Genomic DNA, 288,358 nt, shown 5'->3' with positions numbered 1-288,358 from the left:
ATCCTGCCTCACAAGGTTGTTGTGAGGATAAAATTGAGAAGGAGAGAGCCATGAACTCCATTGAGGAAAGGTGGGAAAGATTAATAAACCAATTAATAAACCAATACAATGAGGAAATCATAAACAAATATAAATACTCATTTTTAATCTATGCATCCGTCCTGCTATGTTTTTGGCTCATTGTGTTGATGTTATTTGTTTTATTTTTGTTATCTGTACAAGAAATATATATATAAATACCAGATAAACAAATAACTGATTTCAGATCCATAGATTAAGCTGGGAGGTACAGATCAGGACAGCTCATAGTCTCATTCACAAACATCAAATCCCACAAGTATCCTTTGGAAGAATGGGTGTGTTATTCTGAGGGGCTGATGGCACCCCAAGCCTGACTGCTATGTCTGATCCCATGAATGAGCACTTTACATGGGAAACATTTCCATTATAAGCATGGGAATTTGGGGTTATCCAGCAAACACAATAAAACATGGATGAAATGTCAGCATCTTTAAACATCCATGCATATTCCATCCAAGGATTATGATTGGGCCCCAGATGAGAACATGTGAGCATTTAAAGATATGTGTACATGGACACAGTCTGCATTTTATTATTTTCTTTATTTCAGGCATTTATATTCGATTGTTTAGCTGAAAAGACTCTCAGAGAGGCTTACGAAATCAGTATTGAGACCAGTCCCTGCCCTCAGGCTCCCATTCTGAAACAACATGAAACACATGAGGTAAGAAGGAATAGGACGAAGTAGGCAAAAGCAAACTCAAGCACACGTTCTTCAAGTTACAGTTCTTATAATGCAGTTATAGACATTCTGCCTGCCTTGAGAAAGTGCACTCATTGCATGAAAGCACTCTTCTCTCCCAGATCAGATCCAGCAGGAGAACAGAGGACCATGTCCAGGCCAGGAAGAGACAGCAGCTCCTGCCACACAGTTCTTTCCTCAGGTGACTTGATGGCAGTTAGAATCCTCACAGTATGAGGCATGATGAAGTCACTCATCTCCCTCACTGATTTCCAGTGGTGGCTCTGGCTGTCCTGCCTTTGATAGAGAGGAGAACCTCTCCAGAAGCATTCTTCCCTCCCAGATTGGACCCAGGAGCAGAGCAGGAGACCATGTCTGGGAGAATGAGGCAGCTCCTGCCACATGGTTCTCCCTCAGACAGCTGACTTGATCGCAGCATGCTCTTATGCATTCACTGTGGGAAATGCCAGTGTGACGCTGGTGCGCTTGCCACATAAAGTGTGGAGCTGCTCTGAGTGCTCTGATGGTGTTTCCTGCTTGGCAGGGGGTTGGACTCGATGACCCTTGTGGTCTCTTCCAACTCTATGATTCTATGATTCTATGATTCTATGAGTTTAACTGAGAATTGTTTCTGACAGCACAAATTAAAACATATGCAGGGAAGCCGCCAGGAGAGGACCTCGGAAGAGAGCCGATCTGAAAATTATCCAGCGACCATTTTCAGCGTGAAATTGATTGGGGGGGGGGGTTGAGCCAAAATAGCCCCTTCCGTTTGGGCACTCTATTCACAAGTGTTGAGACGGGTGTGAAATTTCAGCAAATGTGTGTGTGTAGATGAAATGGGGCTTACTGGTGGTGGGGGAGGCAGGGAACGCTCTTCCTGTGCCTTTGGGCCACCAATTTTCCCCTTGGAAGTAGCCTAGAAATGGCCTTGGTTGATGATGCTATGGGCTCCTCTGGGGAGGATGGGGGCTGCTTAGCTCCCTCTTCCCTTATTAATAGCAATAGAAGCTGCCAGCATTTCCCCCTCCACCACATCTTCTCCAAGGCCACCTTCAGAATTTAGGAAGGCTGTTCTAATCCAGCTTGTGCTGATGGCCTTCACCAGACATATCCTCTGACAGTAGCATGTCTGGTGGCAATGAGAAGTGCCCCTAAACAGGTAAGTGTGCACTTTTTACCAGTAGTCATACCCAAGTTGAGGTACATAAAAAAATTAACAACCATCAATTCTTAAAGCCGCCATTTTTTTAAAAAAAACCACCAAACACAAAAGGCTAAAAACAGTACAGAAAACGGCACATACCAAAATATTTGCGTTGAAGTCTTCTGTGTGACTGGCAAAGGATTCCCTTTTAGATGGAGGAATGCATACATTGTCATACATGTGAGGCCTCTTCTCACATCACAGAACATGAGGGAACATTTTTTTTATTATTGTTGCATTTATAACCCACCTTTTCTTCCAAGAATTTTGAGGTTGCAGGTATGGTTTCCCTCCTCCTCGTTTAATCTCCAGAACAGCCCTGTGAAGTAGGTTAGGCTGTGAGGCAGTGACTGGCCCACGGTCCCCCACTGAGCTTCACAGTCGAGTAGGGATTTGAACCCTGGCCTCCCAGGTCCTAGTCCAACACTCTAACCATTACACAACATTGCATGCATTGCCAGCAAGAGCGTCGGCAGTGAGGTTGCTTGTTTGAACATCTTAGTGATTGGTTGAACTAGCCAAATCACACACTAGACTGCCTTTGCCTGGGTATCTCATGGAGTGTGTGTCACCCAGAGTGACAGTCCATGCAGGGGCCTTGTAGCAAAGCCTCAATTTACTTACAAATCAGCTATGCTTGCTCAGCTCGAAGCATTTCTTCTGGGATTAGGCTTAAGCCCAGATGAAAACCAAGCATGAAGAGTGTTTTTTTTCAAAGCGCCTTGGCTCTGAGGTCCTAGCAGAAAGCTGGGTAGATGTATGTAACCATTTTTAGATGCAAAGAAGCCGGCACGTTCCCTCCCTGACTTTACAGATCAAACTTGGCAAGGTTTGTTTGACTGGCTACGTTGGTCCTTTTAATGCTGTAAATTAGTTTAGCCTGGAACTGGACCCACCCTATTCCTTGCAGTCACCCACTTCTAAAGTGTTAATCCACAAATTTAATAACGCATGTGTTCTGTAAAATGAAGCGGAATTAATATTAAATGCTTATTCCTGGAAAATATGTTTGCTCATTAAATCTGACAGTCATTCCTTATGTAGTAAATGCTCCCAGTGCCAAGAACACTTTGGCAGGGCTCACCATCTACTGTTCCATTATTCTAATTGCCTTTAACCTATAATCAATATTTACGGCCTTCCCCACGACTTAGATGCGTAGCTAAGCAGTATGAAAAGGGCCTTATTGCGTTGTGCCTCAGCTCCCGCTTCAAGACGTGCAAGATCCAGCAAAACGCATCTCACAGTCACTTTATCAAATCTATACCAGCATTTGGAGTATCTCTACCCAATATCTGTGCTCCTCTACAGCAAGATTTTGCAGTCAGAATGCAAGGGACTAAATGGGCAGCATTTCCTCTTAAACCTGCAGAGAAATACTGTTAAGCAGAAGCAGCTAGGTGGGTGGGGCAGAGCCACTAGCTTCTTAGCAGGCGGGTCACTGTTGCTTGCTGGAAGGGGGAGGAGTTAGGCAGTAGAGAGACTGGCACAGTGCAAACAGAGCAGCAGGAGTGCCAGATTGGATCCGCTGTTGGATCTTCACTGTGCTGACCTCCCCACCAATTCCCTCTCCCCCCCACACACACCTGGTAGGCAACAGTGACCCACCTACTGGGAAGCTAGCATAGCATTTTGTACTAGTTGCAGTTTCCAGAAATTGCTTTCCAGGGTAGCCCCACGTGGAGCATATTACAGTAGTCCAGTCTAGAGGTTACCAGACCAGAAGTGAGGGAGACACATAGTTACTATGACAGGTAATGGTATTAGTAGCTATGGGTTACATAAAGGTAAAGGGACCCCTGACCATTAGGTCCAGTCATGGCCGACTCTGGGGTTGTGCACTCATCTCGCTCTGTAGGCCGAGGGAGCCAGTGTACAGCTTCCAGGTCATGTGGCCAGCATGACTAAGCTGATTCTGGTGAACCAGAGCAGCGCATGGAAACACCATTTATCTTCCCGCCGGAGTGGTACCTATTTATCTACTTGCACTTTGACATGCTTTCGAACTGCTAGGTTGGCAGGAGCAGGGACCGAGCAACGGGAACTCACCCCGTCACGGGGATTCAAACCGCCGACCTTCTGAATGGCAAGTCCTAGGCTCTGTGGTTTAACCCACAGCACCACCCGCGTCCCATGGTCTCTATAGCCTCCTTCCATGCTTGTGTGCCATAGGCAGCTGTAGAAGGTCTGCAACCTTGGAGTTATTTGAGGTTGGGAGGGGAAGATGAGCATTAGCAAAGTCCATGCCTTTCCTCAAATACTAGTCCAGGTGCTGACTAAAATGCAAACATGATGCAGCGTGTTTCTGATGCAAAGCTACTGCCTTCCTACTAATTCTCTTACTGTCTTGAGGATACACTCCAGAACCCTGTTGCCTGGCCAGCTGGCAAAATATAATTTTACAAGGGATCCACAAGTCCAACTTCAAACCATAGCTGCATTATTGATCCGGTTCAATAATTAATGTTGATTAATAATGCAGCACAATGAATCATTAGTCCTTCATATTTTAAAAACAATTCTTTTATCTTTTGTATAAAATTAATAATACTTTGTGAGCCACCAGTGAATAACTTTCTCATTTATTTCAGCTGGAGTTGTATAGGAACCCAGTGGTGAATGACAGCTCAGTCAGCCAGTAAAATTTGCTGATCATTGTCATGATAATATGATAACGTGGCTGTTACTTGCTTCCTTCTCCTCCTCCTCCTGACTCCCCTCTTCTCCCACCTCCTATGGGACTGAAGGCCTGGCCAGGCTGAAGCAGCTGCAGGGAGTGAGTGCTCAGTGCAACATCAATGCCGCTTTCGAGAGCCTGGTGCCCACAGAATCCTCAATAAGTGACTGGGATGACTGCTGGAGCCAGCCTTATTCCATAATGGCACCTTGCTCCACCCACCTCCAGTGTAAGTACAGGTCAGTCTGCCACCTCTTTTATTGGTATAACATTACATTGTAGACCAGTTCCTGATTTATGCACAAGCTAAGTAAGTTACAGTTTAAAGCCTCTGGTTGTGAGGGGCCTCTGTACAGACTGTAAAACATTGTTCTGATTTGGCGTACCTCACAAGTGTCCTGGAAAAACCAGGGCATCCCATTTTTTTATCCCAAGAGAACGGTGGTCGTTTAGGTTGCTGTGATACACCATGATTTCATGGTGCGATTTCCTCACGCAGCACCCTAAAACACGTGTTTTTGGGTGCTGTGGCAGAGGGGGAACTGAGGCACAAAATCATGTGAGGTCATGCCAACAAACATGGGAAGGTGGAGTCTAGGAAGATGGCGTCCTAGATTTTGGCTTCAAAATGTTGGAGGGTATATGGCAAAAATAATCTTAATAGCTAAGCTACTGTTTATCATATTGTGCTTATAAATCTGTGAAGAAATAACTATAATTGATATCAAAATTTCCTTAAGCCAGGTGTAGATAAGGTGTCAGGCAGCAATAGTGGGAAGTGAAGTTTGGTGTTTACACATTTTGAGGCCTCATAAACTTGATGTAGCTTAATGCCTCTGCATGTAATCCAGCCCTGCTGATGATGCAGGCGAGAATCCCTGCAGAAGTGGAGAACCTAAGTAGAGCCCTGCAGGATCAGGCCAAAGGCTCACCTAGTCAGGCACCCTGTTCTCACAGTGACCAGACAGACACCAAAGGAAAGCCAACAAGCAGGACCTGGGGACTTCCCCTGCTTGTGAGTCCCAGCTCCTGGCGTTTGGAAGCATACTGCTTCTGACACTAGAGGAAAAACACAGCCATCTTTGATAGGGTGCTTCCCTTAGCACATCCTCAAATTCTACTCAGTTTTCACCTTGGGCTGCCAGAGTCCCGTCAGTGTAAGGGTTAAAGCAGTACTGGGCTCCCACCTGTGCCAGTAGCATCACAATGCCAGCATAATCATGAATAGGGTTGTTTGATAAATTGCTCTCTCTAAGATTTTTTCAGAAGTTGGCACACCTGAATATACTTCATAAAATGTGCCAAGAATGGTCTGAGGATGCACGATGATGTTCCGATGAGAATGCTAAACAGGTCTCAGCATAATCAGGAATCAGAGTGCCTGTCAGGCCCACGTAAATGGCTTTGAACATCTCCAATTCAGAGAGAAGTTTAAGTGTGAATGCACACTTCTGCAATTATATTTTTATCAGCTACTGCTTTATTATTTCACATTCTAATTACAAGCAAAAAATGAATAAAGTCATTCACACATACTTTACTAATATATCACTATTAGACTAATATGAATATATGATGATTTTCCTTGTCTTCTGCTAGCAGGGAACACAGCGCACACACACACCTTGCAAATAACTTGTGGGTTTCACTCTGAGTAGACCTATTGACTGACTCCAGCTGCAGAAGCTGAGGCTGCTGAAGAGGACAGAGACCATCTTGGCTGTGAGTCCTAGAAGACCTGCTCACTGCCTTGCAGGCCTTTTCCCACCTGACCTGAGGCTCCTGAACTGATTCTTAAACTGGGGTATTGTTGGGGTGTTTGAGGGGGGCTGTTGCTGTTATTGATATCAGTTTTTTGTATATTTATTTTTATATCTTATTCCCATTTATGTGTAAATCTTTCCATTTGGTTGTGTACTTTCTGATGTGTTTTTAATGGTTTTGTTGTATTTGTAATTGTGTCATTTTTCTTCATGTTACACGCTGCCTTGAACATGGTTTTAACTATGGAAAGGCAATGTACAAGTAAAATGATGGAGGGGTGTAATGAAATTAATTGACCTAATTTAGTCATGTTCATTACTTTCAGTCAGTCTAGGTAAAAACCTAGCTGAATATCACCCAAACTATTCCAATATGCAAAATATAAATCCTGTAAAGATAAAATGTAGATTATTGCCTTCCCCCTGCTGACACCAGCTTGTCATACTGTATTGCAGTCTGATACTGAAGCTCCCTAAATTTAGAGGGTTACTTGCAGGGGTTCCATTTATCCCAGGAATGGGAAACCTGTGGCCCTCCAGATGTTGTTGGACTCCACTTACTATCAGCCCCAGCCAACATGCCCAATGCCCAGAAATGCTAGGAAGCTGCCTTACACTGAATCAGAACGTTGGGTTCATCGAGGACCTGGGAGACCAGAGTTCAAATCCCTATATGGCCATGAAGCTCACTGGGTGACCTCGGGCCAGTCACTGCCTCTCAGCCTAACCTACCTCACAGGGTTGTTGTAAATGAGACCACCCTGAACTACTTGTGGGGGAAAGGTGGGATATACACATGCTAAAATAGCTCAGTATTGTCTACACTGATAGACAAGTGCTCTCTTGGGTTTCAGGTAAGAATCCTTCTCAGCCTTGCCTGGAGATACCAGGGATTAAATTGGGGGCTTTTTCCATGTGAAGCAGCTGCTCTGGCACTAAGCTACTAAAAAAAATGTAGTATAAACACTAACAACTGGGAAACACTGGCCTGCAAGTGCTCCAATTGGAGAACAGCCTTGACCAAAGGTGTCATGGGCTTTGAAGACGTTCAAACTCAGGACGAAAGGGAGAAACGTGCTATGCTCAAGGTGGCTTACAATATGAAAAGATTTACATAGTTAGAAACATAGCAAAGTAGTCATAACAATAAATAAAACACATCAAAAACTACGTAACCAAACTGAACAATTTCCACATAAAAATAAAGAAAATTTATATCAATAACAGCAGCAGAAACTCCCAATGAAACTTTCCCCAAAATATCCCAGTCCTTGCTGAGCAGCAGCAGTCCTCCAGAAGCCTCTCAGGCCCTGACCTAGGCCTGGTGGAGAGAGAGGAAGAGCAGGACCATCAGGCTCTCAGCAGGGAAGTCCTCGCTGGGCGGCAGCAGCAGCAGTCCTTAAGAGCCTGTCAGGCCCTGACCTAGACCTTCTACCCACTGTGGAAGGATGTGTGGATCCAGAACTGGCCTCCACAGTCACTTATGGACTCATTGTTAAAACTGTGTTTATGGAAGACAATCTTACTCAGCTACGAGTGATCACCAAACAACAACAAGAAGAAGACAGCTGTTGAGATTTGTAGCCCCAACAACATTGGGCAGGTACCAGTTTAGCCAACCTAGGGGGACCTGGAAGCCCTGTTACACAGTAACTCTCTCGTTTCTGCTCCATAGTGTGTGTGCCTCTTCTTTTTTCTATCCCTCTGTCTCTTTGTCTCTCTGTCTTTTTCTGCTTCCCACAGTGAAGGGAACTTGAAGAGGCTGGCTGTTCTTGGCTTTCTGTTTCTGCTGTTGTAACTATAATTATAAAGAGGATTCAGGATTGTCAAGTTAGCACCTTTCGTATTAACTTTAGAAATAGCTAATTCAAGGAACAAGGGGGTGGGGGGAGTTATCAATTAAAATAAATGACAGTATTCTAGTGCTGGCTCTGCAAAGCCGATCATCATGGATGAATGATGGCTATTTTGCGCAAGTCCTAAGTAATTCTAGCAAACTACTTAGGAAATAGAATTTTGCTTTATTTTAAAACTATCGGCCAAGATGCACAGCAGCCAGATTACAAATGAATCATCCTCATTATGTCTCTCTTAAAGCTTGTGGAAGTAAAATAATAATTTTTGATCCCTATGTAACATGTCTACAGTTGCTGACAAGGCACATGATGTTTATTCAAAGTGTGCCTTAAGACAGATTTTTTTAAAGAAAGAAAAGGATTAATTTGTATTATATGTATAAGATGACCCAGCAGCAATTATTTGTACTATCCTAAACAAGATAGGATAGTCCAAAGCATTTATTTCAAAGTGAGCAACATATCGCACAATTCCTCATTCTGATCTACCCATGACAGGTCACCCAACTAATACTTGTGTAGGAGGCTCCTTGACTATGATTATTTCTGCATCTGAGAACTATTCTGACCATGAAGTGGCCTCTTTCAGCAACAGGACAACTATGTAACAGGGAACTCTGATAATATACTGACTGGTGTGTGTGTGTGTGTGTGTGTGTGTGTGAGTGAATGAATGATAAAGCGGTGAAAGAGTAGGGAGCATAAGAAGACAAAAAGAGGCTGCTGGATCAGCAGCCTCTAGTCTAGTCTAGCAACTGTGGTTTCCAGCAACTAGTATTCAGAAGCATTACTGCCTCTGAACATGGAAACAGATCACAGTCCTCATGGCTAATAGCCATTGATAGCCGTTTCACATTTCCCCCAATATTAAGTTCAGTTTGCTATGTGTGTGTGCATGTGTTCCTTATGAAAATATGTTAGCACATTTCTCCTGAAATACATATCTTTGAATGCAATTTCTGTTGATTTGCACATGTTTGCAAGCAATTTCCCCTCCTGTACTGCATTTCTGCATGGTATTTTCGCCAACAGATGCAATTAGGTGCCATTGTGTCCACTATTCCCGAGTATAATTGAGTAATAACTGATCGGCTTCAAGGATCCCCATAGCTCATAGGAACTATGTTGGGAAACCACTCCCTTGGATAAAAGACCCATTCCATTCCAGGCTCAGCCAGGTACCCTGACCTGAATCCTGCCAGGATATTCAGATTCAGCACAAAAATACCAGTCCCATGACACCAATGTTCTTTTAGAAACAAGCCTGTATGCATGTGCATTCCAAATTGCTTAATAGCTGCAGAAGCTTGCCCCAGACATAGCAATAAGCAGCAAATTAAAAAAGATGGGGCAGCCAACCCCTGTGTTCCATATATAGAACAGCAGCTCCATAAGGAGTTTCCACAACAGCGTGTCCATTCATTAATGCTTAATTGCAATACAGCACCTATGCAAAAGTGAAGATGAATGCCCCACAAATTCTGACTGATGACTGCAGTTACAGGGAATATGAAGTAACGCTGAGATTATAGGACCTCTTTAAGTGTCAGCAGATGTCTTTTATCAGTGTTTATCCTTTTTGATATAATTTAATGGGAGATGATATGTTAATGTGCAGCTGGAGTTAACTACCTTTCAGTCTCAACAAGCCCAAGAAGCATTTCCAGCTGACTTAGTTTCAGCCAGAACTATAATTACCAATCACTAGAGAATATGTCTTTTTTTTTTTAAAAAAAAAAACAACCTAAACATATAAACCAAAATTCATTCAAAATCGCTAGAGCCCGGATCCAACATTTTGAAACTTTGAAGTATTCAAAGTTTGACCTGGGGATTGGGGAGTGAGATTCTATGGAAGAAGTGCAGTGTTGTAAGCAATGCATGGTGTGTGCTGCTGAAAGCTCTTAAGGCAGGAGTGGACAGACTTCAGACTTGCAGAATTGATTTTGCTTGTTACTAGAACCCTGAGGTCCATCAGCCAGAGCCCCATGCATCTACTTAGAATTAAAGAACTCTGAGCCCAGGAATTGGTTTTGAGTACCCAAGCCCTCATTCCCAGCATGTCTGCACTTCTGTCTCAGCGACATCTTCGCTGGCTCGGCCGTGTCCACAGAATGGATGATGGCATGATCCCCAAGGATGTGCTCATTGGCCCATTGGCAGACCAACTCTGCATTACAAAGATGTCTGCAAACAAGGCACAAAGGCTGGCAACATCAACCCCACCGTGTGGGAAGCCCTTGCCGATGACCGTAGTTCCTGGTGACAGTTAGGTTGTGTATACATAGCAGTGACCAGAGGAGGAATGGCCACTGGGAAGAGCACAGAAAGAAGAAACTGTGGTGCAGATGCATTTGTCCCAGCTGCAACAAAACATAGCTCTCCCATATTGGTGTCTACAGCCACAGTAGGCACTACAGCCTTCCAACAGGTTGACTTCACCCCCAAAGGTACACTCTTCCATTGTCCATTGATGGGCGCCAGCAACCAGAAACTGCTTGGAGCTCACAGTTCATCCACCCCAAAATCCATTCCTGGTTACACCTCACCAGTTTTCTTCATTGCAGCATTTAAGGGCAGGGGAATGATTTGGTTATTGCCATTGTTAAACAATTGGGAGTCAGAAATCCTCATTGATCTACTTCAGATCACCCAGAGGTCTCCCAGTTTATCCCATAATACCTTCTGCCTGCCTCTGCTCTAAAAGACAGAATCTCCCAACATTCTCACCCATCGCCAGAGGTGGATTAAGACATGTTAAGGTCTTCAATTCTGTCCAGTTTGAGAGGCTGCACAGCATTACCAAAGAGAAGGTGTATTATTCTAACAAGAAGAACAATAAAAAAGGGGGGGGGACCTTTTATATAATACAGTACTTGTTCATAAGTGATGATGCAACTAAAAATTGGCAATCTAGCTAAAACACATTTCTTGCAATCAGCCTCTTTGAATCTGAAATTACCTTTAAATGAAAAGGCATTATTATCTTATTTGGCATACATGAAAACTTCTAATGTACACCAACACAGGAGCAGTAACACACATAGTTTAGCACTTACTAAATAGAGGCAGCAATACAGCATTCATTGTGTGTGTTCTGCCCATGACAGCATTTAAAACACTTCCTTTCATGATTATGTAAAATTTGAAATTAGGCCCTTTTTTCATTTAGAGACTGCCTCAAAACCTGAGTCCCTAAACTGGAGGTTTCTTAGCTTTGGCATAAATCTGGCACTGCCCACCTCTCATTTTCCAATAGCTTGGATAGCACCAAACACATGGCATGCAGGTATTATTCTAGCCATTTGTTTGCATGCAAGCTTTGTAATGTGTGTTGTCTGATTGCACTGTTAATGCAATACAGTTTTTGCAAAATGGACGGGTATAGCTCTTCTCAGCATATCACATGGGAAACATTTGTATGCTAGCACAGGAAGATTGAGGGAGACTGCTCACAAAATATTTTGTATTCAAGTGCACATACCTAAGTCCAGCCACATGCACACCGCATTAATAATGAAAGGACGCACACAGGTCTCACATACAGATTTTTTCTTTCAAATACAAGGAGGTGGCACCCAATCCTTTCTTTCCTGTTGCTCCTGTGTATCTTAAAAGAGAAAGATGCACTTGAAAACACATATGCAGTATGCATTCAGTTGTACTTAGGAAATACCTTAGCAAATACATAAAATATCCTATAAGGCCCTATTGTCAAGAGCTGGCTCATAGAATCCCAGTACCATAATTATTGTGCTTCTACTTGAAGAGGGAGCCGCCATGTGCTTGCAGAGTGATTATAGTGCAATGTGTAACCTGGGCATAAGCTTGCATATTAGATTGATTGATTGATTGATTGATTGATTTGTGTGTGTGTGTGCTTAGATTGGCAGGCTAGAACTGGATTCAAGGTCCCACTCAGCCATGAGGCTCACTGGTAACCTTGGGCCAGTCACTATCTCTTATGCTAACCAGCCTCACATGATTACTAAGTATACTGTCCTTGAGCTTTTTGGAGGAAAAGTAGGATATAAGTGTATTTTTTAAAATAAAAATTAAAAAATCAACCAATCAGTTAATTAGTATATGAATGATGTCCCAGATTTCCATAATGCTTCCAGCCCTGCTCCTTTTTAGTTCGAAGGATTGTATTATTGAGTGTTGATCACTGCAGATGGTGACAGCAGTCACGAAATTAAAAGACGCCTGCTCCTTGGGAGAAAGGCGATGGCAAACCTAGACAGCATCTTAAAAAGCAGAGACATCACCTTGCCAACAAAGGTCCGTATAGTTAAAGCCATGGTTTTCCTAGTAGTGATGTATGGAAGTGAGAGCTGGGCCATAAAGAAGGCTGATCGCCGAAGAACTGATGCTTTTGAATTATGGTGCTGAAGGAGACTCTTGAGAGTCCCATGGACTGCAAGAAGATCAAACCTCTCCATTCTTAAGGAAATCAGCCCTGGGTGCTCACTGGAAGGACAGATCATGAAGCTGAGGCTCCAATACTTTGGCCACCTCATGAGAAGAGAAGATTCCCTAGAAAAGACCCTGTTGTTGGGAAAGATGGAGGGCACAAGGAGAAGGGGACGGCAGAGGACGAGATGGTTGGACAGTGTTCTCGAAGCTACAAACATGAGTCTGACCAAACTGTGGGAGGCAGTGGAAGACAAGAGCGCCTGGCGTGCTCTGGTCCATGGGGTCACGAAGAGTCGGACATGACTAGATGACTAAACAACAACAACAATAATTATTGAGTGTGCAGGAACCGGATTTTGGTTTGCTTGCTTGCTTCTTTGTTTTTGTTTGAAAGATTTAGATGCCACACTTTAGAAGAGCTTTCAGGCCTACAAAAGCAAGGTAAGATTTGTTAATAAAATGCATTGCAATTATTAATGTTTGCATTTATATGCCGTTTTTCCTCCAAGGAGCTCAAAGTGGCATACATGGTTTCCCCCCTCTCCATACCATGACTGGCTCAAGGTCACACAATGAACTTCATGACTTAGTGGGGATTTGAACCCTGGTCTCCAGCATCCTAACCTCTACCCTTATGCTATGCACTGGCATAGGCTATAGATGGCTATCCATAAGGTACACCAAACAATGTTTTCGGATCTCCTGCTCTGGAACCCAAATAACATTCCTTAATTTATGATTGCATTCATGGGGTGTCAATTGTATTCAATTTCTGTGGGCTAAACCAGCCACATATAACCAACATGCTTTAGTCTAATTAATACATGAAGGGGTTCATAAAGTAAGCTGTCTTGCCGGGCATAGCCTATATCACTTCCCCACACTTTAGGAGGAAATAGCTAACCAAGCTTCTGTTTCTAGTCTACATGTGAACTTTGGTGTGTGAGGAGCTGTGAGCTGACACCCCCCCCCCAAGCCACATGGCTTTAACCCATCACTTTTGTTCCAGGCAAAAATGTGGTCCAAAACTAGCATTTTCCTATAGCAATAGTTTAGGAGCTTCTACCATTTTGTAACCAATATATATTTTACTGCCTGCGCAACTTCTTCTGACTACTGTATGGAAAAGCACATGAATCTGAATTTTGGAGAGTTTGTAAGTAAATCATTTTATAACTTACAGACATGTGATCTTTTCCTATGCTAGAGGAAGTGAGATAATTTGGAAATAACTCTGAAAAGGGGATGTTTTGCAGTTCACTAAAAGGGCACATTTTAAGGTTTTGCAGCTTTTATTTCAACACTTTTCTTTGCTCCTATTTTGCCATGTGAAATCTCTGCTGGGGTTCGTTTCCCTAACTTGAATCTTGGCATGCAGAATTTCCACCAATTTCCACTTTCAAAAGACCTCAAAATGACCCCTGTAGCACTGTGTTAACATTTCTACTAGAAGTAAATTAATCAATATGGGCCTGCAATATGGGAGAGGATTATGTCACATCCCACCATGCTGGGAAGTCATTCTCCCACCCCCGCCTCAAGATGTTCTCACTGACAAATACCAGATGCTGACAATCTTAGCTATTGACTCAGCAATTCCTCCTAAGACGGTGAATCTGTACAAGTTCAACAATGTTTTAAGCTTTCCATTTAGAATATTATTCCGCAAAGCAACAATAACAACTCTTATTTGCCTTCTATCTTTGGGTAAAGAATGAACCACCAAAGAAATGATTAATGGGTGCTGTACCTAATTGTTCTTTGCTGGAAACCACAGGAGGTGAGACTGCTCTTGTGGTCAGGACCTGCTTGTGGGTTTCTTGAAGGCATCTGATTGGCTACTGTAAGAACAGGATGCTGAACAAAATGGGTCATTGGAATGATCCAGCAGGCTCTTCTTTTGTGCTTATGGTGTAGTTATGAAAGCATTGATTTTTGCACTTTAAGCAATGGAGAGCTTCTTTTTTTGGGTCCCCTTCCATTTCTACAATAACTTGTTTAATAATAATAATAATAATAATAATAATAATAATAATAATAATAATTTATTTATACCCTGCCTGCCCTGGCCAGAGTTGGGCTCAGGGCATCTAACACCAGTAAAATTACAATAATAAAATAAAATAAATAAATAAACCAATTGAAAATACAGGTTAAAATATAATTTAAAATGCAGCCTCATTTTAATAGTAGCCCATAGGCGAGGGAAACATAAGGGTCAGACTGAGTCCAAACCAAAGGCCAGGCAGAACAGCTCTGTCTTGCAGGCCCTGTGGAAAGATGTCAAGTCCCGCAGGGCCCTAGTCTCTTGTGACAGAGTGTTCCACCAAGTCAGGGCCAGTACTGAAAAGGCCCTGGCCCTAGTTGAGACCAATCTAACCACCTTGCGACTTGGGACCTCCAAGGTGTTGTCATTTGTGGATCTTAAGGTCCTCCATGGGGCATACCAGGAGAGGCAATCCCTTAGGTACTAGGTATGTTCATTCAACCTCTTTCCTGCACTGGACAATATATGTAGTTTGGACAGGGAAATCAGGCCTCCTAAACCTAATACTGTGCAGCCAACTGGCCCTGGTGAGTTCTGGCTGAAAAGAAAAACCCTGAGTATCACTGAGTTTAACTACAGAAGCTACATTAACCACCACTGTCCTAATTACTGTATTACTATATGATCCAGTGGCATAGTGTGGGGGGTGCAGGGGGGGGCCGGCCGCACTGGGCGCAACATCGGGGGGGGGCGCTTGCACTCGCAGCTCTCTGCCCCTACCTGGCTCACTCACTTTCTCTCACTGCAGTGCTGGCTGTGCGAATCCGATCCAAGCCGCCGGGTCGCCGCCCACTGTGGAGAGGGGGGGTGCCAGGCGTGCGGTGCGGTGCGGAGAGAGAGCGAGGGACTATCTGGGGGAGGGACAGTGCAGCGGGGGTGGGGGCGCGCAAATTACTTGCTTGCCCCGGGTTAGGGGGCGCAAATTACTTGCCTTGCCCCGGGTGCTGACAACCCACGCTACGCCACTGATATGATCCAGCTGTAGGTTGCAGGTTTGATCCCCATGTGGGACAGCTACATGTTCCTGCATTGAAGGGGGATTGGGCTAGATGATCAGGGTCCCTTCCAACTCTACAATTCTATGATTCTATAAGCAGTCCTTTTGAAAACCAGGTCTTAGACTGTTTTAAAAGTCAAAGCCAGCACCTCAAATTGAACCCAGTAACATCAGTACCAGTGTAGCTGCTGTAGGATAGTTCTCTATGCTGTGATCACTTTGCTCCTACCAACATAACAGCAGTTTCAGTTATCGGTTTCAGATCTCTGCTCTTTGCTGTTAATCTTTGTCTAGTCTCTGGCCTTTCAAACCCAATTCTATACATGTTTACTCCTTCATTCACTGGACTTGTCCCCATATTGCAATCTGAATTAAAAAGCTGACCAATTTAATTTTTAGAGCAACAAATTTGATCTTCAGATCAAGCAATCCAATGGGGAAAATAGAAATATTTCTGTTTTGATTCAGATTTAATTCCTTTCTACCAATACATTGTAGAACCAAGATGATCATGGGTCTGGAAACCATATTTTATGAGGAATGGTTAAGGGAGCTGGGTATATTTAGCCTGGAAAAGAGAAGAATGAGAGGAGATATGATGGTCATCTTCAAATATCTAAATGGCTGTCACATGGAAGATGGAACTAGCTTGTTTTCTCCTGCTCCAGAGGGTAGGATCCAAAACAATGGCTTCAAGTTACAAGCATAGAGATTCTGACTAAACAATCTGGAAGAACAATCAGGAAGATTGTAAGAGCTGTTCAACAGTGGAATGGACTCTACCAGAAGATGGTGGACTCTCCTTCCTTGGAGGTTTTTAAGCAGAGTTTGGATAGCCATCTGCCATGGATGCTTTAGTGGAGATTCCTTCATTGCAGAGGATTGGACTAGATGAAGCTCAGGGTCCCATCCAACTCTACAATTCTATGATCCTGCAATTCTACCCATAGGTTTTGTATCCAAGTAAGAGCAACAAGTAAGGAAATCAGCCCTGAGTGCTCACTGGAAGGACAGATCGTGAAGCTGAGGCTCCAGTACTTTGGCCACCTCATGAGAAGAGAAGACTCCCTGGAGAAGACCCTGATGTTGGGAAAGATGGAGGGCACAAGGAGAAGGGGACGACAGAGGACGAGGTGGTTGGATAGTGTTTTCGAGGTTACCAACATGAATTTGACCAAACTGCAGGAGGCAGTGGAAGACAGGAATGCCTGGCGTGCTCTGGTCCATGGGGTCACGAAGAGTCGGACATGACTAAACAACTAAACAACAACAACAAGAGCAACAAGCAAAATGTCACATAATGACTGCATATATTCTGGTTGGTGAACACTGACAGGAGATTTTTTTGCAGATCAAGAGTTGCTTTCGAAAGCTACAGTGGAAGAGTTTTGCATGAAAATAAATTTCAGAGTTGAGTAGTTAGTCCGCAATCATGCAAAGGCAAAATCTGTCACTTAATTTGTCACTGGCAACATATTTACTCAGTTCAGTTCTGCTAAATGAGACCCAGCTGCGCTGATAGAACAGGCTTTGAGAAGAAAAGAAGGAGGTGAAGAAAGGAGGTCCATGAGAAATCATGCCTGACGCAAAAGTACAAAGCAGTGTGATTAAAATTTGCTTATACAACAGAGTGGAAAAATTCCGAACCAAAAACGTTATGGATGGTGAGATTCAAATTAAAATGTTCCAGTCTAATGGAAATGTTAAATATGAATGAGACTAAAGATGCCTCTAGAGAGTCCAGTTTCATTTGTACAAGCATGTTCAGGTCCTAAAAGCAGGAAAGAGGGACTGAAAGACAAGCGATCGTTTTCTCAAGTACTGGTGACCTGGGTTTCTTTGGATACCAAAGGAGGAAAGAGCATGTATGAAGTTGCATTGACCATGTCAAAAGTCTGGTTGGTTGGAGAAGAGGTTAAAAGAAATCACTTTCCTGAAGGTTGTTTATCAAAGGTGAAGCCAGCAGGAGAAGCATACAGGGACAGAGACCATTGTTTGCTACTAGAGTAGAATAGAATTACAGAGTTGGAAGGGACCACAAGGGGCATCTAGTCCAACTCCCTGCAATGCAGGAATCTCTTGCCCAACGTGGGGCTTGAACCCACAATCTTCAGATTAACTGTCTCGTGCTCTACCGACTGAGCTATCCCAGGTGCATACTTCTTTTGCAAGCATATAGGAAATCCCAGGTTCAATACCCAATATCCCCAGTTGAAAGGATCAAGTAGTTAGCGATGGAAAAGACATTTGCCCAAGACCTTGGGAGCTGCTACCTGTCAGAGTAAACCACATTCGATGTGTGGGCAAATATAAATAGTCTAGCCTGGAATGAAGCAGCTTCTTTTGTAACACCATAGAATAGAATATGGGTACTAGAATGCAGGAATGATAAGTTAAGGGTGGGGGCGTAGAATGCCAGGAAAGAGCAAGACAATTAGCAAGTCAGTTGGTGACAGTTAGAGGAGAAGAAACCCAAGAGAGGACTGCAGGAGTAGAGGAAGGAAAAGTAGAGGAGAGAGAGGACATCAGGGAGAAGGAGGGTGGAAGCAGAACAACAGAACAGATTCTGTTACAAGAACGTTATCCAACTAGCAACTGATAACAGACACTATTCTTGCTGAAACAACTTTTTTTGGCAAGGGATAGGTTTTCTTTATGTTTAAACTTGTTCATTGTTACTACTGTAAGTTGATTATTTGCTTTACTGTTTTCAGACGTTGTAGTTTTGTTTTGTTTTGTTTTGTTTTGTTGAACATCCTATATAGGCCAAAGCTTGAATGTGAACCTGCAATTTGAAATTGCACCTGTCATGCATTGACATGACTAATGCTGAGTGGTGACAATATTACTAAGCAAATGTGTGCTAGTCAACAACTTGGAGATGGGCCTGAGAGAGCTCAGATGTATGTATGTATGTGTGTATGTGTGTATGTATTTAATTTACATCCTGCCCTTCCTCCCGAAAGATCCTTGGGGTGGCTCAGGGTGGAATTTTGATTATGCAGTTGTGAAACTGATACAATATAGCAGTTAAGAGACTGATCTGTGAAGAAGACAGTCCCCTGTTCAACTTTATGCTAATTTATGAAGTCACTAGATGGCCTTAGGAAATCCACTATGACTCTGCCATCTGCAATATGGGTGTAGTAAAATTCCAGCTTGAAGAGGGAGTTGCCATATTAGTCTCCTGCAGCAAAAAGTAGCACCTTGAAGACTATATGGCACAGGGCGTATGCCATAAGCTTTTGTGGCCTACAGCCCACTTCATCAGATGTATGATGTGTTATTTTGAGATACAAGTACATATATATATGGGCCGGGGGGGGGGTGTAAACAGTGAGGACAGAGAAAAGGGCATGGTGAATGTGAATGGTGGCCATTCACAAAATCACTATGAATCCTATACATGTCAACTCAGAAGTAAATCCATTGGGTGGAATTTGAAGTTGTGCTATGGAGATTGCTCCATCAACTTGAGTATTTATGCTTGTCTGGTGGAACAATCTCCTCTCTCCTCCCCCCGTGCAGTATGAGCAGTATGTCAGTCACTACTGATACTTTCTTCTTCTTTTTTTCACAGAAGAAAATAGGAAGGAATGTCATTGCTTCTTTGGATTGGGCTTTGGGGCCTCATCCAGCTGTCAGGAAGTGACCAGGTTTCTTCCATTTCGACAAATTGTTCAGAAACAAAAGTAAGTGTTGACCTGGGGCAGAAAAGCCACTGCCTCTCTACAAACCATGGCTTGCAAATTAAACACCAGTCCCCAGAAACTCCACTTTCTGGTACAAATTCCTCCCTCTCTTCTCTAGTTTGCTATACCCACAAGCCACGGGTTTTGTGTTGCAAACCACAGCCAATGCTAACAAGGTCACCCCATGGTTTGTCAACCAACTTCAAAATATACCGTAGAGCAGAGCTTTCCAAACTTTTCATGCTGGTGACACACTTTTTAGACATGCATCATTTGGCAACACAGTAATTCAGTTTTACTAGCAAACCAGAGGTTAAACTAACTCCTTTCCAGGCCTGGAAGGAGCATGGGGAGTGTTCACGCGACACACCTACACACTGCAGCCGACACACAATGTGTTTGTGTCACACAGTTTGGAAAGCTCTGCCTTAGACACTGGTCAAGTAAAGCAAGCCTGCTCAACACAGAGCATTGTTATGTACTATGAATATATAAATCTGAGCCACAGGGGAGAGAATTTACTGCCACAAGCTGTGGATAGCCACCAATTCATAGGACTGCCAATGGGGATTACAAAAGATCATGGAAGATAGCTCTGAGCTCTGAGCTCCACATTGATAGCTCAATGTAAATTCCATGGTAAAAGCAGTATGCCAATTATACCTCTGAATAACAGTTGCAGGGAGGGCAAACAGAGCTGTCACTTTTAAATGCCACTTGTATAGTTTCTAGAAGCATCTTGAAAGCACTTGGAAACAGAAGGATGGACTAGATCAGGTTGGCAAGGCTTACCAGCCATGGACTGGATCACTCCCGTGGAGATCATCCGTGGGCCGGGCCGGCACAGCGTGACACTGAAAATCACATCTGCACATGTCTGCGGCACTGGAAATTGCTTCTGCGCATGCCCAGATGCCAAAAACTGCGCCTGCGCAGAAGCGATTTTCGGCATCTGGGCATGCGTAGAAGCATTTCCCGGTATCTACGCATGCACAGACGTGATTTCCGGTGCCGCTTGGCGAGTCTCTGTGCCACACTGCGCCGGTTTAGCGCAGCACATGGGGGACTCGCCAAGCAGGCGGCTCGGTTTGGTTCGGGGGCGGCTCATGGGCCGGTAAAATGGTCTTCGTGGGCCGGATCCAGCCCATGGGCCACATGTTGCCAACCCCTGGACTAGATTACTGATTATCAACTAGTGGGTCAGTGCCTACTAGTGGGTTAAGACCTGATCTAAGATGGTTCACTACAGGAGCACTACCACCAAGCAAATATATGGTAGAAAATTAAGAAGGGTTTGGGTTAAAAGTGGGTCCTGGGTCTGGATACCTTTGATGGACCTTTGATCAGATCTTCTGTTTGCATGCATTCCTGAGAGAAGAATATATGCCAGTTAAGTTGGGGAGGATGTTGTGCTTTGCTGAGTCTGGCTCACTGTTTGCAAGCTACGCTTTGCAAGGAGGTGATATAGCACCTTGCATTGGGTAACACACATGGCCAGCTTCCTTCCCCATTCATTGTGGATTGACTTTCAGCATTCAGTTACAATTTTAAATTGTTGGCATTTGTCTCTTTAGGAGGACTTCCTTCTTCCTTCAGCTAACAGGACCATATGTGGAAGAGGCCAGCATCTAAGAAGTGGTGGTTTGAATATGACTGTATGGAATGCAACACATCTCCCCACTGAATATTTGCAAGTTTTAGAAAATATTCCCTGTCCATGTGAGCACACAAAGAGCTTTCTGACATGCTTATTACAAGATCGTATGATTGCTCGTTTCATTATCTTGATTTTCACGCTTTGGCTTTTTGGGAACAGAACCATCTTCTTCTTTCTCCTCTTCCGTATTAGGAAGACTTTCTTCACTGTCTACATCTGGAATTTAGCTGTAGCTGATTTTGGTGCCCTGTTAGTTCTGTGCAGTATCTTCATATTCTTTTGCACTTGTGAGGATTCGAGTGATGCTCTTGTTAAATTGTTCCTGTTACTGGCATACCTATTTTTCTTCATGCAAAGTACTAGCATGCATTTCCTAATGTCCATCAGCATTGATTGGTTCTTGGTTGTCCTCTTCCCTATTTGGCATCGACGTCACAGTCCAAAATATTTGTCTGTTCTCCTGTCTGCCATTGTGTCTGGTCTTCTCTGGGCTCTGTCTTGCTGGCTGTTACTGTTTTTCAATTTGGGGCTTGACCCGCAGTCAATCATTATTATCACCTTAATGATCTTTGCTCCGCTAATGGTCATCTCCACCCAGACACTGGTCATCAAGATCTGGCGCAACTTAGGTGAGCAAGGAGAACCTTGCACAGAAATTTTGCTTGGGATGTTTTTCTCCCTTGTCACTTGGGCCCCCTTGAATTTGTTCTTTGCCTTGCACCGTGATTTTGCAACCATCTCCTCGTTGGCTTTCGTGTTCACTTCTCTGAGTGGCACCATCAACCCAGTACTTTACATTCTCATTGGGCAAACACTTCTTTCTGATTCAGGAAGTCTCATGTTGTACTCTAGGTGGGTTCCAAGGAGGGGAGGGGAAATCCACTAAGCAAATGAGAGACTTACCATTTTGAGGTGGGGATGAATAATGGTGAGGAACTCTGTCAACAGATACCCCCCCCCCTTTTTTTTTTTTTTTTTTTTTTGAAGAAAGGAAGTCTGTATTGGTTCTTAAGGTCTTGATGGGTTAAAGCTATACCAAGATGAATAAAGTGTGCCTAAAGAATATTTACTTGATAAATAAAATCTACTGTATGGCATGTACCTTGTTTCACTTATTTAGAAGATACCTAGGAATGGATGATAGTCCTAATTTGTTAGCCCTTCCTCTGCTGAGCTCAAAGGCAGGAACCTTTGATTCAAGTAAATAACCCATGCCCCCCACGTACTAACAGAGCCCCCAAGAAATGACACGAAGACTTCAGAGAGAAGTCAACCTATTCCTGTTTGACAAAGAGAAAAAAGCATGCCAAATACTTGTACCTATAATGTGGATAAAAGTTCTGGGTTCAGTTAAGAGTTTGGGGGCCCTTAGAGGTTACAGCACTGATTGGTTGAGTGTGTGCTTTGTATGAAGAAAGGCCCAGATCCATCCATATCATGGATAGTTCAGTAAGCAGACTTAATCTCAGGGTCATGGGTCCCTTCCAACTTTACAATTCTCTGATTCCATGAAAAGGATTAGGTCACAAGTGACGGGAAAGACCTTTTCTGGAAACCCTGGATAGCCACCTGCAGTCAGAGCAGATAACCCTTGCCTAGGTGGACAAATAGCCTGGTGTAATGGCACGAGACAACTTCCTGTGTGGTTCATATGCCAGTGGCGTAGTATCCCAGGGTCACAAAGAGGGTGTTTGAAAGCTCATTAGTATTTTGGCAGCAGAGCCTGTCTCCAATATCCTAGAGCTGCTCAATAAGCATGAAAGGGGAGCTATTTACTGTGTACTCCAATGCTAAGCACAAGGTGCTTCAGTTTCAAGACAATGCTGGGCAAGTTTGGTTACATACAATGGAATTTCATGGAAAACACAACTTAAGTCACTCCAAATTGTGGTATTGGAGCACTCCCAATCATTTCCCTCTCTGTGTCTCTCTCTCTCTCTCTCTCTCTCTCTCTGTGTGTGTGTGTGTGCGTGTGTGTGTGCATTTAAGGTAACACATGGAGATCTGTGTTGATTGTCGCAGTGCACCCCTAATTTTTATTGCCATATGATTATGAGATTATTGCATAATCTTAGGAGGCTATGTAATCTTAGAAGGAGTGTGGCTTTGAGGGGGAGTGGCTGTGACAATCACAAAGGGACCCTTCACACCTGAATTTGCCACTACACTACTGAGGCTAACACCATTAATTCATTACAGGCAAAAGGAAGTTAGCATGTCAGCATGTAGTTTCCATAGATGTCAGCGCCTGGCAGAAAGTCCCCATCAAAAACATTACCACTCTGTATTCAGTCAGGGAAAAGAATGAAGCAGCAGGAAGCAGAGAGCAGACAATAGCTCAGAAACTGACAAGAGTATTAAGAGAACTGACAATCTGAGTGCCTATGTCATTCTCCGAACATGCAGGGCACTGGCCGCGACATTAGGAGTACAGACTAGGACTAGGTACAATGGTAGCCAGCAGCATGGACAGAGACCAAGAGGCCACATCAGAGGACAGATGATATGAAGAGACAGGAGGGTCATGCAGGTCCTCCTGCACCCAGTGGCAATTCATCATTCAAACACCACTGGTGTCGGGCACACAGCAAAAACTCAAGTGCATGAAGTGATAAGAAAGATTGGTGTTACAAGTGGGCCTTGCAAGCAAATGTTTCAGTTGATACTTGAACCTGGGCACTGGAGAGGACTATTTCTGTGCCATTCCTCCTGGTTTGGAGAAGGACAGCAGGAAAATCTGTCAGATCCAGTGATGAGGCTCTAACAGGGGATGGTTTCCCCATGTTGCAAGGAATTCAAAGGCTGGGTGCCAACAGGCCTCAATCTGCCTGGATGAGGGAAGCATAATGCACAGCTCCCAGGTATTAATTTGTGTGTGTGTGTGTGAATGTGTGTGTGTGTGTGTGTGTGTGTGTGTGTGTGTGTGTGTGTGTTGTCCCCACTGAGTACTCCAGCAACTTCCAGGAGCCCATCAAGAGCCTGAATGGGTTGGGGATGGACAAATCTGTCAAATTTGGTTTCTCTTATTCTCCCATTTTTCCATTCTTAAATTCAGTTCTCCACATTTCCATATCAACTTTTTGTTTTTTAAAGGAAGAAAGCCCTCATGAAAATTCCTCAACTAATTTCTCCTAATAAACATATTTTTGTATGCATATACATACATTAGCTGCTGGTGTGGTTATTTTGACTGATTTTAATTGTATTTATACTATTGTTTTTGTTTTTAAATCAGTATAAGCTGTCTTGGGATGGTTTCTTTCCTTGAAAGCTAGAGCATAAATGTATCTGATGAATGAATAAAGCATTGCTCACTCTGCTGTCCTTATCCATCTACATACATCTAATGACCCACAAACAAATATTTGCAGTTGCTTACCTTAGATTCTTTGTGAAGACTTCTCTTCCCATACTTAATCACATTTACTCAGAAGGAAGCCTTATTGATTCCACTGTCAGTATATTTTGGATTGCAGCTGTAATAACCTAAGGATCTGTTTCATGAAATCATTCAAAAAGCTGCACAATTGAAAGGTTTACTTTGTTTAAAAAATAAATTGGGATTACTAAACCCTGGTTCTTGTGTTGCTGTTAAAATGTCAATTTAAATGTCAGTTTTGCATGGGAAATATTCCACTTGAACGTAGCCTCAGGTGATGAAAGGTGGCATTTACTATGCCAGGGCAAACCATTCAAACTGGATTTTTCTTTGACAGGAGCGGAGGTGGGGAGGAAACACTCCTCTCCAGTCACAATGCAAAAACTGACATTGTTGAAATAATCACCATGTAGTTAATCAACCATGCCAAAGAAAGAAAGAAAGAAACATCCAAGCAGGCGAATTAGACCAAAATAAGATGAACGCAACAACAGAGCCAATGATTTGTCTGTAAGCCTCATCTGTCAGGGAACATCCAGTGGGGAAGCAGACATCCATGAATGAATTGCCATGCTGCTTCAGGAAGTTTACATGCAAATAGGATCCTGATATGAATCTACTTTTGTGGTGCACCTATTATTCTCACCCTCTCTACTGTGGGAAGTGGATGCCACTACACTAGGGATCAGAGAATATGTCGATTTCTCTTTCTCTCGGTTTCTTATTTTTCTTGTCTTCAGTTCTCCACATTTCAACATCATTCTGTGCTGTGTGCATTTTAAGTCCATATGACAATTCATCAGCATTTTGTGTGAACATCTCCTACTGTACACATTCCTATATGCAATTTTGCCTAATTTACATATTTTTGCAAAGCAGTTCCCCCTAATAAATGCATTTAGCCAACACTCCACACTTCACCACTGGTGATCACACACTTGAGGTGGTAGACAATTTTGGTTACCTGGATTCCACCATAACTGAGCTGGACCGGCGTATTAGCAAGGCAGCTACGGCAATAGCTCACCTCTCCAAAAGGGTATGAGAGAAGATGATGCTAACATCCAATTCCAAGATGGACTATGTTATGCTGCTTTATGGAAGTGAGTTGTGGGGAACGTACAACATTTTGTTGCATCTGGGGTAGATGAAGGCAACCCATTGTGCTGCTACAGATGCACCATAGTGTTATTCCTTCTCTGATCACTGCTGTGGATGCACAACGCAACTGTCTGTCTCCAGGCACTGAAGTCATCTGCAAGGGATTCCCACACACTGGGGTTGATGTCGCCAGCCTTCATATCATGTTTGCAGACATCTTTGTAAAGCAGTGTTGATCTGCCAACAAGCCTGGTGCCTGAAGCCAGTTCCCCATAGAGCACGTCCTTCAGGATCCTGCCATCTTCCATTCTGTGGACATGAGCAAGTTAGCGTAAAACAGAATCTTATGACACCAGCCCTGTGCACAACTGTTGCCTAGGTATTTCAAAGGATTGACATGGTAGTCAAGTCCTTTGGTCAGTGTAGTCCTCATGTCTCTGTCCCTCTGTACAGTAGAACCTCTAGTTACAACCGCCTCAGGTTACAAACACTTCAGGTTACAAACACCACTAACCTGGAAGAGTTACCTCAAGTTGAGAACTTTGCCCCAGGATGAGAACAGCGATCGTGTGCTGGCACAGCAGCAGCAAGAGGCCCCATTAGTGAAACCACACCTCTAGGTAAGAATAGTTTCAGGTTAAGAACGGACCTCTGGAACGAATTAGGTTCATAACTAGAGGTACCACTGTATTTTATTTGCAGAGTCCACCATTGTAGTCCAACTGATCCATGGAAGGACCTTTATACTAGCTGAGAAAGATAGTAAATGAAAATGCAAAGGACAGAGAAAACCAATAGGAACTTTAAAAGGAACCAAGCAATACATACGGCTCAGGAACATTCCAAAATTACCATTTGAAATGGTAATTCCCCCCCCCCCCCATGAACAGCAATTTAAAAACTTGTAAGTCTCAAATCTGCCTGACTATATGCTTTCCTCCTCCTCTTTCTCCACAAACACAGCCTTTCTAAGGAGGAATTACATACAGCAATGCCATGTGCTTCATTGCCTTCTTGATTAGTAGGTTTTCTGGGTCACATAAGCTCCCCAAGGCCTCCACCATGTTCTAATATTAAACCATCTGGGATAGACTGAAGAAGATTTCAGGAAGGGCTTTTGCTCTTGCATGGAAAAATGATCACAAAGTAGGTCATTCCTTAAACTGATCTGAGTGAAAATAAGCAGGAGGTTGGCTGTGAATTAGGAAAGGGAGATGCAAATAAACAACGTTCTCTGGGCCAGAGAATGTGACATTAATCACACGTGACATATCCGCACCATATATTTAAATCACTCTTATGTCACTTTAACCAGCATGGCTTGGATTTGAACTCTGATCTCCTAGGTCAGGGGCCAGCAATCTAACCACTACACCATACTTGCATTGGCTGAAAGGCTCCAACCACGGCAAATGGCAGTTCATGTCCTGTGTTATCATCACAGAGTAGCTTTCAAAGGCAAAAGTTGCTCTCTACAGAGTAGATGGATATCGACAATATATCCCCATTTACTACTTTCCTTTTTAGCCAGTTCTAAGGATTTGACACAGCAAATTGACCTTTTATGTTTGATGGTAATGACAGTGTATGAATCACAGAACAGAAAGCTCATCAGAAGCCTAAAAAAAGAGGCTCCAATTTACCCTGAATATCTTCCTTAAGATGTACAAGAAGTCGGGGGAAGAGGGGGGAGAATGAGAGTGACAGAGTCTAAATTTTATATTAAGGATCTGCAACCACTTTTTCTTTCTTTTACAGATTGCAAAATGTTCTGGCAAGTTTGCCAATGTACAGCATTCATCATATATTTCCTTGTGATACTGTTGATATTGCAGCTAATTATAGAGGTGTGACGATAAGGATACAGCTGGCGGTTGTGCAATTGTTTTTGGTTCAGTAATGGCAGCCTTGGTAGGGGAATCAGGATGTCCCCACAAATCTGATCCCGCATTGCCATTTACTAAACAACAAACAACAACACCCACACAATTTCCAGAAGCAATATTGTCATCATATCAGCTTGATGCCCAGAAATCTCCACAATGTGTATACAGAAACAAAAGAAATGCAAGCTAAGTCTCAGCTGTATACCTTTTTTCTTGCACCTCAACAGGCTAAGAGTCCATCCCTCCCTGAACTGTTTTTCACACCAAAATTCAACTCCATTGAAAATTCACCACTTCATGACCTTTGCATTTAATGGTCTCTATATGAGACGTTAAAACCTAATTAAAATTACATGCTATTAAATGCTAGCAGCTTAAATTTTATAGATGTTGTTCACAGGGTTGCTGCATTCAGTCCCAATAAACTTATTTGTGTATTTAATTATTAACATAAGAGGCAATAAATGTCCCATTAATTCCACTTTAAAAGCACATGTAAAAAGTTCACTATTATTTGTGCTTACTTTTTGCAAAGGGTGTGCAAGACGTTTGAATGAATCTCAAATCCAGAACTGGAGAGGGGCTGCTTTAGACAGATTTGGGATTGTTCAAGCCAAACTAGTCCAGAATCAAAGCAGGGATCTCCAAAGTATTTTGGGCTAGTGTGGAGATTTGTATCATATCATCATCATCATCATCATTTTTAATATGTATACCATCTTTCTATCTTACAGTACTCAAGGTGGTTTACAAGCTGAAGAAACAAAAAATGTGCATCTTATAACAATCTAATGCAATACAAAAATGTAGGTTGCCTAAAGTTAAAACATAACTTTAGGCAACCTACATCAAAAAAGTAACATTCAACAATGATTAGAATAGTATAAAATAATAATATCAACATATAAAAGTTAAACAGAAATCCACTCAATAGTTACAATAAATCATATCTAAACTATAATCAATAAAACAGTGGCAAGCCACAGTACATAAAACAATACAATACACATTGAGAAGCAGAGGCTAGAGGGTAGAGCACGGCAGGTGGAAAGAGGCCTTGCCTGATGGAGTCTGTCCCCTCACAGTTCTTCCTCCAGGAACAGCTCCATTATGAGGACTCCTAGGGTTGGAGGGTGGGGCAAGGCAGGTGGAAGGAGGCCTTGCTTGATAGAGTCTCTCCCCTCACATGTAAATGTACCAAGTACAAAAGGAAAACCACTGAACTTATTTGTAATTTGTTGAGCCTGCAAATTTCATACAGTTCTGTGAAAAGAAAACAGTTATAGTCTTTTTTTAAAAAAAAATAAAAATCGATAGTAGTGACTTTCGAGGTTAGTTTTTGTTGTTGTTACTTTTTGTGGGATTTGTATTCATATCCCTAGGCCTCTGAAGCACTGCAGAATGGACCTTGTTATTTTCCAAAGTGGAGTCCAGTCTGAATATTAGTGGTGGTGCACAACCCTACTGTTAATGACTTTAAAAAAAATATTCTTCATAGTTTACACAATTCGTACTTTAAAAATTACTGAGGCTCACATAATACAATTTCTCCTATGTATGCTTCCTTCTTTCCTCTTCTTGACATAGGTCCATACTGATATGTGTCAATATTGGCATCATTTGAGATTTTAAGGTAGGTCTGAGGTGGCTTGGCTTTGGTTTTCGCTGTGTCAGCTCCATGGTGGAAGTCTCCAGTATGTGGCCATGCCAGGCCCTCGGGGGCACTTCCAGACTTCCATACCATCACTCAGGAGTGAAATTCTAAATCACCAAAAAAGTAGGCCCCAGCCCCATAGATTATGAGACTCCACTATTGTTGGCATCCATCTGTCTTGAGAGGCAATGGAGTGCACATCTGGGGGTGAAGCCAAACCACTGCGTTAGCAGCACCTACGTGACCTCCCCGGAGCAAAAGCCTGGGCGGTCTGTATGGAGGTCCTGGGCTGCCCAGACAACTAGACCCCCCACCCTCGGCCTCACTGATGTGGTCCAAAGGAAAACAGAGCGATATGTTTGGCACCAGCCTGGCTGCAGGAGTTGCTGGAAGGAGGCATACAAGGCGCCATCCAACCATCTATGGGACTCCACTCCAGATTTGTGTAGGGTTTATTGCTTAGCCTTTTCTTCTCCTGAAGATATCCCACAAGCAAGTGGAGGTTTAGGATCAGAGTTTTTCTTTTCCTAGAGGGGCTACCTTCCTAGGTTGACATTCTCCATCTGCCCTTCACTTTCCTCACCTGGTTTAGCTGGCCAGTCGAAGCTGTTCCTGAAGTGTGGCCACTGTCACATGCTTACAGCTTCTAGGAGCCACAGGTAAGAGCTAAGTGCAGGGTGGGGACCAAAGGTGGACAAACTACCCCAGAAAGAGCACGACTCTGTCCCACCAGAGGTACTATCCCTTCACTAACACACCATACATTCCACTATACGCTCAACTATTAATCTAGAAATACTTGCCGAGCCAAAAATTAAAGCACATGTAACATGCATATATGTAGTCATATTATTAAGTAATTAAATCTAGATAATTTTTTCCTAGTCTGAATACAGGGTAGGGGGGGAAATAAGCACTTTAAACCTGGAGGACACTAGTGAAGTTAAGATTACTTCCAAGACAGTGGATGAATCATTGGCAGAGAACTGAATGAGAACATACACAATACAGTGGATCAGTCAATAAAAGGGAACCAAGGAGGCCTTTACATTCAACCTGAATCAAATTTCTCCTTCATCGCTAATGACCATTGACTCTTTGCTGTATTGAAATGACTAGAAGAATCTGGCACCGCACATAATGAAAAATGTGAGTTTTTGAAAACAAATATTAAGTTACTTGGCCAGATTATTGGTGGTGTAGGGGAAAGGAGATAGCTCAGTAGCAGAGCAACTACCTTATATACAGAAGATCACAGTATCAGTTCTTGGTATCTCCAGATAGGGCTGAGAGAGAACCCTGTCTGAAAAATTGATGAGCCACTGCCCATCAGTTCAGACATCACTGAGCTTAGATGGACCAATCGTCTGAATCAGTATAATGCAACTTCCTTTGTTCCTAACCTGACCTAGAAAAGGTCCAAGCTATTTCCCAGATCTTCAAAGTACCAGTGAGGTTTGCCAGTTCATGGGCATGGTCACACATGTAGAGAAAATTCTACTTCTCTTGGCAAAGTCAAAACCAACGAGAGACCATTTAAGCTGCTGACATTAATGGTACTGGAGTGTGGCACAAGGAACAGCTTTTATAGCTATAAAAAGCACTCACACAGCTCCTCTTTTAGCCTTTCATAACCCAAAGAAAGCCATCAGTGTCTCAGCAGATCTCTCCGCCTATGAATTAGCAGCAGTTCTCCTCCAGGGACAGTCTCCAGCCGGCTTGCAAGTGATAACATATGCATCATGTTCGCTCAGTCCTGCTGAGCTGCAATATGCCCACAATGAAGAAAAACTTTTGCCGTCACATGGGCTTGTGAGAGATTCAACAACTTCCTTCTGGGGTGAGCATTCCAGGTAGTAACTGATCACTAGCTCCTCAATTTGCTGTTGGGTTTGAGATCCTTCACGAACTACCACTGAGGAACCAATGATTCTACATGAGATTTAAAAGATTTCAGTTCACATTCTTTTACGTATCAGAAAGAATCTTAACACAGCAGATGCTCCCTCCAGGGCTCCACTTCCTGAGGTGCTTCCAAATGATTATGCTAAATAGCAACATCAGATGGAAGATCCCCCCCCCCCCTTGATCATTACATCTTTGCTCCTAACAGTCTGAATGAGAGAAAGGGGGAATAAGAAGCTGGTGTGACATTGTACCATATAGTAGACCACTGCGAAGTTGGTGAGGCTGAAATAACTAATTGAAATGCATTACTATATCCTTGAGAGGGACGCGGGTGGCGCTGTGGGTTAAACCACAGAGCATAGGGCTTGCCGATCAGAAGGTTGGCGGTTCAAATCCCCGCAACAGGGTGAGCTCCCGTTGCTCAGTCCCAGCTCCTGCCAACCTAGCAATTTGAAAGCACATCAAAAGTGCAAGTAGATAAATAGGTACCGCTCCAGCGGGAAACATCATTTCCATGCACTGCTCTGGTTCACCAGAAGCGGCTTAGTCATGCTGGCCACATGACCGGGAAGCTGTACACCGGCTCCCTCAGCCAACAAAGTGAGATGAGCGCTGCAACACCAGAGTCGTCCGTGACTGGACCTAATAGTCAGGGGTCCCTTTACCTTTACCTTTACTATATCCTTAGTGAACAGTCTCAGGAAACTTCACATTGAAACAGAGTCTGTCGTTGAAAGTACCCAGTCTTGCTATTCTACACCAATACATTGTCAACAAATATTGTCACTTCTGATGAAACAACATCAATATCATGAAGAGACATACCTTAGAAGGGAAGTCGTTCCAAAGGTGAGGGACCACGACAGAAAAAACCCACCCACAGGGTCCTACTCAAGGACTCTCATTAGGCAAGGAGAGCCCCCACCCCCCCAAAAAAATCTTATATCTTAGGACAGTTATGGAAGGAGGTGTTTTTTTCATATATTTGAAGCCCAGGTCTTTGGGAGCCTTAGATAATAATTATGTTATTTCTTGTATTTCTTTTGTCCAATTGTTTCCCCACCTACTCAGAAATAGTGGTGTAGTCATTAGCTGTATAAGAACAGGGGGAGACGGGACTGGTGTGTTTCATTTCAAACTACACCCAAGGCAGCAAGCCCCCAATGCATAGGGAAGATGCAAATATGACAGAAGAAGGATAGCATACCCAGCTTTATATTTTGCTTTGAGATGGGCTTCTTATTTTCCCCACTCCTTGCTTCATAAGTAGCCCAGCTTTGTCAACTGATGTGCATGTCAGTGTGTTGTGTACAGCAACAAAAGTCTATGTCCCCCAGTCTGTACAACATTGTCAGTGCTATATTTAGTATGGCAATCAGATTTTTTTTTGGTAACCTCACATACAGTACATTCTTGAAAAGTACCGTAAATGTCATGTTACTTGGGAAATAATGACAGTCGCTGTGGCTGTATTTCAGCTTTCTAAAAACACACACGAGAGTATAATACCCATTTTGAATGACAAGAGCTCATGTGAAGGCTTGTAATAATGAAGGAAGCATGCAATTTCAGAAACCACTTTCCCCCCCTTTTTTGCAGCTTTAAACACAAACACTAAAGAAATATTGCCCTCCTACACACAATATATTTTCCTTCACTTGAATAATAGTTGTTTTGCCCAGAGTAAATGATGGCATGCATCCTAAGAAGCGATGGAAGCATTTAGCTATATATAGTTACATTGCATTCAGCTTTCAGGCAGATAAAATAGTCAGAAACTCTTTAAAAAGAAACAAATAGAATTCAATATATGGAGTGATATGTCTCGGTGGGGGGACGAAAATACGTTTATGAAAGCTACTATTTTCTTTTTTCCCACTGAAATGCTGATGAAACCAACCCTGTTTCTAGTCTGGCATTAGCTAAAAAAAATAAATAAGTTTCATATATATTCCTTACAAGTTGTCAAAATTGCTTTCCTCGTTGATTTGCTTAATGCGTTTGAAAATATCATTGCCTCTATAACATGAAACTTTACCCAGGATTTACTATAAATCAGGAATGTGGAACCAGGAGTCCTTCAGATGTTAGAGGACTTCCAGCATCCCTGATCATTGGCCATGCTGGCTGGGGCTAAAGGGGGTTGAAATATCAGCGAAGAAGAAGAAGAATTAGCCCATGAAGATTTCACTTTTAGGAAACTAGTTCACTAATGTGATGTCATTGAAAGAATGAAAGAAGTACATTTTGCTTAAAGCCAAACTTAGACTTTTTATCTCATGAGCTATTTTGCTAGTACAGCTCTTCATAAAACCCGATGATATGGTCTCAGAATGAATTGGTCTCAGCATCAGCATCACAACCACTCTCTTCATGATGAAGGCAGGATACTATGGCAGCCTCATCTCGGTCAAAAGCCAATCATCCTTAGAAAGTGATCACTCATAATTCACTATCACTGCTATGACTTGGAGAAGCTTCCAGCTATGGCTTAGCGATCCAGTAGAGCAGACACCCAATGATGATCATAGCCAACAAAGAATAGAAGGTTCTGCTAGAAAACCCAACATTGTTTTCAAATTTCACTCTCTTTTAAAAAGGGAGCACCAAACCGTAGCAGCAACATGGCATCTTTCCTTTAATTTGTTCAGCTTCAAAATGGTCAGAGATGATGGGAAGGAAGATCAGTGGTGGTGGTTCTTCTTCATCTTCTTTGGTGATGACTTGTAGCCAAGTAAGATTGTCTTCCATAAACACAATTTTAACAGTGGGTCCCTATGTGACTGTGGAGGCCAATTCAGGATCCACACATCCTTTCACAGTGGGGACATAGGTTTCTGGGTGGGAGATGATCACGGTGAGGGTTTGCCAAGCATGCCTTCCTCTTAGCACATTTCTCCCTTTCATCCTGAGTTTGAGCACCCTCAAAGCCCATGACACCTTTGGAAAGGGCTGTTCTCCAACTGGAGCGCTCGCTGGCCAGTGTTTCCCAGTTGTCGGTGTTTATACTACATTTTTTTAGATTTGCCTTGAGTCTTCAAACCTCTTTTGTTGACCACTGGCATTCCGCTTTGCATTTTGAAGTTCGGAATAGAGTCGTTGCTTTGGAAGACGATCATCAGGCATCTGCACAACATGACCAGCCCAATGAAGTTGATGTTGAAGAATCATCGCTTCGACACTGGTGAACTTTGCTTCTTCCAGTACACTGGCATTAGTCTGCCTGTCTTCCCAAGTGATGTAGCCGAGGTTCACGCACCTCAGTACTGGTAGGCCAGAAGACTGGGAACTCAACAGTTGGGGGAGGCAGAGCCAATGACAGACAAACACAACTCATTCTAGATTTGTCCCCATTCACCTCCCTGCTGAGTTCTATAAGGACAACAGATAAACTAAGGAGAAGCAAGATGTCACAGGCAGTACCTCCCTCCACCCCCAGACTGGTTGCAAATAAGCCAGTGGGCAAGTGGGAGCTGGCTGAGGGCAGAGTAAGGTTGGCAAGACATTTATTTGCATTTTAAAGTATATATTTTTTAAAAAAAACTTTCTAGGCCAACGCTCCACAGCTCTAAGTGGATTACACTGTCTGTTAACCATATAGCACTTCAGGCTGTTGTAGCTGCTTTACATACATTAGCTCAGCGACAACAGCCTTGTGGAAAACTGGAAAAAAGAACCTGTTTTCCAAATAAAAAGAACGATATGAAATGTCTTCAACCTCACAACCCATCACCCCAGACCCAACGTATTGCAATCATTAGCATATTACTGAGGTCAGCCCACATCTGTTTCCTTTTTCCTTCTTTAATTTCAATTATAACTTGCTGTTTTATATTGCACCATTTATTCCTAAGTGACTGTAGTGCCAGAGAAATGCAGTCAGCCAATTTATTCATTAGATCTATTGTAGTGGAACTGGGGCAGGATGGGGGGGTGGAATGGGTTTTATTATCAATCTATTTAATTTCGAGATAGAATTTAGTGGAAATCAATATTAGAGAATGCATAATTGCTAAATCTTCTTAAATTAATAGACTCATTCATTAAGTTTCCCCAAAAAATACTTAGCTGGTATTTCTTGTGACTTTCCCTAATTAATTAGCAAGCAGAAACCAACTGTGAGCAAAAGAGTTTTGGCAATTGTGTGGCAGAATCTGAAGATCAGTTCCCAGAGAAGAATAAATTCAGATGTGTATGGGGCATATCAGCTCAAAGGGAGGGAAAGAGGGGGGAAAGAGCTGGTGGACATGAGCTGATTATCTTTCATGGATAGATAGATGATAGATGATAGATAGATAGATAGATGATAGATAGATAGATGATAGATGATAGATAGATAGATAGATAGATGATAGATAGATAGATAGATAGATAGATAGATGATAGATAGATAGATAGATGATAGATAGATAGATAGATAGATAGATAGATAGATAGATAGATAGATAGATATAGATGATAGATTGATAGATTGATAGATAGATAGATTATAGATAGATGATAGAGCCAGAGCCAGAAGCAAAGCAAAGGTTTTCAGTACAAACTGCAGAACCTACCAATATGTTGCCACTAGTGAGTAACAGGCAGCTTTGAAAGCCTTTATTGTACAAGCTCATATGGACTACCTACCCCACAACTGAAATTCTGGAGGTTTGCAGATGAATTTCTTTTGACCTTTTACTATTCCTGAAAAAAAGCCTTTTTATTAAATCTAGTGTGAATTAACTCTAGTAACTTTATATTAGATTGGCCATATTAACTATAATCCACTGGGAACTTCTATACAAAATGGATTGAAAATGCAATGCAATGCATGTGAGGGATGGAGGTTAGCATAGCAACTAAAATCCATTGGACTATGTTCCACTGAATTCAACGATACTTATTTCTAGGTAAGTGTATATAACTAGCCTTCCCCAATCCCAGAGTCTTCCAGATGTTTTGGACAACAACTCTCTCCAGGAGCCTGCATGACCACACAACCACAGCAAGTCAGAGTTTATAGGGGGAAAGGCAGGGTATAACTAAATATATTGTATAACAAAACAACAACAATGTAATTGTGAAAAATACACACTGATTTAATTCATCTGATTTCATATTGGCCTTTTTTTGTCTTGGTTTACCATTTCATTCTTAAAACATGTAACTGACATCCAATAAGAGATTTCACCTCTTTGATAGAAACATTCGCTCATTTTGATCTGTTTGTTTGTTTTCTACCTCGCCTGCATTTTCCATATTGACCTCATTCACATCACAGCAAGATCTAAGGGAGAGCGCCAATTCACTCAGTGGGATGGTATGTGTTGTCCATTTGGAATGAATTCAAAGAATCTAAGGTCTTCAGGGAAATTTTCAAATCATCCTGTGATCACCACCTGCCAGGGATACAAGGGCAGCTGCAAAACATCACACATGCTTTTGCTTTTGAGCACGCAAAAATGCAAGATGCTTCGTATTTACCTCATTCTTTAGGGGAAATAAATTTGAGAAAGAGATGAAAGATAGTTGTGCTTAGGACATTGATAACAGTTCTAACATTTATGGTTTGCAGATTAATGGAATTAGGAATTGGGGACTACAGTTGTGAGATGGCAGTGTGCAAATGAATACACAATCCTAGTCACTCGCCAAGGCCTTCTCTGCAATTCCTCTATAAAGACATGTTCATGGGTTTTTTTTAAAAAAAAAAAAATCCCACAGTTCACACAGGAACTAACAATGGCATTTTGTCTCATTTGCTAAAATACTGTTCATGTGCAACTTTTGACAGGTTGCTGAATAAAGCCAATAGGCTATGTGAATTTCTCTCAACACACACATTTTTAATATTCTATATTGCCATATTTGGGTTTGTCTATTGTTTTGGAATGTCATTTTTTTGGTGCCCAATGAATAGCTTTTCTTGTTGTGAACTGTCCAGTGATATGCCCAGTGATATGGTGATATACAAATTATTACCATTATTATTATTATTATTATTATTATTATTATTATCATCGGATTGCCAAAGCACTCTACCATATTGTGTGGCTGCTTTAAACTGACAGTTTTATGGATTTTACTGCTTCCACTGCTTGATCTGTTTTTTATTGTTTCTACTGATACTATCTTAATGTATTTTCATTGCTTTTTTATCTCTGACGTGAGATGCTCTAGAACTTTTTAAACTGAAGGGCAGTGTATAAATATATTAGATGAACAAACAAAGATGCTCTTCAGCTTTAAAGTGGCTTGCTTCCCGGAATCTGAGGAGAAAAATCCAGCCAAGCCACAACAGGGTCCTGATTTTCTTGCATGCAAGTTTTGGTCAATGGCCCCTTTGACAGAGGCCCGTTGGATCAGGTGAAAGGCCCCAATCAACCCACAGTGGCCAGCCAGATGCCAACAGAAAGCTCAGGAAGCAGGACCAGAGTGCAACAGTGCTAACCCCACTTGCAATTTCCAGCACATGGTATTCAGAGGCTTAGTGTCCCTGGCAGTGGAAGTGGGACATAGCCATCATGACTAGCAGCCATTGATAGCAGAGGTGGATTTCAGGAAGCGTGATTGGTTCATTCGCATTGGGTGCAGAGCCTCGGGAGCACTGCTAGGAACTCCACGTCTATGATTTACAATAGACTGCTAAATTCTGGTGTTGCACAACGTGCCACTGAAATCTGAGACCCCAAAAATCTGCCACTGTTGATAGTCTTATTCTCCATGAATTTGCCCAGACCTCTTTTAAAGCCAAGTTATTGACCATCACTAAAGGGACGCTGGTGGTGCTGTGGTCTAAACTTGCCGATCAGAAGGTCGGCGGTTCAAATCCCCGCGATGGTGTGAGCTCCCATTGCTCAGTCCCTGCTCCTGCCAACCTAGCAGTTTGAAAGCATGTCAAAGTGCAAGTAGATAAATAGGTACCGCTCCGGAGGGAAGGTAAACGGTGTTTCTGTGCGCTGCTCTGGTTCACCAGAAGTGGCTTAGTCATGCTGGCCACATGACCCGGAAGCTGTACGTCAGCTCCCTCGGCCAGTAAAGCGAGATGAGCGCCGCAACCCCAGAGTCGGTCATGACTGGACCTAATGGTCAGGGGTCCCTTTACCTTTATTGACCATCACTACACCTCTTAGGAGAGAGAATTCCATAGTTTAACTTTCCCACATCTTCCCCACATTCACAAAACAGATTCCCTGACCCCGTGTCTCCTACCACAGCAAGAAAGATGCATCTCAAATGGCCCACACAGCCTCCTCGAAGCTGATAAACCATGAATAAAGCATGTCGCTCCTCCAATGCAACATTTCGTACATGACCTGAAAACAGCTTCTTCTGCTACCACACAGGCAAGGCATTTGTTGAGCAGATCACAGGGGCGAAAGTGTGTAGTGTTCTTTGAGGGGCTTTTTGGATAATACCAACAAAATGTTGAACAATAAAAGCCAGCTAACGGATGAGTGAGTCGCTTCTGGAGTGGATTTAGGCTTTAGTGACAGAAGACAGAGTGCTGACCCAGAAAATCGCGGCATGTTCACATGCCCCTCGGGAGCACACAAGATGGAAGCCTGGGCAAACAATTCAGGTGGAAAGAGGAGCTCCTGTAAAGTGAAGAGGATTTTGTATCGAGGAGAAAATGAGCGTTGGAAATATTTTGATAAATAAAGAGGGACTTCTCAGACATGCACTTCAAGAGTTCCTGTGGGGTGAGAAAACTTGGGAAAGATGCAAAGAAAAGCAATTGAAGGAAAAGGCAGAGAAGGAAGCAGCTACAGAAACTCCCAGCCCTCCTTCTGAACATCCTTTTGGTGCCCAGGACTTGGAATGAGACAAGTAACAACATATATGGTAGGAAAGTGATGGTGCAGATCCTTTTGCCTCTAAGAGAAATGGTGCATGCAGTATCACTTTCCTGCCAAATTTGGGCTTGTAGTCCTCAGTGGGTAAAAGAAACTCAGTGGGTTGGGGAGTAGGAGAACCTGCAGCTGCCACCTCCTCCAACTTTTCATTCCTCTGCCCACATGTAGGTTTAAATTTATCTGCCTTTGGGTAGGAAAATCAGGAAACAAAGGAAGATGCAGGAACTTATCAAACACTGTTGAGTGCTGGTGCTATCATCAAGGATGAGGCCATATGGTGTTAATGTGTCCAGCATGTGCATCCAGAATTCTCCCTTTTTGCAAACGTTGTTGGATCCATTGCTGCTCCAGAGGCCATGGAGATCTATCTGCTGCTCCAGAGAAGCGGACACGGAGCAATGGTTCCAAACTACAAGAAAGAAGATTCCACCTAAACATTAGGAAGAACTTCCTGACAGTAAGAGCTGTTCGACAGTGGAATTTGCTGCCAAGGAGTGTGGTGGAGTCTCCTTCTTTGGAGGTCTTTAAGCAGAGGCTTGACAACCATATGTCAGGAGTGCTCTGGTGGTGTTTCCTGCTTGGCAGGGGGTTGGACTCGATGGCCCTTGTGGTCTCTTCCAACTCTATGATTCTATGATTCTATTGGCATAGATAGAATCATAAAATTGTAGAGCTGGAAGAGACCACGAGTGTCATCTAGTCCAACCCCCTGCAATGCAAGAATCTTTTGGCCATAGCAAACACTGCATGGCCTCAAGCTAGATAATAGTACCAGGATTGCTTAGCTTCAGCAAATGAAGGCCTTCTGAGCATCCTTAAAGCTCTGTAATGGCCACCTTGGAAGCAGCAATTTTTAAATCAGAGCAACTGATGGTGGCGGAAGCTGAAACATTTTGCTATAAACGTTTAAAAATTCCTTTTTGTTAGCTGGCTTAGTCTCTTATACTGGTCCTTAAAGACAGAGTAAACTTTTTTCTCCTTCAGAAAGTTTGGAGGGAAAAATGTGAAGTGTAGGTGAAACTTGAACAGATTAAAGCTTCAGACAGATCTGCCTTCCTTTAAGCGTGAAAGACACCTTTGATTAATGGTTTCCTATACCTCTGCTAGCATTACAAATCTTGAGTAAATATGCTACTAGGACATTAATGTGTGGAATGTGTGTGTATAGGAAAGGCTTTATATTCAAGAAACACTGAAGAATTTCCATGGGCCATGGAGCAGAAATCTAAATGATCTTCATCCTTCCATCAGCCACACTTTGCAAATGGACTTGGCACAGAGATACAAGCGATATTTCAAAATAATTTACCTCTACTGCAGGGCTCTTAAATGCTTTGACAACATTGCTGCTTCTTGTAATAGCTTGAAAGAATGCTTTTTCTCAGTCTCTTATTATCTGTTTTCTAGCATGTTGTATTTTACTTATTGACTAAATCCATTATCATCTTAAAGAATAGCAGCCTATGATCATTGACAATAAGATGCATCAGGGCAAAACTCAAATAACAGAAAAAGCCCTGTTTTTTAAAATGGAAGTTACTGTACTGTTCAAATTTCCCCCCCCCCCCTTAGCTTTATATTTGGAGTATATTTGGAGTTTCTGCTTTTTAACTACTACTGGAATTAAAATCAAACTACAGGATTAAAGGAAATACAATACAGAAATTGAACCATTGCATTGTGATTCTTCAGATTCCCAAGCATGAACAGATAAATGTAGCAGTGAAAACCCAAAGTGACTGCAGAATCTTCCAAGTGCAGCACAGACAGCAACTGGAAATGACTTTAGAAAATGAAGTACAGGTAATATAATTGATAGTTTATACCTAATGATATTTCCAGCTTCATCTTCCTAACACCTTTGTAATTGCATGGGACTCCAGTAACAAAAAACCAACATTATTAACAGGTATTTAAGCAGGCATTGGAAGAGACCAGAGCTCAGTAGTAGAGCCCATGAAGGTCCTCAATATAATCTCAAGTTAAAAGAATCAGGTGATGGGGGAAATCTCTTGAGATCCTGAAGAGCTTCTGTGAGTCTCCAAATTTGTGCAACATTTTTTATTTGCAAGTTGCTTTGTGAAATCTAATGGGTTTCAGAATAACCATAAGCCAATATAATTCTGATTTCATGGCGTGGGAGGTGAGGCTGGGTGGATTGTCCAAGTCAGGAGCTGCCAACCTTTATGGGCTCATGGGCACATTTGCAAACTGGAGAAACTGTTGAGGGCATCACAAACATCAACTGCCACCAAGGACATACTATTTGTTGCAATACAATATTTCAATCCTAATTTCAGTGGTGTGATGAGTTGGGATAGGACCAAGGGAGACTTCTTTGGGCACATGAGCATCCATGGGTACTATATTGGTGACCCTTAGTTTAAGTTCATACACTAAGTATATGATAGAAATGGAGCATGAACCCAGGTTGATCAGATTACTTTCTCAACTGTCCTAAGCAGTTCAGGACCAGAATACCTGAAATATCATCTCACCCCTTATTTTCCAAGGTAATTATTGTGCTCTGCAGGTGAGTGCCTCCTGGAGACATCATCTTATAAGGAGGTCCTCTCTGCACAATATCGGAATGTGACCTTTAGTGTGGTGGCGCCCTTTGCAATGCCTTTCCCTTAAATATTAGACAGGCACCACCTCATCATTTCAGCACCTACAGAAAACCTTCCTTTTCCAGCCAGCTGTTGAAGTAGACATCTTTCTTTGCCTGCATGTATATTGGAATTATTTTTAATATATTTTTATGGTTTTGTCACTTCTGGCTTGTCACTATGGGCTCCTACCCACTAGGCCTGGGCAATATATTGCCCAGGACCGATATGAGGAGCAGACCGCGATGTCGGCTTCACTCAGTGGTATATCGCTGGTGAAACCACCACTACTCCTGGCTGAGTCCCTCTGCCAGCAGCGTCCACTGGAGGGAGTCAAAAGTTCCTTCTTCCAGGGAGCCCTCCTAGCAGAGGGACTCAGGAGTGGTGGCGGTTTCACCAGCAATATATTGCTGAGTGAAACCACCATCCCACTCTGCCATCATACAATGCAGAGGGAGAAACAAGCTATATCTGTGAGACGGTGATACAGCTTGTTCCTCCGTATGCATCTTTAAACAGCTCAACTGAGGAGTGTGCAGCTGCCCTTACCTCAGCCGAGCAGTTAGAGGAGCCCCCAGCCTGGCACTGGCTCCCACAAGCCGGTGGTGGGGTAGGGGCTCTGAGAAACTGCTCATCTGAGGGGAGTACAGTTGCCTTCCTCACAGCAAGAAGTTAAAGGAGCCCTGATGCTCCACTCACTTAATGGTGAGTGGGAACAGCACCAGGGCTGTCTCAGTTCAGGAAGGTCAGCAATGTCTAGGCAACACAATGACCATGTTTATGAAGCAATTGTATATCCTCCCACCAAGCTGATGAAGAGTTCTATGAAACAGTAGTCAATATTCAGTGTTGGACATCATATTTGCTGAATACACAAAGCTTCACAGCTTGTCTTTCATCATACACAGTCTGGTACCTCACTTCATTTAAAGATTTTCAAAGACATTGAGACTAAAGATTTCATTTTGTACTTGTTATGGTTTGAAGGAATTCTATAAAGATTATCTATTGCGTATGTACATGGTCACTGTGTTGCTGACATTCTCTTTGCAACACAGGGGTTTGTTTGGTTACTACTTACTCAGTTGAGGAAGGGGCACTGGCGGAGGAAGAGGAGTGCGGGGGGAGCACACCGCCCCCGGCAGCTCGATCCCGATGGGGTGCCATCGTGGCTGTCCCCCCACCAGCGTTGGGTGCCATGCCCCCAGGACGCACGCCATGCCCCTGTGGGTGGCGCGGCACAGCCCCGGGACGTGCACCAACCCTGCCCCCACCTGCTCTCTCACCCCCCCCCCCCGGTGCTGGAGCATGAAGCTCCACCACTGTGAAGGGGTCCCTTCCCCACCTGAGCTGCGCAAACAACCTGCATTGTCCCAAGCCGTGAGCGCCTGGGTAAAACCGCCTCAGCTCCTGAGGTAAGAGCTGGGGCAGTTTCACCAGGTGTCTCATGGACAGAGGCAAATGCAGCTTGTTTTTTCAATATCATGGTATATCGCCAAACTGCAAAGTTTGGCTGGTGATACACTGCCATGTTGAAAAGCTGATATCGCCCAGCCCTGCTACCCACTTAGGTGACCATGTCAGGCATTTGATGGACGTTTAGGCCACAATTAATTTGCTAGCATTGCTACACTCACCCCAGTTTGGCAGTGAGAAGTATCAGGGGTTCCACTGTTTACCCAGTTTGTGTTTCTTTTCAAATGAGGTTACTGGAGACTTATTGGCATTTTGGATTTCCTGCATTCCTTTCAAATGGTTGAGATGGTAGTTCACAGCTTCAACACCTCCCAACTCTTCCAGCTCTCTATCTTTGCTCTCTGCTCCATTCTCTCCTCAAATTAAAAGTGGCTTGCTTTTACATTAATACCTTCCTGCCATTCAGATATCTGCTGGCCACTAATGTCCATCAGCCTACTAATATGCCTATCGATGGATGCACCTGGCCAAATGATGTGCCTGGGTCTGGCAGGTCTCAGCCATTAATCCTGGGTCTTAGAACCAAGAATGACCAAGGTGGACTTGGAAGTGATCCCCAGGAGATCATTGAGACTAGTCCAAATCCCATAACAGTATTTAAGGTGTCATTAAAACTGAGTTCTTTGCTGCAAGAAGCAGACTCTTCTAGAAAATATATATAGATACTCTTTTTAGAAGAAAAACATTTGGTCTTCCAAAATGACTGACCTGGTAAGAGAGAAAAGATTTGCCATCCACTCTACAAAGTAATACCAAATCTCACTATCTGCCTACATAAAGCACCATGACGCCTTTTTAATTGGCTTCTAACTCTACTGCTGCACTCAAACAAAGGGTGATTTTCCTAATTACCATCTTGCTTTCTTCTTGTCCTCTAGCAGAAAATGAGTATGACTCACTGCTGCAGAACATAGCTTGAAAAAGGCCAAACAAAGATCACGGCTGGAAATGTTTGGGTAGCAAACTTTCCTGGGTCAATATAGAAAGCTCTCCTGTAGTCTTTCTATCTTTGATTAATAAAATCCACTTAATTTTTCTAACTGATATTGTAGCTACACCTAATGTGGTCTACTGTAAGCTCATTAACCTCTCAGGGTATACTTCTGGCACTTTGCCTGTTTCTAAGTTTAGTGCTTTAACAGCAAACTGGGAATTCAAGAGAACATATCCCCAAAGTACACATGAGCAGACACAGCTGGATTGTGTCAGAAGTTCAATTCAGTTCAGTCACTGCAGAAGCTATTATTGTCCATTGTCAGTAGCAAAGCAGCCAACCCCCCCATAAAATATTTGAGGGAGCTGCCCCCCAAAGTTGGTGGGCATTGCTATTCAAAAGGTAGGTGTGTGGGTGGGTGGGTGTGGGTGGGTGGGTGCATGTCATGTCATGTGATCGATTGAGGCAGAGCTTACCTGCCACCTGCCCCATATTTTATTGAAGTTGGCCCCCTTGGTCAGTAGAGACTTTTCATTTCCGGGTCATGGATTCAAGCCTCTTGAAGCAAGCATGTGCGTTTGTTGCATGTTGGGAAACACAGGGTGTAATTAAGCATTGTGCTGTTATGATCCTTTCATCAGCTCAAGATCCTTTCATTCTGCCGAACAGAATGATCTCCCCTCTACTGACTCTGTACAGGATACTGAGGGATCTTCCAACCCTCCAGAGCATATTTGGGGAAGGCACAGAGGCAAGTCCTGTTGTGCTAGACGGAATCCTTGCACTAGCTTCCAATAGTACCATGTTAGTTGAATCCAGTCCATACTGATTATTTATCATTAATGTTTTTGGTGAATCACCTTTTCCACAAGTCTCAAGGCAATTTATAAGCATACCATAAAACTGCTAAAACTAATTTTGAAAACAGTACCAAAACAGCAACAACTAAAGACAAGTTTAAATGCAATACAAAATGTACAACAAAGGTAGAGGTCAAACTGAGAGGACGAAGGAATCGGGCTTTGCAAGCACCCACAATAAGCTGATCAGTGGCACTTGCAAAGTGTAGGGTTTAGTTAGTAACAATGTTCAGCTGATCATAGATTCTTGTTTCCTTCCTCGCAAAGGGCTTCGGAAGCACCTGAAGATCAGGTGGGTGTGGCTTAACTGAAACAGTCTCACAGGTAAAATTGGGGTGCCCTGTGGGCTGAATAATAATAATAATAATAATAATAATAATAATAATAATAATTATTATTATTATATATAATAATTATTATTATTATTACTATTATTATTATTATTCCACTCTTCATCTGAATATCTCAGGGCAGTTTATAAGATAAAAATACAGGGTAAGAGCACAAAATAAAATTAAGCCCACAGGCCAGAGGATTGTCGCTGCTGAATTGCAGCACAGGCTAGGATTGTCCTGTAAATTTCTCACTTTTTATGGTTTTTCTCTCTCTCTTGATTTCCTTGGGATTGTCTCCAGACACAAGCACACAATGTAAACTTTGGAGGCTGTGCACTGTTGTTCCCGATTGCTGGAGTCCATGTCTTCTCTCACACTCATCCCAGTACGTGGCAAGGCTGTCCTTGAGGACTAAGGGTATCTTCTGTTACATAAGGGCAGGAACAGAGTGCTGCTAGTGAGGCCCAGGTTAAGAGGTGCAAGTGTTATCCTCCTGCAAAGAAGCAATTGCCTGAGAATGTCCTGTGTTCCTTTTCATTTATCTTCCTGTCTGCTCACTTAACCTCCTAAACTTCATGTCCGGTAGCTGCACATAGTTTTGCTCTTCTCATGCTCACATGGAAGAAAACCTCTGTGCCTCTACTCACATTTTCAGCGATGTAGACGTCATATGCCAAGGCAGAGCTGTCTGCATTAATGCAAACTTGGGCAAAGGCAGGTGACCTTGGAAGGCCTCAAAGTGCAGAGCTGTAGCTCTCCTGCAGTGTATCGCTTTTAGCCTCCCCAGAAAATAGCTACTTTCTTCTGCTTGATTTAGAGCCACACACTCTCTTTTGTGTCTTTTCACAATAGATGATAGGATACAATAGGGCACACACACACAATTGCGGCTGATGAGGTGATGTTATTGTTTTTGTCATCAAAGTGTGGTCCTACAAATCGCCACAGCAAATCCTATTAATTTCCCACAATTAGCCTCCACATAAAACATTACATTACTCAGCCACACAGAGTCTTGTGTGTTAAGCAGGGAGAATGTAAAGACAGAGCAACTAGGCATCTCCTCCCACTCTAATGAACTCAATCTTAGCAATGACCTCTAACATTTATTTTAAAAGCAAAGAATCTTGCAATGAATGCTTGTGCTTCTTTGAAATATACCCTCTTTTAAAGTATTCCTAAAGGATACACCAGGCACAGAACACATGGTTATGAAAATGGGGCTGTAGAGAGATGGAGGCACAGAGGTATCCCTCTGTCAGCCTGGCTGAACACAGAGCATGGCACCCACACATCTGGTGACACCTCCCTGAACACACAGCAGCTGCGTGAGAGACAGCCCTTGGTTGCTGGGAAGCAGAATGGCTCAGAATACTACCATGTAAGGAGGCTGGATGAAGGGTGTGAGCAGAAGGGCTCAGAATGGTGCAAGGGAGGGTGGAAGGGCAGAGGTACAGAGGAGACAAGGGCAAACTGCAGAAAGATAACTCCAGGGTGGGAACACACTCTCAATAGGCAATAATGGGGAAGGGTCTGGGTCTCAATACGTAGGGTTGAGCCATTGAGGTGGGGAATAAAACTCAGACCATGTACAGGACCCCAGTGAATAGAAGGAATATGAAGTCCTCAGGAATCAGGGATCCACCAGGCACACACTGAAGTAAGCATTAGTTCTGGGGCTCTGAGGGTTTCCCACAGAAATTAAGATTCCGACAGAATTTTGCACATCAGCAACATGACTGCATTCTTCTTTTTGCTTATGGATGTTGAGGCTGTATAAATTGGCAGAAATGTTATTAATAATGTAAACCAATTCTTATTTTGTTTTGCATATGAGGCTCATTAGAAACCAATTACTTTTCAATATCCTTTTAATGTCAATGCTCATTAAATTGTAAGTTCGGTCTCCCATGGGATATGTAGGCAGCTGCCAGGAAAGCTTCATGCCCCTTACATTCCCCTCCCAATAGCACCACATCTGCCAGGTTTTGGGGGCATTGCCTTGGGTTGATTTTCAGTGTTGGTGTGAAACACATTCTGGTTTGTTTGCAAGATTGTTTTGCTGCCCTCACTCTCTCCTTGAAATACACTTCACCAGTGCTTTTTTCTGGGAGGACGCATACCCTAAACATTTTACGAATCTAAGTTTGGCCTCATTGAGGGGCAGTATTTCAATGTGAGCAGGAAAATAAGAGTACCCCTAAACACATACACACACGCACGCACGCACACACACACACACACACACACACACATATAAGTTGGCATGATTAGGTGCTTACTAATGTCCATAATACAGGGGTTTCATCACCAAGACAACTGCTTGCCATTCCTCCATTTTGCTCAGCAGGTCCTTCTTCTGGTCCAGAAGGGGGTGGTAGTGAATAATAGTGTTATGACTCCCAACCAATAATTCTTGGCAGCCCCAAGGAGGAGAGGGATCCATTTCTTGGTTCATCCCATGTGGAGCAATGGACACCAGAGCCTGCATCTCCTCCCTTGAACCCAGGGAAGATGTCTCTGCCACAAGACTCCAGTGAATGGTCCCCAGATTCCTTGGAGGATCTGAAGAGCCCTGAGGATAACCACTGTTTGAAACTTCATGATCAAGTAAGCCGCCAATGGCTTCAGAAAAGAGCAACTGCCCTTTAACTGGCCAGATGCAGCATGCAGGTATTCTAGTCAAGAAATACCAATCCCAGTCTATAAAGGTCTGCCAACTGCCCCACAACACTGCCGAGATAACTTGACCATTCTTCCTCAGCTGTAGGATTGCTAACCATGGTACTGAAACCCACACCTTGGTCCCTCTCCAAGGTGCTGATTCTGCCTTGCCTTCCTATCTGCCAGGAACTCAGAGTCTACTGACTTACCTTGGACATCAGCTATAGTGGGCATTCCCATAGATCGAGGTCAAGGAGGAGAAGGGGATGGCTGGGTTAGGATTGGCAGTGCTTATAGGTAAAGTGTGATTTCTCACATCTTGGATCTCAGTCTCAGTTGTCTTCTTGAAACTGCTTCAGGCTTTCTGTTAAGTTTTTTTTTAAGCTAATCTGTAAAATGTTTACCTTTTAAACTGTAAAAGTCTCATTGTTCTCTGTTCTCAATCTTATTGCATTTTTTTGTGTGAGCTAATTTGAGGGCCAGAAAGCAGCACAGAAAAAAGGTATTTCTTCACACAGCCCATATGGAACTCACTCTCGCAGGAAGCAGTGATGACCACCGAACCTAGATGGCTTTAAAAGAGGATTGGACAATTCATGGAGGAGAGGGCTGTTGGCAGCTATTAGCCATGATGGAGACAGCAATGATTTTGAATACCAGTTGCTGGAAACTGCAGAAGGGTTGCGCTTGAATGCTGTTTGTGAGCTTCTGAGAGGCATCTGCATGGCCACTGTAGGAAAAGGATGCTGGGCTATATGAGCCTAAGGCCTGATTCAGCGGGCTCTTCTTATGTTTTTATATTCATACAAATACTTGGTTTGGTTGCAGCTTTATACAAGAAACTATTAACCTACACCATGGGCTCTGTGTTGGATTTAAAACTTGTTTGGGAGGGAGCTATAAGGCAGAATATAGGCAATGGTGTAATGTGATATGACTGGCCAATAAAATCAATCTCGGCTCATTCCAGGGAAAGTACACTTAAACTGTACAGGACCCCAGTACAATTGACATATAAGACACCTCATACCTGTTGATGAGGCTATGGTGCTAGGGGAAACACACTTTCACCTCTGGTGGAAGTGCTGCAAGTTCACATATTTTGATTCTTGGTTTTCAAAGAAATTGCTGCAATTGCTAAGGAGACAGTTCAATTACTCCCTTTTCTTGCTCTCTCCAATTTATTTTGGGACATAAAAAGATGGATGTTATTTTAAAAGAACTAGTAATCATCTTATTGGCTGCTGCGCACTTGTCCATCATCCAGAAAGGTAAAGCATTATGGTACTTGGACCTTATGCTTTGGTACAAGAATGTTAGGAATATTGCTATTCTGGAAAAGATGACACTCCATCTTTGAACATTGTGAGGTGCAGCTACACACAGGTGGAGTTTTACTTTGTGCACAAATGAACATCACATACAACAAAACTTACACCAGCCTCCCATGAGATCTGGAATTCTTGAGTTAACTTATCTTTTGCCACAGTGTGTGATATATCATTTCTGCCATCCTTCATCTCCTATGATCCCTTATTGTTTTGCTTTTACAGAATATTGTTTATTTTGCATTAAAATCAATATAAATCAATATAAATAAAAAAGGAATGTTAGGCAACACCCTTTAGTTGATTTTTACCCATCATGAGCAATAAATTTAGATGCATGGATCAAAATTATTTAAAAGAATTACTGGATTTAAGAAAAATAATAAGAGTTCTATTTAGCAGCCAGTTCTGGAAATAAACAAGTTCTGAAGTGAATAACATTATCTCTCCTTAAAAAACAACGACACTGGAAGTGTTCAGCTCATACCTGCCTCCATTGTGCCTAAATTTGTTCAGCTTCCATTGCAGCTCTGGAAATCAAGAATGCCAAGTCCATATTATTTCTCTCCCACAACACAGCATGCCATCAGTGCAGTGGGCAGTTTGCCATAAATATTAGCAGGCGCTTGAGTGAGATTCCTGTAAATGAAGATTAAAGGAAGCCACTTTGAACAGGACAAAGTAGGGATTTCACATCCCTCTAAATATTGTAACACAACAAATACACAGCACAGCCACCAATTCTTTGATCAGCTTCTTTGTCACTTGCTGGAAAAAGGAGAGTTACTAAGGACAAAAATATGGAATGTACAGTAATATCACAAAGTCTGTGTTGCTTCCAATGCAAAATATGATGGTTTCTACTGTATAACATTTGAATCACAAGCTTCCCTTCCTCAGCAGCTCCTCATGCATATGGATTCTTTTTCTTAACTTCTGTCACTACAGGTAGGTCCCTGAATTAGTTACTCCTAGGAATGGGACGTGGGTGGCGCTGTGGGTAAAACCTCAGCACCTAGGACTTGCCGATCACATGGTCGGCGGTTCGAATCCCCGCGGCGGGGTGAGCTCCCGTCATTCGGTCCCAGCGCCTGCCAACCTAGCAGTTCGAAAGCACCCCCGGGTGCAAGTAGATAAATAGGGACCGCTTACCAGCGGGAAGGTAAACGGCGTTCTGTGTGCTGCGCTGGCTCGCCAGATGCAGCTTCGTCACGCTGGCCACGTGACCCGGAAGTGTCTGCTGACAGCGCTGGCCCCCGGCCTCTTAAGTGAGATGGGCGCGCAACCCCAGAGTCGGTCACGACTGGCCCGTACGGGCAGGGGTACCTTTACCTTAGGAAATGGGAACATGTCAATCCCAAGTTCCTTGCAGTTTCTCTTATTTCCCATCTTAAATTCAGTACTCCATACCTCCACAATTTTTTTAAGTCATCATGAAACTTCATCAGCAAATTTCTCATGAAATTTTGCCCCCCAGACCACATCTTTGCAAAGCAATTTCCCCAATTAGAATGCATTTTGGTATGTTATGTTCAGTAATGAGGGGCCAAGAAGAGTATGTGGCCTGAGGGTACAGGTGAATGTAAAAGCTGTGCACTGGATTTGGCCAAGGCCCTAAACCCGAACCCAATCAGGCCAGTTCGTGGAGATCTGGGTGTCACTTGGATGGAGGCAACCCCAGATTGCCATGGATTGGGCTGGTTCAGAGCAAACTGAAGCTGTCAGGAAGTGGGGCATCAGGCAAGGAAGAGAGGCAGCCATTGGGTGGAAAGGAGAAAAAGCACAAAAAGAGTAGGGGGGACCTACTTTACCAGCAACATCTTCCTGGGAGAAGGTAGCAGTTGGAAATGGAAGCCTTTGGAGGTGGAGTGTGGGGTGCAAGTTTCCCTGCCAAGCCTGACCTTCCTGTCCAGTCTCTTCTTCTGATGCGCCACTCCCTGAACCAGCACCATGCAGGATCAAACATTTTGCAGGGTGCAGATTGCTGCTCCTTCATGAGGGGCTTCCCTGTAGAGTATGAGCAAGATCAAATCCTCCTGCTCTTGGCCCAGGAGAAAGCAGGAGGAGATATAGCATCTCCTTCCCCCACGCCCTACTGTATGTTGAACCAGAGTTTGAAAGATTGTTTTCACCTCATAAACATGTTTTTGACTTCCTCTGAGCCCTCCCATCTGAATTTCCTTGTATTTAAATGTAGCAGTTTTCCAATATCATTATTAAACCACAATATTCCAATTAAAATCAAATTTCTTAACTTTTCTTAAAGTTCTAAATCTCATTTATTTAACTAACCCCTAATTTGATCCTAGGCCTATTTGGTACTTTCAAGTAACTTCTAATTTTTAATATTACAATATTTATTCAAATAGTCTTTAAATTTCTTCCACTCTTCTTGGTGTTCCTCTTTTTTCTGGTCGCGGATCCTTCCAGTAAGGTCAGCTAGCTCCATATAGATGTTAGAAGTTTAAATAAGTAACTAATTGTGTTTTTTATGTGTTTGTTGTTATGTTTTTTATCATCTTTTTTGCTTATATTTGTGATTCTGTTTTTTGTTGTTGTCGTTGTTGTTGTATGTGCTATATTTGTAAGAAATTTAATAAAAACTAATGTAAAAAATAATAATGAAAGATTGTTTTTTGCCATTGCTGGAAGTTGTAATGTTGCAAATTTAATGTTGTTATGTTTGTAGCATTGGTTTGCTGTTCTGTTGTTTTATTATTCCTGCTGTTATGGAATTGCCCTTGCAATGGTTGCTTTAGAGGTGTATTTCTACTCTCTTTGTTGTAAACTACTTTGAGCATGTTCAGTTTTGTGGCTGGTGACCAGTATGCTTTTTAGCAAAGAATCTCCACACTTGCACACCTGTATGCATAGCACCATGCAGAAACATCTACCATTGCCACCCAGTGTGACTGAATGGTCAATGCACACACATGGAAAAATAACCATTGGTGGGGAGGATACACTAACATTCTACCTGTAGGGTCCTTCCATCATCTGGCAACCAGCCAAGACATCCTGTCAGTGGGGCAAACCCTGCCAGGCTGGCAACCAACCTTCTTGCTTCTAATATTCTATTGCTCCGTGTGTTGGGATTTTTTTGTACGAAGGACGCATGGGAATCCCTGCCTGCACTCTGAAAGGATACAGTGGAGAAGCTGGCTTTACTATCTCATCTGTTGTTTGTGTGAGAGAAGTAGGTCATAGTGAGATGGTGAATAAAATTTCATGGAGATTGATCCTATTTGATTGGATGAAATATTCCTCCTTTGTCTGGCAACTTGCTTGAATTTCATGCTGTCTGTGTGATACATCATCTGTAGCATAAATATCAAACCAAGCAATGATATCTCAGTAGTGTGAGTTCATTTGCCATCTTAAAACAATGTACCTGACTGTATTTTAGTTTATATTGGGTCTCTATTAGTACCTAGCTCTCTCTTTCTCACTCACTCACTCACTCACTCACTCTATATATTTTGTCTTAAATTGCACTTGTTAGATGGATTTCCCATTCCATATAAACACCCCCATACTGACCAGATTATCATTATTTTTAAACCCTCTCTTGATAGCATGTGGCAATGGTGGTTGTTTCTTTTTCCTTTTGATAACATTTTGGCTAATGGACTTTCTGTCTTTACTGTGCTTCAATAGTTTCCCCATGATCGTCATAGCAACTGGAATCAAAGCTGTTGTCCAACTGTTGCACAAGCATATTATGTCATTCTTTTGTGAGACAAGAAAATGACAGCAGCAACAAAGCTTACCATCTTTTTTTAACTCTATAAAAAACGAACTTTTGCAAGTAAACATATAATATCATTCTATGAATGACAGCTTTCCTTTCACATCACCACACCACAGAAAAACTGACTATTAAAGCATACACACATGCTTTATCAATCTACACAAAACCCATTTTTATTGTTAAAATCAAGAATAGGTCAAATACACTTTCAAAACAGAAGCACAAGTATTGTGTGCATGTGTATTTAATTTGGGTTTTTAACTCCATTGCTCCTGAAAAAGAACTGTATATTCTCTGATCACGGTTGCAACTATATTTGTTGTGGATAGCACCTTTGCTTCTTCCTATATACATAAAAATGTAAGGTTGTCATCACGCTAGTACTTGTGCACATGCACAGCCAGCAGAAGAGGGAAGAGCTTAGGCAGGCATGTGTGTGAGTCAGTGAGAGAGCTAATGTGGCCTGTGGGAAGCCTTTCTGCCTGCAGTGGAACTTTGTGTCAAGTTGCCTGGGGCAGCCCCACAGAGAGTTCCAGAAAGGAGCATGGCAACATTCTCTGCATTCTCAGAGGCAGCCACAAACAAGTCAGTACCTCCTTCCTTGGATGGGAGGAGGAAAGGGTCCATGTGCTTGTTTTGTTGCCTAGACACTATAGAGCACATGCCTTTAAAGGCTACAAAAGAAGGGCAATGGGGCTGCCAGAAAGGTTGAGGAGCCAAAGAGGGGGTTATGTAGTTTGTAGGAGTGCACCTGTGCGCACACACACACCCTGGCCAGGCCAGCCTTCTTGTGGAAAAGCAGCAACACCTCCTTGGTCCTTCCCAACTCCCTCTTTTTTTATTCCTTACACACACAGCCCACAAACATTTCCCCCTCCTGATCATGGCCTTAAGACTAACCTTCTGGATTAGGCCAATGGTCCATCTCGTCCAGCATCCTGTTCTCACAGGAGCCAAACTGATGCCTGTAGTAATCCAGCAAGCAAAACATGAGCTCAACAGCACTCACCCCTCCTGCGGTTTTTAGGTAGTAGTATTCAGGAGCATTGCTGCCTCCAACTGATTCTAACTAATGCATAGTCATCATGGCTAATGGTCTCTCCTCCATGCATTTGTCCAATCCTTTTTTAAAGCCATCTAGGTTCAGTGACCTAGGAAAGCAATGGCAAACCTAGACAGCATTTTAAAAAGTAGAGACATCACCTTGCCAACAAAGGTCCGTATAGTAAAAGCTATGGTTTTCCCAGTAGTGATGTATGGAAGTGAGAGCTGGACTATAAAGAAGGCTGATCGCCGAAGAATTGACGCTTTTGAATTATGGTGCAGGAGGAGACTCTTGAGAGTCCCATGGACTACAAAAAGATCAAACGCATCCATTCTTAAGGAAATCAGCCCTGAGTGCTCACTGGAAGGACAGATCGTGAAGCTGAGGCTCCAATACTTTGGCCACCTCATGAGAAGAGAAGACTCACTGGAAAAGACCCTGATGTTGGGAAAGATGGAGGGCGCAAGGAGAAGGGGACGACAGAGGACGAGATGGTTAGACAGTGTTCTCGAAGCTACAAACATGAATCTGACCAAACTGCGGGTGGCAGTGGAAGACAGAAGTGCCTGGCGTGCTCTGGTCCATGGGGTCACGAAGAGTCGGACACGACTGAACGACTAAACAACAACAACAACAACAGGTTCAGTGACTATCACTGCCTCCTGTGGGAGTAAGTTTCATAGTTTAACTGCACACTGTGTGAAGAAGTACTTTGTTTTATCTGTCCTGAATCCACTTCCTAAGCATGGGATGGAATAGGATGGGACAGGGTGGGACAGGAGAGGGAGGAAAGACCCACCTTGAGGTCTATGAAGGATGAAAAGTGGAAGGAAAATGTAAGGAAATAAATAAACTAGGCAGAGTATCAGGGGTTAATTGGTTTCATGTGATTTTTGAGTGACCAAGGAAGCAGGAATGACACAGAGCTCCTGGAGCAACACAAATCTACCTAATAAAATGGTCTGTCTTATCTAAACAAGTATAATTATCTGTCAGTGTTAATTATTGTGCTGTGGATTTATATTAATGGAATCCCATAAATTAGGTCTTTCTGCCTCTGCCTCTGTCTTGTTCAATTTGTATGTAAAACATCTCCCCTGTGTTTAGAGGGTCACTGTCTAGAAAATTCACAGCACAGCCCTACGCATGTCTACTCAGAAGTAAGCCCCATTGAAATCCACTGGATTTCCTTCCAAGCAAGTTTATATAGGATTGCAGCCCCAGGCTTTTTTGAAAACAACACACACACACACACACACACACACATGGGTCTCCCAAAACAGATCAATACAAACTGTTCAGGCTAGTCTTTAAGTTTCAGCTAAAGTCACATATTGAGCTTTGAACTTCCTTGCACACAGCCAGAATAACTTCCCAGAGTCTCCAAAACTGTGTTGGACCTTCACTGCTTCAACCAGCTTGACACTCTCCTGGGAATGAAGCATCCCAGTTCCACCCAAACGTCAGTCTGTATCATAAATAAAAGATGGTTATCCTTGCGCTATGTTATTTTATGGCTTCTGTAGCGAAGAATGGGTCAGGGATTATGAGAGTGGAGCAAGGAAGTGCCACAGCACAATCTGTCTTCCATCCTTTGCTGCGAGTGTGCATTCTGCAGCACTGTATACTGTCCTGGGTGATTAACTGGGGCAGTTTTTTGTCTCCGCTTTTCAGCAGAAAAGATAAGCCACTACATGAATCCCAGCAAAGCTTCCCACAAACTAGCTTGATATTTGTCACTGGAGAATCCATAACATTTTCCACATGAATGGCATGCCTCAGGTCCTCAGGATGCTGGAAGTTTTTCTGGTTTAGGCCATTGTTCGCCTCTTAGGGTTTAGAATTACACTCTGCTCCCAGTGCTGAATGAGCCAAAGGACATGGGATCAATAACTATATGTAGACAAAAGTGTAGTAAAGTCTTTATTGTTCACTTATTGCATTCATAGCCCACCTTTTTCTCCAAGATGGTGTATATGGTCCTTCTCCTCATTTCATTTTAGACTGAGAAACAATGACCGGCCCAAGGTCACCCAATGAGCTTCATCATGGCCAAGGGGAGATTGGAGCCCTGGTCTCTGGGGTCCTAGACCAACACTCTACCCATTCCTCCACACTGGCTTTCCAAAATGGTCAGTTTTTATTTGCTACAGCTCAAAAATTTCAGCACAACGTAAGGCACATAACTAGATATCGGACAGCATGCTGCTGACCAGTGCCACCACCCAATCAAATATGGTGCTGTAAACATTGGTAGGGCATAGCAGAAACCTCAGACCTGCCCAAGGTGGGCTCTCCCTACAAATTGGCTGAAGCAGAACCAGCATGGCTTCTGTGAGGAAAAGTTCTGTCTCACTAACCTTTTAGTGTTTGTTGTGATTGCGAGAACAAGATGCAAGAATGGATGGGTCTTTGCTCTGGTCCTCCCCCCAGCACCAGCATCTCATCAAAGAAGCACTGAGACTATACAGTTTTGCCAGTCTAGCTGGCCCTGCACTTGGAACTGGCAGCATTTCTGAGGGTGGTATTCAACTAAACACTTGTGCTAGCACATAGATTCACATTAGCACAATGGGATCCCCCCTCCTCTCCTTGTGAACGACCCACACCATCCCCAAATTTGCTCCAGAAATTTGAGCGAACACCTAGAACTGATTTAGGGGGTGCATGAGGAAGGAAAGGGGGAGACAGTTCTGTCATGCAAGGAAAATTCCTTCCGCTGATAGAATGCTCTCCTTAGTTCTACTTTGAATAAAACCCAGATAAATTATCTTATCTTAACTGACATAGTTTAGTTAGGAGATTACAATCAAGTAGAAACTGAGGCAGAGAAGGGGAAGGGGAAAGGGAAAGGAGGCACAGCAGGAGAGGTAACCTTGAAAGCTAATAGTTTATCACCATCCAAAGTAGGAGAGTTGGAGGATCAATGTAAAGAATTTGCAAAGCACTATGCAGTGGTTATTCTTTGAGAGTGAAGTGGTGATGTGATTTTTGTTTTCAGCTAAACATCTGGAATCAGTTTCTACTTAACTTCTAGCAATCAAAATCTATTATACTGAAGATGTCTATAAGTTATATTAAAGCTGACAACAGTTTATTGGAATTTGACAGCTTTCAGAAGGTAAATGAAGGTAAAACCACTTTCTTAAAGGGAACAATATATTTAGCCCAGCAGGTTTTTGACCTCACAATGATCCATTGTGTTTACCTGCCAACCATTTTCTAGAGGGGGGTAGAATTGCCTTTGTCATAGTTGAGAAACACACCACTTTGTTGACCATAACTTTATATGAAATAACCTGGATCATTTTTCACCTTTGAAAAATGAACAGTGAAGCTGTTTGCTCTTTACAAGAGAGAAAGGAACCAAGCATTAGTTACAATCAAACATCTGACAAAATGCTTAGCACAGCACTGTGGGGCTGGCAGTCCAGGGAGCAGATGAAGATAGTTTCACTGGAGCCCAGAAATGCAAGATATGGAGCAGGGGGAAAGATCTGTTCTCATTTTAATCTGACCCTATCAAATCCACACTTCCCAAACCAAGACACAAACTCGAATGCAACTATCCTTCAAAATTCACACTTCTCTGAATTTTGCAGTACAGTTCTACAGTCAACAGATCTGTATAAAAAAATGTGTGTGTGTGTGTGTGTGTGTGTTAATTTAAATTACACACATATATAAAGAATTTACAATCTCATACTACAAAAAGAAAATTAAAGAAAAAAGAATTTAAGAAAAAAGAAAAGAAGAAAATGCAGAAAGAAGAAAGAAGAAAAAGCAGATTTACGTGCATAAAAAAGACTTATGGTAATACTTAAATAAAAAAGACTTCTGACAAAATGAGTCCTCCAATCATTCTCATTGTACTGTTTATACTGTCATTTCCCCCCGCACAGTTTTATACTCTTTAAAATTGTTCCCGTCTACTCCACAAACAGTATTTGTTGTGTTTACAAGTATCACTCAAGTTCTGCTAATATGGTGTGGTTGGTACAATATGATCTTATATAATCCTTACATATTCTCTGTTCTCCAAATATTTTCCGGATCAATACTCCTCTAACTCTTCCCATCAGTTTTGTTGTGTATGTGTATATTAGGTGGAACTTGATTCTGCAGTTGTTGCTGTCCCAACCAAAGTGCCCAGTGCCATAGCCTGTGATGTGTTTTGGGATCACTTTCTGTTTATGCAGCCTGATTATATGGGTAAGGTGCTTGCAGCTCTATGCCTGATCCTGTGCTCCCTTGATCTTTGTCCCTCCTGGCTTATTAAACTTGCAGAGGAGGTCTGTCTCGTTGGGTCTGCAGTGCGGTTAATGCTTCATTGTATCATGGGATGGTCTCTGCTACCTTAAAAGACCAGATGTATGTTCATTCCTAAAGAAGCCAATTCTGGATTCATTGGTTTCAATTAACATATGACCAGTCACAACACCCCCTATTTAGAGAATGTGATGGAGAGAATTTTGGGAGAGCAACTGCATGCATTCTTGGATGATACAGTCAGAGATGGATAACGTGGCTGAGACAGTTATATTGAATTTTATTTCCTCAGAGAGAGAGAGAGAGAATATATACAATAGAGAGGAGTTTAATAACGACATTCTTATTATGCATACTGCAGTCATGTATTTCATTCTTGGTCCTAGTACTTTCCTAGTCTTCCTTATTTTCCGCCTATTGAAAGGATGCAAACATATCTTATAAAATTATAGCTGCATTTCTGTTTTAAAAAAGCAAAAACCAAAGAAGTAAACAATAAACTACATTTTCATATTATAACTATTTTTTATATGAAAATAAAAATCCCATGCATAGTGTTAATATATTGAGCACTACAAAGAGTTGAATGTCAACATGTTTGATTCAGGATTCCTCTAACATTTACTGCCCGTAAACAGATTTCAGTGTGCTGAAACCAGAAGCCTTTCTCCTGGGCATGGTCAACCAACAGGTCCATGTGAAGGACAGGACATTCTTTATGTATGCTACAACAGCAGCAAGAATACTCATCGCACAGTATTGGAAGGAACAAGAATTACCCACGCTGGAAGAATGGCAGATGAAAGTTATTGACTACATGGAATCAGCAGAAATGACTGGCAGAATCAGAGACCAGGGAGAAGAGACGGTGAAGGAAGACTGGAGGAAGTTTAAAGACTATTTACAGAAACACTATAAGATAATGAATGTTTGATGACACCAGATTGAATCTAAAAGACTATTAGTATAAAAATTTAAAGATTAAGAAAGATTAATAAGTTTAAAGATACATGGAAATGTAACTATATTAAGACACTAAGATTATGATGAATCAAAAATATGATAGAGGGAAGGAATTTACTGTCAGAATATAAGATCTGGAATACAGAGAGGGAAGGTCTGGGGAAGTCGCAGAAACAAGCTAATGTAAAGAATATAAGGAGACAATGATTGTTTTTAATACTTTTATTTCTTTTTCTTTTTAATATTTTTTGTTGTATGGTGTCTATGTGTTGTTGTATTGTCCTTTTTGTATTGTTTGCTAATTTGTATTGTGTTCTTTTTCTTTTTTCTTGTTTATGGATTGTAAAACTTAATAAAATATTATTAAAAAAAAAAAACAGTGTGCTGATGCAGGAGTCCTGATACAGGAGTAGGATATTGTTTTATTTGTCTTTCTGAAAGGTAACAAAGTGGTCAAAGAACTCAAAAGTGAAGTTGCTGGGGATGGGCCAAAAAGATATACATCCACGCAACCTAACAACTGTATTCACAAAAATGGGGCCCTACTTTCACTAAAACAAGTTAATTCAGTGAGATCCGGCTTGGGATAGTTCTACCACGCCCAGAACTTAAATGTCACCACCATATGTGGCTAATATGGAATTCAGTACCATCTGTAAACAGAAGTAGAAGGGGAAAAGCTCCAGAATTATCCTTCACACTGGATAAAGGGGAAATAGAATGACAGAGGCCAAAATACCATGCAATGTGCCTTCAGAGGCAACAAAAATCCTAACTTTAAAGATACACCAATGGCATATATGCTTGCTATAACTCTCCAAGAAAGTGATGGAGTCATACTAGAAGCTGAGTGGAAACTTCAGCTCAGTTTCCTAGGGCAGTGTGCTCAGATATGACATTTCTTTTTTAAGGACAACTCTGATTTAGCACTGTCAAAGTGAAAAGAAAAATTATCTTCCATTTTGAGGTGGTGTAGAAGGCAGATTGGCTTTCTGTTTGGAAGTACCAAATCTGAGTAACAGTTTATTTTCAAAGCATTTTCAGCAACAAAGTACCTTCTAAGCTTTCATTTCCTCAATTCTGGTTTGGAGACAAATTATGGCTTACCATAGTTTGTCCTATTAGTACATCATTAGTTGCCACAAATCAGGACACAGGGGAAGGAACTGGCACATGGGAGCAGGAAGGAGGGAGCTCCCATGTTCCAAGTTTTTTAATGATAGCCAAACCAAATGTTAGCAGTGGCATCCAAACTGAGCCTATGAAATTCTCACTCACAGAATGCAGTGATGGCCACCAAGTTGGACTGCTTTTAAAGGGGGATTAGACTAATTCATGAAGGATAAGGCTATCAGTAACTACTAATCCTTATGGCTACCTCTCATCCAGTATCAAAAACAGTATGTCTCTGAATATCAGCTGCTGGGAAACACCAGCAGAAAAGCTTCTGATCTTCCCAATAGACATCTGATTCAGGAACAAGATGGTGGACTAGATAGACCTTTGTTCTGATCCAGCAGGGCTCTTTGTCTGTTCTTTGGCCTACGTGTCTGGCTGCTGTTAAAGACTGGGCAGTCCTACCATACAAGCTTGTAAATGACCCCATTATAAAGGACTTCAAATCATCAACACATTTTGTGCTAGTTTTTTTTATTAGCCTGCCTTTTTCGTGAAATAGGCGGGGGGGGGGGAGAAATTAAGTGACATTAGCCATAATATTACTACTTCAAAGCAATACTGGCTTTAACAGGCATATTCTTCTTCCATAACTCTGTGAAGAAAGGAGAGGAGAAGAAAGAAAAGATTAAAATCAGGTCACTCCTTCGCTGAGCAATATAGGCTGCCTTAATTGGTTTGTGTCACTCGACAGAGAATAACAGCAGTGTAGTTCTGAGTAACATACTTCAGCAAGTAATTACCATTTCCTAGAAATGGATCCTTCCAACCTGGCTCTCCCAGAGCAGCTGCAGGAGATCGCCTCTAAAATAACAGTAACAGCAGGCTATGGTGAAATAAGACTGTTTATCCAAATCTCATTCTGTGTGCGCGTGTTTTTTTGTTCCTTCCCCTCCTTGCAAATGTGGCCTGGAGGAAATGAGATAGAATGAGCTAAACGAACCAGGTTTAACTTGCACAAAGGAACAAAGAGACCTGTCCACTTTGCATTAAGAGCAATGGGGGCGATTCTGTGTGCTTTTCCCGCCATGCTATTGTAAGACTGCAGAAACAGGAGACTAATGTCAGGGTGGTAATGATACAAGAAAGGCTTGCAAGTTTGGAGCCTATGGGTTGTTCTATTAATTGCAGGCTCGATTATTGCACACTCTAAGCAGAAAACACTGCACAGTCATTGGATGAGGTGACACAATTAGTACGCAGGGAAGGCAGCGTTTGACAGAGGCGCAATGAGAAGTGTGCACAGCAAATTGCTGTGAATTGTTTCTACATGGCATTTAAATAGACTTAATTTGCTTGCACAGCTCAGTAATCTTTCTAAAGGGGAGAGGTAGCCATGCAGGTTGTTCGAGGGATGCAATGGCTCTCCAATGTGGGCACAGCATCAGAAAGACTTCACAGCTGAACGAAAGGAAGTTTTGCTACCATCGAGTGCTAGAGGGAGAGGGAGGAACACTGGATTGGATCCAGGGTGCCCTTCTGTGACTGGAAGGGCTTTCCCCAATTTAGCACAACATCCTTCTATGAGAAAAGAGAACTGAACTCCAGTGGTGTGCTTCTTGTAGCCCTATGCCTTGCACAACATCTCAAGATCCACATCTGTACTCAGTCAGGGTTGTGTATAGTAACTGTCACTTGTGCGCACAGCATCGCTACCAGAATTTCTTCTGCACCCAGCCCACAGAAGACAGATTGTGATTGGCCTTTCTAGGTGTTCGAAACTCATTGAGCCTCAGAATTCACCTAACCAACAAATCAAAAATTTGAGAAGTATCTGTATTGGAACTGTAGTGGGACTGGCACTTTTTTACTTGGTCATCAACAGAGTGAGATCAGAGGGAGACGAAATGCAAAAGCTACACACAGTGCTAGTTATGCAAATGCCTAAGTGTATGCAAAACAATCATCTAATTATTAATGTTTGGCCTCACTCTCTTCTCCTCACCATTCTTGCTCCTTGTTCTGCATACAGATGCTTGCCAGCTCCTGATAACTCTTCATACATGTGATGAGTACATTTGCCACAATAAATTTGCCAGTCATCACAGTACGGCAAGATTCTTGGTTACTTTCGAAATCAAGTTCCTCCCTTGATTTTAACCTCTGGGGAGAGCTTCATCTGAACTAAGTGGGAAGAAAACAACATGTGCATTGGTAATCACACATCCATTGGGCACACACATAATCGTTGCCGCCTGTGCTTTAATTGAATTTTAATTATGGATGTTTATATTTCTGAGAAATCTTTTTGGTTCCATGGAACAAATCCTTAGTAGTGTTGGCCTTGGGGACCAAATTTAACAGATTGGGGGGCTGCCCACCTGGCAATCACATGAGGTCACCGTGACATTGCACAGGTGATAGGTGGGCAGGGCTGCTCACCCATCAAAAGCCATGCTGTGATTTTGCAAAGCAGCCCTTGAACTCGCTTCTGGCCTCCATTAAAATAATGGGTAGGCCAGTTCAAATAGCACTTCACTCTGCTTCTCCTTTAAGCAACCAGCAGCAGTAGCACCCCCCCATGGCCTGCTTAAACATGACCACCAAGGCTCACAACACTATGTTAATTGCATAGAGTCTAATGACTGAAAGGGACTACTGACATGCGGCTAACAGCAATTAGTGATTTAATGGGGTCAGTATAGGGAAGCTTGCTGCTATCTAAGGGATGGCACATAATAAGTGGATTTAAATGTAGCAGCTTTGTGTTTCCTTATTCATCAATAAGCCTACACAGCCTCAGTCATATCTTATACCTTCTTTTACCATGCGATTCCCACAAAATCTTTCTGTACCAACACTTTCAGAGTTGCATTCACTGCCAAACTGTTGAGAAGGTTTCTTTTCATGACCCTGGGATCATGCAGTGTGCAGCAGACGAAGCTGATGAAAGTGATGTTCAGGCTACTTTCATAGGTGGAGAAGCACTAATGCCTTATCTGGAGCCCTCCCAACTGGAAGCAAATCACTCCAGGTCTGACCAACTTACACAAGGCCTCAGTTGGCTCCAGCTCCTTGTGTCTTCTGTAGATGCCTTTGCAGAACCATTTGGAACTGTCCAAGGTGCTGTTTGAGCAGACTTTGACTGCTTCCCCTATGAGTCTCAAGCTTCCATGGAACCAAGCAGTGTTTCCCAAACTTGGGTCTCCAGCTGTTTTTGGACCATCCCCGACCACTGGTCTTTCTAGCTAGGGATGATAGGAGTTGTAGTCCAAAAACACCTGGAGACCCAAGTTTGGGGAACACTGAACTAGAAGATCTTCTACTCCACCTTTGTGTCCTCACTAGTGTTTCATCAGCCCCCACCGACCTGTTCCCAGTCTATAGTCTTTCCTCAGTCTCTGTCTCTCCTTTTCTTCCTTCATCTCAGGAAACCAACCCTTCTCTCTAGGGTAGAGAAACAAGTCACAGCACAGGCTGCTGGGAAATGTTATCCTAAGACTATATGACCCTTTCTTATAATACAGAATGTGCCAGGTTCTTCTAGGCATCTGAACTTCCACTTTCTTTAGCACTAGCACCTTCCAGATGTTGTAGGACTACAATGCCCACCAACCCTAGAAAGCACAGTAGTTCCAGCTGAGGCTGATGGGAGTTGTAGTTCAACCACATTCAGAAGGCACAAGGTTGGTGAACGCTGTTCTAAAGGAAGCTGGGGAGTGATCATCTCAGAATATGTGATGGATCGTTTAAACTAGCGTCAGTTCAAATAAGCCAGGATCAAACCATGGTATATTATCCTGACTTGTTAAGAAACCATAGTTTAAACCAGGCATCCCCAAACTCAGACCTCCAGATGTTTTGGGACTACAATTCCCATCATCCCTAACCACTGGTCCTGTTAACTAGGGATGATGGGAGTTGTAGTCCAAATACATCTGGAGGGCCGAGTTTGGGGGTGCCTGGTTTAAACTGTAGTTCTCTGAGTTCAAATGTAATAAGGAGCTTCAGTTCACTTAAAAGCAGAAAATTGGTTTAGAATTTCAGCCTTCCTTATCTTTCCCAGAATCAGTTACAAAACAATCAAAGTTTGCAAGCTCATCTCTTGAATGAACCAAGGCATCACGTAAGAAGTTCAGCACACTGAACTCCCCATTGCATTTTAGCTTGTTTAATGCAAGAAACTAATTTACTGGTTTTACTGCTTCTTGGACAATCCTTGGGCTGGTAATTCAATTTTACATTCATTTAGCTTGTATTGTGTAGGGGAACATCTACAACAACTCCTAACAATAACTACATTTCAAAACAATTACACAGTAATAACTAAGCTGGAGGATACTATCAAAAACGCACAAGAAAACGAAAAGAAGAACAAACATATGAGGCTGGAGGAGTCAAATTAAATTTGATCCTTAATCGGGAAAATGAAAATGTATGGGAGAGACATATACAGTAATGCTAAAAACACTGTTACCACTGGGCAGTACCAGTCCTGATTCCACAGCGTGAGATGCAGTGGAGCACAGAAGGCTGTAGATATGCTGGGCAGGTGCATGAACAAGGACAGTTGTGTGGTGTAGTGGTTAAGAGCGGTAGACTCATTATCTGGTGAACTGGGTTCGCGTCTCCGCTCCTCCACATTCAGCTGCTGGGTGACCTTGGGCTAGTCACACTTCTTTGAAGTCTCAGCCCCACTCACTTCACAGAGTGTTTGTTGTGGGGGAGGAAGGGAAAGGAGAATGTTAGCCACTTTGAGACTCCTCTGGGTAGAGATAAAGCGGGATATCAAATCAAACTCCTTTTTTCTTCTTCTACTCCTTTTTTCCCAAGAAGCAGCATCTTTTACTCACTCATATTTGGGATGGAAATATCTCTTTATTCTGGTTTCTCTCTGTTCCTTATTTTTTTCCCAGTCTTATGTTCAGTTTGCCACATTTCCGGTTTTTAAAAAGAACCCCCTCCCCAACAAAAAATCATCAATATGTCGGTGCATTTCTGAACATGCTCATCACTAGAGATTCATCCAGCTTTCTGGAACAGAACAGAAAGTTCTAATGGTAAGATTCAAGCATAAGATTATGGTAGCATTTTCATGTTGAGGTCGTCCTATTCCACAGACAAGAAAATTGCTGTAGCATACCTGACAGGTCTCTTCCCAGCTACAGTCATGCGTAATGATAATAATTAAGGAACTGTTGCAGCTCTGTAGCATTTCTCTAAAAGAAGCCAGCAGTACTGTTAATGTTCTTCACCATTTACATTTCATAGCGCTTGCCTTTGATTTGGCCCACCCTCTTTTCAGCTGTAGACAGTGTATATTGGTGCTAGATCTTCAGGCAGCAAGCATTACAATAAGCACCAGGAAACCATTTACAAGGAACATGGGTTCCAAGAATTCTCACTGGATTTCATCTGGGCTACCACCTCTCCCCTTTGTGTGTTCTCAGGGATCCACAACTGCACAGAAATTACCACCCTGGACTCTTTTCTGAAAAATGAATAAATAAATATTAACCTAGGACTGCTTTTAAAGAGGGGAGGGGGCTTGACTGTGAATTGCTGGTCAGGCAGCCACCCTATGCACAAGAAGCTGGTGCAAAGCAAACTAGTGTGAATTAAGCTAGCATAAAGTTACACTAGCTCCAAAATCCATTCTGCAGTGGGGCGGCTGCTGCTCTGTCTAAGCCTGGCAGAGGGGGAACAATCCTTTAAAGCCACTTCCGAGCTGGAGAGGAGGTGGGGTTGCAGGCTTCACGTCCTCCCCCATGTGCGCGGGGGCTGGCTCACAGCCCCCGCGAGACTGAGGGAATCCTCGGCCGCGTCATCTCCCTTGCCAGCCAATCGACTGGCTGGGGAGGCATGGCCTGTGCTATTTAGGGCCGGCGCAGCCGAGGATCTCTCTCTTTCGTCGCTCCAGCTGATCCGGTTTCCCATCCCTCCCTCCCTTTCGGCAGGCTCTTGACATTGCTATGGACTTCGGTTGGTCGCCGTCAAGGGGCCTGGTAGGAATTTTTTCTACTTGGCAAACTGGCTCCAGCCATGTGGTTTTTCGCTTACCTCGTAGCAAATCATCACAACTCCTCGGCTCTGGCGGTTAAGCATTGGTAAGGGTATTGTTATGTAAATGAGAGGGGGAGGAAGCGCAATCGCCTTCCCCCACACCAAGGGTAGTCTGGTAAAGGATTCTGGGGGGCGTTGCCCTGTCCGAAGCCTGTGGAGGTGTGGGCCTAAGGCACGCCCCCAAGCGGTGACCCCAGGGGAGCTCCAAGTTGATGTGCATCAGCAGGACTCCCCCTTCTGGCGGTTAACTCTTTCCAATCTTCATGCAATCGGGCTGAAGCCGGATAGTCGATAGGACCAATGCCTAAGCCAATACAGCTCATTTCTGTAAACAATAAAGTTGTGGCCAATTTTTGCCCATTAACCTAAAATCGTGGTGTCACGTGTCTTTATTTCCAGTGGGGGGAAGTGGGAACTCGCCACACAAAATAGTGTTCTATGCTGGGTTAGCTGGTCACATGGCCAAGCTGAATAGGTGTAGTATCCAACCTAAGCCCTCACTCTCTGGTCCAACCTCTGTCACCCCACCAGAATGCCTCTTTTTTTGGCCTCAGCCCAGCTATATTCTTCTTCTTCTTCTTCTTCTTCTTATTATTATTATTATTATTACTTATACCACATCCATCTGGCTGGGTTGCCCCAGCCACTCTGGACAGCTTCCAACACATATAAAAACATAATAAAACATCAAACATTAAAAACGTCCCAATGCAGGGCTGCCTTCAGAAGTCTTCTAAAAGTTGGATAGTTATTTATCTCCTTGACATCTGATGGGAGGGCCTTCCATTGGGAGGGCGCCACTGCCAAGAAGGCCCTGTGCCTGGTTCCTTGTAACTTCACTTCTCACAGTGAGGGAACCGCTAGAAGCCCCTCAGAGCTGGACCTCAGTGCCAGCTTCAGCTGATCCAGAATGAGCTAGTTACATTGATTGATATGGGATTGGGAATGTAATGCTAACTGAACCCGGTTGAGCTGGGAATCAGCTGGCTGAGTCTGAGATCTACTGAACCTAAACTGCTCATCCTGAATGACCTTGCCATAGGATTGCCCCCTTAAAATGATTATGGATAGATTAGATGATATAGATATAGATATAGATATAGATGATATAGATATAGATATAGATATAGATATAGATATAGATATAGATATAGATATAGATATAGATCTTTCTTAAGGAAATTAGCCCTGAGTGCTCACTGAAAGGACAGATCGTGAAGCTGAGGCTCCAATACTTTGGCCATCTCATGAGAAGAGATGACTCCATGGAAAAGACCCTGATGTTGAGAAAGATGGAGGGCACAAGGAGAAGGGGACAATGGAGGACGAGATGGTTGGACAGTGTTCTCAAAGCTACCAGCATGAGTTTGACCAAACTGCGGGAGGCAGTGGAAGATAGGAGTGCCTGGCATGCTCAGGTCCATGGGGTCACGAAGAGTCGGACACGACTAAACGACTAAATAACAACAACAACATTATAGATAGATATAGATATAGATATAGATATAGATATAGATATAGATAGATAGATAGATTCACTAAACATGCTTGTTTCGAGATTTTATTTTTATTTTCCTTCCAGAACATTCCCTTGCCACATTGCCGATTACTTTAACAATGTAATCAAAGTTAACACTCTGCAGCCAACAAGCAACCTAATTGTTTTTCAATACTGGATTGTAATTAAACCACAGGGCTGTGCTGGAGGCAGTGTAGTAACATGGAAAGCGTCACTGAGATTTGGATTTTGGTCTATGAATAAGTAGAAATGGCACAAGAATAAACTGCTGGATTAACCAAAGGGGATTTTACTTTTCCATTTGATCAGAAAAGCACGGGGTTTCAGTGCAGATCTTTGCAACATCTCGTGGGGTTTGTTTCTTCTTACATAAAGGACAGCAGCTATTTTCTCAGGACAAATCAAAGTATCAGCATTTTAGTATGCTGCTATGAGACATACGGTGATTTGTACGGGGAGAGCACAAAGCTCTTCAAATTGAACTTCAGTGAAAGGATTATTTCAAAAACAAAGAACCTAATCTAATATCACTGTAAGTATATTACGAAAACCCGATCAGAATTCTTTCGGCGGCTGATCAGCAAGCATATGTTGCTTCTGGATTCAGGGATTTATATGGGCCAAATATGATTAAAACATATTCGTTAATTTACAAATCTTTTATTCAAGAACTGAGGAATAAGCTGCCAGGTATTTCTTTAAATTATGGAAGAAACCTCAAAGGGCATCTAGACCAAACCCCTGCCAGTTCAGGCTCTCCACTGCTACTGTGGAACGCCCTCCCACCAGATGTCAAAGAGAAAAACAACTACCAGACTTTTAGAAGACATCTGAAGGCAGCCCTGTTTAGGGAAGCTTTTCATGTTTAAAAGACTATTGTATTTTAATATTCTGTTGGAAGCCTCCCAGAGTGGCTGGGGAAACCCAGCCAGATGGGCGGGGTATAAATAAATTATTATTATTATTATTATTATTATTATTATTATTATTATTACATCATCCCTAATGTGAGGCCATCCAGCCTCTGCTTAAGAATCACTAGTGAAGGAGAGTCCAACACCTTCTGAGATAGCATCTCCCACTCTTGAACAGCTTGTCAAGCACCATAATAAGACACACATTATTTTGCACAATTAAGTCTGATATACCCATGTGTCCATGACAGTTGCACTTCTGTTATATTTATAACAGTACTGTTTTTAATGTAATCAATCATAAGCTGAATGACTGAGCGGAATGCTTGAACAGAAATTAGCTCTGCTGTAAAAAGAAAGGACTTAGCCTCTGAGGAGCACAGAGGTGGGCTACCTTCCTTGCAAATTTCAAATGAGCAAGGCATTGATTGGCTCAGAATTGCAGAGTCATGGCAGTGGTCTTCCAGAAAGTACAGCAGTATCCTGTTATGGTCAGAGATCCTGTAATCACGAGGTCAGCTTGTCTGCCATGTGACTTTGGGCAGAAAGAATAAGCTTGGGGAATGGAACAAGTAGAGGTAAGAAAACAGTAAGAATTTCAGGGGCAGAGACACTTTGGGGCCAAGCCTTCAACATCCTGCAGAGCTGCCCACCTACCCATCATTCCTCTGAGCAGCTGTCTTTGGTAACTGTATCCCTGCAGCACAGGGATTCTTGAACAGATTAAATTAAAAGTTTCCTTCTGAGAACTGGTCCCATTGCCTTGGCCTGTGATTTCACCCACCAATCCCAGGCTGCCTTCATGGCAAGCTGATGCAAATAAATAAATAAAAATCCCCTCCAGGTAGCTGCAATTTGCCTCAGGAAAGATAGCTCCCTATTCCCTCTGCTCAGTAGTAATTATGGTTTAAACTATGGTTATGTTCAAAGACTGTAATGTTTAGTTGGCCCACCAAAGGATCAGTTTCTTTGCTGATACATTCTATTTTGGGGCTGTAAACTTAAACACATATTTACATAATCCGACTTGTGGTTTTCCCACCGGATTATTTCAGAATTAATGAGTAGTTGAGGATTGCAGTCAGATGCCAGGTTTCCATTAGAGTAGATGACCTAGTGGAAGTTTTCGCTTAAAACGTCTTTCAAATCGCTTGCCAAGGGTACCTCAATAGGAATAATAATAATAATAATAATAATAATAATAATAATAATAAATTATTTATACCCCACCCATCTGGCAGGGTTTCCCCAGCCAACCTGAGCGACTGCCAACAGAATATTAAAAACATGATAAAGCATCAAACATTAAAAACTTCCCTAAACAGGGCTGCCTTCAGATGTCTTCTAAAAGCCAGATAGTTGTTTATTTCCTTGACATTGGATGGGAGGGCGCCACTACCAAGAAGGCCCTCTGCTTGGTTCCCTGTAACCTCACTTATCGCAGCGAGGGAACTGCCAGAAGGCCCACGGAGCTGAACCTCAGTGTCCAAAAGATGGCACTGCTAGTCAAACTCCAGTGGCAGGTGACCTCTGTACAATTCCTCCCATAAGTGGAACTGCTGTTGATGGGAATTATTCCAAATATGTGGTCACTTAGCTGAAAAGGCTTCCACAACCTTTTGTGGAAGGTTCCTCAGTTGGATGCTGGCAGAAATAAAAAATGTGGAAAAGCTTTAACACTTGTTAACCCTGTTAACCTTAGTCAAATAACTCAATTCCCAGCAACTTTCAGTTGGCTTTTATATCTCAAGAAGGAGCACCAGTTTTAGTCTGTTGCACTATTTTAATCTTTGTTGTGCAGGTGTAACCTACCTGAGATCATTCGTGCTCAATTAAAGTGCTTATTACCTCTTGGACGACAGTAACTTGGGGAGAAGCAAACCGTACTTATTGGAAGGTCGTTTATGAATGGCAGTCTTAAAAATGAAGGGTTATCACAAGAAGTCAGACATTATAGCCGTGCAGGTATGTAACCTTCAAAATACTGGAATTTTTATATTATTAATTTATTTAGTGGCCAATTATCAGGCTTTAGCACAAAGCAGCAAGAGGTCTTTTCTGTCAGGGGGAATGTACAAGCATCACTCGCCTGATGTAATAAGATGTACCTAAAATAATTGACCATAAAATCTTGGGAAACGAAATTATTTAAGCAGACAATATAAAGACGGAACAGAAGTGACAGCAGTGCAGTTGAGTGGGGATGTTAATAAAGAAATCATAAACAATATGGATAGTGGAGCAGAAGCTGTAAGGATGAAAATGGGTATGTCACATTCAAGTTGCTAGAGAAAATGTACTTTAAAATATCTGTATACAAAGAGACGCTTGGGAGAAAGCCCTCAGAAATGTTAGTTTTCACTGCCATGTTGTCTGGTCAAAATATACTGGGGGTCAAGTTCAATGTCACCTAACGAAAGAGAGGCTCACACAACTCCCACCTCAGACCACCAATGTCTGTGCCAGAAACACTTCCCCGGAATCTGCAGGTTCAGCCATTATGTGTGAGGGTTTTATGCATGCAGTGATTTTAATTAGATAATTAATTGATTTGTACATTTATATCTCTCCTTTCCTCCAAAGAGCTCAAGTGCCATGCCTGGTTCTCCTCCTCTCCATTTTATCCTCACAATAACCTTTTACGGCAGATTAGGCTGTGGAAACAACGTCTGGCCCACGTTTTGTGGCTGAGTGGGGATTAGAACCTTGTTCTCCCTGGTTCTGCAACAACATTCTAACCACTACATTGGCTTTAGGTTTATATTGATCCAGAAATGTGCTAATGTGCAGTCCTCCTCTCTACTGTTCCAGCCAGCCATGTCTTTCTCCATGATACTCCCACTCAGTTTTCCAAATATATTGTTATAGATGGGGGGAGGCACCCTAAACCCTAGAAATTAATAAATGGTAAGATTTTGATTATTTGGGGTGTGAAGGGAGAAATACAAACTGCAGAGAAATTTTGCATGGGCTAGCCAATACCCAACCTCTCTCACCATCAAGGAAATGCAAACTTGTCGTTTAGTCGTGTCTGACTCTTCGTGACCCCATGGACCAGAGCACACCAGGCACTCCTGTCTTCCACTGCCTCCCGCAGTTTGATGTTGAACTAGCTGAGTCTGAATCTTATTTTAGCAAGGGAATCCTGACCTTCATGCCCTGTGCTGTGGGCCCAGTCTGGATCTACTTGAGTTGTAAGTGTTTGGAGAAAATCTTGGCTCTTTAGATAAATGCTTTCAAGAAACATCAAACTATTTAACTGGGGAAAGTCACCTCAGCAAATGTGGAGCCTATTTATTCAGAAGCTAGCTTGAGGTTTACCTTTATGCACCATTGATAGGGATTAGTCACAGCAGAAAGAGGAATGTATTTGTCTTTCTTCCTTACTGAAGGCCATTAAAAACATTTTTAAAGTCCAATAAACAGCATTGCATGACATCGGCTCTGCTTCGCTCAAACTGTTCGTTCCTTTCAATCCCGAGCAGAAAAAAATGGCAGATCTTGAAACAAACATTTTTTAAAAACGATGCCCAGGATATTGCCGTAGTGAGTATAAAAAAGTATTTGCACACAATCAAGTTAGGTAATGATGCAAAAAATTGCTCCATAAATCAATCAGCCAGCTATACTTGTTTCATTAAGAGATAATATAACTGTGATATAATTTCAGTAAAATTGGCACGGCTGTTCAAATTTGATATCCATCCAGGGTTTTGGTTTTTTTTGTTTTTGTTTTTGTTTTTAAAAAGGCACGACTCAGCACTTTAGAAACAAAGGAACTGGGGTGACAGTAGAGATAGTGCAGATGTACATTTTCATGATGTTTTATGCATAACAGCAAGGTTGAAATACATTAGTCATTATGGCAAAAGGTCTATATAGAATACTAACTAACGCTCAAAGGAAAGTTGCCCTTCCGTGCACCCTGAGAGGCTAACCACAAATTGAACTGAGTCTGAGAGACAGAGAAAGAGGGAAGAGAGAGGCAGTTAATTTATTATTGTGATACATTATGTGCCGGATTCTGCTTTCTTGGTTAAACATAAGCAATTATCATCAGGCACAAGTTAGATCCCTCTGCAGGCAGCAGAGAGAGGATGTCTTGCAGAATGTGTTGTAACTCTCCAGCCGTGGGGGGGGGGGGGGATGCGGGAGGGAGGATTCTGTCAAGCCTGTGTATCTGGTCATACTGAAAGGGGGGGGTGATTTGTCTGGGGTGACAGCTCACCAGTGAGAGATTGCCCCAGGATTACTGCCTCTTAGGTCTTTCCCAGTTCAAAATATAGACCCTGTTAAAAATGCATGACTAGCCTAAGACCTAGACTAAGGATGGGGAACGTGTGGTATTTCAGATGGTGCTGGAAGCCCCAGCCAGCATGGCCAATGAATTGGGGGGAGGGGGAGTCATAGTCCCACAACATATGGAGGACCACAGGCTCCCTGATCTAGACATTTCTATCCCCCCATAACTCTCCTTGCTTGAACTGTGGCACTGAAAACTACTAAGATTTATTATTTATATACAGCAATCAAACAATATATTATATATAATAAATATTAATATTTAATTGTGATATTGCAATTGAAGAACTCTTACCAGGCTTTAGCAAATTAGCTTTAATCTATTTAATGTGAATAAATGTGCCTAAGGCTGCAATGCTATACACATTTTCCTAAGAGCAAGCCTCATTGAAGTCAGTAGGACTTCTGAGGATAGGAGCCCTTCTTAAGTCCTTCTCAGAAGAGCTATTACCTCTTACATTTTTCATATATTTAAAAGGGGTTTGAATCGCAGAGTTGGAAGGGCTCTCGGAGGTCATCTCACCCAAGCCATTGCTCAGTGCTGGATCTGCCATGCAGGAAGTAATCACTGCATCTCCGATAGATGGTTGTCTGTCGCTGCTGGAATTCTTAAGCAAAGGAAAGCCAACCACCTCCACTCTACTGTTCCACTCAATGATTGACTGATTAATGGTTGTACTTCTAATCCAAATGAAGTTTGAAATTTTAGGGAAGGTTCATAGCTCAGTGGCAGACCACCCATATGCAGAAGGTGCAGGTACAATCTCTGGCATCTTGAGGTAGGGCTGGGAAAGGCCCCAGTCTGAAATTCTGGAGACCCACTACCAGTCAGTGTAGGGAGTGAGGGCCAAACTTGGCCCTCCAGCTGTTTGAGGACTACAACTCCCATCATCCCTAGCTAACAGGACCAGTGGTCAGGGATGATGGGAATTGTAGTCCCAAAACAGCTGGAGGGCCAAGTTTGGCCATCACTCCCTACACTGACCAGAAGTTTATCCAGGACCTGATTGTTAGAATTCCTGCTCCATGACTGCAGTCATGGGATTTTTGTCTATCACATGACGGTGTATGTTTTGACTCCACAGAGTGGGAAGTGATGGAGACAGGATGTTTGTGTTACTGTGTTCCGTGAAGTGGGACTATTGTCCTTTGTTTTTACTCTTTGCTGTCTGATGCTAGAGAGAGAGGGAGCCATGTTGCAGTGCTCCATGTGTGTTTGTATGTAAATAAAGTAGATTAACCAAAATGCTGAGTTGCTGAGGTCTGTTACAAAAGCTGCGAAGACTCTGCGGATGCCTAAGTGTGCTGATGTCTGTTGGCATCGGTCGCTGTGATGTTCGGGCTGAAGAAAGCTTTTGAAGCTCCCGAACGAACAATTCAGGCATAGGTCTCTACCAGGGTCCTACTCAAGTGTAGGATGATCTCCTGATAACAGTTATGGGCTCAGGGATCAGGGCCAGAGACCCAGTGCCAGAGAGGAATAACCGGGGGTTGTTTTTGTCCTGGTTGGGGTCTTCTGGAACCAGCAGCGTGAGGCAAGCCTTTTCAGAGATGGAAGAGAAAAAAGCTGCCCACTGGTCTAAGTTGTCCCACAGGATGCGAGGAGATAGTAACCAAGCAGGTGAGTTTCTGGTAAGTTGGTCCCTGCTTGCACAGCCCTGACTTCCCAGTCACCTTGACCCTCCCACTCTACCTCCTGGCAAGCAACAGTGACCCACCTGCCAGCAGCTCAGGTAATTGCTGCTAGCCTACAACTACCCAGGGGGTAACCAGGGGGTAACCAGGACTTGCAAAATGTGAATCCACAGCTGCTGTCTGCCCCGAAGTGTCAGAACAGCAGATAACATCATTGGCACATTCTGGGCAGTGCTTTGCAAGTCATAGATATAGTATGGTCACTAATATACCTTCTCCAGAGAAAACATAATAGTTAAGCTTGTTGATGGTCATCTGGCCTGAATAATGCTGCCTGAAGCAGGATTTCCTCTTAAGCTTAATATTTTCCCCTTTATGCACACGTATTTTCCTAATTGTGCTGACTAGTGTGCAGAGTATCCTTTTGTTCTCTGGTGTTTGTGTAAAGTATCAGTGAAGGCAGTTAGCAATGGCTACCTGGTTGTATTTACCTCTCACATCTGTACTCTGTTCACGTGCACTAGGCCTGATCTTGTAATATGCTGAACGCTTCTGGGGAGGCGCTCATCTCCCTCAGCATGCATTGATTTCAGCAGATGAACAGCCTGCCATTTTCAATATCTTTTATTGCGGCTGTGGGATGCTACAGGCTTCTTTATAAATCAGATTAGAGAATACTTGCAAAGAAATTTGGGTTGCATCTCAAATCTGAATAAACATCTCATCATCACAAGCAGCTCCAAACAGGCCAAAGCAATGCCCAACTTGCAGGTTCCAAATTAAAATTCCATGCAACATCTTAATTTGCAGTCCAAGCACTGTCACCTTTTCTCAAAGGGGTCCAAAAATATCATTGCTATAGATCGGATAATTTCTGCCAGGCTGCTTGTGGAGGGGTCATATGCACATCTAATATACCCACAGCCCATGTGGTTCCTGCTTTTTCCTGCTTTGTAATTTGTTAGTACCTGGTGGTTTCCTGTCAATCTGAACTTTAAAAAAATGAAAAGAGGGGGAAAGTCATGTGATCAGCATAATGAGCCAGTCTGCATGCCCTGAGAAGCAGTGGTGACATGGCTTTACCCACTGCACTGATATCTATCAATATGGTAAAGGTAAAGGTAAAGGGACCCCTGACCATTGGGTCCAGTCATGGCCGACTCTGGGGTTGCGGCGCTCATCTCGCTTTATTGGCCAAGGGAGCCGGCGTACAGCTTCCTGGTCATGTGGCCAGCATGACTAAGCCGCTTCCGGCGAACCAGAGCAGCGCACGGAAACGCCGTTTACCTTCCTGCCGGAGCGGTACCTATTTATCTACTTGCACTTTGACGTGCTTTCAAACTGCTAGGTTGGCAGGAGCAGGGACCAAGCGATGGGAGCTCACCCCATCATGAGGATTCGAACCACCCACCTTCTGATCGGCAATTCCTAGGCTCTGTGGTTTAACCCACAGCGCCACCCACTTCCCATCGATATGGTAGCATTAACCATTTGATATATTTGCTTAGCTGAAGAGCAACAGAGCCCAGAGCCCTATAAGCTAGTCTGAGGCCTTCTGTTGCAGCAGAGGGCAGTGTCCCCTCACTAGTGCTGAAGTAAAATTCAACTGCTTGTCCATTCAGCTTTTATTCATGGGATTGGAGGGACACCTCCTTGTCCTTTGCCCCAGGCAGCAAAATGCACTGCACTGCACTGGGCTGGCCAATCAACTCCCATTTGCTCCAAGCAGAATGGCCAGTGGTCAGGGATGATTAGTCATTATTATCAGGTTTTATTAATTTAAATAGCTACAAAACATAAAAAGCAGTTGCACAACATTGTGTAAATAATTTTAAAAAAATACTACCACCATTCAAATACGCAATAAACGTAACCCGCTAAAAAAAACCCAAATGTCCATGATATAAATGTGCATTCAAACAATCCCATTAAAACAAGCAATTAAAATAGGAAACTTGGGTCAAGAGATCAAGAGAATGCCTCTGTAAACAAGTAAACGCACAGTAGCCAGCAGACGTATACTGATTGATTGATTGATTGATTGATGCATTTAAAATCTACACTTTCATGAAAGCATAACAAGGCAGCATACAACATACAAAAGTATAATAAAACCAGTCACAGCATCAATAAAACATCAGTAACTAATAGTTGGAAAAAATTAAAAATAACATACTTCAAAGGCCAGTCTAAACAATACGGTTTTTGGAACATGTCTAAAGGAGGCAAGAACTGACCTGTATGGACCAGCTCTGTACTAAAGACTCACTCCCTAGTAAAAGCCAATTAAGCCTCAGTGGTGTGTGGAACCACCAGAAGTTCCCCATCATATAATCTCAGTGATTGAGGTGGAGTGTTCAAATGGTTCTTACACAGGATCCAAATTGTTTAGGGCTTTGTGGATTAACACAAATACCTGGAACCTGGCCTTGTGGGAAGTTGGCAACCTGTGCAAATGTGATTTAAGAGTCTAACAACTTCTGAAGAGCACCAAGTTGGCTATAAAAAGAAAAAATGGAATTGGGATTTTGAACCAGTTGCATCTTTCAAACTGCCAAAGGCAACCACAAGTCTCTATCGCTTGAGCAATTTCTTGGGAAAGTGGGGTTTTCAGATGAAGCTGGTCATAGGAAGAAAGAAGCCACAGTTCTTGAGGCACCTCAGCTTTCTTGAATGTGAGAGGTTAACGAAGAGGAAATGGATCGAAATGGTTGTAACACTGGCCAGTCATGATAAAGAACAGTAGTGGCAGAGCATAGAGAAAGCCTTTCTAGACTTAAAGCAGTTGTTCTTTCTTGAAACTGCAACAGTTTCAGTGGAAGAAAGGAGGAAAGAAGAATGGGTTGAATGTGTCTCAGGAATGCTGGGAGCACATGTAACAAGGCTGCTGAATTGGAAACATATGTTGAGGAAACAATGGCTTAATTGGAATGGCAGGGACTGGTTAAAATGAGATATCAGCCGCAAGGATAAAATATTGCTTGAGAGGGGAGGGTTTCTGATGGGCTTCATGGTTAAAAAAAAACTGCAGAAGAAGCAAAAATACGAACAGAGGAGAAATGTCAGGCCCATTGAAAGGAGGGGAAAATATTAAGCTGAGACTGCAAAGACCATTTGAAATCAAGTGAAGGGTTAGATAGGGGGGGAATTGATCCTTGGCTATTGCCAAAAACCTTCTGGAAGCGAATAGACAGCAGACCAGGAAATGTTTGTGTGCAAGTAAAGGAAGTTTGTAACAATGCCAGGGCAGCAATTGTGCTGAGTTAAATGATCTACATATCAACTGGGAAGGCATTTAGAGGCGAAAATGAGGAAGGAAGCCTGATCCTGCCTGGACCTGAGCTCCAGGCCAGGGTTCATTCCTCAGAACATACAGTGGACCATGAAACATTTATCCCAGTGTTTTGGAGAGGAACAAATGCTTCACTGCCACCAAGTAGGGGTGCTCAAAGTTTTCATTCATTCTTAAGCCAAGTGACCTGATTCACACTTCCTAGACTAATACCTGGACCAGAATGCAGTTAGGCTTTTCACACATGGAATTTGTTCACTGTATATGTCAGACAGTTTCACTCCAAACTTGATATGTCAGCTGCATTTACAATATTAGACTTGGGGATGAGGATTAACACTTGCCTGCAAAGGGCAAATAACTTTGTTACTCCAAAAGACAACTCAGCCAGTGTGGTGTAGTGAAGAGTGGTAGTCACGTAATCTGGTTAACCGGGTTCGCGTCTCCGCTCCTCCACATGCAGCTGCTGGGTGACCTTGGGCCAGTCACACTTCTTTGAAGTCTCTCAGCCCCACTCACCTCACAGAGTGTTTGTTGTGGGGGAGGAAGGGAAAGGAGAATGTTAGCCGCTTTGAGACTCCTTAAAGGGAGTGAAAGGCGGGATATCAAATTCAAACTCTTCTTCTTCATCATCAGGGCTATTTCCATTGAACCTGCATGTCAACAGAACACCATCTTGTACTTTTAGGTTTCGGGTTGCCATTTTTTATTCATTAATAAGTACTTACTAGCTCATATTGACTTTCTTGCATCTGGAATGATGATGACGATGACAACAACAACAACATGCAAGTAAAATGCATATAAAATTTGCATTTAGGATAAAATGTACAAAAAAGAGAATTTCAAGGTATAATGCATACAAAAGTCATATTTTGTTTTTTAAAAAATAATGTGAATTTTTGGTGTTTTCTTTTTACAAAAATGCTGATTGGTGTAGAACTGGGATGGAAGAGACTTATGACTAAACTTGCAAGAAACTGAAATAGATTAGAAATGGACTTTATCCCTACAGCAAAGGCAGATCACTAACTGCTGACTTTTTCAAAAAATTGAAAAACTGGAAAGTTTGCAGAGATGGAGAAATGAATTAATGGACAAAAAATGGATAACATATTGAAGGCTTCCTTTCCCCTTCCTTTCAGGGAGGCAGGGAAATCAGGTAGACAGGACCCATTTAAGTGGAAAGAAGACTAGCATGTCACTGTTAAGAGTTGCAGGATGTGATATTTCTAATTAGTGTAGCACAAAGATTAAAAGATTAACCAGACAGTAGAAAAATGGTACTGATATAACAGACACAGTCAGCACCATAACAATTAGGGTGGAAAAAAATGTGAAATAGCTTAAGGAAAGCTGGCTGGAATACAGCCATGGGGGAGATGCTGAGACATATTTAAGATTCATTGGGGAAAGATAAAAACCAACACACATATGAGAAATAGATATCAGAAAACTGAAAAGGCAGACAGAGGAAAGTGTGTTTAAATATGTAGACTACTTTGCCTTGTTCTGAAAATCCGGCTCAAACAGGTTTTGTCAAAGGTTTCTCTTAGCTAATGCCACTGACTAGTTCTATTAGGTTGTATCAGCAACAGCAGATTCCTGCCCCGTAGCTGAGAAGCTTTCCAAAGTTTACTTTTCTTTACCAATATGTCCCTTTGTTGCTTTTTCTGTGTGTGGTACAGTGCGGAAGTGACGTGTGACTGTAAATCCTACCAGGACACTTATAACTTGATCAACGGGCAGGGAGAGGTTCAGGCCTACAGTTTTACGTGACTACACTGCAGCTCAGGGGTGCCATCACTATGGGGCCAAGGTGTCTTTGCTCCCCCCACCCAATAGCTGTTGGGAGGAAGCCGGGTCCCCTCAAACTTGAGGGGTTAGAGACCAAGCATGACATGCTTCTGCAACTAACATCAAACAGAGGGGTCTTTTGCAGCGACAGAGCATATGCCCACACTGCCCGGGGGTGTGTGGCGTGGAGGGTGCCCTCCCAGGCACCAGGATAGCCACTTGGGTGCCCAGAGCGGCGTGCATGCACTGCAGCCAGGGGCAGAGCGAGCCACCCATGGTGGCTCAACTAGGGCCAGGGCCTTTTCAGTACTGGCCTCGACTTGGTGGAACGCACTGTCACAAGAGACTAGGGCCCTACGGAACGTGACATCTTCCCGCAGGGCCTGCAAAACAGAGCTGTTCCACCTGCCCTTTGGTTTGGACTCAGTCTGTCCCTTATGTTTCCCTCACCTTATGGTTTTGATCTATGGGCTACTTTTAAAATGAGGCTGAATTTTAAATTGCATTTTAACCTGGATTTTAAATTGGTGTTTTTTTTCCTATTATGTTTTTAACTGTAATTTTACTGGTGTTAGCAAGCCTGGTTCTGGCCAGGGAGGGCGGGGTATAAATAAAATTGTTGTTGTTGTTGTTGTTGTTGTTGACATTCAGTGTACTGCTCACCCACGACTCCCAAGCCTCCCCCAAGCTGTCAAAACAAAGGGGGAAGCCGCCAGCAAAGCGGCACAGCTCCCCCCTTACCCCGACGGCTCGGGGTAGGCTAGGCAGTCGTGGGCGGGCGGCGCTCCAAATGTCACCCCCCTCAGTGAGGGCACCCAGGGTCCTGTTGGGATACTGCCAGGGAGACAAAGTCCATCATGACTCCACGTCGTCTCCGGACGTCGATCTCCCGTAGACACGCAGTATCAGCAATTAGCGACACGAGCTCCAGAAATAGCTTGTCACATTCCAGAGCCGACACGAGCTCCAGAAATAGCTTGTCACATTCCAGAGCTTTATCTGCTCTATCAGCAGATAAAGCACACAGCGAAAGATGCACTCAGGAGAGCATTATTTACAAGTTTATTTCTGCGTTGATCAGAACAAAGAAAAACATGACTGCCTGCTTCAGTGTCTCCGGCAGAGAGAGAGGAAAACAAAGAAACAACAGAAACATCCTGTGAAAACAGGAAATGCGCAGACTCTGTGACTCACAAAGCCTGCTCCCTTTTAAGGTGGAACGGAAATATCCTAACAGATCCACCCCCCAGCACCTCCCCTTCCTATACCCCTGGTCTTTTGGTGCCACGCTTCCCCACCAATCAGGGCTGTCAGATGGAAGAGGGAACAAGCTTGTTTTCTCCTGTTCTACAGGGTAGGACTCAAACCAACAGCTTCAATTTACAAGAAATGAGATTCCGACTAAACATTTGGAAAAACTTTCTGGTACTAAGAGCTGCTTGACAGTGGAAGAGACACCCTCGGAAGATTGTGGACTCTCCTTCCTTGGAGGTTTTTAAGCTAGAGTTCAGCAGAAGCACCACCCCAGACCTCAGGAGCAAACGCTGGCAGTGGTGGCCAAGGCCCAGCCCCACATGGTATGCCAGTTCTGAGGGGCAGGCAGAGGGCAGGGCTGCCCTGGGTGGGAAGAAAGTGGGAGAAGAGCAGAGTGCAAGGAATCTTGATTTTTTAAAACAATAATAAGAAAAATGCTTTGTGTGTCTGTGTCTAATCTTGCCCCTTGTGTAGTGGTGCTGGCACTTCCCATTCTTCTGATTGGAAGTTGATGTGGGGAGTGAGAAATATCTCTATTTTCATCTGAGGAGTGTTGGAGGCTATTTCCCTCACAGAGCTACAGTTTCCAGAGTCCCCTATGATGAAAGATTGTTGTTAAACCACTCTGGAAACTGTAGCTCTTTAAGGGGAATTGAGGGGGGGGGGTCTCCTAACAGCTCTGGGAACCCTGAACAAACTACAGCTCGCTGAATTCTTTGGAGGAAAGCCCTGACTGTGGTATCAGAGTGCTTTAAATGTATGGTGCGGATGTGGCCAGTGTTTGACGGCCTGGTTCTGGAATTTTCACAAGAATCACCCCCAGGAAAGGGTCACATGATGAGTCAAAAAGTATCGGGGATTTATGACTGGAAGAAGAACAATTAAAAATAAAGACTGTTGTGAATCATGTTGATGAATAACAAACAATGTGGGCACTCTCCAGCCAACGCTGAGCACTTTTAAATCCAGTGGATTTCAAGGAAGCTGAGTTAAGCACATGCTTCACTTGCCAAAGGCCATAAAACTGACTTTAATTTGCCTAAATTTGGATTGATGTTGCCCTGTGCCGGGTCCAGCTCCAAGTCGTTGGACAACCTGGGTGAGCTGCCTCGATCATCCTTATCTGGTGGTACCTTCCCTGCTTCTGTCCTCACTTCCACGCACCCCTGTGACTTACTACATAACGGGCAGACTCCCCCCCCCCCCCGGGAACCATTTCCAGTCCAAGAGCAGCATTCCCTTCTGAGTAACTTTTCAGGGGCCACATGCCATTGGTGCCCAAGAGAGAAAAAATGGGTGGACTAACACATGTGAATTCTATCTTTGTACCATAGGCTTGTTTCTTTTCCTCCCTCTCTATCCTCCATCCAGGCCAACTAGTAGCACTGCCAGAGTTCCAGCCAGGCACAAACACTCCAGGAAGGTGCAAAGCAGGAATGGCGAGGGGTGTGGCTTGGGAGAGAGTGGCCTGGGGAGAGACCCACGGGCCAGATAGAGACCAATGGTGAGCCCCCACTGCCCCCCCCCCACTGAGGTTTGTCATCCCTAGTGAAGGGAAAACAGAGTCACTTCAAAGGTCAGGGCCAAATAACACTAATGGCTTCTTCCCCCTTACCTATAAGGGGAATCAAGTCCTATCTAATCCAGGGCAAAAGGGCATCTGATGTAGTGGCTGGTCATCTTAGTACAGTGGTTCATAAGATATCGCTGATAGAGGGGGAGGAAAGCAATGGTGAAAATGGTCCAGCGAGTTGGTGCGGGGGTGGGGATCATAGCGATTAGGCTTAAAGATTCGTATCTCACTAGCTCTAGGTGATGTCAAACTGTGCCATGTTATAAATTTATATGCAGTTGCATTTCTATCCCCTACATAGCTTCTTACAGGATAGGGCAACTTGTTCCTCGCATAGACCTGCTCATTGAAATTCAATATATTCAGCACATTGGAAATTCAACAGAAGCCAGAGGTTCACAGTATATTTGCATATTTTCATGGCTAACAGCATTTGCATAAAATTGATGTTAACATGTTGGGAACCAGACCATAGCCAGCGGACGTGTTTCTTTTGTTCCTTTTGTGGTGCCATTTGTACAAATTCTGGAACAAGACTGGAAGTAGCATTTGTTTATGTCAGTGAAGCAAGTGCAAAAGTACTAGCATTTGTTGTGATATGTTCAAAGCTGTTTTATCAGTCAGCTGGACACCCAGGACAGATTCTGAGGGCTTTGCCGTTGCAATGCAGGAAGAAGGAACCTAGTCATCAGAAAGGTTGCAATACTTAATGGGTTGCTTTTTTCCCCACCCCCTGTGTGTTGAATATGGAGCCCCAGATTGCCCACTAAGAATATATGAACAAGCAGCTGGATAATAATAATAATAATAATAATAATAATAATAATAATAATAATAATAAATTTTTATTTATACCCCGCCCTCCCCAGCCAGAGCCGGGCTCAGGGCAGTTAACACCAGTAAAATTACAGTAAAAACATAATGGGGGGGCAATTTAAAATACAGGTTAAAATGCAATTTATCATTATAAATGCAGTCTCATTTTAATAGTAGCCCATAGATCAAAACCAGAAGGGGAGGGAAACATAAGGGTCAGACTGAGCCCAAACCAAAGGCCAGGCAGGACAGCTCTGTCTTGCAGGCCCTGTGGAAAGATGTCCCACAGGGCCCTAGTCTCTTGTGACAGAGCGTTCCACCAAGTTGGGGCCAGCACTGAAAAGGACCTGGCCCTAGTTGAGACCAATCTAACCACCTTGCGACCTGGGACCTCCAAAATGTTGTCATTTGTGGACCTTAAGGTCCTCCACGGGGCATACCAGGAGAGGCGGTCCCGTAGGTACGTGGGTCCTAGGCTGCATAGGGCTTTAAAGGTCAAGACCAGCACCTTAAACCTGACCCTGTACTCCACTGGGAGCCAGTCCAGTTGGTAAAGCACTGGATGAATGTGATCCCGCAGCAAGGACCCCGTAAGTCCAATGGCCCACCCAGTCTACCATCTCATTCTCTCAGTGACCAACCAGGTGGCTGTACGAAACCTGCAAGCAGGATCTTAGCACAGCAGCACTCTCCCTTCCTGTGGTTTCCTGGAACTGGTATTCAGAAGCATTGTTGCCACCAACTGTGAAGACAGAGCATAGCCATTGTCGCTAATAGGCATCAATGACCCTCTCCATGGATATGTCTAATCTTCTTTTAAAGCCATCCCACTTAGTGGCCATCACTGCCTCCTGTGAAAGTGAGTACCTGCATGAAGAAGTATTTTCTTTTACCCATCCTGAAGCTGCCAACATTCAGCTTCATTGGATGTCCATGAGTTCTAGTGTAATGAGAAAAACTTCTCCCTGGCCACTTTCTTCATGCCACATATAATAAGAAAAGCTTCTGCCTTGTCACATCTTATAAGCCTTTTCTCTAAGCTAAAAAGTTTCTAACACAGCAACCTTTCCTTATAGGGGATTCACTCCATCCCCTTGATCAATCTCCTTCAGATGTCCATAGATCATGGGTGGGAACCTGAGGCTCCTCCATGCCTCTCCATCTAACCCTCAAGACTATTCCCAAGCCACATCAGCCCAGCTCCATCAGGTACTGTCAGGTACTGGGCAGAGGAGGAATGGTGGAGACCGCCTCCCCAGTCTGACTCTTCCGGGGAGGAAGAAGAGGAAGACAGTATAGATTTACAACAGGGGTTTTGTCAGGTGTGCATGCAGGAGCCAGGCCCTCTGACCAATAGGACTGGGGCCTTCCTAAGTTTCTTCTGAAGAGACAAGGTGCAGCCTCACAGAGGAGGCTGATTGGTAACTCACAGCACCTGGTGGCAAGAGCTGGGAAGGGATATAAGGTCAGCATTTCCCTTCGGCTCTTTGCCACAGCAACACGCTTCCTGCCTTGCTGCGTTTGGCTTCTTGCTTCTTGATCCTCAAACCCTCGGATTCTTGACTCCCAGGCCTCTGACCCTCGGACTCTTGGCTTCCTGACTCTTGGCTTCTGGACCCCCGTTCCTGCTCCCACCCCGCCATCTTGCCCCCAGACCTGACATCCCCTGCCGGGATTTCGATTGCCTGTGAACCGTACCGTGACAGGTTTAAGGGAGGTCACAGCTCAGAGGCAGATGAGGGGGGAAGTTGGGAAATCATGGAAGAGCCAGAGCACCACCTGGCTGACACGTCATTAGAAAGCATTCCAGACCCTCCGTCTCCCAGAACCCGGCAAGCCTTGAAAGTAGGAGTGCAAAGAGCTCAAAGACAGAGAGCACGTAGATGAGGAAGTGGGAGAGACAGGGGGTGGAGATTCACTCGGGACAACGTCATTATCCAAGAGACTGGGTTTTATAGCCTCTCTGTAAATACTGACTAAAAAAATGGTGGTAAGAAATCTTCTCTTGTCTTTATACTCTCCTGGGCAACAGCTGGGAGTCGCTGACAGCATCCTGACAGGTACTTCGGCATGACTGGAATGTATTCATGAATTGTTATCTATGTTGCTTAGCTGGAGGATGGAGATTCTGAAGGGGTTATGGTAGAGGAACCCTACTGTACAAAGGCAAACATAACATGTTGCTCCAACCGATCCACAACTGGCATGCAGGCTTTGAAAAACTGCTTATGAGGGAACATGGTCCTGCACCTGAAAAAGTTCCCCCACCCTTGCCATGAAACTTAGCATACAGTGATCGCAACAATGAAAATCCCTATAGAAGAACAAGAGAATAAATAGTTGTTAGAATTAACCTTCTGATTACTCTTGGGGATAAAAATTAATATGGTGGACAGGAAGTGTCAAGGAGCTGTCAAGCGTGCCCAGGTCAGCCACAGGGCAGGGAAGCACAGGAGACACAGAATGCAATTAGCTTTTTATTAACAGAAATAGCAAGAGATTCCTCTGGAATCCAGCTGAGACGTTGCTGAAACTGACCACTAGCCCCACCTTTCCCCCTCTAGCCTCTCACTTTGGATCCCTCCCAAGCAGACAAAGGCTGCATCAAGAGGATGGGCTCCTCCTCTGGGCCTGTCTGGCCTGTTGCTCAGCAACATGCAGGACTCTCCTAGAGCAGTGTGTCAGAGGGGAAGGAGATACAGAAGGACTGGGACTGTCCTGCTGCCGGGTAACAGGGGCAACCTCTTGCTTCTGTGTGAGTCTGTGCTCGCACTGTGAATCTCAGCCTCTAAACCTGTCCTGGAAGGCCCTCCTTCTCCTGACCACCACCACCCTTGATCACTCAAATCCCCTGCTTCTTGCTCATCCCTTCCCCAAACTGCTCTTAAGCATTCCACCACCACAATCTGGGATCTAGGTCATCTTCTGTGTCCTCCCTGGACGCATCCCAACAGGTAGAACATAGCCATCATACTGTAACTAGTAGCCATCATTATTATTTTTAGCCATTCTAATGGGAACTACCTTTTGTTCTATCTACTGTACCATGGTTTGCTCTGGGCGAGCCATTTTCTTGTCATTCTGCTTTGGGTTGCCTTTGTAATACCAATGAACAAAATAAGTAATTAACCAGACATCATGCTGGTGCCAAAACATGGGCTGCTTCCACCATCCATACACTCTGTTTCATTATATCAAGATGGACTGGAAGGAGCCCGCCAGCCAGGAGAAAACTGACATTGTTTTATGCACACCTGTGCTTATTTAATTCAAATGGCTTTCCAAAATACCATTTACTTCTTCTCTGTAATATATAAAGAATAATGTGTTTCTAAGCAGCTGAATTAATGTGCAAGGGCTGCGGTACACTCAGGACAAAACAAAGAACTGTGAAACAAAAGAAAGGTTATTTGGGAACTGCTTATGAAAAGAAACAAAAGTAGTGTAGCCCCAAGCCCCAAGTGCACTTAATAGGAAATTTGCCTAATTTCAAGCAATATTTCAGTGTGAGTATTCTTAGGATCAGGTGGTTAGCTTAAGATGTTAAATGTGTCGCAAATCAGGACTTCGTACTTACGTCTCTGTTAAAACAAAACAATAAAACTAGACAAGCTCAAAACCAATGGTTTTCTTCCCTCAGCCATGCTGAGAGCCAGACACACATACAGTTTGTAGCCATGGAAACAACCATTTCAGCAAACACAAACTTGAACATCCCTGTTAAGTGACAGCTCCTTTCTTATTAAGAGAAGCTGTTCGATCTGGCATGATACTACAATCCCATCTGGGACTGAACCTATCGCAAGCAGTTGTGTGAAGTCTTCCAGATAAGAAAAAATTACTCAGCATTGAATTAAACTCAGGAAGGAAGATGACTAGTTGAAATCCTTGGAACACATTTAGCCACATCTCCAGGGACATCAGTATAGGTATCTGGCAAGGAATGCTGGGTGCAGGATCCAAGGACAACTAGTGAAGAAGTTCCAGAGGGGTAGCCATGATAGTCTTCTCTAGCAGTAACAACAGAGGGAATTCCCAGAGGGAATTTTGGGAACTGTAGCTCTGTAGAGGGAATATGGGTCTCATAGCAGCTCTCAGCACCCTTAGCAAACTACAGCTCCCATGATTCTTTGGGGGAAGCGGTCGCTATTAAAATGGTATAATAGTGCTTTACAGGGTGTGTGTTTTTCAGGCAGAACTCACCAGAACTCAGTTCCGGCACCTCTCAGGTAGGCCATTGCCATTATAAGAGAACAAGGGAAGCATTTATGGTGAGTTCTGGAACTTTTTTTTAGAAAAATAGCACTGGTGCTTTAAATGTATGGCATGGATGTGGTCCAAGGCAGAAAGAGCAGAATAATTTGAGAGTGCAGAAGACTTTCAGGTGTCTGGGGGTGATGGAGCTGAAGGAATGAAGTTCATGGGTGGGGGTTTAAGACCAGAGAGAGAAAGGAGGACAAAGGATTGGGAGGTAACAGTGGGATGTTTGCACTTGACAGGGAGGTGTTGTTGGTGTCGCATTCAGCAAATACTCTCCTCCTGCAAGAGAGGGGAGTGGTTGTGGTCGGGAGCCGGACTCCGCCTCAAGCAGGGGGCATTAGCCCCCTGCCTCCCACTCACCTGGCTGGCCCAACCAGGTGCCTGCGAGGGGGCGTGTTTAGCAGCCTAAATTGCTGCGGCACTAGCCTTCTGGACTCACTTTTTGTCGTCCCGTCGCAAGTTGGATTAGCATCAACAGGCTCCACCTACTGGTGAATAAACCCCCCTTGTTTTAGACTCACCCCTCTCTGAGGGGGTGGAGTCAGCTGACGTAATCCAATGCCTAAGCCAATACCTTTTCACTTACCATAATCAATAAAGTTGTGGCCTTTTCTTGCCCATTAACCTTATATCACGTGTCCTTGTGTATTCATTCCACTACGCGGGAATCGGGTCCTCGAACCACAATGGTTGGCTGTGAATGGAGTGTTCTGGTTTCATAACCTCCATCACAACCTCCAGAGCTACACTTCAAGGAATGGGTCATTTTGTGAGAGGCTTCTCATCCTCTGTCTTCCCTTTCAGCTTCCCTAAGTAGACTAAAAACTAATTTTCTCCCTCCAGCAGTACTGTTGTGGAAAGTGAGTGAAAATGTCTGAGAAGGTTGGAGGGAGAAGGAAGTAGGGGGAATCCTGCATCTCTTTCAGCAAATTTAGATATGAGGGATAGCAGAGAACAATAGCTAGGAATGAGCAAAGACACACCCTTCCCATTTTGCCAAAGTAGATAGAAATTTTGGTGAACTTTTGTGGCAGCAGATTTTCATGAGGATTAAATTTATCACCCAGGCAGAGTCATTCCTCTCAGTGACCCACAGCAGGCAGCTACATTTTCTTCCCTGTAATCCCCCTCTGAGAGAAGCTATTACATAATTTCCCCCTTATAATTGGCCTGTGGGAAATGTAATAGCATCCTGGAGTTTCATTCTGGGACAAAGGGGATGTCACCTCCTGCTTTGCACTTGCACTAGAAAGCCCTTGTGAATGACACTTGATATAGCATCATTTAGAGGCATTGTGGGAGATGGAGTAAGGACTGCAGAGAAATTCATTTTGTTCACATCTTGATGTGGAGATGCCATACTCACTGTTCTCAACCAACATGTGAATTAAAGTACATGTCTTCTTTGAAATGTTCACTTCTCTGAATCTATCAATGCAGCTCTCCAACCAAAGAATGCACACAACAATGTATCCAGCAGGGGGGAGATTACAAAACTGCATCCAGTTAGTAGAAAAGAGCTTGTGCAAATGCATACGCTGGACAAAATTGTACATACTAGACAAAATATTCATATCAGAAGAAATACATTAAACATTATCAGGCAGAAGTTTTTTGGGGCTTTTAAAAAACAAATTCACAAACGTTCAGAAAGGGGGTGAAAAACTGGAGACTGAGAGAAGGCCAAACTGACAGATTCGTCCATCCATGAGACAGATGGGAATTGAAGGCCACCGAAATGAAAAAGAAAAATAATAAATCTGCTATCACCAAAGCTACTGAAAAGCAAGGTGGCAAAGGGTCAAATGAGTCAGTAGATTTCATCCCCACATGGGTCTCCACTTGGGCAAATAACACCAATCTTCGTCCTACTTCTAGTCACAGCTGTCTGATGTGAAAGGAGCAAATCACCAAAGGTGCATTGCAGTTGAGCCACTCCTAGTCATTTTCCTGAGGTGAATTGATTTGTGGTTGTGATGAGGTTGAGTTTGGAGCTTCTCATTCTCTTCCCACCCAAATGAAAACAAACACAATACCCCAAACCAAACTATGTTGAAACTCTTGACACAAGGATTCCAAATCGAATAACACTGATTTGTCCCGACTGACGGAGTGTGTGTATGTAACCCTGTTATTCGTAGAGAGCTGGTGTAGAGATGTCAATGAAGAGCCAGAAATTGTCCACAACAACTGCATTGGCCATTTTCTGAGCACTCCTCTCTGGTGCAGTGGGATTTTGCTCCTCTGTTATTTTTCAAACTCTGCAATGCGTTTATGTTCCAAAGTGAAGAACTTCATTTTGTGCTTTCATTTAAGTGTGGAAATTAATCACTGGGGAGTGTAATTAAACATATGATGCTTGAGGAAAGTAGAATAAAATTTGAAGTAGAACATCTTTAGCCTGCATTTTGTCCTCGACATGTTAGATAATGCTTAATGAAGCATTTTACATCCTATTAAAGCTTTATGGCACACAGTACCTCCTACTTTAAAAATGCTGAGAGCCAGCATATAATTACAGTTTAAAATTAGATAATACTTATCAACTGTAAACACATTATATAACTGTCCCACTGTAATGTAATAACAATGTTTATACAGCTTGTGGTAAAAGGCAGAAAGCTGCCATAAAACATGTGCATTTGCTGACACAAAAAGGAATCACTGTTTTTTAGGACAGGCATATGGTGAGCAGCTAAAACCTGATGGGGACCCCTGTGCAAAACAAAGTCCAAATCATGTGGAAACGTCTTTGTGAGCAGCTGTGCACATGTATTTCATCAGAAATAATGACTCCCAACAGACTTCCACTCCAAAATATGGACTTCCTGGAGCATCAGCATGTCTGAGTCTGGGGCCCAAATTGCGGCTCCACTCTCCAGTCTTCATGTCCTGACCCCTGTGTGTGGATAACATGTGAAGGGGCTGCACAGGTTGTTGACTTAGAGCTGTCCAAGGTTCTGGAGCTCCAGTCTGACGCTACCTGCTCGGTTGATTGCTATATAGCCGGGTCTGCCCAGGAACCTCCTCTTGGCCAGGATATCATCCCTCTGCTCTCTCCTCCAATGAGTCAATATGCTTTATTTCTATTGTTTCTGGTAAATACGTAATGTGCTTCTATTCAATAATAAAGTTAGCAATATAGAATATGCATTCTAATTAAGTGGTATTTTTGGTGTTTTATCACCATCATCATTAATTTTATTTGTTATCTGCCAAATGGTCCCTAGGTGACTCACAACAATTAGAAACAGCCTTACATTTTTTTTCTGAGGGGCAATGAATTGAAGAAGCCAGAAAATGAATGCAAAGATATATAAATTTTGTGTATGCAAATGCTAAGGTATGAGCCTAGTACACATGTTCAGCAAAAACTGAACCTTTAGGTCACATTCCCTTCTGGACAACTTTTCAGAGGACACATGCCACAAGTGGGCATAGCCAGAGTCAAAAGTGAGTGGTGTAACAGCTGTAAATTTTATCTTTGTAGAGTACACTGGTTTCTCTTCACACAGACAAAATCCTGTGTATCCTCTACACAGACAAGCAAGAGGCACTATCAGAGTTCAAGAGTCCATCCCAGCCACACACTTGGAGTTACAAAGCAGAGCCGGTGAAAGGAGTGGCCTGGTGAGAGTACAGAGGGCTAAGTAGAGTAGTCTGGGTGTGGCCCTTGGGATCCCCACCCCCTGGCATATAGGATCGCAGCTGACATCACCTTTCACTGCATGGTTCCTGATCCAGCAGAGAATTAGTGTGTGTGTGTGTGTGTGTGTGTGTGTGTATCCACCACCTTCAATGGATTGGGGTCCATATTTTTTTTACTTCTAAGCTCTTTCTGAGCTAGTGTATATAGTACAATGATACCTGAAGTTTCCCTAAGAAATATATCCAAAATGTACTGAAACATAAAAGCATTGTGCTCAACTCCAAATCTACTTGTGGATTAGCATTTTTGCTTTTACGGTGTAAGATAATTATGCACCCTGTTAAAGAAGCTTATTTTGCTGATTAGACTTCTTTCAGATGACTACCCACAATAGCTACTAGGCTAGGAACAAATTGTGTTTAGAGACAATATGCTTTCATGACTAAGGAAATCATTAAATTCGCTCTTTTTCTCTTTGCTCCCTGGTTTGTGTTTTTTCTTTCACAAACAGTTGTGGGCGAGTGAAGATAATTCATTTGGAATGCTGAACAAATGCATACGAGGAAATAATATATAATGATTCATTACCATATTAACAGTCTGTCAACACTTCGGCTTTTTCGGATTACTGACGCGACACTTGTTGGTTTTACAGTTTTATAGTAGTAAAGCATGATCAGCAGAAGAGAAGAGAAGAGAAGTGAAGAGAAGAGATCTGGTGTTTGGTTTGGTTTCCTTTTCATTTTCTTCATCTGATAAATGCTGTCCTATGAAGCCAATGAGCATCCTTGCCCTTCAGTTCACTTTTAGGCCTCATCTGCGCCATACTTTTAAAGAGGCACCACACCAGTTTAAGTAGTCATGGCCTCGTCCAAAGAATCCTGGAAACTGCAGTTTGTTAAGGGTGCTGAAAGCTGTTAAAGGTAAAGGGACCCCTGACCATTAGGTCCAGTTGTGGCCGACTCTGGGGTTGCAGCACACATCTCGCTTTATTGGCCGAGGGAGCCGGCATACAGCTTCCGGGTCATGTGGCCAGCATGACTAAGCCACTTCTGGTGAACCAGAGCAGCACACGGAAACGCCATTTACCTTCCCGCCGGAGCAGTACCTCTTTATCTACTTGCACTTTGACGTGCTTTCCAACTGCTAGGTGGGCAGGAGCAGGGACCGAACAACAGGAGCTCACCCCGTTGAGGGGATTCGAACCGCCGACCTTCCGATTGGCAAGTCCTAGGCTCTGTGGTTTAACCCACAGCGCCACCCGCGTCCCTATACTGAAAGCTGTTAGGAGACTCTAATTTACCTCACAGAGCTACAGTTTCTTGAGTGATTTAACACTCAATCCCTCTTCTCAGGGAACTCCTCCAGGATCAGAGAAAGTATGCTAGCAAGTGTGAACAAGAGAGCACAACTATTGTGCTCTCATCCTGCTTGTGGGCTTCGTATAGACATCTGGCTGGCCTCTGAGGGAACAGAACGTGGCACTAGATAGCCCTTTGGTCTCATCCAGTAGGGCCTTTATTTTCTTTTTTTAAAAAAAACAAACAAACTACCAAGCAACAGCAGAAGTTTAATTAAACCAGGGATGGAGTTACATTGAGGGGAGAGTAGCAGTTTAAATCAAGCTTTGCATACAGCAAGTAGAGGGTTGGAAAGGCTTAGTTGTGTTAGCTTTTTTGTATTACTTTCTGTGGTATACCCATCTTTGCTATTACTCCTTATTAATAACAGTTAAAAACACACACACCCTCAGTGTTTCTCCATCCCTGCTTTATTCAAACCTCTGCTGTTGTTTCAAGCCACCACTTTTCCCTGTAGGTGTCCCTGTACCCCTGCTTTACTCAAATGTCTGTCACTATATTAAACCACTTTCCCCCCTCTCAATGGGGAAAGTGTCACACAGAGTGACCCTTCCCGCCGCCACCACCATCAAGGCCTCTCCCCAAGGAATTTACTACGGACAAGACTTTCCTCCTTTTCCTTCCCTCCACTCCTACCTCTAGAGCCTTGGAAACAGCCAATGACAGCAGTGCAATGAAGGAAGAGTGCAGATATAGTCCAGAGATAAAACGTTTTTGGCACACTGTGTTATTTTCAGGCTTTGGAAAGGCATCTGAAATTGCAGGTTATTTGTAGCGAGTGATTTGCTGACCATTCCTTTCTTGTGTGTAGCTCCACTCAAGACACAAAGCCATCATCATTTGTGGAATGCTTCTGATTTTCCAAGTGTTCTGCAGCCTTTATCTTGTCCTTACAATAGCGCTGAGAGATGGTTCTCTCTTAACGCATTCCAAAACTATGGGGCATACACACAGGAAGAACAACTTTTTCATGGTAGGCATTACAGCCGATAATGAAATTCAGAAGCATATTTCTGCAAATATCCATTTAAGATGTGGAGAATTTAAGATGTGCTTTGTATTCCTTTCTTTTCTCAGCTATACATTCACACTACACATAGAACCAATAAAAAAAGGTTTCAATCACATATAAAACTCCGTAGAAATTTCCATTTTTTGCCTGTAAAAGGCCAAAAAAGAAAAAAGGCCAACCCCAACCCTAGAATTAGATTTGTTCTCACTCTGCCAGCTTTTTGTGTTGCTATGTTCCGTTTACTTTCCTTTTAACATGGATTTGTATGCACCTTGATGGACAGCTTCTCCTATGGGCTATTTTAAATTTTGCTCTTTAAGTTCAATATACTGGCCTTGAAATTTATCTTTTAAACAGCTGTTTTCCAGCACTTAAATGTGTACCTTTCCTGAGGATCATAAAATACTTCAGGTGCTGAAATGTTGCTGCTGCATTGATCACTTCTGAACAGAAATTATTTGAATCCCTGCACTTTTATAACAATATGTTGTTGCCGACGTGGGCACTTATCTATGACTGATTGGCTGTATATTTCCACGTCATGTTCTTTAGTGGTGAAATAAACATTGGCTGGTCAAGGAACAAAGTATTCATCTGAATTCATTGACCATAGAAAAAGCAAGGCAAAAGCATAATCCAATGTGTAAACTGTAGGGAATGATCTGGTCTGTCATATTTTCTGCTTTTAAAATCTTACTGGCACTCCAGGCCACATAAATAACATAGCCTTTTCATACTTCTGCAATAGCCACAGTGGTGTAAATTGAGGAGTTAGATTACAAATCAGCTCTCTGGGGTCTAAATATGCTAGCACATAATAGGAAAGCAAGACTCAGGCACATTTTACAAGTACAGATGGACAAATCTGTCAACTGCAGTTGCTCTTGGTTTCTCATTTTTCCAATATTAACTTCAGTTTACCACATTTCCACACCCCTTTGCAAAGTGCTCTTGAAAATTTCTCAGCATTTTAGACTGCATTTCTCCCAGTAAACATATTTTTTTTGAATCCTAACTAGTGTCTGTATTTAGATTTTTATTCATTTTATGCATGTGCTGCATAAGTGGCAAATCATTTTGGGGTGCCTCCTGGGAAGTGACTTATAATTGAAATAAATAACTTTTAATACTGTATCTGTATGCGGTTGTTACCCACGCTGGACCTTGTGGTCAAAAGTGGGTAAGAAATCCAAAAGGGGAGGAGGATTAGCTGCTTTGATCACTGCTTTAGATGGTTTTTAAATGTTTATGTCTAATTGTATAGTGTTATCACTATGGTATCTGCCACTTTGGGCTCTTTTGGGAGAAAAGGCAAGGTATAAATGGAATGAATAAATAAATAAATAAAGAAGTGTTGCCTCAGAAGGAGTGTTGGACTTTGGCTGGGGAGACACAGCTATGCAGTCATGTAGCTGAGCCCATCCTTAATCCCAGGGTTGTGTGTGCCCTGTGTGTTATGTCACTGGAAACTTTTAGTTGTATGCCTCATGTTGTTGTTGTTTAGTCGTTTAGTCGTGTCCGACTCTTTGTGACCCCATGGACCAGAGCACGCCAGGCACTCCTGTCTTCCACTGCCTCTCGCAGTTTGGTCAAACTCATGCTGGTAGCTTTGAGAACACTGTCCAACCATCTCGTCCTCTGTCATCCCCTTCTCCTTGTGCCCTCCATCTTTCCCAACATCAGGGTCTTTTCCAGGGAGTCTTCTCTTCTCATGAGGTGGCCAAAGTATTGGAGCCTCAGCTTCATGATCTGTCCTTCCAGTGAGCACTCAGGGCTCATTTCCTTAAGAATGGATAGGTTTGGTCTTCTTGCTGTCCATGGGACGCTCAAGAGTCTGTATGCCTCATGCAGAGGTCTAAAACACAGAGGCTCTTTTTCACCTTAGCTGTGCAAACGAAGACTGATTCCACGAGACTTCTGTTTTTGAATGCTGATGTTCAGAATCCACACCGTCTGTTCAGGCTATTAATTGCATTAATGACTATTGCAGAGGGATTGTGCACTGAATACAAACTGATATGGGCACGAGGTTAGCCAGACATGACTGGAGCATGCAGGATGCACGAGCAACGGTAATTTGTTAGTTACCACATGGGTTTCGTTGCTGTGCAATGCCATACATTGAAACTGGATATAGCACTGAGCTAATTGGAATAAATGACTCAGCACAGTTAGAGCATAAAGGTCAAAAAGAAAAGCAGATTTCCTTAAGTGGAACTAACAGTGTGGTGAGGAACGGAGACAGGAAGAAGAACTGCCTGTGTGGAGAAAAGTTTATAATCAGGTTTTGGTCCCTGACACGGGGAAAGTTATTGACTCTATATATTCTAGCTAACACACATGCATGTAGCTGCCTGTTCTGCCATGCGTAAACTAGCATCAAACTGCTTTGCTGATGAAAACTGTATTACGCAAGTGGTTCTAAGTGAGCTCACAAGCAATTAGGCTTATTTATTTATCTGGCCTGTTCAACATGCCCAGATTAATATGGCATGGCATTAACAAAAGTCAAGGCGAATCATTATTTCATGGCTATTATGCTATCGGAATGGCAGTGGTTAGCAGGGAGGTCACAGGCTTTGGGGTTGAGCAGAGATACACCCAAACTTTTCACCCGCAGCCATTACTAAGTTTATAGTGCCATTTTTGTGTCGTTATGGGAGTTTAGTGGGTGGGAGGATATCACCGGGTTTCATCTCAGGACAGCAACTAAAGTCTGGCTAGGTGAGCTAAATTTTATTTTTATTATTATTATTATTATTATTATTATTATTATTATTATTATTATTTACTAATAGCCCACCCATCTCATCTGGCCAGGCCTCCCCAGCCACTCTGGGCAACTTCCAACAGAATATTAGAAACACAATAAATCATGAAGCATTAAAAACTTCCCTAAACAGGGCTGTCTTCAGGTGTCTTCCAGAAGTCAGTTAGTTGTTTATTTCCTTGACATCTGGTGGGAGGGCATTCCACAGGGCGGGCACTACTACCGAGAAGGCCCTCTGCCTGGTTCCCTGTAACTAATTAATCAAGATCATGAAAATGACCATAGCAGGACAAACCAGACATTATTCTAGCTCTGATCCTGTCCACTTGTAGTACAGTATGTCAATGCCAGAAAAATTCCACTGAAGTGTACACAAAGCAGGCCAATTAGAAAACAATCCATCCAACCCCTGTTGTTCTCCCCAACATCTCAGAAAGCAAAGGTCATTAGAAGACAACAACTTCATAACAAACAAGACAGTTGTCCTCCCTCCCACCTTTTCCTCATCATTAACCTTTAAAAAGCTTGTCATCATGGGAAATCATGGCTGCAAACAGAATAACAGAACTCAAAACAGGATTAGGAATGCCCATGTCATATGGATATGCATTTGTTTTCATGGCTACCAGGCAATCTTATTTTTAGAATATCCTTATTGGTATCTATGTTGTTCAGGGGCGCTGTCTTCTTCTGGGTCACATGCCAGTGGTAAGCAAGGACAGAAGTAAAGGTAGGCAGAGGAACAAATAGGCTTGCTTGTACACACACCCATTGCTATCCTCCATCCAGGCAAGCAAGCAAGCAAGCAGGATTATCAGAATTCAAATACCCGTTCTAGCCAGGCAAAAGACTCAAGAAGGCTCCAAAGCAAGACCAGTGAAGGATGTGACTGGGGAGGTGAGATGCAGCCTGGAGAAAGTCCAGAGGGCCAGATGGAAAGAACCAGAGGGCCAAATTAGGCTACCAACCTGATGATTCCTATCCCTGGTCTAGAAAATGGAAGACACCAAACAGGGCAAAACTACTTGTGCATGTTCCAACCAAATTAAAAGATTGTCATCTTAAGCATGCTTACCTTGCAGGTATATCTTACTGAAATAAATAGAACTGAATTCTGCAAGTCTCACTGTAAACAAAGAGTTTGAAGGGATTTGTGAAGTGCTTGATTCTGTTTGGATCATGCCCATTGTCTGCTTATTTGCAGTTTACTTGTCCATTAGGCAGATCTGAACAACATTTAAAAAAAAATAATACAACATTAAACAACATCAAATAGCATCATGGAACCAGGGATGGGAATAAAATTAGTTTTTATTTGCATTTTATTGAGAAACTACCTAATTTGCACTTATTGAAAGCAAAACACAAGTATTCAAAGTCTGCAATTATCTGAATTTTGCAATTCAGATTTCCAAGAAAACAATGTGTACCAAAAAAAAAAAAATCTATATTAGGGGAAACAGTGAATAAAAATGCACACATTCATCAAAAGAACATACAAGGAAGCATTGCATTAGGGAAATGTGCAGATAAGGAGAGATGCAAACTAAAATTCTGAACAATTTTCACGAGGAATTTTTTAACATGCAAATTGCTGCAGAGATTCAGGGACCTGAATTCAATATTGGAAAAAGGAGAGAAACTGAGGGAAACCAAAACCGACAGATTTGTCCATCCCTAGATGGAACCAATAGCAGGAATCATGCAGCTCAACCAGGCACTGTCCAGACCCAGACCTGCTTAGCAGCAGCAAGGTGTTAAATTCATGTGACTTCCAGCCACACCTTCAACTACAATCCCCTAGTCATTGCTGGCTCCTTTGTTTATGATCTTCACCCCACCTTGCTTCCTGATCATTAGTAATTGTTAATAGGAATTCTGGAACCAAAGGACTTTTCCCATTCAGTATCAACCTGTACACACAATAGTGCCATCTACTTCAGATGAAGAATGAATGGCTCTTACAGAATTTGAGGTCTTAGTGCGACATGGATGGACATGCTGTTTCACTTTAGTCGTATAAGCCTTGAGACCATTCCATGGACTGGGGATGTCAGTAGGCATGTCTTTAGTGTGGGATCAGGAGAGAAGAGAAAAAGTCATTCCACTTCTAGATTTTGATTAATTATTACATTTGAAGGTTAAATTTATAGATACAGGGTGGGGAAAATGATACAGTGGTGCCTCGCAAGACGAAAAGAATCCGTCCTGCGAGTCTCTTCGTCCACCGGTTTTTTCGTCTTGCGAAGCAACCCCATTAGCGGATTAGCGCTATTAGCGGTTTAGCGGCTATTAAAGGCTTAAGGGATTAGCGGATTAGCTGCTAAAAGGCTATTAGCAGCTTAATGCCTTAGAAAAAGGGGGTGGGGAGCGAAAAAAAATCGCAGGAACTCGCAAGACATTTTCGTCTTGCGAAGCAAGCCCATAGGAAATTCGTTTTGCGAAGCACCTCCAGGTTTTCCATCTTGCGAGGCATTCGTCTTGCGGGGCACCACTGTACTTTCAGCAGGTAAAGGAATAAGTCTTCGGGAAGTTTGTTTGGGGCTTTCTGAAACATTTTAGCTGTCTGTAGCTTTCAGTTTGCCTTAAACCACAGCACTAGATGTTGAGCTGATGATTTCAGAGAACTACCTGCAGAGACACTAGGGTCTCTTTCATGAGTGGGTATTCGCTCCTCTGGGAATTCATGTAGTTTTCTTCTCATGGCCCTTTCCTGACATGAATGTTCTTTCAACTGATAATCCAGTAGCCTCAGTGACTCTTCTTGCTTCTGATACACTTCAAGGAGGGAACAGCAATGGAAAGAGAGAGGAAATACAAGGGAGATACTTTGTGAATGGGAAAGTCTGCAAAGAGAATAGAGGCTGTTTTGTTAGAAGTACTTGGCAGTCATAGAATTTCAAATAATAGTGAGTCAGAAAAGGGATAGGTTGGAGAGAAACTGAGGAAAGGTTTCAAGCGTGCGTACATACACCAGGATTTGGATTCAAGTGTAGTGAGTTAGAGTGTTGGATTTAAAAAGACCTGAATTTGAATCCCTTATCAGCTATGAAGCTTCATGAAGGAATTTCAGCCAATCATTAACTCTCTCAATAACTTACAGGTGCAGGGGAGTTGTGGAGCTAAAATAAGGGGAACATGTTCGTTTTGATAGATATGAAGTATATACATGAAAGGCAGGCAGGCAGACTGGCTAACTAACTGAGAGTCAGTGTGTTGTAGTGGTTAAGAGTAGTAGACTTGTAATCTGGTGAACCAGGTTCGCGTCTCCGCTCCTCCACATGCAGCTGCTGGGTGACCTTGGGCTAGTCACACTTCTTTGAAGTCTCTCAGCCCCACTCACCTCACAGAGTGTTTGTTGTGGGGGAGGAAGGGAAAGGAGATTGTGAGCCGTTTTGAGACTCCTTCGGGTAGTGATAAAGCAGGATATCAAATCCAAACTCCTCTTCTTCTTCTCTGTAAACACTGTGGTATTTGCCTGGGCTTTGGGGTACAGAGCTCAGAAGTAGAGTTAGGAGTAGTAGAACCCAGCATATATATATTTTTGCAAGTCTAGAGATAAACCACAGTACAAAAGATACCTAGTTGCTTAAGATGATGTACAGGTAAAATAAAGCCTTGGCCCTTAAGCAAACCATCTGAGGGAGTTGACATCTTGTTTACTGAAAGTACCCTAATCTGAAGCGGCTACTCACTCACAAGGCCTTCCAACAATGACACAAATCAATGACACCCTTTCCTCTTATCTGCCCACACAGCACAATTACTCTCACACTTGCCAGGTGTTAAGACTTTGCCTGAAGTTTCAGTCTAATTCTTTGGGTCATCATTGAAAGAGTAAAATCTCAGGGTGGCAGGCCAGAATCAAGGGGGATGGAACTATGTTCTGCTTTTCTTAAGAACGTCTCCTCTTCATTTTGCCTCACCACCTAGGGATAAGGGACAAATGAAGTCCACAAGACTTCATTCATCAGGTACTAGGCACTACCATGGTCTCCCTCAACCCACCAGGTGTCATCTGCATCCATCAAATGCAACAGGGCTTTGACAATGCACTGTGAGACTCGATTCTCCTACTCTGCAGACACAACCCTAGTTTAATTCATAAGCTTGTGAGGATTTGAGCCTTAGGAGGCCTAGCAGTTCTGTTATTACTGGATCTAGAATCATCCCACCATGCTACTAAGGGCTCATTTGCTTATTAATGTTGTATAGTTAAGACCTGAGGTCCCAAACATGATATCCATGAACACCATTGCATTTTCAGCTTCCCTTGGTGTCCTTTTCTTTATAAAAAAAACAAAACAAAAACATGAGCTGTGTGTATTTGACTTGGGGTGGGAAGGCTGTTTGCTGGGAAAGACTGCCTGTCCAGGGCTGTTGCCTAATTCTTGCCTGTATTTTATTTGTTTGTGGGTATGTGTAGGTGTTTTGCCTTTTTGAGGAGCAGTGGTGATTCTGAGCGTGACTAGATTTTTCCTTCTGTGAAATGGGTATTTTGTGATGCTCATTGCATTTCCGAATATGTTCAGGTGCCAAAAAGTTGAGGTGGGGGCTGCTTTAAGCCAGTCATCTGTTTTTATCACCACAACAAGATAGTGCCAACACAAGTACAAACAGATACATAGTAGAAGTTAAGAATATAGCCATGGGAACTGTTACTGACTTTCTCAACCATATTAGCACATATCCAGCAATGGTCAGAACTGATCACATGGACCAAAATAAATAAAGAAGTGAGTGTATCAGCCTTTAGAATGTTCTTTCACTGGAGTTTTCCTTTTATGTTATATTAAGCAAAGTAAAAGATCCAGAATCCAAGCTGGGAACTTGATTTATTCATTCTTGGTACTGAATGTGGTTTTCCTTAAGTCGTTGGAAAAACTCTGCATATTTGCATTAACCAGTATTATTTTTCATCCAGATCTATCTCTTTTTTGACCCTTCAGCTGCTGTGAAAATTAATCATGCTATTACTCAAATCTAAAACCAAGATTTATCTCACCATAGAATAATAAATCTTGTTTAGAATGCAGCAGGGTTTTTTTCTAACTTAATGATTCTGCAGTCAAAAGAATGTTAAGGTTGTGACAAAATCAACAAAAGCCAGGAAATCCAAAGTTAATGCTGAATATCATCCATAAAGCACATCATTAACCCCCGTCATTGCATCGTGTATCGTTTCCAGGGACATCTGCAGTTGCTTACAATTACTGGGCAAGTTAAGGACAAGCAACTGAGCCAGGAACATTCAAGGCAGCATCTTCACAGGTTTTATGCTACAGTGGCGCATCCCAGCTATATCTTGAGCCAGTGCAGGCAGCAGAGTATGGCAAATTTCAAGCATACCTAGGAGGTGAATACTGTACACTACACTGGTGGGACAACCCAGTGATGTCCAATCAGCTGCTGTTCACCTGCCTTACCTATGTCCCCCACTCTTCTGTCTGGCCAACATTCCTCTTTCCTTGCCACATTCTGCTACTTTTGATCCTCTGCCTGTCTTTTGATATTACTTTGATTACAGAAAGCACAGTGAACTTGTGGCACTCCAGCCCCATCCATCTCAGCTGGCAGAGATGTTGGGAGTTGTAGTCCAACAACATTCTGGAGGTTCCCCAGGCCTGGATCACAGTATCATTTAGGCTGTCCCATACCCTGCAAGTGTCCCAGAAAAACCAGCACATCCTGTTTTTTATCAAAAGAGAATAGTGGCCATTTGGGTTGCTGCGATTTCGCCACCCCAAAAATGTGCTTTTTCAGGACCATGATGTCATGCAGCACCCCAAAAAGACATGCTTTGTGGAGCCATGCCTGAAAAAGGTGCTTTTTTTGTCAAGGGAAACCATGGTGTGAGATCAAGACAACCAAAATGGCCACCATGCTTTCATGATAAAAAAATGGGAAGATGGCATCTGGGAAGATGGGGTCCCAGATTTTGGCTTCAAAGTGTTGGGGGGTATGTTGTCATTGTCATGGACAAATGCAGAGAGTGGCTGCGGAAACCCAGCCAGACGGGCAGGGTATAAATAATAAAATTATTATTATTATTATTATTATTATTATTATTATTATTCGTCCTTCTGAGTCCTGGGACACTTGGCAGTACCTGTAATGATCTCTGGCAGACAAGCAAGCCTCGATAAGAAATTTATTTAGAAAAAGCCCATCTTCTCACCTGTTCACATTTATGGTTGTTGGTCAGTCTGAAGTTTCGCCCTTCCCACAGCAGGAAGGACGCCAGACTCATGCCTTTCCCCTCTTGCCCTTCCGTTGCCTTCTGATTTCATCGTGACGCATAGATTGGAGAATGAGAGGCTGACCTCCCCTCTCCTCCCCACTCTCACTCGACCCAGACTCAGACCTCTGCTTATCTGCTGATTGCCTAGCAGTGCTCTGGCTGCCTTCCAACTCTTCCTCTCCTTGAGAGCTAATAGAGTCTTCTCCGCAAAGGGGGGTCGAACTGCCCTTTCCTGATTCTGTCAGCCAGTTCTCATCTGCTGAGTCGGTCCCTTGTACACCTAGTTCAATTTCTGAGTCCGACTCATCCGCTGCGCTCGGGGGGGGGGGGCACGTTCCTGACAGTACCTGGCCTGGCTGACTGTTGGCACCAGGGTTGGTTTGACAATACTTGACCACTTGTGAGCACTGATACCAACATTCAGGCCTCCAAACAATCCATCAGATCTCACCATGTCCTCCATCCCCACACTGATTCTTTTACTTAAACACAGAGAATGTTCTTGGAGTAAACGAAGACTTTTGGCCCACACTGCCTTACTTGCTTCAACAATTCTTTTCAAGACATAGATGAAAATCCTCAAACAAATAGGCTTCGACAGGACTATTGCACCAATGGGGCCAATGTTTGAAATAAGCCTTAGGATAGCTTGACTGCAGGCAATTACCAAGCAATCTACTGACTTAATTGAATTGCTCTTTTGTGACTTGAAGGGCGAGAATTCTAGTAGCAAACTTTGGGTTTAATTTTTTTTTCTTGGGGGCTGGATTTTTTAACAAAATAATTCTTACCTAGAATACAAAGTATAATTAATTGGCAATACTTTTGGATAGAATACTTCTGACTCATTTAACAGGCAATAAGTACTTCAGTCTGATAACATGAAGTAGTTAATTTGCTCATAGGCATCCTTCAGTTGGAACAGGTAGCAAAGGAAAATACAGAGCTGTTTAGGTTGGAATGGTTTTGCTTGCTATCATTATGACTGATTTATATGTTTCTATAGTGTATCTGCCAAGTTGTTAATTAATAAGCCAGGGTAAGAAATCATGAGACTATATTGGCTGTGAGTCCTGGAAGATCTGCTCCCTGGCCTGAGGGGGTGGGGCCCTGACAGACTCCAGCTGCAAAAGCTGGCTCTATGAACTGCCCTGAGAGCCCTGGGTATAGGGCGATGTGCATGTGTGAATGAATGAATGAATGAATGAATGAATGAATGAGCAAGCAAGCAAGCAAGCAAGCAAGTGAACATCTTGGCTGGGAGTCCAGAAAACCCGATCCCTGCATTGCAGGCCTTTTTCTACCTGGCCTAGGAGGGCAGGACCCTGACTGACTCCAGCTACAAAAGCTGAGGCTGCTGAACAGACTCTCAGGATAGGGTTTTGTTAGGAAAGTTGTTGCAGGAGGGTTGTGTCTTTTTTTTTAGATCTTGTGATTTATGTAGAAACTTTTTAGTTAGGTTATGTATTTTTTGTGTTTAATTTATTGTTTACGACTACTTTTGTAGATGCCCAGGTGGGCAAAAGCATCTTAAAATTATGATTATGATGATGATGAATGTGCATACAGCTTGCAAGCTCTCATCCTCTCACAATTAACCACCATCTCTGCAAATTATTGCATAGACTCTCAGGGGCTGCCCCACCCCCCAGGAGACCAGCCCTAGTTCTCAAATTAGGGCCCTGAAAACTCAGTGTCTGGGATACATGTGTAGATAGCATATTGGCTCAAGCCAATGGGGATTTTTAAAAAACAAAACAGCACTGGGGGTGGGAAAGACTGGATAAGTTTGCTCACCTCCCACCCTGGCTGGAGCAGCAGAACTTGGAAACTGGCAGTACAGTCATACCTCATGTTACATTTGCTTCATGTTACGTTTTTTCAGGTTGCGTCCCGCGGTGACCCGGAAGTACTGGAAAGGGTTACTTCCGGGTTACTTCCTGGTTTCACCAATCGTGCATGCGTAGAAGCGCTAAATCACACTTCGCGCATGCGCAAAAGTGCCAAATCGCGCCACACACCTGCACAGATATGACGCTTCAGGTTGCGGGCTTTTCATGTTGCGAACGGGCCTCCGGAACAGATCCTGTTCACAACTAGAGGTACCACTGTATATCTACCAGTTCACCACACTCTACCCCCAGCCAGTCCTATTCACCTAAATTCATATAACGATTGAGTTCAGATGAGTGAGACACTCCCTCTTTGTTCCCCACCCTAATATGGATTTGGTCTCTACTTATTTTGGTCTCCAGCCATGATTTGCCATTGTTACTTTTGCTGATAGGTTTCAAAATGAAATGGGTATCGACAAGCCCTGCATCTCCAAGTGCTCTTACGTCAGCAAAATCTACACAATATATCTCTACTTCCATTCTGTATATATAGAAAGAGAAGTGTGATAGATGCTTACTCCGTGACATTTATCTTCACACCCATTAAAAAGATAACTCTCGCCACTGTTGTAAAGGAGCTGGGAAGATAAATGCTTCAACAGAGCCATTTTGTTATTAGGTTTTGGGGAAGAATTCTTCCCTCCTGAGAAGCTCCAAGCGGCCTGATGCCTTTACTGGGAAAGGCATGTCTTGGGAAACATCAGAGGAGTCAACCCCTAGTCAACTCCCCAATAAAATATTTGAGAGGACTGCTCCCCAAAAGTTGATGGGCACTGCTTTTCAAATGGGGGCTTACCTGGCCCCCATATTTTATTCAAGTTGGCACCTCTGGGAAACATTGAAATTGTTTGTGCACAAAGATTGATACAGTACTAATTTTTTTAAATGCAAGACAAGCCCACTTAGCTCCTTCATGAAACTATACATAGGTATGCTGAGGTTATTGTTTATGATGGTGATGAGATAGATACTGTACCCATAATCCCTGTCTGCCATTGGTAACATCCCCAAGCATATTCTTACCAATCTTCCCCATGCAAACCTCACTTTCAAGCAACCCCACCAACTGCACCCCCAACACAGCTAATCCTCAGCCGACTGTATGTTCCAAAGGAAGTTCTGGTCTTCAAAGAAAAAAGAGGAGGCAGTATTAAGCATAATTTACAGGCAGCTCATTCAACCATCTCCATAGGGCAACACAGTACCATACAAGCAACAGCACTGTCATTTGCCCCCTGTTTTTCAACATGCAATGACCAGAGATGATGGGAACTGCATGGCACCTGGCTGGGAAAGGCTGCTTTAGGTGGACTACTATAGTCAGTCAACAACAATTAATCAAGAGCACTCCTAATCTCTATTTTGGAAAAATCGCAATGGACAAACACCAGTTGACAAGCAACCATTAGATGTTTTGGTAAGGACACAAGACATGGCTGTATACCAGGCTTCCTCAACCTCAGCCCTCCAGATGTTTTGGACCTGTCATCCCTGACCACTGGTTCTACTAGCTAGGGATCATGGGAGTTGTAGGCCAAAAACATCTGGAGGGGCTGAGGTTGAGGAAGCCTGCTTTCTACAGATGTGGAAGTGCGGGATCTGGACTAAGAGTCAAAGGTAAAGGAATGACCAGCAAGTGCTTTCTGATATTCTCCAGGTTAGCTTGTCATCCCCCCACCCCCTTAAGTTTAAAACATTGTACAGATTCTCATCACCCAAGCAAGTGTGTCTGATAGATTGCTTGGCATTCAGTACTACATTCCATGATTAAAGTTAACCAGCATCCTGGTGAAAGGCAGAGCTGGAGATTCATTATGCTAACAGAGCAACTGAGAATTTGTTAGCTTTTTCAGTAGGTCTGATATAGGAATAATTATGGGGGCAGCACTGGCAAAACTTGTCACCTTCATTCTAAGAAAATAGGCGGATTCAATATATCTGAAAGCACAGCCAGTGTTTACCTTGTTAGTTTCACTGAGACCACATATCAGATACATCTTTTGTATTATTCATACTATAAAAGGACCACAAGAAAAGCCATTCCTTTCTTTCCATCACCTTGTGCAGATGCTAAATGCAGAAAACGTGCAAGGGATTCAAAGATAAGACTTACAGTGCAATCCATGTCTACTCAGAAGCAAGTCCCATGGAGGTTTGTGAGGCTTGCTCCCAGGTAATTGGGTACCTGATTGCAATCTCAGGGAAAATTTATTTTCTACATCAAAAAATTATGTTAATCTAGGCAAAATATTAGATATATTACCATTTTAGATGACAACAAATCAATGATTGTGCAACTGTCAAGTTTGAAGCAAGGAGCCTCCCTGTGCAAATTTCAGAGCCCTTGAAAGTCAAGTTCTAAAATCAGAGGTTCCCCCATGAGTGGAGGAGATTTATTGCTTCATACAGTCACCCCCAAACTCATACAGAGCGATGAGAACAACGTAGGCAAAGTTAGCACACTTGGGACTAATCTGCACTGGTCAGTTAATATGTTTAAAAATGTGACACCAGAGGGCGGTGTAGAGCAGCAATCGGTCATCAATGGGAAATTTCATTGAGGACTATATTATGTGGGTTTTTAAGCGGGGGGTTTTCAGATCAGTGTAGATCCAGCCTTGGTCTCACAATGTCTCCCCTCTTGCATGATGGCCTTGCAGTATGTGGTCTCGGAATACCTGAAGACATTGTGAATCAGCCACAGGAAATAACATAATGCAACAGCATTAAAAGTTATTCAAAGACCAGAGACAGTTCAAAACCAGTTCAATAAAAGCAAATAAACATTTTTTTCAATAAAAGGCTTAGCAATGAATTGTTCCTGCTAATCGTAATCAAGGACTTCTGGTGAGTCACAACAAACCACACAACCTCTCATCAGATATATAGAAAGCCAGACTTCCTGTATCTATCATTTAATTACTGTTGAATGATTTCCCTGCTAGTGACCCAAACCAAATGTAAAGATTTGGAATCTCCAGGGGAGGAGGTGGAATGTAACTTTACAGTAAACACTTTATTAGTCTGCTAATCATAAGTGGCTTTTTAGAAATTCTTCAGTGAAGTATGGATGGATAGCTGTAGCGTAAGGGTAAAAATGTGGTCTTTTTTTTAAAAAAAAAAGTGCTGACTAGTATAAAACAAGAACATTTGTAATGAACAGCATGTTTAATTCCCGATGTTGAATTCTGAGCTGTCGCACAGAAGATGGATTAGATTTGCTCCAGGGTGCAGGATTGGAACCCAAGCGTGGAAACTGTAGAGAAACAGATTTCTGCTAAACATTCGGAGAAATGTCCTAATGATACAAGTTGTTTGCCAGTGGAACAATCTGGAGGTGGCAGCAGGCCTGACTCACCCATGAGGCAAGGAGAGATGACTGTCTCAGGTGGCAGGATTCGCCGGGGCAGCAGAAACCTGATGTCAATCTTTCTTGTTCCTGGTGTTCCCTCACCACTTCTGGCAGGGGTCCACCTCAGGTGCCAAAATATCTTGGGGTGCCCCTGCGTGGTGGAGTCAGTGGCCAGAGGTATTTAAGCAAAGACTAGATTATTTCAGAAGTCCATTCCAACTCTATGATTCTATGTGTTGGCTCTGCCCTTGTTAAACACATACCGTACTTTTCTGTGTATAACACACACCCTATTTTGGGGGACTGAAAATTTAGAAAATGGGGGGGGGGGTTGTTGACCTTTTGGGGGGAGGATTGCCCACAGTTGTTGAGCTTTGGGGGGGCAATAGTTAAACTTTTTTTAGGGGGAAATGCTCACCCACCAGACCGACACTGGCACTCATGTGCATCAACAAAGCAACCTATCCCCTGTCCCATCCCCGAAAAAAACAGCAAATCGCCCGCCCAATTGCCACAGCGACAGTCAATCAACAACAGCCCTTGCAGCAGCCACCAATAACAATCTCCAACTCATGGCAACAACCAATCCCGCGGCCCCACAATACACTACCCATGTATAAGATGACCCCTAATTATGAACATGATTTTGGAATTTAAAAAAACCATAGTTTTATACATGGAAAAGTACTGTACATGCACAAAGTGTGTAAAAAATCCTTTTGCAGAAGTGATTGCAACATGGTCCCATCTTCACCATACATCAGGTAAGCTGAAAAAGTGTATGTTCCTCTACTGCCAGCAAAGGCAATAAGACTGGCAAATGGAACTTGGTTGTTTTTGCCATGTTTTTGTTAACACAGAGGTGGGCTTTTTCAATGGTGGCAGCAGTGCTGTGGAATGCCCCTCACTTCTGAAATATGAGAGGTCCCATCAGTACCATCAGAGCCAGTGTGGTGTAGTGGTTGAGAGCGGTAGTCTTGTAATCTGGGGAACCGGGTTCGCGTCTCCGCTCCTCCACATGCAGCTGCTGGGTGACCTTGGGCCAGTCACACTTCTCTGAAGTCTCTCAGCCCCACTCACCTCACCGAGTGTTTGTTGTGGGGGAGGAAGGGAAAGGAGAATGTTAGCCGCTTTGAGACTCCTTAAAGGGAGTGAAAGGCGGGATATCAAATCCAAACTCTTCTTCTTCTTCTTCTTCTACTAGCCATGGAAAAATGTTTGTTTCTCCTGCAACCAAAGCACTGTGACAGCTCAGAGGGAATGGCACCCAGACCAACCCAATCTATCATTATTTTGGTTAGAGAAGCTGACGCCAAGCCTGCCATCTTAATAAAAATGCTGTAGCAGAAGACAAGTACATCTCCACACACACCCCCCCAACATGCTGGTATTTTCTAAATTTAAACTCACTCCGTGATTGAAGTGAGTATAGTTTTCCTGAAGGTTGATGGGCACCTAGCAACCAGATAGAGTAATTTATCACTGTTAGGAAATAGCAGCTTCCAACCACAGAAACAGTTTTTAGCAAAAGTGTGTTTGTGTATATGTGTTCTCATCATTTGAATTTACTCTAATTTTTGTCTTTGAAAACCTCATGTCTTTGAAAACCTCATTTTGAGCTTCATTACAAACAGCAGGGGAAAATCTTACAATAATTCAAAAACAGAGTTCAGAACATAGGGTTCTCTGCTTCCGAAAGCGTAGTAAATGGCAACATGTACAATTAAACACACCCTTCCTGCTCTGAGCTCATACTAACACCCCACGTATACATCATTCGAAGGCATCTGGGTGAGATTTCCAGTGATCAAATATTTATCCAAATTACAAAAAAGTAAAGGCAGCCTTGTTGACCCATCAGAATAATAGTAAAATCCATATTATGGCCAGCTAAAGTATCTCAAAAGATCAAACACATACACACATATAATGAATTGCAGGTGTTCCGGATGAATTATGTTACTGGTATAATGTATTCATGTTTATGTTTTTAAATATGTTACAAGTCGCTTGGAGACCTCTGAGTAACAACTGACTAACAAGTCTAATAAATAGTGTGTAAATGTTTGAGCTCCCCAAAACTCTTCATCAGGCTAGATCATAAACTGAGCAGGGAGGACTTTGCTAATGTTGAAGCCATGGGGTCTGAATGTGGTCACAGACCATCTTGACTGAGATTATGACCAGATGAAGAATCGGTGACTATTTTCTATATATATTTTTAATGATTCTTGGCCTAACCCACTATTCAAAAAACTCATGTTCAGACTGTGGCCACATTCAGACTATACATTAAAAGAACTATGATACCAGTTTAAGCAATCATGGCTTCCCCAAACAAATTCTGGGAGCTGTAGAGCTACAGAGTTCCCTGTGAAGAGGAATTTATTTTTAAACCACTTTGAGAATTGTAGCTGTCTGGGAGGGAAACAGTGGTCTCCTATCAGCTCTCAGCACCCTTAACAAACTGAAGCTCCCAGAATTCTTGGGGGGGGGGGGCATTGCTAAAGTGGTATTATAGTGCTTTGAATGCAAAGTGTGGATATGGCTTATGCGCCACCTTTTGAGTACCAACTTCCCCAAGCCCCAATCTGGTGCCCATATCTGCTAAATCACATGTGTACAGACTGACGCATAATATGTGGGACCTTGTTGTTGTTTAGTCGTTTAGTTGTGTCCGACTCTTCGTGACCCCACGGACCAGAGCACACAAGACACTCCTGTCTTCCACTGCTTCCTGCAACTTGATCAAACTCATGCTGGTAGCTTCGAGAGCACTGTCCAACCATCTCGTCCTCTGTCGTCCCCTTCTCCTTGTGCCCTCCATCTTTCCCAACATCAGGGTCTTTTCCAGGGAGTCTTCTCTTCTCATGAAGAGTATTGGAGCCAAAGTATTGGAGCCTCAGCTTCAGGATCTGTCCTTCCAGTGAGCACTCAGGGCTGATTTCCCTAAGAATGGATAGGTTTGATCTTCTTGTAGTCCATGGGACCTTATAGTGCAGGAATAACTATGCTGCAGTTTGTCCTATAAAAAGAAGAACACAGCGAGAGATGCAGGCCAGCCCAGAAGGAGAGGAGGAGTACACAGCCTCCAGCAAACATGCTCACAAGAGGTTCAAATAGGGCACATCAATGAAGTGGCATGAGCAAGTAAGGGCAAGTTGGTCTTTGCCAGCTAGATGACCATGACAGCACTGCTTTTCCCAGCAGTAGGGAGAAATAATACATTTAAATGTAATTAAACCACTAGACCTTAACAAAATAAAAGGAGACAGTAGAGCAGCTTAGAAAGAAGATATCAGAGGAAGTATCCAGTACACTGTCTATAACCCTTGAACAACCACAATCCACACTGGAATCACAAAAGGAACAAGTTGGTTAAAAATATGCAGGGTGGCACTGCCTAGGACTTGCTGATCAGAAGGTCGGCGGTTCAAATCCCCATGATGGGGTGAGCTCCCGTTGCTTGGTCCCTGCTCCTGCCAACCTAGCAGTTCAAAATCACGTCAAAGTGCAAGTAGATAAATAGGTAAACGGCGGGAAGGTAAACGGCGTTTTGGTGTGCTGCTCTGGTTCGCCAGAAGTGGTTTAATCATGCTGGCCACATGACCCGGAAGCTGTACGCCGGCTCCCTCGGCCAATAAAGCGAGATGAGCACCGCAACACCAGAGTCGGTCACGACTGGACCTAATGGTCAGGGGTCCCCTTACCTTTACCTTTAGACACACACACTTCCCAAACTATGAAATACTGTACTTGGAATTGTGGGTAATAACTGCAATATCTCAGTGACAATAGCATCCTGGACAACAGTGCAATCTGGAGCAAACACCACATACAACAAATGTGCATTTATTGTGGGACACACCAACTATGTGAAAATCCTAAGAAGTGTCCATAAATTCCTCATCGTATCGTTTGCATCTTCTGCTTGCAGAATGTGGGGCTTTCAGCAAAGCATCAGTTAAAGTCAGCATTTTACCATGGCAAGAAACCTAGCCAGGCTTGGTGCCCTTGTTAATGTTACAGACAACACAATGGATAGGATCAATATTGTAATGAAAATAATATTAAATCAGAGCTGGGGGAAAGAACATATTTGAGGGGTGGGGGACAGGGTTTTGCAGTTACCTTTTGCTCATGGAATTGAACTGAGACTTTTTCAATCTATTGAAGCCTGGCTTTCAAGGAGGCTGCAAAAAGAAAATCTGAAGAACACAATAGAAAACTGCTACACTAGCAAGAATAATACAAAAGGGTGAATCAAACTGCATCAACCTTGTATCAATACAAGAGGAGCAAAGCAATAGGGCATTCCATTGAAGAGCTGGCTGAGATAACTGCAGGAGATAGTTCAGCAGATACAGTTGACCTTTGGTGATAATGATAACATTATGGGAGATATTTATTTGTATTTATGAATTTATGGCCTCACGTACACCGCCCTAATCAGCTCAGCTCAGGACTAGGGAAGCTTATAAAATTATGTCCATCTGAAGTTCTCTCAAGATTTGGATATTCCAAATTATTACTCAGGTTTGCAGAGCTCAGGTTTTCCATGCTTCAGTTATGATGTACGAACTTGGATCAGAATGTGCTGTTTGTTGCAGTTTTCTCTTCACATCTTTCTCTCTTTCATCCTTACAGATTACGGGTGTACAGAAACGCACGCACACACATGGATGAAAACACCATGCAAAGGGAAATTTTGAAATGTCGTTTCCTGGGACTTTACCATGTGTGTTGATAAAAACACAGCACCAAAAGGAATCCTGGTATGATTCCTTTTTGTGTAGTGTGTTTTAAATCAGTTGTGACCTTGACATGCTACAGTAACCTACTGAGTGGGGAGGGAAGACATGTATGGCTGAACACACTGTGCCAAATTGTGAAGTTAATTTTAGAAATTCTCTAAACTAAAGTGAAAGACAGGCAAAAATAATAACAGACCGCAGGAGAACACACCTAAAGCATGCCTAACATGCATATATATGAGTGAAAATAACAAACAAAAATTAATTACATATGGGGAAATTGTTTGCTAAATATGTGTATTATGCAAAAAAAATATGCATACAAGCATGTGTATAAGAGGAATTCTCACTAAAATGCTGATGGGTTTCTCGTGGGCACCTGTGTAGAATTATAACAATACCAAATGAATGAATCCATCCCTTCCTTGGGTCTTATTGTCAACATTTTCAACTGCATATTATTTCATAATCCATATTTTAAATCTGTCCATATTGTCCATAGTACTTGTTACATTACAAGTATTATTAAAACCCTCCTCATGTTTTCATCTGCTTACAGCGGTCTCCTAAATAAATTATGATCCCCCCCCCCATTCTTTCTTAAAGTTTTTGTCTTCTTGGTTCCTGAGCTTTCTGGTCAGTTTTGCCATTTCAGCGTAGTCCATCAGCTTGGTTTGCCATTCCTCTCAGGACAGGACTTTATCTTCTTTCCATCTCTGGGCTAGTAACATCCATGCAGCTGTTGTTGCATACATAAAAAGTCTTTTCTGAGCCTTTGGAATATCGGTACCTACAAATCCTAATAAAAAAAGCTTCTGGTTTTTAAATAATAGTTACTGTATTTTAATAGTTACTGTAGTTTTCATAGTTACTGTATTTTTCATTTCATTATATATCAGTTCACAGAATGCTTTTATTACTTTACACAACCACCACATGTGATGAAAGGTGCCTTCTTTTCAGGCATTCATTCCCAATCCCCACGCAGTCCTTGCTGCTCAATGTGCAAAGGTCAGGGGTGGGATGGGCAGGGCTGGCATGCACCAGGACATTGCGGGGAATCCAGTGTGTTTTCCCCCATGCCCTACACTCCCTGGTCATGACGGGAATTCTCTGTTCAGGTGAGGTGCTCTTGTTGCCCACCAATCACTGAGGATGCTTCCACAACAGAAAAAAGGACAGCTGCACTGAAAGGACTCTCGACAATTTACTAAATGTTCATCTATCAAGGTGATCTGCTTTACACATCCGTAATCAAATACTAAACTTCTTCTGCCCCCCACCCCACCATAAATGCCAGAGTTTTTTACTAGCTTTCTCCTATTTCCTATGAAACAACTGCTACTTAGATAGATGTTCCTTGTTTCAGAAGAGGCCTCTTTCCTGTGGTCTTGTTACATTAGACTACAGAAAGTGAAAGAGTGCTATCGGGTGAACCAATTTACACAGAGGAATTGTTTCTCAACAAGCACAGAAGCAGCTTAACAAGTTGTCAATTTGAAATGTTTCAACAGGAGACAGAATGGAAAATACTCAACTCCACTGCAGTGCTACCGCAGCTGCTGAGATCACTTAGGTGGGGGAAATGGAAGGCTCTTGACAGTAAGAAAAGGAGTATGTGGAACAAGCTCTCATTCCTGAAACCACCACTTCTACAGGAGTAGCACTGGGGGCAGGGAATGAGCAAGGTGGAAAAGAAAGGGTTAAGGAGGTTTTCAAGAGACCGGTTCTCCTGCAAACATGAGCTGTTAGGAGAATGATGTTCAGGAAACGCACGCACTTGTTCACAGAAACATAGGGAGCTGCCTTATATTGAGTCAGACTCAGACCACTGGTCGATCTAGCTCAATATGGTCCACAAGCAGCCCTCTGGGATGTCAGACAGGGGTCTCTCCCAGCCTTGCTTGGCTATGCCAAGAATTGAGCCTAGGAACTTCTGCATTCAAAGAAGATGCTCAACCATTTTGCTACTGCCCTACCCAAGTCAGTGTAACGGTTCAGGTGTATGCATGTATGCCAGCAATCTTGGGAGGCGATGAGATTGTACATCATTAGGAGCTGAGGAACTGCCCACTGTTGCCCTCTCCTTGAGTTGCAAGTCTGATAGCAAAATGGCCCTGAATATTGAAACACGCCCTGGAGTTGTTGAAAGTCAGGGAGGTGTTGTAGTTAGAATCTGGTTTCAAATCTCCACTCACCAATAAAGCGCAGTGGCACTGCTGCCCAACCAGAACCCAGAGAGCCTTCCCTGCTTTAGGTTAAGAGAAAGTCAAGGGTGAATGAACTGAATCAAGCCAGGAAGTCCCACTCAAAGCACCTGAATTCTGCCAACAAGCACTTGAAACCCTGCTGGAATTCTTACAGCACCCCTAACTGGGTGAGGTCCACATTCACACCATACATTAGGCAAGAGGGGTTTGTTTCTATAAAATAAGGCAAGATGACTCATCCTGGACACCCAAGAAGAGATTTCTCTCTCAGCAGGAAGATGAAACCTGAGAACTCAGGGTTTCAGGCTGTCAATCATTGCTGTCAACAACAGTAGAAGCTCAGCTCAGCAATCCTGAACAAGCAAAATGCTTGCATAGGATCTCTCTCTGGGAGCAGAGAGAGGAAAGTTGTTTAAAAAAAAGACCGGACCACATTGACTGCTGTTAAAGAGCAATGTGTTATTTTGTATTTTGTAGCATTTATATGTAACTATTTTAATACTGTTTCCAGTAAAAAATTAATGTTATTGTGGTGGAGAGCAAATTCATTTCTACTCTACACAAGGTTCTGGTCAGGGATCCCACTTGCCTCAACAACATATTTTATATCCATTTTGTGTTTATGGGGCATTTTGTATTCACCCCAGTGATGTCATACTGTACCTGCCACCAGTTCCTCTTGGTTGCATAACCTCCAAGTCACAATAAAACACCACAAATAAGACACAAGTCAGATACTACATAGAATTGGGGGGCATGTTCAGCTCAGACAATGTAATCCTTCCTGACAACCCAGCTTACTGGGTGGTGTGAATATAATTGTGATGGCACAGGTAAAAACCTGCATTGCAAGAAAGGAGAAAGCAAACAAACCAGTCAGACTAGCCCCTCCACTTTCTTAGAGTAACCACTGTCTCCAAGTGGATATTTATTTTTCTCTGACAGCACACTAAGCAGCCTTTTCACCTTTTGGACTTTGGCCCAACTTACTCCGAATACTAGGTAAGGTGGTATGACAATTAGACATAATGTGACTATAAGGCCACAGACCAATTTCTTCCCCAAAGAAATTATGCTTTTGTTTAAGAATGTAGACTGCAAACATAACCCCACACAAGCACAAATAAAATTACTTCTGAGTAGACATGGTTAAGATTGCAGTCTTAGTAAGGTGACAAGTTAAAAAGTTTGAAAAAATGAATTATTTTAAAAGCTAATTTTACAGGAGAAAGCTTTTGTTAAAAAGAGACAAGTGCATCCAGTTATACCTATACTAGACCATTATTATTATGCCCCTCGGTCTTTGAAAAAAGGTTGTGCATAAATTAAAAGGGGAAATAACTATTTATAAAAATCAGACTAAACGATATGAAAACTGTTCCTCTTCACCTCTCTCCCCACCTAGATGTCATTAATCCAAAGGGACTAATTGAGGTTTCAAGGCCGTTTAATCTCAATAGTCTGATTCCAGTGGCATTCATAATCATGTCTGCCTAAGTAAAGCTTATTGCACTCTGACTTTGGACAGTGTATTGTAAAGGTTACTTACTGCAGCTTGTTTGATGGCTTTTCATCCGTAATGGCTTCAAGGCCAAACTCATGGGCACTGGGCTTATAGCAGTGTATAGATAATTACTTGAAAGTCTGCACCTTCTGGCTCCCTGCTGGTTGAGTGCAGTTGCTGTCACTTGGAAACTTAAGCTTTTTTGCATGCCACTACAAACACACACACACACACACACACACACACACACACAAACACACACACCAACTTGCAGTTTCAGTGGCAGTCCAAAAGCTAAATCCTAATAATTGCAGTAGCCAGGAACGGCTGTCTGGCTTTGAACAAGGGATGCTCTGCAAGCTACATGGACCCAACTGCCACATGAGTCAGCCTTGGATCAGAACCACTGTCTTATTCTTAGAATGAAGGGCTCCAACAATATGGTTGTATGTGTGCGCGTATGCACACTCACAACAGCTTTACCATATCTAAATTGTGATCCTTGGTGTGTGTGTTTTTGAACTACAGAATTCCTTCCAAACTATACTATTAGACTTCAGGAAGATGGATGTGTTGTTAGCCTGAGCTTGAACAAGGGCAAAGTTTAATGTCAGAAGTAATTTGAAAAAGAATGAAAACCATTTCAGCTTTGGGGGATGCTTTTTTAGCGCTCTCTCTCTCTCTCTCTCTCTCTCTCTCTCTCTCTCTCTCTCTCTGCCAGACATGCCAACGATTCTTTTATGTTCCTATTAGGGAAGGTTACAGAAGGAAGCCAGCTGAGTCTGCTGAACTTCGCATGTACCTCGCGTGTCCATAGCTCCTATTCCCTCTGTCATCTGAGCATGCAATCTAGAGAGGAACAAAAGCAGAATATAATGAGTGCTGCAACCGGAGTTTCGGCTTTAAAGACCTCCTTGCAGTCTGTTATTTGAAATAAGACTCCATCGTGTTAAGTGGTGCAGAAATGGATACTGGCACCCTTCAGCCACAAAGCAGATGATCAACCAGTTGCCCATATTCAAAGCTGAATGAGCAGCTGCCTGAATCTTTTTGCCACCTTGTTGGCTCGCCTTCCCCATGTGCCTCCTATGGCAGTGGTTTCCTATAGAAGAATAGAGTCGGAAGGGACCCCAAGGGTCATCTAGCCCAACCCCTGTAGTGCAACCATGCCCAATCTGATGACCTCCAGATGTTGCTGGACTGCAGCTCCCATGCTGATTGCAGCATCAGGGCTTGACAAGGCATGTGACCCTCACCTGTTCCAAGCCTGCTGCAGCTGAGGAGTCACACAGCTTCTCCCAGAGCTAGTGAGCCTCACCTGGCCAGGCTGTGGGCTCTTGCCTGCCTCAATCCCCTAGAGTAGCCCTCTCTCTGCTCCCTACACCTCAGAGCCCACCATATTAGTGGGGACAGGGGCCACTCTGGTGACGGGTTCTGCTGCTTTGATTCCTGTGTATTGACCTCCACCCCTTTGCCATCCTCCTGTGAGTACTTCCTTCTCCATCCCCAGTTTGCCCAGGTGTGTCCCAGTTTCAGCTACACCCTTCACCGGGATCCTCTTTCTCCTCTCTGTCATTCTGCCAGGATCAGGTGATGGATAGGTCCTGTTTGAGACCCACCTGGAAATCTGATGCCATTCAGAGTTGGTAGCACTGGGATAAGTTCCCCAGTGATCTGACTTGTGTTCACCCTAAGTTGACGTTGTGAGCCTAGGGGTTGTCATGCTCCTGCAAACATGATAAAAGCCACTGCAGATTGAATCCAAGTGCACTCTTCTTGAAGTGGGTCATGGACCTTCCCCCCTTCCTACTCCAGGCCATCAACACTGGAAGCTGGAGCTAAGTGCTGGAAGACATTTGTCTCCGAGATGCACTGACCCTAATAGGAATGCTTGTTGTCTGCGTTCTGACTCACCCCTCTGTATTATAAACTCTAGGCTCTCTCTTGCCCAAGCAGCGGTATAAATGTCACTTATTTTGTTTTGAGACATAATACACTTTAGTCGGGGATTTGTTGCTTTGTGGGGTTGTGCCTATATGCATTGAACTAAGGAAAGCAGCTTCTAATCATAAAACTATATGCAGCCCTAAACAATGCATGTAACAATGTCAGTATTGTAGAACAGATGATATTTGCAGCACAAAACTAAGAAACATATATATTCCTCATGGCCTCTGAAAACCCTCCTGCCCTGATCTGAGGACTTCTAATGCATGGAAATGGGGGCAGCCCAGCATGTTTTAGCACTGATGTAATGAGTCTTAATACCATTTAATGAATCATTAATACCATTTTCAACTGGTTGAAGGTTTTGAATCTAATTTTAACAAGCATATTTGGATTGTTTAGGGGGATATTCAGCCCAGTTCATTTTGATAATTATATGAGATGAGATGATTTCAGCAAAAGTTATTTGTTAGATGGTGTTCCACTTTATTACTTTCTTGCAGTTATTAAATAAATCAATATCTTTAATAAAAAAAACCAGAGTTGGAAACCAAATTAGAGACTCAGATTTGCCTTGTTTCACATGGGAAATGTGTGTGGAGGCGGGGGAATGACAAGACACCTGAACCATACAGCAACAAGACATGTGCATTAGTAACATGATCCTTCTTCCCTAAATGCCACCTTTCCACAAATTGTCAATATATTTCAAAGGCATCTTGCCTTCAGTGACAGATTCTGAATCCTCAAGAGACAACTTCTTCTATCTGAGGGTGACTGGTGTGGAGAAAGAAAAAAATTCCATGGGTCCCTGGGTAATCATGTTAAATTGTTGGTGTGGTGCTCAGCTAAGTTTTACTCAGAGCAAGCCCATTGAAATTGATGGACCTAACCCAGCTAGTTGAATACCACCTTTGTTTTTAACCACACTGCTCTGTTTTCTTCTCTTGCATGTTTCTTGTTGACTACAGTGACATCTACTGCTGCCAGGCAGATTTTAGGAAACAGCACAAAAAAGATGCATACTATGCTGAGGACTCATGAGTGCCCAATTGGATTGATATCTGAACCACAGCAGCAATAGCAACCAATGCAATTTCCAGAATAGAATGGAGCCAGGATTCAGTGTATATATTCTTAGCACACTTAGGGCTAATTTGGATGTCTACTTAACACTGGCTCCTTAAGATCTGGGTCAACATGACTTTTTAATGGGTGTGTCAGTTTTAATGTGTCAGTTCCATAATGCCAATGCATGTAACATTATCCTATTGTCATGGGCTGGCTGGGCAGAGAGGAGTGGTGGAAGGTACCCCCTGGGGAACCCCTAAGGGACGAAGGCTCAAAGCCTGGGGATTGGTGGTGGGACAATAACAAGTGGTCAGAAGGAGAAGACAGAGAAGATTGGGAGGAGGTATTGGAAGCTGAAGAGGTAACAGGGTTTAGTGAGCAGGAGGAGTCTGTGACAGAGAGAATCCCAGAAGCAGAAGCAGGAGAGGAGGAAGATGAAGAGGAAGAGATAAGTCAGGTCAGTGAAGAAGCTAGAGTGTCTCCCCCTCCTGCTGTGACAAGTTCCACTTCCCCCCTGGTCTCTCAGAACCAGAAGAGGTATGAAGAGGGAGGAGTAGAGTCAGGCATGCCGGCAAAGTCTCAGATTGCTTGGGAAGGACCCAGGGGAGGAGGAGACTTAGGCTGTTGTAGGAAAGCAGGGACCTTCAATCCTCACAACTGCCTCATAGGGGCAAGATCTACTGGGAAGAATTACTGGGCTCAATTAGGCCTAGCACTACTGAGCAGCCTTGTTTCTTCTAATAAAGAGTTAACTTCACTTACTCTGTGTAATCTATTGCTGACCCACTCCTGACACATACAACCTTTCTGAAACAAAAGAAACCTCTTCCGAACAGGTGATCACAAGAGGAAAAGCTATCTGAGGTGTGATTTGGAGTGGGGGGGTGGACACGATAGCAGTTAAATAATCATATCACTTTGTGCTTCTCAAATCCCCAATGATACTCCAGAACTGATGGATTCTGTTTAAAAGAAGCTGCCAGGGTAATGTTTCATATGCTCTTGTATAATCTCTAGTTTGACCCTGAGAGTAAACTATGGGAATAACATTACGCTAGCAACCCCTTTTTAATAGAGATGAAATACCGAAAGATGGTCTCTGCTTCTTAACAGAGCTTGAACCAACAGTGATTTGGCATTGGCCTAGATGAGATGACAAAAATCTTACATCAGAACTCCAGTTTGTTTCCTTCTTTTTTTATTCTGCACAAGAAGCAAAACTTTTAGTCAGCTTTTAGCTTTGTACAGCTTGCTTGGCAAAATGTACAATTAGCAAGGTTTATCAAAATGAAGTCTCTGAACAGACCACTGCACAGACATTGCAGGTTAATGGTGTATGAAGCATTAGTAAAATCAGAACTGAATGTGCTGATGTCTCAAAGCCTTGGCGGCTGCTATGAAGAGCACAACAGCAAGGGATGTTTTTGGAGGTGAGCCCCAGGGCACAGGAGGAGGGGTGGAGAAATCGCAGGTTGCATCTGCAGGATTAATTCTGTACCATCGTAGCAAGATGCATGGCTCCTTCTCACTTTCCCTCATTCACCCAGGCACCCAGACAGAAGTACACCTAAAAATCAGCACCTGTAGCAAGGAATCCTAATGCATCCCATGAGGACACGGATTTAGAAGCTGAGGAGCCTGAGTCCAGCCACAAGTTCCCCGTCCCCTAATCTAATAAGGAAAACTATTGGCAAACCAATAATGATGTACACCTGGTTGACAGAGCAATCGTAACTATAGAAAGCTCGGAACATATCCTGGCATAAATTACCCCTGTTCCAAACTCCATTCAGGAGAAACTTGGAGGAACTTTGATTGCCCTTTTGCCAGCCTTTTTCTTCTGGGTTGCTAGGGCATGTGATCAATATAAAGGGTTGGAATAGGTGTAAGTCTTTCTTTGCCCTGTCCTACCCCTGCAATGCCCCTTTTGGGGGATTTTCACTGGTGTAAATTATACCAATTTAAATTATGCTGGATGAGTCCACTGAAGCTAAATTAAAAGCAAGAAGTTGTCTCTGAGCTCCTAAATAGGTTGATAATTAACTTTTGTTGTTTTCTGCCAGCTAACATGAGTGTTTAACCTTAGATCACATGGGAGGCTATTAAATTGCAAATTGCCATTTTGAAGGGAGTTACCTTTAGACTTTGTTCCCTGGCTCTTTGAGAGTGAGGATGTAAATGAAGCTCTCTAGGAAAATAGCTCCAAGCAAAATGGATACTGTAAGGAGAGAGGCCTTTGCTTATAGATCGATTTGGATTATTTCATATTTTGTAAGATGCTGAGCCTGTTCCTTGGACTGGCATATGTCTTATGGAACTGTTTGGATGTATCATTTGATGTTTTTGTTCTGCTTCTGAAGAAAATCATGCAAGTAAAGTTTTAATTAAACTTATGGGCCTTGGCAATGTTTTATTTCCAAAAAGGACTCAGTTTTCACGTTTCCAGTCACTTCAAACTGCACAATGTTAATATTTGCAGAGTCTGTGCCAGGCATCAGGCTCAGAGTAAGTGCATAACTTGCTGTTTGCTTTCTCTCTACTTATTAAAGGGAGCTCAGTAGTGGAGCATCGGCTTTGCATGCAGAAGATCCTAGATTCATTCCCTGGCAACAACATTCCCTGGATGTCTGAAATCCCAGAGAGCTGCTGCCCATCGGTGTAGACAGTAATATGGTGATCTGACTCAGTATAAGGCAGTTTCCCATGGCACTGATCAAACAGCATCCTCCATTCAATGAAGCAAAATTAGCCTAACCCAGAGAACGGTACTGCATAATGCACTGAACAAATTTGCTTCCTTGTGCTTACCAGTTAAAATAAGACAGCATACATTCGTTAGATGACCATGTGTTCTCTTCCCGAACCTAGCAAAACTCTGCAGGGACAGATCCTGCAGTCATTTGCAGACGAATGAGGAGCCAAATGAGGCATGAGTCATAGCAATGCACAAAGAAGTGTCACAAATGTTGACATTAAATACAAAGAGAAATGAGAAATGGTTCTGAGCAAGAGCAGCTGAACAAACAGCAGCCAGTAAAGTCCAGCAAATACTGGGAAGGGAGATAATGAAAAGGGGGCAAATATTTGTGAGGAGGCACAAAAGAGAACAGTAAAAAACAGTGCAGAAATAATGGATGAATGGCTGTAGAAAAGTTATAGAAGTGACGTATCAGAACTTTAGGTTTTGCACAATTAAAGTGGATCATTGTGCTTTGTTGCTGTGTTTTGTTAAAAAAGGGATTTTTTAACAAAAGCAAACAAACTTTTGGAATTAGGAAAGTGAAAGGAAAATGGACTGAAACGTGTGGGGTGAGCAAATGATTCGTGGGAAGACGTGTAAACATCCTGCAAGCAATTAGGATGAATGCAAGATGAATGCTCACTGTCGTATAACTTCCCTGTAAACAAACCAGAATGAATGCTCAATAAAGCCCAAGCATAAAGACCACCTTCTCTCTTTTTTTAAAATAATATTTTATTAAGATTTTCACAAAAAGATAGAGAAAACAAAAAAAAGAAAAATACAAAAAATAAAAAGCAATTAAAAACAATTCAATCTTTCAAAACATATCTTACATTTACTTGTTTCTCGGACCTCCCCACACCTCCACTCTTTGTATTCCAATTCAGTTTGTTTATTCAGCAAATCCTTTCCTTCTTTACCTTTATCTTAATCTTGATCTTAATATATTTTAGCTTTAACTTTTCACCTGTTAACATTCCATTTTGGCATATTCTTTCATAACATTATTGCTAAAAACCCCTTAACATCAATCCAACATCATTCTAGCATTCATTAATTTTGCAATATTTCTGTAGATAATCTTTAAATTTCTTCCAATCTTCTTCCACCAGCTCTTCTCCCTGGTCTCGGAATAAAGACCACCTTCTCACCTTTGTGCAAATGAGGACGAGTGCTCAATAAAGGAGGAGCCTCCTGTTGGCAGAACTAGGATTTTGTACTGTTGCAAACAGTCATGGGATGTGCGAATAGACAAGCAGGAGGAAGGTTAAGCATTTTGCACTGTGCTATTTGACCACATCTCCAAAACATCATCCCATCTCCAGTTTTTTTTTAAAAAAAAAATCCAAACTTGCATCTCCTCACACCAAGGGTACCAACTTGAATAAAATATTGGGGGGGGGGCAGGCAAGCCCCACCCCACTTAACTGATTGCGTGACCCAGTGCACGCATACCATTTGAATGGCAACACCCAACACTTTGTGGGGTGCTGTCAAATATTTTATTGTGGAGGCCGAAACCCCCTCGCCCCTAGGAGTTGGCTCCTATGCCTCACACTGGTGCAATACTGCAAATGCGAATCATACGTCTACAGTGGTACCTCAGGTTAAGTACTTAATTCGTTCCAGAGGTCCGTTCTTAACCTGAAACTGTTCTTGACCTGAAGCACCACTTTAGCTAATGGGGCCTCCCACTGCTGCCGCCACACCGCCGGTGCACGATTTCTGTTCTCATCCTGAAGCAAAGTTCTTAAGCTGAGGTACTATTTCTGGGTTAGCGAAGTCTGTAACCTGAAGCTTATGTAAGCTGAAGCGTATGTTGTTGGGATACTGCCAGGGAGATAAAGTCCATCTTGACTCCCTCGTTGTCTCCGGACGTCCATTGTTCTCCCGTAGACACGCAGTATCAGCAATTAGCGACAGGAGCTCCAGAAATAGCTTGCCAAAGATCCAGAGCTCTTGCACACTCTATCAGCAGATATGCACAATGAAAGATGCACACAGGAGAGCATTATTTACAAGTTTATTCAGCGTTGATCAGAACAAAGAAAAACCATGACTGCCTGCTAGAGAGTTTCCGGCAGTGAGAGAGAAAACGAAAGCAAAAACACAACAGAAACATCCTGTGAACAGGAAATACGCAGGCTGTGACACAAACATCCTGCTCCCTTTTAAGGTGGAATGGAAATATCCTAACATATGTAACCTGAGGTACCACTGTACCTCCATTGGCATTACAGCTGGGACCACTGCCAGTGCCTAAATCCAAGGACCGAGACTGCTGCAATCATAATAAACTGAGCTTGGAAGGGGGCCTTATTTACCATTGGAGTTGAGCCTTTGATACATTCCAGAGAGCAAGAAGGATCCTGCTCCACTAGCCCCTTTTGCAAATTGGGCAATTCAGCCTCCCGGTATTCCAGAAATAGAGCTGTGGGCCTTGTCATTATTTATGAGTTAGTCCTCAGGGTTAACTAGGCTTTGCCCCTTCAGAGCATCCAAGCAACCTCATCCTGGCACCTTCCCTCTCTTAGCCACATTGCTGCTTCACTTCAGATGCGAGCGAGCTGAACATACACCTGAAACGGGAGGGTCAATGCACATCACTGGAGCTGACCCATGTCAGATGAAATGTTGTAGCTGCAAACGAAAAATGCACCTTTGACAGAATAAGGAACTAACGGATTTAAAACGCAAGCACAAAAATGTGAAAGGGGCACAGAAATTATGAAAGCGAGGGGGACTTCCTCCCATAAATTTTGCTAGACTTCCAAGAAACAATGGCAAGAGACAAGTCCAAAGTAATAAGACAAAGCTACATCCACTGGTCATAAATCAGAGGTGCTTTATAGTGCCATAATATCTTTTTTATACCTCTAATACATTGTAGCACTTCCAGAGCTAAAGTGGATCTACAAGGGCTAATGCAGCAATGGTGCAGGCCCTCTTGGCTGTGAGTCCTCAAAGACCTGCTCCCTGCCTTGAAAATCTTTTCCCACCTGGCCCGGACTGACTCCAGCTGCAAAAGCTGAGGCTGCTGAACATAATATTGGGCTGGGGTATTATTTGGGGGGTTTTGTTGGGGGATGTGGTTGTTGCTATTTGTTTTTTTTAAAACTTGTTGTGATTTATGTGGAAATGATTCAGTTTGGTTATGTAATTTGTTTATGTTTTATTTATTGTTTATGCTATGCAATGTTGTAGTTATGTATTTCTCTCATGTTGTAAGCCGCCTTGAGCATGGTTCAAACTGTAGAAAGTCATCATACAAATAAAATTGTGTATGTATGTATGTATGAATTACAGTGGTACGTCGGGTTAAGAACTTAATTCGTTCTGGAAGTCTGTTCTTAACCTGAAGTTGTTCTTAACCTGAAGCATCACTTTAGCTAATGGGGCCTCCTGCTGCTGCCGTGCCGCTGCTGCGCGATTTCTGTTCTCATCCTGAAGCAAAGTTCTTAACCCAAGGTACTATTTCTGGGTTAGCAGAGTCTGTAACCTGAAGTGTATGTAACCCAAGGTACCACTGTACATATCCATACTATGCAAAGCCAGAGGCGGAGCTTCATGTTCCGGCACTAGGGGGCGGAGAGCAGGAAGGGGCGGGGCTGGCACATGTCCTGGGGGTGTGGTGCTCCACCCATAGGGGTGTGGCACGCCGCCTGGAGGCGTGGCACCCAGCACAGGCGGGGGGGGAGCTGCGATGGCACCCCACCGGGATCAAGCTGCCAGGGGCGGTACGCTTCCCCCGCATTCCTCTTCCTCTGCCACTGTCCAAAGCTCAAATTAATTACAATCCATAAAGCTGGAGGCGAAGACATTGAAAGTGGGATACAAAATACTTCATCTCAAACTCTGGAACAATATGTGCATTGCCAACCTTAGTCAATATTTTATGTCAATACAGAGGATGTTAGTATTGTAAATCACAGAGCAAGGAAATGTAATTTTTGAAAAGTGCAATGAAAATCTGACAAAAGACTCAGTGAGTCCTGTTTTCTCCAAACAGTCTTGTTTCTCAAAGGAATAAAGTGGCCCTAATGTAGAGCTATGATTGTGGACTACAGGCTTCCTATGTTATACAGAGAATTCCTCAGCTATAATATACATTTATATGATGAATTCACCACATTATGAATTTGGTAACAGAACCAGCATAATATATTCTAATTTCAACTCAATCCTTTGAGTGCTGTTGCATAGCTAGCCAAAACGCCAACAGCTATGCATCAGAGGGAGGGACCAGCAGGCTCAGGATAATATCACAGCAAAAAAGTTTTTTAAAAAAAACTAGAAGAAAGCCTAAGTCCCTCCCCCAGCCCCCAGAAATAGTCCAGTCAAATACTGAGTGTGCTTGGTGGCTATGGAAACCATATGGAATGGAGTGGTTCAGGGCAGATTTGAGGGTAAACCATACACAACACGGGTCTGTCCTTGTGGCTCGTTGGAAGTTGAAACTGCTTCACATGTACTATTACGTTGTCGTCTTTACGAGGACATACGTTTGACTTTTATTACACCTGTTTTGCAAAAGTTTAGGAAAGAATCGGAATACCATAGCCTAAAACTACTGCTAGAGGACAAGAAGCCCAAGACTACATTAAATGTAGCTAAATTCTGTGTGTCTGCAATCAATCGCAGGAAGCAAGTGGTATCCCATGATGCCCAATCCCCTAAATGTTAATTACAGGGGGCACGTTAACAATTAATTTTAATTTTTATATTTAAATTCTTGTCATTGTCATATTGTTCCTTGTATTTCTGATATTTTTTATGATTTGTGATATTGTGTGTGTTGAAGCTGGTCTGCGACCGTATTAATAAATTCATTCATTCATTCGTTGAAGAAGAAGTAAGGAAAATAGTATAGAAAACCACCTTGTCTGTTTTATATATATTTTTACTATATTGTAAATCATACAATCATTAACACAGAATTACAGAGTTGAAAGGGACCCTGTGGATCATCTAGTCCAACCCCCTGCAATGCAGGAATATGCAGCTGTCCCATACGGGGATTGTTACCAGGACCACACTCTAGCCAACTGGGCCATCCAGGCATTAATCACTTCAGGATGCCTCATGGAAAGTGATTAATAATAGTAATTAATATTATAATAATAGCCACAGTCAGAAAACATATCAGCTTAGGAAATGCTGTTCTCAGATGCTTTTTTCTTTCTTTCAAACATAGCAGCTCTATTTGGTGTGATTGATTTCATTAAGAAAAGGAAACGTGCCACCAATTATAAATTTAGAACAGTAAGAGCAAACGCAGCAATGTGTCAGAGGTTTTCCCGTTCTACTGAGAGCTTGGATAAAGAAGGGAAGAAAAATCCCACAAATCTTGACTAAAATATGGCTTCTAAGCAGAGAGATTCTGGTGCTCAGAGAGTGATCCTGCTTTATAATTTAAAATGAATTTTAAAACTTACATAAAATATCTATCTCACAGTCACAAATGTAATGCTGTAATAAATCATACAGGGAATCTGACTTGCACAAAGTTGGTTGCATGAGAATTATGGCTGTAAGTTAGCTGATGCTCACCTGCCGAGAAGGTGTGGAGTTTTGTGCATGGGATTCTAAAACAGGCTTCAGCAACCTGGTACTCTCCATATAGGACAGTTAAGTCCAGTCAAAGGTGACTATGAGGTTGTGGCGCTCATCTCGCTTTCAGGCCGAGGGAGCCGCCGTTTTTCCGCAGACAGCTTTCCGGGTCATGTGGCCAGCATGACTAAACCGCTTGTGGCGCTTGTGGCACACCATGATGGAAACAAGAGCACGTGGAAACGCCATTTACCTTCCCGCCACAGCAGTACCTATTTATCTACTTGCACTGGTGTGCTTTCGAACTGCTAGGTTGGCAGGAGCTGGGACAGAGCAACAGGAGCTCACTTCGTCACGGGGATTCAAACCGCCGACCTTCTGATCAACAATCCCAAGAGGCTCAGTGGTTTAGACCACAGTGCTGGCTACATCTCATGGTGGTCCAAAAACATCTGGAGGGTGTCAGGCTGGTGAAGGCTGTACCAGAGCAACAAAAAGGCAGTGGTGAAATCCTAAGCCAGCTGCCATTTGCACTGACACTCTAACTCCCATCAGACCTACCAGCATGGCCAATGGTAAGCAGTGATGGAAGTTCTTCTACCCCTGGAGGATTGCCTAGAAAAGGCTAGAAAAGGCTCCCCCCGCCTGAGTCTCAACATCCATCTCAATGTTGCATTTGAATGATTGGAGGTATGTCCATTTAATTTCATCTTCAATCCTCACATTAAGCCAATATGAAATTGATACATGCATCACCTAACCATTCCAAAGTGGCATTAAGTTGGATTAGCACAAATCTTGCAGCGCTAACTGTAAAAAGAAACTTCTGAACAGCTCCAAGACTCTGAGCACTTTAAGAGCCGCCACAATAATTGCTGATTGAAAAAACAGTTAAGGAAGTTCAATGAATTAAAAACAGCAACAGAGAAGTCTGAGGTTCGACAAGCACTTGAACCGTTTTCAAAAGTAAAGATGCGTTGAGCATTGCTTTAAACGGGGCCAATTTATTCTTAAAACGGCTACGAAGAGAGATAAGACTAAATGAAGATGTTGCATTCAAGTTCCTATTAATACAGTGTCATCATAAATGAGAGATAAATCTGGTTTAAAACAGGATCAGAGAATTTGTGACTACAGTGACACCATGTGGCTAGATGGAGTGCCGACAACAGTTCTCTCTTGATCCTCAAAAGTTTGCCCAGGCACTCAGTAACACGTACATCATCTGCGCCTCTGTAGGAGTGCTCTTCAAATTATATTTCAAAGACAACAGCATAACATTCATTCTACACAAAATGCAGCAGGGGGGAATCACTTTGTCGCGAGGACATAAAAAAGTAAAGATAGCCATGATGGATCAGACCAAAGACCCATCTAGTTCAGGATTCAGCCAACCAGATCCCTGAGTGCAACAGTCGTCTCTTGCACTTGTGATTCTCAGCAACTGATAGCCAGAGGCAAATAGTCCTGGAAGTATAACATAGTTGTCATGAGAAGGCGTAGCAACTGGTAGCCTTATCCTCCATGAATTTGTCTAATCCTCTTTAACAGCCATCTAAGTTGGTGACCATCAAGTTGTAGGAGCAAATTCCATGGTTTAACTGTGCAGCGTGTAAAGAAGGGCCTCCTTTTGTCTGTAGAGAATCTCCCGACATTCAGTTTCGCTGGATGGCTCTGGGTTCCAGTATTATGAGAGAAGAAAAACTTCTATCCACTTTCTGCACACCAGTGCCCAATCTTCTATGTCTCTATCACACATTGACTTACTATTTCTTATCTCTAAGCTCAAAAGACCTATAACCTTAGAGGGGAAGTTGCTTCATCACCCTGATAGTTCAGGTTGCCCTTTTCTGATGCTTTTTCAAGGTGAGGCACACAGAATGGTACACAGAATTCCAAGTGTGCTTGCACCAGATATCCGTATGATAGCATTATTGGTAGTTTTAGGGACGCAGGTGGCACTGTGGTCTAAACCACTGAGCCTCTTGGGCTTGTTGATCAGAAGGTCAGTGGTTTGAATCCCTGTGACGGAGTGAGCTCCTGTTGCTCTGTCCCAGCTCCTGCCAACCTAGCAGTTCGAAAGCACACCAGTGCAAGTAGATAAATAGGTAGCGCTGCGGTGGGAAGGTTAATGGCGTTTCCATGCTCTCTGGCTTCAGTCACGGTGTCCTATTGCGCCACAAGCGGTTTAGTCAATGTGGCCACATGACCCAGAAAGCTGTCTGACTCCCTCTGCCTAAAAGTGAGATGAGTGCTGCAACCCTATAGTCGCCTTTGACTGGACTTAACTGTCCAGGGGTTCTTTACCTTTACCTTTTTATTGGCAGTCTTGCTTTAAGTCTCTTTCCTCATGATCCCTGACATGGAATTTGAGTGGAGGGTGGGAGGGGGTTCAGACATATTAACACCCGAAACCGGTAACTAAAAAGTAGGTGCCACACTCTAAAGCCCTGATTCGGACATCATGCAGGATGGAGCTCCTGAAAAGATGTGGATCTGAAGAATGCCCTTTCTTGGAGAACACAGTGATCAACTGAGAATATAGAGGTAAAGATTATTCTTTAGGTATAGCTGTATAGGGCTTTGTACCCCAGAACCAGCACATCAAACATATTCTGGAACTTCCTGCTCAAACTTGTAACTTTTCATACCACAGGTGATCAAGGAGTTGGGGGGGGGGGTTGTCCCACTATAATTGCACTATAGTGCTTCAGACAGCAATAATGTGGTGGTACTAGGGAAGCACAGAATAACTAATAAAGCAGAATAAATCTACCACATGTGTCAGGAGCATCTTTCAGAATGCATCTGCGACAAAACACCAGTCTAAAGGGGCTCATCGCTCACTGTACCAGAGAATCATGGAATCATAAAGTTGGAAGGGACCATGAGAATAATATAGTGTAACCCCCTGCGATGCTGGAATCCTTCACTCAACATGGAACTCAAACCCACAGCCCTGAGATTAAGAGTCTCATGCTCTACCAATTGAGGTTAAGAGTTATATCAATTACAGTAGTACCTTGGGTTACATACGCTTCAGGTTACATACGCTTCAGGTTACAGACTCCGCTAACAGAAATCGTCCGGCAGCGACACGGCGGCAGCAGGAGGCCCCATTACCTAAAGTGGTGCTTCAGGTTAAGAACAGTTTCAGGTTAAGAATGGACCTCCGGAACGAATTAAGTACTTAACCTGAGGTACCACTGTATTCTGCCCACCTGTGCATCTGCCCCACCTCTGGGATGCAGCTTCCGAAAGTTCCCCATGAGCGAATTTGGTCCTCGGGCTGAAATATGTTCTCTTTCTTGACTATAATGTTTCTTCAAAGTTCTCATTACTATTTGTTATGGGAACTTTAAAAATAAATATATGCCAGCTTGTTTGTTCTCCCCGCCCCCCAAATCCCCAAATCATTTTACACTTACCTTGCTCATTGCCAGAACAGTTACTTCATCTGAACTTGCCGTAAGCTCTAACCACGGGGCTAAGCAATTTCTAATGCAACCTTCTAAAACATGCAACATGTTTAAGCATTCTCCCCCTCCCCCCCCCAAAAAAAATCCTGATTCCCATTTCTTTGGTTAGGTGGACTTGGATGGCCACCCTTACACTTTCAAAAGAAATGAAAGTCATGCTGGCATTTTACCACAAGGTGGCAACCAAAACATACAAAAATCTATTGCGAAGAACACAAACCGCCTCCTCATTCATATATACTTTTCTGACATCTGTGTTCCTGGGTTAAAGGCAGAATATTGCACACAACAGAATGTTTTTTACGTTTCCTGTACACACACACAAACAAATGTACCAGTGGATTTTAAAATGGCTCTCTCTTTCTCCTTCACTATTATCATTTGCAGATATAGATAGAAAGGAAATTGGAAGTCTGCTGCAGGAGGCTGTTTGCCTAAGTGGGGGAGAAGCACTGATTCCCTGCAGCGAACGTCTGCCTGCCTGCTGTTCACATCCTGATTCTTTGACTAAATAATGCCATTTGTCTCCATTCGGAAATCCTCCTGAGCCACTTCTATTTGGCTTACAAAGACACACTTCCGATTTAACCTGAACCCTTATTTAACCACTGTAGAACTCAATATCTTTTGCATCAAGTCCTTTTGCATCAAGGGTGGGGAACGTGGCCCTCCAATCCTCTCTACCAGGCCCTCAAGACTCTCCCCAGGCCACTCCCCACACCAGCTTTCCTGTGCTCCCTTCTCAAGTGCTTTTTCCCGGCTGAAATGTGTCTCTGGACTTGGATAATGCCATGTTCTTGTCTGGGTGGAGGATGAAGAGTGTGTGTTTTCATGTTTTTATGTGGAAATCTCTGACATGCACCCAAAATGCTGCCTACTGTTATGAAGATGAGAGTCATGTCCACTACTCCACCCACTTTTGACTCTGGTCTCACCCACCACCTGGCATGTGGCCTTCAGAAAGTTCCCCACAAAAGAATGTGACTCTTCGGCTGGTACAATTTCCTCACACTGGTCTTACATCATGGAACCCTCCTTTATAAAACATTTCCTTGTAACCAAGTGATAAGGAGAATAGCAGATGCTCCAAATGTCCCTATTTTCCAGGGACAGTCCTGGATTTATAGAAGCTATCCTAGTTTCTGATTTGATCCTGTTATGTCCCATTTTTCCCCAGGACATCCCTATTTTCATCAGAGAAATGTTGGATGGTATGGAGTTATGCAACCCCCAAGCCAAGGAGATAAGGAACGATACAACCTTTAGAAGACATCTGAAGGCAGCCCTGCATTGGGAAGTTTTTAAAAAATGTTTAATGTTTTATTATGTTTTTATATATGTTGGAAGCCGCCCAGAGTGGCTGGGGCAACCCAATCAGATGGGCAGAGTATAAATAATGAAATTATTGGTATTATTAGTATGGAATAAAAGGTAAAGGGACCCCTGACCATTAGGTCCAGTTGTGGCCGACTCTGGGGTTGCGGTGCTCATCTCGCTTTATTGGCCGAGGGAGCCGGCGTACAGCTTCCGGGTCATGTGGCCAGCATGACTAAGCCCCTTCTGGCGAACCAGAGCAGCACACAGAAACGCCGTTTACCTTCCCGCCGGAGTGGTACCTATTTATCTACTTGCACTTTGATGTGCTTTCAAGCTGCTAGGTTGGCAGGAGCAGGGACCGAGCAACAGGAGCTCACCCCGTCACGGGGATTCGAACCGCCAACCTTCTGATCAGCAAGTCCTAGGCCCTGTGGTTTAACCCACAGCGCCACCCGCATATGAAATAGGACGTCCCTATTTTCATCCAAGAAATGTCAGAGGGTATGGATAATTGGGGAATTGAAGCCCATTGTCAGGAGCCCAGGCTGTCATCTTGATAACACAGCACGCAAGTCGTAATTAGCTTGAAGATATATTGCAATGCAATTAGCCTCGGACGTCTAACCGAACGTCAGTGGCTTATGAATCAGTTGACCCTTCTGAAGAATGCTTTCTGGTTTTGCAGAATATCCTGAACCTATGACCCTTACATTTCTGGGTTTGTTTCTTGTCTAATACCTTTCCCATACGACAACTCCTTGGGCTCAGATGATTAATTGCCTCCTCTTCCAATGAGGAAATGCTATTTCGCCTGCTTTCTAAGTCTGCCTGTGCTTCTTGCACGAACTGACTTCTCACCCTCCCATTCTCTGCCGACTCCTTATCAACATTCCATTCTGTGCCAGAGAGAGGGGGAGAAGACTGCTTACTGACTCATGCTGTGATTATCTACTTGGGGCAGATGTGTTCATGACACCCATTTTGCCCCCTCCCCAGCACCATTTTCACTCCAGAAGGTTTGCTTGAAAACATGACACAAGTTAAGGAAGTCCATTTGTATTATCAGAAGTAAAACAGTGTCTGGAGGCAGTTGGAGGATGGATGGCAGCTAACAAATTGAGGTTGAATCCTGACAAGACAGAAGTACTGTTTTGGGGGGACAGGAGGCAAGCAGGTGTAGAAGACTCCCTGGTCCTAAAGGAGGTAACTGTGCCCCTGAAGGACCAGGTGTGCAGCCTAGGAGTCATTTTGGACTCGCAGCTGTCCATGGAGGCACAGATCAATTCTGTGTCCAGGGCATCTGTTTACCATGCAGACTGAGACCCTACCTGCCCACAGACTATCTCGCCAGAGTGGTGCATGCTCTAGTTATCTCGCTCGGACTACTGCAAAGTGCTCTATGTGGGGCTACCTTTGAAGGTGACCCGGAAACTACAACTAATCCAGAATGCAGCAGCTAGACTGGGGACTGGGAACGGCCGCTGAGACCACATACTGGTCTTGAAAGACCTACACTGGCTCCCAGTACGTTTCCGAGCACAATTCAAAGTGTTGGTGCTGACCTTTAAAGCCCTAAATGGCCTCAGTCCAGTATACCTGAAGGAGCATCTCCACCCCCATCGTTCTGCCTGTACACTGAAGTCCAGTGTCGAGGGCCTTCTGGCAATTCCCTCACTGCGAGAAGAGAAGTTACAGGAAACCAGGCAGAGGGCCTTCTCTGTAGTGGCATCCGCCCTGTGGAACGCCCTCCCACCAGATGTCAAAGGAAAAAACAACTACCAGACTTTTAGAAGACATCTGAAGGCAGCCCTGTTTAGGGAAGCTTTTAATATCTGAAGGACTATTGTATTTTAATATTTTGTTGGAACACGCACAGAGTGGCTGGGGAAACCCAGCTAGATGGGTGGGGTATAAATGATAAATTATTATTATTATTATTATTATTATTATTATTATTATTACTACTACTACTACAGGAAAACAAGCAAGATTAGAGCTCACACTGTGGCCCTCAAGAACTAAGCAGATGACTCTTGCAATTAGCTCACATTCTTCATCCAAGGTGCAGTAATGTCAGCATCACAGATAAGAGCTTACCAGGAAAAAGGAAACATCCTAAAAAGCAAGATCTAATACTCGCATTAGAAATAGTCTTTTGTGAAATTATGAAATCCAGTTTGGCAATGGTTCTGCTTGTCACGTTTATGACATTTTTGCTACGGAAGTCTAACACCATGCATTCTTCCTTTATTACCCTGGGCCTCCATCTTCCCCTTTCTCAAAGGCTGTAAACTCCTGTAACCTCTGCCCTGAGGCTTCTCAGATCTCACTGGGAAGGGGATTCGATAGCTGTGGTGCCACCACAGACAAGGCCCTATCTCAGGTACCCACCAAGTGAATATCCACTAAGGGCAGGCCAGAGAACATCTAGGTCACAGCTTGGGACCATTTTATTTGTGAGATCACCTTACCCAATATATATCCACTAGACCATTTTGATCTGGCACTTTAGTTAGCCTAACCTTGGGGATCCCCAAGGAATACAGATACCCTCCCTTGTGTGTGGATGGAGCTGTTTGGGCAACACATGGACCAAACTTGGAGAATCACACAGAGAATCAACTTGCTGTTGGCATATACCAACTGGGGCAGTGGTTCCCAATTAGCTAAGTACAGGGGAACTCCTGTTTTTCAAAAGCCAAGCCATGGACCCCCTAATTTTGAAAATGTTGATATCTCTATGGTAGATTTTGTTATGTGAATGGCGCCATGGATCCCCTGGGCAGGGGTCTGCAGACTACCAATTGGGAGCCACTGGTCTAGGGTATGTCTTCACTGGAGGACAAACAAGATGCAGCATTGCAGAGTGTAAATCACTTCTGCCTACACAGTGTATAACTGAAACTTGGGTTGGGACGCGGGTGGTGCTGTGGTCTAAACCACCAAGCCTCTTGGACTTGCTGATCAGAAGGTTGGCGGTTTGAATCCATGTAACAGGATGAGCTCCTGTTGCTCTGTCCCAGCTCCTGCCAACCTAGCAGTTCGAAAGCACACCAGTGCAAGTAGATAAATAGGTACTGCTGTAGTGTGAAGGTAAACGGCATTTCCATGCACTGTGGCTTCTGTCACAGTGTCCTGTTGCAGGAAAGGAGTTTAGTCATGCTGGCTACATGACCCAGAAAGCTGTCAGTGGACAAACATCGGTTTGAATCCGTGTAACAGGATGAGCTCCCGTTGATCTGTCCCAGCTCCTGCCAACCTAGCAGTTTGAAAGCACGCCAGTGCAAGTAGATAAATAGGTACTGCTGTAGTGCGAAAGTAAACGGCATTTCCGTGCACTCTGGCTTCTGTCACAGTGTCCTGTTGTGGCAAAAGCAGTTTAGTCATGCTGGCCACATGACCCAGAAAGCTGTCTGTGGACAAGCACCAGCTCCCTGAAAGCAAGATGAGCGCCACAACCCAATGGTCGCTTTTGGACTTAACTGTCCAGGGGTCCTTTACCTTTACCTATAATTGAAACTATTGCTAACTGTAAGCGGCTCCATCATGCAAGGGGTGCTTCTCCCCCCCCCCCATCCAAAGCTGTTAAATTTGTAGAATCTCAGATTATTCATGCAGTGTTTCCTTAAAAGTTCCAACGGTTACAGAACTGTTTCCTCCTTTCCGTTGAAAACCTGCTCAGCTGGAGGGGTGGGGGAGCGAGGGGATTTCCCAAGACTTCTGTCCAGTTTGAAATATGTGCATGGTCACAGAATCCTCTAACCATGGAAACTTCATTCAGCATATAAGCCTCAAACAGCAACACTTTAAGAAGGAGCCATTGCTCCTCTTCCTATACATGGTATTCTTTGTTCCTCTCACTCAGGGCTTTTCCAGACAATCTGTGGAACACACATTCCGCTTTGTTTTCAGGAAAGCGTTGGATGACACTGTCTCAAAGCAAGTGTTTTATCTCCTACACTTTCCAGTACATTTCCCCCTTTGTTCTCCTTATTGCAAAAACACCAATCTTTTGGGGAAGTGGGTTTGTTGCACATGACCTCCTACTCAACTGTAACTGGGTAACCTGAATTTGCCAGTATGTGGTGTGGAATCTCACCCCTCAGCAGCAAAAGTCTGGAAGCCCCCTTCAGTTGCTGCTTGCTGTTGATATGCTGCTCTGCACCAGAACCTAAGACAAGCCTGCTGGAGTGTGAGGTGAAGCTGAGAAACAGTGGCTGGTCAAAGGTCACTCAATGAGCTTCATCAGTGAATGGGGATTTGAAACCTGGTCTCTCAGATTCTAATCTGACTCTATTCTACTTTGGCCAGACCACACCTAGAATATTGTAAAAAAAAAAAAAAAAAGGTAACAGTAAAGGACCCCTGGATGGTTAAGTTCAGTCAAAGGAGACAATGGGGTGCAGCGCTCATCTCGCTTTCAGGCTGAGGGAGCCGGTGTTTGTCCACAGACAGCTTTCCGGGTCATGTGGCCAGCATGACTAAATCGCTTCTGGCACAATGGAACACCATGACAGAAGCCAAAGCACACAGAAACACCTTTTACCTTCCCGCCGCAGCGGTACGTATTTATCTACTTGCACTGGTGTGCTTTCGAACTGCTAGGTTGACAGGAGCTGGGATAGAGCAACAGGAGCTCACCCTGTTGCGGGGATTTGAACCACCAACCTTCTGATCGGCAAGCCCAAGAGGCTCAGTGGTTTAGACTACAGCACCACCCATGTCCCAGTTACTGTGCCCAGTATTGTGCCCAGTTCTGGGCACCACAGGATATGTACAAGCTGGGATGTGTGCAGAGGAGGGTGACCAAGATGATCAAGGGTCTGGAAACCAAGCCTTATGAGGAATGGTTGAAGGAGCTGGGTACATTTACCCAGGAAAAGAAGAGTCTGAGCGGAGATATGATAGCTATCTTCAAATATCTTAAGGGTGAAGATGAAGCAAGCTTGTTTTCTCCTGCTCTGGAGGGCAGGACTTGAACCAATGGCTTCAAGTTGCAAGAAAGCAGATTCTGACTAAACCTCAGGAAACACCTTCTAGCAGTAAGAGCTATTTGACTGTGGAACGGACTCCCTCAAGGGGTTGGTGACGCTCCTTCCTTGTAAGTTTTTAAGCAGAGGTTGGATGGTCATCTGCCCTGGATGCTTTAGTTGAGATTCCTACATTGCAGGGGATGGAACCGGATGACCCTTGGAGTCCCTTCCAGGTCTACGATTCTATGACTCCAACTACTACACCACACTGGTATCATAACTAACAGTAGCACCATGAACTTGGCCTGGTAGCAGATCAGCAATCAGTGCAAGTCTCTGAGAAGATGTGTTAAATGCTGACCAGATTACCACTTCTGTCAGCAACCAACCATGCTGCAGCACTCCGTGCTAACTAAAGCTTCTGGATCAAGTGCAAGACAAGCCTTGCAGAGAGTGCATTGCAGTAACCCAATCTTGAAAATAGCCAATGCATGGCCAAGCTCACCTGGTCCAGGATTAGCCATAGCTGCTGTAGCAGTCAAAGATGGTAGAAGGTGCTTCTGACTGTTGAGGCCACCTGGGTCTCCAAGGACAAGGCTGTCTCCAGCAGCACCCCCAGACTATGAAGCTGGTCCTTTATGGGGAATGCAACCCCATCCAGGGTAAGCAATTGACCAATTTCTCAGACATGAGAACTCTTTACCCAGAGTGCCTTTGTCTTGCCAGGGCTCAAGCTCAGCTGGTTTTTCTTCATCCACCACACTGCTGCATTCAAGCACCAGTACAAGGCACCAGTCCAAGGGATGTGGGTGGCGTTGTGGTCTAAACCACTGAGCCTCTTGAGCTTGCCAATCAGAAGATCAGTGGTTCGAATCCCCACAACAGAGTGAGCTCCCATTGCTCTGTCCCAGCTCCTGCCAACCTAGCAGTTCGAAAGCATGCCAGTGCAAGTAGATAAATAGATACCGCTCCAGTGGGAAGGTAAATGGTGTTTCCGTGCATTCTGATTTCCACCACAGTGTTCCATTACACCAGAAGCGGTTTAGTCATGCTGGCCACATGACCCGGAAAGCTGTCTGTGGACAAACACTGGCTCCCTTGGCCTGAAGGTGAGATGAGCACTGCAGCCCCATTGTGGCCTTTGACTGGACTTAACCGTCCAGGGGTCCTTTACCTTTACCATTACCATGGCCTCCTGAGTCCAGTGTTATGGATAAATGGAGCTTTGGGGCATCAGCATACCCAAGCAGTAAGCTACCTTCTAAAGGAGTGAGACAGCTGAAGCAAAGAACAGAGACCAAACATCTAGGCTTCCATCCAAGATAGTGGTCCGCCACTCCATTCCAACTGTACCTTCCCCTGCCCACTACCACTGAAACTGGAGCATCATCATTGTGAACTCCTGTTTCCTACCCACCGGACACATTTTAGCTCCCCATCACCATATACGGCTGGGAGATGAGGGTCACAGATGAGAAACTAAGGTCCAACCTCACACTGTCAGGAGGAAGATGGTAAGTCCCATTCGACAAATCAATGGAACATTGAAATGTCATAAGAATGAAATGAGGAGTGGGTGGCAGAGGACTTTGCTTTCACTTTCCAGTTCTTTTCAATGTGTGGACATACCGACAAAAATTGCATAATATTTTTTTTTTTAGACAGCTGTTTATGCCAACAGCTCATACCCAAGGTCAGCAGTATCCAGGCTGCCTTCCAAATTACTTAAGATGCCAAGCCACAAAATAACCACAGTGGGGACTTTCCCAAGTAAACTTTAGGAATTGCTCAAAGGTTGCCCTGTGCAAACTATACTAGCTTGCTGGGAATTTCCACTTTTTCCTATTCCCCCCCCCTTCCATTTTCAGCAGTGTGTCTGTTACTTCAAAGTACCCAGAGATATAAATGACAGAAATTAGGTAAGCTTGCAGTCCTAACCCCCTTATCTGGGAGAAAAACCCCTGAATAGGATTTTTTCAGTAGATACTGGACCATGCTGTAAAATTGCATTTTTAAAAAATATCATATACAGTATACTAATAGCAAATTCAACTATTCTACTGTGGATCCAAGCTTTGCAGAAGTATAGAACTGTTTTTAGAAAGGAGGGGAAACCCTACTGATGGTAGGGAAATCCCGAACAGCTGAAGAAATGAAGACCAAGTGTACTCTGTTGTCATAAATCACTTTTTGAATGGGGGGCGGGCAGTGGAGACAGAAAACCAGGGGAGAAGCAAAATGAAACGGACCATTTGGGAAGAAGGCATTGATGGGTGGCTGACACCCTGAACATACTTCAACACTTTGTTGCAGGTCCCACTTGTTTTAACTAAATGGAGAAGTTATTATGCTTCTGATTGCCACAGAAATTCCTGGGTTCAGCCTATGCAAACTAGCCTGACAGGGCTGGTTGAATGCAAGGCATTATAAAACAATGGCCAGACATCTACACATTAAAAAAAAGGAACCTTGGGTCTGTAAAACAGGGCTTGCCAAGGATAGGAGAGGGGGAGGTGTGATGTCACACAGGAAAAATGTGCCTTTTTAAAACTAGGCTTGGAATAGGAGACAGAAGGGGAGGAGTTGCTTGGGCTGCTTCTGGGAACAGGAAAGGAAGCTGGCAAAACTCCCTGCAAGGGCTGAAGGGCAGAACCATCTTAGTGAGCTGGCTGAAGGCAGGCCGAGACAGAGGCATAGAGATGCCTTGGAATGTGATGCTGCACTGCTGTGGCGGACAAGCCCCTCTTGAGATGCAAAGCCTGCACTCCCCCCATCTACACCCAGGTGTAAAATAAACCCTGTTTCTTAAAGACATGCTCCCCCAACCCTTTCAAGCACAGTTCTCTCCCGACCCTACCTGGTGTTGCCAGGAATTGAATCTGGGGCCTTCTGCATGCAAGAGCAGAGGCTCTGCAATGGAGCAAAAGCCCTATATCTGCTTGTTTCACTATAAAGCAGGGAGTGAACATTTCTTATGAAAATGATCACGCGGGAGAAGAGGAAGTGAAACCTCCGATGCCCCTCACCTTGTCACATGTAGTTGCATCAAGCCGTTCCCCTCCAGCCTCGCTCAGCTCCAGTGTTAGTGCTGAGCTGGGGGAAATGGCTTAGAGCAGTGGTCTTCAGCTGGTGGGTTGGGACCCACAAGTGGGGAGCATGGCCTGATCCAAGGGGGACTGTAAGAGCAGCACAACCACCATGCAAATAGATGGTAAAAGGTTAAGAAATGCAGAAAGAGGGTCCTGGGTCTGAAAAGGTTGACAATACAAATTTAATAAATACGTAAGCAAGATACCAGGCTTAAAAGCATCTGTCCATAGCAAGGCGATGCTGAAGCTTTTAGAAAAGTCAATCTCTGCCCCATTTTATAGCTGAACATAGAAATGCATAGTGTTGTCTCTCTCTCTCTCTTATACACACACACGTTTATGGGATGCTTCACACAAAGCATAAACACTTGTTTTTTTATTGTGACAGCTTTATTGTTTTTATAATTGTGTATTGCATTGCATTGCTCACAGGCAGCACTGATTACAATCAGCATGGTTCCAGGCTTGCGTGCTGAGCATGCTGCTTTAAGGAAGTGAGTCGTGGGCAACTTACAAAAGCCAGTAAAACACCTCAATGCTTTCCACATGTGCTGCAATCAGGAAAGTTTTGGGCCTACATGGCAGGGCAGAGTCTCAAACAAAGATGTGTTCTCCCAAGCCAGCACCTCTCAGGTGGGTTCCATCACCATTATAAGAGAACCAGGTGAGTTTCAGCATCTCTTTTTCTAGAAAAATAGCACTGCTTATAGCATTTTACTCAGAAATAAGTTTCACTGTGATCAATATGCAGTTACATCAAAAGTCATAAAGAGAGAGGATTAAGACTGGTGAATAGATTAGCACTCACACAGATATTAAAAAATTAAAAGCAGATTAACTGTGGTGAAGCAGGAAGTCAACCTAACAGAGGATGTTTGCCCAGATAAACATCGCTACTGCAAAAAGCCAGATGGGTGCCAATTTTTTCCCATTATAGTTTTGGAATGTGGCCTCAGACATGACAGGACATAATTAAGTCTTACTAGTATTACTTAGTAGAGACATCACCTTGCCAACAAAGGTCCGTATACTTAAAGCTATGGTTTTCCCAGTAGTGATGTATGGGAGTGAGAGCTGGACCATAAAGAAGGCTGATTGCCAAAGAATTGATGCTTTTGAATTATGGTGCTGGAGGAGACTCATAGAATCATAGAATCATAGAGTTGGAAGAGACCACAAGGGCCATCGAGTCCAACCCCCTGCCAAGCAGGAAACACCATCAGAGCACTCCTGACATATGGTTGTCAAGCCTCTGCTTAAAGACCTCCAAAGAAGGAGACTCCACCACACTCCTTGGCAGCAAATTCCACTGTCGAACAGCTCTTACTGTCAGGAAGTTCTTCCTAATGTTTAGGTGGAATCTTCTTTCTTGTAGTTTGGATCCATTGCTCCGTGTCCGCTTCTCTGGAGCAGCAGAAAACAACCTTTCTCCCTCCTCTATGTGACATCCTTTTATATATTTGAACATGGCTATCATATCCCCCCTTAACCTCCTCTTCTCCAGGCTAAACACGCCCAGCTCCCTTAGCCGTTCCTCATAAGGCATTGTTTCCAGGCCTTTGACCATTTTGGTTGCCCTCCTCTGGACACGTTCCAGTTTGTCATTGTCCTTCTTGAACTGTGGTGCCCAGAACTGGACACAGTACTCCAGGTGAGGTCTGACCAGAGCAGAATACAGTGGCACTATAACTTCCCTTGATCTAGATGCTATACTCCTATTGATGCAGAGAGTCCCATGGACAGCAAGAAGATCAAACCTCTCCATTCTTAAGGAAATCAGCCCTGAGTGCTCACTGGAAGGACAGATCCTGAAGCTGAGGCTCCAAGACTTTGGCCACCTCATGAGAAGAGAAGGCTCCCTGGAAAAGACCCTGATGTTGGGAAAGATGGAGGGCACAAGCAGAAGGGGATGACAGAGGACGAGATAGTTGGACAGTGTTCTCGAAGCTACCAGCATGAGTTTGACCAAACTGTGGGAGGCAGTGGAAGACAAGAGTGCCTGGCGTGCTCTGGTCCATGGGGTCACGAAGAGTCGGACACGGCTAAACAACAAGTATTACTTATTGGAAACTTTAAAAAATACTTGCTTATTGGCTAGAGGCAGGTTAATTTTATTTTTATTTTAAAGTCTACTCTCTCCACCTTCTTTAGAAGACAAAGCACATTGCTACTTCCCACCGAATGCTATGTCTGAACCAAGTGTTTTTTTTCCGGAACCTGATGCTGCCCTCCTCCTCCTCCCAAGCTTGGTATGTGCATGTGATCAAAACCAGGCCCAGAAAGGGAACAAGAACTTCATTCATCTGTTTCCAAGGTGCTCCGCTGATTGTTTCTAATTCGGGATAAAAATATTGAGCGGTCTCAGCCGGAATGAAGTGTCTGCTTTATCAAAAATACGGAAAAGAACAAGATTTAAAAACAAACGCTGGTCCCCCCCAAAAAGGCGGGGACGGACAGACACTTTCCCGTAATTTAGAAAGCAATCCTATGCAGATTTACCTTGCCAAAAGTCCTATTGACTTCAGTGGGGCTTACGGTACTTCTGAATAGACGCTCCTAAGATTGCCGGGGGCCCATGTTTACTTAGAAAAAGTGTTGCATGGTGCTTACTGCACAGTAAGCATGGAATACACTTGACTGCCGCAGTCCTAAAACATAAGTACCTGGTTGGGGACACGCCCCATTGGCCTCAAACGTAACTCTTACTTCCGAGTAAACACGCGTAGGATTGCTCTGTGGAAACTCTTACCATCCTCAGGGAACTAACTTGCAGGTGGAGCGACTCGGAGGAATAATAGAACTCTAGAGCTGGAAATTATACCCGAGAGTCGTCTAGCCCAACCCCGAAATGAAAGTTATTGTTGCCGAAACCCGGTATGGAACCAGGGACCTTTGAATCTTCCAGTTGAACGATCTCCCAACTAAGCTACTTCAGCCACACCGACTGTGTTACGCTTACTCTTTGAAAGCGCGCGTGGGATGGGATCGCAGCCTGCAAGGAGTGGCCAAAAAGTGAGTGGATTCCCTTTGGAAGCGCGCTCGTGAGTTCTCCCCAGAATCGGTGCTCGACAACGGAGAAAAATAGGAGTTATTTTGAACGAGGTAAGGGGGAGCAGCAGTGCGTCCTGGAGCTGCGCCGTGGGGGCGCCCGGCTCTCGGTTTCAAACAGCGCCAAGGTAGGCGAGTGGGATGTTCACCTTCTCCCCGCGTAGCCGCACGCAACGCTGAACTCACATCACAGGCCGAGCCAGACTTTCCGGATGGCGAGGCTGTTGTTTTCCCAGTTTGGGTGGGCGGAGTCTTCTGGCCCGGAGCCTTCGCCTCCTCCCTTGCTCTCTTCTGGAAAGGCTGGGCGAGGAGGTTGTTGTTGCGCGCGTCGAGGCGGGGCTCTCCAGTTGCCATTGACGTGTGGTTGGTGCAGCCGGAGAACGGACCGTGGTCCCACTCGTGTTTTATTTTTGCCCCGCTCATCGTCTTGAATTCCTCCGCCCTCATAGGCAGATTGGAGGATTCCCAAGATGGGAGAAGCAGCTACGCATCTGATATGGCTTCCTTGTGCCAAGGGATTATCGTCAGTGCATCTGGAGATCTGAAAAAAAAAGGTTTATATACACACACAACATCCCAAAAAGTTGCAACGTTGTTTTGGATCTTAAGCCCTTTGAGACGAAAGATCGGGAAAGGAAGGGATCTGGAACTTTTTACGACTGCCTAAACTTTTGTTCGAGGGGAAGGGAAGCGCAGGAGAGACGCGTCCAGCGGAAACTTTGTTTGCATCGGGAGGTGGGGTTTGAAGAGGCCAGGCTGATGGTTGTGAATGTGGAGCAAAGAGCAAAGCTGAGCGGAGTTTGGGTGCGATGGCGAGAGAATTTGGCAAGGGTGATAATTGGGCGTTAAAGCGCAGGGACGGGTGCGAGCTGTAGAATTTGGCAGGCTCGCCGCGGGTACGTGGAGAGACCGGTGCTCTCTCTAGAGAGAAACGTGCGAGTCAGGGCCGCTTGGACAGCAGAATGTGAGGCGGAGAAATTGTGCAGCCCGGCGCAGAAGAACTTGTGGAAATCTCGGTGGATGTTAGAGGCTCTGGGTTCCAGAGAGGACCTTCTGCTCTCTTGGAGACGCGGCGCGCGTTTGGCCCCCTTTGGCTACTGTTGTTGAAGAGGCTCCGCGGCTCCTGGGCGGCCCCGGGGATTGGCGAGCGCGCACTTGGCACAGGCCTGACTTGATGGCTGCTGACGCCGGCATGAGGACGAACGGCGGCGGCAGGAGCGACGGCAGCTGCGCGTCCTTCGACATCAGCTACACGCTCCCCACGATCTCCTCCAACAAGCTCCCGGACTTGCGCTTCATCAGCCGCGGCGCGTATGGCACGGTGTCCTCTGCGCGCCACGCAGACTGGCGGATCCCAGTGGCTGTCAAGTGCCTGCAGGGACCCCTGCTAGAGAGGTAACGGTTGCGGGTGGGTGGGGTGGTTTGGTTGCCTCAACCCCATCTGCAGCTGTGAAATCGAGAAACTTTAATATTTTTTTTATCCGATGTAAAAGGTCCCTGGTTCAATCCCCGGTATTTCCTACAAGAGAGCCACTTCCCGTCAGTGTGGGCTATACTGACCTAGAAGGGATTTTGGTCTGCCTTTGGATAAGGCAGGTTCATGTTTTCCTAACATCTCCTCCTTTCTACAAAGGGTGGAAAACATGGTCCTCCCCTCTCCCTTTTATTCTCAGGAGAATGGTTTGAAATAATGCCTACACTGGGATTTGGCCCCAAGGTTCTCCAGTCCAAGTCAATACTGAGTGTAAGCCATTACTCAGAATTGGCATTCTCTGCTGGGACCAGTGTATTGTCAACTGTTTTGCCCTTAGCCCTTGCCTCACTCCTTTGGTTTAAAGAACCACACCCCCTCTTCCTGCTGCAAGCCTTGTCAATACAGTATTGTTTCTGCCCAGGATGAAAAATCTGCAGGGTTTCCTCTTTTTGGAAGGGCCATAGCATGCAGAAGGTCCCAGGTTTAATCACTAGGCAAGGCTGGGAAAGACCCTTGCCTGAAACACTGAGGGGGGGAACCGGCCAGTCAATCTGGACAATATTGAGCTGAATGGACCTATGTGCCTGACAGTATAAAGGAAGCTTCCTGTGGTTAGTCTTCTTGTTTTTTATTTTAGATTGGATTTTAAACCCTGAGTTCAGAGATTGTAGTGGTTCCTCTCTGCCCCTTCCCCCAAGAGCTCTTTATTTAGAAGAGATTAGAAGTCTACATTGTGCAACACCCAAAACAGTTCTCTCTGTGTTTACTCAGACATCCTTGTTCTTCACCCAAGTCTACACCTATATGTTTGCAACTTGAAGAGGTGTCCTATTGGAGCCAGTAATACTTCATTCTGGGAATACATAGAGGATTGGACTCTAACCCTAAACACACTTACCTGAAAATCAGTGTTAGAAATTGAGATATGAAAGCTAGGAGCTAAATGGCACCTTAAACCTAAGTTATGGGAGCAACAATGGAATGTCTAGGCACACTTTTTTATAACAAGAATACAAAGCTGAAAATGAATGAACTGAAGCTAAAATGTCATGTTCATTTTTCACATGGTCTAGTCCAGGCATGTCCAACTTTCAAGAGACTGAGATCTACTCTCACTGTAAAAAAGCTGGCAGTAATCTACCTAAGTTGTTGAGCTTTGTTAAGGGAGCCAAAGTTGTTAAGTTGTTGAGCTTTTTTGGGGGTGGGGGGAGGATCCAGTGATCCCACGGACACCCCGCAATCTACTAGTAGATCACAATCTACCTGTTGGACATCCCTGGTCTAGTCTTTGACCTGCCCATCCACCCACCCCCTGATATTCTCAAGAGGGTCTCTTCTCCAGTCTTCAGAGAGTGGGGAGGCAGAAAAGGGTCCTCCTTTCCTTCCACTCTGCAGTTTTAATCTGAAATCTTAGGTGCAATTCTGTGCCCAGAACTCAGTTACTGTTTGCGCTAATGAAATCCCCTGTCGCAAAATGCGCTTAGAACAATGGGAGTTTCAAACACTTCTGAAGATGGATCCCATTGAACTCAATGGGCCTATTTCTGAGCAAACCTACTTAAGGCAGGCCTACAATGCATACTTAGGGACGCGGGTGGCGCTGTGGGTAAAAGCCTCAGCGCCTAGGGCTTGCCGATCGAAAGGTCGGCGGTTCAAATCCCCGTGGCGGGGTGCGCTCCCGCTGTTCGGTCCCAGCGCCTGCCAACCTAGCAGTTCGAAAGCACTCTCGGGTGCAAGTAGATAAATAGGGACCGCTTACAAGCGGGACGGTAAACGGCGTTTCCGTGTGTGGCTCTGGCTTGCCAGAGCAGCGATGTCACGCTGGCCACGTGACCCGGAAGTGTCTTCGGACAGCGCTGGCCCCCGGCCTCTTGAGTGAGATGGGCGCACAACCCTAGAGTCTGTCAAGACTGGCCCGTACGGGCAGGGGTACCTTTACCTTTACAATGCATACTTAGGTAGGTACTCTATTCTGAGTACTCAACCTTCTTATCCATGTCTGCTTAGAAGTAAGTCCCATTGAGTCCACTGGTGCCTACTCACAGGTAAGCAGGTTTGAATTGAAGCTGTATTAGCATTGCTTTGGGCATTTTGGAACTTCTAAGCTTTATCTTCTTAATTTGACCAGGGAGTTGTCTTGCTTCCTCAGTTCAGAACACAAATCTTGCATTTAGCACTTTAGAACTCATGCATTTTGAACTCTTTACCTTTGAATCTGTTCTGATGATAGCTGCTTTTACAGCTTGGTAGCTTGGTAGCTTTTACAGCTTGGTACAAAAGCTTCCCTCAAGGGACTGATTAGTCTAGGCCAGGGGTGGTAAACGTTTTTGAGACTAAGGGTCATATTCCCTTTTGGGCCACCCTCGAAGGTAAAGGTAAAGGTACCCCTGACCATTAGGTCCAGTCGTGACCGACTCTGGGGTTGCGGCGCTCATCTCGCTTTATTGGTCGAGGGAGCCGGCGTACAGCTTCCGGGTCATGTGGCCAGCATGACTAAGCCGCTTCTGGCAAACCAGAGCAGTACACGGAAACGCTGTTTACCTTCCCGCCGGAGCGGTACATATTTATCTACTTGCACTTTGACGTGCTTTCAAACTTCTAGGTTGGCAGGAGCAGGGACCGAGCAACGGGAGCTCACCCCGTCACGGGGATTCGAACCGCCAACCTTCTGATCGGCAAATCCTAGGCTCTGTGGTTTAACCCACAGCACCATCCTGGAAGGGCCACATGTAAATGGTGGGAGGGACCAGCAGCAAAGAGTGGGCAGGGTAATATGTGAATTTTACCTTTATACAGTAGGCGGCTTCCTACATCTCATGCCCCTTTCCACCCCCCATTTCACCAGATAAGAGAGGCATGGTTCTGGAGGAATGTTCCCTGCTTCACCTTTGCAAATGAATCTCAGAGAAAATGTCCTAGGCGATCCCAGCTAGATGTTGTTTAACTGCAGTCAGATTGAACAAAATTCATCCAAGGCTTTATGACTAGCACTGCCATTGCCAAGGCGCTCAAAACCAGCTTATTCCCTATTGTGTGGAACTGGGTGGTTAAGCAACTCTGGGATTCCCCTGTTGACCCATGTGACAGCAACAGCACTGACCTGATCCTCTCTGATATGCCAGCCTGCTGGTTCCTCAAAGACTCGATTCCTCACCCTCGGCTTCTCCACATGCACACCACCAGCAGCCCTGGCCAATACAAGCACAAGGGTTGTGGACATGATTCCTGACTGCATGGCCACTGCCAGGAGCTTGAAGCACTAGCCTAGGATCCACAGGTGGCAGAGAATTGCATGCCCTCAAGTGAGTGGGCTAGCAAAGAAGAGATGGGGTTTTTCCCATCCCTTCTGAATACCCAGCATAGAAATGCAGCAATTGCAATTCCTCCTCTGCCAGCCCCCAGGAATCTAGTAATTCTTTATTTTTTGTAGACTATTAACATTGTTTGGATTACCTATAAGGCGTTTTTGAAAAAAACGTGAAGCAAGTACAGTGGTATCTCAGTTTACGAACAGTCCTGTTTACGAATGATTCGGTTTATGAACTCCACAAAACTGGAAGTAGTGTCCCGGTTTGCGAACTTTACCGCAGTCTAGGAATGGAATCTGAATGGTAGAAGGGCACCAGAAGTGGGAGGCCTCATTAGGGAAAGCGTGCCTTGGTTTAAGAATGGTTTCAGTTTAAGAGCGGATTTCCGGAATGGATTAAGTTCGTAAACCGAGGTACCGCTGTAGTTGTTAAGTCTGTTTGGGCTTGAGGTGGGAATATTATTGTTTATCTGGTTCTTTTGCTATGGTTGCTTTGCTAAAGTTATTGCCTTCTCTGCACTGCTTATAGTGGACGTTTTAAATAAATTTTATTGTAAGTCACCTGGAGACTTTGGCATGGGGCAACTCATACATTTAATGACTACTAATAAACTAGGGGGAATCTAAATAGCTGATCCTGGATGGGATGGTAATTTAATAGAAGCTATCTTGTAGCTTTTTGTGGAGAAGGTATGTACAAAAGTACGCTGTATATTAATTGACCCTCCTTGATGACTGTGAGAAACCGCAGAACAACACTCATCTAATTAAATGGTTCCTACCTGACTCACCTCTGATGAGTCAGTTCAGCTTAATGTGCCTAGTCAGTCACACACATTTCACTGTGATGTAGTGATTAGAGTGTTTGATCATATCTCCACCATACATTTAAGCCACATGGCTTCCCCATAGAATTCTGAGAACTGTAGTTTAAGGATGCAGATAATGGTAGCTGTTTGAGAGGTAAATGAAACTACCCAGGATTCTATGGGGGAAGCCATGTGTGTTGAATGCATCATGCAAATGTGACCTTAGCCTAGATCTTTGGAGACCAGGGTTCAAGATCCCCACTGAGCCATAAATCTCGCTGTGGTGACCTTTGGTCATTCACTGTCTCTTGACCTAACCTACTTTATAGGGTTGTAGTGAAGATAAAATGGGGATGGGGGAAAACAACATATGCCACGTTGAGCTCCTTGGAGGAAAGATGGGATATCAATGTAATAAAAAAATAAATACAGTATGTGACAATAAATCAAATATGTACCTACTGTATTTATGCTTTTGAGGTGCAGAGTATTTAATATTCTTTTAAAATTAATCTAGATTATGGGTAGCTGGAGTCATATGAGGATGAAATGAATACTCTGAATTATCAGGCGCTTGCCTTTTTAGATCTAAGCAAACCACAGTCTGATTAAAGACATTTTGATTGAGCTATGAGATGATAAACATAGTTTTTGAATTTGTGTGTAGGGGTAATATTTCTGGAGAGGTATATACTGAATAATCCTGGGCATATTTTTAGTACATTTTCTTTGGTAATCAGTTCAGTGTTGTAGCTCTATTAATATCAGGGTGCAAAAAATTATACCCTCCCTATTGCAAGACATCCGGTCCCCATCTAGATGGAGTATTTCTTAAATTGTTATCATATACTGTGTTGTGCATACTCCCTAGAAACCGCAGACCAGGGCCTTTAGAACTTCTGCAAAACACATGGTGAAATTAAAACCCTACTTTGGGGAAGTGTCTAATTTGACTCCATTTGTAAATTCACTTCTGGCTTGTATGACCAGATGCTGAGGAAGGTGGAACTCCTGCACCTTCCTTAACTGCAAGGAGGAAGGAATTCTTCTTATGCAATAATGAGAAGAGGTTGCCCTGTCCTTCTCTCAGACACCATAGAAACTTGATCTAAATCAAATCTTTTCCATCTAAATTCACTCTGAGTAAATAATTTACCCAGAGGATGATAGGCTGATTGTTTATCCTGACAACTCTATTGTGGCCTTTTGCCATAAAGCATGTTATATTCTTTTTCTTTGAATGGGAATGGAGCCAAATGCTACAAAGATGTACTTGCTGGTGGTTGCCAAGCAGTGGAAGGAAAGCAGGGAATATTTGCAGGTGTGTGTGATGGAGAAGGAGTGGCTGTTTGTGCTTTAAGGTAGCTCAATGAAGGAAGAATGGTATAGCACAATTCCAAATATTAGGTTCGTCTGGTTTCTGAATTTTCAGCATTTATTGATCACTGTTACCATAGCTGCAGGGGAGGGTGCTGTAGGCAGTGTAAGTTGAGCTTCTCAAGTAATGAATGCTTTGAAAAAACAATATAAAAGCTAACAACACAGTGAAAGTGGCAACTGTGAAAGTTAGGTCAAGTCTGAAGAAATTCCTGAAAAACTAAGGGCAGTATCCAGCACTGGATTTAGGGCAGTGCATAGGGCGCTGAACTGAGGGGGGCGCAAAATTGAGAAGGTTAACAACTGAGAAAATCCATTTGGGCTTGCTCATTGTACCAAAGTCCACCCCTGGCAGTATCCTACTGAACAAGTCTGCAAGTGCAAGGGGTTTTAGCTGCACAGTGCCGCTTTCGTGTCCTCTCTTTTCCCTACACATCCCATAAATTTGCTCTATAAGGTATGGGGACCTTCTGTAGCGTGTTGGAGGGGACCTTGGGACATTTCCTTTTCAGTGAGTGAGAGAGAGAGTTTGGATTTGATATCCCACTTTATCACTACCCTAAGGAGTCTCAAAGCAGCTCACAATCTCCTTTCCCTTCCTCCCCCACAACAAACACTCTGTGAGGTGAGTGGGGCTGAGAGACCTCAGAGAAGTGTGACTAGCCCAAAGTCACCCAGCAGCTGCATGTGGAGGAGCGGGGAAGTGAACCCAGTTCACCAGATTATGAGTCTACCGCTCTTAATCATTACACCACACTGGCTCTTTTGCCATAAAGGCACACTGCCATTTCAGTGTGATGTGTGAGTAGTCTTTCAGTTCCACTTGATATGGGTGCAGCTAATTGACTGTCCTTCAAGGGAGAAGCACCAATCCTTCTTCAGACATGGTGTTGAAATGTGAACAGTGGATGTGCAAGTCAATTACACGTCTCCGTGCAGCATCCTAGTAAGCAGAAAGTACATTGTAATTACTAATGGGTCTAATTACATATCATAGTAATTGTGTGCCTTGCAACCACATCAGAAGTTTTATTTTTTATTTTTTCATCTTAGGAGCAGTTTCTATCAAGAGCACAATGTGTGAAGTTTAACCCTTTCCCCTCCAGGAATTACTGCAATAGAAATTGCCTCCTCTTCCCATCACCCCACACAGTTAGCAATTATAGAGAGATTATAAATGGTGAGGAAATGGTTAAACTACACGCCCCCCCCCACACTGCAGTCCCGCTGGAAATTAAAAAAAAAAACTATTAATTGCAAACAATGCAATTAATGCAGCATGTAGCGAAGCCATTCCAACATGGGTGATGTTGCTAAGGGCTCACTTGAAAGCTAAGCTTGCCCACAAACACAATGGGCAGCTTTGAATAAGTCATTTATTTCTACTGAATGTACTATGTGTGGTATGATGACAATCATAGCCTGCATTGCAGCATTGTTGTAAGAATTAGGTAATTCCTAGAAATAATTTCATGCACTTAATGACATTGTTTCTCAAAAATGAGTCCAACGACAGCTGGGGACCCAAGCTCGAGAAACACTGACTTATGAGAAGCACTGAGCATAATTATTTTCTTTCAGACCAACCTAAATCAGAAGAGGAAGTGATTATTTCTCTCTAAGAATAGCCAGTTCAGTACCCCTGTGGCAATAGGATTGGAGCCCAAGGGGGCAACTGATAAATAAGAGGGAGGCATCTGAATGCCCAGGTGTATCCTCAGGTGTGGAAAACCCACTATTTAAATCAAAAGAGAACAACGTCCCACCCCAAAAAACATGTTTAGTGGGCTCCAGAAGCTGTGAAATAATGAGTGTTGAATTGGAAAGTAAAACAGAAATTGGGGAGTGGGGAGTGGAAGAGAGGAATTTCCTGCTTGAGGCCCTTATAGTATTCTGAAGGGGAGCTTGGCTGACTGGCTGGAACTCGAACAGCAAATATTCACTAGTGGTGGGGAATGTACCACAACTTGTTCATGAAAATGTTCTGCCTGGCTTTTCTTTAAAATAGTGCTTCTTGAAGGCACATGAGGTCGAGGTCTGGGGCTGGTCAGTGGCTGGATAGGAGACTGTCCTCCTGAGGGTCACCACACTTACTCTGCCTTAAATTCTGTGAAGGAAGGAAGGTGCATGGAAATCTGAAATTTAGCTAGCTTTGTTAATTTAGCTAAATATAAATTTGTAGTTTTAGCCGGGGAGGTGCAATTGAAAAGTGTGCTTTTAGTCAAGTGAATCTGCAGTGTGGCTTTTGGTTAATGGGTGGCTTAGGGGATTTTCACTACCTCATTCTTGCAGGACTGGGCAGTGCTGGAAAGAATTACTCAGTGCTGCGTTTTCTGTTTTCTTTTCCCTTTTCCCTTTAACCCTTAACTCTGCTCAATGCAAACCTCTCAAGGATGCCAAAAGGTAAAGAAGAAGACTAGATCTCGCTGTATTTGTGGGCGATCCTTTCCCTCTTCTTCTTCTTCTGTTTGTCAGACACTTTATACAAAAGAAAAAGTCTCAAAAGTGATTTAACAAGATCAATTGCTTTCATTTGCTATATTTCAAATCCCTAAAATGCCAGTCCAGTAGCAAGACAAGTCCTACCCACTTCTGTGCAACCCACTTCTAGTCTCTGCAACTAGAAAGGTGGTTTGGATGTAGCACTAAGCCATAGAGGAGGGAGAAAGGTTGTTTTCTGCTGCTCCAGAGAAGCGGACACGGAGCAATGGATCCAAACTACAAGAAAGAAGATTCCACCTAAACATTAGGAAGAACTTCCTGACAGTAAGAGCTGTTCGACAGTGGAATTTGCTGCCAAGGAGTGTGGTGGAGTCTCCTTCTTTGGAGGTCTTTAAGCAGAGGCTTGACAACCATATGTCAGGAGTGCTCTGATGGTGTTTCCTGCTTGGCAGGGGGTTGGACTCAATGGCCCTTGTGGTCTCTTCCAACTCTATGATTCTATGATCTGCCAGAATGCTTGAGCATTTTGTCAGAGGCCTAGTTCCTCCTTTTCAAAGCCCTATGAAAAATTTCATCACACGCCACTGGTGCACCATTAAGTCTGTATATAATCTAACCCGTGTGAGTTTTGTGCAAGCAGATTAGGACACATACTCAATCACTGGGTTGCTGGAGCTGCCCTTGATATTTGTTCAACTTCATTGATTGCAGACCACCTTGAATGTGATTTCGTAGAGAAAGGCCGTTAATGCATTTTTATTAGTATTAATTTACTGTTTTCCCCCAGCCGTTACTTCCCTCTCACAGTGTGTGGTTTTCAGCACACTGCTTGAATGAACTCCTTCTGGAGCTTTAACCTACAGCTGCATATTTCAAGCTTCAAATGCGGTAAAACTGGTTTGTCCTTCTCTTCCTGTCCCTGCAGCGAGAGAGACAATCTCCTGAAAGAAGCTGAAATTTTACACCAGGCGAGGTTCAGTTACATTCTGCCAATTCTGGGGATTTGCAACGAACCTGAATTTCTGGGCATTGTGACGGAATATATGCCAAGTGGGTCACTGAACCAACTTTTACACAGTGTAAGTATATTGAGCCCACGGCTTGCTTTTTTTTTTTTTTTCCTAAGGGAGTAGGGGAATTAAAGAGAAGATGCTCTTCAGCTGAACCCAACTCTCTGAACACCTGAGTAGGGCGTAAGACCCTTTCTGCTGGTCAAACACATATTGCGTTAGTCTGAAAGGAGGGCCTGCTCTCAGATGAAACTTGTTGTGGGCAGGAGCTCCCACTTCCCCCTTGAAAATGTGGGCTAACCTATCACCCTCCAGGTGTTTCAGGAAACCAACTCTTATCAGTCCCAGTCAGCCTGGCCACTGGTCAGGGGTGAGCTGGAGCCAAGCTAAATGTGAAGGGTAACAGATTCCCCAGCCCTGCTCCAAAGGGCTATTGAATCTGTGGTTTAAAGGAGCATTTTGTAGTTTGAAGTAAGTTTTTAAATAATTTTTATTGAGGTTTATTAAAATGCATAATAACAGATACATGACATAGCATCCTCCCATACCAGGTATTAGGGTTGCATATTGACATGAATGATGTTTCTTAGTCCATACATATTATCCAGTATTTAATGTCCCAGGACAACCATCACAGATAGAATATAGCTCAAGACGTACTGTTCAGGATAGCCATATCGGCAAAGATGCTTCGGAGAGTTTTTCCTTACGACCAGTTCATTTGCATAGTGAAGAAACGGCCACCACACTGCATAACATTTTTCTGGTTCTTTTGTTGCTTTTATCACTTTTAAGTTATGAGTTATTTCCCCTTTCAGTGTCACTTTAGTTTTGTGATATGGAATCATTTTAACTGTGTGGCCTTACTCCTAAATTTGTGTTTCATCATTCTCTCTCTCTCTCAAATAGAAAAATGTATATCCTGACATTGCTTGGTCATTGAGGTTTCGCATTCTTTATGAAATTGCCTTGGGAGTAAATTACCTTCACAACATGAGTCCTCCTCTCTTGCATCATGATTTGAAGACGCATAATATTTTGCTTGACAGTGACTTTCATGTTAAGGTATGAGCGTGTTTCTCACTCTAGGGCCTGTGATTCTTTACAGCAAGGGAGGGCACATTTTGGATTTTGGGGCTCTATTTTGTGTTTCACAAGATCTGTCAAATGGAGCCCTGTGCAGAAGACACTGAGGCTGAATTCACACCATACACTTAAAGCATATGGCTTCTCCCAGAGAATTCTGGGAGCTGTAGTTTTACCTCTCCCAGGACTACAATTCATAGCACCCTTAGCAGCTACAATTCCCAGGATTCTTTGGGGGAGTTGTGTGCTTTCAGTGTACGGCATGTGCACAGCCTTAGAATTAAAGAGCAGGATCCCTCTGAACAGCTGCTGAGCAGAGAGATTTGTGAAGAATACCAGAACTGAACTGAGCTCACAGTTCTTCCACACACAAATCCATTCTTGGTTCCCCTAGCTTTTTTCATTTCAGTAGTGTCTTTGTGTGTTGTCTGCTGTTGGTGTTGTGAAATGGTTGGGCGTCAGGAATTCTTGATGTACCACAAATCACTTAGAGATCTACCTGTAGATCTTAATCTGCTTTTTGCCACACCTACTCTGCAGTACATGCAGAGCAGCTGAACAGCTGAGGGTGAGATTTTGTAGAGAAGGAGATTACTCAAAATTACAAATTTAAGGCTGCACAAAGATATGAAGAATGACTCTTTCTCTCTCATCACTATAAGGTATTGCTGAACCCTAAAAGCCTGAGACTTCACCAGACAGTGCCTAAATGCTTATGAACCAATACTTGTCACTCGTGATTAGAAACTTGGTTTTTTGGAGGGGGGTTTGTCATTAAAAAAAATGAACTGTGGTCACAAAATTGCCCCAAGAAACATTTGCTTTTAGTGGCTTAAGAATTTGGGAGGTTTATTTGGTCCGGCTATTCATTAAGCGGCAATCTATAATGCAACTATGTTTTCTTAAGGGGAAAAAAAGAACGGTTTCCATTGTGTTGGTTTGGACGTTAGTGGGTGGAGTTCAGTCTTGCGACTCGTGCACTAAATATATCCTTGAAAAGTGAAGTAATAAAGCTGTGTAAAGGATTTGGGTGGTCATGCAAGGGTGTTGCACCATTTGCTGAGTAAGATTTTTTTAGAATGTTTACGGTAAATGGAACACCATAGTTGTAGTTCAGTTGTAGTTCAGCAACAACTGGGGGGCCAGGGGTTCCCCATACCTGATTGGCATCCATCCCAGTGTATCTGACAGGCACACTGGGTTCTATATTTGTGGATTGTCCCGAGTTCCTGTTTCTCTCCTTCTAGATTGCAGATTTTGGTTTGTCAAAGTGGCGCATGGTATCTATGTCACTGTCACGTGGTGAGAAATCAATGCCTGAGGGAGGGACTATTATCTACATGCCACCTGAAGATTATGATTTCAGTCAGAAAACGCGTGCAACTATAAAGCATGATATATACAGGTATTTATATTTTATTACAGAGTTAAGAAAAGATGCACACTGTTGTTTATGTTCTTTAAAAATCCTTGCATGTTTGGGCGTATTGGGTGTATCATAGGGTGTGTTGAATTTTTCAGCTTTCGAATTCAAAAAATGAGGGGTGCTAAAAGGTTGTAACATGACTTTGGAATTCAAAAGATATTTTGGTTAAATTAATATCATCCAGTTTTGGTTGGTAAATAAAATGTGTGTAAAATTGCATAGAAATGATTGCCAAGTACTTTGCAGTTATACTATATATTAATATTATTATTCATTTTATTATTATTATTATTAGTTAGGGTTAGTTAGAAGGTAAAATTAACATTCTTTGGTTTTCTGAAAGCAGTTTATGTGCATCTTCATCAATTGTAAATTTACCAAGCGAAATGTTTTCCAGTCACAAAAATAATAGCAGGTTTGAATTCCTCACACCCAAAAAAATATATTTTTATGACCCTCACATTGAAGAAATTTGCCAAAATTCATGCCCTAGACATGGCAGAATTTGAAACCTCCTACTACTTCAGGGTTGCAATTGCATCTGAAATTACATTAGACTCATTTCTGAAGAAAGTAGGAAATACCACTGGGCCAGTAAGATACAATCTAAATCAAATCCCTTATGAATACACAGTGGAAGTGAGGAACAGGTTTAAGGATTTAGATTTGCTGGACAGAGTGCCTGAAGAACTATGGATGGAGGCTCGCAACATTATACAGGAGGCAGCAATGAAAACCATCCCAATGAAAAGGAAATGCAAGAAAGCAAAGTGGCTGTCCAATGAGGCCTTACAAATAGCGGGGGAGAGAAGGCAAGCAAAATGCGAGGGAGATAGAGAAAGATACAGGAAATTGAATGCAGAATTCCAAAAAATAGCAAGGAGAGACAAGAAGGCCTTCTTAAACGAGCAATGCAAAGAAATAGAGGAAAACAACAGAATGGGAAGAACCAGAGATCTGTTCAAGAAAATTGGAGATATGAAAGGAACATTTCGTTCAAAGATTACCATAATAAAGGACAAAAGTGGTAAGGACCTAACAGAAGCAGAAGACATCAAGAAGAGGTGGCAAGAATACACAGAGGAATTATACCAGAAAGATATGGATGTCTCGTACACCCAGGTAGTGTGGTTGCTGACCTTGAGCCAGATATCCTGGAGAGTGAAGTCAAATGGGCCTTAGAAAGCATTGCAAATAACAAGGCCAGTGGAAGTGATGGTATTCCAGCTGAACTATTTAAAATTTTAAAAGATGATGCTGTTAAGGTGCTACACTCAATATGCCAGCAAGTTTGGAAAACTCAGCAGTGGCCAGAGGATTGGAGAAGGTCAGTCTACATCCCAATCCCAAAGAAGGGCAGTGCTAAAGAATGCTCCAACTACCGCACAATTGCACTCATCTCACACGCTAGCAAGGTTATGCTTAAAATTCTACAAGGAAGGCTCAAGCAGTATGTGGACCGAGAACTCCCAGAAGTGCAAGCGGGATTTAGAAGAGGCAGAGGAACCAGAGACCAAATTGCAAACATGCGCTGGATTATGGAGAAAGCTAGAGAGTTCCAGAAAGACATCTACTTCTGCTTCATTGACTATGCAAAAGCCTTTGACTGTGTCGACCACAGCAAACTATGGCAAGTTCTTAAAGAAATGGGAGTGCATGATCACCTCATCTGTCCCCTGAGAAATCTCTATGTGGGACAAGAAGCTACAGTTAGAACTGGATATGGAACAACTGATTGGTTCAAAATTGGGAAAGGAATACGACAAGGCTGTATTTTGTCTCCCTGCTTATTTAACTTATATGCAGAATTCATCATGCGAAAGGCTGGACTGGATGAATCCCAAGCCGGAATTAAGATTGCTGGAAGAAATATCAACAACCTCAGATATGCAGATGACACAACCTTGATGGCAGAAAGTGAGGAGGAATTAAAGAACCTTTTATTGAGGGTGAAAGAGGAGAGCGCAAAATATGGTCTGAAGCTCAACATCAAAAAAACAAAGATCATGGCCACTGGTCCCATCACCTCCTGGCAAATAGAAGGGGAAGAAATGGAGGCAGTGAGAGATTTTACTTTCTTGGGCTCCATGATCACTGCAGATGGTGACAGCAGCCACGAAATTAAGAGACGCCTGCTTCTCGGGAGGAAAGCAATGACAAACCTAGACAGCATTTTAAAAAGTAGAGACATCACCTTGCCAACAAAGGTCCGTATAGTAAAAGCTATGGTTTTCCCAGTAGTGATGTATGGAAGTGAGAGCTGGACCATAAAGAAGGCTGATCGCCGAAGAATTGACGCTTTTGAATTATGGTGCTGGAGGAGACTCTTGAGAGTCCCATGGACTGCAAGAAGATCAAACGCATCCATTCTTAAGGAAATCAGCCCTGAGTGCTCACTGGAAGGACAGATCGTGAAGCTGAGGCTCCAATACTTTGGCCACCTCATGAGAAGAGAAGACTCCCTGGAAAAGACCCTGATGCTGGGAAAGATGGAGGGCACAAGGAGAAGGGGACGACAGAGGACAAGATGGTTAGACAGTGTTCTCGAAGCTACAAACATGAGTCTGACCAAACTGCGGGAGGCAGTGGAAGACAGGAGTGCCTGGCGTACTCTGGTCCATGGAGTCACGAAGAGTCGGACACGACTGAACGACTAAACAACAACATTTCTGAAGGTTTAAGCCAGCATGACACAGTGGTATACAAATATTTTTATAGATAAATGGGTGTCAACAAATTTAATAAATAATAGTTTTGCATCTCACCCATTCAATCTGCAGTGTTACCAATTGCTTTCCTGTGGCAGGACTGCACCAAATGTTTAGAATGGCTGCAGAGTCCCTGGAAGGATGAGTTCACACATGCATGTTTCTTCACAGATGGCTGTAGCATCCAGTCATGTAGGGTTGTGTGAGTGAGGCTACCAAGCATGCATGTCTGAATAAGCTCTTCCCACTTTCTTTTGTACTTACTTTTGCACAGGATTATTCACCCTTGAGTTGCACATATATGCAGAAAGGCATACCTCAGGTTGCAGCTGTGAAGGGCAACAGCCACTGAGTGCTTATTCCAACATAATGTTTGTGTTCTCCAACTGCCTTCAGGTTGTACCCCTTGTAGCCTGTTCCCCTCAGTTGCTACATTTGGAAGCCTACCAGGGAGTGGAGTATATTTTGCCCTGGACTGATTTACATTTATGTTGTCCTTTTTTTCTTTTTTTACTTTGAACAGCTATGCCATTATTATGTGGGAAGTGCTGTCAAGAAAGCAGCCGTTTGAAGGTCAGACTACTTTCTTTAGTTTTGTTGCATAACGTCTGTTTAGAATCAGCAAGATTGGGTTTAACATGCAGCAATCGGGGGTGGAGGGAACCTGCCCCTTGAAAGAATGCAGTGCTAGCCCTACTCAGCAGAGACCCATTGAACCTAATGTAGTCATCTTCATTCATTGTGATAGGTTTGCTCTGAATAGGGCCATATATAATGGGTCTTCTCTGAATAGTGTTAGATACAACCCTAATTTACTGCTTTTTGTAATGACCATTCTTTCTCTGTTTTTCCCCTTTGGTTAAATAAATGACACTGTGAAGACTTGGAAAGGAAGGGAGGATTGGTAGCAATATCTTATAATTTAAGAGGGTCAACATTGTCTCTGTGTTCACAGGATGTGTGTGTTGTTGTTGTTGTTGTTGTATTGCCAAGGCGTGAGAAGTACACATATTTCTAATAAGTGCGCAATATCTACTTTTGACAGATGTTATAAACCCCTTGCAGATTATGTATAGCGTGTCGCAAGGAAAACGTCCGGACACTGGAGACGAGTATCTTCCGCTAGACATTCCTCACCGGGCCTTGATGCTGTCGTTAATGGAATCCGGCTGGGGGCAAAATCCGGACGAAAGGCCTTCTTTCTCAAGTGAGCTTCACCTTTTGCATAGCAGGGTAGGGAGCTTGGCAGGCATCACTAAACTCTCCTGCTGCTGCATAATCTCTGTTAATTTCATTGAAGCATAACTATTGCCCTCCACATAAGCCCCTCTTGGCAGTGAGTGTAAGCTGTGTGCCGGCTGTGTGATTAGGAGATTGCTCAATTTAGGCTGTGTACTCAGCATGCATTTAAATCACATGGCTTCCCTCAAAGAATCCAGAGAACCATGGTTAGAAAGTTGGACATATAAGCTAGGCACCAAATGCTTAAACCTTTGTTACGGTTGGCACAGCAGAATGTCTATTTGCCATGGGGGTGGATTAGATGACACTTGGGGTCCGAATCCCCACAACGGGGTGAACTCCTGCTGCTCAGTCCCAGTTCATGCCAACCTAGCAGTTCAAAAGCACACCAGTGCAAGTAGATAAATAGGTACTGCTGCGGCGGGAAGGTAAACAGCATTTCCATGCGCTCTGGCTTTTGTCACAGTCCTCTGTGTGCCAGAAGCAGTTTAGTCATGCTGGCCACATGACCCAGAAAGCTGTCTGTGGACAAACGCCAGCTCCCTCGGCCTGAAAGCAAGATGAGTGCCGCAACCCCATAGGCGCCTTTGACTGGACTTAACCATCCAGGGGTCCTTTACTGTAATGGTTCTAGGGGTTGCTCATGCATAAGTTGCTGCCACTCCTGGCTAGGTTACCTGGTTGAACCCTTTCTGTCTGGACAGCCTCATGTTTCGTGGCTGCCTCAGTCACTGGCAGATTCCGTCAGTGGGCGTTTCTTGAACCTCTTCCAGCATAAAAGCTGTTTGACGCCCAGTCTCCTCCTAGTCTCCCTGCGCGGAAGTCTTCTGCACAGGGAGGGTGTGGGCAGCGGAGTAACCGTACTCTCTCCGCTGGTCTCCGGCAAGGAGTCCTGGAGCCACCTCTTCGATTCCCCCATCTGCCCCCCTTCTCCACTGGTGTTACACTGATTTCCTTCCTCAGCGGATGGGCTGCCTCTCTCCCTGCTGGGACCCTCTCTGGCATCCCTCTGGAGCCTTCTCTTCGCCTCCAGCTCCGATGGCAGTTCCCTGACATTTGCATTTGCCTTTTTACAGTTCTTTGATTCTATGATCTCACTTTGCTTGACTGTAGCTTGCTCTTACCATTCACTTGTCCCAGTATGCGAGAAGGAGAAACACACACCGTGGAAATGGAAATAGTTTTAACTGTGGACTAAGGTAGAGGTTTTTTAACTGGCTGGGTGGAGATGTCTGACGTCAGCATGGCACCCAGAAATCTCCACACTTGGACCTGCACCAGAAGCAAAATGCGCCTGCCACCCAGGGAATTTCTAACACTGAAGAGAATTGTAGTTTGTTAAGGTGCTGGGAATCATAGCTCTGGAACAAGTAAAGATACAGTTCCTGTGATTCTTTGGGTTATCTAAATGTATGGTGTTTATACAGCCAGAACAGTTCTGGAAGCATTCCAAGTGTCTGTGACCACCACCCCCACCACCCAAATTTGCATCTATTACAGTTACAGTGTATGATTTGCATGAGTTATGTGAATGCCAGAGCTTCATTTATAGTACAGATACAACTTATAGAAGACATCTGAAGGCAGCCCTGTATTGGGTTTTTAATATTTGATGTTTTATTATGTTTTTATATGTGTTGTAAGCTGCCCAGAGTGAATAAGCTAATCTTTCAGATTTCTCACTGTAGGAGCTTTCAGCCTTCTGTTTTATTTTTTAGTTTTCTGCCTGTAAGATTTAACTGGGCTAGACACCTTTTTATCTTGCCAAGAACCATCTTTAAATTTCTTGCTTTCCCCCATTTTTTTAAAAAAACGTATCTGCAGCTGCTAGCAAAAGCTTTGTCAGATGTTGAAATAACCAGATTCTCCTACTTCCCTTCATTTTGCAATAATCAAGGCAAAAGTCAGAAAGTTAAATTTCGTGAATAATGTGGTCTTGCCTTGAGTCATTTGCAGCCTGTTCTCTGACAATTTGTTTTTCCAGATATGCAGCTGTACCATAAATGAAGCTCTGGCTTCATAATTCCGGAGTTTGTTTCATCCTTTTGGATGCCTTTTTGCCAATTATCTTTATGGAGAGCCTCCTGTTTTCCCACCTCTCTCTTCAGTCAATCCCTCTTCCCAGGAAACTCTGGGAACTGTGGTTGTGGGAGGGGAATGGAGGTCTCTCAGCACCCTTAAAAAACTGCACTTCCCATAATTCTTTGGAGGAAGTCATGACGGTTAAATTGGTATTTAAAAAAAGGTAAAGGGTCCCGTGGCCGTTAGGTCCAGTTGTGGCCGACTCTGGGGTTGCAGTGCTCATCTCGCTTTATTGGCCGAGGGAGCCGGCATACAGCTTCCAGGTCAGGTGGCCAGCATGACTAAGCCGCTTCTGGAGAACCAGAGCAGCGCACGGAAACGCCGTTTACCTTCCCGCCAGAGCGGTACCTATTTATCTACTTGCTTTCGAATTGCTAGGTTGGCAGGAGCAGGGACTGAGCAATGGGAGCTCACCCCGTCGCGGGGATTCAAACCGCCGACCTTCTGATTGGCAAGTCCTAGGCTCTGAATGAGGCCCTGGTAAAAAATAAAAGGAGGCTCGCCAATTACTAGCTGCCAACTTCTAGATCAGGGATCTTGAAATCAGTGCCTTGAGGTAGATTTACTCCAGCTGCAGTGGCAGAAATCCTGTTGATCTTTGTGTGGGCACTTGAGCATTGAGCATGATAGTTTCCCAGCCTCCCTGCTATTTGCCAGGGCTTGGCTAGTTGCACGAGGAGGAAGGAAGCACCTCATCATGGCTGAGTTTGTGCTTCCTTAATGCTAAGTCGTAAAAAGCTGTTAGAGCAGAAAGCATTTTGTGTGGAATGTAGACACAACATTGAAAGCAAATAGCTTGCAGTGCATCGCTAGATGCAAAGAGTCCTGCTTGCTTTGAATCCCCCCCGCCCTTAGTTAACTAATAAAATTTCAAAGGACTATATTCTTGGGTCTGTTGTTTACCATATTTTTCACTCTATAGGACACACTTTTTCCCCTCCCAAAAGTATGGGGAAATGTGTGTGCGTCCTATGGAGCAAGTGCAGGCTCCTTGGCTTCAGCGATAGCAACGCGAAGCCTCCGAAGCGCAGAGGGAGCACTCCCTCTACGCTCCGGAGGCTTCACGCTGCTTTCGCTGAAGCCTAGAGAGCTAGAGGGGAAGGTGCGCACTGACCACTTTCGCTCTACAGGCTTCAGGGATAGCCGCCTGAAGCCTTTGGAGAGCAGCGGGAACTTGCGCTGCGCTCCAAAGGCTTTGGGATCCTTTTGCTGAAGCCGGGAGAGCAAGACTCTCCTGGCTTCAGCAGAGAGGGAGAGCTGCACAGCGCCCCTTCAGCAAAGCGGGAGGAGAAATGGAAGGGGCTCCGTTTCTCTTGCCGCTTCGCTGAAGGGGCACTGAGCAGAGAAGGGGAGAATTTTTTTTTCTTGTTCTCCCCCTCTAAAACAAGGTGCGTCCTATGGTCGGGTGTGTCCTATAGAGTGAAACATATGGTATTTCATTCCAGTCCATATCAAAAAATAAATTTATCCATAGAAATATGGGTATTTCCCGATCCAAAGAGCAGTGCAAACAGAAAGCCAAGGTAGCATTGACATCCTGGTCTCCCCAGTTGCAGGAGACCTGAAAGCTGCGACTTTTACATGCCGATGGCTTGCCTATATAAATAAATCTGTTAGTAACCCTTCTCGATGCATGGCTGTTGAATATCCCAGATCTGTGTGTGCGCTGGGATTTTTAAGCCTGCAATTTGCTTCTGCAGGGGGTTGGGGTTGGCATCCTTACAGTGTGTTTTATGGTGTGTGCCCTTGAGTCGCTTTCCCCCCCATAAATGTGATTTCAAAAGTTCAGTAATTTACTGTTATAAGAGCTAATAGTATAGGACTGAATATGGTTTCTTTCCTCTTTTCTTGCTTAGGGTGCTTAATAGAGCTTGAACCCGTGCTGAGAACCTTTGATGAGATACCTATGCTTCAAGCAGTGATACAGTTAAAGAAAGCCAAAGTAAGTCTACGTTGTAACCCAAAGTGAAAATACACAAAGTGAAAGTTATTTGTCCACGCAAAGAAACAGGGTGGCCGTGTTACTGAAGCTTGAAATTGTATACCTAGAATGTATCCTCTTTTCACAGTTCCAAAGGTGACTGATACAAGCCTCCTAATGTCTCTTTCAGGCTGAATACGAGTGGCGATGTGTTCATAAGCCTAGCAAGAAGCCCGATGGTGAATCAATATCTCTAAATATACCTTTAAATCCCAGTACACAAGAGGTAAAGCAACCTTTTCTTTTATTATTGCCTTAGTATTTCTGTAATGCAGAGAATTGTAGCATTGGAAGGGACCATGTAATAGCACTTTGCATGTGTTAAATCATTTTCCTTTTGTGCATTAGCTCTATTTTGTGGGCCTTCTTTGCTCCTGTGTTGAGTGAAGGGCATGGCTGCACTAAGTACACCAGGGGTCTTCAACCTAAGGCCCATGGGCCGGTAGTAGCCCATGGGGCTCATCTGTCCACCCAATGGTTACCCCTGCCGCCGGCTCACAGCCGGAAGGCAGTGCGGGGACCAACTTCCAGGTTGATGGCGCCTGTGCACATGCGCACGGGCGCTCTTCCAACCCGGGTGCACCCTCTGACGGACAGAGCATGGACCGGCCCATCGTTTGGTAAGCTTGCTGACCCCTGAAGTAGACTGACTGTGTGATGCAAACATCTGTAGCAAGCAGGTCTCTGATGAGGAAGCCATTTAGCCTGTGAAGCTGTTTGGCTAAGCCATGCCCACCTGCGCTACACCTGACATATCAGCTGTGGGACATGTAAAGACACATCTGGTCCAAATATGGTTGTGCATTTGGCTGACGTAGGTCCTTGCAAGCTCTGACAACCAGCTGATTGCCCACATGGGGTAAAATGTCATTCACCTACCTGTGAAACATAGCTCACAGAGTAGGGGGAGGTGATAAGGAAGGAGCCAGCCAGACCCAGTTCCCCCCCCTCCACCTGCAAGGGCATGGTTTGAAGGCACATTATGCATACAGTATTGTGGCTAAACTCGAAGCAGGCCCAACTCTGGTCTACATCTACCTGAGAGACAATAGGGAACTCTGAGCAGTATTCAACGAAGTTTTACACTTTGAAATTAATGGACAGGACTTAATAATAATGATGATGATGGTTTATATCCATTGATTGTCCTACTCAGGGTAGACCCACTGAAGTTAATGAACAGGACTACCTCAGGTTCATTAATTTCAGTGGATCTGCTCTGATTAAAATGCAGTTGAATACCACCCTCTAGGAATACATCAAGTTGTGTTTATGTTCTGTGTATTAAAATGGGATAGTAATAATCCCTTCATAGGGCTTCAGGTGGGAGATTTTGCAGGGGAGGAATGCAATGTAAATACCATTATCAAATGTTTGCTCCATATGTTGTGATCATTGCAGGACTCTTCATCGCAATGTGATAGCTACCTTTCACGAAACACTGTCCGGGATGCATCGAAACAGTGCAATCTCCTCTCGGAAGGTAACCCCTCTTGACCTAGCCCAACTTTATATAAAATATGTTTCTCTGAAATTTCTTCTTGTCCTACATTCTGGGACAACAGACAACAAGGGTGCAATCAGACATGAGGATTATCATGTTAGTTTTCTGGGTTATAATGCTGTTCTGGTTTCTAATGTTCATTTTATATTGTGTTACCTTTTGGACAATATACTGCGATGCCGTACAGAGTTTCATTTACACCAGTGGGTGTGGCGTGACATAACAGTGGACATCTTTTGACATGTCACAGAATTGGAAGGGAACCTGAGGACCATCTAGTCCAACCCCTAACAGTATAGGGATATGCAGCTGTCCCATATGGGGATTGCCACCCTTCATGGCCATACATGCTTTTGACAAACATCCCTTTCCCATGATTCACCCACAACAGTGAAGAATGAATCTCATGAAACTGTGGGGATTAACATTACCCCCCAAATCCCATTATTTTCCATGTTAACAGGGTTGCGGACAATTTTTTTCTCAAAGCAACATGGAAACAAGTTGCTAAACTTTTGCAAAATTTCCAGAAGTGGCATTAATGTCATGTGACAGATTACATATAATGCAGAGATTATCAGATAAAGGAAATGTCAGAAAAGCAAAGTTAAAGTGCTTCCTGAATACAGCCTCCATCTGTTTCGTTAAGGGATATGCAGAATACTAATTGGTTGAAGAAGTAGTAGAAATATGAAGGAAAGCTTGGGGGCCATGAAGCTACAACAGGTTTGTCCTGACTGTTCACATCTGGACAAGCTGACTGGGTGTTCATTCTAGCTGCTACGTTACATTGTCATCATATTGCACTGAGTGAAAAAGATTGGAGTCAGCCACACAAAACTTCAGACCACACTATTTCAGGGGTCAGCAACCTAAGGCCCATGCACTGGAAGCAGCCCACAGAGGTCGTTTGACTGGCCCACGAGCTGCCCGCTTGCGCACTATGCTAAATCAGCGCAGTGCGGCACGGGGACTTGTCTCCGTGGCACCGGAAATCACATTTGATCTAGCCCACAGACAGATCTCTGCGGGAACAATCGGGCCCAGGCAAGATAAACCTTGCTGACCCCTGCACTATTTATTGAGGTACCAGTGATATAGCATGTGTCCCTCCCCAAACTCCCTCAGTGTTGCAAAGGCTCATGGGATGCAGATTCCAGATCTTGCACAGCTACAGCAAACAATCCTAGAATCAGCCTCCTGCGAGACATAAAAGGAATTCGGAGCCACATCTCTCTAATTGTTCAGCCCTGCAGCTTGGAGCAGCACCATGCCTTCAGCCAGCCCTGGCAAGCTCCTCCATTTATGGGCTGCGGCCTCACGTTTGTGGACCGTGGTCAAAGCAAAGGGGCGCATCTACACTGATGTGATTCCATGACTCAGATAGTACAAGGGTAAAGTAAAGGTAAAGGGACCGACTCTCGTGGCCGACTCTGGGGTTGCGGCACTCATCTTGCTTTATTGGCCGAGGGAGCCAGCGTACAGCTTCCTGGTCATGTGGCCAGCATGACTAAGCCACTTCTGGTGAACCAGAGCAGTGCACGGAAGCGTCGTTTACCTTCCAGCCAGAGTGGTACCTATTTATCTACTTGCACTTTGACATGCTTTCGAACTGCTAGGTTGACAGGAGCAGGGACCGAGCAACAGGAGCTCACTCCGTCGCGGGGATTCGAACTGCCAACCTTCTGATCGGCAGGTCCTAGGCTCTGTGGTTTAACCCACAGTGCCACCTGCATCCCTAGTACAAGGGTAGACGGGTCTAAAAAGCCCAGGACACAAATTTTCATGGCCCTCTAGTGGCTATGGTGGCTGATAGTAATACATTTGGCTTTAACTCTAGAGGTGTATACTCAATTCTGACCAAACTAAGCCTCCTAGAGCAAAATATAAATTCTGGTAAATGAGCCACCATAGCTGCTAGAAGGGCCATGAAAATGTGTGGTCCCAGGCATTTTAGACTCGTCTACCCATGTACACATCTGTATTGCTTGCCGGATGTGAAATTTTTTTCAGCTCTCCTATCTGGGCTGCAGAACACAGGGTGCAGGATTAAGCATGCAAAGTGACTTCTGGCTTTGTTTTTGATGTGATTCGAATTCAAAATTGAAAAAAACATACAAACGACTCTGTCTTCATTACAGGTAAATATGACTCTTTGGATGAACCTCACTCGTTGATTAGCTTGAAGCAAAATCGCTCGCTGCCATCGACTATTCCATCTTACGCATCTCAACAAAACTCCTGCTCGTCCACCGCAGATAGTTCTGATTCCTCAAATTCCACGCCATACCCACGTCAGCCACCAAGAAGTAACTCAGGTACAAAAGTGGAACCTTTGTTTTCCTTGCCTCCATCTCACTTTATCACTTGGAGTATTGAGTAACAAGACATTGCCATGAAGCATAGTGTGTAGTACAGCTAAATCAGGTCTCTGAACACTGAAGCATTGATGCAGCTTATGCAAATTCACCCGCATTTCCCTCTCTTGCCGCTTTGATTATGTTTCTGAGGATGAGTTTATATAGTTTTTCTGACCAGAAATTTTTACTATGCAACTGTTCCCTTTCAAAGCTTCCTTGTAAACGTACCACAAACGACTTGTACTTAACCACATTCTGAGCAACAATCTAAATAAAGTCCTTCGGACTGTAAGTTGGGGGTGGACTGTTTATTATTTTGAGGCCGCTGTTTCTGCAAACTGGGGGGTGAATTGCATTAAACACCGTGGGACCTCTTTCTAAATAAATGCAGGGAGGACTGGGCAGCATATGCCTGCAAAATAGCTGGTTTGTGCATCTATTTAAACCATTATTATTAGTGTTCTGATAACTTGATTCACATCATTAAATACATTGCAAATTCAAGTGAATATGAAACAAAAAGAGGGTAAAAAGAGAAACTGTTACAGGTGGGAAAGAATTGCAGTGCAGGAAGGAGTTCGAATGTGCTTTTAAATGCATGTATTCCTTTTAAGAATCTGACTGATAAGCAATGGTTAGTTATCAAGATTGGAATCCCAGTCATCTAAACATAAAACTCTAAAAGAGTCTTATCTGATTTATTTGAATGAAGCTGTAAATTGATTCAGTTGACTAATATAATACTAATTATAAACATTAGGCAGACTCCTTTGCACTCTCATTATCAGATCCTGCTTAAGATTTAGGCAGGCCTACCCAGATATGCAGCTTTATTAACCATACAGTGGTGCCTCGCCTCGCAAGACGAAAAGAATCCGTTCCGTGAGTCTCTTCGTCTAGCGGTTTTTTCGTCTTGCGAAGCAAGCCCATTAGCGGATTAGCGCTATTAGCGGTTTAGCGGCTATTAGCGGCTATTAAAGGCTTAAGGGATTAGCAGATTAGCTGCTAAAAGGCTATTAGCAGCTTAGTGCCTTAGAAAAAGGGGGTGGGGAGCGAAAAAAATCGCAGCAACTCGCAAGGCATTTTCGTCTTGTGAAGCAAGCCCATAGGAAATTCGTTTTGCGAAGCACCTCCAAAACGGAAAACCCTTTCGTCTAGCGGGTTTTCTGTCTTGCGAGGCATTCGTCTTGCGGGGCACCACTGTATTTGGTTTGGTTTAATGCTGGAGGTTTTCATATTTTGATAAATTTTATGTCTACAGTAGTACCTTAGTTTTCAAACAGCTTAGTTCTCAAACGTTTTGGCTTCCGAAAGCCGCAAACCGGCTCCGGTTTGCGAACTATTTTTGGAAGCAGAGTGTCTGACGGGGCTTCTGATTGGCTGGAGGAGCTTCCTGCAGCCAATCAGAAGCCGTGCTTTGGTTTCCAAATGTTTTGGAAGTCGAACGGACTTCTGGAATGGATTCCATTCGACTTCCAAGGTACAACTGTACTTGGTTTTCAGATTTGGGGTATTTTTTATTATGAATATTTTGCATTGCTTTATGCAAGTTGCTTAGAGTTTTTTTGTTGATTTGGCACTGTTGAAATGACACGGATAAATAATTCTGGTATTTTGAAACGCAGGCAATTCTCTCTCAAATAGTTCTGCTGCATTTTGATGCTCTTCGTATGCGTTCACACCTTTGACATCTTTCTCCCCTCTGCCCTTTGTTAGATTTTATGCTGCAGACTTTGCAGACTCTGCAGCAGCAGGAGCAGCAAGATGAAACTGTGGCTCACCAATGGATCCAAACCAGAAGAGAAGACATTGTCAACCAGATGACGGAGGCTTGCCTTAACCAGTCCTTGGATGCCCTCCTTTCAAGGGATTTAATCATGAAAGAGGATTATGAACTTATCAGCACAAAACCTACAAGGACCTCAAAAGTCAGGCAGCTGCTCGATACGACCGACAGCCAAGGAGAGGAAGTTGCTCGAGTCATAGTGCAAAAACTGAAAGACAACAAACAGCTGGGACTTCAGCCTTATCCAAATATATCTGCTCCCTGCAGGTCCACATCTTTGAATTGATAAACATCCGCATAAAGACCTTGCAGTGTTTCCCTAAAAGTTGGGATTCCTGTTTCTGAAATGTCACTGCTCCGTGACTCTAGACTGAAGTTTGGAGTGGGTGGGTCAGGGGGAAGGCTGGCAAGTGAAAGTATTACATGACACCCTTGTTGTTTTTTAAGTTCTAAAAACTGCTTTTACACTGCCTGTCAGTGGAGACTTCTGTATTTTGTGGATCTATAAAAATACATAAATATTAAAAAAAATGGGGAAAGTGCACACAGCTTTACTATCTTTATACACGTTCTCTCATCTATGATTCTACGGAGGTCTTTAAGGAGAGGCTTGACAACCATATGTGAGGAGTGCTCTGATGGTGTTTCCTGCTTGGCAGGGGGTTGGACTCGATGGCCCTTGTGGTCTCTTCCAACTCTATGAGTCTATGATTCATCTGTCAAAAGTACCTTTGTGAAAGAAGAACAAGATTACTGATTTCGTAAGTTGGCAGAATTGCTCTAAAGAAGTTGTTTTCAAGCCCTCTTAATGAAGGGCAAAGCCTTTCTGCCTTGACTCGTCTGCTGTGGGACCTACACCCTAACTGCTCCACTGCTGCTGTGCATTGTGGGAGATTATAGGGCATATTCTGAGGTTCCTAGTCAGTTTTCAGAGACCTTGACCAGACTTCTTGGGCCGCATCCCATAAGCAAGAGCACTCTCCCTGGAGAACATCCACTGCTGCAGCTGTGTAATGTAGGAAAAGATCAGGAACCGTAGACAAGTTTGTGTACTGAGAATGATCTTTCCCTTGAAAAACGTGGTAAGTTTTCAAGAAAGGCTTGGGACTGTAAATGGCTTGGCCCCCAAATACTTGATGACACTGGTGCAAGGGGCAGTGGTGGTTGGGCCTTCTCTATGGTGGCACCTTATGCATGGAATTTACCTTTGGGGAAATTGGGTTGTCTCCCTGCCTTTTAAAATGCCAATAAGATTCAAGCCTTTGGTCCATAATCTGAGGACTGCTTTGACCGCTAGTTGCTGCCATTTACCATTTTATGTTGTGATGGCTGTTTGAGTTTGATGGTTTTATTGTGATTGTGGATGGATGGATGGAGAGACATTTGTATTTATATATTTTACATACTGCCCTGGGGAGGATGGGGTTTAAGAAAAACCTCGAAACAATAACAATAAATAAACCCCAGGGTTGCCCAGAGCACCATTTGAAAACCATAAATCTAAAAAAAGAAAAATTAAAACATTGTGGAAGTGACTTGTGTTTATTCTAGGCTTACTTCTTCCTTATTTCCTGGGGAAATCCACTGTGTGTTCTTTTTCCGGAGGTACTCAACGCCCCACTGACTTCAGTTAAAAGACGTTAGTGAATCATAGCTTGCTAAATGTTCTTGCTGAGAAACATAGGCGCGTTGTAACTATCCAACTTCCAACACAAATGCTTCATCAAAGCAGTAAAAAAAACAAAAGCCAACACTGTAATACAAACATTAACAACCAAGCATTTCAAATTGGATGACATTTATGTGTAAGGTCTTTTCCACACTTCTTTCTGCTTGTCTTACGTTTTCTAGGCATGAGTCTAAGCAGATTTGCCTTTGTTCCACCACTTTCCCCCAAAAAACCTGCTCTTTAGCACTAACTCGGAGCAAACACCAATCCAGAGAAAACCTGATAGATGTTTGCTCCAATTCAGAAGTGAAGTGTGGGTTTTCATGGGGTAAGCAGGTGTGGGTGAGCCTTAACTGACGCATGGATGATGGAGCAGGAGTATAATCACTGTTAAGAAACATTCTTACTGCAGCTTCTGGTTGGTTCAAAGAATTGTTTCACAGTGATGAGGTTGTTTTCCACTGAAAGAAGAAGGCAACTCCTTTAAATAGCAGAGCAGAGAAAAACTCATCTTCCTGTTCCTCACTGACCATGCTCTTTGTGAAAAGAATGTGTCATAGGACTGCTGTACATATTTACTGTCCTCTTGAGTGGTCTAACTGGCAATCTCTCACCTCTTCCCAGGGAATTCTGGGAATTGTAGTTCTGTGCAGGGGGGAGGGGGTCATCTAACAACTCTCAGCCTGCTTAAACTACACTTCCCAGGATTATTTGGCGGTGAGGCCATGACTTCTAAAAGTGATATGATGCTGCTTTAAATGTATAATAGCATTGATAGGACCAATTATTAGCACTCTTTTTGTCAGATTGAAAGTTTGGGAGGGGGCACAGCTCAGTCAGGGGTGACACTCAGGGTTCATATGCAGAAGGTCTACACTTCAATCCTTGCCATCTCCTATTTAATAAGGATCAGATTGTTGCCCTTGAGAAAGATCCTTTTCTGCCTGAGACCCTAGAGAACCACTGCAAGTCAGAGTGGATTGGGCATAGGCAAACTCGGCCCTCCAGATGTTTTTGGCCTACAACTCCCATGATCCCTAGCTAACAGGTCCAGTAGTTAGGGATGATGGGAATTGTAGCCCCAAAACATCTGGAGGGCTGAGTTTGCCTATGCCTGGAGTGGATAATATTGGACTAGATAGATAAAACAGACTGATTTGATATATGTCCTACTGATTGAAAGTGGGTCCCTTCAGGGTGTATTTTTACCAGCACTTTAATCAGAGCAATTCTTTTCAATGAAGCACTGGAAATTCAGTCTATGTGGTTGGTTTATTCTTCTTCTAATGTGTTATGATCTGCTGCAAAACATTTTACAACTGCATCTATCAATAGCATTAGCTGACTGGGTGAGATGAGTTCTTGGAATTGGTAAATACTCCGCAGAAAATCATCTGGAGCAGAGGAATAAATATCACATGTGGTAAGTTGTGTTAAACCCATTATGGTATTCCCTGCCCAAACGATGAGGTTTTAACTGTGGTGCTTGTCTGACAGGAAAACTGTTTTTGCTTCAATTTTATGTAACAAGAATAAGACAGAGATTGCAGGGGCTTTTACTGTACTCTTTTTGGCACCAGCTAATAGCATTTTTGTTTAGGCAAGCCTATCTAGCTATGTAGAATGTCGACATCTGCTTTTCAGCGTATTGTTGATTTTAACTATTTTTTTTTAATTTAAATAATTGCTTTAAACTTGTTTCTGCTGTTGGTTTTCTTGTTTTGTTAGTTTTGTAAACCACTTCAAGGTTCCATTGCAACCAGAGGGGATATAAACCTTGTAAAATAAATACCACACAAATATTAGTGGCATGCAGCATGAGTCATGCACACTAGCTGAGGATAATGGCAGTTGTAGTCCAAATATCAAGAGGACATTAAGTTAGGGGAAGGCTGCTCTGCAGACATCTGGTCTCCCAGCCCAGACTTCACTATTTCACTGCCTTGAGAGTTGCAGCTTCTCCCCTGCCCCTGCTACTTCCTTATTTCCTACTCCTGTTGGTGGGCCAAATTTGACCCAGAGCTGCCTTCCTCAACCTGCTCACTTCCTCCCAGTCTTTGTAAGGGCAGAGCGCTTTCCTTGCACACTGGCCTTGAGCCAAAGCAGCTGCTTTACCCCATCATCCCAGCAGTGAAGAGACCCTGGAAACCCCCCGAGGCCAGGTGAAGTTAAGCAGGGGGGCGCATCTGATTAAAAATATATGAATGAGGACAAAATATTCCTCTCTTGTGCCCTGTCGGTCTGCTATGATGTCAGGCATGCCAGCTTCTGTGACGCCCAATATATGGGAGCACTGATCACTACACACATTCCAAATACAGTGGTACCTTGGATGTCAAACTGAATCCGTTTCGGAAGTCCATTCGACTTCCAAAACATTCGGGAACCAAGGCGCGGCTTCCGATTGGCTGCAGGGAGCTCCTGCAGCCAATCGGAAGCTACAGAAGTCGTATCAGATGTTTGGGTTCCAAAGAACATTAGGAAACCAGAACAATCACTTCCAGTTTTTGTTAAAACGTTTGACTCCCAAGGCTTTTGAAAAGCAAGGTATGGCTGTACCCTTTTTTCACACTCCTCTGTAGAACCACAGAAGGCTGTATGTTTAAAGCAACACTTCCCACTAAAACAGGGGCAAGGAAACTCTGGTCCTCCACATGTCAACAAACTCTCATTCCCATCAGCCCCAGGCAGCATAGCGCATGGTTAAGAATAATGGAAGGACAAGATGCTCCGCCTCCCCGCTATCCCCCGAGCTTGTGGGGCTGGCAGGGGGGAGAAGCAAGCTTGCTTCTCTGCCCTCCCCCCCCGCCAGCCTCCAGACCAGGTCGAGGAATAGCGGGGTGGCGGCGCTGCACCTCCCCGCTGTCCCCCGAGCTTTTGGGCTGCAGGCTGCTGCCCGCAAGCCTTGGCAGCCCGCGGGACCTCCCGCCGGCTTTGCAAGACTTGCGGATAGCTTCCTGAAGCCTGGAGAGTGAGAGGGGTCGGTTCGCACCGACGCCTCTCGCTCTCCAGGCTTCAGCGAAAGCCTGCATTTGCCCCATAGGACGCACACACATTTCCCCTTCATTTTTGGAGGGGGAAAAGTGCGTCCTATAGGGCGAAAAATACGGTATTTTCACAGGAAAGTGATTCATCTATCAATAAGCTCCTGCTCATTACTGAGGAGCATCCTGAGTTGCATGCTCAGATCATGTGTGATGGGGCTCCCTATCACCCCACATGAACTGAGAGTGCACTTACAAAAACCCATCACTTCCTTATAGCTGTGGGTTACAGGGGAAGATGTATTTATTTAGCCAGGCAGGCATTTAAATACTGCCTATTCAACAAAGTTCTCTCTGCGGTGGGAGGTGTGCAAGTTGAATTTCAGAAAAGGTTATCGGTCAATGCTGTCAGTCAGAGCCTCTGATAAGTTTCTAAAGAACCTAAGGCTCCCCTGAACTACTGTTTCAAAATCACATATCTAAATCATGGAAACATAAAATATAAATACAAGAATGGGCACTCCACTCTGGATCCTGGTAAATCTACCAGAGACATACTTGTACAGTTCATATATGGCTAACACAACAAATGTTTTAACAATATTTCACAAACCATTAAAACTGGAATGAGTGCTTGATTTTGTTAGTCATCTTGATCTCGTAGATGTCAGTGAAGCCAAAGTGCATGAATCTCAGAAATCTGGTTTATCCAGTTTGTGTACTTTCCTCCTAAAGTTCTGGGATATTTTTCTTTGATCACAACCTCCAGTTACATTACTTTCTAAATTAGATTTTGATTCTTTCTGGTGTCTTTCTACTGTGGCGATGGTATATAAATAATACAGGACTTCTTATTACATATTTTCAACTGATTGTAAATATGTAAAAAATAAATAAGCCATAGTGCTTTCCCCCCCCCCCCCCAAGTCAACAGGGTCATGATCCACAACTTTTAAATGCAGGAGCTTCCTGTTCTCTTCCATGCCCTGTGTGCGTTCATGCACATAAAATTTATTTTCCCATGGGAAGCTTTTTTTTCCCATTAAAGGAACAAAAAAGCTTTTGCATGAGCATACTGAACAAGCACATGACAGTGACTGCCTAGATTTCCATGTCTAGGCTGCAAATGAAACATATTAATGTAATTCCACATCCATGATAGGAACATAAAGGAGCTACCTTATCTTGAGTCACCTTGGATAGCCACAGACATCATTGACAAGTGGAGCAGAAATTTACAATTCTTTCAGCAGCTGGCTCAGTTTAGGGAGCCACACTTTGGGGATGGGGAAACAAGAAGAGGCGTGAGCAGTTTCAAAATGCCCTTGTTGCTCAGGTGCTTGAGGGTTTCCCAAAGCATCCAAATGGTCCTTATGAGAACAGGATGGCCTGGATAGCTCAGTTGGTTAGAGCATGGTGCTGATAAGGCCCAGGTTGCAGGTTCGATCCCTGTATGGGACAGCTGCATATTCCTGCAATGCAGAGGGTTGGATTAGATGATCTTCAGGGTCTCTTCCAACTCTACAATTCTGTAATTCTCTAATTCTAAGACTAGATGGGCCAGCTGGCTCTTGTTATGTACTTGGTAAGCCTGCCAACATTTGGTCTGGCTAATTTAAGGATAGATTTATTACAGGACCAGGTCACGATGAAGAGGCCAAAATGAGCAACGGTAGCAGATTCAGTGTCAGTGTCAACTGCCTTGGGTCATGACAAGTGCCAGCGTGAAGTCAGATGAAAATGTATTTACTGTTAGCGTTTTTTACTGCTGGGCTATTTTGAAGGGAGAGAATGTACCAGAATGCTCAATCAGCTCTAAAGCTAAGACCATTGACTCCCCTTTTGTGAATGGGGCAGAGAGCCCTATCCTCATATAGTGTACTGGGCTCTGGAAATCTTCCCGGGACATCTATGTTACGAACAAGGAGTGAATGATCTTTTGAGTTATAGAGAAGTAAGGTTTTGGCCTACTTCATTAGAAGATGGTAGACTGCAGTGCTTCCTGAAGGGATGAAGATAATTGTGAAGCACAGCTCAGTGAGTGTCCTGGGTTGTTGATGTTTTTGCATGCCTAGAAGTCAGGGAAGTTGTCTGCCTTCACAATTGCCTGTCTGCTCTGAGAGAATTCTGAAATGAACAGTTATAGTTGTGGGGCAGGGGGGGAATCAAGGTATGGAAAGCTAGTTTGATTTCCTCACCATTTTGATTCTCCATTCTCCCCCATTCCCTTGCCGTAAAATTTAGGGTGCACACATAGGAAAATTCCTTGAGAGAAATGACACTTTATTTTTACACACAGAACAATCTCCCCAAATGACCTCAAATATTCCTCTGCAGTTGGGGGAAGGAAATGGGGAAAGCTTCTCCCCTGTCTTTTCACTTGCAAATCCCATTAATAAAACTGCCTGGGATGTAGGGGCTTACCCCTCCTTGCAAACCCAGTCTGGCAAGTTTCTGATAAGCTGTCAATAGATATTAGTTTGTAAATAAAGAATTTAGAAACTAAAAGTGATGCCCTGGCTGCCCAGGAAATGCAATATCAGATATCCTGGCAGACAGGAGAGAAACCTCATGCTCAGATTTCTGTGGGACACTGCCTCCTGTGATGTATGTATGATGCTTTTGGGGTGGTCTTGGGCTAAGGAGTGGGCAATTTCAAAAGTCTTCATAGGGGCTTGCACACCATTGTTCTGGGTCTCTCTTATCTCCTTGCAATGAGGGGAGGGAACTCTGAACAGAGAAATAAAGATCTGCCTTGCTTTCCACTGGATCCTGCCTCCATCCATTCTGCTCTGACCCATCATGGACTTAGGGAACTCAGAGTCCCATGGGGAGTTGAGCAGCAAAAGCCAAACCCCAATTTTTACATCACCGTATACTTCATCACTTCCCCTTTTCCCCTTAGTATTCTTTATAGCTTTCATTTGTGTTCTCTATTCCTTGAAATAATGTAACAGAATAAATCTAGCAGCAGCAACAGCAGCAGGAGGAGGATTTATGAGGAGTTTTGGAAGGTTTGGTGAGTCACAACCGTGGCAGGCCTGACGTACAGTGCAAGAATGCAGGAAGCTGTAGAGGGCAAAGGTTTTGACAACAGCAGTCTCTTGTGACGTAAATGGAATACAGAGTTTGGCTGAGTGAAGTGAGGCTTTGGCTCAATTATGGGGTCACCAAAGTGTGGTTCCCATGATACAATGTATCCTGGAACTCACTGCTAGACGAAGAACTCAAACTCCCAGCTTGGTTTCTGCCCAAGACTTTAATGCATAAATCAGATCAGTACATAGGCAAAGAACCAGAGGCGGAGCTAACTGGTCCGGCACCCAGAGCAGCGTGCACCTGGGGGTGGGGCTAGCATCCCAGGGGGCGGGGGGAATGTCCCAGGGGAGCGGGGCGAGCATCCTGGGGGGTGCGTGGCCGTCCATCTTCCATGTGACCGTCCTTCTCTTTACCAGGCTAAACATACCCAACTCTCTCAATTGTTCCTCATAAGGCTTGGTTTCCAGACCCTGGTAATCTTGTTCACTCTCCCATGCAAACATTCTTGTCCATATCATTCTTAAATGGGGGTGCCCAGAGCTGGACACAGTACTTCACATGTGGTCTGACCAAGGAAGAAACTAGCAATGCTATTAATTTCCTTGATTGGGACACTATACAGCCTAGAATAGCATTAGCATTTTTTGTTTGCTGCATCACATTGTTGAATTATGTTAAGCTAGTGGTCTACTAAGACTCCTTTTATATGCCAGTTGTCTTTGTCCATGGAGTTTTCTTGGCAGGGATACTGGAGTGGCTTGCCGGTTCCTGCTCCAGGTGGATCACATTTAGTCAAAACTCTCCACTCTGGCCTGTCCATCTTGGGTGGCCCTGCACGGCATAGCTCATAGCTTCTGTGAGTTGTTCCAAGCCCCTTTGCCACAACAAGGCAGTGATCCATGAAAGAGATTCTGAAGCTGAGGCTCCAATATTTTGGCCACCTCATGAGAAGAGAAGACTCCCTGGAAAAGACCCTGATGCTGGGAAAGATTGAGGGCAAAAGGAGAACGGGACGACAGAGGATGAGATGGTTGGACAGTGTTCTCGAAGCTACCAACATGAGTTTGACCAAACTGTGGGAGGCAGTGGAAGACAGGAGTGCCTGGCGTGCTCTGGTCCATGGGGTCAAGAAGAGTCGGACACGACTAAACAACTAAACAACAATTAAGACTCCTAGATCATTTTCACATGTGTCTCCCATCTCATATTTGTGCAACAGATTTTTCCTGCCTAAGTACAGAACCTTACATTTGTTCTGATTGAAATTCATTTTGTTAGCTTTGGCCCAGTTTTCCAACCTGTTAAGGTCATATTGAACCCCAATTATTATTTTTTTGTCAGCGGCATTGGCTGCTGTATTCAAGAGGACCAGGAATGAGCTTTTATATTTATAAGTAAGAGACACTGTATGTAAGAAGAGAATGATGGTCAGCTACAAGAATGGACAAGTGAAGGATCAAGTGGATATTAAAGAAAAGATGATGTGGCTACAGGAGGAAATGATTAAATTAAAGTAATTTGGTTTGATTTGCAATAATTTTGAAAACTAATACAAATTAAAAATAATTTATTTTTTTTATAAAACAAATGAGCCAGATGGCTGGACTGTAGGAACTAGAGAAAAGAACTGAAAAGGTGCACATGTATTATGCTTAGTAAACCAGGGTTTCCCTATTTCAAAAAGTGAAAATCCAGACACAAAAGTTGCTGAGCTCTTTTTCTCTTTTTGGCAATCTTTAAGCTATTTATAAAATAAGGAAATTCACCCAAGAAATCAGTACTTCCAATATAGGCACCCACCTATGTCCGTCACCTCCAGGCCTACAGAATTCAGTCATAAACTGGAAATTTTGCTCTGAGCAATTAAAGTCGACTAAAGTGATCTGTTGTTCTGACACAACAAATCCCCCCTTTTTTTTAACAAAATGACTTTTGTGGTTAAGAAAGCAATGGGGAAATGCACTACAATGTGTGGGATAAACATTTAATTAACAGGAAGTGTGAACCAGTGTGAAAGCAAATCAAGGTGGAATCAGGTTGGATGCTCCCTGTCATGTGACAGTCCCACAAACAAATCAGAATGAGCATAGGAGCCAACACCTCAGGGCCGAGGTCTCTTCAGCCCCCCAATAAAATGTTTGATGGGGCCTCTCCCCCCCCCCCAAGTTGATGAACATTGCCTTTCAGATGGGGTGTGCACACCACATCATATGATTGATTATGTGGGGTGGGGCTTACCTGCCCCTCCGATATTTTATTCAAGTTGGCACTCCTGAGAACGAGTGTTCTATAAAGACTAGGCATCCTCTAACCTCCAGGTAAGCTTTGTGCAGCAAATCAGGATGAATTGTATAATAAGTAGGTCACCCAAGTTCACAGACTTCAGCAAAAAAAACCCACCCAGCTTCCTTGTTATATGCAGAGAAGGATGGTGATCAGAAAACCATCTGCTGATCATTCACTGTAGAGAGAAACATAGCTAGAGTAACTCTCCCCTGCAATGCTTGAAGAGAAGATCATCACTGCTTTCTGCTGGGCCAGCAGCATCATATGTGAGGTGTTTTGCAGCTCACACTTAGCAAGAAGTGCCCCCACAGGCAAGCAGGATTCACAGTTTCTTTTCCCGCTCAGTACATGTCTGTGTAGATGGGGGACACCCTGTTTTTTCGGTGGGAAAAGCTTTCTGAAACTTGAATCCTAGCACACATTTGCCAACTGAAGCAGGTGCAATACATGGTATCATTTTACTTTCATTCTTTCCCCCTCCCCCTTCTTGCTTGAAATAGGACAGCCATTATGGTGATACAGGAGGAATAGAATTTCTCAGGCCTAGAAATAGGTTTACAGCAATGAGCCCTCTCAAATTACTATTTTGCAATTGCCTTCTTTTTCTTTGAATTTTTTCTAAGTATTCCACATTATTGTGGCTCTCTCTCTCTCCACACACACACACACACACACACACACACACATATATATATATATATATTCTCTTGTAATTTTGTCGCTGAAGCTTTGCAGTCCAGTCAAACTAGTATGTGAGCCAGGTATTTAAAATAAAAAGGCATGTGTGGTAATAAACATTTGGAAAGACCACCAAACTCATATCCCAAATTATTGTCTGACAACTTGGGGCCATTTTGGATGCAAAAACATTCCCTTCAGTTGTTAGATTCGGATATTTCATGTAAATTTATGATATATGACTGCCTCCAGGGCTTATTCAGACCTCTGCCAGTTTCCCCTGTGGAAAACCTGAGGTTTAGTGCTGAATCAGAACAAGCGGCAACTGGGTTTTTCGCAGATTGCCATTTGTCCCATTCAAGCGCTAAAGAGCAGGTTTTCTGGGGGAAAGCAGGGCAGAAACAAAACCACTCGAACCCATGCCTAGAAAGCATGGGACAAGTGGAAAACTGCTTGAACCTGTGCCGTCTTAGCATTGGGACAAGCAGAAGTGTGAGTGAGCCCTTAGTTTAGCTAAACAAATAGATATTTGTGATTTTCCAATATGGCAGCTTTTCTCCAACATGGAGTTTTTGGAACTTTCAGGATGTTTATCGTGACTCTGTGATTTTCAGCATTTACTCTAAATCAGTGTTTCCCAGTCTTGGGTCTCCAGTTCCTTTTGGACTACAGTTCCCATCATCCCTGAGCACTGGTCCTGCTAGCTAGGGGTGATGGGAATTGTAGTCCAAAAACAGCTGGGAAATTCTGCTTTAAATGGCTGGGCTGTGTTGGTTCATTTATTTATTTTCGCAAATTGCACCATATACACAGCAAGTCCAGTGCGCCCATGAGGCATGATGAAGCGGTTGTCTCAGGACCACAGACTCTGGACAGGTGAGAGGGGTGATGGCAGGCGTTGGCGCCACATTTTTGCATACCCTCACGCCCATCCCTGGCCTCCTTTCTTTTCCCGCAAGGCCACCTCCCAGCGACTGCAGAGAAAGAGGAGGCAGGGTTGGCATTTTCAATTGTGCCTGGAGTGGCTCGATTTCTCTCTTGACTCATAGGCTATTAAAAGTTGGGCGTGATGCAAGAGTTGGCTAGACAATAGCTGAAATCATCTCAGTAAAAACACACCAGCAAGGGCACAGAGGAAGCCACCTTAAACTGAGACAGATCATTGGTCCATCTAGTTCAGTACTGTCTGCCCTGACTGGAAGCAACTCTCCATGTTGCACACACAGGATAGTCCCTCCCTAACTCTGCCACTGAATTGGGGCCATGCACACCAAACTAGAGAGCCGTGGCTGACGGCTGTTACCTCTGGGGACCAGCAGGGGTGGGAGGAGAGCAGCCTGGGATGTGGTACCTAGTGGGCACCAACAAAGCATGGCTTTATATCCCAGATCCGAGCTGTCTGCTCTGTCCTTGGTTTCTGCTGGGTTGATGATAAATCCTGGCAGCCAGTATGCATGAAGGAGAAGGTGGAAGTTGGGGAGGGAGAGCAAAAAGCGCTGGGAAAATAAGCAACAGACGCTTGGGGAAAAAATAACCAAGGCAGGGCCTGACTGGCCTGGGTCATATCCCCATGGCTACAGGCTGCTCAGTAAGCTCCTTCCAGCTGCTCTTTGACTTTAGGAACACAAATGCATTCCTTGACCCTGGCCCCTTTGTTTTGACTGCCTCATAGCTCTCCTACACTCATTAACTTCCTAAGCTGCTGCTCACAAGACACTGGCCAGGGCTGTTTTTCTGTTCGGTTTCTTCGACTGCATTGCACTTTGCTTCATTCTGGGCCTTGGCTTCCATCACATCAGTTCCAAAGAGGAGCCTTTATCATTTTGGAGGACAACAGGTTAGGAAACCTTGGTAAGTCTCTCTTTCTTTTGTGTGCATGCGTGTGTTTTAAAAAATCATAGAGCATTAAAAAGAAAATTGTAGGATTTCTCTGGTGGAGCATCTGTTTTGCGGGCAGAAGGTCTCAGAGCTGGTCCTTGGAGTGTCCCCTGTCTGAAACCCTGGAGAGTCACTGTCATTCAATGTAGACAATACTGAGCAAGATAGACCATTGATCTGCAGCTTTCTGTGTTCCTGTGCTCAGACACCAGTGTTGAAATGTAACATGCACCTGGAAGTGTTCCAACAAAAGGCAGAGAAAAGTAAGCTTTCAGTACTGCAAAGCTTGCGTGGGATTTTTGTCCTGGAGCAACAGCCCATAAGGAAAAGTTGTGGCATTTGGGACTTCTTAGTTTAGAGAAAAGAAGAGTTGGAGATGACATGATAGATGCTTAATGATGTGTTGTGTGGAGAAAGCAGATAGAGAATTTTTTTTCCCCTCCCTCTCTCATAACGCAAGAGTTTGTGGGCATCCAACAAAGCAGAATATTGATGGATTCAGGAAAGATAAAATTAAGTACTAATTCACAAAGTGCATAACTAAACTGTAGAGCCCACTCGCACAAGAGGCAGCGATGGCCTTGGGTGGCTTTAAAAGAGGACTGGACAAATTCATGGAGAAGGCTTTGCAATGGCTATGTTCTACCTCCACTGTTGGGGGCAGTGATGCTTTTGAATACCAGTTGCTGGAAGCCACAACAGGAAAGAGTACTCTTGTGCTTGAATCCTGCTTGCTGGTTTCCCAGTGGCCTCTGGTTGGCCACTGTGAGAACAAGATGCTGGAGCAGATGAGCCATTGGCGTGATCGACAGGCTCTTCTTGCATTCTTATATCATCTATGTGGACCAACCGGGGATAGAGATCTTCTCCCAATGCCCAACTTTTTCCTCCCATCTGCTTGTCTTCAGAAGAGGACACGGTGTACATTGGGAAGCGGGTGCAGTGACCATTCCACCACTGTTCCACACCAGCGGATCAAATTGACCCAAGAGAAGAGGGAGGTTCCACCAGCTTAATTTAGTCACATTGAGCTGGCTTCCCCATTTGTCACTGCTTCCTAAATTTCTTTTGTGCCCCTCTCTTGTGGAACCCCATGTTTTCAACCTGTAAAGGAGATTGGTCTGAGTGAAACTGACTTTCCCAAGGTTACTGAGCAAGCTTCATACTTGAGCAGGGAATTGAACCTAGATTCCCTACTGGGAACAACATTTTCAGCAATGCAGCCGCCAGCAACCTAGCAACCAATTTAACCCATCCTAGGGCCAAGTCTTGTGTTACTCTTTTTTGGACTCGGGGATAAAAAGTACCCAGATATATATGAATTCCCATTCAATTCCACTAGAATTGGAATGTTTTACCCCCATTGCAACCTTACTCTACGATCTCTGGCTTAGAAAGAAAATATCCCAAGTACCTGTGCACATTTCAATGGCTGGATTTCCCTGCAATAAGAACTGAAGGGACAGAGATTTTGCCCATTGCCATTTCTATTTTTATTGCAAGGAAACATGGACACTTGAACCAGTGCACCATATTCACAATTGATGGGGCTGCTCGTCTTGTAGCTGACTATAAACAATTAAGTGGGAAGCAGGCTTTAGTGTAATCTCCCTGGAGTCCACAGGAGTGCTCCAAGTCTGCTCTGGAATGGGCTGACTTCTGCCAGCCTCCACCACCCTGGTACAGCTGGACTTAAATATATAAAATGTACAGAGTAAAAGAAGCATATACCCTTTTGCTGAGCAAGTTGTTATGAGCATGTCGGGACATTCTCACACATGTTGTTCAGGCTTGGTGTGAGATCCTTTTCTTTATTCATCATCTCTCAAGTGACTCGTTTTGACCCATTCCTTTTAGACCTCTCCTTTATTTTGCTTGAATCTTGTCCCTGATTTAAGTCATGTAGTTCTTTCCTCCTGAATTTGCCTGCAGCTGTGTCTGTGGTCACCCCCCACCCAAAGACATCACAATATATCTCAGGTTCTTTTGTTTTCCCTAGGCTGTGTGCTGTCCTTAGGAAGTTTCAGGATGTTCCTTTGTGATGGAATAGACACCTATAGATCAATAAAGCAGCTGGAAATTATACTTGAATGTGAAAGTGGCTCTGAAAGTGGATCATGAGTCTGTTCACGGAACTGAATCCCATTGATTTAAATGGGGTTTTCATGTGATATATTTTGAATTAGTGTCACACTTCCACTGTAACCTGGTTTACTGTGCCACAAAATTAGCCAATTCCTGGCCTCTCCACCTAGTTCTGCTGATTTGAGTCTGAAGACACACAAACGCTTCTCTGCCTCCTGCCCACACATAGTCTTACTTCCACTTGCTCTGGAAATGGATGTTTACACCAGCACCCTCTGCAAAATACAGTGAGCCACAGCACCATCAAAGGTGGTCATGAAAAAAGATTCTAAGAATGTAGAGGAGGGAAAACATAATCGACTTGGCAGTTTCCTTTGTCTTCAGCAAACATCAGTGAATTTCCTAGAAATTCTGGGGGGAAAGGACTTGGCTGTAGCCCTGGCAGTTGTTGTTCATTAGTGAACTTGAGCTGCTTGAGGGAAAGCAGTTTCCTTGATACGCTGCTGCTGCTGCTGCAGCTGATTTTGGTTACCCTGCTGTGGGGATACAAATAGCAGCACACAGAGAAGGGGGCATTCATATTCATATCACTTACCCTTCCTGCTAGGCAGCTGCTTGCTTACTTTCAGCCTTAGCTCACTCTTAAGTTCCTGAAGTTACAGCCATCTTCTTGTTAAACAGGGCAGGACATCAGTGATCCATGGGTAAGCATTAACCGTCCTCTGATATTTATTTACCAGCTGTAGATCAGAACAATAGCCTCCTTTTGATATGAGAGATTGGGCGTTTGAAGGGTAGAGCATGTGTCGATTTAGAGTTTACTTCTAAAAAATTGTAGACAAGCTGGAAAACCAGGTCTTTTTATTTTCCAGTCGTGGAGGGGGGGTGTTCAGCTTTTTACACTGGATTATAAACGTAAGTCCAGACTGCAATGTGCTTTTTGGATGGGCGGCTTATGATATGTCTTTGGGAGGGGGGTTATCTCTTTATGACACCAAGCCTTGTTTTGCACACTTGGCTTCCTCCCAGCTTGGCCTGTGTCCATACAAGAAACATTTCACTTCCCAGCTTGCATTTGGACATGCTCAATAGCTGTGTTTTGAAGTTTGATACAAGCAAGCACAACTGGCTTTCCAGCACGAGGGCTGACGCCATGCCTGGCTCACAACAGCTGTTTTTAACAAACATTTACCAATAAACTACTGTATTGCATCAATGATTAAGGGCATTAAAAACAAAATGAAAACCAGAAACCCAAGGTAAGTTAATCTAGAGTACTTTCTTCTGCTTTGGGTGCACAGTCATTGGCATGAATGAGGTGGAAAGAATCCCTAGTTGATGATTCAACTTCCCTTGATCTTAAAGTAAGGGATGTGCTATAAGTGGAGAAAGCAGCAGTTACCTCGGATGAACTAAAGCTTGGCACTGCCAATTTGCAGAAAGCACACAGCGTGTCTGGCAGACATTTGTGGCAGCAGAAAACTGCTCCCTGTTCAATCCATGGCAGTTCAGTTGAAATAACAAGTCTGAGTCACATGAACAACCTAGGTGGCAACCATCTGGAAACAACCTGGGATCACCTCTGATTGTGTGAACAAGCCCTATGTAATATTGTGCTACTGAGTTTCTTTCAAAATTATATTTTGATGCAAGATAGAACAGTGATCAGTAACCAGATTGGTCAGTGAGCCATTCCTCTACAACACCCCTAGGTTTACAAGGCTATAAACAAACTCTGGGAGAGGGGATAGTCTTTTTCCTTGCTCCACGTGGCTGTGTTAAATTATAACATGGTTGATGGCAGCTGCACAACTTTCCAGCTACATTCATGCCAGCTGGAGTAATGGAGGATTTTGCAGGAGAAAGGGGAGGGTGAGATAGTAAGTGAACAAATCTAGCTGATATGGTTCTGCAATGGCTGAAATGTTATCCAGGCAGAGCCCACTAATGCAGGCAACACCAAGAGGAGGTGTTCGATTAGGGGTGAGCAACATATCTGTCAACGTTTCCCTTCTTTAAGGGAAATTCCCTTATTCCGAATGGGATTCCTCGCAAGGAAAGGGAAAAGTTAAACAGCTATGGTGAGCAACCTCGAGCACAGGGACTGTTTGCGGCCCTCTAGGCCTCCATACCTGGCCCTCAGAACTCTCCCCAGACCACACCCTCTGCTGATCTTGCTTCCTGCCTTGAGTGGCTTTGCCTTACAGGAAATTTATCCTTGAGCTCCGATAATGCCTCTTGTTCACATGGAGCAGGGATGGAGTGTTATGTGTGCAGAAACTAGTTTATGGTAAGGCAAAGGGTAAGGCCAATTTATGGTAAGGCCAATAGGTCCAGTTGTGACCGACTCTGGGGTTGCGGCACTCATCTCGCTTTATTGGCTGAGGGAGCCGACGTACAGCTTCCGGGTCATGTAGCCAGCATGACTAAGCTGCTTCTGGCGAACCAGAGCAGCGCACGGAAATGTCGTTTACCTTCCCGCTGGAGCAGTACCTATTTATCTACTTGCACTTTGACGTGCTTTCGAACTGCTAGGTTGGCAGGAGCAGGGACCGAGCAATGGGAGCTCACCCTGTCGCGGGGATTTGAACCGGCGACCTTCTGATCGGCAAGTCCTAGGCTCTGTGGTTTAACCCACAGCGCCACCCACGTCCCTTAAGTTTATGGTACAATGGTAAATTTTTCATTAGTTGATTTGCCCACATTTGCCTGTGGCCCCATCCACCACATGCATGTGGCCCTCAGAAGGCTGTTCAGGTGGGAATGTGGCCCTCAGACTGCGAACAGTTTTCTCACCCCTGGATTCGATGAAGTCAACAGTAGTAGCTGGTGGCCATTGGGAGTGGTGGGGCGGAAGGCAGGGAGTTCAAACAGCACAAGGAACCATAGCCAATGAGAGGCAGAGCCAAGTAGTTCTGGCTTTGCTCCCATCCCCATTCCAGCTCTGTTTGACAAGGGCAACACTGAGGTGAAGGAGGAAGCTGACAGGCAGTACGACTTCTGAACTGGTGGTGAGTAAGAAGGCAAGGCATTTGGGGTCTGCTTTGAGGGCAGACTGAGGTAGGTGGCGCACTGCCCCATTGGCCCAAGCATTCTTTAGATCAGGGTTGTTAGCCTTTTTTGACCAACAGCATTTCTGTATGCTGATTTCACTAATATTATATATGTTTTCCTGCAAACTTTCCCCAAATATATGCGTTTTTTATGTGCACGATATGAGTAGAGAACTGCGTCGCAAAATTTGGATAGGACAGTTGTATTTCGGTTCCTGTTAAATTGCGACTCAAATCAAATTTCCCCTTACACCACTATGCAGTTAAAACGGCTACAATACGATTCCTGGTTCTCTATGTCCTGCCAGCATTGCAGACAAAACATTCTCTTCTTCTCCTCACTTCCAGGTAATGATTAACTGAAGATCATGACAGGCTCCTGGACCACGTGTTGCAATAAAAAGAGCATACCCAAGAATGGATTGCATGAATTGGATTCAGTGGCAGAGAACAAGAAGGAAAAAATGCAGATGAAGCAAGAGATCACCTTGCTTAATGGCATCTCTTTGATAGTAGGGAACATGATCGGCTCGGGGATTTTTGTGGCTCCCAAGGGTGTTTTGATGTACAGTGGCTCGTATGGACTCTCGCTCCTCCTCTGGGCCCTTGGTGGGATCTTTTCCTTGTTTGGAGCACTGTGTTATGCTGAACTGGGGACATCCATTATTAAATCAGGAGCAAGCTATGCCTACATTCTAGAAGCTTTTGGAGGTTTTATAGCCTTTATCAGACTATGGTCTTCCTTGCTCATTATTGAGCCAACAACTCAGGCCGTCATTGCCATCACTTTTGCAAATTATATTGTTCAGCCGATATTTCCCTTCTGTGAGCCACCCTATGGAGCAGTTAGGTTGATTGCAGCTGCCTGCATCTGTAAGTAAAATTGTAGTCCATCAATGCAACAATTTATTTTGATTATGCAAGTTCAGGCCACGAACTGACAGTTTCATGTGTCTTCTGGGGGAAGGTTGCGCACAAAACGCCTAGGCTCCTGCCACTGAATCAGAGGGAAAAGTCTGGATTCCAACAGACTTGATAGGAAAATGGAATGTGTGTGTGTGTATGTGTGTGTGTGTATTAAATATTAAGGCAGTTTAGTGGCCATCTGTTAATTACAGGGCTATGAAAGAAACAAAGATTTTTGCCCAAGACCCTGGAGAGTCATACATTGTAGGCAGCATGGATCAGAAAGCTCCTAGTTTTCCAGGGTTTTTCTTCTCAGATATTAGAGATAAACAACAGTACAGTGGTGCCTTGGGTTACATACGCTTCAGGTTACATACGCTTCAGGTTACAAACTCTGCTAACCCAGAAATAGTACCTCGGGTTAAGAACTTTGCTTCAGGTTGAGAACAGAAATCGCACAACGGTGGTGCGGCGGCAGTGGGAGGCCCCATTAGCTAAAATGGTGCTTCAAGTTAAGAACAATTTCAGGTTAAGAACAGACCTCCAGAACGAATTAAGTACTTAACCCAAGGTACCACTGTATTCACCACCTTTTTCTGAGGAATGAACATCTATTGTTAATAACAGAATGCTGGGATAGAGAAGTCAGGAATGGGGACCTATGGCCCTCAAGATGTTAGTGGACCACAACTATTTCCATCATCCTTGACCCCACTGACCAGGCTAGCTGGGGCTGAGGACATCTGGAGCAAAACCATCTGTTTCCCCATCCCTGAGACAGACAGCAGTGTGATCCAGCAAGACATCATTTTGAGGTGATGGTGGGAGGATGATATTATCATACTGTGTGTGTAGTCTAACTGCTTACTCGGGGAACTGCAGCTTTGGGAGGAGAATAAAGATCTCCTTAAAAAAAGCTCAGCACCCTAAACAAACTACAGCTCCCAGAATTCATTGGAAGAAGCCATGCTGCTTAAAATGGTATCACAGTTCTTTAAATATATGATGTGAATGTGGCCCTAAGACATGCTAAGGCACTCAGGTTGAACAGTTCCCAAAGCATTAGCCCAAAAATGCTATTTGGGAAGGGTATATTTTTTGTCATTGGATATGACAGTTCTGGAATCTGTTTTCTTTGTTCCTTTTATTCTTTTACCAATTCTGAAAAACTTGAAATTTTGTTCTCAAAAGCTTTTTAAGAGCCCCCTCATAATCTGAGGCCAGAATTTCCCAGACATATCTGGAATACTGCTGTCTCTAGCAGTGTCCGGGCAGAACTCAGTAAAAAGCTCAACTTTTCTGTCTTTTTCATAGCAAACTGCAACTTTGTCTCTGAATGCTAGAGGGCACTAAAAGAATGTTCTCACCGTGCTCTTATCTTGTTAGTGAAATAATTGGAGTTGTAAAAATAACACCTGCCCCCTCCTGAAAACAGTTTCGGGTTATTTGTTTTGCACTCATATTGATAGCACTGTTTGGTGTTTTAAGATTTTACTTGGATTGCCAACCAAAAACTGACCCTGCATCAATCTTAGCTTTCTGAAGAGTATACCTATAAAATATGTGGGGTTTTCAGATGCCTGTTTGTCATACCCTTAATTTATATTTTTAGGCATACATTTTAAAAAAAGTGAATAAACCCTTTGTTCATCTTCATAACAGTCTTTTAAGGTAGGTCATTTATTATGTCTATTTTAAAGATTGGGAACTGAGGCTGAGTGACTTGTCCAAAACCAAGTCATTTTCACAAGTAGGACTTAAACCAAGCAAGCACAATACTATTCATGTTTATTCCCAAAGAACTTCTACTGTGCTCTGTGGCACAAGTTCTCCAAAACCAGTTCTATCATCTGGGGCTGTATTGGGTGTCTGTTCATTGACATCCTGGCACAGGAGGGAAGCCAAGATGATCAAGGGTCTGGAAACCAAGCCCTATGAGGAACAGTTGAAGGAGCTGGGTATGTTTAGCCTGGAAAAGCGAAGGCTAAGAGGAGATATGATGGCCATCTTCAAATATCTAAAGGGCTGTCACATGGAAGATGGAGCAAGCTTGTTTTCTCCTTCTCCAGAGGGTAGGACCCAAACCAATGGATTCAAGTTACAAGAAAGGAGATTCCAACTAAACATCAGGAAAAACTTTCTGACAGTAAGAGCTGTTCAGCAGTGGAACAGACTCCCAGAAGAGGTGGTGGACTTTCCGTCCTTGAAAGTTTTTAAGCAGACGTTGGATAGCCATATGTCATTAGTTACACTGGATGAACTTCAGGGTCCCTTCCAATGCTACAATTCTATTATTCTATTATTTTTCTTTTCTTTAATTTTTCTTTTCTCCCTTGAGGCATGCTTAGAAAATGCAACACTGTAAAACAGATAATAAGCAGATCCATTGTTTCCTTACTGAAAAACTGACTTCATTCCAATGTCTCTCCAATCCTGCCTTCCATCTGGGAGGCTACAGTGATTAATCGGTGGCTCTCCAAGTATTATTAGCTCCTATCTGGCCCAGCCAGCATAGCTCATGGTCAGATCCTGATTCAAATGACAGTTTGTTTCGGGTCTCCACACCCATCCTTATCATAGCCAGTTGATCTCTTCTGCCGTTCTAAAAAAAAATAGGTTATGTTAATTGAAAAACGTCCAAGTCATCAGTATTCTAATGAAGTACAGCTAACTGGGTTTATCTAATTTGTATCCTGTTCTCTTATTAGGCTCCCTGACCTTTATTAACTGTGTCAATGTGAAGTGGGGAACCAGAGTGCAAGACCTTTTCACATATGCCAAAGTCATGGCCCTTATTGTGGTAATAGCTGTGGGTCTTTATAAAATCACCCAAGGTAAGAAATTACTTTCTATGTGTAAATACGATAGCAAAACTGAACAGCATATAGACTCTGGGCTAGCTCATACTTTAATTCTGGGCCATTATTATTATTATTATTATTATGTTCTTCACACATGAACCAAGTATCCCAAGTAAAGCCAGTGTGGTATGGTGGTTAAGAATGGTGGACTCGTAATCTGGTGAACTGGGTTTGCGTCTCCGCTCCTCCACATGCAGCTGCTGGGTGACCTTGGGCTAGTCACACTTCTTTGAAGTCTCTCAGCCCCACTCACCTCACAGAGTGTTTGTTGTGAGGGAGGAAGGGAAAGGAGAATGTTAGCTGCTTTGAGACTCCTTCGGGTAGTGATAAAGCGGGATATCAAATCCAAACTCCTCTTCTTCTTCAAGTATCAAGTGAGAAGTTGTTACGTGAAGCAGGAATATACACAGACACACCCTATAGTCAATGCTGGCAGGTTTGTGGATGCCATAATACATGGTAAAGGCAATATGAAGCTACTTTCGTTCAGCATTTTCATGTAGGGAACATTCTGATTCTGCCCCTGTTTCCTATAAGCTACATATTGGTTGTGTGTAGGCATGCAGATGTAAATAACCGCAGGCTTCTGATCTTTCCACAGGAGAAACTGATAACCTCAAGGAGCCATTTGAAGGCTCCACAGCAGATGCAGGATTCATTGCACTTGCCCTTTACTCAGCTCTTTTCTCCTACTCTGGATGGGATACACTGAATTTCGTCACGGAAGAAATGAAAAACCCAGAAAGGTATACATGCCTGTCTTGGGTCATACCATTCTTGCATTAGGTGCTGAAGTTTTATGCCAATTCCAAGCGAGTTGTTGTTCTTGTTTTTCTAATGTGCCTCCCCTTTGGTTTACCCTTCAGTTGGTTGCAAATAACTGTTTCGTTTCCTTTTGCAGAAACTTGCCCCTCTCCATTGCAATCTCAATGCCCATCGTGACTATCATTTACCTGCTGACGAATGTGGCCTACTATGTTGTGCTGGACATGCCTGCCCTGTTAGGGAGTGATGCTGTGGCCGTGGTACGTCGCAAATCATGAGTTTGTAGAATCGCAGAGCGGGAAGGGATCTCAAAGGACATCTTGTCCAGCCCCTGCCAATACGGGAGATTCACTGCTATAGCATCCTTGATAGGTGGCCATCCAGCCTCTCCTTTAAAACCTCTAACAAAAGAAAGTCCACCATGGGCTCAACATGGGCTCAAGGCTCACAGAAGTTGTAGTTTACATCATCTACAGGGTCCAGGTTGTGGAAGGCTGGTTCTTGCCTTCCACTGTGTCATGTAATTCTGCTCAATATTAATCCAGGGCAGATTCCAACACATAGTTAGCAGAGTAAAAACTTAAACACGTTGCAGGATTCCCAAAAAATAGACCAGAGGCATTTAATGTTCCATCCAGCAGAGCTTTACTGCTACTGAAGGCAAATGAGCACAATGGTCACAAATCCAATACATTCAGGATTGGCACTGTCCATAAGAAATCCAGTTGCAGCAGACTAAACTTAAACTTTAAAAAGGTAAAGGACCCCTGACAGTTATGTCCAGTTGTGAACGACTCTGGGGTTGCAGCGCTCATCTCACTTTACTGGCTGAGGGAGCTGACGTTTGTCCACAGACAGTTTTTCCGGGTCATGTGGCCAGCATGACTAAGCCACTTCTGGTGAAACCAGAGCAGTGCACGGAAATGTTGTTTACTTTCCTGCTGGAGCGGTACCTATTTATCTACTTGCACTTTGACATGCTTTTGAACTGTTAGGTTGGCAGGAGCTGGGACCGAGCAACGGGAGCTCACCCCATCGAACCACCGAACTTCCGATCAGCAAGCCCAAGGCTCAGTGGTTTACACCACTGCGCCACCTGTGTTTCCCAACTTAAACTTACAATAACCTATAAGTCTAAACCTTAACACTAAGCATACTATATACAGAACACCACACCAGAAGGAAAAGAGAAAATGAATTCAAGACTCCCCCTTGCCTATTATTATAGTCAGCATGACTATGACAGAAATAGATAACAGAACCAATTTAAGCCAGCTGTACTCAGCTTCTCTGAAGGAATAACCCAAACATCCGTAAACCTTCTGCCTGTTTCTTTCACACACAGAAGCTTCCAGAACCCTCTTGAATTAATTAGAATGGGAAAGATCTCTACTCATCAGATCAATACTTTCTGTACTAAGAAATGCAAACTGACACACTGCCCACCAGTACCTGACAAAAATGTCAAATTCTGCCCAAACTTACTTACTTACTTTCTTTCTTTCTTTCTTTCTTTCTTTCTTTCTTTCTTTCTTTCTCTCTCTCTCTCTCTATATATATATCTGTCTATCTATCATCTATCTATCTATCTATCATCTATCTATCTATATCTATCTATCATCTATCTATATCATCTATCTATATCATCTATCTATATCATCTATCATCTATCATCTATCTATCTATCATCTATCATCTATCTATCTATCATCTATCTATCTATCTATCTATCTATCTATCATCTATCGATCATCTATCTATCATTCTCTCTCATTTGCACTCAAACTTCAGCAGCCAGGAAAAAAAGTCTTATTAGCATAACTGAGTCCATTAGTACAAACTGGAAATTTTAGTTGAAAATTATAATCACAAATTACATATCTTGAAAGCATGCATTGGCATATGCATTAAACTGTCATTCCAAGTGTACTAGGCTTTAGGAAAGCATCTCTTAACCAAATTAGATTACTGTACATTTTATGCCCACTTCTTAAAACTATTATAGGATTTAAGGAGTCAATGGGGGGCCAACTCAACAATATTTTTGTGTTCAGCCATTGTCTGAAACCCATAACTGTTGATCCATCAGAACCAGTCTGTTACCTAATATCCTAGGTTGTGCGACCAGCTCATATCCAGTTCTCGAAATAGTGGGAGACTTCAAAACGTTCAGGCAATTATACATGGAAAGTATGGTACATGAAGATTTGGTTGCAAGCAAGCCTAATATGCAAGGCTGTTGCAGAATAATAAATCTGGGCCCATACATCTGTACTTGTTGACCGAATACACGTGTAGCTGATTTTCCCTGTTGTCTGTTTCCAGAGGGGTGAAGAAGGAACCCTTATTTGCATCTTATAAATATATTGCAGAGCATACTGCATAATGTACAGTTTATGTAATAATCTCCTCTGTTCCCTTGTACACAATTTAGGAGTTCACAAAATCCCACAGTGGTGATTAAATCCCACCACTGAGTTGTGATCAATCTTTTAAATACATATTAGTTTTACTTTCTCATGTTGTTTAACCATCCACTCACTGGCAATTTAGCTGTGCGCGACAGATAACTAAAATATTATTAGTGTGGCTTTTAAAAAGCTGTGCCAAGATTATGGTGGGGCATTGTTGTCAAAAATGAGCTCTCCCGACTTTGTGCTTCAGCTGTAAATTTCCATGACAGTTGGCTGGCATTGTGAAACTAGCTGAGTGAGCCTATTTTCTTTTCTTTCTTTCTTTTTCTTTTGCAGACTTTTGGTAATGAGACTCTTAGCCATGCTAAGTGGATCATCCCTATTGCAGTGGCGATGTCTTGTTATGGAGGATTAAACTCATCAATTATTGCAGCTTCCAGGTATGTGGAATTCAGAAACTAGGACTGTGCAGATGGAGCCAGTAGCATTCTGCCAGAAATGATTTTACTGAATAGAGTATCATACTGCTACAACTTAGCGAAGCTTCTGTCACTTTTTCTCTTATAAACTAAATGGATTGTGCTCCCGCCCCAAGAAAAATCCAGCAGTAAAACGGCTGTAAAATACAATTGAATGTCAGTTAACAGAGTCAGCTCTTGCATCTGAGATTCTGCTGTGCAGAGCTAGTCAGTTTTAGGCATTTAATAACAAGGATTAATTGGGTTTAATTCAATTGCACAATAATAAATTATAAGAGGATACATAGCAGCGTGTATTCTGTTTGTCTTTTTGAATTTCCTATGTGATTTTAAAAAAAAAAACTGTTCAGAACTCCAGATCCTCATTCCACTGAAAGCTGAAGAGCTTAGAATACTGTTCATTGCATTTAAAAAAATAATAATAATAATAATGGTAATTCTGCATACACTGGTAACTCAGCAGCATGGAAATGACATGAGACTGAAAAGGACCTCAAAAGCACACTGCCACCTGGTGGTCTACTTTAGGAATGCAGAAACCTTTTACAGTGGTACCTTGGGTTACATACACTTCAGGTTACAGACTCCGCTAACCCAGAAATAGTGCTTCAGGTTAAGAACTTTGCTTCAGGATAAGAACAGAAATCATGCTCCGGCAGTGCGGCAGCAGCAGGAGGCCCCATGAGCTAAAGTGGTGCTTCAGGTTAAGAACAGTTTCAGGATAAGAACGGACCTCTGGAACGAATTAAGTACTTAACCCGAGGTACCACTGTATTGCCATGCCTAATTCCACTTAGGCCAAGCATACAGCACCAAGCAAATATTCTCTGATAAACTGTATAAGCTCTTGCCTTTTCATCACTCTCTGTGACAAATAGCTAAGGAGTTCTGCAAAGAGTTCTGCTGTCATAACAAGCTGTGGGATGCGAGTCCCCCTTGTCACCTGGCAGCAGGTATGGGGAACCTTTGGCCCTTTGCTGAACTACAATTCCCATCATCCCTGGCCATTGACCATGCTTGCTGCAGCTCACAGGAGTTGAAGTCCAGCATCATCTGAAGGCCCAAGGGTTCCTCACAGCTGCCTTGTAATAATGATACCAGGGCTGGTGCAAGGCATTTTGCCGCCTGAGGCAAAGGAAAAGATGGCACTTCCAGTTCCACCAGGGGGCTGGCAACTGAATCTCCCTTCAACACTGTCAACAGGGCAACACCCTCTGCCGCATCTGAGGGTCTGAGGGCAAAAGCTTAGCGGGGGGGGGGGGGGAGTAGGACAGGCCATGCATTGCACACACAGAACTCTGCATTTTCCGCCTCCTACAGTCTAACAGCAGGGCCGGCCTGGACTGAGACACATGAACATGTACCCTTATTCCTTTACCCTGCCCATGTTACAATGGTGCAATCAGATCCTACACTGATTTTGAGGGTGCATTTAGCCATTCCTTACAGATAGCAGTGGCTATGAGCTGATTCAGAAGTTGTGAGTCTGGTGAAGTTGTCATTTCCCTATGACTGGGTCCAGTAACAGGAATTACATGGAACGGATGACATGGGATCTCTCACCTTAGCACAGCAATTGTGGAGTAAACACTTTCCAACAGAGGAAAGTGTCTGGCACCAGAGGTGGTTTTAGGGTGGCACAGCCGGTGCGGTGGCACTGGGTGCCCATGCTGCAGGGGACGCCACAACAATGCTATAGACCGGAGCATGAGAGGTGGGGGGACAGATTTTAGCATCAAGCGGGACACTGCTGAAATTTGAAAGCCCCAAGTCTGCCACTGCTGGCACCTTCATCACACGGCTTTTGGCAAATGCTGAAGACGTGCCTCTTTATCGAGATGTATATTTTTAGGACCCAACCTCACTTCTGTATATTTTATTTTGAACTGTTCCTAATATTGTGTAATACTGTTTTTTAATGTTTCTTTAGAGAGCCATGTCACATGTCCCCTTAGAATATAATAGGACTGTGCATTGATAAGACTTTTTTAAACCTTGCGGCAGGCTTTTCTACGTTGGAGCCAGAGAAGGACAACTCCCAGATAGCCTGAGCTTGATTCATATAAAATGTTTCACACCTGTTCCTGCCCTCGTTTTTAATGTAAGTGATTACAAAGCGTAAGAAAGAAAAGCTCTAGGACTTTTAACACATTTTCATTTACAGTGGTACCTCAGTTTTCGGACATCTCCGTTGCTGAACATTTCGGTTTTTGAACGCGCCTCAGAAGTCAAATGGCTTCCGTTGTGTGTTTCTCAATTTTCTCAATGAAATTTGCAGACCACCCTTTGCACCTCGGTTTTTGAACATTTTGGAAGTCGAATGGTCTTCTGGAGTGGATTACGTTTGAAAACTAAAGTACCACTGTATATTTGTTTTGTTCTGAAATCTACATTCAGTGCATTCTCAATCCTACCGGTACTGCATATTCCCATCCCTATTATACAATTCTGAAGGGGATCACATCATCGGTTGTATATGCAGATCCTGATCACTCTGTGTGCAGTCTTGATTGCTGGATGCAAGCATCTGGCCAAGGGATCTGTTTATGCAGTGATCACATGTGCAGGAGGACTCTGATCTGCTTTCTGGTTGGATCAGGGGCACCTGTGACCATTTCCAGTGCTCGTTTTCTAAAAAAAAAAGTTTAGAGGTACTCTCATTTTGACTCAAGAAAATCACCATTTTATAGTTCAAATCGGGGAAAATAAATACAGTAAATGGACAAAAGTACAAAGATTTGCAAAATGTTTAGTGGTATGCGTCCCCCTGCGTCCCCCCCAGAAAAAAGCACTGCCCACATCACAAAATATCATGCAACCATAGAAAAAGAAAACAAACTGTAAAAGGATTAAAAAAAAAAAAATCAAGCACAAACCCTTGGAAGGATTTAAGAAACTGCATGTGCTTTTGCAGAAGATTCCCAAAATCTCAAAAAGGTTGCAAAATGTTTTTGTCAGGCTTTAAGTAAAGAACATTGTGTGTAGTGTGCTATCAAGTCTGTGTTTAGAACGTGGTGTTTAGGAAATTATCTCTCTCTCTCTTTTCTTTTTGTTATCTCTTTGTAGGGTTTAATGACTTTGATTTATCTCCTTGTGGAAGATGTCTTTCTGCTGATTAATTACTATTGCTTCAGCTATTGGTTCTTTGTTGGGTTATCCATTGCAGGGTTAATATACTTAAGATATACCCAGCCAGACAGGCCAAGACCCATTAAAGTAAGTAAATAGCAGAGCAGAAGCTTCAAAATGTGCGCATAGGTGTGAGTGCGTTGCAGCTTTGCTATCAAGAACGTGTAGAGTCACATTTTCTCCTGCTTAAAACCCCTTTAAACTGTGGTGCAAACTAAATTGGTCCTTGATACCCATCTTCTCCTGATAGCATTGAGGTGAGAGGAAAATTTCCTGGTCAGACCATGACCTAGAAATATTCTAGCAACAAGTACAGTTATTTATCTTTTGGAAGCTGCTCTGAAAATAGTGCTGCCGGCACCTCATGGAGGAAAAGGCTATTGATGGCTTCTAGGCATGATGGCTACCGTCTACTTCCACTATCAGAGGCACAATTGCTTCTGAATACCAGTGACTACAAAATGTAGGAGGGGAGAATGCTCTTCTGCTCTTCTGCTTTGCAGGCTTCCCTCTGGCATCTGGTTGGCTATTGTGAGAACAGGATGCTGGGCAAGGACCATTGGCCTGATCCAGCGGGCTCTTTTTATGTTCTGCAGTGACACAGTTGTGATCAGGCATGCTATGGAGATTCCATTGTTAGTTATCATTGCTACTCTCCTGAGTTATCCTGCCTGAGTATTCATACCCCAGGACAGCCTCCCTCAACCTGGTTCCCTATGTACTGAAATCTTGAAAAACTTTATTGTCACTTGTACAACTTGTATACAGTGAGATTACACGAGCAGCACCCACTCAGCTCTCTTAGCCTTAATTCCCCTCGTTTTCTGACGCACACCCACCAAACCCGAAAGTCAGTTGCCCTGTTGTTGTCTTTTCATTCAGCAGCCTAACAGCCCATGGATAGAAGCTGTTCTTTACCCTGTTGGTGCGACTAATCATATCTTCTATATCTTCTGCCTGAGGGCAAGAGATCAAGAAAGTGCCGGCCAGGGTGTGAATCATCCCTGAGAATTTTCCTCACTTTCCTGAGGCAAAGTTCTTCTGCTGTTTCATCCAGTGGATTCACGGGACAGCCCATAATATATTGTGCTGTATTCACCACCCTCTGTAGGCTCTTCCTATCAGCTGATGTCAAACCAGTGTACCACACCGTGATCCTTAACTCAATAGTATTTCATGTGTATACTAGAACCTAGTTTAGCCTGGAGAAGAGGAGGTTAAGGGGGGATATGATAGCCATGTTCAAATATATGAAGGGATGTCACATGGAGGAGGGAGAAAGGTTGTTTTCTGCTGCTCCAGAGAAGCGGACATGGAGCAATGGATCCAAACTACAAGAAAGAAGATTCCACCTAAACATTAGGAAGAACTTCCTGACAGTAAGAGCTGTTCGACAGTAGAATTTGCTGCCAAGGAGTGTGGTGGAGTCTCCTTCTTTGGAGGTCTTTAAGCAGAGGCTTGACAACCATATGTCAGGAGTGCTCTGATGGTGTTTCCTGCTTGGCAGGGGGTTGGACTCGATGGCCCTTGTGGTCTCTTCCAACTCTATGATTCTATGATTCTAGTATATTGCAATGTTAGCAGCTACAGAAATGCTTACACAAAATGGCGGGGTTGTTGATGGCAATCACTGGTGGAGAGAGTGCTGTTGCATTCATCCAGCTTGCAGGATTACAGGCATCTGGTTGGCCACTGTGAGAACAGGATGCTTAACTAGATGATGTTATTATATGATGTGCTGTCATGCTGCAATTTCCCCCACAGCCTTTCCTATAACTTGCATTCCTTTTTTTGTACCTGCAGCTCAGCCTCTTCTTCCCCATTGTGTATTGCCTGTGCACCCTTTTCCTAGTCATAGTCCCACTCTTCAGCGACACAATCAATTCCATTATTGGAATTGGTATAGCACTCTCTGGAATTCCCGCTTACCTTTTGGGAGTCTATTTACCCGTAGAAAAGAGACCTTGGTACCTGCGAAGGCTTTCAGGTAAGAAATGTTTATTATATTTAAAATTGGGGGGGGGGGGTTGTTATGTAATTGGAAGTACTCCGATGCATGCTGAACTGCTATTTAGGCAGCAATACATTATGGCTTTTAGTGGATTTTAAAGTATTTATGTCAACTGTTATCTAATAGTCATATCACTCATTATCCCAGGAGTAGCAGACCTGGTTTTCTCTTGATGTATTTGGACTGCAGTTCCCATATGACCCAGCCAACATGGCCAATGGTCAAGAATGATGGGAGCTGTAGTTCAACAGTATCTGGAGGGCACTACATTGGCTATCCCTGCAATATCGCAGCCCCCTTTGCAATGGCCAGATTTTCCTAATGATGGCAAGGACTGCCATGCTCACTAGGCTTTTGATATGAGGCAGGAACACCCTATATCGGTGAACATCTTAATTTCATAATGTCATATCATTGTTTTCTCTTGTAGCTACAGCCACTAAGTATGCCCAGATGCTGTTTTGTTGCTGTCTGACTGACCTGGATATTGAAACGGAGACATCGGAAACCAAAGCCAAGTAGAACAAATTGGACTGTTTTCTCCACCTGAAGACTCCGGCGTCACTGGGACATGTTCCCCTTGTCTTCCTGGGCCATGCCAAGCCATGCACAACTGTATTGTGCATCATTTTGATGTTCCTTAATCTGTGCTGCACACTTAGTCTTTCCTTTGTCTGATTACCAGTTCATGAGGATGTCTCCATGCTGATTCAATAGCTGGTAATTATACACTATTTGAAAAATAGAAGGTACATTATATAGGAACAAGCAATAAGTGCTAGGATTTCTTTAAGGAGCTCATTATAGATGTCTTCAGGTTGCCAATTGAAAGTTGAGGTCTGGGATGGAAAACGTAAAATGATGTGAAGAGGAGGAACTAAAAATAAATGCATTTCCAACCTCAACCTTTTCCCCAAAAGGGCATAGGAAAAAGCACCCATGTATTAAATTTTTAGTTCTAAGGTGCTGCAGGGCTGCAAACCTATGCCCAGGAGCCCAACTGAACTCAATGGGACTTCTGAACAGACCTGCACAGGATTTTGCTGTAAGACTTTTACACAGAGAACGTGCAAATTCATTTCATTCAGTGCTGGTTAAATCGAAGTAGTAACACTGCGGTCTGAATCTGTGGGGAACTGCATTGCGGCAATGGACTATCAAAATCGGTGGAAGGCTATCAATGATACAGCAAGAAGTCGCCCTGTGCTCATTGAACTGATCTTTGTACACCTGATCTCCAGATTCAGCACCAATGCAGCAAATGCCATTGACTGTGTTGCACCCAGTACATTGCCTTACTGCAGCAGTAGCCAATGTGGTGGCCTCCATCAAGTCCCATCTGCCCCACATCCCTTATGGTCCATGGTCAGGGCTCTTGTAAGGCAACGACTGGAGGCCACCACACTGGTGACTTCTGCCTTAACCCCTTGCAGGACACCATTGTGCTACAAAGGAAGGCATGTTCAGCGACGATCCCGGCAGTGTCTTCAGCAGAATGCAAAGCATTGTTGGAGAAGCACAGGTGTTCTGTTATGGATACAATTCTGTACTCAGGATTTATAATCCTCCTTGACATTTTTTTTATTCCGAGTGTGGCTGAGCTGAGCTTGATGTCTTTATCCCACATGCCATGCTTAGGATTCTTCTTTTGCTAGATGTCTCTATACTACCACAGCTAAAGGAGCAAATTGTGCTGCCACTGATAATTATCTGTGCCGAACAACTACCGCTTTTTCCTTCTGAATATGCAATTGACTGAATAGAATGAACACAAAGCATAAACTGATCAACTTTCCCCCCCTTCCAGCCAAAGCATTTTATATTACAAGCAACGCATGTGGTATTTGCAGCAGAGGGTGACTGCCTGTTAAATATGCTTCTGTTTTGAATAAACTTGGGTTAAAAAATGATGTGAATGTTGTCTAGAGATGTCAGAAATAGTTGTGCCAAAGCACGTGCAATCTTTGTGTTGTATCTTTTTTCCCCTTAAAGAATCAAAATTTGTAAGTAAAAGTAATTTATTGCCCCATCCCACCAAAAACACAACAACCCCAACTCACTTCAAAATTATAACTATCTTGATGAATGTTCCTTGAATATCTGCATGTTCAGATAATATTTTCTATTTGACATCAATATGACATCCAGTCGTATTTGATATGTATGCAATCCTAGCTCATCCACTAAGCTTCAGAAGGGTACTTTGGTACCTGTGGTTCATAGATCAGGTTAGATCAGTGCCTTGGGTTCATAATGAATGGTGCAATCCTTCCAAGCCAATTGCTTCTGTGTCTCCCAACCAGAGGCTAAAATAACTCAGTAGAGTATGGAGTCCCACAGCAGCTAAACCAGTCCCAGCAGGAACCTACTTAAAACAATCACTACTAGATATAGTGTCAGTCTTCATGGGAACAATATAGACTGGACTTCAGATTAAGGTAAAGGTACCCCTGCCCATACAGGCCAGTCTTGACAGACTCTAGGGTTGTGCGCCCATCTCACTTAAAGAGGCCAAGGGCCAGCGCTGTCCGAAGACACTTCCGGGTCACGTGGCCAGCATGACATCGCTGCTCTGGCGAGCCAGAGCGGCACACGGAAACGCCGTTTACCTTCCCGCTTGTAAGCGGTCCCTATTTATCTACTTGCACCCAGGGGTGCTTTCGAACTGCTAGGTTGGCAGGCGCTGGGACCGAACAGCGGGAGCGCACCCCGCCGCGGGGATTCGAACCGCCGACCTTTCGATCGGCAAGCCCTAGGCACTGAGGCTTTAACCCACAGCGCCACCCACGTCCCGGACTTCAGATTAGTCCTCATCTAATAGCATATTTGACTGACTTCTTAAGAAAGCTCACTGCTTTTTTTCTCCTCCCAAAATCCCCCCCCCCTTGAAGCTGCTTTAGCCCCCCACCCCCATTATTCTTGTATTGCCTGAATGCCCTGAAGCTACTTAACTCCACTTTTTCCTCTGGCAGAGGATGAGGGAGAGCATCATTTGTTTTTTTGTCTTCAGGTTTTAAAGAACAAATAGGCCCTGCTTATGTGGCCAGGGGATATGTGAAATCTAGATAAAATTAGCACTGTTGTTCTTTACCTAGTGCCAAACATTTTACAATGGGGGAAGGTGTTAAAACAAATAACCGCTGCTGAAAAGTTTACTTTAGTTGTTCTCAGAGTAACACCAGGGTGTGGGAATAGGGAACTTTGAGTCATTCTTAGAGAAAGCATTCTCTCAGAATGTTGGCAAACATGGAGAACATTTCATTTCCTTTGTAATAGAAGTTAAGTTGACTTTTGGGAAAAGATGAAAGGCAAATGTTGGCAGGGTAATAACTGACAGTGGCAGCCAAGACAGTGGCAGAATCAAATGCAGTGCGGCACAAGTTCAGATTAGTGACACTGTGGAGTAGAACTGGGAGCTCATTTTGTTGAAAAAAAGAGGGTTCAGAAATGGCTTGCATCCAGTGGTGACTGACTGGTAAACAATTGTATATGCGGATGGCGCTGTGGGTTAAACCACAGAGCCTAGGACTTGCCGATCAGAAGGTCCGTGGTTCAAATCCCCGTGACGGGGTGAGCTCCTGTTGCTTGGTCCCAGCTCCTGCCAACCTAGCAGTTCAAAAGCACGTCAAAGTGCAAGTAGATAAATAGGTACCGCTCTGGTGGGAAGGTAAACAGTGTTTCTGTGTGCTGCTCTGGTTCACCAGAAGTGGCTTAGTCATGCTGGCCACATGACCCGGAAGCTGTATGCCGGCTCCCTCGGCCAATAAAGTGAGATGAGCGCCGCAACCCCAGAGTTGGCCATGACTAGACCTAATGGTCAGGGGTCCCTTTACCTTTACCTTACTTACACAAAAGATAGTTAGCATTCATTCATTCATTTATTGCATATGTGCAATATGAGCTTAAAAGGAGAGTCCACTACCTTTCAAGGGAATCAGTTCCACTGTCAAACAGCTCTTACTGATGTTTAGTCAGAATCTCCTTTCTTTTAACTGGAAGGAAGCCATTGGTTTGGGTCCAATCTTTTACAGCAGGAGAAATCAAGCTTGCTCCATCTTCCACGTGACAGCCTTTTAGATACAGTATTTGAAGATGGCTATTCTCTTTTACCAGGTCAAACAAACCCAACTCACTCAACCATTCCTCACAGGGCTTGATTTCCAGACCCTTGACAATCTTGGTCACCCTCCTCTGCACATGTTCTAGCTTGTCAATATCCTTAAATTGTGGTGCCCAGAACTGGACACAGTATACCAGGTGTAGTCTGACCAAGGCAGAATAGACTGGTACTATTACTTCCCTTGATCAGGGCACTATACTTCTGTGATTGCAGCCTAGAATAGCATTAGCCTTTTTTGGTGCTGCATCACACTATTGACTCATGGTAAGCTTATGGTCTACTAAGACCCCTAGATCCTTTTCACATATACTATCGGCAAGCCAGGTGTCCCCCATCTTATATTTGTGCAGCTTGTTCTTCCTACCTAAGTGCAGAACCTGACATTTGCCCCTATTGAAATTAGTTTGGGCCCAGTTCTCCAAACTGTAAAGGTAATATTGAGTCCCAATTCTGTCTTGAGAGCCAGTGTGGTGTAGTGGTTAAGAGCTATAGACTCGTAATCTGGGGAACCGGGTTCGCGTCTCTGCTCCCCCACATGCAGCTGCTGGGTGACCTTGGGCCAGTCACACTTCTTGAAGTCTCTCAGCCCCACTCCTTCAGGTAGTAATAAAGCGGGATATCAAATCCAAACTCCTCCTCTTCTTCTTCTGCAGCATTAGCTACCCCTCCTAGTTTGGTATCATCTGCAGATTTGATGAGCATCCTCTTAATTCCTTCATCCAAGTCATTTATAAAAACCTTGAACAACAGGTCCAGGACAGGAGAGGTGTGAAAATGTCTTATTATCCATTACCACCCATTTCCCGCTTGTAATAAAAAGTCCATTTGCAAAAGACAGCTATCTACTATTCTAGTTGGGTAGCTGCAGACAGAAAATAGCAGTTAAAAAAACCCAATCAAGGTTGAATTTCTTTTTATTGTAACCTATTAAACACCCTTTGATGCCCATAAATGTTCTTTGCTATTTTTAGGGGGCCAGATCACCAATTTGCTTCTTCTAATGGTGTCGGTGGATGAAAACCTAGCAACAGGGCATACAAGTTCAAACTGCTATTGGAATAAAACCTGCCACCTTTGGAATGAAACTACTTTCATTAGGGGGAAATGCATATTATGCTTTTATGAGCTGTCCCTTATCTCTTGCAGAAAGCTTTAATGTTGCTTATAAAAAATATGTGATGCCAAAGGAGTATTCTGAGTTTGGGGAAACCTCCTCAGCAGCAGAAGTAATTGCTAGGTGGAGAAATTATTCCTCCTCCTCCTCCTCTTCTTCTTCTTCTTCTTCCAGAATCTTATTAATCTAGACTTTCAAGATAGCCTGCAAAAGAGAACTATAAAAAAAATTGAAACAGATCAAAAACATCAGAAACAATGGCAATTATCGTAGCAACAGTAAAAATACAAAAAGCAGTAGATATAAAATCAGTTAAAATCATGGGGATTTTTTTTTTAAAATGTCTATAATGTGGCTCTCCAGGCACCCTGTCACATAGCAGCTTGTAAATAATATTCATTATTATTAAGAAAGCCTACAGAGTGGTAGGGATATACAGAGAGAATGACCTCTGGTGGCAGACAAACAGGTAGGTTCCTTTTTTGAAAAGGGGACAAAGCTAACATTTTCAATGAATATATCCCCTCCACAGACACCTCTGTGATGATGACGGTATTAAAATATCCTGTTGTTCTTCAATGAAAGAGAAAAGGGGAGACCAGATAATATCAAAGCTATCTTTTTTGGAGATGCGCTTGATTAGTCACCGATGGTATGTGTGGCATTCTGATAGAGCAATACTCCAGATATTATTAACCCAAGCCTCTATTGGTATATTAGAGGTTTCCTTCCATCGTTGGGAAAAGGAAAAGTGGAGGAAAGAAAGTGGCCGTGATGAGGAAAAGAAAGTGGCAGTGATTTATGCAAGCGCCGCTGAATTCGTGCCTGGCTTGGAGCAACGCAAACACAAAACCAACACACAATAATGCAAGTGGTGTACTAGAAGCTGAACCCACTAGAAGCTGTTCAGTGAAGCTTACTCCCTAAGTAAATGTGTTTGGGGCTGTAGGCTTAGCTGCATAGGTTTTCGCTCATGGTGGTTTTCGATGAACAGACCTTTGATCCTTAGGAAGATGCAATTATTCAGCCATTTATATTGTGTTAATCAATTTAATAGAAAGTGATCCTTTGGGGGGGGGAATCAAAAGTGCTTACCAATTAAAAATAGTGTCTATGGAAAGAAAGCAATGGTTTTGACCTTTCTACTGTTATTGAATGGTAAATAAAGGCATCTATTGTTGGAGCTACAAAAATGTCTCGTCTGTAGTGGAAGGGATTTGTTTATGGAATGACAGTGTTCATTTCTATTTTTAACCAGGCTGCTTGTTTTTATGTAACTAAAGGGCCAATTCCTGCAATTGCTTTGGGGATTATTTATTTATTTGCTTATAAACATGAAGCCTTGCCACGCAACCATATTATTTACACAATAAATCTGCTTTGTTAGTGCAAGATACAAGTATTAACACCTTTCCTTAGCAGCAAATCTACAATACTATGTTATTGTGCAATCTCTACTCCACAAACCAATTTACTGCAGAAGAGCCTAGACTACTTAATTTACTTTTCACATTGTTATCAGTCACTTTTTACATTATTGAATGTAATACAACCTCTGCATCACTTTTGAATATTGGGTCTGGCTTCCCATGTGGGAGGAGGGAGCCTTGAAGCCAAGTTATTTAAACATTAGCCCGATCCAAAAGCCCAGTGCAAAGAGCCAGTGCTGAGACTGACAAGGCTCTCTATGCTGGCTATCAAATGTATTCTCCCAGAGCCAAAGCATTGGTAGCCAAAACAGAATGTTGGCTCACTATTGGAGAGAAGGAAGAGGGCAGGAAATAGGGGATAGAATAGAATGCCCTGGAAAATGGCATGGCTTGAACACAGATGCACTCTACTGTGTCAACATTTTATTATGGGTCCAACTTGTTGAACCCTATTCACCAATCTAAAATATGTGTGATGACGACCCTATTAACCCTTAGACTTGAACAGGAGGCTGTAAGAGCAAACTAGTAAGTCCTTGTTTTTCATAAATTGCTCAATTAAGATTCCATTAGGATTCATTCAATCCAAATTATTATCTTGAAACAAAACTTACAAGAAAATGTGTTAAAGGTTCTGTTTTTTTAGGACTGATCAACCATAGTATTTGACTATTTGTGGTAGCATTTGTGTTTAAAGAGTAGGCTACAAATTTTACTGAAAAACAGTAATGGATAATGTTCATAGCCCTTTAGGTTTTTTTTTAATGCCCTAATCTTAATACTTTTAAGTCCCATCGCTTTGTCGCTTATATTCCGTGTGATATAAAGATGAACAAATGCAGAGGAATTCACTGAACACAGCATATCCCTCAGGAACTTGCATGGCAGACTAAAACACTGCTGTTCTGTTTACAGCATTGGGAAAGGAACAATTAGACATTGAATCTAATAATCCCCCAGTACATGTGCCAGGAAATCAAATACACAGAGAATTTTAGAAAAAAGGATAAACTGTACTACAAGGGATAGTAGAATAATGGATTTATTCTTCACCAGGGAAGCATTTATATTCCCATGACTTATTTGCATTTAATCTTCCTGAATATAGGTTTGTAAAAACTCTTTTAATTCAATCAATCTTTATTTTTTTAAATAAAACAGGTTATGACCATTTCCACTGTGTAGCTGTGGTTCAGTCAGCTACCCTCCTATGCTGGTCACTAAAACATACAGATTTTGGTTACCTTGGCCTCCTTGCCCTGCTGCCAAAATCACACAACTGCCTAACTTGCTTTTTATCTTATTTGCCACTGCAGCTGATGTCAGGAGTGAGCCAGCAGTAATCAGAATAAGTGAAGTCATCTCTTTATGAGAGAAAAAAAACAGGATCTTCACAGGGGTGCCAGGCCTAATGAGCACAGCAACTCTGCCTAAGTCCTCTCCTCTCCAGGGTTTTCCCCAAGCAATCTGAGACTGCACCTGTGTGCCTTTGCTCCTTTCACTTCATGCCTCTCTTGGTCCTAGGAGACTGGGGGAGGAGGGGAGCATGGTACAGGAGGGGGAGACATGAGCTTCTATACCAGCCTGACTTATCTCTACCTCTTGGCCTCCCTCCTCTCCTGCTTCTTCTGGACTTCTCTCTGACACAAGACTTTCCCAGCTCAGTTACCTCTTCAGCTTCCGACACCTTCTTCTCCCAGTCTTCTTCCTCTGACCACTCATTGCCATCCCACCAACCCTCCCTAGGCTTTGAGCCTTCTTCCCTTGGAGGTTCCTCAGCTGGTTCCTCCCACCATTCTTCTGCCTCCAACCAGTCCATGACAGGCAGGGCTACCCTCTTGCTTGTAAAATGCTAATACAATTGGTTCGTTATTTTGTCACCGATATCCAGATGATCCAGGGAAGATGCAAATGTGATATTCTTCGGTGGTGTTAATAGTTTTGGTCAAGAACTGGTGCTGGTTCCTAAATAATTGTGCATCTAACAGATTTTTCCCCCCTAGCATACAATTTATTTAAAAAGCTCACAATCAATGCTAAATTTTACACAACCACCTTGTGATTGGGTGAGTGCATCGCTCCAAGAAGAAAAAAAGTTAGGGAGATCAGGATTAAAATTGGGGGGGGGAGAGCCATTACCAGCAGTGGGATGTTCTAGAAGTTCTCTGATCATTGGTTTGGCATTTGGCAGAATAGTTAAAGCTTCTGTACTTTTGTGATTATCTCTGCACTAATACGTGCAAGACAGCTGAGGAACTCGCAGCAGCCCAGTGTCTTTGACCACACATCCTGCAGGAAGTGGTGGAGTCAGAAATGGTGAGAGTTGGTGGGGAACACAACCTTCACCTTAAATGCTGTTTCCTCTCTCAAAGGTTCCACTAAGTATCATCTGACACATGTGGGACGAAGCCCCACTGAAAACCCAAATTACTTAGTGGAAAAGCACTGACTGTTATCTGTTAATGATACTTCAGCTGATGTCCACCCCCCACCCCAGCACTTAATAGCTGGGAATGAGGCACAAGATGTCAGGCACGGGACATTCAGGACCCAGAAGCCCAGGTGCTCTCTCATGGAGGCATCCACCTGCACAGGACAATGCGAAAGAGATAAAGGTGCTTAAAAAGATCCTTTTGGGAATTACAGTATAGGGACAGCACTACTCAAACAGTATATATATTTATTCATGTACGTGACTACAGCAGCAAGAATTTTACTTGCCCCAAAATGGAAAGTCCCAGTGAAAGAAGAATGGATACAAAAAGTTTATGGAATATGCAGAAATGACGAAACTTACTGGAAAAATGAGAAATCAAGATAACAAACTTTTTATAGAATGGAAATGGTTTATTGAATGTTTACAAATAAATTGTAAACAGAAAAGAACACTGGCAGGATTACTGCAATAACTTGCAGTTTTTATAAGAGTATACATTTAAAGCAAATGAATAAATGAGGAAATGTTAATTTGGAATATGCGGGGTGGAAATTAAGAAACCGAAGAGGGGGAAGTCGAGTTTTGAAATGTCAAAATGACTGTAAAATTATTGACATGTATGAAACTGAAAATCATAAATAATAAGGACCACCATTTCAGCTGTAAAACTATAGCAGCAGCAGTATTTGCACCGGCTCCCTCAGGCTCCGCGTGGCTACACGTGAGAACGTTGTTCGGAAATGGGGAAGAGGGTGAGAAGCGTGTAGAGAGACGGTGACATCCGGTCGAGTTTATTTTGGGAGGGACAGAAGCTAAGGAAACTGTGCCACTTAAGGCAACCACCGAGGCGTCGATAAACCCCGATGCACCCCCCCCCAACTTTCGGTGACCTCGTTATGTGCGCGGCGTATCTACTGCGCAACCCCCATCATTTCCCGCTCGCCGCCGACTTTCATCTCTTATCACATGGTGTCGCCGTCAAGCAGCAGCAGCAGCGGCCGTTGTTGGGGAGAGCGGTGCTCCTTTCCCCGCCCCCCCTCGGAGTAGCGGCTCCTCCGCGGAGGACCGCGAGGAAGGCGTTGGCGGGGGGCTGAGGCGCCTCCCTCCCCTTCCTCCGCCGCCGCCGCCGGTGCCAGGCGGAGGCTCCTCCCTCGCTCCCGTGTGACTGGCCTAGTGCCGCATGTGAGGCAAGAAGGCGGGAGGGAGGAGGAGGAGGAGAGGCGCCCGGCCGACAGCGGCCCCCAGTGCGGCGGCGGCGGGAGGGAGAACAAGAGGCGGCGGAGGAAGAGCAGCAGCAGCAACGGCCACATCCCCCATCTGCCGCCGGGTGACCCGCCGCCTCGACGCGACCCGACTCTCTTCCCCCTCCCCCTCCCCGTTAATCCCTCATGACGGTTTGGTGCTGCCGGTGTTCCCTGGCCGGTCACTTCAGGTAACGCTTCTTCGCCAGGCCGGCCGAGGGAAATAGGTTTGTGGGTCAAGGGAGGGGGGGGGGGGAGAACGGCGGGGGGGGGGGAGAGAAAGAAAAGGCTCCTTCCATCCTCCCCTTTCTCTTCCGGCTCCTCCCTCTCCTCTCAGAGCCGGCGATGTGGGAGTCCGCGCGGGATGCCTTCCTGCCCGCTGCTGCTGCTCCTCCTCAGCCGGCCGGCCGGCTGGCCTGCACTTCACTGAGGAGGAGATGGAGGAGCGAAGGAGGAAGGTCACGCGGTCGGCCGGGGGCGCGCGCGCGCGCACTCTGTAAGCGGAGGAAGGGAGAAGGTGAGGTGCTTTGAAGAGCATCCTGGAGGCGCGCGGGGACTTGGGTGGTGGTGCTGAGGAGGGAGGGAGAAGGGAAGGTGTGCAAGGTAAGGTGTGTTGCTAGATGATGCTCCTAAGGACGGAGGGAAGGGAGGAGGCAAAGCAAAGGCCCACCCAAACGAGCCACACAAAAAGGAACATCGCCTTTCCGTAGATGATGATGGCGGCGGCGGGGGCAGATTTCTGAATGCCCAAGATGGGTCGTGATTTGAAATGTTGTTGCATGACGAGCAGGTAGGCTTGGAAATTGCCTCTCTGCAACACGCATGACATTTATGTGCACACGTGGGGTTTTTTTTTTGTGTGTGTGTGTGTATACACACGGGGACGTGGGTGGCGCTGTGGTCTAAACCACTGAGCCTCTTGGGCTTGCCATTCAGACGGTCGGTGGTTCGAATCTGCACAACTGGATGAGCTCCCGTTGCTCTGTCCCAGCTCCTGCCATTCTAGCAGTTCAAAAGCACACCAGTGCAAGTAGATAAATAGGTAGCGCAGCGGCGGGAAGGTAAACGGTGTTTCCGCACCCTCTGGCACTCGTCATGGTGTCCCGTTGTGCCAGAAGTGTTTAGTCATGCTGGCCACATGACCCAGAAAGCTGTCTGTGGGCAAACACTGGCTCCCTCGGCCTGAAAGCGAGGCGAGCGCCGCAACCCCATACTCGCCTTTGACTAGACTTAACCATCCAGGGGTGCTTTATATAAACACACACACGCTACCTCACTTGTTCGTGTATACAGTATATTTGTATTCTATCTTTCTTCCATGAATAAAACAGCAAAAGAGGCTTTGGGCACTTTAAAAAACTTAACACGTTCAGTATGGTGTAAGCTTTTAGAGACGAAGGTACACTTCACTTCTGGAGATTCTTCCATGATGAAGCTAGTTGTAGGTAAGATTCTTTGCAGGTCTACCATTGTTTAGGCACTGATCATCCCCATTGCTGCTTCCCTTTAGTCTTTTAGTTCCTGAGACCATTCCATTAAACAGTATATGGACTGGGAATTTCTGTAGGCATGTCTTTAATGTTGGGTGGAAGAGAAGAGAAAAATTCCTTTCTGTTCTTGGATTTTGATTAAATATTACAGTTGCAGGCTAAATTTATGGATATAGAATGGAGCAAAATGATACTTTCTGGTAGTCAACTGGTAAAAGAATGTCTTCAGAAAGTTAGGCTATCCTAGACTTCCAAGTCCCAGACTATCGTAGAGGCATAAATAATTTTACCCAATGCCCATAACTCATAGCCTGTATCTCTGGAAATTTAAATTGATGGGTAAATAGTAGGTCAACTGTGAAAGCGTGTTGAATACCTCATCATGGTTTTCTGATTTTTGACAAATTTCATAGGGATCTTTCAGATGTTACTTATAGTAGCTGACACCACCCAAAAAGGGTATGCAGTCATTTGTTTTGTGGGTTACAGTGCAGCCTTTGCATTTTAGTTTCTGCTGTAATTTCTGGTGGTGTTTGGTGTAAGGTGGCTGGCTGGAATATTTGCTAGTGCTATCGTTCCAATTGTCTTGGCATAAGCAAGCATAACTTAACTGCCATATATTTAACAAACTCTTTTAAACAGATGTTGTGTTATGTCATATACTGTATTTTAAATATCTGAAGATATTTCCTGTGAAGATGAATGTGTAACTGTAATAGACTGGTATAGTCTAGAAAAGGTGTTATTGATGCTGGTTTTTACTGGTGTAAGAACAGAATGAGAGTCCTGCTGGAGCAGACCTGGGGCCCATCTAGTTATGCATCCTTTTGTCCACAGATGTCCTTAAAAAGCCCATAAATACTTTTTTCCTTTAGCCTTTAATGTAAAACTCCATAGATTACAAGGGAGGACAGGAGAAAAAGGTACACTTGTCAGCGTGCAGACATTGTGGTTTTGCAAAACAACATTGCTTCCTTTAGTTTTTAGCCACAACAGAGATGTGGGGAACCTATTAAGCTTTATTGAGATATATTCTGTAGTAGAGTACCGTAGGTGCCCATATTTAAGCCATTTAAATGACCTGATGGTTGACAGCAAGCATAGAATTAGTTCCAATTATCCATGGTTTCTATTATTTTAACCATGAATTTGCCACATGTATGGCACTGCAGGGTTTGTCCTAAGCTTAATCTGTATCTTTAGCTGCATATAAGTATGTTTGCATGCATGAATGTCCTGTGTGATTTTTGGTTCCAGGGAGGCAGACAACTGTATTCTGGATGAGGTTACATGAGCTTTACCAAGGAAAGGAAAATGCTTGAGGCTGACATGTGGGACTGTGCAAAAGCAGCCCTAGAGCCAGCAGTGCCTACTTAAATATTAGCTTAGAGGTGGATTTGATGGGAAATACAATTAGTGTCAGAGTTGGCAGATTCCTGGATTGTAGGAGGAGGGAGGGAACCAACTGCAGAACTGTACATTTCCATTCAAATTCTTGAGGAAGCGCTTGCATTGCACTTAGATTATGCAATGACTTATTCTTAGAAGCTATTTTGGAACCAATTCATACATACTTCTTAATAAATATTTTGGTTTTGATCCAAAGATCCTTTGAGTGGCACTCAGTTCATGGGATGCTCTCTCTGGTGGAAGGGAGAAGGCAATTTTTTTACTGATTCCCCTTACAGGTGCCCCACCAAAATGTGCCCTGGAACCATCTGGAAGGTGGGGGGGAAGGGGAAGTCAACAAAAAACACCTCCTCCCTTCTACCAATGGGTGTGTCCTCTGGGTTCAAAACACAAATAGAAGGAGCCTTCTGTAGAAGAGAAAGTAAGGATTCAAGTCACACACATTAGTTAATATATCAAAAAATTAATATAGCTTCGTAGACATTTAAATGTATGACCAGTTACCTCTGATTATTAGTTATAGAAATTGTATCAGACAATTTATTGTAAAAGAAATCTGTGTCACTCAACATGCACACTCGTCTGTCCTTTTGTAAACATATATGGGTAAAAACCCCTACTTTTCCCTTGCAGGATTCCAAAATAGCAGTATCAGTTTAAGAAAAGGAAAAGTGGATTTGCAACTCTGAAATTTTCCTAAATGCTCACAGGCTTTCTTTTGCTTATATATCATCAGGCCAATGACTTTATATTAACTTAAGTTTATTTTGTTAAGAATGTGTTGTAGTGATGAACTGATTTATTTCCTTTTAAATAGAAACTACTGTAGCCCTGAAACCGAAGGACACTTTTTGAATTCCTTAGTGCAGTATTTTGGTGACAGCTTTGGGACAAATGTTAAAACAATGCCCTTACTAGAAGAAGCCACTCTACCTGTGGACCCACCACTGAGTTTGCCAGTGGTAGTAATAGGTGAGTTATTCTCAGAATTTCAGTATATGAATAAGAATCTAAAATACTGAATGTGTTTGAAATTTATTAATTCTAATTTAACAACCTTGCCTTATCACGGACTGCTTATTAAGTTGTGATATAATTGAGAGTTCTAGTTATCCTATTATACAGGTATATTGTGATTTGATACTGTTGGAAAAATATTAGAGCTATAATGGTTTCCTCCATAACTGGGAAAAAGATAATGTTGTATAGTAGAATAGGAATTGCCAAAGTGCACCTCCTTTTCACTGAATCTAGCCCTTTGGGGCCCTATATACCCGTTAAATGCAACCTGGTCATGTCTGTGATGGAGCAGCCGTTCTAATGCTCGCTGTCCTCTCCCCTCCCCATTTCTTTTTCCTTTTGTATCATGTCTATTTGATTTTGAGTCTAGCAGTTCAAAAGCACGCCAGTGCAAGTAGATAAATAGGTACTCCTGTGGCAGGAAGATAAACGGTGTTTCCTTGTGCTCTGGTTTCTGTCACGGTGTTCCGTTGTGCCAGAAGCGGTTTAGTCATGCTGGCCACATGACCCGGAAAGCTGTCTGCGAACAAATGCCAGCTCCTCCGGCCTCAAAGCGAGATGAGCACCACAACTTCATAGTCGCCTTTGACTGGACTTAACTGTCCAGGGGTCCTTTACCTTTACCTGTGCTTTATCTTTTTGTATCTGAACAGCACTTCAACAGAAATTAAGCACTTTTAAAAATGTATCTAACAACAAGAACATAGAAACTCATGTAATCAAAATGAGAGGACTCAAGCACCTCCACTTTTTAGGGAGAGTAGAGTGTTTCATCCTTAGCTGTTTTTCTGTTTCCAGTTGGCCACCCCTCCTACTTCGGGTCGGGGAGGAAACAACTTGGGAGGCCAGTTTTTGAATGGCAAAATAGCTTTGTCTCCATATTTGGTGACTGGGAGAATATCTGTAATTGGGACTTATTAAAACCATGAAACAATGAAACAAATTTCTTGTTATACAGTAATTGGAATAAAATATTTAGCCTGCACAGATGGTGGATGTTTTATATTAGATGTTAACCTAGAAGTGAAAGTGGTTTGGATTATACTGTTGAAGGAGGAAGTACTATTATTTTACGATATCTGAGGCTCTATGCTGCCCTAGGTCAGTTTCGGTGACATGATGCTATGCAAATATTGTTCCAAAGTGCTGCAGGTGGTTTTTCTGCCTTTTCACAAGGTATCTTATTGCTAGCAAAAGAGTCTTCCCCACCCATCCATAACACTCTTTCAATTTACAATAGCAACAAACTTGTTTTGTAAAAAGTAACAAAATAAATAGTAACACAGATTTGTAATCAAATACAGGTTCAAAGCAATTGCATTATCAACAACTAATTACCTATAAACTAATTAAAACTATATTATATTGTGAAATAAATTTGTATATCAGCACAAAAAGCCAAGAAACTTCACATTAAATGAAAAAGTAATCTGGCTCCACTTTAACAGTAAAATTAAAATTTTATTTTACATGTCTGATTATCTAGCTAAATATGTGTGGACCCAAGGGACTTTTAGTTCTTCTGCCACTATTCAGAAAGTTAGCAACCAGTAAGCAGATCAGTGTTGGTATAGTCAGAAATTCAGTGATCAGAATATCTGCAAAAATACTAGGCATCCTATAGCAAAAGCTGAGCTCTTTTAAATTCCTTGATTGCAATGAGGGGGAGATAAGCATGTCTTTGACTTTCATGGCTTAAAGTCATTATCTTGGTCATTATCTTGGTCCAGATTACAAGATATAATTTTAAACTTTAGTAAATCTTATATCATTTTTAAAATACCATTAGGTAATGGACCATCGGGAATTTGCCTCTCATACATGCTGTCTGGATACAGGCCATATTTGTCTCCTGCAACAGAACATCCAAATCCTATTTTACATAATAAATTAAAAGAATCTAGTCATCTTTCTATTGTTGATCAGGTAAGCTACCACTTATGAAATTACACATTTAATTGCATATCAGGACTGGAAGAAAAGTGCATTACATATATAGTATACAATTGCATACTCTTGGCTTGGAAAAATTAGTTCACATTTCTGTTGTGCAGAAGCAAAGTATTATGCTTTTCTCAGGTTTTTCAGTGTCAAATAGGACTTGGGGATCCAAAATGCCAATTATTTTTTGATGACAATCCTGTGTATTTAAAATATAAGAGCTGCCTCCAAAATATATATTGTTTGGTACTCTGCCTCCGACAGCAAATGTTCCCAGGAAGTTCTCATTACCAAACCTGGTAATTAGAAATGTACTATATCTAAATACAGAAGTCCAGTGTTTAGGCATTGTGTCAAATAACCATTAATATACCTGTGTTCCATGAACAACAGACTTGTAGCACCTTAAAGACTAACATATTTATTTTTGCAGGAGCCCAGAAAAGGGAGATCTGTGACCCTCCAGGTGTTGCTGGACTACATCTCCCACCATCCCTGACAATTGGCCATGCCAATTGAACTCTGACAAGAGTCCAATAACACCTGCAAGGCCACAGGTTGTGAACTTAGCTAATGGGGTTCAGTATACATCACTCTAATGAGTGATATGACAGAGATGAGCTATTGCTGAAAATGGTTTTAGGCATCATGAAGCCCACTTGGACTTCCCCAAATGATTAGTCTCTTTATCAATTCTTGTATCAATTGCAGCTCAAACTCGATTCCATTAAAATCATTCCCAAGGGTTTAAGTGTGTAGTCCGTGGGGAGAAGCCAGATGACATAATGAAGCTTGTTTGCACTCATTGTGATCAGGAAACCGAGGAATAAAAGCAAACAACTGTAGTACAAGTTTGGTATATCTGATATCTATATTTAGCCAGGCCTGAGAAACATGGTGTAGAGAGTTAAAGCTCTTTTACTGCACATTATATTTTATATTCTAAGGGAAAGTTACATTGCCATTTAAAACTGTCTTCTCACATTAGGAGTTGGAGTACTTGGCTGAAGGTCTAGAAGGACGCTCTTCAAATCCTGTTGCCGTTCTCTTTGACACACTGCTTCATCCTGATGCTGACTTTGGATTTAACTATCCACCTGTTCTTGACTGGAAACTGGAACCAGAGCACTATATCCCTCATATGGTGCTTGGCAAAGGACCACCTGGTGGTGCTTGGCATGTGAGAACTTTTTCCATTTTGCTGTTGGAACCACACTTGATCAGAGAACTTCAGCTTACATGTTGGCTATGGGAACAATGGGTACCTACCACACACTGTTCCTGATTGGTTGTAAGTCCTGTGGCATGTACCCATTTCAAGAGGTTCATGTTTTGGCGCTGCATCATGGGGAGTGTCTTAATATTTTAAATGAATAAACCAATGTGTAAAGAATTCCCGAAAACTTCACATACTACATACCTATTTTGTAAATGATCTTTGTTCTCACTTCCAAAGGCTTACACTTTTGTGCTGCCTTTTGTAGAAAATTAGGTACGTGTTACACTACTTGTATTATATTTTATGGAGGTATCTATGTTTCTAAAAGGATCAACACTTAGTTACACCCTAAGAGTGAAGTTACATCACTTGATTTTTGGGGCCAATACAATGATAATATAGCACAGACCATTTATCACCTTCCCACCCCCAAGAACTATCATCCTGCACAATTAACTGAGGGCATTTTTAGTAATATTTTTTTGTGAATATTGTGGGGATGCATAGTTGGCAAAATAGACCATGGAAGGCTAGAAATGAAGCCAAAGGCTGTAGGCTACCAGCTGTAGGAGATTTCCTCCTGACTTTATTTCCTTAGCTGTAATGTCTAGTGTAATTTGCTGTCAGGATCGTCGGGATCACTCGGGGAGTTCTCATACCAGCAGCAGATGTTGGGAGTTGAAACACCATGCTGTCCTGAAGATGTGCATGGCAAGCTGTCCCAAACATTACAACTGGAATAAGAAGAGTTGCCAAGTTGAAGCTTTCAGCAAAGCAGATAATATAGCACATAGGCTGGTCCTTTAGAACATGATTCATGGGATCTTTTTTCTGCTTGTTATGAAATGAAGGTGGAATGAGATGACCTTAAGCAATATTTTAAATATTTTGTCCTGGTATTATTTTCTTTTCCATAGAATATGGAAGGTTCTATGCTGACTATCAGTTTTGGAGATTGGATGGAATTACCTGGATACACATTTAAAGACTGGACTGCTACCAAGCGAAGGTGAGGACTGTAACATTCTTGTAATGACTGATTTGGGGGGGGGGGGGGAATTGCTTCTGTCAGTGGATGGAGAAATCTTCCGTTACTACATAATTCTTTAAATATGTTTGATGCTTGCATTCATAGCTAAATTGTAGTGCCAGTGGTTTTCAGACTTGTATGTTTAAAGAGCTAAGTAAAAATAATAAACCAGCTTTTTTGGGTTCCTGGGGTAGGACCTCAGGTATATGGCCTCATATTGTTATATATATTCCATGTGATCTACAGCCCTTCCATTCAATACAGAGCCTGGAAATGTAAATACTATTTTATTTAATTGCAATATGGGGTTGATTGACAGGTGCACATGCAAAAGTCAGAAAAGAGTTTGAGCCATCACTCACAAATGTCTGTGTCTTGCTTGGAACGTCATGCTTTGAGAGCCACTGTCTGCATCTGCACATAACAGAAAGCCAAGAGTCTTTGCTTAACAACCCATACTATACTGAACTGAACACAGATGCAGGACCACCATTTCTCCTGCTTCACTCTTCCCCTGTGTGAGCAGGGAAACAAACCAGGAAGATGATAGCTTAGCATTATGTCCAAACTCGTGTTCATAGGTTTATTTTGCCCTAAAAAGCCAGGATTCATATCTCAACAACAAAGCATACATTAATGCTGGTTAACCATCCTGGCTTGTTGGGGCAAAACAAATCCAGTATAAGCAGGGAAAACATTTCAAAAAATAAATCATGCCAAAAAGAAAGAACAAATGTACTGATCTAATACAAAAGCTGAAAATACTTTCTGTAGCAATCTGATCTGAATATGGCCGTACAGTCACATTACAAGTTTAAGGAGGTGTCCCTGTGGTGAATGTGAACAGTAAACTAAATGTGAATAATCAGATTTGATCTTTATCTTTTTCAGAAATATAAAGTGTGACAGAGTTCTGCCAGAGCAAATTGCTAGCTATTACAAGCACTATGTTAAAGTCATGGGCCTTCAAAAGAACTTCAGGGAAAACACATACATAACGTCTGTCTCAAGGCTTTACCGAGAGCAGGACCATGAAGATGAAAGTGAAGTGAGTGAAGATGTTTTGCCACATTTGCAACTGGAAGAGCAAGGTGGACAGACTATACTGATCAAGAGAAACTGGGAAATCAGAGGTTATCAGAGAGCAGCGGATGGCTCTCATGTGCCATTCTGTTTGTTTGCTGAGAATGTTGTTCTTGCCACTGGAACTTTTGATTCTCCTGGCAGACTCCAAGTAGAAGGTGAAGACTTTCCTTTCGTTCTGCATTCCATATCTGAGTTTGGTGCTGCTGTCGACAAAGGAATATTATGTGGGAAAGCAGACCCAGTCTTGATCATAGGTGGTGGACTTACCGCCGCTGATGCAGTTCTGTGTGCTTATAACAACAACATCCCTGTAATTCATGCATTCCGTAGGAGGGTTACTGATCCAAGTTTGATTTTCAAACAGTTGCCTAAAAAGCTTTATCCCGAATACCATAAGGTCTACCATATGATGTGCAGTCAGTCAGTCACCACAGACTATACTTTGCACCATGCTTATACCAGTTTTCCAGAACATCGGGTCCTTTCATTTCAGCCAGATATGAAATGTGTCCTGCAGAGTGCCTCTGGATTGAAGAAGATCTTAAAGTTCTCTGTAGCCTTAGTGTTAATAGGTTCTCATCCTAACCTATGCTTCCTGAAGGGCCAAGGCCAGGGTATAGGCCATAACCCAAATGAACCAATTACGTGCAAGGGTAACCCAATTGAAATTGATCCATATACATATGAGTGCACAAAGGAACCCAATCTTTTTGCAGTAGGTCCACTGATTGGAGACAATTTTGTACGTTTTTTAAAAGGGGGGGCACTGGGCATTACACGGCATTTGGTCACGAAGCAGAAGCATCAACTCATAGCTGAAAGAGACGGAGATGGAGTTCCCTAAACCAAACAGCCATAGACATCATCTAAGGAACTACAGGCATATGCTAATAACTGACCCATAACATCTAGACATTGGTAGCCTTGTTTTTGTTATCCATAAGTGTTCTTCATACTTTCATTGCCTTGTAGAGAATGAGACTACAGTATTCCAGTCTGTACAAAAATTGTTTTTACTGGAATTGCTTCCAGTTAAAAGAAACAGTAAATGATTATAAGTCGTGCAGATTTTATTTGGTTTTGTACGCTGATGAGAAAATATTTACCACTCTAGAGAAAAATGGTTTCTACTCATGAACTAATAGTTTTGCTATATAAAACTAGACCATGGTTGAAATATAGAAGCTTTTCTTTAAGACAAAGTAAAAAAAATATTCAGCAGTTGATTTGCAGCAAGTACTTTATTTTACCCTTGGTTGTTGTGGGAAGTATTTATAACTTTTTAAATGGCCTGTAAAATAAAGATAGTTGCGAACGGAAACAGTTAAATGATACTCCAGATTGATATTGCAGCACAGTTGGTAGTTGGAAGCAGTTGTCATAAGTATGCAGGCATGCCATATGAAATGTAGCACACTAGCCTCTTCTACAGTGGTGTAAAATGAAGTACTGCTTATGTAACATCGTTATGAGGGATCACGTAATGGATTTACTGCTGTAGTAAAAACATTAATGCCTTGGAAACAAAGTGTTTTATATGAATAACCTGCTCTGTCACAGGACTTTTATTTGTAAAAGGTATTTTCAGAACAGCTCAGCATGGAAGTCTTGTTCAGTTTGAGCATCACAGGATTCTCAACATTGAAGATGTGCCTGATCTCTCTGGTCTCAAACAGAACTGGTGTTGATTGGACGCACACAGCCCAGTCCAGAGATGATTAAACTCACCTTTAGGTCCCTTTGAAATTGCTTTTTACCATGCACATCATGTTCCAATGTCGTATGTAAAGACAGGGGAACACCTGTAGTTTTCATTACTGCAGATCAACAATGATGAAATAAAAGTAGCTTGATTAAAAGAATTGCAGCAATAAAAACCACAAGAAAAAGGATGTGGTTCCTTACACATTACTAAATGATGTGACTTATGAATACCTTAAGTTCTAAAACTTTGATTTCAAAGGGTATTAAGCATACGTTCTTTGGATTTGCCTGTTAGCTGCATTCCCTGTGTATATGTGTCAGTTCTGCATGTAAGCAGTTTTCCCTCACCTTCAACACACAAATCACACCTGCCTGTCTTCAGTAGTTTCCTTAGTCAGCTCCCCGTGCATACTGTTTAACTGTTGGGGTTTGATTCATTAAAGAGAACTTTTAAACCTATGTTTGCTCACAATGGAGGAAACATGAAAAAATGTGATCAAAATATAATTTAACAGTAATGTGTTTAATTTTGGGGACTAGGATTGCTCTACCACTATGAAGGTTATTGGTCAAGGGAAAACATTTGCGGTAAGTCAGATGTGCTCTGCAGTATACGATAGTATTTCTGGGCTCATGTTGCACGAGGAGCCTAAACGGTTGTACAAAATTAAGTTCAAATTTCCTTTTCCTTTTTTGCAAATCTGCCAGTTTACCATTTTGGGAGTTGAACAGTAAACTAAAATCCCAATGCATATGGAGAACTTCAGGGTTTTTGTTTTTTTTAAAAAATTAAGCTGCCTTTTCTCTCTTACACACACAAAGCCTACCAGCACTTGGACCTCAGGCTTTGAGGCCTCAGAGGCACATACAAGTTAAGTTATTGTAAGCCAAAGAGGCAACACACACTGTTTGGGGGCATTTTGTTTTCTGTAGAGATCCCTTTCTGAGCAGCAAATCACTTTTTAAGCCTGGGCAGTTTAAAAAGCAGATTGGAGATTTGGTAGTTTTTTGTCTTATGTTCAAGGAAAAATGGTCCAATAAGCCCAAATGCATTTATGCATCTGAATGATTGCTGCTGTGTATTTTGTTACAGACTACCTTTGAAAAGAATTGTGAAATAATTCAATAAATGCAAAAGAATAAGGACTACCCAAAGCTAATTCATTGGAGTACTTTTATCTGCTCGCTGTTCTGCCAGAATACAGCATTATACCAGTTAATATTTCCTCTTCTAAGCCTTTGGTAGTGCATAAAGTTTTAGGATCTTGCAAATGTTTCTAGATCAAATAAACCAATAAAAATACTTAAATGAGGTTCTGCCCCCTGGAATAAAGCCTGCCCCCCCAATAAATCCTGGCTGTGCCCATGACAATCTCCCTATAATATTGGTGTAATATTGTCTGTGGTATTGCACTCACTGTAGTGTTCTCAGTTTATTATTGCCAGGAAGAGCAGGGCTCTTTGATAAAACCACATGTGGAATGAAAAGGGTAAGATTCACTAATGAACGCAATATAAACAACCAAGCATGTGCTGTTTTGCAACACATGACGCAGCTGAACAAGTTACATGAGTCTCGTTAGCCTCTTAAGTCGATAGTTCTCAACCACCCAGATACTAATGTTAAGCTTCTCTTTGCAAAGGTGCTTTGTTATGAAATTAAATACGGATTGCAGGTTGTTAAATTGGTGGTAATTTTCAAAATAAGCCTCTAGATTGTGCATTTTTTTTTACTGACTGAAGTGATACCAAGAAATTATGAAAGTGCTTTTACGTAAGTGGAAATTAACTTAGGGCAGGAAAAGCTGTCAGCTGCTGATATTTTTAGAAGGATTTGGTTTTGTAAATTGACAGCCCTTATTTTAAATCCTTGGAGGCAATAATTTATAATTAATTGAAAAATTGTAATAATGGAAGTCACATGTGTGACTCAAGACCCAATTAATGTAGAAGGACATGACATCTTTAAACTCCCTAGGTCAAAGAATTGTGAAAGGAAAACTACATGTCTCTGGTAATGAAGGTTATTCCATTTACTTCTTTTAACAGAGCATTTAAAGGTTATCCAACTCAAAATGTGTCATGGTTGCATGTAATTTGCTTCTTTTTTTACAGAACATAGTATTTCCCATCCATGCGTGTACTAGTTCAAGAATCCCCCACATCTGTAGTGTAGAAACAGTTTCTGAAATTGGACATACAGGTCTCTCAGAACTGAGGCAATGATCAGCACTTTTCCCCACACAGTATAGTACCTCCAAATGGCCTATTTTCACCCAGGAATGAGGGAAGACTTTCTTTTACACCTGCTTAAGCGTCAGTTTGAGTTAGGCTCAACACCAAGAACAGCATCCTCAATACTGTTCATCCTCAATACTGTTTCTAGTTCACTATTCTACAGATTTTATGTAGAGGTGGCTAAAGTAGTTTCACTATAATGGCTTGATCTGATTAAAAAGATGGAATCCTCTTTCCAGCTATTAGTGGCAGTTCTAATTCAAATATAAGAGGCATGATGACAGAACTGACTTTAGATCAACTTATTTCAAAACAGACTTGCTGCTAAAGCAGAAAAAAAAACCATTTTAGTTACAGGTTAATAAATTTAGACATCTTGAAAAACACAAAATCTAGACATAACATGCTTAGTGGAAAATTCGAATGTGTCACCAATCAATAACAGGGACTTACAAAGTACCGTATTTTTTGCTCTATAAGACTCCCTTTTCCCTCCTAAAAAGAAGGGAAAATGTGTGTGCGTCTTATGGAGTGAACGCAGGCTGCACAGCTATCCCAGAAGCCAGAACAGCAAGAGGGATTGCTGCTTTCACTGCGCAGCGATCCCTCTTGCTGTTCTGGCTTCTGAGATTCAGAATGTGTTTTTTTCTTGTTTTCCTCCTCCAAAAACTAGGTGCGTCTTGTGGTCTGGTGCGTCTTATAGAGCAAAAAATATGGTAATTTGAGGGAACTTACTAAAATGGAGTAGGTAAATGTGTAAGCATTTAAGCTAGCAAGAACCAAGTCAAGCATACAGGAAGTGTACACAGTTGCAGAGAGGACTGTCATATACTTCCTGGTCAAATAGACTCAGACAAGTTGGATAGCTGGCTGTGGGTTATCTGTTGCTGAGATCTGCTTTTAATAATTTATTTTCCAAATGTTTAAAATGTGCTAGCTGCCACAATATTTTGGAAATGGCCTAGTCATTTAAACTGGCAAATGTAGCCTTTCTACACTTGGGTTATTAAGGCTAGCAACTTGCACACTGTGCTGGCCACAATTCAGTGTTGATCAAATGGAAGTGATTTAGCCACACCTGCAAGGAATGCTGTGCTAATAAAATATGCAACTCATTAAACTAATCTCCCTTGTTTTGTACAATGGTGGCAAGTGAGATAATGGCTGCCAAGGGGTGTGGTAGAAATTGGGGTGGTGTAATATTTCTAAAGGCAATAGGGAGGGGGTGGTAAACATTGAACTCCAGTGCTTAGCAACTATAATTGTTATTGCCAGTGCCTATACTGTGTGTGTATTTCAGGTTATCTCCAAAACAAGAGCTAGACATTGAAATTTATCTACAGTCATACCTCAGGTTGAAGTTGCTTCAGGTTGAGCGTTTTCAGGTTGCGCTCCGCAGCGACCCGGAAGTAACAGAACGGATGCCGTTCGTATCCAGAGGTACCACTGTATTTATTTTTAATAGATTTTACTACATACAAAAATTTGCATGCACAGGATCTGGGAAACTATCAGTTATTACTTTAAGGCTAGAGAAATATAGATTGATAAACCCAGTTCTTTTCAAACGTGTCTATGGCTACAGACTTGATCTACTTGTACAAAACGTGGTAGCCACTTTAAGGGTGCTGCTAAGAGTTACCCGGATGCAGGTGGCACTGTGGTCTAAACCACAGTCTAAACCACAGAGCCCTAGGGCTTGCCGATCAGAAGGGGGGGCTTGAAGTTCATGATTATGAAAGAAATTGACTAATAAATATTTGACATCATTAGCAGCCATATATATTTTTCTACGGGTTGGTATATAGTCTGCAAACCAAGCAATTATGTGTGTACAGAATACTTTATTAGCATTTACCAGTCATTCTTACCTGTGTTTCTGGGAAGAGTTATTCTTAAGGGAAATCACCAAGCAGCTGCAACCCAAATAGATTTCACCCCCCCCCCCGCCCTTCGATCCAAGGGAAAGTGCTCTGTATGGGTACTTAAGCACAAAAATTACCCCCAGAAAAGGCTTACTGCTTAGACTGCACGCATGGACTGACTGGAAGCATGGAGCAAATGTTTAGTCTTCATAAGCATTCTTTAGAAGAGCCTTCCCCAACCTGCTGTCTGCTAGATGCTTCAGACTTCAACTTCCATCATTCCAGACCATTGGCCATGCTGGCTGAGGCAGATAGGTATAGTAGTGCAAAACATCTGGACAGCATTCGGTGGAGAGATGCCTGCTTTAGATTCGTAAAAGGCATTACCTGTTTCAACCAGCTTGGCTAAGCCATGCATGGGAGCAGACATGCGGTATATGCTAGAGATGGTCAAACTGATACTAAACTTTCCTAAATCTAAGGAGTTTATGGGACACATCTGCGGAGAAGTATCCATTTTACTTTCCTCTGATTTAACAGAAGTATGGCAGATTTGGGCCTATAGCACCCTGTCTCATGTAAGGCACCAAACAGATGTAACACCACTTAGGCAAAATAAACTAATTTGAAGACAGCTGCTCTTATTCCTATCTGCAGTAGGCACAAGTCTTTGTAAGCATCAAAATTCTGAGAAGCAAAGAAAAGATTTCCCATCAATACGGAGACTAATAATTTACTAAAAGGATCAAAGCCAGTTTGAGAGATGCAAAACGGTACAGAAGTGAGCAATACTCATGTTACAAATCCCGTGTTGCCATTTGACAATTCTGATAGCATACAAAAAATAGGTTAAAACAAATGTGTGGTTTTTTTTAAAAAAGAAACCTATTTGCTTTGATAAAAACAAAATTTTGGATAGAGAATGCAAGTTGAAAAAGAATTTCAAAGGCTTTGTGTGCTATACCTATCGATGGGCAAACTCCCCTTAGTAAGTCTCTGCACCCTCCCTCTCAAACTCTGAAAATAACTTGGGCCCTTTCAAATCCAGTACTGAGCCTATTTGGTCTTGATTTCATTGGTAGTACAACAAGGTTTGATCCTTCCTGCAACTTTCCCAATGATATCCAACGCTCCTTCAACCACCTTTCTGTGTCCTCCCATGTTTCTGTCCCCCTGCACTTGTCTTTGTTGCTGCTCCAACAGAGGCATTGATGGCAGGGCAAGTGAGGGAGGTCTCTCTTCTCTCAGCTTCCTAATATCTAGCATGCTGCTAAGGCTGGATGCCAGAAGTACTATTGAATAATGTCATTTCCCAAGGGTTGCTAACATGAGTCAATAGTCATTAAAGCATGAAGCCACCATAGTGTCAGGGATGGAAGAGATACTTCTTTTATTCACTGCCAGAGCAGCAAAACCTAGGAGGGGGTTAAATGGCTTAAGTTCTACTCTAGTTTGAATTTTAATGCTATCTTTGTATTGAGCATTATAAAGTCGGCCTAGACCAGTCTTTTGCGCTGTGGGCAGATAACGCATGGATCCACCACTAGCTGTAACATGTTTGAAGAACCGTTCAAAGTCTTGCATCCTTTCTTCAATATGAAAAGCAGGTTTTCAGGAAGTACGATCAGCGTAAAATTAACTCTGATGTTGCAGTTTATTGCCAGAGGGCCAGGCAAGCTTTTCTTCTGCTGTAGGTCTGATTCAAGGCACACCTTATCTTCTTTTTACATGGGGATCATATCTAAATGGAACAAAAAAATGCATAAATGCCTGGTTATGAAATCCAGTAAAACTGAAAACACAGTCACATGACCTGCAAGTTGTCCATGAAGCTGACTGAGTGACCATATACCAGTCATTGCTTCTTGGCCCAACCTGCCTCATAGGGTTGTTGCAGGGTCACAACAACCTGAGCTTGGAAAGAAGCTGGAACATAAATAAATAAAACCATTAAGGAGCAGTTGAATCTCAAATCCATTAGCAACAATGCAAGCCACTGCTGAAACAGTCGTATCTTTATTGCTTGTTGAATATTAAGCAGTGATGAGGCCACATGGGGCCAGTGTGGGAGGACAGTCTACAGTTTAAGTATCAAAGTGACTGAAAAGGCCCACATGTCATACCTCTGATGGCAGAACACAGAACAGGGTCTCTGATGGTGATGTGAGCACATGTGCAGATTGTATCAGAGACATTTCTTCTGTCATTAAATCTCAGACCCAAAAAGGGTGCCGACATGCCCAGTGGGAATTTAGGACAGCCAAGGGTCTCTGAATACTTGTGATATGGCATATTCCCCAAGCAGAGTGGTCTTTGCCAAGGAATACATAAAAGGAAACAGACTAATCCAGGGTGAATTAACATTTTACTTTACTTCGATACTTTCTGGGCAGTCTATTGCTGCACAGTGAGCCATGCATTATCATGCACACTGCTTCTTCCGATTTCTAACAGACTGAGTGTAGAAGTTTCCACATATGATCAGAGGCTTCCTGCCTATTATCACCCAACAGCAAGAGCAGTTTCAACTGGCAGCAAAAATTATTGTCACTTATCAAATTTGTCAATGAAAAATGTTAATTAAAAATTCTCATCTTTGGTTTTTCCTTCCAGAAGCATAAATGGGGCACAAAGTTGTCCTTGCTTCTTAATTCTGATTTTGATCTGCTCTGAAGAACCAGGTAATAATTTGGTGTATTAATTTATATAGTGAAAAGCTAGCTATGTCCATTCCATAGTTTATTTGTTTGGAAGGAAGAACAGGCAGTCATGTGCAGTTTGAGCGAACATACAATGAGTCCTTGGACTCAGCTATACAGCTGCAAATAAAACGTTTTAAGTGTTTTAAGTGAAATATACAGTACAATGTGACATTAGATGGCAATGGAGAGCCTTATGGAAAATCCAATGTGTTTTTTAAAACGCTTATTTAAAAACCATTTTCAGAATGTTTTTATATGTGTGTAGATTCCACCCTTGAGTCCGTTATGGGGAAGAGGGAACCCTCACCTGAAGAGGTCATCTGCAAGTGAATCTTCTTTTGCTTGGCGACTCTGTTCCTAGAAAAATAAATGATTCTTTGAGAACTTCTGCCAAATATGAACTGCTCTGAACCAGCATGATTTGGGTGCAGTCAGGCATTTACACATAAATACAATGGGTGATATCCAATACTGCATGAGCACAAGGAAACAAGGGATATTCCCTACCGTCTCCACCCCACTGCATACTGCCTGCCCCGTGCCAAAAGGTCTCTTCTGAAGATCCTACAAAAAGGCCAGGGATGTGAGGACAGTGGGGCTGCAGTGGGAGTGGGGAAAGTGGGAAGAGGCCGCTTGCGAGCGGTCTCCAGCCAATTTTCCACGATCTTCCACTCTCAATGCAGCCCCTCACCCAGCCAGTGTATGAAACACTGACCTACAGCTCATGATCATGACTGTGATAGCTCAGTTGGGTTAGAGCATGGTGCTGATAGTGCCAAGGTTGCAGGTTATTTGCTTTTAACTACTTCATGCTCCTCACCTCCATTTCTTGCCTCAACCATTCTTCCATCTCAGAATTCTTTCTAGCATGATGAGCTATCAGATCCGATCCCCCAATAATATATGGAAGTTGTCCTGCTCCAGGATAAGCTACCTGTCAAATGGAAAGATGTATTAATCTCAACTCTATTTAACTCAGGTTTCAAACTGGGGCTCCAATGCATTTACAAGTCTCACTATGCAAAGATGGAATCCGAAACAGCTACTTACTCAATTCAGCTTCAAAGAAGCAGACAAGGGTGCCCTTTGTCATTATTGCATTCTATCATTTGAAGAAAACTCAGAATACATTAAATACAGTTGTTGAGTATTCTTTCCTTCTAGGTTTGGGCTGTAGAGCAGGAGGCACTATACAAACTATGCAGGTTTCAGATACATTACAGGAATAATATAATACAGTTATAAATACAATTATCCACTTAAAAGTGTATATCTTTAATGTTTCTATTCAAGCTTAACAATATTACAAATGGATTCTGACTGATCTGCTCTAAGTTTGTCCTTTTACAATACCAATTTCTGATCATTCCCAAAGAGTGCAATATAATTTAAACATAGAAGCATTCTGCTTCAAGATACCCTTGCAATAGCTTTTAGGACTACATTTAATTCAGTCCTCTATTCCCCAACATTGCACTGCAAACCTCTAGATTAAAAGACACACCCAACCAACCAAAACCAGAAGATGGTCAGATTTAGCTAATACAGATGTACCTCGAAAGTCGAACGGAATCCATTCTGGAAGTCCATTTGACTTCCAAAAAGTTTGGAAACGAAGGCGTGACTCCTGATTGCACAGGCATGCCGGAAACAATAGCAGAAGCTGCACCAGACATTCGGTTTCCAAAAAAATGTTCAAAAACTGGAACATTCAGTTCCCAAGGCATTCGGGAGCCGAGGTACGACTGTATTTTTACACCTTTTCTGTATGTTCTAAGTAATATCTTCTTGTGAGTTTAAAAGCATGTACCAACCTTTTTGAACTTTTTAAAGTTGTTCAGATGTCCATAATCTATTTTTGCAGTGCAACGACCATCTTTCCTTGGCTGACTAACAACCAATGATCTAAATTCAGTGAGTAGGAGCCTGCTGGGCAGATTGCTAGAGTCATTCGCACATCTATCAGGATTCTTATTTAGGAGGGGGGAAAGAATTAGAGCAATTACTGAGGTTATTCTAATCAAGATTGTTTATTACAATAAACATTTAATCTTCATCATAAGATTGTAGGTACTGTACTTAGTCATCTATTTTCTGAGATGGTATTTGAAAACATTTCCAAACTTCTTCTAACTAAATCAGTTTCTTCAAGGAAAACCAAAATCTCCCTATAGCCATTTAATGAACTATGAAATATCTGCATCAATTTATACATTCAATATCTTCACACCTTTCACTCATTTTCTACATGACAACAAAATTGCCTATTCCTCCTACAAAATAGGACAGGAAAATGGGTCTATTTCCTAGTTCTCCGGCAAAACAGTGAAAGTTTGATAGTTTCAATTAATAACTGGGAGGGAAGGGAACAAATAGAATGCTAACAAAATAGTTTAAAGACAACTTTACAAGTTACTTGATGCTATTTTTTTCAGATAGATTTTCAAAAAACTAAATGTCACTAGCTTCAATGTTGGAATATCTTTTTAATTTAAACGAATGCATTTCCTACCACATTACCTATTGCAAAAATTAAATACACATTAAAAAACATTAACATGAAGATATTTCTTACATTGGAGTCATTCTTTGCAGAGCTTGGTGATTCTTCTTTCTCTTGTTTCTGGTTTAAAACTGGAAGCGACTGCTTCTTTTCTTGCTGTTTAACAAAAGGTATAGTTAAGTGTCTAACATATACTCTATACCACTACAGTAGAATGAGGCTGAAAACTGTAGGTTGAAAGCTACTTGCTTGAACTCTAGCTAGCAAATGCTGAACTCATCTGTCTCTGACTACTCCTCAAAGAGAGGAAATAACAAATGGTTCTTCTGTCAAAGTGTGTGGTAGCTCCCACACGAGAGAGCTGAAATAAATTACTCTGAATGAAGGAGTTCTTCAGCATGGTTTCTCCCAAGCTAAAGAAGCCTTCTATTCAGCAGAATTTATTTATGGCCACAGCTTGCAAAAACAGAACTTGACTTGTTACCTAGTTCTTGGGTTTCCAAGTGAAATACTTTCACAGCTTTAAAGTATAAAAGAAGAAATAATCACTTTCATTAATGAGCAACTTTAAAATTGCTGTTGTGCAGAGCAGTGTGGCTGATTTACTGTGGCAGCACAATAAAAGATGGATGTAAAAGAGTCAGTACATACTCACAAAAAAATCTCTAGGAGAATAGTGTGAAGTTATTCAGGAAAACAATTCCGACCCAACAAAAGTAGGTTTTCACGAGAGGTCATGTAAGAAAAACCCAGCTGGATCATGCCAGGGGCTCATCTAGTCCACAATCTAGTTATCACAGTGATCAACTAGATTCCTATGGGAGGTCCTGCAAGCAGGACTTGAGGGCAACTGCATTCTCCACACTTGTGATTTCCAGCATAATTCAATATAGACTTCAACATACATAAACCTGTGGTTTCAATGGGACATAAATGCTTTTAATTGTGCAGTGGATTGTGACTAGTTTTGTTTTTGAACCTTAGGTGTACTAGGCGACCACAGTTCTTCCATGTAAAAGTTGTAAAGGAAAACAAAAGCTTTAAAGGAAAACAAACCTCTCTCTCCACTGTGAGTGTGAGTATACCAAATGCCAACACTAGCAGAAACAGGCACATTGCATCGAAAAATCTGTTTCATGTTCAATGAGCACATGGAGTTTCTGTGCCCAGTGGCTTCCATCCTTACAACAAGAAAGCATGTGCAAAAACATGAAGTACATGAAGCTGCCCCTCAAGTGAAGCACATGGGGAAATCTGAATATGCCAGAATGGATATGCACACATTTGGGGGCTGGGGAGGAAGAAATGCGAACTACACAAAAAATGGTGAAAGCAACAAAAAGGAATCTCAACCTGAAGGGGATGTTTACTGATACTGCCCGATGTTCTAAATCAATGATTTAAATATTTTACCATCTTACAGAATATTTAGCTAATCACTTTACCAAATATATTTTTAATCCATCAGTGGCTTGGCCCTGTTCTAAATGTCCCCCCACTTTGGCAGATCTGAAGAGTAGTTCTATGAAGCCCACCCTCTAAAATTCCAGAAGTGTGAGTACAATATATACCCACCCTGTTATCCCTCCTGTAAAATGATATAAAGCATTTATATTCTTCCTTCTTTTATTGATACTTCAAAATAATTTTATCTTTATGCTAATAGTCTAAAATTGTGGTTTATGGCATCTCTCTCTCTCTCTCTGTGTGTGTGTGTGTGTGTGTGTGTGTGTATGAGACAGAAAAAAATGTCACTACCTGAAGTCTCCCAGTCTCCATATCTGAATTCTCTTCTTTCATTTCCAATTTCCTTTTCTTCTTTGCACCTTGACTACTGCCTTCACCATGATTTCCTATATCGTCTTCCCAATCCAGTTCTTGGCTTGCAAAGACAAGTTCTAACGATGCTTCGTCTTCTATTGAGTCTTCCAATTCTTTTCTCTTTTTTGATGCAACAATGCTTTCATTATTATTATTTTCTAACTGGCTAGTCTCAGCAACAGACTTTCTACTTCCACCTATACAGGACTTGTTTGTGTTCTGGTCCAAGGTACATGACCCTTTTTGAGATCCTCCTGCCTTGCTTTCCCACAGCCAAGAAGTTACAGGCTGAGTATGACTAGAAGCCAGTGATGACTTCTCCTCTATCTTTGCATATTTCGACTGTGATGTTTCTTCAACCTCATCCCTTTCCCTTGAATAGAAAAAAAAGCATTTTAGACTTTCTCTTCAGATTGAGGGAGAACCTAACATCGTGCCAGTGAACATGATTGGTCTCCCAACCCTCTAGAGCAAATGTTGCTGGTGCAAAGGAGGGAGGAAACGGACACTTAGTTCCTATTTGCACAAGCAGAACATCACAAATGGATATACACAGACAGATCACAAACACACACTTATTCTCATCTTTATGATGATTAGATATGAACCCAGACAGACTGAATCCAATCAAGTACAACTCAGATGGCACTTGTAATAATCATAGCAAGCATTTAACTGTGCACTGTAGTGTCACTAATTTCAAATGGGATTCATCGTGATGGCATCCTTAGGAGCAATCAGCAAAAGGTAGCTTACTCATAAGCAAACTTAAAATTAAAATGTAGCACTGATTAGCATTATTCAGGCAAAGCTTCTTGGAGCCAGCATGTTATCAATATGCATTGTTTGTGAGGATTTCACATATTTTCAGTTCACTATGGACCTGAAACATCTGAGATCTTTGAAAGCTAAGTAAAGACCAAAAATCAGAACTAGCCTGACTGCAAGAGATTTATGTGAACATACCTTTTTTTGGTAACTGTCTGGAAGTAGTTTTTAATTGAATTCAATTGTTGCTGTGAATCGCCCTCTTTGTTTCTCCTATTCCCTGACATTTTAGAGGGAGAGGGCGAAAGGCTACTCTGGTTAGTCTCGGGCCTTGCATTCAACCTGGGTACTGTAGCCCCAACATTCACAGTGCCAGTTCCTGCTGGAGTCTCATTAACAGTAGTTATATCCAGTGGGTAAGGTTTTTTCCTTTGTTCCCTGATAGGAGTTGTTGCTCTCTTTCTGTTCTCTCCTGACACTTCCATGCTGTGTAAACAAGGAGAAAAGTAATAGGTCAGAGCAGGAAATACTAAGTCAATGACCAAAGCCTGTACCATACATTACATGATCTATAATCCGTTTCTCAAATGTCTGGTTATTCTGCTGATCCCTAGAAATGTGAGGTATCTGTAAGGTCCATGCATGGGTTGCACCTAAAGATGAGAATTTCTTGCAAATGAATTTCTTTCTCTTTTTTTTTGCCAGCTACGAGGAATTTGAAATTTCTCTATCATCTGCTATAGGAGTAGTAACAGGCCTGATGGCAGCGATTGATATAATCAGGCATTGGCTGAGGGTCCATGAGCTCAGATGGGCCCCTCATTAATCTCATCCTCACTCGGCCACCCACCTCCCTACCATTACCCTGAAATGGAGGCATAGTAGTAACTGCATTTTAGAATGGCAGCTGCTGAGCTCCCCTACATGCATGCATCTTTGTTAGTTCCTTAAAGGGACTTGGGTACAAAGCACTATTAAGTATGCTTGCAAACGAAGGGCATGGCCACTGGTGCTGCATATCTATGAGTTTGCTCTGCTAATCCTGGGTGGGTTACACACTTAGCAAGTGAAAGAAAAAGGAAAACCATTTCTCCCCTTTCCATTGTTTGCTTGCTTTCGTCCACCCTCTTCCTCAACTTGCCCACCGAAATCGCAGTGGCAAGACAAAACTACAGGAGAAGGGCAGGGCCTGAGGGAGAAAAATCTGCTCCTTTGCAAAGTAGATGTTACCTACCAGTATCAGTAGGGATTGCTGGAACAAATTCAAAAGCGCAGCAGCACACACCTGCACACACTCTAGTAATGCTTCCAGACACTATTTTTTTCTTCCATCTGGTACATACCAACTAGTTTGCTTTCCTTCTGATTGATGATTGATTCCTTTCTATCCTATTTGCACTTTCTTGCTTTTCTCCACCTGTCCCTCTGCCCACCTTTCTCCTCTCTCGAGCTTCCTATGCTCCCCTCCAGCAGCAGCTTCAAAATGACTCTCTTCTTTTTTGAAAACAGCTGGCTGTGTCAATAATAACTGGAACTCAGTAAATCCTATGTGGTCTATGAAATGCTAGTATCACTGTGACTAAAGCTGCAGTCCTAACCATGTCAAAACAGCAGCGCTCCCAGGTAAGTGGAATTAGGACTGCAGCTTGAGCACCTGAGGACCTCACCAATAACAGTCTGTACAGAACACCCTGCTTAATTTTGGGAAGTGAGAGAGAGGAATCAGGGCTCAAATGCATCAGCAAATTCCACCTTCTGATCAGCAAACCGTTAGTTCCTAAACGGTGCAGAGGCAAGATTCCAAAGCTACAGCGGACTACAGGGAGTTCAACACTACCTCTGCATGTTGATCCCTATCAAGATGCCTCCTGTAAGTTTGTTGCAACTTTGGCTGACTTTTTTTTAAGAGCAGAAATAAGATCCTAAAATGCCACTCTTCGGTTATCAAAAACATTCCTTTGTTCATTGTTTGGAAGATGCAAACAGTTCTGTCACCAAAGCAGCTTCCATATCACTTGTAAATCTTCCTGGATTTATAGTACAATGCTATAAATGCTTACTCAGAGTGAAGCCTCATTGAGTTCAATAGAGGTTACTCCTAGATAAGTGTATGTAGGAATGCAGCCTAAATATTCTAAATCTAAATGCAGCCCTAAATGCATTTACTAAGAGTAAGCTCACTGAATTCAGTGTGACTTCTGAGTAAACATGCATAAGATTATACTGTTAATATTATTTTAGCATGCATTCTCATTGATGTCAAGGATTTCAGCAGACAGAGGCCACAATCACTAAATATGCATACAGTGGTACCTCGGTTCTCAAACGTCTCTGTTGACAAACATTTCGGAACCCAAACGCAAAAAGCCCAGAAGTAAAGCTTCCACACCTCAGAAGTTGAACGGCTTCCGCTGTGTATTTTTCAATTTTCTCAACTGAATTTGCCAACAGCCTTTTTGCCTCGGTTTTCGAACATTTTGGAACTCGAACGGTCTTCCAGAACTGATTATGTTCAAGAACCGAGATACCACTGTACTTATGTAGCAGCGAGTAGACACAACAGGATGCCTTTCTGAGCAAGCATGTAGGATTGTTTTAATTCTGTAGTGCTGAGTAATGGCTACCCTTGGTTCTGATTTTCCCACCATCTGCAATTCTCCCCTCCCCCACATTTCATGTGTAATAAACATACGACATTTTGCACAAAGTGGCTAGTGATAGTCTTGCTCTATTTCCCAATTGTGTGTACATAATATACCCTGAAGTTCTATGTCAAGGGCTCCACTAACACTTGACTGGACAAGACCCTGGGCTGGCCTTGGACAGTGGCTAGAGTATGGGCTGCACTCCTCTGAACTGTTTGGAAGAAGGTGGAATATGAATGAAATAAATAACACTGGTTTGTTGAATGCATGTACACAGAAAAACAGTATACAAATAAAATAACCGAAGTGTGTTTACATGAAATGTTGCAATTTTTTTCCTGCCTTAAAAACTCCAGCAGGCTTTTTGTTTTTTACAAAAGACAAGACAGATGCAGTACTGAAAGTTACTGTCCATAAACTAGGAGTCCCTGTCTTTTTTAACTTCAGAAGATTAGAAATTCAAGAATCTACCCATCCAGTTTTTGGCACATGATGAAAATTTTCATGTGAAAATAAAGGCATCACAGTAGGACTAACTGTGGCTCATAAAGCCATATTTAGAAAGAGCAAATCAAAAGAGCTCCAGCTGGTACATTACCATGTGTCCATCAGTTGGTCCATTTCTGTGTCAGCTACGTAAGCTGCAATGGTGGGCATTACTGTTTCATCTACTACACTTTGAGAAAGGTTTGGTCCTGTAACAAGTGATGCTGGTGTGGGTTTTACACCTGCAGTTTAAAAGCAGCAAAGAAGAATAAATATTAACATTTTAAAACTATAGAAATCATGCCATTTCAGACAAATATTATTCAAAAATATATTTTTGTGCAACTCTTCCTACTAAGAAGTGTCCATTTATCTCCCCATCTTGCTTCTTCGATACAGTGGAACCTCGGTTTTCGAGTGTCTCGGAAGCCGAACATTTCGGAACCTGAACACCAAAAACCCGGAAGTAATTGCTTCTGTTTTCAAACGTGCCTTGGAAGTCAAATGGCTTTCGAGGCACATTTCTAATTTTTTTCAATTGAATTTTCCAACCACCCACTGCACCTCAGTTGTTGAACATTTCGGACATTGAACGGTCTTCCAGAATGGATTACATTTGACAACTGAGGTTCCACTGCACTAGTATTTTTACGATGCAACTTAAAAACCTTTGGTTTTCTATGCAGGGTTCTGGCTTTTTATTGTTGGTAAAAAAAAATACAAGCATATTGTCATTAAGATCACCATGAACACATTCAGCATCAAGTTATATTTTCATCAAATCCCATGCAAAAAATAAAATTTAAAAAGTTCAAACTGAAGACATTAATAAAGTAATGTAATTTTAAAACTTGACCTGACTATTCAATATCAAAACCTAAAATCTAGTATATCCTCTTACTTATAATTCTATTGCATGAGGTGTCTGAGCATCCTAAAACTAAGGGCCAATCCAGAACTAATACTATCCAGTGGTCAACCATACTTAATGAATTGGGAGCAAGTCACAGGACCCCAGTCTCTGGCCTCTCCCATATAAGCAAATTAATTAGAAAAAGAAGTTACAGAATTATGCTGCAGAAAAAAATGGAAGTGAATGAAAGTGAGATTCAGCTTATTTGCTTTCAAAATTGGATACTAAAACTCTGGTGCTTTTTACTTTTCCAGTTGAAAGCTATTGAAAATCTGTAAAATCTGCTAGCAAAAAGATGTAGGATCATCAGTAACATAAGGCTAAAAAAAATCCTAAAATAATCCTTTAAAAAGCACTCTTATATAACATGCTCCCTCTTTCAAGCTGCCTGCTGAATTCAGTTCCTTAAAAGTGAAAAATGCAGAACAAAGATTTTAAAAATTACCTGCATCTAGTGGAGTTTGAGGATTACAGTATGTTTTTGTGGATGAAAAAATGACTGCTAGACCAATTTCTGCCTCAGATATTGTCCTCCATTGCTTCCTATTAGAAATAAGACACACTTTCAGAAAAACAACTGGAAGTCATTCACCAAATAACATCCTTGGAAAATAATGCTAAAACATTACAGCAAAGGAACAGACTATCATGCAGGATGCAACCTGTGAATTGGCAAGGGATGGATATCAGCGTTTGTTTAAAAAATAAATGGCATCGTAACAAGACTCTGGGCTGGGTTATAATGAAGGGTGAGCTAACAATATTTTAAATAAATAAAATGGCCCAAGGGAAATTGTCAGTGAAACACTTAATTCTATTAACCTGCAGTTTCCTGCCTACATTCATTCATATTCAGACTGCACATGTATAACAAATCTGGAAGACACTCCAGATGTTGTTTATTTATTATCACTATGTATATACTGCATTTTATTGAAGCATCTCAAGGTGACTGAATCCAATTTGCCATCAATAAGCATAAGTGCTAGGGGTAATAGGAGCTGTAATTCACATCATCTGGAGGACCACCATCCAGTGGTGTCCAAACTTTTTTCAAAGAGGGCCAGATTTGATGAAGTGAAGGGCCTTGGGGGCTGACCAAAGGGCCAACTCAAGTTGTTGACCTTTTCTTATTGTAATTCAGCTACAATCATTTCTTGCATGTGATAGAAATCTGTGGACTTACTTTAACATTAGATATGCATGGTTTTACAGCCACTCCAACAACAAAAAACCTCTGTACTCAATTACTAACATTTCAGCAATCCTACCTTTGGAAGACAGCTGTGATTCTATCCATCCATTTCCTGTCCAAGTCAGAAATGGATCCTTGAGAGTTTGTCAACCCTACTTCAATGACACAAATATCAGGTGCTACCAAAGAAGAAACAATCTCTGCTTCCTCCGTTATCAGTTTCGCTTCTCCTCCTCCAAGTTTAATTGCTGCACTCAGTTTTGCAAACTAAAATTAAATACAAAGCCCAAAGGTTCAAAGAACAGAGCTCACATTAGGAGGACACATTTCTATAATAAGCATACCATTTCATAACTTAAGTAATGTAACCAATATGAGGACTCTACAAGTGACAATAAATGCAATGGTATATACAGAGAATGTTACAATACTTCACAGATTTCTTCATTATTACCATTTTATCATATTACCTTGTCTACAAAGACTATCAACTGCAATATGGAACCTGTGATCCTCCAAATGTCGCTGGACTACAAATGCTGCTGGCTATTGCTAGCTGGGGCTGATGGGAATTATAGTTCAGCAACATCTGGAGAGTGACAGATTCCCCATCCCTGATTTATTTCATACAACTTGAGTTCCTTTAGCAAGATAGGAAAGTGTCAGGCAGGTTCTGCATTCTAAAAAATGCCAGAGTACCCACTTTGGACACTACATTGTACACACACTAATGCATGTGGGTGCATGCAATGCAACGGGGGGAGACATGGGAGGAAGTGGGCAAGCCCAAGACCTTCTTCCAATCAGAGAACAAGCCCTTGGTGGTCTTTCAGCCAGTTCTCTGCTCACTTTTAAAAGCTGTATGTTCAATGTGCCTTTTGTTAATGTGAATGCAGCTGAATAGATGACTCTGAATAATGACAAGTAGAAAATTGACTGACAAGTCAAGTTCTGAGTTCCAATGAGTACAAAAGCCCTTAACTTGGGTTACAAATGTTCATATATCAAATTATCTAATTTTAATGTCTTTGTTACTTTTATATTTCACTGCTCAAGTTGCTCTGAGGCACTTGAGTGAAAAAAATTTTTTGACAAATAAATAGAAGGGGTCAAGTTTTTATAACAAGAAGTATCTCCAATCGCAACATCACAACCCCCAGGGACCTAATCTCAACATCTGCACACTGAGCATGGAAGGCACCTATGAAAGAGTAGCTGGACATGCATATGTAATCCATGTGAATGGGGATCCCTGTGTGCATTCACACACTCGATGTCCATGGATGTCATGAATAATAATAATAATTTTATTATATATACCCCACCCATCTGGCTGGGTTTCCCCAGCCACTCTGGGCAGCTCACAGCATATATCAGAACGTACTAAAACATCAAACATTAAAACCTGCCTTCAGGTGTCTTCTAAAAGTCAGAGAGTTGTTTATTTCCTTGACATCTGAAGGGAGGGTGTTCCACAGCCAGTACTGATTAGGCCAAGCAGTGCAAACCTTCTCATTATTGCATGTGTACAACATTTAAGGAGGGCTAATGAGTACACAAAACCTGTACTATTAACATAATCTCTGTAGATAAAAGTATTTTAAATTACTTTTGTCAAGCTTTGAACAGTGCCAGTTACCTGCTTAGCAGTTAGAAACACAAACGTTTTTCCTTTGAATATTGTTCTTCTTATGGGAGAGGTTGCCAGATCTAATTTGTTATTCTTAACACTCAGCTCATCAATAGGAGGGTAAAAACTGTGAATGGAAGAAATGATTGTAAAAATGTAGCTTACATTTTACACTACTATAAACTGTCATTCATTTCTACATTGCTTACCTAGTTTGAGTACATCTGTTTTTCTATCCAACATCTAGCTGGTTTACTATGTTGTACAGTGTTGCACACAGTAATCTTGAGGCATTATCCATTTGCACACAGGCTCAACAATAAAGGTCTGCTTCTTCTGCGCCCATGTAGCATGTAGTCCTAGAGCCCAGGAATCACTGAACAAATGTTCATTTTTTTCCCCTCTATCCAGCCCCCCCCCCCCCCTTTGCTGAACGGTCTTGAAGTCGGTCTTGGACAAAGGCAAAGACCACAACCATGCACCCTAATATTTGATTACCTATTTGATTAACAAAAATTTGAAAACTCCACAGGCACGTTTTTATGACATGCCCACTGTGTATAACCTGTCTGCAAAAAAAAGTTCAAAGGTTTAAATAAAAGTTGTGAATTCAAATTACATAAAAAAATAAAAGCTGTTCCATACAGTTTATATGGACGGTAGGTCCTCTCTAGAGGCAATATAAATTTTAGTTTTAATTGAAGATCAAAGCATCACAAAACTGTTATTTTATTCATCAGCAGAAATAATTTAACATGAACCTGATCTCAGATTGTGAATTAAGATGTATTTTACCAAGGCAATTATTAACTACATAATTTATTTTTAAAGCAATGTTTCGTTAATGTTCATATTCCCAAGAGTATTTGCACCACTTCAAAAGATATTACCAAAGATATCTCTATAGCAACCTGTGAAAATGAAGATGATTCAACTCGCGTAACATCCAAAAATATCCTGTCATTTCCCCAAGAGCTCATAGCAACGAGTCAGCAGTACAACATTTTGCCAATTAAATATAATTATACTTAATCTTCCTCACCATGGGAAGACTTTGCTTCACCTAGTCTGAAAGAGGAAATAGTTAAAAGACCATAGTTGAGGAAGTCTTCACTGGATCAACATTAATTGGGAAGTTACAAACCAGTACAGAATCCTCCTTTCCTAGACAAATAAATAGGAATTGCCTAAGCAGCTCCAGATACCCCCAGGGTGGTGTTTTATTTATTTGATTAGAATACTTGTATTCTACCAAAAGGCTCTCAAAAAGGCATATATAAAAGATTTGCACAATGCAATCACTTTCAAAATGATTTGCACATATAACCAGAAATAGCATGGTGAGAGTTGGAGTACAGCAAGCACGGCGAAACTTGGCCCTCCAGCTGTTTTGGGACTACAATTACCCTCATCCCTAATGACTGGTCTGTTAGCTAGGGATGATGGGAGTTGTAGTCCCAAAACAGCTGGAGGGCCAAGTTTGGCCATGCCTGGAGTACAGCAACATGTGGAAAGCCAATGATCCCCTACTTCTGCACTAGCAGATTACAGAAGCTGGGAGACAGATATTTTTCCTTATAGGCGTTTTCTTGTTGAGTTTCACACAAGTCTATGTTATTATTTGTTATGGGAGCTTTCTTGTGGAGTTCCACATGGGTCTATATAAAACTACAGGGAAATGTTGCCTGGATTCTAAAGTGGGTTGTCACCATGCCATCTAGCTATTTCTCCCTGCCAGGTTAACCAGACGTAATTGATGAATGACAGCCAGAAGTCAGAAGGGTGAGTAAGATGAAATCCGGGCAATAGGGAGTTACTCATGGTAGGAGGTTCAAGAATCTGAGAAATTGTGAAAGTGTCTATTCTGGATACTCTCTACTTAAAGAAGTATACAGATGCATGAAGAATTGCTACCAGTCAGTAGACAACAGTAGGCCAGAAATAGCAGTATAAAAAGTAGCTCCTTATAAACTTTCCTAAGCAAAAACCAACTATAGCAGCACCATTGTATAAATATACAAAATGTTTCTGCTATACTTCAAGAACGTAAATGTTCCATATAATTCTGAATGTGTGTAAACATAAAATGATTTAATCTGACGACATATAAAATTATACTATGGCATAGATATCTATAGTATGTTATGCATCATATTCAATTCATGAGTGTAGAATGACTTGAATATGGTTATACCCAGTGCTGTTTTTCTTTAAAAAAAAATGTTAAAGGGTACTCTCATTTTCCTACTCATACAGTATTGAAATACTGGCCGTCAATGAGGCCAAACTTAGATTCACAAAAAGTTTAGGGGTATGCTTATCCCCAGAAAAAAGCACCAGTTATATCTAAGCAGGGCATACTCCAGGAGTTTTTAAAGCCAAGTGCTACATAGTAAAACATAATAGCTCAAATTATAATTATCAAATCCTTTTTAAATCTAGGGCGTGTATTATAACTTATTACCTTTCAGGTGTCGGTAACTGCTGCTTCGCCTGAATTGCTTTGATTAATTCATCAAAATACCCTGGCTTCACAATCGGTCGACCACAGATCAAGGCACATATTGCCTAAAGATAAAGCAGATCATCACTACCATAATTTACAATTGTACAAAAACGCTGCACACTCTCTCTAGACTGTCTTCATTCCCAGCCTTTCACTCACATCTCTCCACCCCAGTCTCACAACCCACTGCGAGTGATACCCTCTTAAAGTGATACCCTCTTAAAACAGAAAACTACAACCCTTTTGCTGCCATTGTCTGTGGACACCATTCTCACTGCCTTCTCAATTACTCCCAGCAGCAGCACACCTTAATGCTTCCCATATAACAACGAACTCTGCCAGGATGGTTACCTTCCCATCACTCCCAAACACATCACTACCAAACTGAGCCCCATAAATTACACTCAACTCCTAAACACCTCTAAATCACTCATCTCCTTTACTCATATGCTCTACAGAAGCTTTCTCGCTAACTTTATACAGTCCGACTTCTCTTCTCACTCCTGCACTCGAAACCAAAGATTTATGCCAAATCCACACTCTCCTATAGCCTAACTTCATTGTGATTATCTTTCTATTAAATTGTTCATTGCATGGCCATCAGTGTCAGCTCCTCATCTTCCAGAATGCCAAAAATACACTCCCTCTTATTTAACTCCATAATGGCTATTTGTAATCCACTACACACATCTAAGAGTAAATCCCATGGAACATATTGGGACTTCCAAGTAATTATGTGCATGACTGCATTGTTGAAGCATCTTTCATAAACAAAGATGCCTCACAAAAAATGTCACAATACTCCTGTGCCTGCTGCCAGAAAGTCTCAATTTTCCAATGAAATATTAAAGTGAATTGACAGGAAAGGGAATACGAGAGAATGGTTTGCAGCATATAGGACTACAGACCATTTTACTGCAATGCACAGTTCAGAAAAATCAGTATTATACTTGCATATCAGATGCACTTGAAAAATCACAACTCACCTTAACTGTAAGTTTGACTGAGTCCATAACAAGATGAGTACATACTTCTTTCCACTCATTCACTACATGGCCTCCCAGCTGTAGAATATTTTTACTTAAGGCATTTTTCTGTGAAACAGCTAAGCATGAAGAGCACACTACCAAAGGCTCATAGAATATTCTGGAAAGTAGTGTTAAAAGAAACACACAATATTATTACTTTATTTAGTTAAATAATAGCAACTGTGTGTGTGGTCCTTTACAGGGAGACGTCCCTGCCCTGAGGAGCTTATCAATCTAAATTTGACACAGGGGAAGCAACATAGTGGTTTCAGTTGCATGTCCTTAAGCCCAATTACAGGTTCAGCTACAGCGAAGCATACCATCTAAGGGGTTGTGGCAAACGTCTCATAGAAAAGGTGGATTTTAAAAGAAGTAAGAGTTGGCACCATGGCAGTGTTCTAGGAGGTAGTTCCAACTGTACAAAAGAGCTAAGGTGGAATATTTGAGGGAACAGGAGGCCTTCAGACAGTGGAGGCAGGCAGAGCTACAGAAGCAAAGATTATGGCAGGAATGTATCATGATCTAAGAGTAGACATTTGCAAGGGATCTCACACCCTTTATAAGATTCACAGCTGAGAATGACTTTTTGTCCATTTCTAATTAGTCCTCAGACATATTCCATGACTTTTAAAAAAGTAGAGCCATGAACATTTTAAGATGAGCACAAATTGATCTTACCTATACTTGCTTCCAAAGACTCCGAAAGTGACTCTGTCACCGGACCTCAAAGTTCTAGTAGTACCATTTGCTAGTTTTTCTTCATTAACAAAGGTACCATATTTAGAAGTGTCTTTTAAAGTTAACACAGGAAATGTAGAAGACTGACTCTGAAAATAAAAATAACATTTCAGGTACCAACAATAGCAACTGAGTTCATTTTAGCCAAGCCACACATCATGGTTTGCTAGGTGTAACAATCTATAGGCAATATTTACTCTTGGCTTACTGATTGTGGTTTGTTGAAGCAAACCAAAACACAATTATTGGTTTGGATGTAACACTAAGCAAGGGATCAAATGTTTTCCCTATGTTTCACTCAGACAGAGGGGTTGATGGCAAACAATTATCTATAGTTTATTGTGATATGCAAACTGGGTCATTGTGTTTTTTGTTTCTAGCATTAACCCTCTATCTCAGCCTTCCTCAACCTGGTGTTTTGGACTATAGTTTTCCTAAGTGACAGCCAGCACAGGAGTCTTAGCCCCAAATACCAGGAGGATGCCAAGCTAACGAAGGCTCCTATATCTGGTAGCTACATTTTTTACTTGGTAAACATATTGAGTAAAACACATTCAAAACATAATCTTGTTAGATGAGGTCTAAAAATCTGGGAGCAGTAAGAAATTTATCTGTGACTTGACTGAGGCGGTGCTGTACATTCTATAACTGCATAAAGTACGATAAAAATTGCATGATGGGTGTGGTTGACCCCAAACCACTCCCCTATTCATAATGCTGTACATTTGGTACTTACAAGGTTCACTTGAGGGTGACTAACTGAAAGGACTGCATGGCTTCGGCTGATGGACTGATCCGCTTGAATTAAAATGGCACAATTTCTACGTCCAACAACATACTCGACACCAACTAAAAGGTGGTATGACTGTCCTGAAATGGGAAAAACACAACCAAATTTTAATTAACCTCTGATGGTATAACGCTGATTTTAATCTTTATTCATGTGGATGGAGAGTTGGAGACAGGACTTTAGCCACCCCTTCCACCTTACAGCAAGGATGTGGAAAACCTACGGCCCCCCCCATGTTTTGCTGGACTACAACTCCCATCATTCCTTGCTCTTGGCGATGCTTGCTGGGGCTGATGGGAGTCGTGCTTCAGCAATAGTTCCCCACACCTGCTCTCAATGCGAAGCCCACCTCCCCCCCCCCCCCAAGTTTTCCAAAGTAAACATCGGCTAATTGGCTAACTGCCGCTTCTCCAACCCGCCCAAACGCGGCGAGCCAGGACAGGCTGAACCAACCAATCAACACGCAGAAGCCGAAAGGCGGTACAACCAACAGGCGTCAAACCGGAGTGAGACCAGTTGCCCAGGACACGCCCCCTCCCCCTCAGGCTCCGCTCCTCACCTGGCCCGGACTCGTCAGCTGGGCTCAGCTTCCACATCCTGAGCCGGAAAGAAGCCGGAAGGCCCGGCCCGGCCCGTCTCGTCTCGCCTTTGTATCTTCACCAGCTTCCCCAGCCCCTCTTCTCCACCTCAGAGCAGCTGCCCGAGGCGACGCACCTCTTCTCTGCACACCGCGCATGCGCCTTTCGAGGAGGCTGGCACAGCGACGACATCGCGAGAGCCCAGACTGAGAGAACAGCGCCTCCTACAGAGAGCGGAGGGAAGCCCTCCGACAATTGAGCGCATGCGTGACCTTTTCTCTATTTATTTTTTTTTAAGCAAGTTTAGTAGTAGGCTAGTTCTTAAGGGAGCAGAAGTAGGAAAATAGTTGGGACGCGGTTTCCCGATTCCCTTCGTTTTCCCGGAATGTTGAAACCAGACCTGTGTCTCAATCGGAAATATTGCAAGTCTATCCCTAGATATGGGATAGCTAAGCGGGGGGGGGGGGGGTAAGGGCAGGGCGGTTGGTGGACGATTTCCCCCCCCCCCCATCTGGTAGTGAAGTGACTTCAAAGCAATCCACTTCAATTTATTGCAGCCTAACAGGATGGCCCCTCTGACATTTGTCGCGCACGTACTCGCGCACACATGAATTTGTAAATCTGTCTGTTCTTGGCTACCTTAAATACATGACCTTTCACACACTTTCAAACACGTGCATTTGGAGAGGATTCCTAACTTGGCAGAGAGAGAGAGAGAGGGCCTGAAATACAAGACAAAACTGTATCATTACAGGATGTAACATTTTACATTGAAATACGGGACAATCCTGGATGAATACAGGACAGGTGGCAACGCAGGCAGATGAAGGTTACTCAGCGGCCAAGAAAGACAGCTTTCCGCACGTGGTCAAAGGCACTCCTGCTCTCCATATGACTCCACTTCTGCGCCTGCTTGCTTGAAAAGGTTGGATTGCTGACTCGGGGACTGGCAGCTCTAGATCAATTCAAGCTCATTGATAAATCTGCAGGCAATGAATACATCGGCGCAGTGGTCATTCAAGTTTTCCGAGAGGTGGGGCGTGGCCTCTCTGCCGAAGGGGGCGTGGCCGAAGCGTGCCGAAGTTCCTCGAGCCCCGCCCTTCAGCTTCTCCTTCCATCTCTGATTGGACTTTGAGGGGGCGGGGCAGGAGGGGCGGGGCTTAGAGGAACTCCCTGTTCGCAGAGGACTCAGAAGTAGGGAAAGATGGCGTTGGCGGCGGTGCTGTGTGTGTCGTGCGGAGTGCGGGCCAGGCTAGTCCCGCGGCTGCTTCCTTCACCTGTACGGGTAAGGTGCTATGTGCTCCGCCTGGATATGCATACGCTGGAAATTTGCCGCACCTCCCGACGGGAATAAGTGGTGTAAATTTGCGAAACATCAGCCTTTAAGCTATACAGTATGTATAAATTTGTTTATGCATCGGATGGAGGAGCAAATCTTCCCCGTACATAGACTCTGTACATGGCTCTGCTAGTTTTCTGCTTGCAAGGCGCTGTGTATGTGTATATGCAGGGGTGCCAACTTCAATAAAATAGGGGGGAGGGGGCAGGTAAGCCCCACCCCGCATGATCAATCACATGACATTATACACACACACACACACACACACACACACACACTCTCTCACACTCATTTAAATAGGAATTACCCTCAGATTTCTGCCCCTAGGAATTGACTCCTATGTGTATATCTATATATCTGTATCTTAATTATTTAACTAAAAGTAAAATGTAAAAAGGTAGGACAGCATAAAATAGGACAGCCTTTAAAGGTGCTGAAAAATATGTTCATTCGCAGGATCATGCCAATTTTAATCCACTTATCAGCAGATGTACCAGCAGCAGAGAACTGTAACTCCACCACTGCCATTCTGCAGTGTTTAAGGGGCGGGGTATCAGCTGCTCAGATTTTCATTCCAAAATTCCACAGTAGAAAAAGCTCCTTATGCGGGTTGAAGCAGCTTTTTGGAACCCCCACCCTTGTGGCTAAATAGGAGGTTGCTTAACTGGCATTGGCTCAGTACTTTTCCAGAGTCTGGAGCTCATTGTAATGATCTCCATTGGTTTCAGTGGGAATTGTATCAATACTGAAGTCCACAGCATTTGAACAGTTTACTGAGCTCAGTTAAGAGGCTCATTGGCCAATCTAGAGCTATTTGTTTCAAGCCTGTGCTCTAAATGGAGATAAGATCAGGCTGCAGGAATGTGAACTTTGAACCTGGTGTTTGAGAATGACAGTTTTCTTTTAAAAGTTGTTTTCTTAAGCAGTTATCAAATGTGAGATGGCATGAATGTCCAGCACTCATTCAAATGGGCTAGGTAAGATTTTTTTGTATTTGTTCATAGAGAGTTGATATATGGTTAAGAGAGAAGCTCATTAGGCAAGCAACTCTCAGGTCAATTCTCCCCACACAGTATGGGGAATTGCTGGTAGGGCGAGCGCTGTTGTGCTAAGGTTCTGCTTGTGAGCTTCCCATGGGCCGATTGACCACTGTGAGAACAGATGGGCCTTAGGCCTGATTCAGAAGGGCTCTTATAAATAAATCAGATTTACTTTACAGAGTTGATATAATGTAGTTGTGGAGAATCTCTGCACCACAGCACTAATTACCCCCCCCCCCCGGCTTCCTTACTTCAGACTTATCCCATGGGTGGGGTGACAGTGGGGAAAGTTAAGGATCTGGTCTGCTGGCCAGAGCCAATTCTTCACTCATGCTGTTAAGTTTACAATTAGATAATGCACATAAAGCAGGGGTCAGCAACCTTTTTCAGCTGTGGGCCGGTCCACCGTCCCTCAGACCATGTGGTGGGCTGGACTATATTATATATATTTTACAGTGGTACCTCGAGTTACATATGCTTCAGGTTACATACACTTCAGGTTACAGACTCCGCTAACCCAGAAATAGTACCTCGGGTTAAGAACTTTGCTTCAGGATAAGAACAGAAATCGTGCTCTGGCAGCGCTGCGGCAGCAGGTGGCTCCATTAGCTAAAGTGGTGCTTCAGGTTAAGAACAGTTTCAGGTTAAGTACGGACCTCCGGAACGAATTAAGTACTTAACCTGAGGTACCACTGTACATGCCCCACAAATAACCCAGAGATGCATTTTAAATAAAAGCACATATTCTACTCATGTAAAAACACACTGATTCCCGGACTGTCTGCGGGCCAGATTTAGAAGGCGATTGGGCCAGATCCGGCCCCTGGGCCTTAGTTTGCCTACCCATGACATAAAGTTTTCAACTTGTAAGTTCTATACACAGATGTTAAGTATTGCTATTGGTATTCACAGCAATGGTGTTTTATTTTTTAAAAAAAACATAACTATATCCACAGTAGCGTTATAGCTGAGAATTATCTAGGTTTTATTAACCTGTAAAACATAGTAAATTATCTTCTTTCCCTTTTTCAGCTTTTAAGCCATGGAACAAAAGTAATGTATCAAGCTGATCGTGCTTTCGCACCACTTCAGAAAGTGATGCTGCCATCAGATACTTTTCATGGCAAAGTGGCCTTTATCACAGGAGGTGGCACTGGCATTGGAAAAGGGATGACAACTGCTCTTTCTGCTTTGGGAGCAGAGTGTGTTATAGCAAGCCGGTAAGAGCATCTATTCCATTTTGCATGATGTAGTCTTTTAAAATGGAGAGTACAGTTCTCAGTATGGAGTCCTCTGCATACTTACTTGGCAGTAAGGCCCGCTGAGCACAGGGAGGAAGCAAACACATTTAGGGTAGACATGTTAGTCCTACTCAATGGCGCTAAGGTAACTTAGGCCCATTCATTTTAACTTTGTGGGATGCAACCCTAGGATTGCGCAATGGATTCTTCTGGTTTTTTTAAGCAGTTAGGCAATATTTAAGAAATCCAAGTTCACTGAGCAGTGTGTTGTGAATTGACACTGAAGGACCATTCAGACAAGCACACCAAGACTCAGAACTGGATTTTTGTTCTGTGGGGTCCTTTTGGGGGCACCGTTTGCTTACCTAAATAAGTGTGACTGTGCCCAAAAACATGACTGAACTAAATTCATAAGAATGAGTTAGCTCCATTTTCCGCCCCTGTTTTAACCTTCGCCCCCATGTCAACGCCTCCTCCCCTCTCTTTTTGTGCCACAACCCCACCCCACCCCATGGTGACCTGCATCTTCTTATGTTGTTCAGAACTGAAAATTTCCCTCTCAGTGTGCTTTACCCAAATTTCTGCTGTTGTTTTTAAACATCCACTTTTCCGCTTTCAATGTTTCTCCATTCTTGCTTTGGTCAAACCTGTCTCTCTCTTCCATTCCTCAGCTGCCTCATGCGAGAGAAATAAAGGATGCAAAGCCCTCAGATATTCCATTGTTTGAAGCTAGTTTACTGAAGCCTCTGCTGTTGTTTGAAACCCCCATTTTCCTCTCTGTTATCTCCATCCCTGCTTGATTCAAATTCATGCCATCGTTTTAAACTACCACTTCTCCCCTGTCAGTGCCCCTCCCTTCTGGATTGTGCAACCTGCCTTCTCTTTGGCTTCCACTCTAATTTCATACAAATCCATTAGGCAATACAAATCCTCCAATAAGGGCTGTGCAATGACATCCTTACATTTTATGTGTACAGTGGACACTCGGGTTGCGAATGTGATCCGTGCGGGAGGCACATTCGCAACCTGCAACATTCGCAACCCGCAGCTGCACGTTTGCGCATGCGCGGGTTCAGATTTGGTCTTCTGCGCATGCGCAAAGCGTGATTTAGCGCTTCTGCACATGCACGACCACCGAAACCCGGAAGTAACCCTTTCCGGTACTTCCAGGTTTCGGCGTGTCTGGCGTGCAACCTGAAGCATCTGTAACCCGAGGTATGGCTGTAAAGGAAAATATTATTAAACAATACTTTTTGTTTCTGTTTACTGGTATAATATTGAGAGAGGCAAAACACTTCATCCAAACATGAACTTTTATTTGTAGGAACAAAAAGGAATAAAATTTATTTTAAAAATCGTAAAATCTTCATAGATGTTAAATGCTCCTCGGATATAGTGAAATGTAAGTAACATTTTACTCCTTTAAGGGTGCAGGTAAAATTCTGCCCTAACTGTGACCCAGCCTCTGGGGTTTAAATTGAGCAAGGGGAGGGGGGACATGAATTTTGAGCCTTAGAAATAAATGGCATGAGCAGGCACTAAGTGTATCTGCCTCCCCACTGAGAAACCTCTGTATTTAATATGATGTTTCCACAACAGCAACTACAGTCTGAATTATAAACTTACTAGGTTGCATCCAATGCTAGTCTTACTCAGTGTAAACCGACTGAAATGAATGAACATTAATAACTTAGATCCATTAATCTCATTCAGTCTGCTTTGAATGGGAGAAGCATTGGACAAAGCTCTTTATTGTCAGTCTGCCACATCACACATGGAATCACTGCTAAGCCTTTACCAAAATGCTAAGAAAGAAACCCCAGAAGTTTGATGTACAGTATATGACTGTAATGGAAACTCAACCGTAATGTGTAATTATTTATAGGAAACTTGATGTATTGAAACAAACAGCAGAAGAAATTTCTTCTAAAACGGGAAATAAGGTATTGTTAAATAACAAATGTTATTAAGGGTGCATTCAGTCATGGGATTTTATGCATGTAAGAATATATTTAATTCTTTCTTTTTCTCTTCTGCTTCTGGAAGTGGATATATTGATAATAGTTTGTTACACAGGTCCACGCAGTTCAGTGCGATGTGAGAGATCCAGCATCTGTTAGCAATGCAATTTCACAATTAATTGAAGTGGCAGGACATCCCAGTGTGAGTATCCTAATTCAAAACTTTAATTAATCATTCCTGGAAAAATCCAACTCAGTGTGCATTAAAAAAAACAACCTTCTAAATGTAAGCAAGCTAATGAATTGAAAAGGATTCTGAAAGATTTTAATATTTTCAAAAGTAATGTTCAGTTGAATCTACCCATAGAGCAAAATCCATGGGAATAGATCCCCGTGAGGACTGAGCACGCTCAGTGGCCACACAGTGCTTACTGACAGTTGTGAAGGCAAATAGATTGGACTGTCCTGGAAGAAGGTATGGCTGATTGCCTGAAGCTCCGCATGAGAGCACTCACGGCTTCAGCATTTTGCTGCAGCTCCAACTTGCATCACAAAGCTGTCGGAATTAGCTTGTTAAAACTTTTGATAGAGGTGGATAGGAGATTTATTTTTTGTTAATGGAGGGTTCCACTGCTCTAATATACTTCTTACTGGCCAAAGGGCAGTTAGATAAAGTCACCATCTCTTTGTTTGTGCCTTGTGAGTTAAACTCAAGAGGACAACTGTGGTTGACTGGCATTGCTTGCTTGGTTGGAACACATACTGGAATTGATGCAAAAGCTTTTAAAACCAAAATGGTTACTTGGTTTTTCTCTGCGCTGATGATTTTTGCTTTTGCAAAAGGTGCTGGTAGGTTATACTGACTCGGAGTGTGTGTACCTTTAAGCCAAACCATGGCTCAGCACACATGAACCAAGATGTGGTTTCCTGGACTGAAATTGTCACCTGAAGCACGGCACCCCCAGTCCTGCTGCTGCCTCCCTAGCTGATGTTAAGCCACAATTTGGATTAGCATTACGTCTGAACCCAGGCTTGTAGTTTGTCTTGCTCCAGACAAACCACGAGCCCTGGTTCAGTTCTAGCACAGAGGCAAACCATGCCTTAGCCCCAAGCAGTGGGGTGGCAGCAGGACCAGGGAATGAGCAGTATGGCTCTGATCTTCTCTCCAGGAACCTGCACTCTTGTCATTTGTGCTAAACCATGTGTGAACTGGGCCACTCTGTTTTTCTGTAAAAATTCTCCTGGAATTTCTGAAACCACCACTATCTATCTTAAATGTGCAGAAGACCGATTTCGGCAAATATTTAAGCTTTCTTTCTCCCTTTCAGGTTATAATAAATAATGCAGCTGGAAATTTTATATCTCCTTCTGAACGTCTTTCTCCAAATGCGTGGAGGACAATCACAGATATTGTTCTTAACGGTACTGCCTATATAACTCTGGGAATTGGAAAAGAACTGATTAAAGCACGAAAAGGTAAATTGAGATTGACAGAGCGTGTCCTTTTCTTACTGAATACCATTTTGGACAAGAAATAGATTTTTTGGGGGGTGGAGCCTTCTTAGAACCCTGAAAACCTCAAGCTTTATTTTCATAGAATTATAGAATTGTAGAGTCCAGTCTCCACTGTCTCTCTGTCTCTCTCCTTCGTTGATTTGACCTGTTTTAAGAAACTGATAATTTGGAAAGGAGAGCAATACATATAATTAATTGTTTTTAAATCTTGCATCTTCCAGGAGCAGCCTTTCTAGCCATCACCACAATTTATGCAGAAAGTGGGTCAGGGTTTGTGTCGCCAAGCGCTTCTGCCAAAGCCGGCGTTGAAGGCCTGTGCAAGTAAGCAATCTGTCAGCATCCGTCCTCCTCATTTTTAATTTTTTTTTAAACACTCCCTCTTAAGGCTGAAATAGACCAACCCAAAAGAGACAGCTTAGAATTGGAGTGAGAAGCGGCTGTTTGCCATTGTGGTGGGTTCAACAAATTCATTTTCATTGGGTTTTTATTTTATTTTAACAAATCATATACCGTTTAACCACAGTAACCTCAAAATGTTTTACAAGGAATACAATACAAAAAAGGCTAACAGTGGTTAGAACTATAAAATCAGGCTTCAGTTAAAATGCCTGCTGGAGTAAACAAATTATTCAGCAGGTGCCGGAAGTTCAAATCTGAATGACTTCATATAGATGTTAAACAGCATTGTGGACAAGATTGTATCCTGCTGTAGACCATAGTACAAGGACCGTGGTGCTGCAACAGTCTCCCATTGTTGCTTTCTGGACATGGCCCCGTAGGTAGGGCAGGATAAAATATTAACCCCAATACCCATTCTGGCTAGGCAGTCCAAGAGGATACTTGATCAAAGGTGTCAAAAGCAGCCAAATGACCAGAGTCGCATTCCAGCTGTCGAATGCATTCCCCAGACTGTGCTTGAATCAGAGGCGGACTTTAGCCTTTCAGTGCCCTGTGCAAGAACAAAATTCAGTTCCCCCTGCCTCTTGCCTTCTGTTCTGCTCAGTTCACCAGATCATAGCTGTGTTGCCCAGCAGCACCCCTTAGGCTCAGCACCCAGTGCAGCAGAACCAAATCTGCCTCTGCTTGAACTATGATTAAAACAGATCCATGTGATTCATAACCTACAGGAATTCCTGCATTATCCTCAGTGGACGTAGCCCACAAACAGGGTAGGGTTACAGCACAGAAGGGCAACCTCACTTCATGTTAGCCCAACACCTGCTGAAGCTGCTTCATTTGTCTATCCCATCAGAGTTCCTTCTTTCCTATTGACTTCCTCCTTATTTTCCCCTGATTTTTGGGAAAGTGTTTTCTCCCTCTGTGTGTAGTTCTTCTCCATTGGGAAGGGACCTATGAACAGAAAACCTGTAAGCCCAGATGCATTTTTATTTTTACTTCTAATCCTCTTTATATGCCGAATACTTACAAAGTCTCTTAATGAATTTCTAGGTCTCTTGCAGCGGAATGGGGTAAATATGGCATGAGATTCAATGTGATTCAACCAGGCCCAATAAAGACTAAGGTACATGATCATGTTTTGTAGCCATTAAAGAATTGGCCGAGACATCAGATTGACTTTAGTGACTGAGTCTCTGAGCCTAATTTAAGTTCTACTTGAGACAGATCTCATAGCTGCCTTGAGCACCATTTTGTGAAAAGGAAAGGTGCAAATAAATACTGGTTTAAATAGAACTTGGAAGCACATATAATCATTATCCACCTTCATTCTCTCTTTAAAAAAACAACTTTGTAAAATTATATACCACTTCATCAAAGGCCACAGGACAGTTTACAGTGTAGCATAATATATAAAACATAATAGGTTAAAAAAAAGGTAAAGGACCCTTGGACGGTTAAGTCCAGTCAAAGGTGACTATGGGGTCGCAGCGCTCATCTCGCTTTCAGGCCGAGGGAGCCGGCGTTTGTCCACAGACAGCTTTCTGGGTCATGTGGCCAGCATGACTAAACTGCTTCTGGCGCAACAGAACACCATGATGGAAACCAGAGTACACGGAAACGCCATTTACCTTCCCACCACAATGGTACCTGTTTATCTACTTGCACTGGTGTGCTTTTGAACTGCTAAGTTGTCAGGAGTTGGTGCAAAGCAATGGGAGCTCACCCCGTCGCGGGGATTTGAACCGCCAACCTTTTGATCAGAAAGCCCAAGAGGCTCAGTGGTTTAGACCACAGCAGCACCCACGTCCCGAAATAGAACATAATAAACAATATATGTCAATAAGTAATATAACATATTTACAATTCAAAAAATAAAATTATCCTATAGATGCAATTTATAATAATAAATACTTATTAACATAGATAATCTCATGGCATAAATTATTATCTACTTACCCCAGTTATTATCTAACTTACACGTTATACATATCTAACATAGGTTTTTTGTGTTGTTGTTTTTCTGGCTCATTAAGGAGTATTTTTCTGCGTGATATGGTTGCCTGGGCGAAATGTATGACATTTAGTGTTTCAGTAGATACAAGTCTACTAGAGTTACCCACATTATTTCCCCAGTTGACACTTGCTTGATCTGTGCTACACAGTCAGTTTACTTTTACCCATGATTGTTAAGTATAAAACTTTTTCAGATGGCCTCTAGCAGAGTTCCAAAAGCAATAGTTTCTCTCGATAATTTTCTTCAGGGAGCTTTCAGCCGTTTGGACCCAGAAGGTGTGTTTGAGAAAGAAATGCTCAAGAGAATTCCTTGTGGGCGTCTGGGAACAATAGAAGAGATTGCCAATCTTGCCACCTACCTCTGTAGTGATTATGCAAGTTGGATTAACGGAGCAGTAAGTTATCATTCTAGTTGCTAGGGGTGCCCGAATCTCATTGCTACTGATGCTAGAATATTGTGATCCAGAAGCCATTTCCACCTGGTCCCATTAGAGGGGGCTAAATGCTTTCTTTGGGGCTAGACAAGCTCCATGCAAATTCATTGGGAATTTGACTTCTTTAAAATTATTTGCGGCTTTAGTTGATGGAAAAAGCAGTTTGTGGATATTCGAGCATAACTAGTTCTGTTGAATGATGCTTTCCATTATGTTTTTACTAAATAGAAAACATTAATGACTTAAAAGTACTTTATTTGGCCGTACTAGGTTTCCTTGGCATATTGGTTCAACTGAAACCAGTTCAAATTATTGTTGGGAGTGGCTTAATGGGGGAAAATGTGCTTTAATCTTGCAGGTCATTAGAATGGATGGTGGTGAATACGTCTCTATGGCTGGAGAGTTTAATCACCTAACCAAGGTAATAATTTGCAAGTCGGATCGGCAAAAAAAATGTTGCAGCATGCTCTGTGCCTTTTTGAAATTGTCACTCTGTCTTCCAATGTCACCAAACAATGCTCAGTTTTCATTGGGCAGTTTTTTCAGGGTCCCCCCCCTTTCACTATCCCCCCCTTTAATGAAGTTTGTAAGCCCCCCCCCCCCTTCTAATACCTCCCTCTTGTGCATGGATAATGTTGTTTTGGCAATGTAAGCACTGGCACTCACACCTGAACATCAGAAATGTAGAAAATTATATGTTTAGGGTTCAATCCCGCCAAAAGTAAGCTTTTAATCACATTCATTTCAATGGGGAAAGATGCTTGATTGTGCCCATTATGTCTGCATAAAACTCAAAGACGGAAAAACCTGAAGTTAGTATCTCATCTAAAATGTTTTATTTTCTATGCTAGGTTACCAGTGAAGAATGGAATAAGATGGAAGAAATGATAAGGAAAACAAAAGGCTCATAACTTTATTTCAAACTATATTTTTATATAGAAATTCAAGCACTAGTGTTGGTATTAATTGACTGACTTTTATACATTTTCAAGGCTGAACAATTTTAATTTACATACAGCACAATATTAAATGCTTTTCAACTAAGCATCATAACAGAAACGGATCAATAATGTGTGGTTTCATTTGGGGGGCTGGTTTGGTATGTGATATTTAAAAAAAAACAAAAAACTTTGTTTAGCCTGCCAGTTTAGAATGAGGCCTCGTATCTTGCCTGAGTTTTGGTTTTAGAGTTTGAAGTCAAGCATTTATGTCAAGCAGTTCTGCATCTCAGGAGAAACTTCAGTTATTATCAGGCAACTACGTGTATGAGTAGGAGAGAAACAGCACTTCATTCCCCCCCCCCCAAACTTATATTTGTGGCAATATCGTGAGAATATGGTCATCATCTGATCTGTGACCCTGAGATACAGTGATATCATGGAACGATTGTTGAGGTGAATGTATCAGTAATGAAATGTTGACAAAACCACACAGCTTCTGTGAAAAAAAAGTTTAAGGTGAATTTGATTGGGGGAAAACTTACACAAGAGCTGGAACAGCTATACCAATACCAACAAGGATGTGGAACCTTTTCTAATTGGCAGACCAGATCCTTAATCTTTCCACAAAATTTGACAGATGCGCAGGAGCCAAACACAACCCTGCACACCTCTGTATCTGCCCTTCGGAAATCTTCCTGGGTCACACTCCTCACCAGTCCTGCTGTTGCACTCTTCTCGAATCATGGGATTGGAAGGGACCCTGAGGGTCATCTAGTCCACCCCCCTTGCAGTGCAGGAATCCCAATACGTGTTCCCCCATCCACTATGAAACTGTACTGGACCCTGCTTAGCTTTGCCAATGTGCCTAGCAGCTTTATTGCAGAATGTATGTTTGAACTGTGACAATCCCTCTTGCTTTCCTGGAGAGAGGATATAGAGCAGGCATAGGCAAACTCTGCCCTCCAGATGTTTTGAGACTACAATTCCCATCATCCCTGACCACTGGTCCTGTTAGCTAGAGATGATGGGAGTTGTAGTCCCAAAACATTTGGAGGGCAGAGTTTGCCTATGCCTGATATAGAGGGATGTATGTAGAAACTAGCCTACTGCACTAAGGTACATTTTACATGCATTGCTGCTCCTGCTTTTGTCCGTGGCTATGCCTACCCACAAGGTATGTGTCTTCCACAGGGAATATGCACCTTCAGCTGATACGGGTTTCCCACCTCTGCCCTAGAGATTGGTAGGGATTGTTCTTCTTTGGGACCGGCTGTATTCATATGAAACGTCTTTTATTTAGAGTTGAAGCCATTGGTCATTCTAGACCCAGGATTGTCTGCTCTGATAGTAGCTTCCCATAATCTCAAGCTTTTCCCAGTTCTGTTTTTCTTAAGACAGTCTTTTGAACCAGAGAGGCTAAGGATTTCTTCTTGGTCTTCCGAGTCAAAAGTGGCCACTAGGTGGAACCATAAGACAGGAAGGAAAACCTCCAGAAGCACATTTCAGGTTATGAAAACTCATAAAGCTCTTACACAACCTGTGCGATTTTCAGCCTCCCTACCTATGCAAGCTGAATTGCTGTAGGGAAATGAGCCCAGTAAAACGTAGGTGGCATCTTGAGCTGGCACCAGCATAATTCCATGGTACTGAATATGTGTAGAATATTTGAAATGAGATTTTTTTAAAAAACCAAAACTCGCAGAAACACAAAACAGGCACTTAAACGTGTTGTCCAGCAGTTAGATCTATGGGAGGACCACTTTGAAAAGCTAAACCTCCCTCTTAGAAAAGCAAACAGGCAGTAAGTCCCATTGTCACCACAATGTCCATTCACTCCTATTGCCTCTCCTTTGGCAACTGGGAGATGGGGCACAATTCGTACCTTGCAGCAGCCAATGTGTGCTTTGGAAGGGGCAAACTTTCGATATAGTTGAGAGCTGCCAAGAACCAAGTTAATTGGAATGAAATTGACTGGAGGCAATTGACATACTGTGGTTATATGGGGCTTGCAACTACCCACCACATCAGTGTGGGTAAGTGAAACCCCTATTTTCCTGGACTGGACAAAAGAAAAACTTCATTTGATGTTTCAGATGAGGAAGGGATGGCTTTCTGAGTTCTTGTGGGATTTCTACTTTTTCGTATGAATGTAAGTTGGACTTAACGTCTAAGTGTAGCGTGACTTGGATCCTTATAGTTTAACTTGTAGCCATAAAATGCAGTAAAAGAAAATGGTAAATGATCTGCCTTGGCCTGATTTACAGAGATTCACAGCATTGGCTGCTCCCATTTGATGCCGGTGGGATTTGCAGCCACACAGCAGCTGGGAAAAATGGGGCACTTATATTTAGGTGCTTAATTATGGATTGCTGAGCAACATGTTGCTCCTCTAGAACTGATGGTTCTGATCGGCATGAATATTGATGCAGGTTGTGATTGCTAAATGTTAGATGGTAATATATAATTTTTTAATAGCGCAGGTGATGAAAATGGAAGCGAGATTTTGCTTCACCCAATGACATCCGCATATGCAGCTTTTCAGTCTTCTTGCTTATGTTTCGTGCAATTTATCAGCCAGCAGAAAAGTTTCACCATAGACATATGATGGACGTTTGCTGGAAGCATTTAAGCAGAGGCTAGCAAGATACCAGGCCATCTGCAGCAGTGGGGGACCTGTGGCTCTCCAGATGTTGGTCTACTCCAAGCTTTCTCAACCTCAGCCCTCCAGATGTTTTTGGCCTGCAACTCCCATGATCCCTAGCTAGCAGGACCAGTGGTCAGGGATGACGGGAATTGTAGTCTCAAAACATTTGGAGGGCCGAGGTTGAGGAAGCCTGGTCTACTCCCATTATGCAGCTCCAACAGCTGGGTGAACTCACTGAGCTGCTTTCAGACTATTGTTTCATTAAGCCAAATACTATCTGCTCTGGCTGGCAGGCTCTGCTGCCCAAGAATTTGAACTGTAGAGTTGGAAGGGACCCCAAGGATAATCGAGTCCAACTCTCTGCATGGCAGAAATATGCAGCTGGCTCATGCTGGGATCGAACCCACAACCTTGGCATTATCAGCACCACACTTCAACCCAGTCAGCTAACCGCCACTGGTCAGTGCTTGAAGGACAGCAAAGAAAAAATTGAAGACTGAAGCCCTTAATTTTTGTGGCAACTACTTGGGGTGATAATTCAGACCTTCCCCACCACCAGCACCTTTCTGCCTTCATACAGTCACAGTAAGAGTCAGCCTCTGGAAGCCTAGGCTAACTTTATAGAACATGATCCTTTAAAGGAGCCAGAGTCATCAATGAAAATAAGGTTGGTGTCTTGCACACTTCCTTCCACGTTCAGACTTCTCGTGTTTTCTTAAGATGGCATCTATTTGCAATACTTTGCTTTTTGCATAATAAGGTAGCACCTTAATAGTTTTTATATCCCAGGGAGACAGTGGGGTCCAAAATATCCTTTTCAAAGAAAGATGGAATCCTATTTCCAATGCTTTTCATTTGGGAAAAAGTTAAGCCCAGCACTGCTCTGGTCGGTCTTGCATCATACACATTCACAGCATGAGATTTCCCCTTTGCAGTTGAGCATGAAAAGACAAATCGATGGTTTAATTGTCAATCTAAGTTTAATCATATTGCCATTCATAATCATGCCTCTAGGCAGATATTCAAATCATTGTATCTCTTTCAGAATACAGTCATATTTTACATTGCATAGAGAAGTTAGAGGTGAGTGAGAAGGTGAAGAATTAGCTCACTCGGCTTGTAGCGGAATTGTCAAAATAGGCCACCGAACTTAACTAAGCCTCTTAATGCGTTAAGCCTTTTTTTTTCCACCTAGAGACACTCCTAATTTAGTACATATTTTCAGAAATGAAACAAGGCACTTGCTCGTTGGAGGCCATTTTGTATCTTTGCGAAATGACTTCTAGCTTTCAAAGAATCGTAGAGTCGGAAGGGACCCTGAGGATCATCTAGTCCAACCCCCCAGCAATGCTGGAATATGCAGCTGTCCCATTCAGGGATCAAACCTGCAACCTTGGTGTTATCAGCACCACGCTCTAATCAACTGAGCTATCCGGTGGTGAAAGGATAAAATCAGCACCCTTCAAATATATATATATATTTATATAAATCTTTTTGTAAGCATTTTAAATGGAGGAAATTTAGCCCAGACCTGTTCCTAAGCAGCGAGAACTCCATTTAATTAACACAAATATGCATGATTTCATATCCCTCTCATTTCTAGATTTCTGGAGAAATTACATAGATTTAACTGGGATGTACAGCCACCACCTTTTTAACTTACTTTCTAAAATTGGGCCCACGTTTTAAACCAAAGAACGGAACGCATTGCATACATGGGAGTTCTAGAAGTAATGCAATTTTAAATGCTCATACAATTGTTAACGTAGTCCAGAAATCTTACAGGATGTACTTTTTCAAAACGTTCAGGGCGATAATACTTGGATATCAGCCATTGTATCTCCTTTTGCAGCCAATGGACATAATCCAGAAAAAAAAAATGAAAGGTGGTTTAAGTTCCAGTGCTGATAACTGAATGGGATGCCCAGCTCATGAACAAAATTAGCTGTGCTCATATAAAGATGCATAGGATTTTCATAACTTAGTCCTATGAATTTCAGTGGAATGGTGCCATGCATTGTCGAAATGAAAGGACTATCCCTGATTATCTCTCTCATGGAAACAAGAGTTTGGGCTAGATTGTGGCGACTGAGATTAACCTGAGCAAAATGCAAGTTTAACCGTGTTGTGGATCCTAGCTATATAAAAGTGCAAGTTATTTCTTTATCACCTGCCAAAGTAACAGAACATAGGAAGTAGACAGACTAGACACCAGCAGTCTTAGTATATTAAATTTAATTATAGATTACACAGAATGATGTAAAAACAGCAGTTTGCTAGAATTATAATATTCTGCAAGTGGAAATAGTTTTTAGAAAATGGACTGTTATATTCTCTGACACAGCAGCAATCATTAAACGTTAAAAGTTATAAAGAGGCCGGCTTGTGGTACCTTTTCTGCCTGCCTATCCTTTGTTGTACACTTTTCTTACCAAGCTTGCAGTTTATACAGTAAGACATCATTGTACCTGTTAGGCTACCAAGGTAGCTTAAAGGCTTCTCATGGAGTTAAATTCCTCAGTGTCCCAAGGTACCTGTGGCCTTGGGATCCGAAGTCAGGGGAAGATGGAAAGCTGTAAGACTGATAACTCGTTGGGAATTAACACAATTAACTACAGCGCTGCTACATTCTCTAATATCAATGCTTGTTTGCCAGGAGCCTCAGACCTCCCCCTCCCCCAGTTGAAACACTGCGTCTAGCATCATTTGCAAGGAACAGACTTGCTTTCTTGATCATTTCTTTAAAGCTTCCAGTAACTCCAAAGTCAGGGCCAAACTTTTCAGCAAGTGTGCCACGGGACAAATCTGAAGTGGGCATGATTGCCACTCCAGGACAGCTTATAATAAGTAGCCCTTCCACGTCTTAAGAGTGGTTTTCCCTATGGTCCACTGACTTGAGCCGACAGACAGCAGGACAGCTCTGGAGAGGTGGATAGGAGTATAAGCCACAGGTGGGGCAGCTGTAGTCCTCTAGATGTTTTCGAACTACAACTCCCATCATGCCTAGTCACGCTGGCTGGGGCTGGTGGCAGTTGCAATCCGACAACTTTTAGTTTTCCCACCCCACAGTTTCTCTCCACCATAGTGAGAAGAACCATTTCATGAATGGAGCTGCTGCAGCCCCAAATGTCAAAGTACATAACAAGCCAAAAACAGTCTCAGTGAAATCTGAGTGTTGAAATCTCCCACTCTTCTCCCGTCTTAAGAGTCATTATTATTATTACTTTAAACGAATCGGACTGGCCCAAACATAGACATCCTCTTTATCAACCTTGTAGTTACAAAAAAACTGTACATTACAAACAGTATAGAAACAAGCTGAAAAGAATGTGCCACATATCCTGGCTAATTATCTATATGCAGTGTTAAATTTACAAGATATAAAAGAAAGTAAAGCCTACCCTCTTATAGTGCACAGTTATTGTTGTGGGGTTGTTGTTGTCATTTTTTTTAAAGATATAATATATCACTAGTTAAGTGGAAGTAATCAGAGGGCTCTAATTCCCGTCAGCAGAGAGAATGAGAGCAAGTTCTGTTCGGTAAAGCTTTCCTCCGTCGGACAAGGCCATGATGTTTTTCTTGTATGTTGCAATGTGATTAATGTCTAATTCCTGTGAGGATTTTTGAAGAGAGAGAAAGAGAGAGAGAGAATGCTTTATAACCCAGTTCAGTTAGTAACGTGGGTACATAAAGTGTTACTTCTACACGAGAAAAACCAGCAGAGCCCAAGCGCATGCACTTTCAGTATGGATGAGAACAAAAATGGTTTTGAGAGTGTTGGCTAGACAGTTCTACGGACGGTCTGCACACATGAGTAAATTATGCAACCACCTATGCAGGGCCAATGGTATCTGCCTCCCCGCCTCCCGTGACTGGTGTCCTTTCTTTCAGCAAAGTGCCAATCAAGGGGGGAAATCCCATACAGCAGCCCCAATCCATACAGCTGAGGCGTCACTCCACAGCACTGTGGAGTCACACTCTGGAAAATCTGCTCCTCTGTAAGCGTGCAGGTGTGAAGGTCAACTTGGGAGTCCTGCCGTTAAGGACTGCATCACTCTGCCTGAAAATATTTTAACTGTAAGCTTGTTCATTGCTATAATCCACTCATGTGCTGTATCCTCTGGGCTGCTTGAAAGAGATGGTGCCAGTGGTTTGGGAGCAGGGGAACTAATTCTGTACTGAGCAAAACCAGGTAGTAAAACGTCCCTTTTTTTGAAGCAGTATCACCAGTGCCCACTTAATACAAAGAAAGGCATAAGATAAGTAGTGTTTTTCTACTCTGCCTGCAGACAAAGGTCAGAGGGATGATAACAGTTGCCCACTGAAATGGGAAATAACTTGGGAGTAAAACTACTGCTGTTTGATAGGAGAAAGGGCTGTAACTCAGAGATAGAGCATCTGTTTTGCATCCATAAGGTCCCAGCCAGTTGTTGGTGTCTCCAGGTATGGCTGAGATCCTGGGAAGCCACGGCTAGTCAGTGTATACAAGGCTGAGCTAATGGCCTGACTCAGCAGAAAGTAGCTTCCTATGATATCATACCATCCAACTTTTGAGAGCCTGGGCGAGTCATATGACCCACGCCTCACTCTCACCCCCCCAAAACACTCTTTTCAGGGTGAGATCTTGCGTGGCACTCAAAATGGCTGCCTTGATCTTGTGCGAAAAAACTGTATTTTTCTCCAGAGCACATGGCATGTACATGAAATTAGAGTTATCTGTACACCTTTCTGTAGGACTGACATACATCTGGATTTTCCAGGACATTACCAGGATTTCAAAGGGGGAATTGACATGGGGGGGGGGGATCTCTGAAAGGTGACGCTTTGTCCTGAATTTCAGACAAGCTAATTGAAAAATCATGTTTTCTTGATTTCTCAATGACTTGGGGTCTTCCTGGTTTTATCTTTTTGAAATATGGCAACCCTATCTTCCTGTTGTATCCAGAAACTGAAATATATTGAATTCAGAGCAACTACCTTAACTGACTAGATGGGGGAGGGCAGAGTTTAAGTGCACTTCTAATGGAAATAAAATTAGAATTACCGTTTTGTTCTTTTCACAGAGATCTTTCAGCAACGCATCTAATTCTTGTTCATCTATGTAGCCGTTCCCATCCTGAAAACAAAAGACATGAGCAATTATAACTTTGCTTTCGGCTGCTTTCAGCTACATTGTTTTGTCTTGTAGAACACGTAAGGTCAGAGATCTTTTAAAAATAAAAATGAGTTATAAATATTGTAAGTAGTCTACTTACTGAATCAAATGTATCAAAGGCTTTATTAAATTCTTTCCCACACATTTTGACACCCTAATTTTAAAAAGAGAAAACAGGTATTAGAACAGTAGTGGTTTGGATCACTGCTCACACATATAATTTATATTATGCGTGTTCAAACTTTTAGGAGTATCGTGTTACATACCTGAAATTTAAGGAGAAAGTTTTCCTGTACTGGGAGTAATCTTTGGAGAAAAACACAAGCAGAAGGTTACAGTAGGAACTTGAATTGCATATCTGAAAAATGTATAAAGGGAAACCTTTTCAAGAAACGAGAGAGGAGATGACCTTGACAGCTGACTGGGAAATGGTTTGCTAAAGTGAGCTGCAAAACCCCAGTACATTTTTTCATGTAAAATCCTTCTTTGTAGGCTGCTTGTCCCATTCAAACTTTTCTTTATTTAATTCACTTGTGGATTGTATTTTAAGGGCTGAAATGCAATATGCTTTGTAAATATGCCAGTACATTTTTTCATGTAAAATCCTTCTTTGTAGGCTGCTTGTCCCATTCAAACTTTTCTTTATTTAATTCACTTGTGGATTGTATTTTAAGGGGTGAAATGCAATATGCTTTGTAAACTGCTTTGATAAGCAACATACAATAAATATATATACATTCAGCACATTTTCTTTCTACAATTCAAGATTCGTCTTTGTAATGAAAGGGTTGAACACTGAGAAGAAGAGAGGTTTCTAGCCCCAATTTTTGCAGTTCATAGCCGCATGTGGCCATTTCCCCCTCTCATTTCATCTGCTGATTGCAGCTCATTTCCCTCACCCCCTTAGAAGAAGACATACCTGGCCATTTCAGTCAGTTCCAGTTTCCCATCATTGTTTTCATCAAACATCTTGAGCTGAAAAGGGAGGGGTTGTGTGAACATTTTTTCTCTCCAATACCAGCAATAAGCAACAACCAAAAACAGTTAACATCGTCACCTGTCTCTTAATGCCTGTTTAGTGCAAGCGAATTGGCCTCTAAGAGACAGGTGGGTATTTTAAAACAAGGCCTTGTTTCTGTGGTTATCTTACATTTAGGGTTCCTCAAATGTGCTTTCACCCTATGGCTGCTTTTGTTACTCTTTTCATTGGGCTGGATCCGAAGTTCATTGAGTAAAGCCCTGCTCTTGGCTTCTGCCTGTGTCCCCAGAAAATCTGTTTTGAAAGGTTGACAAGTCCTCCAGAAAAGCATGGAAGATGGTGGAGTGAGCAACAAAAGGAAGTGGCAGCTATTTACTATCTGGGGAAGGATTGTAGCTCATTGGAGAGCCACTACCAATCATTGTAGACAATACTGAGCTGGATGGACCAATGATCTGACTTGGTATACAAACAGATTTCCTATGTTTCCCCTCCACCATTAATGGAAGCCTATGCTGCATCCAAAGCCATTTGGTTCACAGAAGGGCACTTTTGGATCCAATCTATTACAGTTGTACCTCTACTTACGTATCCCTCTGGATACATAAACTTAGGGTTGCGAATGCGGCAAACCCGGAAGTGTATAATTCCGGGTTTCGCCACATGCACATTCGCAGAAGCGCTTTATTGCGCCGTGCACAGAAGCAGTACCTCCAGATACGGACTTTTCAGGTTGCAGATGAACCCCTGGAACAAATTAAGATCGTATCTGGAGGGTCCACTGTATTTTGATTTGGAATAGTCCATCTTTGTTGTCTCACCATTTTTAAAAAAACTGAGACACCTTAAGCACATGTCAGAACATTTCATATGCAATAAAAGAAGGGACGAATATCATAAATATCACAGTCAAACAATAATTTGCCGATTTAATAAATTATTAAATTTGCCCTTTTTTTGTCCTCATAACAAAACCAGCCAGACATTCACATGCACTGGTTTTCCATAGCAAGAGAAGTATTATGATTTTGCAAAAGCAGTCTGTCTTAAGGCCATTATGTCAGGATTTAACCAGGACACTGAACGTGTGCCAAATAGATTACTAGAACCTGCTGCTTCATGTAAATTCAGTGTAAGGCATTGTCCAAATTCCTGAGTTTCAATCTAACAACACAACTCCTGTCTCAAGTGTATGAAAACTTGCACACACTTCGTTGAAATGAATTAAGGCTACATTGCAGCCATACCTGCTATATTCCTTTGAATTATGGTATATCTATCGGAGTCTCCTTTTGCTACTTGGTATCTATGAAGCCTATGCAGCAAGCTAGTTCACAATTTGAATAAGGGATAGGAAAGATACAGTAATGAGAGAAGATCCTAGCTTCTGGAACAGATACACCTTAATATGTAGACAGGGAGCTAAGTTCCCTGAACGAAATAGCTTCCTACTCTTACCATGATGTCTGTATATTCTGACAGCTTTGTATCCTCAATCTGCTTGTTTGCTTTCTGCAATAGGTCTTTCAAAAAACTCTGAAAGAAAACAAACACGAGTGGTAAGTGTTAAAAAAAGGCAATAAAACCGAAGGAAGGCAGTAAGCTGCTTTGCTGACCTTTGAAAAAATACTGTTTTTCATCTAGGAAACGACACTTGTTTTCCCAGGAGACCAGTCAATTGTCCTAGTTCATAATGACATTTAAAATCCTTATTAAGCAAGAAGTCTTGAGAGCTGGGGAATTGCAAATGTCTACTGCCTGGAAGCATCTCTCTCTCAAGCACACACACCTGTTCTAACCTCTTAATATTATTCTTTGGAGTATTGCTACTTTTCCTATTTCAGACCAGATCTTCTCCTTGTTCTGATAGTTGGGGGTGGAGAGTCTTGCACTAAATGGAGCAGAGATTGATTGGTGGGGGGAAGGGGGTACAAGGCCCACGTTGTAGCACGAAGCTGGTGGAACAAGTAAGCAGTGATTCCCACGAAGCCATTCCTCAAGAAAGGCTTGTCAGCGTGGATTTGCTTCACTGCCATGTTCCAGCTGCTTTCTTCTTCACAAGAGAAAAAGAGCAGCCAGTCTAATAACAGTTTTAAAACCAGGCCACTCAGTGGAGGTGGGGCAGGTAGATTTAAATCTAGAGCTTGAAGGGCATTCAGTGAGTGCAGAATTTACCCATCGAACAGCTGATTTGTGCTCTTCTGGCAACTGCCCTTTCGAAATTTTGTGCCAGCGTTCCCCAACCTGCAGTCTTCCAGATGGTTTAGATGTCAGCTCCCAGGGACATAGACAATGGGCAGGGGTGGCTATAGCTCAAAACATCTCAAGAGTAGCTGGTTGGGGAAGTATTAAGCCCACACTGGCATCAAGCCAGAGTAGTTTCCCAGGCTTTGAGCTGCTCCAAGCAGCCTGTAGGCAACCTCGGTGGATATATGAAGTTTCCTTGGTCAAGCTTAGACTATTAGTCCAAGACTGTTGGCGTTACAGCAGCACTTCCCACATCTCAAACCCTTGGCACTGCTTCCCAAGAGCCTTTCAACTGGAGTTGCCAAGGACCTTGTACACACACAAAGCAGGTGCTTCATAGTGAGCTATAGGCCTTCGCCGCCTTCTTCTGACAACTATGCAATCCACTTTAGCTTGTATCAAAATATCCAGAAAACTCCGGGATAATCAACAGGGATTTTCCTAGACCATCAGTGAATAACTTTCCAAATATTGGGCAGCCAGCCAGCTAGCTTGTTGCTCAAGACTCTCTAGATCAGCCTTTCTCAACCTTGGGTCCCCAGATGTTTTTGGACCACAACTCCCATCATCCCTGGCCAATGCTCCTGCTAGCTAGAGGAATCATTTTGTCCATTTGTCATTATAGGTAAGGTAAAGGTAAAGGAACCCTGGATGGTTAAGTCCAGTCAAAGGCGACTATGGGGTTGTGGTGCTCATCTCGCTTTCAGGCCGAGGGAGCTGGCGTTTATCCACAGATAGCTTTCCGGGTCATGTGGCTAGCATGACTAAACTGCTTCTGGTACAACGGAACACCATGACAGAAGCCAGAGTGCATGGAAACACCATTTACCTTCCTGCTGAAGCGGTAACTATTTATCTACTTGCACTGGCGTGCTTTTGAACTGCTAGGTTAGGCAGGAGCTGGGACAGCAACAGGAGCTTACCCTGTTGTGTGGATTCAAACCGCTGACCTTCTGATTGGCAAGCCCAAGAGGCTCAGTGGTTTAGATGCCACCCGCATCCCTAATTTATCATATGACATGATTAAATGATTTCCCTATGCATAGAAACTAGCCAGGCAGAGAGAAGGCTAGCACAGTGTTTAGCTTTCTAGTTAGCTACTACCCATCCACCTCTGCAAATGTGACTACTCAATCATGTAATCCCCATCTGTGGTCTGCAGTGGGATAGTCCTGAACAGTTAATGATGATGATGATGATGATACCAGCAGGGCCATCTTAAGCATATCTGGCGCCGTGGTGCAAAGATCCCTCTGGCACTCCACCTCCCCATTTACCAGAGTTGTCAGCCTTTTCCCAAGCCTCTGTGGGGATTGCTCTCCTCCCACGGGGACTTGGGAAGGAAGCTGCATGTCTGCCAGCCATACAGTTGGCAGGGCACAGCTTCCATCCTAAGCCTCTGCGGGGATTGCTCTCCCGCGGAGGCTTGGGGGGCAAGCTGCATGCCCACCAGCCATATGGTTGACAAGGTGCAGCTGGCAGGCATGCAGGAGGGAATGGGGAGGCCGCCAGCAAAGCCGCGCAGCTCCCCCACTCACTGGGGCACCCCTGGGAGGCCGGCGCCCTGGCGCAACGCACCAGTAAACCAAATGGAAAAGACGGCTCTGGATACCAGGAGGAAGGGAGTAAATGGACAAAAACCACAATGCTGAAAAAAGATGATACAGAGGTATGTGAGTTATTGTTTTGCAACATTGAAGATTCCTGTCGTCTTTAAACATTCAAGGTTTTGTATCACTGGAATAGGAAGAGCACAGTATTAAGACTGCATTGGGTTGTGTAGCCCTCTAATTTGAATAGCTTCGAGCCAGAATTCCTCGGAGACAGCTTCTTCCCAGGCATCTTTCAGATCCTCTGAAAGTGCCTCTTATTAATGACGCCAGCCATACATCAAGTTACAAAAGCAAAGATACAAAAAGATGCATGCTTTGTGGGTCCCCACCACTATCACCACAATAAGAGAACTTGAACTCTCTGCAGAACTGCCCAGACCCTGAGCACCTTAAGAAACACTGCAAAACAGCCAGGGCCATTTTGAGGGGCTCAACAGTTAAGTCAGGAAAGGGCTTTTAAAAATCCACACCAAATTTCTTTAATATATTGTGTGTTCTGCTATGTCTTTCTGTTCTTGCAATTTATTCTGCTGCCACCCCTGGAAAAAAACCTTAGGAGCAGGGGTAGGAAATGCATATTAATAAATAAACATAGATAGCTTCTTACCTTAAGTTCTTCAGCATCAATATAGCCACTATGGTCACTATCATATTTTCTCCATGTCTGGAATTGAGAAGTTAGCCATTAAAACTAAATCAAGCACAACCAAAAACATTTCTTTCAACCTGGCAATTTAATTTTACAAAATGCAAAAATTTATATAGATTACCTGCATGAAGTCTTCACTTGATTTCAGCTGCTGGCACCTAAAGAATAAGAGGAAGTTTTCTTCTGTTGGTAATATCTGAGCAAGCTGTAAAAGATTTAAGACTGAATTAAATCAATTGTTCATCAAATAAATGTAAATCATACCAAGGCTTTAGGAGAGAAAAAATGTTTTGAAAATTCAAATAACTTGCATATTTATCAATGGTCTTCTAAATACCAAGTACAATCCACCAGGATTTTCTGTGCATACCACATTGAAACAAACTGTTGCACGATAAACTGAAACTCTGAAATATTCTATGTAATTATGCTGCCAAAGGACGGAAGCAGAAGTTCAATCTATAATATTTGCAGACAGAGTCTTCAGTGGAAGATGTTCTTCCATTCCACTTTTGGCTCCAAGCTGCTGCAGAACTTTAAAACTGCTGCATGTTTTCCTTTAATAAACCTGAATTTTGTCACAATATTCATATTTTTTTCCCCAAATAATGTAAGAGTATATGAAGAATATATCTAGTCCAACATTTTGCTCCCCCCAGTGACCAGCCAAATATCTAGGAGAAACCCACAAGCAGGACATGAATGCAACCGGCCCCTTCTGCTGTTGACCCCCTGTAACCTCTGTTCAGAGCTATATAATTTTCATGGAATTATGCAGAGGCGGGGATGGTGTTTGATGCACAATCAAAAGCATCCTGCTGCCTGAGGGAGTTGCCTTGCCTTGCCTCAGGAGTGGGCCAAAACTTCCTTTTGAAATGGTGTAATGGTTTCAACCAGCTTCAGATATCCGTATCAAAGTGATATTTGGCAGAATCTCCACTGCATTCCAAGAATCCCTTTAAATTACAGTTTTTGATGGGACAAAAAGAAAAGGAAGTGCCCTGTAGTTCTTCCACTGCAACGCTTTCTCAAACATAATATTCACATTTCACATCCAGCAAACTGTTCCTAAATCGAGAGCTCCTTTCTGCATCGCCAGGACTGCAGGGTGTGAATGTTCTATTTCAGACAGGATGGACATGAAAGGGAACAGGAAGTACAAGACCGCTGTGCTTCCTGTTCCTCCCTCCCTCCCATCAGTGCCATGTCCAAAACTGTCCTTCAGTGACTTCTGAGATTTGGACTTAAAATTATGTCACTTTTGACCTTCTCCCTTGTGCCAACCCCAAGTTCAGTTCCTCGCTTATTGCCTTTACCTGAGCTTCATGGCTGCAGTACAGTGGGACCTTAGTTGTCCCCAGCTCCCGTCTCCTAATCCACAGGCTCTTGCTTTAACACATTTAGATGAGCTAGAAATAGAATGCCTTTGTCTGGAGGGTTGTCTTTGCAAAGGGTTTCTTATAAGCACTGTTCTCAAAGCATAACCTCAATGTTCTCATGCTTTTCTAAGTATTTCAGAAAGGAACTGTTCAAGTTGGGAAACGCTGAAAGCCAAGTGCTGAACTGCAATGTTTGGTATTTAGATTTTTAAAAAAACAGTAAACTCAAGGTTTTATTTCACATAAAAGAATACTTGAAATGGACGCATGAAGTTTGAGAGAACAAAATACTCAGGCAAATGAACATTCTGGCAGCTGACAACCTTCTAATGCCACACAGGAATTTAAAATATTTAATTTTCTGCTTCAAACTAGACCAATGGTGAACCAATGTTTTAGTAAAATCAATGCATAAGCTAACTCAAGATACTTCCATATCAATATGTCACTTTATCTAATGATTTTCCTTCAAATATATTGACATATATTAAGAACATTTTCAGTGGTTGATATCAAGGCCCAACTTTCTATCTTTATTTTTAAAGAATGCTGCTTGGCAATGAGATGGGAATCTTTTTTTTCACCTTTTTAAATACAAAAATAACAAAGTACACACACACAAAAAAGAATAAAAACAGAGAAATGCTAAAACCATCGTAGAGAAGTATCCTTCCCCACCCTACTAAAAGGCGAGCACCAAAACAGGCCGTAAATAATCTCATATAACAATCTTAAAAACCTGGGAGAACAGGAAAAGTTGACATTGTTGGTGCTGGTTGAACTTCCACAGGGAGAGCATTTCACAATTGGAGAGACACCACTGAAAAGACCTGTTTTCTCCTTCTATTCAATTAACGAGAACAGAGGAAGCCCCACCAAAGCTATCAGAGCTTGGCATCATTGGGCACCTGTTGAGCCCCTCAGGAATGGGGAATCCGTGGACCTTCCGACGTTTCTGAATTCCATTTCTACTTCAATCCCAGCTAGCATGGCCAATGACCAAGGATGATGGGTGTCTGTCACATTCCCCATCCCTGAAGTCGGCTGCCCTGCTGCCAGCCCATGGAGCCTCTTGGCCCTGCTGCTGCTCCACCTTGTGGTTTCTTCATGTTCACCTGCCCTCTCTGAATGAGCAAATAGTGAAAGGAGTGAGGAGAAGGAGCAGCAGCAACCTCTGCACACATGGTTCTCTCTCTGGGAGGTGGCCCCCACTGGGCCCCCATGGAGAAGCAAGCAAATGGCCAGTGGCAACACAGGAAAGGAGAAGGGCAACTCCCTGAAGCAAAAGTCCCACAAAATCTGGAACTAGCACAGAAGCGCAAGACAACATCCAAATGCTTCCACCCCTCACAGTTCTGGATGATTAAAATCAGGTGTGAGGAACCTTTCGCCATCCAGATATTACTGAACTCCAACTCCCACCAGCCCAAGTGGGGATGAAGGGAGTTGTGGTTCAGCATTTTGGGTGCCTAAAGGTTTTAAAGAAATGAACCTTCCTGTGTTTACTTATTCCGTATTGTTTACGAAATAGATGGAGAGACAAGACATCTTGCAAAGTTTATTGGGGCTTCTGTGCTACTGTAAGTGACCCCAGTCCAAACAGTCCGTTGCTGTGCATGTGTTCTTGCACAGAAGCTGCTGCACAGAGTTCAGTAATATATGAATATAGATGACAAACCATGCTAATTAAGTCATCTGTCTTTACATCTCTCACAGCTGGCAACAGTGCTTATATATGAAAATGCAGCAACTGCAGCAATTTTGCCATCAGTAAGGAAGCAGCTTTAGAAATCGGTATGGATATGACTTTTAAAAATTTCTGTTTATACAGTCTTTCTTGGAATTCTGCTTGAGAAAGATGGATCTAGCAGCCAATATTACTTTTAAGAAACAGAGATTACAGGATTCTGCTGCTGCCCACCCCCATTTACCAAGTTGCAGCGGAAAACTCCAGCTGAAATATTATAGCAATAGTTCGGAGAATCTGCCTTGGTATAACCGGAAATAAACTGCTGCCAATGCAGTCTTGTGTATCTCTTACTTTCAGCATTTTAATTTGTCTCTCTGAATGTTAACTTTTGTATGTTTCAAAGATTGGGATGAGTCCTTGTGGGAAGTTTTGGTAGAGCCAGAACGCTGGAGTGGATTATATAATCCAGAATGGATTCATCATGGCTCAAATCTCAGTGTGACAGGAAGTTAATAACGCTTTGTACAGCCTGAGTCTCCTGAGTAAAAACACCACTCCTTTGCCGCTCTGGACACAAGCTGGCCGGATCTGCTCAAGACAGTGTGTTGCCCAAGTCAAATACAGGAAAATGCCACACACATGCACATCCAATGTACAGAAGATGTACATTTGAATCTTATTTGTACATTGCCAATGGCACAGCTTCCTACACTGCACCAGAGAGCAGCAGGCTAGCACAGAGTTGCTCTCCCAGCTCTGTCCACTCATCACTCCTTAGCACCAGCTGCCTCACTCTGTCTAATGGTAGGGCTGGCACTGAGACTGGCCCAAATGGCACTGGGGAAGAAAATGGAACTACAGTATGCCTTCAAAGCCTCCAAAATGCCACCAATATATTGTTGCCTGTTGTGCCGCCAGGTGTTATATTCTCAGTTACTGTGCTATTACTCGAAAGTTCCAAAACCTGTTGAGTCCTGGATCTGCTCCAGAAATAGCTGCATCCCAGCCTAGATTCAAACTGGTGACTAGTAAGAAAAGATGGAGGGAACGACAGAATTAAGATTCTAATGCAGAGAACTGGGCCAATCAATTACTGGGCGTGGATCATAGCACGTATTTCACATGGAGGAGGTTTCTGGTTCAATCCTCATTACATAGGAACCTAGTAAGCTGCCTCATACCAAATCAGGCCATTGGCCCATCTAGCACAATATTGTCTACGCTGATTGCCAGCAGCTCTCCAGAGTTTCAGGCAGGATTTTCCCCCAGCCCTGCTGGAGATGCCAGGGATTGAATGCAATACAAAACTGGTATTCTACTGGTATTCTGCTGCAAAACAGGTATTTCTGCATGCAAAACAGGTATTCTACTGAGCTACAGGGTATACTGAGCTACAGTATACACAGTCTATAGGATTCAGTATTTTGGCAACTGGAAAGGCATCTGAAAGCTGGAGAAATGCTGCCACTCAGAATATTACGCGAGATGGATAAACAGAACTGGTTTAAAACAAAAACAACAACCCAACTTCCTATAATATGGAAGGGTACACTTGGTAAAACAGTTCTCCAACCAACACATGTATTACAGATCAACCAATTATCACTCATTTCTGCAGTCCCAGAAAAAATCAGGACACTGATTATTAGCGCCTTATGACCCACACCAAGCCATACGCAATCAACTAGCCACATGGCAGCCTAGTAGGGAATCAGTAAATCTCATGGCTTTGCCGTTTGGCTGTATCTGAAAAATGACAGGGTTTCCAAGCACCACATAGGTACCATGGATGACTAATGGGCTACGAATTATACAGGTCTGCCTTTAGGAGTGAAAGTGCTATGAAAAAAATGTTATTTCTAGAGAGGAATTTATTCTGTTCTGTCGTGAAATGATCGGATAAATAAATAGTGTTTGTGTACACCCTTTTAAAAAGAAAAGAAAAACAAAACAAGGAAAAGGTATATTTCTAACATTACATCCCTTCCTCCAACCACCCAGCCACCTTTCCCTAGCAGAAAAAAAGCTATTGAATCATTCAAACATGGAATGATTGCAGGCTGATAATGTTAAAGGATGGGCTTTTGAAACTCCAACTTGGTGCAGGCAGTGACTTGAACAAATAAGCTGGAGTGCTGGGAGGGGGAGCCTTTTAGAAGAACAAGTGGCTTGTCAAATTCTACACATTAGCCCGAGGGCAATGGATAAAAGCTCAGGGAAGAACCACACTAATGCAGGCTCCTGAAGATGCTCCCAGAATTTCCTTTAACTTGAGCAGCAGCAGCAGTGCTGAAAAGGCCTTAAACTATTCAGCTTGCCTTTTAACGAACTTAAATATTGTCTCACAAGAAAACATATTTTGGAAACAGAACAGATTCATTGCCTCCATCTTTCATAAGATCTCTTCCCTTTGACTCTCCAGTTCCCTTCATCCTTTTTCAAAGGATGAGGCTTTGCAACTAGAGCTGTCTTTTTAAATATCTGTACCATAAGCTTTTGATTCTGCCTTGGACTTTTGGAGTCATAATTCACTGTTGAATCAATAACAATAAATACATCACTCTATGAATGTATTTATAGGACTTCACATGCACAACTCTTGTGAAGCTTCATTCTATGCACGTCTACTTGGACAAAAGTCCACATTTATTTACAGTCTACATCTTAGTTCTCAATGAATGGCTATTCTAATATTCAGATTTATATCAGCAATCAGATACTTGGTCCCTATTAACCTTTCTTACTGACAGCAATGGCTATTGAGAGCATTCACAAGTGAGATAATCACATTGATAATCACATCGTTCGAGAATCAACCTTGTATGGTTTTACTAGTGTCCAGTGATAAGTTATTGGAGAAGAATTAGAAACAAGAACTCTCATTTCTTGCCTATTATCACAATGACTGACATCTTTCTCGAATGAGGATTGTATTCTTACAATTATTTTAAACAACAGGAGTAAGTTTCAAGATCAAGCTAAGCTGGTTTGCAAAGCAAGATCTACTGTTTTCTATACTTCAGTTTCAATGAACATTTAAAAAGGGCATTATATAACCAGTCAATGGCTGAAGCTGCTATACAAAACCATATCCAACACCCTGGGCATGATTTAACTATACCTAAGCATGTTTAAGCCTCACTGAACAATATGCAGCAAACTCCAAAAATGAAACAATATCATTCTTCATATCATTGTTTACTCAAATTAAGTCCAGACCAGAAAGGTTTTTGCTGTGAGGTTTCCATTGAAAAGCAGTTTTAGAAAATGTCAGCCTAAACAAAATACTATTCAAGCAGCTAAACATTTTTGGCAATTTGAATTTCTTAAAAAGAGATGCCCCCTTTTTGTCTCTGCTTTGATATTTCTAACCTGTTTTCTGTGATGATTTTGTTTATGCTTGATTTTGCATTTATTTTGTTGTTGCTGTTATGCAAAACAGTCTCAATATTAAATGCCATCAAGAACTGGGTTGTTGCTGTTTACATGGATAACTTCAGAATGAAAACACTGAAATGTTTTCGTAATAAAATGATGATAAGTTCATAAATTTCATAATAAGAGATAATAAAATGAAGAAACCATTTCCCAAGAAACATCAAAAGCAAATAATACAAATATTTGCAGACAGGCTTATATCACTGCAGAGCTATGACCAACATGAATAAACAAATTCATTAAATGGCAGTAAGTAAACCAGTTAGCTTACCTCTACAATTCCTATCTTTCCATCAGAACTTGAAAACTGGTCCACAAATTTTTTCATTTCTGGGGTCAGGTCCTATAAATGTGCAATACAATGATTATTACTTAAAAGAAAGCCAAAGACACAGTCCATTGCAGGAATGTCTCTTGCACAATTTCCACAGAAATGAATGGTGCTAAAGGAGCTTCCCAGTAGGTTGTACCCTATGCAGTTTCTTAAAACTAAGGATTCATATAATTAATTAAGAACCTACCCTGATGGTTCTGCCAAGTCTAGTAATATCCTGAGCCTAAAACCATGTGCCTTAAGGGCTTTAACTGCTCCAAAATTAAACACTAAGCTGCAGAATTTCTTCTTTCAGATTTTCCAGAATGTTGTTAAATGTAAAGTTATACACAGTGGCATATAAAAAAAAAATATTACATCCAGCAATGAATGCACAAACATTGACTATTGTGCTTTCCCGCCATTTAAAGTTTCCCCCCTTTTCTTGGTGTTATTTGCATCACTTTGCAAAAGGGCATGAAAAACAGGCCACAGCCATGTTGCTGAGGCAACCAGGTGAGCACTCCTTCAGTCCTTCCTACTTGACTAGTTGGGACAGGATATGGACCGACATGTGCATTTGGATTCATAGCCAAATGAATATTCCTTTGGAAATGATGCAGTCAGTACGGAATACATCCTCATCTGAATATGCATCTCTATCATTCATTCTACCCCAGATGGGCAATGTGGGCAGAGTCCCTCTTCCTTCCCCATTGAGAGTGTGGGCAGTGGAAGGGTTCCATTTGCACTCCGTGATATTGTCACACAGTAAAATCTGATTGGCTACATAGCCCCATGATGCCACCATGTTCTTGACAGTATCTCCAAGACGAGAATCATGCAATGAAGAGGACTTTTCCAGTAAAAACAAAAATCAGCACTAGCTGACAAAGAACACAAAGGACACAAACAGGCTGGAGGAAATGTGCAAAAGAGGAAAAGGTAGAGGTTTTCCACTCACAGTTTCACTTGCCTTAGAACAGCTGTTTTTCCTTACAAAAATTCAACCTCACAAAAATTCAGCCCAATTTAAACATGCAATTGCTCTCTCTCTCTCTCCACTCTGCTAACACAGAGATGGTTAAAAATATTTCCAAGCAAGTAAATATATAAAAACTATTAAGTTTCTAGAGCATTAAGTTTCTTAACTCATAAAACAACATCAGTATAATTCATTTTATGTTACAGTCAATGTCCAAAATTTGTCCTGATTTTACATTCATGCATGAATTCTGACCACCTCAGACAAATTTAATAAATGTATGTAGAACGCCATTTTATGAACATATAGCAGTGAATGTTGACAATCACATTGAACCGACTGTCAACTCTGACAGATGTATCTCTGAGTCTTTTGACGTTTATGAAATTTGTCTGGGCTTGTCCACATTCACTTGTCACTGTTAACATTGATCAAATTGTGGACACTCACAGTAGCATACACTGTCTCTCATCATCACTGCAAATTTCATTCAAAAGGAGTTTGTTAATAATCATCATCAGTGTTTTCTTCAGTTTAATAAACAAAAACCTCCCTTCCACAGTTCCACTACCTGGCTGTGAGATGAATCACATATCTAAGATGAATCACATATGTGAGACAGTGGTTCATTGTCAGCTGAGTGTCAATGTCTGTACAGTCTGAGCCTGTGTCAATGTCTGTACAGTCTGAGCCTGTGTATGGACTCAAAAGTGAGTCCCACTAAATTCACAGGGACCTCTTCACAAGCAACTGTGCGTGAGACTGCAGCCTATGGACTCAGAGCCTAAGGATGCTTTTTTTGGAAGTCAGTCCCACTGAAATCAGAGGCACTTCCTCTTGAGAAACTTGCATAGGACCAGGCTGCTAGGTGCCCTGCACCACTGAATTCACTTCCATTTCCCTACCAGAAATCCACACTAGTTATTTCAAATGTGCAGTGAAAACAAATAACGCTGTATTCTCAAAGATACTGAAATGAAAAAGATTGCTACTGGCAGGTATAAAATTAGCACAACTATGGAAAGCATCTACAGGCGCCGCTGAAATATTTTCTTAGATCTTATTTGCCATGAATAATAGATCCCTGAACAATACACACTTCGCTATGGTCTATTTCCCAATTCTGTGGTGAGCAGTTTAAGTTTTTAATGTGTGTGTCCCACCCCCATAAGAAAGATGTGTTTGTATCCTTGCATGCATTGTACTGAAAAGTCAAGCAAGTACAGAAAGGTGGGTAACTCGGCAAGGGGACCTCTACCACTTTTCATATTATTTGGGAGGAATGGAATGTTCCACATGGAGTTCAGGCACCTATACCGCAGAGGCATTAAAGCCCAGAAAGGCCATTGGGTCAACTCCAACATCTCCATCTCCATCTCCTTCTCCATCTCCATCTCCACCTCCTCCCTGATGTCCACATAGTGAGGCCAAACGTCTGAAGGAAAGATTGTTCATGTGTACATTTGAACATGCTTGGAATCGCCTCCCAGATCAGGGACTCTAAGCAATCAGAACCATGATTTCAGAGAGGATTCTAAGGGAGTTCATGAATGCATGAAGATCCCTTCCTTCAGGCCTTCCTGTTCAATGTTGAGAGGTTAAAGAGGAGCCCCTGAGGAGCTGCCACCCCAATACTCCATGCTTTATTCCTCCATACATTCTTTGAATGCCCAAGCAGGGCTTAAGAGAAACATAAAGATTATTATATCCAAGCAACAACTAGTTAATGATTAAGCATCAAGTTGTTACTAAGCAGCTGTGTTCACACTTCATTGTACTGGGCACTTGTCAGTCAGGCATAAAGCACAACTGAAAGCAGATCTTAAGACAAATCTTCCCCAGATGTCTTTGGGAATTGTTTCTGGGCAGCAAGATGATGCACAATGCAATGCATTTTCAGAATTTATTGATGAGGTAAATTTGAAGTATGGAAGATTAACTATATAGATTTTTGAAGCTTCTGAAACATCTTCCTTTACTATGCATACAGTCCAGTCCTATGACTGTTATAAATACTTAAGACTCACCAAACTCTGAGACTTACTCACAAGCAACCATACATAGGATTGTAGAAGCCTTATTTTCTTTAATTTATTAGGGGTTAAGAATTGCAGAAGGAAAGAAGTTCTCCACGGGGCGGGGGGGGGGGGCAACTTTGGCAGACCTACAGAATATACGCTGCATATCCTACAGGGGAGTATTCATTTTCACCCATTAATCCTACCCACCAAGTCTATGCCAAAACTTAATTAAGACAAATATATTACAAGTCATAAATATTGGGAGGAAAGAGAATTAAGCAGTCTTTTTTAAACAAACAAACAAAAAACTGGAAATATAGACATGATATGCAAGGTGAAAAAGATTTAAATTGAAGTTGTAAAAAATACATTAAGTACTATTGTTAAGCGAAAGGAACAATAGCTTTCTGAAATGCAAGCAAAATCGAAGTTTTTGTTGCGTGTGTATGAAAAGAATGGTAAAACCACAAAAATTGCTTAGAACATACATTAATTTTGCCACACATCGCTTTTGAGAAGGGACACGGAACTCAAAAGCTGCTTGAAATTGTATCCAGTGAAACAAGATGTGTGAACTAAAGAAATATCTGCAAAACAAGCCTTTTAAATCCAAGAATCAGCTTAGATTTGAAACCACTGATAGTCTGACATGCATTAGTCCAGAAAAAAAGAAAAGCTTTAAGGATCAAGAAGCTAAGAATGATCCAATGAGTGAAGTGAACTTTTGGTGCTGTTCTTTTCAGAAAATTCCAGAAATAGTCTTGTCCAGAAGCAATGTCAATGGAAAACTGAACAAGAACACCTGAGCACTTTCAAAGCAGGCATAAAAAGGGAAATATAACACTATGGGTAGCACAAAAGAAAGTGCCTACAGAGATTTTATATATCACTTTGAGAGCACTTGAATTTGTTAATAGGAGTCTGACACCATTTTCAAACCTGGGGGGAAATGGGATGAATGCCTTATAAAAAATGCAATATTATCAGTTGAATGAAGAACTTATTAAACAGAGAGTAGATTTAATAGTGATTGCTTCGGAAAATAAATTATGAATCTATTTTTCTCTTATGGAGATGTAGACAATGACTCGTATTGCAAAGCCAAAAGTGAAAACAGTGCAGAAACCTCAAAAATAAAAAAGTATGTGACCAGCCATCACTTCATTTGAAAAATAATTGAAGTTATTACAAATCCATTTTTGCATCACATCTTCAGGTCCTTGATAGCAATCATAAATATGTATTTTATAATGCTTGATTACAATTTTTGTAGGCAGCCTCAACTGTACGCACATAAATTGTAAACTTGTAGATAGACTCAAACTTTCACTTATGCAGTCAACTCGCAATCATTAAAGGACAGCTCAAATGTATTTTAATGTTGGAATACTCTTACAGGAACTGTGTAAATATTTGCATATTGGTAATATACAACATCAGTCAAATTTGAAGTACACTGATCAGTTGAATTCAATGATCTTAAATTCATTGATTTCAGTCAGTCTATTCCAAGTGTGACTTCGTCAGATATCACTGGATAACTTCAGCTTTATTTCAAGGGACACTGACTATCTTTCAGAGCTGAGCTCTCTTAATTGGATTTTCATTGTATTTGGCACATAATCTTAAGCCTGACTCTCAATACTTCATTTTTCTTATTTCTCTGAATGATATATTCATTAATAGCAAATAGAAAGCCTATTTTCCCATTTCCTTTTCTGATAAGAGATAGTTTCTTATTTCAAATAGGGATAGCAGTTAATATGTTTTGCATTATTTAAAAACTTTTTGCTTAAAATTCCCAAACATCTCCTACCTTTGATGCCAAATAACACATCAATGATTACCATTTTAATTACCCCCATTTTCCCCAGTAAACATGTTCATCACCTGCAACATTCAGATAACCCTGCTTTGTGCTAATATTCCACTATCCTAAAACCAAACTATTATCTAATATCTAGTTAGTTCTACTTACAACTAATCTGCAGATCTGTTTATTGGCCACCAAGGGGCAGAAATGTATTTCAGCCAACATATTAACAATGCATCCAGCTAATTTTGAATTTCTTCTTAACCACTGGGGTGGGAAAAACTGAGGAAGTAACAGAACAATTGTTTCCTTGCACATTTTTGTACATCACTTTAAGAACTCCAGTATCACCTGGTTTGCTCTTATAGAAGGATCCAAGGAACTTTCTTATCTAGTTTCCATCTCCCCCAGATTTCCCAAAGTCACTTTTCCTTTGATAATCGCTAGGTCATATTCACCTGCACTTTACACCAGAGGTATGCACCCAGAACGGGTGCCGCCTCGTTGCTGGAGTTCACCTGAGGATAGTTCCTCTACTTTAATGAAGATGAGATAAAGCAACGGGGGAAAGAAATCTTAACCTACCAAGCCCGCTTTCTTTCGCGCCTGCTGCAATTCCTGGATAAAACACTGCAGCTCCTTTCCATCCATGTACCCATTGCCTGCAACACAAAGAAAAGGGAGAGCATCGCTCGTTACAGCTGCGGAGGTTTAGCTCACTCTCCCTTACCAGCTGGAAAAGGTGGGGGAAGGGGGGCATTTGCGCGTTGAAAAACAGCGGTGCCTTTCAACGTGTTTACAGAACTTTCATCTCTCTGTGTCCCCAAGAAAAGCAACATCGCCAGGTAACTTCTAAGGCTATGCGTTCTTTATTGAGTGGGTGCGCTTGAACTTTTGAGGTGCCTCCAGAGAGGAAAACGAGGAACCCTGTTCCCAAGAGGGTCCGCTCCCAAGGCACCCAGAGACAGACAGACAGAGAGAGGGAGGGAGACAGAGAGAGAGAGACGAACGGTGCAGTTAAGTCTTCGCAAACGCTTCCCGGTCGTTGCAGCTCGCAGGCAAAAGTTCTGGCACGCGCGCGGGGCAAAGTTTTCCGGCGCGCGGCAGAGGAGTGGCGAGGAAAGTCCTCTTCCCCCCGGGGCCTCTGTCTCCCCTGCCCAGCTGAGCCCTCGGAGCCCCTCTCCACCCGCTCTTGGGTGCCAAGGTGGGACAGGTTGAGAAGAAGGGGTGGGGTGGGGGGGTTGTAGTCACCATCAGCGTCGTAATGACGCCAGATCTCGAAAAACTGGCTTGCTGAGATCTCCACGCCTTGTAGGTAAGTCTCCGCGGCCATGGCGTGCACCTTTGGGTGGAGGAAGGAGAGAAGGCGGCGACTGGTGGTGGCGGTGCTGCTGCAGCTGCTGGAGATGTCGCTGTCCGCGGTGCTGACTCTCCGCCCGGGCTAGTCACTCCTGGGCGATCTCCGCTGAGCGCGCTCTATTTATCCAGTGCTCCACTCGCCGAGCCACGCCTCCGGAGCGCTCCCTCCCCCCTGCTATCTCCTCGCATTGTTCCACCTCGGTTGCTCTTCCCCGTTCACAAAAGGAGAGGAGGCAGCCTGCCCCTCCCCCCCCCCACACCACTAGGGACCCAAAAGTGTTAATAATTACACCGGTGACATCATGGAGGTGTTGGGTGGAAAGTGATAAGGATGGTCCAATTCAGTTTTTCCCTTCCTCTTTGCTTACCAGTTCTGGTCTAGGCCAAAGGTCCAGCTAGACCAGGGTAGCCAATGCAGTGTCATCCGGTGTCGTTGGACTCTGACTCCATCAATCTTAGCCAGCACAGCCACCGGTCAAGGATGATGGGGGTTGTGGTTAGTATCTGAAGGGCACCGTGTTGGCTACCTCTGATCTGGACCAGCATCCTGTTTGCTGTGTTAACTAGTAAGATGCCCACCAGCATAATAGAAAAACAGGCTTCCTATTCTGCACCCCAGGAAGAGGAATCCTGTGGTATACTGCCACTGAACTTGAAGGTTCTGTATAGCCGCTATTGCCAATAGCCATTGATAGACTTCCTCTCTGCAAAGGCATCTTTTGAAGACATCCAAATCATGTACACTTGAGGACTCTGTAAATTCTTAGGGAGACCAACTGTCCGCCTCAACTACTTACCTGTGAATCTGGAGTAACAGTGGCCCACAGTACAGAGCTGTTATGAAGGTGAATGAAAAGTTTATCCGCACCAAACCTTTAGCCACACCAAACCTTGATAATTAGGTGAGCTAAAGAAACATTGTGTTCTTGCCTGCCATCTTCACTGGTGGGCATGTTCAGTCTTCACTGGTGTGCATGCTTTTTGTCTCCTCAAAAATCTTTTATGACTTACACATCCATTAGTCCTTTCAAAGGAAGGTTACCCTGTTAGACAACTTCCAATAGCATGTGAAGCAGAATCTCTATTTTTTCCCATCTCTCTGGTAGATTTAGCCAACTGTTCAAACTGTTGCAAGTAATAATAATAATAATAATAATAATAATAATAATAATAATAGCTGCTCACCGTTTTCCTTGAAACATCTGATATCACAAAAATGGATGAAATTAGAAGTAGGCAGGCACTGGCTAATGAAAAGGGCTCTGGAGAATATGGGAAGGCAATATTAATTCAAAGGGGCAGTTTGTTTTGGAAAACACCTTGATGGCTTTTGTGGCTAGGATGTTGACATACTGGAGAAACCCATTTGCACAATTGATAAGTGATTATTGAATTCTGTCTCAGAGCTTTGTGCATCGCATGCCTGCATCTCATAGCTTTTTTATTTCCCATTATATTTAGCAGTTCTGACTAATGCCTGTATAAAATTAGGGTGCCTACTTGAAACAGCTGAGCGCATATTAACTACCTTTTAACACATTTAAACCACTTTGGGGTACTCATAATTAAAGCAGTGAAAGGTGGATTTGATTTCTTGCTACTCTTCTATGAATATTGATAACAGATAAGGGATTATAATTGGTGTTATTGGTCGTATATGTAGAACAGAGTTTGCCTCTCCCCCCCCCCCCAAGGCTTGTGGGCACATTTGAGTCACACTCCCCCCCCCCATCCTGAGTCAGAAAGAGAAAAGGGGCACACATACTTCATTTTTACAGGGAATCTGGGTAAAAATTAGATCCAGTAATCTGAGAATCTAAAAGCACATACAACTGAAAGAGGGTGTAGAGAAGAAGGTCACTCTTTCAACATCCTCCTGCAGACTCCTTATACCATTCAAAGATAAAAGGTGAATGACTCTCACCACTTCATGACCAAGGGTATGTGCCGTGGCTCAAAGACTTAACAGGCACCTCAAGGGCACCATAGTGCCCATGGGTGTCATATTGGAGACCCCTGATGGAGAATCAGGAAGGAACAATTATATTGAATTCATCAATACAGAAGGTTCATGATCTCATGTGTGCAGCCTCAAGTCTAATTTCTGAAGGAGAACTCAAGGCTGGTACTTCTGTGTACCATAAAGCACATAGCACATTGTTAAAAGCAGTAGCTGAAGCTTCACTGCTGGCTGCAGTCACAAAGAATCTGCAAGTAATTTTGTTTGACATCAACACAACGCTCTCCACCATCTCCTTCACCGTAAGCCTAAAGCAATGTCTCAGAAACCCTTAAGGTTTCATGCTGGTACTGCACTGTGCTAAGGAATGGATATTTCTATTAATTGCAAAGTTCCCTCAACGCAGGAAATTCTCCCGGCCACTTTCGGGCATGTGATAATAAAACCGTAAGGAAAAGGCTGGTGGGTAAGGGTTTGAGTCCATAGCTGGCTTAAGGATGTCTCGCCACATGTTTACTGGCGAAAGAGGAAGAGTAATATAACAATCATCTGCTCCAAGTGCCCAAGAGAAGGACACTGGCAATGCAAGAATGGAATTGAGTTTGGCAGCAGGCTTTCTGGGACCAATCAGTGTGCCTAAAAGACAGCAAAAAGTTAGAGGGGTGAAAGAAGGTACTGGAAGGTGAGAAAGAATGACAGAGTTGGCATTTCCATCATTTTTGTATGAAACAGGCCCCTTCCAGTGAGGTGACCTTTTATATCAGCCAAGTATATTGAATTTCCCAGTACAGTGCAGAATTTCATCTTCTAGCAGCATGTCCTAGTGGAAAATCAGCACTGAACCAGTTTCTACTGTCATCTTACTTGTTGTTGACATTGGTACAACTACTGGCGGCACACTGCTCTGAAATGACAACAGTGAATGCGTTGTCGTCCCTTGAATTCTGATTTGTAACACAGGAAAAGCTGGGTCACTTCAAATCTATTACTCCTAATCATAGTTATACTGAACTGAATACTTTATCTGTCGTGGGTAATAACTGCGATCATTCTAGCTGATTCTGGGTTGCTTGGTTTTTGCTTAAGGTTGAAGAAATGAAGGAAAACATCCCATTTTACATATGCTTTGGTTGCAATTTGGAATGCAACTAGAGTTGCGTTTGGTTTAATAGGCAGATTATTCAACAACAAAAATCCTCAATTAACTGACACATTGCCTGCATACAATGTGCTGGAACGAAACTGTTGTGGCAGGGAGATAATAAAGGTTCCTATAATGAGGCAGAGTTGAATCACTGTCTTGTTAAATGTAAAGGCAAATCAGGACCATCCTATCACTGCTCTCATGTTACCTTTTACTGTCCTCCTGCCTCACCTTCCAACACCTTCTTTTCACTTTATCTTTCCAGGCCTCCTCTTTAAATCTACCCCAGAATGGTTAAGAATGGAAATTGCAAGTCTTACACTGCCATTATGCCTTTTCTACTGTGTAATGAAATCATGTTCCTTGTTTAACCAGACAAAGAGGTGAACAAGTTCACTAGGGCTGGGCTGACACCAGCTTACTTATTTTTTTACGAAGGCATAAAAAACAGTCACTTAGAAAAATAATCACTTCTGTACCTAAGCTGTGATCCACATATTCTTCATGCTTAATGAATTTTGAAGTGTATTCCATATATAGTGCAAGTTAACCCTGCTTGTAGAGGTCAAACATTGGAAAGATTGCTAAACAGATATAAAAGAGAAAATGCATATAGTAAATCTTCCTCATGCCTCACTCTGCATGCATCACTCAGCTTCTGTCATTCCAAGGCAGCGGTCGCCAGCATGAGGCCTGTAAATGCAGATGTGCATGGAGAAAACTCCCCTGGTACCCACAGGGTCCCCTCTCCCCTTTGAAATTAGACCTATTATGGTACTGTATAGCCAATAGAACTGGTCAGGGGACGGGTGCTCACAATAGTGTCTCCAGTTTGCAAGTGTGACAAGGGTCCAAATCAAGTACCCCAGCTCTAAAGAAACAAATGCAGTATTCTTAAGGGCGAAGCTATATATGACATCAAAGATATATGAATGCATCACCCAACTTTTGTGAGTATGTGGCTAAAAGCAACCACAGGATGGATCCAATTTGGACTGGAACCACAACGTAGGAAATGGTGCCGATTACTCAGTGCAAACTGTACCACTCTGCAGGTTCCTATAAGTAAGGGATGTTCAACAGGTCGATCGCAATCTACTGGTAGATCCCCGTGAGGTTTTGGTAGATCGCGGTCGATGTCTGGCTCCCTTTCCTTAGCGTCGGTAAAACTGTCTCCTGCCTCGCCCCCTCACCTCACCCTCCATTGTTGTTTGATCTCTGGAAGGGAAGACGGAGCTTACTCTGTGCTGCTGTTTTCATCTATATTGATCTTTTTGTGAGTGACTTTACCGCTTTGTCCCTTGCCTTTTGTTGTTGTTGTTTAGTCGTTTAGTCGTGTCCGACTCTTCGTGACCCCATGGACCAGAGCACGCCAGGCACTTCTGTCCTCCACTGCCTCCCGCAGTTTGGTCAAACTCATGCTGGTAGCTTCAAGAACATTGTCCAACCATCTCGTCCTCTGTCGTCCCCTTCTCCTTGTGTCTTCCATCTTTCCCAACATCAGGGTCTTTTCCAGGGAGTCTTCTCTTCTCGTGAGGTGGCCAAAGTATTGGAGCCTCAGCTTCACGATCTTTCCTCCCAGTGAGCACTCAGGGCTGATTTCCTTAAGATTTCCCTTGCCTTTAAACCCCCCAAAAAACAGAATTCCCCTCAAAAGCTTTTTCTTTAACCCCTAAAAAATGGGGGTTTGAAATGACCCCCCCCCCAAATGGGACTTTCCTTCCCCAAAAAAGGTCAACAACTTTGAGCTGGTAGATCACTGCCAGTTTTTAATTCTGAAAGTAGATCACAGTCTCTTGGGAGTTGGCATTATAGGGCTAAATGAGAGTACAGTGGTACCTCTGGATGCGAATGGGATCCGTTCCAGAGCCCCGTTTGCATCCTGAAGCGAATGCAACCTGTGTCTATGGGTCGTGATTCTCCGCTTCCGTGCATGCACAAGCAGCGAAACCCGGAAGTAAAGCGCTCCGTTACTTCTGGGTCGCCGCAGAGCGTAACCTGAAAACGCTCAACCTGAAGCACATTT

General features: G+C 42.9%; 7 protein-coding genes and 1 long non-coding RNA gene across 19 annotated transcripts; 5 read left to right on the top strand and 3 right to left on the bottom strand.

The window, feature by feature from the left end:
• The first annotated feature begins 18,151 nt into the window (after positions 1-18,151).
• Positions 18,152-22,172, top strand: LOC310681898 (proto-oncogene Mas-like). 2 transcript variants are annotated; one of them, XM_083449886.1, is made up of 3 exons: positions 18,152-18,372; positions 19,310-19,418; positions 20,993-22,172. In XM_083449886.1, exons 2-3 carry the CDS (start codon positions 19,323-19,325, stop codon positions 21,959-21,961), a joined length of 1,065 nt encoding a protein of 354 aa, XP_083306012.1. In that variant the 5' UTR covers positions 18,152-18,372; positions 19,310-19,322; the 3' UTR covers positions 21,962-22,172. The 2 variants fall into 2 exon arrangements, with proteins under 2 accessions (XP_083306012.1, XP_083306011.1); XM_083449885.1 differs by having other exon boundaries at positions 18,152-18,409; positions 19,307-19,418.
• A 121,109-nt stretch (positions 22,173-143,281) lies between these two features.
• On the top strand, positions 143,282-170,719 carry RIPK2 (receptor interacting serine/threonine kinase 2). Of its 2 annotated transcripts, none has more exons than XM_083451144.1 (11): positions 143,282-143,635; positions 153,916-154,069; positions 154,910-155,065; positions 156,334-156,491; positions 159,744-159,793; positions 160,266-160,427; positions 164,401-164,486; positions 164,656-164,751; positions 165,927-166,008; positions 168,171-168,347; positions 170,106-170,719. In XM_083451144.1, exons 2-11 carry the CDS (start codon positions 154,034-154,036, stop codon positions 170,459-170,461), a joined length of 1,359 nt encoding a protein of 452 aa, XP_083307270.1. In that variant the 5' UTR covers positions 143,282-143,635; positions 153,916-154,033; the 3' UTR covers positions 170,462-170,719. The 2 variants fall into 2 exon arrangements, with proteins under 2 accessions (XP_083307270.1, XP_083307269.1); XM_083451143.1 differs by having other exon boundaries at positions 143,496-144,976.
• An 11,771-nt stretch (positions 170,720-182,490) lies between these two features.
• LOC310682386 (Y+L amino acid transporter 2-like) lies at positions 182,491-202,416 on the top strand. 6 transcript variants are annotated; one of them, XM_083451179.1, is made up of 10 exons: positions 182,491-182,682; positions 188,196-188,720; positions 191,462-191,587; positions 192,216-192,360; positions 192,516-192,639; positions 195,130-195,233; positions 197,277-197,373; positions 198,339-198,488; positions 200,205-200,388; positions 200,843-202,416. In XM_083451179.1, exons 2-10 carry the CDS (start codon positions 188,216-188,218, stop codon positions 200,932-200,934), a joined length of 1,527 nt encoding a protein of 508 aa, XP_083307305.1. In that variant the 5' UTR covers positions 182,491-182,682; positions 188,196-188,215; the 3' UTR covers positions 200,935-202,416. The 6 variants fall into 6 exon arrangements, 5 of the variants coding, with proteins under 5 accessions (XP_083307305.1, XP_083307301.1, XP_083307303.1 ...); XR_014513890.1 differs by having other exon boundaries at positions 182,540-182,682; positions 198,339-199,596; positions 199,967-200,388; XM_083451175.1 differs by lacking the exon at positions 182,491-182,682 and adding an exon at positions 185,254-185,498.
• An 8,150-nt stretch (positions 202,417-210,566) lies between these two features.
• On the top strand, positions 210,567-222,803 carry OSGIN2 (oxidative stress induced growth inhibitor family member 2). Of its 4 annotated transcripts, none has more exons than XM_083451146.1 (6): positions 210,567-210,945; positions 214,472-214,626; positions 216,464-216,600; positions 217,604-217,795; positions 218,752-218,843; positions 219,756-222,803. In XM_083451146.1, exons 1-6 carry the CDS (start codon positions 210,902-210,904, stop codon positions 220,792-220,794), a joined length of 1,659 nt encoding a protein of 552 aa, XP_083307272.1. In that variant the 5' UTR covers positions 210,567-210,901; the 3' UTR covers positions 220,795-222,803. The 4 variants fall into 4 exon arrangements, with proteins under 4 accessions (XP_083307272.1, XP_083307273.1, XP_083307271.1 ...); XM_083451147.1 differs by lacking the exon at positions 210,567-210,945 and adding an exon at positions 211,041-211,271; XM_083451145.1 differs by lacking the exon at positions 210,567-210,945 and adding an exon at positions 211,339-211,544.
• Positions 222,804-225,716: 2,913 nt separating this feature from the next.
• Positions 225,717-246,279, bottom strand: NBN (nibrin). Its single transcript, XM_083451052.1, has 16 exons — positions 246,042-246,279; positions 245,429-245,562; positions 244,633-244,781; positions 243,913-244,072; positions 242,885-242,988; positions 240,430-240,547; positions 238,867-239,057; positions 238,041-238,138; positions 236,795-236,924; positions 233,750-234,037; positions 232,721-233,156; positions 231,035-231,118; positions 230,274-230,429; positions 229,280-229,393; positions 228,767-228,816; positions 225,717-227,498 (listed from the first exon to the last, which is right to left on the bottom strand). Exons 1-16 carry the CDS (start codon positions 246,076-246,078, stop codon positions 227,471-227,473), a joined length of 2,277 nt encoding a protein of 758 aa, XP_083307178.1. The 5' UTR covers positions 246,079-246,279; the 3' UTR covers positions 225,717-227,470.
• Positions 246,280-246,380: 101 nt separating this feature from the next.
• Positions 246,381-257,061, top strand: DECR1 (2,4-dienoyl-CoA reductase 1). Of its 2 annotated transcripts, none has more exons than XM_083451313.1 (10): positions 246,381-247,345; positions 249,472-249,659; positions 251,566-251,623; positions 251,757-251,843; positions 252,970-253,117; positions 253,378-253,477; positions 254,606-254,678; positions 255,817-255,963; positions 256,361-256,423; positions 256,854-257,061. In XM_083451313.1, the coding sequence occupies exons 1-10, from the start codon at positions 247,265-247,267 to the stop codon at positions 256,911-256,913; spliced, it is 1,005 nt and encodes a 334-aa protein (XP_083307439.1). In that variant the 5' UTR covers positions 246,381-247,264; the 3' UTR covers positions 256,914-257,061. The 2 variants fall into 2 exon arrangements, with proteins under 2 accessions (XP_083307439.1, XP_083307438.1); XM_083451312.1 differs by having other exon boundaries at positions 247,318-247,454.
• Positions 257,062-261,135: 4,074 nt separating this feature from the next.
• CALB1 (calbindin 1) lies at positions 261,136-283,314 on the bottom strand. Its single transcript, XM_083451405.1, has 11 exons — positions 283,121-283,314; positions 282,455-282,531; positions 277,009-277,080; positions 270,352-270,435; positions 270,189-270,245; positions 267,180-267,257; positions 265,662-265,717; positions 265,009-265,048; positions 264,843-264,896; positions 264,632-264,703; positions 261,136-263,198 (listed from the first exon to the last, which is right to left on the bottom strand). Exons 1-11 carry the CDS (start codon positions 283,200-283,202, stop codon positions 263,085-263,087), a joined length of 786 nt encoding a protein of 261 aa, XP_083307531.1. The 5' UTR covers positions 283,203-283,314; the 3' UTR covers positions 261,136-263,084.
• LOC310682605 lies at positions 263,216-264,625 on the bottom strand. The gene is made up of 2 exons (XR_014514046.1): positions 263,815-264,625; positions 263,216-263,368 (listed from the first exon to the last, which is right to left on the bottom strand). It is a non-coding gene; the product is annotated as an uncharacterized lncRNA (long non-coding RNA).
• Positions 283,315-288,358: the final 5,044 nt, after the last annotated feature.

The sequence above is a fragment of the Podarcis tiliguerta genome, assembly GCF_965153285.1.
Source record: "Podarcis tiliguerta genome assembly, chromosome: 7".
Taxonomy (NCBI): Eukaryota; Metazoa; Chordata; class Lepidosauria; order Squamata; family Lacertidae; genus Podarcis; species Podarcis tiliguerta.
The sequence above is the reverse complement of the archived record's forward strand: the minus strand, read 5'-3'. Positions and strand labels throughout refer to the sequence as shown.

Excerpts from the sequence above, each read along its gene's own strand:
- LOC310682386 (XM_083451179.1), top strand. The coding sequence starts at position 188,216 with ATGACAGGCTCCTGGACCACGTGTTGCAATAAAAAGAGCATACCCAAG. Across the intron at positions 188,721-191,461 it reads GATTGCAGCTGCCTGCATCT|GCTCCCTGACCTTTATTAAC; the intron begins GTAAGTAAAATT and ends TTCTCTTATTAG. Across the intron at positions 192,640-195,129 it reads GGAGTGATGCTGTGGCCGTG|ACTTTTGGTAATGAGACTCT; the intron begins GTACGTCGCAAA and ends TTTCTTTTGCAG.
- OSGIN2 (XM_083451145.1), top strand. The coding sequence starts at position 211,498 with ATGCCCAAGATGGGTCGTGATTTGAAATGTTGTTGCATGACGAGCAG. Across the intron at positions 216,601-217,603 it reads ATCTTTCTATTGTTGATCAG|GAGTTGGAGTACTTGGCTGA; the intron begins GTAAGCTACCAC and ends TTCTCACATTAG. Across the intron at positions 217,796-218,751 it reads CACCTGGTGGTGCTTGGCAT|AATATGGAAGGTTCTATGCT; the intron begins GTGAGAACTTTT and ends TCTTTTCCATAG.
- DECR1 (XM_083451312.1), top strand. The coding sequence starts at position 247,356 with ATGTGCTCCGCCTGGATATGCATACGCTGGAAATTTGCCGCACCTCCC. Across the intron at positions 251,624-251,756 it reads CTTCTAAAACGGGAAATAAG|GTCCACGCAGTTCAGTGCGA; the intron begins GTATTGTTAAAT and ends TTTGTTACACAG. Across the intron at positions 254,679-255,816 it reads CAGGCCCAATAAAGACTAAG|GGAGCTTTCAGCCGTTTGGA; the intron begins GTACATGATCAT and ends AATTTTCTTCAG.
- LOC310681898 (XM_083449886.1), top strand. The coding sequence starts at position 19,323 with ATGTCATTGCTTCTTTGGATTGGGCTTTGGGGCCTCATCCAGCTGTCA. Across the intron at positions 19,419-20,992 it reads CAAATTGTTCAGAAACAAAA|GAGGACTTCCTTCTTCCTTC; the intron begins GTAAGTGTTGAC and ends TTGTCTCTTTAG.
- RIPK2 (XM_083451143.1), top strand. The coding sequence starts at position 144,756 with ATGGCTGCTGACGCCGGCATGAGGACGAACGGCGGCGGCAGGAGCGAC. Across the intron at positions 156,492-159,743 it reads ATAAAGCATGATATATACAG|CTATGCCATTATTATGTGGG; the intron begins GTATTTATATTT and ends TACTTTGAACAG. Across the intron at positions 166,009-168,170 it reads GTGCAATCTCCTCTCGGAAG|GTAAATATGACTCTTTGGAT; the intron begins GTAACCCCTCTT and ends TCTTCATTACAG.
- CALB1 (XM_083451405.1), bottom strand. The coding sequence starts at position 283,202 with ATGGCCGCGGAGACTTACCTACAAGGCGTGGAGATCTCAGCAAGCCAG. Across the intron at positions 277,081-282,454 it reads CGCGAAAGAAAGCGGGCTTG|GACCTGACCCCAGAAATGAA; the intron begins GTAGGTTAAGAT and ends GCACATTTATAG. Across the intron at positions 263,199-264,631 it reads TCTGTGAAAAGAACAAAACG|GAATTAGACATTAATCACAT; the intron begins GTAATTCTAATT and ends AAATCCTCACAG.
- NBN (XM_083451052.1), bottom strand. The coding sequence starts at position 246,078 with ATGTGGAAGCTGAGCCCAGCTGACGAGTCCGGGCCAG. Across the intron at positions 245,563-246,041 it reads AGCTGACGAGTCCGGGCCAG|GACAGTCATACCACCTTTTA; the intron begins GTGAGGAGCGGA and ends TTCCCATTTCAG. Across the intron at positions 227,499-228,766 it reads CTTGCAGATGACCTCTTCAG|ATATGATCCCCATGTAAAAA; the intron begins GTGAGGGTTCCC and ends TGTTCCATTTAG.